Source organism: Leopardus geoffroyi, chromosome B3 (genome assembly GCF_018350155.1).
Source record: "Leopardus geoffroyi isolate Oge1 chromosome B3, O.geoffroyi_Oge1_pat1.0, whole genome shotgun sequence".
Taxonomy (NCBI): domain Eukaryota; kingdom Metazoa; phylum Chordata; class Mammalia; order Carnivora; family Felidae; genus Leopardus; species Leopardus geoffroyi.
In genome coordinates this window covers 84,584,983-84,873,340 of record NC_059337.1, presented here as the reverse complement: position 1 = coordinate 84,873,340, position 288,358 = coordinate 84,584,983, and the positions used below count along the sequence as shown (strand labels likewise).

At 40.2% G+C, this 288,358-nt stretch overlaps 6 protein-coding genes across 20 annotated transcripts; 3 read left to right on the top strand and 3 right to left on the bottom strand.

Moving 5' to 3' along the window:
• Positions 1-1,469: 1,469 nt before the first annotated feature.
• On the top strand, positions 1,470-4,758 carry NFKBIA (NFKB inhibitor alpha). Of its 2 annotated transcripts, XM_045450704.1 has the most exons (6): positions 1,471-1,820; positions 2,414-2,522; positions 2,858-3,068; positions 3,362-3,450; positions 3,580-3,840; positions 4,172-4,758. In XM_045450704.1, exons 1-6 carry the CDS (start codon positions 1,594-1,596, stop codon positions 4,217-4,219), a joined length of 945 nt encoding a protein of 314 aa, XP_045306660.1. In that variant the 5' UTR covers positions 1,471-1,593; the 3' UTR covers positions 4,220-4,758. The 2 variants fall into 2 exon arrangements, with proteins under 2 accessions (XP_045306659.1, XP_045306660.1); XM_045450703.1 differs by having other exon boundaries at positions 1,470-1,820; positions 3,362-3,840.
• Positions 4,759-69,476: 64,718 nt separating this feature from the next.
• On the bottom strand, positions 69,477-99,622 carry PSMA6 (proteasome 20S subunit alpha 6). 3 transcript variants are annotated; one of them, XM_045450701.1, is made up of 7 exons: positions 99,528-99,622; positions 77,452-77,546; positions 76,863-76,944; positions 76,026-76,181; positions 72,726-72,904; positions 71,329-71,423; positions 69,477-69,708 (listed from the first exon to the last, which is right to left on the bottom strand). In XM_045450701.1, exons 1-7 carry the CDS (start codon positions 99,544-99,546, stop codon positions 69,651-69,653), a joined length of 684 nt encoding a protein of 227 aa, XP_045306657.1. In that variant the 5' UTR covers positions 99,547-99,622; the 3' UTR covers positions 69,477-69,650. The 3 variants fall into 3 exon arrangements, with proteins under 3 accessions (XP_045306657.1, XP_045306656.1, XP_045306658.1); XM_045450700.1 differs by lacking the exon at positions 99,528-99,622 and adding an exon at positions 88,060-88,284; XM_045450702.1 differs by lacking the exons at positions 71,329-71,423; positions 99,528-99,622 and adding an exon at positions 88,060-88,228.
• Positions 99,623-105,191: 5,569 nt separating this feature from the next.
• On the bottom strand, positions 105,192-236,561 carry LOC123583553 (protein only RNase P catalytic subunit). 5 transcript variants are annotated; one of them, XM_045450680.1, is made up of 8 exons: positions 236,448-236,561; positions 234,806-236,088; positions 232,884-232,931; positions 232,276-232,408; positions 185,603-185,710; positions 110,101-110,249; positions 107,021-107,216; positions 105,192-105,502 (listed from the first exon to the last, which is right to left on the bottom strand). In XM_045450680.1, exons 2-8 carry the CDS (start codon positions 235,789-235,791, stop codon positions 105,371-105,373), a joined length of 1,752 nt encoding a protein of 583 aa, XP_045306636.1. In that variant the 5' UTR covers positions 235,792-236,088; positions 236,448-236,561; the 3' UTR covers positions 105,192-105,370. The 5 variants fall into 5 exon arrangements, 4 of the variants coding, with proteins under 4 accessions (XP_045306636.1, XP_045306639.1, XP_045306638.1 ...); XR_006704941.1 differs by lacking the exons at positions 105,192-105,502; positions 107,021-107,216 and adding exons at positions 131,653-131,803; positions 140,114-140,342 and having other exon boundaries at positions 110,147-110,249; XM_045450683.1 differs by lacking the exon at positions 234,806-236,088 and having other exon boundaries at positions 236,448-236,559.
• On the top strand, positions 157,949-158,493 carry LOC123582276 (60S ribosomal protein L23a-like; the record flags this gene model as incomplete). The annotated part of the gene is made up of 1 exon (XM_045448501.1): positions 157,949-158,493. A coding segment is annotated over one exon (471 nt), but the record flags the coding sequence as incomplete, so codon positions are not given.
• Positions 236,562-236,835: 274 nt separating the features above from the next.
• On the top strand, positions 236,836-261,253 carry PPP2R3C (protein phosphatase 2 regulatory subunit B''gamma). Of its 5 annotated transcripts, none has more exons than XM_045450688.1 (13): positions 236,836-237,143; positions 242,304-242,431; positions 245,717-245,821; positions 246,461-246,573; positions 247,009-247,106; positions 248,719-248,789; positions 251,903-252,035; positions 252,442-252,497; positions 252,575-252,650; positions 253,372-253,508; positions 255,655-255,792; positions 258,844-258,903; positions 260,948-261,253. In XM_045450688.1, exons 1-13 carry the CDS (start codon positions 237,095-237,097, stop codon positions 261,134-261,136), a joined length of 1,353 nt encoding a protein of 450 aa, XP_045306644.1. In that variant the 5' UTR covers positions 236,836-237,094; the 3' UTR covers positions 261,137-261,253. The 5 variants fall into 5 exon arrangements, with proteins under 5 accessions (XP_045306644.1, XP_045306643.1, XP_045306645.1 ...); XM_045450687.1 differs by having other exon boundaries at positions 236,867-237,152; XM_045450689.1 differs by having other exon boundaries at positions 236,867-237,156.
• A 673-nt stretch (positions 261,254-261,926) lies between these two features.
• Positions 261,927-285,642, bottom strand: FAM177A1 (family with sequence similarity 177 member A1). 4 transcript variants are annotated; one of them, XM_045450697.1, is made up of 6 exons: positions 285,438-285,642; positions 285,220-285,340; positions 279,438-279,611; positions 267,469-267,535; positions 266,312-266,409; positions 261,927-263,934 (listed from the first exon to the last, which is right to left on the bottom strand). In XM_045450697.1, exons 2-6 carry the CDS (start codon positions 285,310-285,312, stop codon positions 263,728-263,730), a joined length of 639 nt encoding a protein of 212 aa, XP_045306653.1. In that variant the 5' UTR covers positions 285,313-285,340; positions 285,438-285,642; the 3' UTR covers positions 261,927-263,727. The 4 variants fall into 4 exon arrangements, with proteins under 4 accessions (XP_045306653.1, XP_045306654.1, XP_045306652.1 ...); XM_045450698.1 differs by lacking the exon at positions 285,438-285,642 and adding an exon at positions 283,416-283,529 and having other exon boundaries at positions 285,220-285,332; XM_045450696.1 differs by lacking the exon at positions 285,438-285,642 and having other exon boundaries at positions 285,220-285,428.
• Between the last annotated feature and the right edge of the window lie 2,716 nt (positions 285,643-288,358).

Here is a 288,358-nt window from a genome sequence, read left to right as displayed (position 1 = left end):
TGTTAGGTTTTTTCCCCCTTATATGGTTTATCTTACCCCCACTGAACCAGATTCCCTATATTCAGATAGTTGGAGGGGTGTTAGAATGGCCAGTCAAGTTAAAGATGCTTGCAATAATCACCAGAAATTTCTGCACAACTATAGAGGCTTCTGGGGCTAATTCTGAAGAATTCAGACCCAAGTTGCTTTATTTTACCTGGACCAATTCTAGAAGTAGATGAGTTCAATTACAGGCTTGTTGGCTAGGAGATGGGGGTGGGGCAGGGAACATAAGTTCTATTTCTGCAGGTGAAACCAGAGGATGAGGAGTCTGGAGTAGTTACACATATTGCTGGGAGAGGTCCAACTGCTTCCACCCCCACCCCCATCCCAGGACAGGTGTGCATGGAGTCAGCAAGGGGGTAATGTTAGGGCTGCCATGAGCCTCCTTGTGGTGTGCTTAGCAACTACTTTATTAACCATCCTTAAGGCCCAATCTTGTGTAAGGCACTACTCAACTAATTAATTCTTTAGCCTCTTCCAAATGCTCTTGGAAAGTGGCCCAGCTCGGCACCCAGAAGCAGTCACAGGATCCATTCTCTACAGCAGCACAATGCAAATCAGAGAACATGACCTCAATAATTATTTTGTTAATGCAAGGTAGCAACCTATAACCTCTACTACAAAGAGTAACACCTTGCTTTACTTGAAAAAACATATGGTCATATTCAGCATTTTCCCCTGAATGCAGGGCAGAGTGCTTCCCTCTCCAGTCAATAGGACTGTTAACCCTGAGGAAACTATTTGAGGGTTCTCCAAGCATTTAGACTTTTAATGCCAAAGCATTCACAACTTCTACCTGAGGAGAGGGAGTGCTCGGGGACTTGCTACCTGTCCCTGTGCTGCAAAGAGCCTGGTACTGGCAGGATGGCAGAGGCAGTCTGCAACCTTCTAACCCGCCAGGGCGTCCTTCCCCGCAGAGAAAAGTTTGGGGAAACAAATCCCCTCGTCTAGCCATCATTTCCACTCCCGTTTTCAAAAGAGCAAAAATCGGAAAGGACCGGCAGTTTGGCAAACCCCAAGGAGGAACTGCCCGGCAGGTCTGCGTTCTTTGGGATCTCAGCAGTCGACGACCCCAAATCGAATCGAACGTGGGAAACCCCAGGGAAAGGTTTCTTGCAGAGGGACAGGATTACTAGGTGCAGGCTGCAGGGAAGTACCGGGGGAGGGGGGCCTTAGTCGGGAGGACTTTCCAGCCACTCAGCGTTCATCAAAAAGTTCCCAGTACATGACCCCAGTGGCTCATCGCAGGGAGTTTCTCTGATGAACCCCGGCTCAGAGTTTAGGCTTCTCCCCCTCCCACCCCCCCCCCCCCCCGCCCGAGCAGAGGACGAGGCCAGTTCTCTTTTCTGGTCTGACTGGCTTGGAAATTCCCCGCGCCTGACCCCGCCCCAGAGAAATCCCCTGCCAGCGTTTATAGGGCGCCGCGGCGGCGCTGGCGAGCCCACAACAGTCGCAGCCAGCGGTCCTCCCCTCCGTGACACTGCGAGGCAGCGAGCGCGCAGCCCGCGGCCGAGCGCACCTGGGCAGCAGCGCCTGAGCTTTCACCGCGCCATGTTTCAACCCGCCGAGCACGCCCAGGACTGGGCCATGGAGGGTCCCCGGGACGCGCTCAAGAAAGAGCGGCTGCTGGACGACCGCCACGACAGCGGCCTGGACTCCATGAAGGACGAGGAGTACGAGCAGATGGTGAAGGAGCTGCGGGAGATCCGGCTTGAGCCCCAGGAGGCGCCGCGCGGCACCGAGCCCTGGAAGCAGCAGCTCACCGAGGACGGAGACTCGTAAGTGTCGCGGGCCCGGGTGGGGACGCCGGGCCTGCAGCGCGAGGCCCGCGAGGCGTCCGCAGATTGGGGTTTATGCACCGCCCCTGAGACCTTGCAAAGCAGCAGGCTGCGTGGGGGGGGGGGGGGGGGGGCGCAGAGGATTAGGGTCAGATCCCGGGGCGGCGTTGCAGCAGCTCTGCCTTGCAGCCGCGCGCACCCCTCCCCCCCACCCCGGGTCCCGGTCCTCGGTCCTCTCGGCGGGGGCGGGGCGGCGGCGGGGACGCGAAGTCCCGGCTTGCATAAGAGGGGCGGGAGTTTCTGCCCCGCTGGCGGGCGCCGCGCGGCCGGGAGGGGAAGTACAGGGCGTTCCGGCCCGGCGGGAGGGCGGGGCGGTCTGGCCGGCGCCCGCCTAGGAGGAAGGGGGGGGGGGGGGGCCGGAAAGTCCCTGGGCGCCTGCCAGGAACACTCAGCTCATAATAACCTCGCGGAAAACACCGCGGCCTCGGCCTCCAGAAACCCCGGCCTTGCGCAATCCCCCGCAGCCCGCGCCTCCCTGGGCCCCACGCAATGCACTCAGCGGCCCTGGGGGTTTTTCCCTCTCTTACCCTTAGGTTCCTGCACTTGGCCATCATCCATGAAGAGAAGGCATTGACCATGGAAGTAGTCCGCCAAGTGAAAGGAGACCTGGCCTTCCTCAATTTCCAGAACAACCTGCAGCAGGTGCGCTGGCATGCCCAGCCCCGTGCCTCTGGCCCAGTGAGGAAGTTACATTCTAGCACAGTTGCTCCCAATCCTTCCTAAATTAATCATCACTGGTTATTATCTGCCCTGACCTTTTACATTGGAATCAGCCAACATCCTAGAGAGTAAAGAAAATCCCATTGATTTGGTGAGGACTTTATGAAAGCCCACCTGGGGCCTCTGGGATTTGTCTTGCCCCTTATACCTGTCTGGGAGGAGCATCACCCACAATCAGGAGCTCTCTGGGGTTCAAGGGAATACAGACTGAGTTTGGGCCATGCTAATGCTCTTTCTGTTCCCTCTTCTGTTTGTAGACTCCACTCCACTTGGCTGTGATCACCAACCAACCAGAAATTGCTGAGGCACTTCTGGAAGCTGGCTGTGATCCTGAGCTCCGAGACTTTCGAGGAAATACCCCCCTACACCTCGCCTGTGAGCAAGGCTGCCTGGCCAGTGTGGGAGTCCTGACTCAGACCTGCAGGACCCAGCACCTCTACTCCATCCTGCAGGCCACCAACTACAATGGTAGGTCTGCCTGTCCTACCCTGCCCATTAGAAGGCAGGTGACATGGAGAAGGGAGAGGTGGGCCGACTTTAGGAGTCCAGGCAAAAGCTTAAAACACTCAACACTTGAAAGGTTGAGAAAATATGCGTGCAAAAGGCCTATTTGATCCCTTTATAAAGTTCATTCAGAACCCATGTTCTGGCTTCTTCAAATTCAGAAGAATTTGTTCCCTAAAAGGATAGGTGAAAGGTTCTTCTTGGGATCTGAGGGTTGAAACAAGTGGTTGGTTATACTTTCTTCATTGTTCTCCTAGGTCACACATGTCTACACTTAGCCTCTATCCATGGCTACCTGGGCATCGTGGAGCTTTTGGTGTCTTTGGGTGCTGATGTCAATGCTCAGGTGAGTGCTTCATGTCTCCAGATGGAATGCATCAGCTTCCAGGGCCCTCCTCTAAGATTTCACATATTTTTGTTGCAAGCAGAAATTCCAAACTCAGCTGTAAACATCTCAAATTCCTATTGGTTTCAGGAGCCCTGTAATGGCCGAACCGCCCTCCATCTTGCAGTGGACCTGCAGAATTCCGACCTCGTGTCGCTTTTGTTGAAGTGCGGGGCTGATGTCAACAGAGTCACCTACCAAGGCTACTCCCCGTACCAGCTCACCTGGGGCCGCCCAAGTACACGGATACAGCAGCAGCTGGGCCAGCTGACCCTAGAAAACCTTCAGATGCTGCCAGAGAGCGAGGATGAGGAGAGCTACGACACGGAGTCAGAGTTCACAGAGGACGAGGTGAGTCTCCACTTTGTCACTCTGCACAAAGCACTGCCTTCCCAGGCCCCTAGAGCTACTCTTTATCTAAAGGTCTCAATATAGTGAAGTTCTCAAACTTCAGGGTGCATGACCAGTAGTATCCTAGGAGTGTCTGTCTTCTTTGCCCTTTTTAAAGGAGAGGAACATTAAAGGAAAACTCCTCAGCCCCTGAAGTTAGTTTATGTTTGGGTTATGGAGAATAAAATCCAAGAATACTTGAGTTCCTTCCAGGAGCAGCCCTCACCATTATCCCAGGGCTTTTGGCAAAGCTCTGGGAGTTTAACATGCCTTTTTTTTCTCATGTGTTTAGCTGCCCTATGATGACTGTGTGCTTGGAGGCCAACGCCTGACGTTATGAGCTTCAAAAAGTACCTAAAAGAACATGGACTTGTATATTTGTACAAAAAGAGAGTTTTATTTTTCTAAAAAAAAAAAAAAAAGAAAAAAAAATCAAAAGGGGTTACTTACAACCATACTTCACACTGCGTGGCCTGAAACATTTACTCTTCTGGATCAGCCCCCATTTTTTTTTTTTTTTTGGTGAACTTTGGAAGGGGGACAAAGAAGATCGTTGGAATTCAAAGAAAACCACTTTCAAGCCTCACCTCTATGGGGTTTTTGGAGAAGGTTATCCAAAAATGTGATGAAAGGATTACATTTTATTTATTGTGCTTTTGCCATTGAGTCACCATGGATTCCGTGGCTGAGCTCAGTGGTATCCTGTGACGTGTAACAACCAGGTGTGTTGTTCAACCTTTTGGCGGTGTGGGGTTAAAAGTCACTACCTATCAAGGTTTGTGTTACCCTCCTGTAAATGGTGTACATTGTGTATTTTGTTGGTAATTATTTTGGTACTTCTAAAATGTGTATTTATTAAACAGATTTTTACAAACAGAATTATCCTGATCATTCTCATTGGGCCGCAGCGGGGTTCCTAGTCTGAGAGTTATCCGATCATCCACTGGCGGTGGAGAGTTGTGTGGGAGCACTTACCACAGCCAGCCACAAAGACCTTTCAGAGAGCAGCTTCTCACGCTGTGTATGCAGGACTCCCAGCCAGGGTTTGCAGGCGGCCCCGGGGCCCTGTGTGTGGGAGGGGAGGCTGTTGCAAGAAGATAGGAAACACCATTCTCAGGCTGGGGTGGCAGCAAGCTGCTTGGCCTACAGCTGGAAACCTCCATTGTCAATTGCTTTCATCTTGGTTTAATCTGTGCCAAGACCGTTTCACTTTAGGAAATTATTTGGGTCAAGTGGGATATGCTGAAATCCTATGTCATAGAGCTGGGAAAGATCTTGACTATAATACTGGCAGTTCCTAAGGAATGGGCTCGGGAATGGGACTGCACTAATGTTTTTTTAGCAGGTACCCACCTCTGAGCCTCCATTTCTTCACTTATAAACTGGGCTGTTGTGAAGATTGCACAAGACAATGTACGTACAAAGCATAGCAGAGTGCCAGGCACACAGTGCTAAAGAAAAATACAAGCTATTGCACAACATCCTGTATTTCACAGGGGAAGAAACAAGTCCAGAGAGAATGTCCTGTCCTAGGTCACCTTGCAGAAGAGGCAGGCGGTCAACTAATACTCTTGTTTTCAGGTGGTTAACATCTTTTACCTGCGTTCACCTCTAAATTAACCTATTGTTACCAGCTGTAGTATGAAGGCTTGAAAAAATCTTTTTCCTCAGTGCAGTCTAATTCTACTTAATGGATTTGACAAGAAATCAGTAACTTGTGAAATTTATGTTTCAATGCTCTGTATTGATGTTTTCATCCCTAAAATACATCTCTTGCCTAGGTAGAAAGAGTAATAAAGGAAAGTTCGTGGCATTCTATAAAATACAGAAGGGCATATAAATACAATTCATGAACTTTATACCTTAGAAAACATCGCCATTAAGTTGTCCCTTTCCAGATCCGTAAATGCTGTCAAAGTCAAGTGAATATGATGGTCACCTTCCTCAGACCAAAAAAGAGCCAATACACAGTGGGTCTTTCATGTATAAAGTGTATTGCTGTCGACTGGACTGACCAGTCAAAGCTAGTCCTGTCCCCCTCCTCCAGCTTCAGTCATCTAGAGCTGAGCACTGTGATAACCCCTGTACTAGTCTTTCCATCTTTCAAAGTGATCCAGGCCCCCATCACTGAAACTCCTTGTGCATCCCAGAACACATGAACCCAGGCGCTTTGTGATCTGACACATGAATGTCGACTAGGTTCAGCTCTGTCAGCTGATGAGTAGAAGAGGTAAGAGGGGTGTGGGGGCAGAGGAGGGACGGATATCCACCTCATATCTAAAAGAACACAGGTTGGAAACTTGGCTTCCAAATTTGGAATGATTCACTTAGGTCTGCTCAGTCAGACGTGCTTCTTTTTCCCCCTGTGATGGCACTGAATTTGTGCCAACTTGCTCATCACTCTTACTCCAGGTCTATGAGAAGACTGGAGAAATGGGACAAAGGGATGTGGCCCACTCTTCGGAAGCCTCCTTCATGGCTGGCTTTTGTGTGGGGGTGACACCTTCCATGGTCATGGCAGGGAGGGGCCTCTTCTGACCCATTTGGGCCCAGCCTCCCACATTTCTAGGCTTCAGCTTTTCTGCTCTTCAGGACCCCAACCCTCAGGGTGGATTCCATTGTCTGCATAAATCTTGAGGTCGCTTGGCCCAGTTTCTTACTCTCTGGTTCTTCCTGTTTCTCCATCTCCTTTCTTTCTCTTCTTTTTATTTTAAACCTACTTTCTTTCCTTCATGCCATTGGTTGGGTGGCTGGAGTCTGGAGTTCCCTAAAGAAAAATTTTAGAATGGAAACATTCTAATCTGTAGAAAGTCTTCAGCAAATTTCTAAGCAAACCAGAAGTTTTCAAAGAAAACGGAGCAGCAGACTGAGAGCCTTTTATGCACTTCAATTTTCTCCAAGGAGCCAAAGGTCTTGTCAGGACAGGTAGAAGTACGAGAGCCTTGGGAAAGAGGGAAGTGACAGAAGAGGGAAATAAAAAGTCACATCAGCAACTTCCTTGAATTTAGTTCCTTGATTCCTTCTGCCTGCCTCATCCTCAGGACAAATTTCCTTTATAGGTCACATGTTCCAAGTCCCTTCCAGAAGGAAGGGTGTTTCTTTAAGAGGGAACAAACTCCAGTCTGAGCAATCTGAAGACCATGTGGGGCCTGGGTGCTTGGGGGTATTTGCATTGAAACTTCGATTGCTACTGGAAGTGATTAAGTGCTGACGGTTAGAACTGAGTCAGTGAGATGGGTTCTTCCTTCGCCCCCTTTCCTCCCTGTTTTCATCAGCTTGCCTTAGGTGCAATTGAAGTTTCCTTTGGCAAGAAAGGTCAGAGTGGAACTCCAGTCAGAAACATGCCCAAAAAGCATTCCCCAACACTGGTACTTGGGCAAGAATAGCCCAGGTCGTGTCCCCCATTTTAAGGGAGCATTACAGGAACTAAAAACAGATATCCTGTGTGTTTCCCTCCTAGAGAAGTAGAACTCTCAGATGCATTCATTCATTCACATTACAAAGCACCATTATTCGCCAGGTCCTGTGCCAGGGACCAGAGACCCTAAGAGGAACCAGTCACAGCCTCTGCCTCAAAGAGCTCCTTGCTTAGGTCAGAAAGAGAACTGAACAAGCACATTTAAGACAGGCGGGTAAGATGAAGCACAGAGTATGATGTGAGCTCAGATCAGGGGCCCCTAACACTGAGTGCAGTGGGGGAAGGGGTCACGAGATTACACTCATTTGAGCTATTTGCCCCCACCCCTACCCCGGCCAGTACTATCTATTCTTATTCCATGTCCCAAGTGACCAGTGGCACCCTTTTGACAAGTGGCAGAGAACAAAGCTATACTCAGAACAAAACTTATGGGCTGGGATAGGCTGTTCATTTTTGTATCTGTGTGTGATCCTGGAATCCAGAGCTGAGTCTGGAATCTGCTGCCAGCCTTTGAATTAATGGCAAATGATGTGCATGCCTTAGGCCAGAGCATCTTCAACTCAGCATGCAACGTGGCCTGGAGATGGTGTTGAAATGCAGGTTCTGATTCAGTTGGCCCAGAGCTGGCCTGACACTTGCATTTCTAACAAGTTCCCAGACAAGGTCTGTGCTGCTGGTCCGAGGAGCACACTCTGACGAGCGTTTTGAATAAAATGCTGTTTTAGTTATTTAAGGCCAGCACTTGCTGGCATTCTCCAGCTGGTACCACTGCAAACCAGGATAAGCTCTTCGGCAGCCACATATGAGGATGATCCAGCATCGGGCAACATGAGTCTTTTGGAAAGTAGGACAGGATCCTGAGCACTGCTGGCCAAGACCAACAAAGCTTCCATTGAAACAAGTAAGTGTCATAAGGAAGGAGGCTGACCAAATGTATACAAGGCCAAAGGTATAATCAACTGAGGTCCAAGAAAGGAACAAAATTCTTCAAGGAAATGTATTTGAAGGGTGATACACTAATTAAGAAGTTGACAAGTTCGTTTTTATTTTTTTAAATGTTTATTAATTTTTGAGAGAGAAAGAGAGAGAATGAGCAGGGGAGGGGCAGAGACAGAGGGAGACAGAAGATCTCAAGTGGGCTCTGCACTGACAGCAAGGAGCCCGAAGTGGGGCTGGAACTCACAAACCATGAGATCATGACCTGAGCTGAGGTCAGATGCTTAACCAACTGAGCCACCCAGGAGGCTGTTTTTGTTGTTGTTGTTTAAAGTTTTATTTATTTATTTTGAGAGAGAGAGAGTGTAAGCAGGGGAGGAGCAAAGAGAGGGGGAGAGAGGAGAGAGGGAGACAGAGAGAGAGAGAGAGAGAGAGAGAGAGAGAGGGGGAGAGAATCCCAAGTAGGCTCTATGCCCAGCACAGAGTCTGATGTAGGGCTCAATCCCACAACTATGAGATCATGACCTGAGCTGAAATCGAGAGTTGGGCGCTTAATAGACTAAGCCACCCAGGCGCCCTGACAAGTTGGTTTTTAAAATGAACTTTTTGTACCTCCTTATAGGATTGGTGTGGCATGTGGCCCTGACCAGGCCCCTAGAAGGAGGGGAGGGAGAGCTGCTTCCCTATGACATAGTCCCCACTATCCTTATCAGAATATGAGAAGCCCTAACAAAGAGTTGACGAAAATATACGGGGGAAAACCTTAACCAAAGAATAACTTCTCCCTGGGGCACCTGGGTGGCTCAGTCCTTGAAGCGTCCCACACTTGATTTTAGCTGGGGTTATGATCTCAAGGTTGTGGGATCAAGCCCCCAGTCCAGCACCGTGTTGAGCCCTGAATGGGGTTCTGTGCTGGGCATGGAGCCTGCTTGACATCCTCTTCCTCTTTCCCTCTGCCCCCTCCTCCTCTCATGTTCACTCTTTCTCTCTAAAAATTAATTAACTAATTAATTTTTTAAAAATAACTTCCTTTAAATGTTGCCATCATTTCATATTTTTAATTTATTGAATATAAAGTACTAGCACAAAAATAGACACATAGATCAATAGAACAGAATAGAAAACCCAGGAAGAAACCCATAATTATATGGTCAATTAATCTTCAACACAAGAGGCAAGAATATGCAATGGGGAAAAGACAGTCTCTTCAACAAAGGATGTTGGGAAAACTGGACAGCTACATGCAAAGGAATGAAACTGGAACACTTTCTTATACCATACACAAAAATAAACTCAAAATGGATTAAGGACCTAAATGTGAGACAGGAAACCATCGAAATCCTAAAACACAGCACACACAGTAGTAATTTCTTGGACATCAGCCGTAACAACATCTTTCTAGATATGTCTCCTAAGGCAAGGGAAATAAAAGCAAAAATAAACTACTGGGACTACATCCAAATTAAAAAAAAAAAAAAAAAAAAAAAAAAAAAGCTTCTGCACAACAAAGGAAACAAACAACAAAACCAAAAGATAACCTACTGAATGAGAGAAGATATTTGCAAATGACATATCCAATAAAGGGTTAGAGTCCAAAATATACAAAAAACTATACAACTCAACACTAAAAACCCAAATAATCTACTTAAAAAATGGGCAGGAGTGCCTGGGTGGCTCCATCGAATGAGCGTCCGATTTCGGCTCAGGTCATGATCTCACAGTTCCTGAGTTGAAGCCCCACACCGGACTCTGTGCTGACAGCTCAGAGCCTGGAGCCTGCTTCACATTCTGTGTCTCCCTCTCTCTCTGCCCTTCCGTGTTTGCACTCTGTCTCTCAAAAATGAATAAACATTAAAAAAAATTTTTTAATGGGCAGAAGACATGAACAGAGCTCTCTCCAAAGAAGACATACAAATGCCCAATAGACACATGAAAAGATGCTCAACATCACATCATCAGGGAAATGCAAATCAAAACCACAATGAGATATCACCTCACACCTGTCACAATGGCTAAACTCAACAACACAAGAAACAACAGGTGTTGGTGAGGATGTGGAGAAAGGGGAACCCTCTTGCACTGTTGGTGGGAATGCAAACTGGTGCAGCCATTCTGGAAAATGGTATGGAGATTCCTCTAAAAATTAAAAGTAGAATGGCCCTATAATCCAGTAATTGCACTACTGGGTATTTACCCGAAAAAATACTAATTCAAAGGGATACATGCACCCCAATGTTTATAGTAGCATTGTCTACAGCCCAAGCCAAATTATAGAAGGAGCCCAAGTGTCCATTGATAGATGAATGGATAAAGAAGATGTGGTATATATATATACAATGGAATATTATTTATCCACAAAAATGAATGAAGTCTTGCCATTTGCAACAACATGGATGGATCTAGAAAGTATAATGCAAAATAAAGTAAGCCAGTCAGAGAAAGACATATGCCATATGAATTCACTCCTATATGGAATTTAAGAAACAAAACAAATGAACAAAAGAAAAAAGAGAGAAAGAAAGAGAAACCAAAAAACAGGCTCTTAAATATAGAGAACTGATGGTTACCAAAGGGGAGGTGGTGGGGGGGGGGGGGCGGTATGGGTGAACTAGGTGAAGGAGATTAAGAGCACACTTATCTTTTTTTTTTTTTTTTTTTTTTTAGAGAGAGACAGACAGAGAGATCGTGCACAGCAGGAGAGGGACAGAGGGAGAGGGAGAATCTTAAGCAGAGCCCAACCAGGAGCTCAATCTCATGAACTGTGAGATCATGACCTGAGCCAAAATCAAGAACTAGACTGAGACATCCAGGTGCCCCTCTTTTTTTTTTTTTTAAGATTTTATTTTTAAGCAATGTCTACACCCAAGTAGGGCTCAAACTTATAGCTCTGAGATCAAGAGTCACATGCTCCATGGACTGAGCCAGCCAGGCATCCCACGAATACACTTATCTTGATGAGCACTGAGTAGTATATGGAATTGTTGAATCACTATATGGTAGACCTGAAACATAATACTGTATGTTAATTACACTGGAATTAAATTTTTTAAATTTATTGAATTATAGCTTATATGGAAAGCATTCAGCTATTTAAATGTAAGTTTTTAAGGTCTTTTAAATTGTCGTATTTTGTTTGTACAATGTATTTTTCAAAATCTCACTCAACTGATCTATGGTAACATATATCATGGGATAAAATAATAAATTCACCTTTTATTTATTAAACATGTAGACAGCATTTCCTATGTGCCAGACACTATTCTAAGTGGTTTGCAAATATTAATTCCTGTAATCTACAAACCACCCTGTGAGGTAGGTGCTATTATTATTTTCATATTTTTTTATAAGGAAACTGAAGCACAGTCAACTTAAGAACCTCAGCCCAGGCCACACAACGCCAGGCTTGGGTGGGCTCCAGATCCACATTCCCAACCTGTTAGTATAAAGCAGGCTTCAGGGGCGCCTGGGTGGCTCAGCTGGTTAAGTGTGCAACTCTCGGTTTCGGCTGAGTTAGAGACGCGCATTGGGCTCTGTGCTGACAGTACAGAGTCAGCTTGGGGTTCTCTCTCTCCCAATCTCTTGGCCTCCCCCCTCCACACACACACACACACACACACACACACACACACCCCGCTCTATCTCTGTCTCTCAAAAATAAACATTTTAAAAAATAATAAAACAAATAAATAAAGCAGGCTTCAAAGGCACGCATGGGATTCCCACTGACTGAAGTGATCGCAACTCATCAATTTTGAACCTGTTTCTTACACATTCATTACAGGTATCCTGCAGGAATGGGATAAATATTACAAAGGATGGTTTGAATTCTGAGGTGTCCTGTTAAAGGAAGAGTGTCTCATAGAAACTATATGATAAGGCAGAGAATGGAAGATGTGAGCTCGCAGGAAACCTCAGTAACCTGAACAATAGTGGGGACCCGGATTCATCTCTGAATGTTTAGTGTTGAGTTTCATGTGGTACTAAATAAAAGGAAGTGAGGCATGTCTGTCCTTCCAGGAGTTTCCAGTTGTGCGGTCTAGGTTCACTTGTGATTGAGGCTAGGTGTACCCAAAGTCACCACATTAAACATTTTGGTCAGACTTCTAAAAACTTTGCTGTATTTTAATATTCATCTCCAGGGAGGCCTAATACAAACTAGCAAGTGCAAGTTTTAAGGACTAATGAATGGGCTTCTTTCAGGTGAAATGTTCTAGTGTTTATCCATTTTAAGTTGGGTTTTAACGTTCTCCTTCCAAGCCCTCACACACACACACACACGCACCACCGCCATTGGGAGGCAACTTCCCAGGACAGGACTTTGCCGTGTGACCCACCGTGTGTGGCCGGCCAGTTGTAGGGGACGAGCAGCCCTGGCTCCAGGGTCAAAAAACATGTCTGGGTATTTGCATTTAACTCAGTTGTTCTCCACAAAACACAGAGTAAGCCTCTGGTTTGAAGGAGAGGCCTGAACCATTGATATGTAAATACCATCAATTTACAAGTCAAATGAAGTAGAAAGCTTTCACCTTTTTGAAGGCAGAACTGGGAATAACTGTTCCACCAGCAGATTCACCACCAAAGAGCCTTGCAGTACTTTCCAGGTCTGAAATGCACACCCAGAGATGGGCAAGAGTGGCTCTACGCACAGGATCCTCCGCCCACAGTCCCCAAAGCACCCCAAGGGGATGACACAAGGTCAAATCTCAATGAGAATTTCAAGTTTGTCTTAAGCGGGTCTTTCAATGCAGGGCTTGATTGGGATTGGCAAAAGTTCAAGATAACAGCAGTTTGGGGTTGGAAAGAGCAAGGTGAGGGGTTATTTAAGGCGAGGGGTTTGAAGTGTCTCAGGCATGAACTGTCTGTTGATGCTTCCTACTAAAGAGTTGATGGGTCTTTTAGGAAATTCCTATGATAAACAATTAAGTTATTTGCCTAGGCAAGAGCAGCTTGGAATAGTTAAGTTACTATAATGAAGTTGAAGAATAGTTATGTTAATGTAGACAGTAAACGAGGGGGCAGGATGGGGTAGATTCATCCCCAACCTGACTAGTCATTAGGCCTAGAGTAAGGGCCTGAGGAATAGGAGGACACATGACAGGGACATTGTGATAAATTAAAATGATTAAAAATTCAGGACATAGACCTGTGAGCAATTGGCGGGGGGTGGCGGTGGGAGAGGGGGAATGGGGCTGGGGGTGGGCTAACAGGGAGTTTGCAGAGGAAACTCTACACTTGGAGCAAAGAGCAAGTGAGGCAAGGGTCAAGAAACAAGTTTTACATGTTCTGTCATTTCACCTGTAATTGAAGAGCCTGAGGTACAACATCTCTCTTTAAACGCATTAATTCACATCATAAATTCACACCACCAAGTACCCAGGTAATCCAGCTACTGGTGAAAAATAATAGGAGGCATCATTTCTCAAACAGTGGCTACATGCCAGCCATTTTACATATAAGATCACTACAGGCCAGAGGTGGCATTATTAGCCCCATTTTACAGAGGTTCAGAGAGGTTTAGCAACTTGTCTGAGGTGATGCAGCCAGGAAAAGTGGCAGTGCTGGGATTCGAACCCTGCCCCCTGGGCCCCCAAGGCCCTTTCCCACCAGGCTGGCCAGGGTGAGCCTCCTCATTTACTGAAGATGTCTGAAGCTCCCAACAACTGCCATTTTCCACTACTGCTGTCGTTAGTCTTGAGTAGCTCTGACTGCCACACAAACCCATTTTACTCTGAGAAGCCACTTGCTACGACTTCTATTTCATAAAATTTCCTCATCGGAAAGGTTGGAAAAGTACCTCACAGGAGTGTCTGAAAGGTAACTGAGAGGGGGGCGTCTGGCTGGCTGAGTCAGAAGAGCATGCAACTCTTGATCTTGGGGGTCATGAGTTCGAGCCCCACGTGTAGAGATTACATACATCTCTACAAACTTAAAAAAAAAAAAAGTAACTGATAGAGCTGCTACAAGTGCATAGGAAACTCACCGCGCAGCTGTGGACGCAGTGCTGGGAGAGTTCTTGAAAGCAGCTGGTAGGAACCCACCTGCAAAGGAGAGAGAAAATTCCACGTTCTCTGGGCCTGCCGGGAAACCCTGTGCAAGGTCATTTGTGATTAAGTTTAGACCACATTCAGCTGACCCTCTGAGGCGGAGATGGGTACAGTGAGCAAATGCCCGTGGGGCCTGGGGGCAGCTGTTTCAAGGGGCGTCACCACTGGTGACTATCTGGACAGAGGCAGCCTCCAGAGGGACTTCCCAGTTAAGAGTATGTGGGGGGTGTCCTTTTGTAAGTATACAGACCTCCTTCATCCTTCATTCTCTCAAACACTGTTAATGCTGCTACAAGAATGAGGGCGGTCTCTCACTCTCTTTCCCTGCCTTTTCCACAAGTGGGCAGGTAGAAGGAAAGGCAGGGTCTCCATAATTAAAGCTCACTTTCCTCATAATGAGGCAGGCCGGAGGGTACACCAACCTGGCTCCCACTCTGGGCCCCAATCTGTACCACTGCGCCCCTGGGCTAGTTGCTTAACTTCTCTGCTTCTCAGTTTCTCTTGTAAAGCAGGATGGCACAGCTCTCTGGCAGTTGCTGTGATGCTAGTGTCTGTGAAACTCTGGCAAAGCGCCCCGCACGTAGTAAAAGCTCAGATGACAGCTCGTCCTATTAAGATTAGTCACATGAGCAGGCGCCTGGGGGTGGGGTGGGGGGCTCAGTCGGTTAAGCTTCCTGGGTTCTAGCCCCATGTTGGGCTCTGTGCTGACAGCTCCGAGCCTGGAGCCTGCTTCAGATTCTGTGTCTCCCTCTCTCTCTGCCCTCACCCCCCACCCCGCTCACACGTGCTCTCTCTCTCTCTCAAAAAATGAATAAACATTAAAAAAAAAAAGTATTCACATTAGTAGCATCGAAGCAGCTGACAACCCTCCCTTTGGCATCCCACCCCTGCAAGTAGCACTCCTTCCTCTACCTCTCAGGGAAACCCAGGACCTGTGGGACCAGATTCTCTAAGGACAAACTAGGGCAAGGAGCTTACCTACAGCTTCCATGACCTTGTGCCTTGCCCCAGGGCTCCACCCAGCCCCATTTTGGCCTCCTATTGTGGTCGCCTGGAACGGGGACCAGACAGGCTGAGGGGAGCCCATTCAAACTGTACCTGACACACAGGAGTTTCCACGGGGCTGGACTAGGAGGGCCTGATCAATGAGGTGCCTGATCAAAGGTGGGAAACTGAAGGTTGTTGTGGGCCCCGGCAGGGGGGCGGCAGGCCTGGAGGCTCCTGACCTCCGACAGCCCCGTAAAGCCTTGGAAGGTGTAAGATTTGCTCCCGTAATCAGCAGGGGGTCAGGCTCAGTCTGCCCAGGGGAGGAGGCTCAGTGGAAAAGCAGGGCCCGCTTATGGAGGGTGACACACACCCCTCTCTTGGGGCCTGGCCGGGAGCCCACTGATAGGGGATGGCTGGTCAGGCACATCGTGACTCATTATGAGAAAGTGAACTTTTATTATGAAGACCCTTCCTTCCCTTCTACCACTTGTGGGAAAGGCAGGGAAGAGCGCCCTCATTCTTGAAGCAGCATTAGCAGCAGTTTGAGAGAATAAAGGAGGGAGGTCTGTACACCTACAGAGACTCCTTCCTCATGCTATTAAGTGGCGGCGGCGGGGGTGGGGGGGAGGGGGGAAGAGGTGGGGGGAGCACCTTACAGAGCAGTTTGCATAGTATAATCTTGTCAGTGAGCAAAAAACTGTACAAAATGTTGTGCCCACCAGGATTTTCAGTTTGAGGGAAAGAAACAAATTCTGGATAATTTAGGCAGAAAATATTTGTGAGAGGATTTGGGGGAGCCCTCAGAATCTCCAGGAAGGCTAGGGAGCCAAAGAGAAGAACTAGTGAGCTCACCACGGCAGCCTAAGTTGACCCACTGTGGCCCTAATGGAGTCCACACAATACCTCCCATTATTAGCGTCTGATTCAAGGTCCCGGGAGAGGGTGTGATTGCTGGAGGCTCTGTCATGTGCCTGAGAAAGGAGGCTGAGAACGTGAGTGGCTGGCATTTTTGCTTCAAGTTATGGCATCTCCTCCAAACATAATAAGTGGGTTAGGATGACAAATTTGAGTGACATATGTCCCAAGATGTTAATGGTAGTTATTTCTGGGTAGTTGGATTAAAGGGTGAGGTGTTGTTTTTGTTTTTTTGTATTTCAAGCAGATAAAAATGCAGAAAGAATATTAAAATGAACCCCCATCCCTGGCTTCAGTTATCAGCTCTTGGGCAATTTTGTTTCATGTATACTTCCATCCACCTGCTTTCCCTCTCTTATTTTGAAGTAAACACCAGTCATCGCATGTACATTCATAAAAGGTCATATAAGTTCACCCTTAAATATCTTAGTCCTTATGCCTAAAAATACAAACTACATTTTATTTATTTATTTATTTATTTTTAATTTTTAGGTTTTTATTTATTTTTGAGAGAGAGAGAGAGAGAGAGACAGAGTGTGAGCGGGGGAGGGGCAGAGAGAGAGGGAGACACAGAATCTGAGGCAGGATCCAGGCTCTGAACTGTCAGCACAGAGTCCGACATGGGCTTGAACCCACAAACTATGAGATCATGACCTGAGCCAAAGTCGGCTGAGCCACCCAGGTGCCCCGATTTTATTTCTTTTTTTAAAAGATTTTATTTTAAGCAATGTCTATACCCAACATGGTGCTCGAACACACAACCCCGAGATCAAGAGTCACATGTTCCACCGACTGAGTCAGCCAGGTGCTCCAGAGAAGAGCAATATTTTAAAGGTGTAACTTTAATACGATTATCACACCTAAAAAAAAATAATTAACAATAATTCAGAGGGATTTTTAAAATTCTCTTCTTCATATATTTTTCTATTACTTTAGTTGTCAGGAAAAAATAAAGCTATTGTCATATTTAATTTGTTCTAAAAAACATTAACCACAGTTGGGCATGCCTCACAAACTCAGTCTGAGACAGGGGCCAGTCAGGAAACACAGAAGCATAACCCAGGGTGACAGGGACCATGGTTTGGGTCACAAGTAACAGAAGTCCCTGGTGCAAGGGCTCTGGAGGCTCACTGAAGTGGTGAGGCCATCAGACATCACCTGGGCCGCCACCTGTGCTCCTCTCAAACAAATAGCTCTGCCTGTTTCCTGTGTGTCCTGTCACATGGCAGGTGAGCCTGGCTGTGGCTGCTAAGAGCACAGGTGATAGGCACAGGATGGAGACAGGCCAACCCCTCATTGAATCTCGCTCTTTTTCTTACACACACATTGACACACATCCACACTCTTAACACATACATTCATACTTACACATTCACCCACACACATATGTTCACACCCCTGTCCCACAAACACTCCGAGGGAGACAATCAGATGGGTCTAATTATATCCCCAAAGTAGGGCATGTTTACACCTGTCAAGTCTTGACAGCCTGCAGCGAATCGGCCGTTGAGCCTAGGCAGATCGATGACCAGAAGAAGAGCCTCCATGAGCTGGAGAGCCAGCCTAGTAGGCGCTCACCTCACAAGAGGTCTGCGCTGGCAGAGTGTTTGGTTTCAGGAAAAGCCCCAATGCGGAAAATGGTTAGAAAGTCATACGGAGCACGACGCAGGGTTGGCGGTGGCCCGGGCAGCAGCACCCACCGGGGAGAATCCTGTAGACTACAGCATTACCGACTCCCAGACTCTGCACACCAGTCAGGCTGCGGTCTGTGTGACTGGGGCCAACAGTGGGCTCTGTGCCTTTGTGGACGGTATGTGTCTCCTTTTTTCTGGGGTGCAACAGGGCAAGACCAACTGCACCCACCCAGTTCATAGGACTGTAATGATGAAGGAAGAAGGGAGAGAAAGGGAGACCTTTGGATGGCCCCTCCATGACCTCTTCCAGGGCTGGGCCTCATGAAAGAAAGGGGCGAACAACAGTGTGGGGAGGGGGCTTTGCATGGAATTTGTTCGACTGGGAAACTGGGAGGAACCATCAACAGCCACCTGACCCATCCCAGGCCTTCTACAGAGGACAGCAGCAGCCCACAGGGAGGGTCAGTGATGCCCCAAACCAAGACAAGTTCCTAGAAACCCTGAACCAGATCCAGAGAGCCAAATTCTTGCCAGAGTTTGGACAGACAAGAAGGGACAGGCTTTCCAACAGGGGAAGTGCCAAGGTGGGTGTCCAGTTGGAGCCATTCAAGGAGTACACACAGGGCTTCTATGGTCAGGTGGCGGGAGCGGTACCAGATTAAAGGAGTGTATGGATGTCTAGACTTGACCCACACTAGGTTCTTGAGCAGAGAAGTGACAGGATAAAGGGCTCCAGTGACACTTAGCACAGCTAAGGATGCAGAGTGAGCTATAAGGGAAAACAGTTAGGAAGCAGTTGCAGTTGCCCAGATGGAAGGGATGGGGGATGAATTAAAAACAAGATATATTGTGAAGAGAAGAGTGTGGGATACTCTGGCTGACTCCCCATTACTAACTATCAGATGAGTGCTTGACTCAGGCTGATGCTTGCATCCATAATCTGTAAGCCAGCCCCAGCAGGTTTTAAGCAAAGGGGAAGTTGGTGGAAGCCCACAGGGAGTGGAGAGCTCACAGAATAGACAAGACATTGGGAAGAGCAGGCTCAGGAAAGTCAGGAACCGAGCTCTCTAGAGAGCCAGAAGAAGGTCATGGCCTGTGCACCAAGACTGCAGCAACCCGGCTGCACCTGCTTGTGTAAATGACCTCTAACCACTCACTGTCCTCAGCTCACTTGCCCAGGATCTGAAACCCTAGGCAAGAATGTCCATTGGCCAGGTGGAGGCCACATTCCTGTCCTGACTGGGCAGGAAAGGGAGTGGAGTGGAGAGGATTTGGCTGCCTTAAATCTCTTTGGCTGTCTTTTGTTGAGGGAAGTAGGGATGAGGCAGTCTCCTCCAAAGGAGGTGAGAATGCTCTTTGTGGGTGCTGGACACACCCCAAAAATGACAACTACCTCCCACCTAGCCCTTGCTTCCATCCCACTGATTCCCCAGGTTGCTGAGATCTCTGACCAACACTATTCCTCTCCTGAAACTGCTCTCCACTACTACTGCCCTTGTAAGGGCCGCTCAAACATCCTGTGTTGCTTGATTTTGGGGAGTGCATTTGAGGTTCCTGCAATGACAGAGAATCCCTGCCCCTGGGCAAGTGGATGAGTGGTGGGCTGACCACTGGGCTTCCAGGACAACTCAGGGTGGTCTCTGACTCCTAGGGTAAATTCCTCCCCTCGTTCACCTTCACATAGCCCCAAAGCAAACCTTCCAGCATCCTCAAGATGAAGCTAAGTTCTTCTGGGGGCACATGAGGTCCCAAGGATCTGGTCCTGCCTGTGTGGCCTCCTTATCAGCCACACACACTTGCCACATTCTGTACATCCTTGTTTCTGCTGTTCCTCTGCTGAAAGACCTCTGGATCCACCCACCAGCCCCAGGTCTGGCTGAGGCTAGCAGACTCCTCCTCAGCTCGCAGAACTCCTTCCCCAATCTCCCTAGCATTCCTAAACCCTCTTCCTTCCATCATATCACATTGGTACATATCTCAACCAAAGCATCTCCCCCTGCCCAAATATCACATTGTATGATAGTTGTTTGCAATACTTTTTTCCTTTCAGTTAGAAAGGGGACTTGACACATAATTTGTAAAAAGTCCTTTTTAACTGCCCCCACCTCCCCCCACCCACCCCATTGCTGCATTTCCCTCCCTTCTCTCCTCTCTGTAGAGGTAGCACTTTCCTGAATTTGCTGGGTAGCCTCCAGATCCATTTTGTTTACTTTTATACACTTCTATTTACCCATAACCAGTGCTCAGTACCAGTCTTTGGTGGTGTTGATTTTATGCTTATTTACATCAGTGTCGTCATGCTCCAAGCATCATTTGGTGCCCTCATTTTCCCTACTCAGCATCAATATGGCAGCCAGCACACTGTGCTGTAACTATTTCTCTCTCACCATTTGTGTCCCCCTTGGAGAGCAGGGCCTGTATCTTTTCCACTCTATATTCCCAGTTAGGTGCTCAATAAATACTTTTGAATAAATATATGAATATGAACACGGCTCAAGTTAATTTCAATATTTCTACTGAGAATGTGAAGTCATGGTAGCTGCTTCATTTCCCATCTTGCCTGTCTCCATCAAGTTCTACTTTATCTGAGTTCTAAACTTTATTTATTTATTTCTTCATTTTAATGTTTATTTTTGAGAGACAGAGCATGAGCATGAGCAGGGGAGGGGCAGAGAGAGAGGGAGACAGAGAATCTGAAGCAAGCTCCAGGCTCTGAGCTGTCAGCATAGAGCCCGATGCAGGACTCGAATTCAAGAGCCGTGAGATCATGACCTGAGCTGAAGTCAGACACCCAGCCCACTGAGCCATCCAGGTGCCTCAATTAGTTCTAAACTTTAAATCCACATGGATCCTGTTCCTGCACCCCCTCCTTGTAATCCCCTAATTTCCCATATAACATCTTCAGTTCTCCTGATCTTTTGGAGGACAATTTGAATAAAAGTTTGTGAAATGCAAAATCAAATGACTATAAATGGCCCCTCTCAGCCAGCAGGAAGAAAGCAGATGACCTAATCCCAGCCATCAGAAAGGGAGGGCTCACGGTGTCTTCCTTTTATACATTTAGTTCTTTTTCATTATAAAGGAAATGCATGTTCCTTAAGAAAGAAAGAAAGAAGAAAAAATTCAACTCAACAAGACTTTCCTTACCTAACAAACTCAGCTACAGAGTAGCTCTCAAATTACCATTTTGAATGATTTCTTCCCTGATATAAAAAAAAAAAAAATTTAACGTTTGTTTATTTTGGGGACAGAGAGAGACAGGCATGAACGGGGGGAGGGTCAGAGAGAGAGGAAGACACAGAATCTGAAACAGGCTCCAGGCTCTGAGCTGTCAGCACTGAGCCTGACGCAGGGCTCGAACTCACAGACTGTGAGGTCATGACCTGAGCCGAAGTCAGATGCTTAACCGACTGAGCCACCCAGGTGCCCCATTTCTTTCCTGATTCTATGCCATTTTTTTCTTTATACAGTTGTGTATATATACTTTCATAATCTATTTTAAAAAGTAACATAATGTAAGCAGTTTTCATATTATATAAGTTATTTAAATAGTAAGTCTTAATGGTTGCATAAAATCTAACAAGTAAATACTGCAACTTACCAAGTCACTTCTCTAATATTAGATACTTAATTTCCACTTTTTTTTTTTTTTTTTTTTAGTACTGGAAAGAATGTTGAATACAGAGCTTCTTATGTGTTTAAGGTGATATCTTTGGGATGGAATTTCATAAGAGCATGTATTGACTGGGCCAAAGGGCATGGATGGGCTTACTAAGGCTCCTTACAACATTGCTAAATCTGTGCACTTTCTGGGAGCAAGCCCCAGTCTCCCAGCAGGGTATTAGTAAGAACACTTCTACAACAGTACTTTTTCTAACCCTGGATATTATACATTTTTAAAGTCAGCTAATTTGATAGATGGGAAATATACCCTATTTTAAATGCAAATATTTGAGGGTGCCTGGTGACTCAGTCAGTTGAGTGTCAGACTACATTTTGGCTTAGGTCATGATCCCAGCCAGGGTCATGGGATTGAGCCCCGCAGTCAGTCTCCATGCTGAGCTCCTCTGGCCCTCTCCTCACTGCTCGTGTGCTTTCTCTAAGATGGAAAGAAAACTAAATGCAAATATTTGATTGTTATACCTTTTCAATTGGTTAGTAATCAATTGTATTTTTCTTTTGTGATTTGTCTACTCATATTCTTTATCTTGGAATTATATTATTTTTCTTTCCCATTTAATATACAGTAAGAGTTTTAACACTTTGTCACCTTGCCTATCAATATCTTTCACCAGATTTTCTTTTAGTTTTTAAAAAGTTTATAATCATAGTATTGGACTTAGTTGAAATGTTTAGCCATGGTATTAAATCTCAGGCATACCATGTGTTTTCTAATGCTGTTTTCTGAGTATATTTTCTCCCACAAGGTACATGCTACTTCTGTGCTATTCCTGGGAAAGGATTTCACTGTCTACATTTTATTGGGATGCAGAGGCCATAGGCCAGCCTAGAGGTATTTCCTTCCTTGCCACAGGAAATAATCTTTACTCATCTCAGTTTGGTGTGGCTTAAGATATTTTTAAATCAAATCTATCAATCTTTGTAAAAATTTTTTTAAGTTTATTTATTTTTGACAGAAAGAGACAGAGCATGAACAGGAGAGGGGCAGACAGAGACGGAGACACAGAATCAGAAACAGGATCCAGGCTCTGAGCTGTCAGCCAGAGCCTGATGTGGGGCTCGAACTCACAAGCAGTGAGATCATGGCCTGAGCTGAAGTCAGATGCTTGCTTAACTGACTGAGCCACCTAGGTGCCCTTATCAATCTTTTTATTTTTATTTTTATTTTTTTTAAGAGAGCGAAAGAGAAAGAGAGAATGTGTGGGAACTAGGGGGAGGAGCAAAGGCGGGAGGGAGAGAGAATGTCAAGCAGACTCCACACTCAGCACAGAGCTCCATGTGGGGCTTAATCCCACAACTCTGGGATCATGACCTGAGCTGAAATCAAGAGTTGGACACTCAATTGACTGAGCCATCCAGGCACCCTGATTATTTCTCTTTTATATTCCGAAAGTCCTCTCATCTCCAATGGTTATATTACTTATTTTCTTTTGCTTTCCTTTAAATTTTGTGGGGTTTTTGCTCTTTTTTTTTTAAAATATCTAACTTCATTCCATATGGAATTTATTTTGGTGAGGTAAGTATAGGGTCAGTTTGGAAATAGGCAACAAGAGCTATATTTATATTCTCTGACCCACTTTAGAAGTACACTTCCAAGAAAATAATTCAAAATGGAAGATTTTCCCAGATGTTCATGGCAGCACTATTTATAATAGAAACAGTGTAGAAAGTTTAGATACCTACTCCAGAGGAAGAGTTAAACACACCATGACACGGAATAGGAGAAAGAAAGGTACGTGTGATGAATTTTAATATCTTTAAATGTTTATTTTTGAGAGACAGAGAGAGAGAAAGTGTGAGTGGGGTGGAGCAGAGAGAAAGGGAGACACAGAATCCGAAGGAGGCTCCAGGCTCTGAGCTATCAGTACAGAGCCCGATAATGCGGGGCTTGAACTTAAAAACTGTGAACCAAAGTCAGACACTTAACCAACTGAGCCACCGGGGCGCCCCTGAATTTTAAAAAGAATACAAAATGTACCTACTCTATGTTTACACTTACATATAATCAGGCAAGAAAATGACCATAGCCTGGGAAAAAGACACAAGTGGTAGGGTTGTGAGTAAATTACTGATTGCAGCTGGGCAGGGGTGGCCCCTGGCTGTCTGTCCCTTTCTTGAAAGGTATTCAGGAAGGGGATCTGGAGTTGGGAAGGGTGCCCCTGAATGAATTGTTTTCCCTTTAAATTTAAATTCTATTAATATCAGCAAAAGATTTATTACATTAATACAGCAGCTGCCTGACATTTTCAATGGATATGTTTCAAGAACTTTGTTAATCTCCAAATACGTACATAAGGAAACATCCATCTGCTCACCTGCTGGACCGTGTCTTCACAGAGACTCCTTGTGTGTCTCTTGCTTATTCTTGCATCTTTTCAACCATCACTAATAGTCGTTTTCTGGGTCTTGGGTTCTTCTTGAGAGACAGTGGGAGCAGAAGTGGGGGTGGGGCAGAAAGAGAGGAGAGAGAGAAACCCTAGAAGGCTCCACAGGGTTCCATCTCACAGACCATGAGATCATGACCTGAGCAGAAATCAAGGGTTGACGCTCAACCGACTGTGCCACCCAAGTGCCCTCAACCATCACTAGTTTGATCTCTCACATGATGTCCTTTCTTTTTTTCCACAAGGAGAAAGTGTTGAACCCCACTGCCCCCATCCCACACTTCAGGAGAACTACCCAGTAGCCAAGGTGAGTGGATGCCATCCAAACTTTGACAAGTCAGGTGCTGCACAGACAGCCAGGCTCATTCACCAGTACGTAATTCTCACTTCAGCACTGGCCTGGAGACACAATTCTAAATTTTTTTTTTTTCAACGTTTATTTATTTTTGGGACAGAGAGAGACACAGCATGAACGGGGGAGGGGCAGAGAGAGAGGGAGACACAGAATCGGAAACAGACTCCAGGCTCTGAGCCATCAGCCCAGAGCCTGACGCGGGGCTCGAACTCACGGACCGCGAGATCGTGACCTGGCTGAAGTCGGACGCTTAACCGACTGCGCCACCCAGGCGCCCCTGGAGACACAATTCTAACACTGTCCTTGCAAAATCACAATCCCGACATCAGGTTTGCTCACAAGTGATTGGACCTGACATCATCAAATCCATAACTATTCGCGGTCCTCTGGAAAAGAAGGATGTTACAGCAGACTGCTACATTGTGGTGGACTGTGCCCTCCCAGGAAGCAAGCTTCCTGGACTCCTTGTCCTTGTGTAGTCCCTCCCACATCATCCCTGGCCTTGGCCATGTGTCTGGCTTTGGCCAATGGGACTTTAAGGAGGCATAATACATGAACAGCCTTGATAAGCACTTGTGTTTTAGGTTTGTCTGCTTGGCATACTCCCTCTTAGAACCCAGCTGCATGCTTTAAGGAAGTCCTGGCTAGACAGTGGAAGTGTGGAGATGCCTGGGAGAATGAGACAGCTCATGGAGAAGAACAGAGGTGCCCAGTTGAGCCCCCAGCTGAATGCAGCCACGTGAGTAACACCATGTGGAGCAGAAGAATCTCCCAACCAACCCACAGGATCATGAAAAATAATAAATCAAGGTAGTTTTAAGCCACTAAATTTGGGGTAGTTTGTTAAACAGTAACAGATAGCTGAAATACATGGAAATGTACATGCAGTATATACTGTAGTATGTTAAGTGAGAAAGTAAAATACAGGGGTGCCTGCGTGGCTCTGTTGGTTTAGCATCTGATTCTTGATTTTGGCTCAGGTCATGATCCCAGGGTCATGGGATAGAGCCCCATGTCAGGCTTCACGATGAGCGTGGAGCCTAAGATTTTCTCTCTCTCCCTCTCTCTCTGTCCCTGTCCCCCACTCATGCTCTCTCTCTCTCAAACCAGTACTAAAAGCCACTTTAAAATTATAGAAAATGGGGCACCTGGATGGCTCAGTCGATTAAGCGTCTGACCTCAGCTCAGGTCATGATCTCACAGTTCGTGAGTTTGAGCCCTGTGTTGCGCTCTGTGCCAAAAGCTTGGAGCCCAGAGCCTGCTTTGGATTCTGTCTCCTTCTCTCTCTCTCTGCCCCTTCCCTGCTTGTGCTCTCTCTCTCAAAAATAGATTAATAAAAAACATTTAAAAATTATAGAAAGTGCTGTTCATTAGGTTCCTTTTTTTTTAAGTTTTGATTTAAATTGCAGTTAGTTAACATACAGCATTATATTAGTTTCAAGTGTACAAAAGAGTGACTCCACACTTCCATCCATTGCTCATCACAATAAGTACAATCCTTAATCCCCATCACCTATTTAACCCATACTGTCACCCACCTCCCCTCTGGTAACCATCAATTTGTTCTCTGTAATTAAGAGTCTGTTTCTTGGTTTGCCTTTCTCTCTCTTTTCTCCCCCTTTGCGCATCTGTTTTATTTCTTAAATTCCACATATGAGTGAAATCATATGGTATTTGTCTTTCTCTGACTTATTTTGCTTAGCATAATACTCTGTAGCTCAATCCAACAGTAAGATTTAATTCTTTTTTACGGCTGAGGAATATACCATCGTATGTATATCTACCACGTCTTCTTTATCCATTCACTTAATGCAATCCCTATCAAAATACCAATAGTATTTTTCACAGAGTTAGAACAAACAAACTTAAAATTTGTATGGAACCACAGAAGAACCCAAATAGTCAAAGCAACCCTGAAAAGGAAGAGCAAAACTGGAGGCATCACAATTCTGGAATTCAAGTTATATTACAAAGCTGTAGTCATCAAGACAATATGGCAGTGGTGCAAAAACAGACAGAGATCAATGAAATAGAATAGAAAACCCAGAAAATGAACCCACAACTATGTGGTCAATTAATCTTCAACAAAGAGAGAAAGAATATCCAATGGAAACAAACGTCTCTTCAACAAATGGTGATGGGAAAACCAACATTTTGCAACATGCAAAAGAATGAAACTAGACCACTTTCTTACACTATACACAAAAATAAATTCAAAATGGGGTGCCTAGCTGGCTCAGTTGGTGGAACATGCTACTCTTCACCTCAGGGTCATGAATTCAAGGTCATGTAGAGATTATTAAAAAATTAAATAAATTAAAAAAAATTTTTTAATGGATTAAAGACCTAAATGTGAGACCTGAAACCATAAAAATCTTAGAAGAGAGCACAGGCAGTAACTTCTTTGACATCAGCCATAGCAACTTCTTTCTAGACATGTCTCCTACTGCAAAGGACATAAAAGCAAAAATAAAGTATTGGGACCTCATCAAAATAATAAGCTTCTGCACAGCGAAGGAAACAATCAACAAAACTAAAAGGCAACCTACAGAATGGGAGGAAAATATTTACAAATGACAAATCTGATAAAGGGTTAGTATCCAAAATCTACAGAGAACTTATCAAACTCTACACCCCAAAAATAAATAATCCAATTAAAAAATAGGCAGAAGACATGAACAGACATTTCTCCAAAGAAGACATACAAATGCCCAATAGACACATGAAAAGATGCTCAACATTACGCATCATCAGGGAAATGCAAATCAAAACCACAATGAGATATCACCTCACACTTGTCACAATGGCTAAACTCAACAACACAAGAAACAACAGGTGTTGGTGAGGATGTGGAGAAAGGGGAACCCTCTTGCACTGTTGGTGGGAATGCAAACTGGTGTAGCCATTCTGGAAAACAGTATGGAGATTCCTCTAAAAATTAAAAGTAGAATGTAAACATTTAAAAAAAAAAGGGGGGGGGTGTGGTGCCTGGGTGGCTCAGTTGGTTGAGCGTCCAACTTTGGCTCAGGTCATGATCTTGCAGCTTGTGAGTTCGAGCCCTGCATCGGGCTCTGTGCTGACAGCTCGGAGCCTGTGAATCCCTCTCTCTCTGCCCTTAACCCAGTCACATTCCGTCTCTGTTTCTCTCAAAAATAAATAAGCATTAAAAAAAAAAAAAAAGTAGAATGACCCTATAATCCAGTAATTGCACTACTGGGTATTTACCCGAAAAATACTAATTCAAAGGGATACATGAACCCTGATGTTTATAGCAGCATTATCTACAGCCCAAGTCAAATTATGGAAACAGCCCAAGTGTTCATTAGGTTATTTTTAAAGTATATAGTTCTTTGAGGGTTATAGGGAATTTCAAAAAGTCTATCATGGCTCTTAGTCTCAAGAACTTCCAATCCTTGAGAAAAGTAGTGACAGGCAGCTTTTGGGAACAATACTTGTGACTCCCAGCCCAGAGAGGGACTGGCTGAGTCGGAGAAGTTCTGGGGTCAGCAGAAGGCTAGGATGGCTTCTAGAAGAAGCAACTGACATCCTCTTTTTTGGAAAAGTGGCTCTCAGTAAGGAAGAAGTTCCACTATGAAACAAAATGATTGTGTTTATGTGTATGCATGTGAATGTGTGTGTGCATATGCATACTAACAAAAAGTAATCCAGCACTAGAACCTTCCCCAATGCTGCCCAGTCCCGAGCTTCTGTGGTTTTGGCAGTGTCGGTTCAGTCCGTAGGCTCTGGGACCTTCCTGGGACTCACTGATAAGTCTTGAACTCTCTCAACTCTTCCAGTCAACTCAGGCCTAATCATGCTGTGGTTGCCATCAGCGAGTGCATGACATGATGTGAGATGTCAACTGGGATGTTCTAAAGTTAACTGAATGCTTGCTGGCTAAAATACACTATATGTGAAGTTTGTGCAAAATTAGGAAGATTATAGCATTGGTAAGGAGGACATGACTTCTGGGAAAGTATTTTTTTAAAAATAAACAACTTAAGTAATTTTGCAAAATAAGCAACTAGTAAAACAAAAAAATTTTACCTCCATCCTTCCAGTTTCTTGACTGATTATAGTAAATGTCTACATACATTTACAAAATACATTTATAAGAGGAAATGGACATTAATGAAAAAATCAGAAACCATTGAGCATACTGTGAGTGAAAGCTTTTGGGGGGCATCTGCTTTTGAATGTGATTTCATGTCTTATTCATAGGCAAATTTCCTGTTGGCACCATTGCTTCTTGGACTCATAGTTCAACATTTCCCAGTGTTCCAGAAGAATGCCCTGGCTACCACCAGGGCTGAACTAGTCTAGGATGCTCTGCAGAAGCACATCAGGTCACTCAGCCATTCCAGACTCAACCGTTTCTGAAAAGGTGAGCGTGCTATTGCTGCCAATCACGAATCTTATAACTGAGCCCAGGGCCATCAGCAAAAAGTTCAGGAGTCAGGAAATCCTGGTTCAATCCACTTAGTTAGAGGGAACAACAACGTTCTTGCGAAACTTCTGGTTCCCTTTGTGAAATGAAGAAGTACTGAGTCACCTTTCTGAGGTGTTCCTGCAATGAGCTTCCTATATTTCCCAAGATTTTTTACTTCATTTTTCCTTGATTAAAAAAGTAGTACGATGAATAGCCCAGTAAATGTCACAGAAGGTAGAAAGCCACTGGTGTTGACAGCGAGGACTGCGTCAGGGTCAGGAAACTGGAAGCCGGACATGCCTTTCTGTTTGCTGAAATCTCCATTCACAGATGCAGGAAAGATTGCTGAGACCCTGTCCTGGGAAAGGAGTGGACCAGCCACACAGTGTTGATTTTCCTCCCAAATGGTCTCCTTCAACAACAACTTTGAGTTCTGATTGGAACCTTTTGTTCTAGCTGCTTAGTGAACAAGACCTCCCTCTGTGATCTTGATAAGGGGAGGCACCTTTCCTATTTTTTCTGGCTTCTTAGCCTGGCATTTTGGCTTGGTTTCCAGCCTTATTGTTTCAGTCTGTTCGAATAACCAGCTCTCTGGTGAGGGTTCTACGACCCATCCTCCAGCAGGCAGCACCGGGACTGGGGCGAGGGTCAGGCTGAACCCATTCCCCACGGGTCCTCTCCATGCTCACTTGTTGCTTCAGAGACCCACTGGGAACCCAGGGGTGGAGGCCGGGCAAGGACGTCTCACAGCTCTGAGGAATAGTAATGGAACTATTGGAGTCCTGATGGTGACATAAAAAAGAATTAAGTTCCCTGATCTTGGAACTCCGCGTGCCTGAGCAGCCTTTGTGACTCTCTGCTCAGAGGACCCCTCAACATCCCATCAAGGGCAGGGAGGCCACCACAGAATCACTTTCAGGGGGAGGGGGGCAGTAGAACATAGTGGTTAATGGTGGCCTTCTGGCCTTACCACTTGTCAACCATGAGGTTTTGAGAACATCATTCAACCTTTCTGTGCCTTGGTGTTCTCATCTTTAAATTGGGGGGGTTGGTAGTTCTTATCCATAGAGTTAAAAGGAGAAATCCAAATGCCATGGTAAGCTCTCAATAATACAACCATGAATATTAATTGTAAGGTGGGGAGAATAGGAAGTCTTTTTATCTGCTCTGCTCCAGAGAACAATCTCAATCGGTTCCTGTTAATCTGGCCCCAACCCCCATCCTCACCCCTGCTTGGGCTATAGAAGGCCTTGTCCCAGCTGGGATGGCCTAGGCATTAGCATTCAGACCTTCTTCAACCTCAATCCTTGGATGTCTGTGGCTTCTGTTCTAGAGTGACTGTTTATCCAAATTGAACACACACTGTTCAGGTAGGACATGAATGGGGAAGTGGAAAATTGCCTAGGAATCTGTGTACTGTGCAGGAGGAAAGAGCACTGACATTACATGGAAAAGGTGGATTGATATAGATGAATGTTAATGTTTACAGTCGACTTGGGGAGATCCAGAGAAACGGGATTTCAGGGAAGGAAAGGGAACGGTAACTCCAATAAGGGTCTTCAGGAAAAGCTTTGGAAAGCAGCATTTACTTTTCTCTAATTTGCCAGGATCATCCCTCCCAGCATCTGAACAACCAGGTTTCAACAAAGTATCTTTCACCTGAGCCTCTAGGCCTTTGGCAAAGGGTTTAGAAAAGCTGCTCAGAAGACAGCTTAAGTGCCACAGGAGAGCAGGGTTGGCGGGAAAGGTGCAGTTCCAGGCTTTTGGATTCCTGGGTTCTAGCCCGGCTCTGCAACCCAGGCCCTTCCTTGTCTGTGAAATCAGGGTGGTTAGGAAGTTGGCCAGAAGCTCCCCAACCTCTCTTCTGGCTTGCTACGTCCAGGATCCTTTGCGCTCCAGGCCCTGCCCCCACACCAACCATAAATCTGGGCACCTGGGGAAGAAGCCCCAACAGGATTCAGCTGACTCATGTATGTTACCGTAACAGGATACATTTCATATTGCTCTCTGGACCTGGAAAAAGCCGAGAGTGCCAAGGGCGGACCTGTACGTGAACGCTTCCTGTTTCTCCCAAGGCTCACAGGCTTTCCGCATCCCGGGAGCAGCGCAGGCCAGCATCTCCCGAAATGCCCGAACCTCCAGGCCTCACTGGTTCTTTAGAGCGCTGGGCGTGGTTTCCGTGCGGCTCAAACCCGCTGACGCAGAGGCCGGGAGCTGTCATCACCCCCTCGCTGCTCCTCGGTGGAGCTGTTGTGGGAAAGAAGGGGTTAGCTCCGCAGCCTGGAAGCTCCTTAAGGGTTCTGTGCGCCCCGGCGTGCGCTGCACGCGGCTGGCGCGGAGGAGGGGGTCATATTGATCCCCGGTGCATCCAGAGGCTCCACATCTGGAGGAATGTGCTCGTCACATCCGTCTGTCGTGTTCCTGCGGGCCCTCCTCCCAGGATGGATTCATGCTTCCAGACTATAAGCCCTACCAATTCCTTTAAATGCACTGCTCTCGGATCTCCCAGGCTCTGGGCGTCCCCAGTGGAGGGTGGCATTCGTGGAGGTCATTTTGACAGGATACTGTGGGGGTGAGGACTGGATACGAGGAGAGGGTCTGAAATATCTGTTGTGCACATCACTGGTGTAACCGTCACCCGCACAGCAGGTAATTCCCCACTGCAGAGTTGAATAAAGAGACTTTTGAGAAAGGCGAGGGGGAGGGTGTGCGGGGTGGGGGGCGCTTGAGGCTCAGTGCAAGGCCTAGGGTCGCAGCAGTGGTCACGACCCTAGAGGCCTACCGGGGAGAGAGGGCTGCGATGGCCGAGCCCTGCAAGAGCCCGCAGCAGCAGCGAGTGGGGGTGGGTGGGGGCAGGGAACGGCCCGGCCCGTGCTCTCCCTCCCGCAGCCGCCCTGGACGCCCAGCTTCTGTGCTGCTGTCCCCAAGGGGCAGAGAAGGGGGCGGAAGAGAGGAGCCGGAGGGACAACCGTCATGCACTGCTAGCTCACGTCTGGGTGGTTTTGTTTCATCTTTGCAGTTTAGAGATAACCGTATAACATTAGCTGCATCCAGAGGTCTCAAGGGTCAAGGGAGTCCCCCGGAAACGCCAGGCCTCTCTCTGGCTTTGTGTTCTGGGGCCATTCGTGGAGCACATACTTCCTCCCCTGAGGTCTCTAGCACCAGCCTCAGGTGAGCGCTCTTCTGCTCCGTGGCCACTGTCACCAGCATGCTCAGGTCTCCTGTCCAGAAAAGCCCCTGAATCGCCGTTTCCACCCCGAGACCACTTAGAAATAAGACCAGCTGCTTACTTATTGTCCCTTCTCTGGGCCACCGTTGTGCGGAATCCCAGCTGAAGGAAAGCACCAGTGACTCCAAGTTACTTAAGAATAAAAATATACTTCTTATCCCAACAACATAAAACATTAAGAGGAATTATGTTTTTTACAAAATCCAACAAACCACCCACGATTGTACCTACCAAGCAAAAGCGGTACCTTTGTAAGCAGAGCAATGATGAAACAGACTGGGCCCACTTGATCTCAGGTCCTGGGCAGACCTTTAGGAGCCAGTCTTGTTTCTAATAGTCTGAAAAAGAGTTGACAAAAAGTAATGTTTATTGGATACTTCCTAGGTCCTAGGTCCTGTAAACCTGGACAAGTTTCTTAACCCTTCTGTGCCCCCAACTTTTTATCTGTAGAATGGGAATAATCTCAATGCCTCTTAGGGTTTTGTGAGTATTAAATGAGTCCATCTCTGGAAAGTACTTGAATGGTATCTGGTGCACAGAAAAGCGGTATTTACATGTTACCTCAATATCAGCTACGATCACGTGGCAGCCCAAAGGGGGTTCACGGTGTCTGTTTTTGAGACTATGGCTTCAGGGCTTCCTCAACACCCAGGGCCAGCCAGCCATTAAGTGGAGCCATGGGTCTCCTGATCTTCGTTCCCTGGGGAGAGGTGTCTCCAGAACTCTCTCTCTAGGCCCTGCCTCCTCTAGCCTGAGTGCCAGGCACCTGGACCTGCCTTGGTGGTGGAAAGCGGCCCTGAGTTAGGATTCAGAAGATACTCAGTGTGGCAGCTGAGTGACCTTAATCTTTGGGCCTCAGGGTTCCTATCTGTAAATTAGAGATAATAATTGCCCTCCCCACAAACCCACATGCAGGGTGGTTTTAAAGACCAAATGCAAAATAACTAAAAGTTCTTCCTAGAGGTGACATCATGAGTCTCTGCTGTGCCTCCAACCCCAAATTGCACTTTTTTTTAAATTATTTAAAAAAAATTTTTTTTTTTTTAATTTTTTTTTTCCAACTTTTATTTATTTTTGGGACAGAGAGAGACAGAGCATGAACGGAGGAGGGGCAGAGAGAGAGGGAGACACAGAATCGGAAACAGGCTCCAGGCTCTGAGCCATCAGCCCAGAGCCCGACGCGGGGCTCGAACTCACGGACCGCGAGATCGTGACCTGGCTGAAGTCGGACGCTTAACCGACTGCGCCACCCAGGCGCCCCTAAAAAAAAATTTTTTAACGTTTATTTATTTTTGAGAGACAGTGAGAGCAGGGGAGGGGTAGAGAGAGAGGGAGACACAGAATCCGAAGCAGGCTCCAGACTCCAAGCTGTCAACACAGAGCCTGATGCGAGGCTCAAACCCACGAACTGCAAGACCATAACCTGAGCTGAAGCTGGATGCTTAACCGACTGAGCCACCCAGGCACCCCCCCACAAATTGCACTTTTTAAAGCTCAGCTGGGGGGTAGAATGGATTGAAAATAAACCAACCTCGATAGTTGTGCAGGGGTCTCAGGGGAGCTCCTTAGCCATATAGAGTCCCTGTCTGCCCCCACTGCCAGGCTGCTACAGGGAGGAAACCATTAGCCCGAGTGAACTCTTGAAACACTGGGGGCAGTTGTTCTATCCCAGGTGGTTCCCATGTTCCAGGAGGAAGTAAGGATCTTGCCCCCAAAGAGCCCAGGATGGAGTCTGAGAGGAGGGTCTTCTGGAAAAGGCAGCCCAGGCCTTGGATGTGAAGCAAACCTAAGCAAACCCTTTGCAAACCTAAAGCTCTTAGCTGCAGCTGTGGGTAAGGGAAAGAGCCTGGGAAGGTAAGGGGCCCTGTCGGCAGAGCATCCTGCAATGGGGGAAATAAAAATAGAGATAGGGTTCTCCCTGTCCCCACCCCAGTTGAAGAAGCCTAGCACTGGCCTGGCACTTAATAGATGCACAATGAATTTGTTCCTTTTATGCACATGTGCACACACACACACACACAAAACTCCATTTGGCCTCAAAGTACCTGCTATGTGCTGGGCACTGTGCAAGTTCAGGGGACCAGGTGCAAGAACTGGCCTTGACCTCTGGGAGTTGTATTTGGTGGTTGAGATAAGCTTCAGCCCGGGAGAGAATTGGAGCCCTAAGAGGAGCCCTGGGGAGGTGCTCCAGAGCTGGGAGTGCTAGTAGAAGGGCCCCTAGGCTGAGGGGACAGCAGGCACAGAAGGAGGGGGCAGGAGTTCTGGGGTGACTGGGTTAGGCAGAGGGAAGATTCTTGGATGGTATTTTCTTGTTACATACCTATTTGATCTATTCTTTGGTACTTTCTGGAGAGGCAGGACCTTGGCTGCCCACCTTTGCAGGCCTCCGCATAACCAGTACGCAGTAATCCCAGCATGGAACCCCCATCGTGGAAGGGGATGGCAGTGTAGCTCTTACCCCAGATAATAGCACAGGTGGACTGGAAGAATCTACAGAAGAGTCCTGTCCTCTGGGTTCCAGGAGAATCCTAACCAGCCACAGTCCTCATGGGACTGAATGTTTTCCCCGAGGTAGCTCCTAGGACTAACTCCAGGTGCAAGGCCTGGGTGCCACCCATCACTTCTTCCCTCCTGCCCACCCCACTTTTAGGAGAAGGTAGCCAGTTCTGTCCACATCTGGCTACCTGTAGGATGGTCCTGGGGTGTCAGATCCAGAGTAGGAAAGGAGAGGGTGGAAAAGAATCCTCTTCAGTGGTCTGCCCCTTGGGTGGGTGTCTCGAGCTAGGCCATCCTTCACACCACCCAGAGAAATCAACTCCTCAATTGCGATGATGGAACTTGTTTCCTCCAGCCACATATTTGCATGAAAAGTTGGGGACTGGATATGGGGGAGGGAAAGCGATAACTCTGAGAGTTGACACCAGGGCTCAACTCTGGTGCCAATTTGAGTTGTGCCTCAGAGCAGGTTTAGAACAAGGAACGTGAAGGGGTGCCTGTGTGGTTCAGTCAGTTAAGTGTCTGACTTCAGCTCAGGTCATGACCTCATGGTTTGTGAGTTCAAGCCCCATATTTGGGGTCTATGCTGATAGCATGGAGTCTGCTTTGGATCCTCTGTTCCCCTGTCTCTCTGCTCCTCCCCCACTCATGCTCTCACTCTCTCAAAAATAAATTAAAAAACATTTAAAAAAATGAGGAACATGTATTGAAGAGCACCTACTACGTGCCAGGCCCTTTGCATGTATTCTGCATGAGGTAGGTGTGTGAGGTAGGTGTTCTAGACACATTTTATAGATGAGGAAACTGAGATAGAGCGAGTTTAATTGAGTTGCCCAGAGTCACACAGCGACCTGAGAGGAGTAGAATCTGGTTGTGCTGGCAGGACTGTCTTTTCTGACTGAGGGTCCCTCAGCAAGCTCCTGGGACAGTGTAGATTCTGGGTGGATGGCTGCAGCTCAACTTGATGCTGCAGCCTGAGGAACCGTGTGGAAGGCCGGCTTGGTGAGCATAGCAGCCGTGTCACAGATGGGTCAGGGCTTTGGGTGTCCTGCCGGCCAGTGAGGAACCGTGCGAGGCGTTTGCACAGGCTACCCTATTCCTGAAGCCAGTGGGGGTCTCCAAGTCTTCTGGCGTGGGTGAAGGCTGCTTCCCAGTTGATGCACTTGGAAAAGCCCCTGCCTCTACCATGGGCCACGGAGTGCTGTGTAATTTCCTCTGTGGGTCAGTCCTCCACCAAGGGCTGTGACAGGGTGGTGAGTCAGACCGCAGCCTGTCACTGATAAGCCACCAGCTGCCTAGTTTCTAGCCTGCTTGGTGGACATCGGGATGGCTGCTCACTGCCTTCTCCCATCTCTGCTCTGCCCTGCGTAGGAGAAGTGGGGCTGCTCAGGGGAGGGTCAGGCAGACATCCGCTGTGGGTCATGTAAACTTCCAGGGTCAGGAATTGAGGTGCTACCCGCAAGCTGTTTGAACCTGGCCTGATCACACCGTTCATCTCCCAAGCAAGAACATTCTCTGCCTTCCCCTCAAGTTCGGGAGATCCACAGGGGAATCTGCTCTTCTCAGAAAAAAGCACTTAGCTTAGGTGATTAAAAAAAAAAAAAATCAGTGGTTATTTCAACTGCCTTCAAGGAATTCACCATGTACGGAAGGGCTTTGAAACTCAACAGCTGGCTTTTAGAAAACAAGAAGGATTATCTTTGGATCCCTTGCTGTGAGCTGACAGTGGCTCATCCAGAATCCCTCAGGGTAGGGAGGCTGTCACAGGCTGGAGTGCCAGTCATACTTCTGGGCAATTTAAAGCCACGTGCTCTGTGTCACCAAGACTGTGACTCAACTGTGTGCTTGCCAAAACTCATTCACAGAGGGGTTGAAACTGCTCTGTAGGCACTTTTCGGAGTGAGGGCTCTTCATGTCCTGGAGGGAAACCGGGGATGCACAGGAGATGAGCCTTCCCAGCAGTCCAGGTGAGAGCCCCTTCGAGCCAGGCCCCGTAGGTGTTCGCTTCTGTTACCTCAGCTCCTAGGCTTTCCATAAGTGTCTGTTAGATGACTGAATGAACAACAGAAGAAACAAAGTGAAGCTGGCACAAAAACCTAAAGCCCATACTTTCCTATGTGTGTCTTACTGCTTAGCAAAAAGGAGTGATGCTCGTGTGGTCCCTACAAGGGAGCCTGAACCTCCACAGATGGACCAGATGCCTGGCTGGCTGCCAAGAGATCCATGCACCCCCAGGGCTCACCCTTTCTCTGCATTCCTCCAAGAAGGTAGGAGTTGGCCCCGAACACCTTGAGGGAATAAGGCCACTCATATCTGGGCTATTTCTGGAATTAAAAATTTTTTTTTATGTTTATTTTTGAGGAAGAGAGAAAGAGAGAGAGGCAGAGTGTGAGCAAGGGAGGGGCAGAAAGAGAGGGAGACACAGAATCCGAAGCAGGCTCCAGGCTCTGAGCTGTCAGCACAGAGCCCAACGCGGGGCCCAAACTAACAGACCACGAGATCATGACCTGAGCTGAAGTCGGATGCTCAACCGACTGAGCCACCCAGGTGCCCCTATTTCTGGAATTATAAAGAGTTTGTGTTGGCTGAGATCCTCAAAAGAGATTTCTTAAATTATTATTATTTTGCTCCTTAAAGACAAAAACAAAAACAAAAACAAAGGCCTGATGACAGGTGCTTAGAGTCCAGGCTAGATCAGCATGGCCAGGCTGGGAGGAGTGGGCAGCCACCAGTGGGCCTGGTCAGGCAGCCCTGCCAGAGTGGGCAGGCAGGTCCTCACACTGCAGTCTCCATCAACCCATGCATCTCCTCACATCTTGAAATCTCCATCTTCAGTTACACCTGCAGGCTGGACAGCCACATTTAGACCAGCTCCTGCCATCACTACTCCTCACTGCAGAGCGCGACCCAGGCATCTTGGCTTTTTTTCTTTCCTTTTCTATCCTTTTTCTATCTCTTCCTTTTTCTTTCTTTGCCTTCTCCTTACTTAGTCTAATTGTCAGCCTGGCTGGTTGAGACCAGAGGCCAGAGAGGGTGTGACACTAGACAGAGACTTCTAGGGGCAGCAAGAGCCCAGTAGTGAGGATGGGGTGACTAGGGGGTTCCTTGGCCCGCCATGTGACAGGCAGATCCAGCTTATCATCCTGGAGACTTGGTTCCGAGGTTCTGCCCAGGAAATAGCTATGGGGCAGGAGAGAACAGGGGCAGGGGAGAGACACCAAGATTTGGGTCTCTAAGAGAAGAAGACAACAAGAAACATCAACAGTTTTATCGGGCTGATCACATAAACTGCCAAAACACCAGAGCTGCGTGGATCAGAAATACATCAAGCATTGGTGGCTGGAGAATTCGAGTTTGTTCTGTGCTTAGAAGTGTGACGTCCACATGGGAGGATTTTTCACTGGCTAGGGCCTTCCACAGAAGCGCATTTTTACCATTCTCTGCACCATAAACAAATGCAAACCCTCATGGCAAGCGGTTTTCAAAGACTGTTGTCTGTAAAAGGAAATCGGGACTGCATTTTCCCACAAGAACTTCAAGGAATTATGATTACTCAGAACTCCCTCTTGACATTCTTGTGAACATTTGAGAAATTCCCAGTGCCTCCTGTCGCCCTGAGTGCGGGAAGCCAGGGATATGCCGACTCACACACAGCCCAGAGAATGCTTTCAGGCTCATAGCAACTGCATAAACCATTGCATAACTGCAATCGCGCCTTTTTTTTTTTTTTTTAAACTTTGATAATGAAAGGAAATGCAAATAAAGAAGTAATGACTTCTGGGAAAATGATGCCTAAAAGATGACTTCTTCCTCTCTATCCCTCCCATCTCCTCAAAAGTGCTCCTCTCTAGATCTCTTTTTCAGGAGCTGATTTCCCACAGCAATTTTCCAGGATTGTAAAGGGACATGGGACAGTCTGCGTAATTAATTCTGTGAGCTCCCCTACTTTGGGGCTCAAACATTCCCTCAGGCCCAGAGATGGATGCAGGGACTCTCCGGGCTAGAAGAACTTCTGGCCACCAGCCAACTTCCAATGCAAAGTACAACTCCAATCATGAAACAGACATGGAGAGCCTCACCAAATACTAAAGACTACCAGAAAAGAGTTAAGGGCCTGCGTGAGCCTGCCCCCATCACTCAGTAGAGAGAGACAGCTCACCTTTGTTACCTACAACCATGGACAATAGGTGTATAGGGACTGGATATGTAACCAGATATGTAACTGGATCTGGTAACCAGAGGGCTACCAGAAAGCCCAAAGAAAGTAACTAGTCACATGCATGCTACAGCACGAAAGGGGAAATAGCCACTGGACAGAAGAGAGTTCTGGAAAATAAAGTTTTGGGGCGCCTGGGTGGCGCAGTCGGTTAAGCGTCCGACTTCAGCCAGGTCACGATCTCGCGGTCCGTGAGTTCGAGCCCCGCGTCGGGCTCTGGGCTGATGGCTCAGAGCCTGGAGCCTGTTTCCGATTCTGTGTCTCCCTCTCTCTCTGCCCCTCCCCCGTTCATGCTCTGTCTCTCTCTGTCCCAAAAATAAATAAACGTTGAAAAAAAAAAATTAAAAAAAAAAAGAAAATAAAGTTTCCTAGAATTTTCTGCCTGGAGAATGCTGTAGGCAAGTAGACACATGTCTCATTTCTGTTTTTTTTTTTTTTTAAGTTTATTTATTTATTTTGAGGGGGTGGGGAGAGAGTGAGAGCAAGAGTGCATGAGCAGGGGAGGGGCAGAGGGAGAGAGGGAGAGAGAGAATCCCAATGTTCAGCATGCAGGGCCTGAACGCACCACTGTGAGATCATGACCTGAGCCAAGATCAAGACTCAGACAATCAACTGAACCACCCAGGTGCCCAAAATATTTAGTTTCTAATGAATGATTTGTTTTTCTAAGAAAGAAGAAGGAAGGAAGGAAGGAAGGAAGGAAGGAAGGAAGGAGGAAAGAAAGAAAGAAAGAAAGAAAGAAAGAAAGAAAGAAAGAAAGAGGAAGGAAAGAAAGAAAGAAAGAAAGAAAGAAAGAAAGAAAGAAAGAAAGAAAGAAAAAGAGAGGGAGGGAAGAAAGAAATGGGAAGGAAGGAGGGAAAGAGGGAAGGAGGCGGAGGGGGAGGGGAAGAAAAGGGGTGGGGGAAGAAAAGAGGGAGGAAGAAAACACAAAAGGAAAGAAGAGGGGTGCCTGGGTGGCTTAGTCAGTTAAGCATCCAACTTTGGCTCAGGTCATGATCTCACAGCTCAGCTCATGAGTTCGAGCCCCACATCAGGCTCTGTGCTCAGAGCCTGGAGGCTGCTTCAGATTCTGTGTGTGTGTGTCTCTCTCTGCCCCTCCCCCACTCACACTCCGTGTGTGTGTGTGTGTGTGTGTGTGTGTGTGTGTCTCAAAAATAAATAAACATTAAAAACAATTTTTTTTTAAAGAAAAGGAAAAAAGATAAAAATTCTAGAGCTGTGCTGTTCCATATGGTAGCTTCTGCTCGCAAATGGCTTTTGGGTCCTTGAAGTACAGCTGATCTGAATTGAGATACGCTGTAAGAGTAAAATATATGCTAGATCTCAGTACAAAGAAAGGCATGTAAAATAAATACCAATTAATAATTGTTATCAATTACACAGTGAAATGATGTTTTGGAGATTCAAAAAAATTTTTAATGTTCTTATTTATTTTTGAGACAGAGAGAGATAGAGCATGAGCAGGGGAGGGGCAGAGAGAGGGGGAGACACAGAATCCGAAGCAGGCTCCAGGCTCTGAGCTGTCAGCACAGAGCCAGAAGCGGGGCGAGTGTCTCTCACGGAGTGTGAGATCATGACCTGAGCTGAAGTCGGATGCTCAACCAACTGAGCCACCCAGGCGTGCCTGGAGATTTTGAATTAAACAATATACATTAAAATGAATGTCATCTATTTTTCACTCTTTTTAATGTGGCTCCTAGAGCATTTACAGTTACATCTGCGGCCACACTCCATTTCTCTTGCAGCGCTGCTCTAGGTAGCTGCCTTCCGTGGCACAGGACTGCCCTGGGGTTCCAGCCCCACTTCTAGCTCCTGCCACACTGTAGAGGGCCTCAGCTCCACCCCTTTCCCTGGACTGAAAATGAACTAGCTCAGATGGGAGATGTCTTGATTCTTAGATTCTCCAGAAAAGATCCAAACATCTCCCTGGAAAACCCTTTTGAGTTTCAAGCAGTCATGTTTGACCTTTCAAAATCCTCTGCATTGCCTGAAGGCGCACAGGGGCTTTCTTGCACTCGTTCGAGAGATGGTAGGTGGCTGTGTGATAGCAACGGAAACTTTGAATAGGATGTGTGAGTCGTGGGAGGTTTTGGTGAGGCCTCAGTGGGGACTAAGACATTGACAGACACTGTTAAAGTTTGAATCCAGGTTCACCGGTAAATATTTAGGAGAATTTTTTACATTTTTTAAAAGTAGTCTTCACACCAAACCCGGGGCTTGAACTCATGACCCTGAGATCAAGACCTGAGCTGAGATCAAGAGTCTGATGCTTAACTAACTGAGCCACCCAGGAGCCCCCTAGGAGAATTTTTTTTTTTTTAATTTTTTTTTTCAACGTTTTATTTATTTTTGGGACAGAGAGAGACAGAGCATGAATGGGGGAGGGGCAGAGAGAGAGGGAGACACAGAATCGGAAACAGGCTCCAGGCTCTGAGCCATCAGCCCAGAGCCTGACGCGGGGCTCGAACTCCCGGACCGCGAGATCGTGACCTGGCTGAAGTCGGACGCTTAACCGACTGCGCCACCCAGGCGCCCCTAGGAGAATTTTTTAAAGTGGCAGAATATCGCGGCAACGCTGACAAAACATTTCTTCCAAAAATATGTGTTTGAGCACCCTCTCTTTGCCTGGAGTAAACTAAGCGATGAGCACAGCCATCTGCTGTGGAGCCCTGGAAGGCAGAGAGGAAAGGCTGGGTGTGTGATGTGGGAGGGACAGGGTCCAGGCGCCAACGGTATACCTGCTCAGTTTCCCAGGCCTCCAGCCACCGTGTGCAGACTTTTACAAAGTTGAAATTCTAGTATACTTGCATGTTTTGCTTTATACTTCTTTCTCATAAATGCTCAGAAGCGTTTTCCATGTTCCTATATAGTCTTCATAATCATCCTTTTTAGTACTTAACTAATACTCCAAGTGACTGTATCATTTTGTAACCTCCTGTGGGACAGTTTCCAGTTTTGTTTAAATAAGATAGCAGCAAAAATGCAATTTGCTTTCTTTGCTGTCTTTCCTTTTGGATTTAATTAATTGCCAGAAAAGAAAGAAACTACCGTGTTCAGGGGTATGAAATCTTTTCTAGTTCTTGATGGATATTGCCAAGGCGCTGTCCAAAAGGCATGTATGAAATTGTATTGCTTGCCGCGATGGATGTACATACTAAGTTTCTTACAACTTTGCCAGGATTGAAGTTACAGTATATATATGTATATATGTGTATGTGTATTTTTAAGCATTTAAATTTGCAAACGTATATATACATGTACATGTATACATACACATAATATGTATGTATACGTTTGCAAATTGTATTGCATATGTTTTGAAGCTTGAGATTTTTGAAGCTTTTATAAGCAAAATGTTTATAGACAAGTAACACTATATATATATTTTTTTTTTCTGAAAATGCCATGATATTGTCTTGAGCATTTCTGGACTCTGCATGCATTTCTGTCTTTAAATTGTTCTGCACAAGTTTAAGAAACAAAACAGATGAACATAGGAGAAGGGAAAGAGAAATAAGATGAGAGAGGGAGGCAAACTGTAAGACTCTTAAACACAGAGAACAAACTGAGGGTGGCTGAAAGGGTGTTGGGTGGGAGAATGGGCTAATGGGTGATGAGCATTAAGGAGGGCACTTGTTGGGATGAGTTATACGTAAGTGATGTATCACTGGGTTCTATTCTGAAATCATTATTACACTATATGTTAACTAACTTGGATTTGAATTGTTAAAAAAAAGTGCTATTGTCAGCCTCAAATATTTAAAAAAAATTTTTTAAATGTTCTGCAAAGATATGCCTCTTTTTCTCCATTTATTAATTTATTTATATCAATATGGACTCATTTTATATTTTGGGTTCTACTCCAATTGATTGTATTGCCCAAATCTTCCAGCTTAGGCCATCGGGATCTCTTTCATTTGGCTCCTGTGACCCTTTGACATAGCCTATCAATGTATTTGTAATTATCTCCTTACTTTCTAGCACTCCAAGGTGCTCCAGGCTCATCTTTCTCAGTCCTAGAGTCAGTCTGTTCTCCAAGGGGCCCTGTTATTGGAGAATGGTTCTAGAAACCAAGATCTGGGTGCTCAGTGTGCTTATTGCTACTATGGTGTCGTTTTTCAGGTTCTCAGGTGACAGAGAAAAGACATATGCGTGTTTACCAGCCTGCATCAGGGGTAGATTCCCATAAGTGACATTTCTGGATCAGAGCAAACCCACATTAAACATGTTGTTACTGCCTAGTTGTCCTCAAAAGAAAAAAAGAGTGTTTTTCACTCTTCCCAGTGGTGCTTAAGAGCACCTGTTTTCCCAAACTCTCACCAGTACTGAATAGTAGCAAATACAAAATTAGCAAATTTTTACTGATCTGATGAGTGGAAGATGGGATCTCCGTGTTTGAATAATTTGAATTGACTTTGAACTTATGTTTCTAGTTTTCTCACTGCTCATCTGTTACTAGGCTTTGAATTTCTTCTTTCATCTTCTTTTGTCTTGTATAAGCATTTGCATCCTTCCAAATGATATCTAAAACGACTCTTTTAAAACTCTTTGCTGACCTCACCTTTGAACTTAGGTAGATTTTGCTGAGAAATGGAAGCTCTTTTGACAGACTGACAACAGCACAGCTGGGGACAAGAGGACTCATTTTCCATCTCTCCTTGCAGGCACTTCCTTATTAGTCCTTCCCAGCCCCATCTAGAGCCCCTCCGGTGCTCCTTCCTCCAGGATAAACTATTCTAGAACACGTCAGCAATGCCTGCCTTTGGGAGGTTGTGGACTTTTGTCACAGTTTCCAGGGTGACTGTGACTCAGCCCCTGTTCCTGAAGTCTGAGGCTGTCCACCTAGAAAGCGCTCATTCCCTAGCGCAAACGTGCCTCCCTCAGCCTCAGGCCAGCAGAGGCTCTTCTGTGCCTTCCTCCCCTTGCTCCTCCACTCCCGCTCCCCACTTTAACTCATAGTGTCATTATACAAATGAAACGTCCACAGACACGAACCATTCAAACAGTACACAATTATCCTGTGAAAATATATGGGTATTTGTTTAACCTCTGTGCCTCTTCAGAAATAACCATGCATAAACAGGCATATATTTGCATATAGATTCTTTTTTTAAATGTTTATTTATTTATTATTAAAAAAATTTTTTTAAGTTTCTTTATTTCTGAGAGAGAGAGAGACAGCAAGCACATGAACGGGGGAGGAGCAGAGAGAGGGAGACACAGAATCCAAAGCAGGCTCCAGGCTCTGAGCTGTCAGCACAGAGCCCGATGAGAGGCTCAAACTCGTGAACTGCGAGATCATGCCCTGAGCCGAAGTAGGACGCACAACAGACTGAGCCACGCAGGGGCCCCTATACATTCTTTTTTTATAAGGCAACTGGCAGAAAACTCTACACAGTGTTCTGCACCTTGCTTTTATTTTTAATTACCAGTGTATTTCGAAGATCTTTCCACATCAGCCTACACAAATCTGTCATTTTGAATGGCCACATGGTATTCCACTGATGTGTTATTGCTTATCTAGTCTCATTTTAATAGATATTGGGTTTTTCCTTTTTTTTTTTTTTTGCCACTAGAAAGAATGCTACTGTGAACATCCTTGTGGACCTGTGGGGTTATACGTGCAGGGTAAATTCTTTAAACTGGAATTTCAGGGTCAAAGAAAATGGTGTACTTTAATTCCAATAGATATTGCCAATTTGCTCTCCGAAGGGGCTGTGCCAATTTACCCTCCCGTCAACAGTCATGAGAGAGGCTATCTCCCTGTCCTCTCTCACCAGCATCCAGCTCCGTTATACCTCTAAACCTCCTCCCAGCTGATAGGTGAAAATGGTATCTCATTATAATCTTAATTTGCATTTCCCTCATTATGGTTGAGGGATGTATTTCCTTTTTTTTTTTTTTAAGTTTATTTATTTATTTTGAGAGAGAGAGAGAGAGAGAGAGAGAGAGAGTGAGCACTAGCTGGGGAGAGGCCGAGAGAGAGGAAGAGAGAGAATCCCAAGCAGGCTCCACCCTGTCAGTGCAGAGCCTGATGTGGGGCTCTGTCTCACAAACCATGAGATCATGACCTGAGCCAAAATCCAGTGTCAGACACTCAACTGACCAAGCCACCCAGGCACCCTGAGGGATATATTTCAAGTGGCAAGAAGTCATTTATATTTCTTTTTCTGTGAACTACTTATATCCTTTATGAATTATCCCATATGTTGCCAGTTTTTATCTTACTGATTTAGAAGCATTCTTCATATATGAAGGAAATTAGTATTTTTGTTATATATGGTATAATAATTTCCCCCCAGTTCATTGTTTGTCTTTTGTTGGTAGGCTTTTTTAAAAAAATATACATGCTGCCCTTATAGATTCTGTCTTACAGCAGGTTAGAATTTCAATATACATATTTGGGTGTGCAATAATCGATTTTCTCATTTCTATATTTCATCTCCCATCCCCCTGAGGGGGCAGACACATCTTGTCATCAGTTCAAAGATCAGCTGGTCCTCTCGTCCCCTCAAAGTTCCTGGGATGGTCCTGAGTTCAGTACACGAAAGGACAGATGGAGCACCTTCAATTCTCCAGGCTAGCTGGTCAGCTGGCATCTACTGGGATTCCCTGGCTGGTCACTTTGGGCTGTCACTTCTTGTCCACAGGATCCCTCCATGTCTGCTCTCTCCTCCATACCCCTACACTACCAGTTACACAGAACTCTTTCTGCCACCCACAGCGAGGCAGAGACCCATCTGCCTGACACGCCACAGCCATTTCTAACCTGGACCTTTGCCACTTCCTCTGGGTTCCGCCTAGGAAACCCAGGCAGGGTTTCTTTCTCAGGACCTCAACAACATCCACGTATATCTCAGGACACCCCTCACCTCTGCCCTCTTCCCAAGCCCAGACTGGCAAGCCTTGCTATTCCTTATCAAGGAGCTCTCACATCTATTCCTGTGTTTTCCATTCCTCTGTGGACTTATAATTCTGGAACTCAGAGGTCAGGAAGACTTTCTTTCCATACTTTTTCTTCTGTTTCTGTCTCACGTCCTTTCCCTGAGGCAGCACACACAGAATGGTCAGAAGTGTGTGTGTGTGTGTGTGTGTGTGTGTGTGTGTGTGTGTGGTTCCTGGAGAGGGAGAGGCCAAAACTTGTCAGGAACCCCAGGAGAAAGCAGCCAGGTGTGAAACCCTGTGAACTTCCCCAGCCTCTCCCAGCAAGTCTCAGCCACACCCCTCATTGCTGGGGGTCTGTTCTCTCTTAGGCCCTCTCTGATACCATCTGAGGCTGCTGTGGGTTGAGTGGTTGCCTGTGCCCTCTTTGTGGGTGGGGGCTGGCCCATCTTGCTATCCTCTGTGGCATCTAGACCATGGGCCTTGCACATCTGGGCACTCAGGATGTATGGCATTGAAGCACCTGCTGGTTTTACCAAGCCAGCTTGTCCTAGTTCTTGGTGCTCTCCAAGAGGCCAGGAAGGTGGGGCATCAGTGAGAGGGGTCCCCAAATACCGTCCTCAGTTCCTGCTTTCTTCTGAAGGCATTCCTCAGAATGCCAGGGTGAAAGAAGGTTTTCTCCAGAGAGCACTGTCGGCAGATGAGGGCTCCTCACCCAAGTTTGTCTCCCGTAGTCTCCATTCCTACTTTTGCTGTTCCTGCGGGCTAGGGGGCTGGATAGCGTGAGATGACCTCAGACCTCAGGCCCTCAGGAAGGGATGTTGGAGGGAGGAGCCAGGGAGGAGGTGAATACAACTGAATTCATTCCTCATGAATCCCATCCCTACTGTACTCCTGGTTCCATTTTTACTTTGCCTCTAGCTAAAAAACCTCTACCTTTAAGCCTTCTGTTGGTGAGGACAAGGTCCCTTCTGGGAAGTCTTTCTCTTTTCTGGGCAGGGCCAGCTCTCAGGACCATGCATACATACCTTTAGCTGGTCTCCAGCCTTCCAGCCATTTCTAGTTGTTCCCTCCAACATTCTCGAGGGGCTCAGCCTGTAATCTGATCTAGTTTTGCTGACCCTGTTACCTCACATCTGTGCCCATTACCCCCAGCGGCTTACTGTCTCCAGTTCTTTCAAGTTAATTAATCTTTTCCTCGGTAGCATCTGAGCAACACTATCCACCAGCAAGCTTCCCTAGGGACTGCAGGCTGAACTCTGGGAAATGTCCACAGTAGTGGAGATTCGAGGTCAGAAAGAGGGTCCAGCCCCACCTCTGGCATTGACTGGCTGGTCCCTTGACTTCCCTGAGTTTCTTTCTTCATCAGTAATGAAAAAACCCAGTATGTACTTACCTCACAGCAGGGTGAGGGCTACAAAGGCATCATGTGCATATTTCTAAAACATGTGCTATTAGTAGTAGTATAATGTGAAAAGCATTTTTTATAATTGACCCTGCCCTATATCTAGCATAAATCTGGAGATATATATATGATATATATATATATATATATATATATATATATATATATATATGATATATAGGATATATATATATATATTCCCCCCCCCCCAGGGGAGGGTGTGTTCTCTACCATCTTGTTTCTCCTTTTTCTACAATTCTTTTTTTTTTTCTTTTTTTTTTTTTTAATGTTTATTTATTTTTGAGACAGAGAGAGACAGAGCATGAACGGGGGAGGGTCAGAGAGAGGGAGACACAGAATCCAAAACAGGCTCCAGGCTCTGAGCTGTCAGCACAGAGCCCGACGTGGGGCTCGAACTCACGGACCGCGAGATCATGACCTGAGCCGAAGTTGGCCACATAACCGACTGAGCCACTCAGGCGCCCCTACAATTCCTTTTTTAACTAGAAGTTGGAAATGGCAATGGCAGTGTTAGGGAGGAAAAGCAGTGCTGGGTGTGGGTGGAAAGATAAACAGGCTATCAGCAGCCACACCCCCTCGAGTAGGTGCCAGCAAGTTCAGCTGGGATTGACTCAAGTTTGGAAACCTCGTGCTGAGCTCCTCACATCAGCAGATGCCAGCCAGGCTCCCTGCCCCTGCAGGTGAGGTGCTCCCCACGAGCCAGTGTGAGGAAGGCAACCCCACCCATGGATGCTACGGGGGCCACCGATGCCCTCTTCCATTACCTTGTGTCATTGTGGTTTGTCACATCTGAAACATAGGCCACCAGGGAGGGTGCTGGGCCCAGGAGACGTGGGCTGGGCTCACTGCAGAGCCAGAGGTGAAGGAACAGTTAGTTTCCTGAGAGGGAACAGCAAGTCAGGAAACTGGAGGACTGGAAGGCTCTGAAGTCACAACAGTGGTTGGTTTCCCTTGTAGGGATGCAGAGTGGGAGATGCAGGGTAATGAGTCAGGAAAGGAAACAGGAGCTTAGCAACAAACTGCAGCTATCTATGCAAAGATTGAACACACCTTCAGTTTCCATCAGGGTGGGAAGACCGAATCATATAGGGACTATCCATACAAGGTCAGGCTGAACAGAAGGGTGAGAATTGCATTATTTATTGATGTGACATGGCATCCAATATGTATCACTAAATGAAAAAAGCAAGATGCCAACGGTGTATAAAAGAAGCTACCATTCATGTTTTTATTTATGTGCATTTGCTTGAATATGTGTAAAATGTCTCTGGAGAAATTCACTGAGAAACAACTTCAAGGAGTTCATGTTTAATGGGTACAGAGTTTCAGTTGGGGTAGATGGAAAAGTGCTGAGAAGGATGGTGCAGGTGGCTGTACAACAGTGTGAATGTACTTCATGTCACAGATTGTACACTTAAAAATTATCAAAATGGCAAATCTTATATATATTTAACCACAATAAAAATACTCCCAAACATTTCATCAGTTGCCTGTGGGGAGAGCAGGGTGTTCGAGAGAGAGAGGAAGGGAGAATTTTACTATACATCCCTTTGTGCCCATTTAAATCTTTTCAAAAAATAATTAAGAAAAATGAAAAATAAATGAGGCAGCAGACTGATAAGACCCCAAAACAAGCTAAGCCTTGCCGGATGGGTAGCCATGAGCAGTACAGGGCTGTGGCTGGCTCACTTACACAGGAACTTTTTTTTTTTTTAATTTTTTTTTTTAATGTTTATTTTTTTTTTTTGAGACAATGTGAGAGACAGAGTGCAAGCAGCGGAGGGGCAGACAGAGGGAGACACAGAATCCGAAGCAGGCTCCAGGCTCTGAGCTGTCAGCCCAGAGCCCGACGCGGGGCTCGAACTCACGAACCATGAGATCTTGACCTGAGACAAAGTCTGACGCTTAACCAACTGAGCCACTCAGGCGCCCCTTCACAAGAACTATTTATAAAGATGTAAAGGGGGGAAAGAGAGCATGTGGACAGTGCAGCACCCTGGGGTCAAAAGCAACAGTTACTCATACTACTTACTGGAATTAGGAAGGAGAGAATCATTGCAAGAGGCTGCCTGACAGAGGCTGTGACCTTCCTTCCCGGGTCACAGCTGGCCTGGGTGACCCTACAGGGAGGGTCTTCCTGACTTCCATCTTTTCCCTTCCTTTAGTGTCTCATGGGCTCCCCATTGGCCAACACCGAAAGGCAGCCGGAGGTCAGGTGCACCTGTCAAGGCAGGATCGGTCACGTGGGTCAGCTTGCTCTGGACACAGTGCAGGGTGGCAAAGGATGAGGAGAGGATCTGGTGAGACAAAGGGACCGTCTCTGCGACGGCTTGCAAACCCAGGCACCAGCCTGCTACTGACTGCCTGGGTGGCCTTAGGCATCCTGATCTGTAACAGGGATAATTGTACCTCTCCGATAGGCTGGTAGGAGTATTAAATTTAATATCCATGTACAGTGCTTAGAACAGTGCCGTGCACGTGGTAAACCCTATATGCGAATTGTGACTTACTTATTACAGCCTCCCCTGTGAGACCCAAAGCTTTCCGTGTTTCCTACTGAGGCCCGGTGCAATGGAGCAGGCCCATTCCGTGAGGAGAAGGGGGAAGCAGCAGTGAGTGTCCTGGTGAGGCCGGCACCTGGGAGTAACAAAAAGAGCTACTCATCCAGCACCTCTCAGAGGCAGCCCTGTGCTGGGCCTGCTGTATCCACTGTCATGAAACCCTCACCACATGTGCCAGCTGGGTGGAATCTTCTTGCCTTACAGCTGAGGAAAGACTGCAGCTCAGAAGGGGAAGCCCCTGCCCAAGGCCACACAGCTAAGAAAAGTTACTCTCAGCAAGCACTCACCATGACAGCCCTCCCAGCTGCCAAGTGTTCCTTTAGAAACTCAGAGCCCAAGAAAGATTTACAAATTGCAGTACAAAAATTGCAGAATTAAGGATACCCTCTGTTTACAGAATTTCTCTGAGCTTCCTAACCCTTATACAGAGGGTAAATCTCATTTAAAAATATTATGGTCGGGGCTCCTGGGTGGCTCAGTCAGTTGAGTGTCCAACTTTGGCTCAGGTCATGATCTCGCAGTTTGTGAGTTAAGCCCTGCGTCAGGCTCTGTGCTGACAGCTCAGACCCTGGAGTCTGCTTCAGATTCTGTGTCTCCTTCTCTCTCTGCCCCTCCCTTGCTTGCGCTCTGCCTCTCTTTCTCTCAAAAATAAGTAAACATTAAAAAAATTTTAAGTATAAAATAAAATAATCTTATTTTTGAAGCAGCTCTTTCTGCCTATGGGTCATGTCCCCGTGCTTTAATAAAACCACCTCGCTGCACAGAGAAAACAACCTTATTTTTGAAAATAGTTTTTAAATACATTATTTTAGGGGCGCCTGGGTGGGGCAGTTGGTTAAGACTCTTGATCTCGGTTCAGGTCATGATCTTGCAGTTCATGAGTTTGAGCCCCACATCTGGCTGTGTTCTGATGGTGTGGAACCTGCTTGGGACTCTGCCTCTCCTTCTCTCTGCCCGTCCCCTGCTTGCACTCTGTCTCTTTCTCAAAATAAATAAATAAACATTAAAGATACATTATTTTACAAGAGCACCAATATAATAAAATCAATTTGTTAGTCAAAAATACTTTAAAAAATGTAAAAGACAATGGCCAGGCCATATATCAGCATCTGTCAATGGACACATGGGCCACGTCCTTGCTTCCTGCCCCTGTCTCTTTACAAACTGACAAATGAAGGGTGCCTGGGTGGCTCAGTCAGTTGAGCATCTGATTCTTGATTTCGGCTCAGGTCGTGATCTCCTGGTTGGTGAATGAGAGCCCCACATCAAGCTCTGTGCTGACAGCTCACAGCCTGCTTGGGATTCTCTCTCTTCTCTCTCTGCCCCTCTCCCGCTGTGTGTGTGCTCTCTCTCTCTCAAAATTAATTAGTTAATTAAAAAAAAATGAAAGCTGATTTTCATCCCTATCAGTCTCCATTCATGGTAAATATAAATGAATGAGTGAGTGGATGGACAAATGGTGTATTTCAAGGACAAATAAACCAATGAGAAGAGGTGCCAGTGATGAGCTTGAAAGATGGTTTGGACTATGTGGGAAAGCCTTTGACCCAAGGCTGAGGAGAGGATTTCCCTCAAGAGACGGTACAGTGCCCATTGGGGTTTAGGACAGGAGAGTGATGTGACTCAGGCTTTAAGGAGATTTATCTCACTGAGGGGTAAGAGGACGGTAGGGAAGCGAGTAGTGTCAGTGTCACCATTCAGGGGCTCAAGGTGACATCTTCTTTGGGAGGGTCTGGAAAGAAAGGGAAGGAAGCCTGAGGGCCGGTAAAGAGAACTGGCAGGATCTGGTGGGTGCCTGGGTTGGGGGCCCAGGAGAGGGAGAGGTTGGAGATACGCTGGTCCCTTTGGCAGCTCCAGGGAAGCCAAGCAGTGGGGAAGAAACCTTTTCTGTCAGCATTAGAGTTACACTACCTGCCTCCCAAGAGTGGGGGTGATATTGAGATCATTCTTGAGTCAAGACCTGTGTCTGAGGCTCGATGTCTCCCTTGTGCCCAGAACGGAGGATGCCAAGGCCACAGTACCACACTTCCTCTGATTCTGGCCCTGTTTCCGAGGTGAGGTTCTGTCCTCTACTTGAGCGGCTGATAGGAGGCATTGTATCCTTCGTTACAGTCCCTGAGACTTCTCCCAAGCAGGCAGACCCTGGGCAGAACATTAATCCAGACACGCTTTTATATCCCTTAGCATATTTCCAGGATACCTGGTGGATAACTTGTCAACCACCTGAGACCATCATCTGTCTGTGCTGAATCCTCAGGGGCTGAGACAGCATAAGAACAGAAGATCCTAGATCATCTATCTTTTGCTCTTTACAGTCCTTCCTCGAATGTCAAAGTTCAGAATGAACTAGACATAAGGGAGAAGACAAACCATAAAGAAAGTGACTGCCCCTTCCATTCAGGTACACAGAAAGGCATGCTGGTAAGGAGGCCAAAAGGCCACAGACCGGAAGTTTCTGATTCTTGTCTGCAAGGCCAGTGCTGGGTAGATGGGATATTTATCAGTAAGAATACAGATCAAGTAGTCAGCAGTCTCTTCTAGTGTCGCATGGATGACTTATGATGCCTGTGAGTCGCAGGCTGCTCCTCACACAGGGGTCAAGTCCCTTGCCTGAAGCAGCCTTGGTTGTAAGAAGGCTGTCTCTGGAATCAAATGGCCATTTTCAAATTTTCAAATGAAACTTCTGAGTGATCCATGCCTGTTCCTGGTGGAGAGGACAGGGCTAGGCCATAGTATCAAAGACACTTCGGCAGCTCTGGCCATTTCCTTCATTCAGCACATATTTATGGAGCATCCCCTGGCTCTGTCTGCCTTCTAAAGTTCCAGCAGAGCCTGGGATCACTCTAGGGTGAGGGCTGATGCATTTCAAGCGCGTGCTCAACTCTCCTTGGCCACGGGAACCCAGGGCCAGCAGCAAGTAGGTAGAAGCCAGGAGGGTTGTAGAGAATGGGGCTATGGCCAGTGGAATCCTTGGGACATGCATGGGGCAGGGGAGGCCCTTCAAGTCCTGGGCAGCAGGTTCCTCAAAAGCAAAACCACTTGAAACACATCATGTGGGACAGCTGAGGCCCCTATGGCCAGCCCCCAGCAGCCCAGGAGGTTTCTGTTGTGGAAAGCCCCGGCCAACAAGGGCAGCTGCTGGCCAGAGATGCCCAGAGATGCATCTCCTGCCACACCCCTGCACAGTGCCCAGGATGGCTGTGAGCAAAGGGCTTGGGGCCAAGGAACAAGGAGGTGACTCTGGGGAGACAGCCACTCTGAGGGTTCCCTTGGGCTCCAGGACTCAGCCCTAAGCTCAAGCTCCTCACCGCCCCCCCCCCCCCATCTTGGCTCTGTTCCCCTCTTCTGTTCTCAGCTCTTGTCTTTCCCCCAGTGGAGGCAGGCTGGGAGGCTCGACTGCCCTGGGTAGCTGCCAACAAGCTGTGGAAGGCAGGGGCTTGGCAAGCACACAGTGTCGCCTCTGTGGGAGCAGTGGAGCTAATTATACTCAGCTGGCGGCAGCAGTGGCCGGGAGTTTCCCAGCTCACTCGCCTCGCCTCCTTCTGTGTGGTAAACACTAAAGGGAGGTGTGGGGACAGAGGGTGGGGAGGTGTGGGCAGGAGCCCAAGTCAGGCCTTGAAGGGGAGCCAGGTGGGACAGCCCAGGCAGTGCTGGCTCCAGCTAGCAACCTGACTTAGAATCCTTGGATGTGGGGCCAGTGTGGCACCCCCAGGGTTCAGGGTCCTATTGAAGGGGTCCAAGCCTCACCCAGCTGGGATATGGTAGAACCAAAAGGGGATGGAATGCTTGGGGAAGGCCCAGAGAAGGGGCCTGATGGAGAATGTACTGTGTCTGCCTTTCCTTTTCCTACAAATCTTGGGGACTTTCCTGGGGTCAAGGCTGCTGTGTACAACTGTGCAGGTGTGGGCTGAGGCATGAGTGGGGACTAACCCAGATGGTGCTGGGTTGTGTCCATCTGAATGATGGGTCACCTTTTTCCAAATCACACAAAGGCCTGGTGCTGGCTGGTATCTGGTGCCCACCAGGCCAGAGTCAGAGGAGGCTGTTCATCAGAGGCGAGCCCTGTACACTGGGTATCTGCCGGCCTTGGGAGTCCTTCCCCAGAGGATGGGGTGATGCTTTCAGGTCTGCACATCTGACCTGGTGTGGTGGGTTGGTAAACTCTCGGCCCAGGAGGTGACCAGCAGGTTTGCAGAGTAGCCTGAGGCCTCTGGCTGAGAAAACCCAGATCCCTCTCCTCCTCCCCAGACCGGTTGCTTCCACATCTTCCCTGCCTGCGTTCTAGCTTTTGCCACTGTGGCAGAGTCACCTCTGAACCAATCAGACGTCATCGCAAGTGGCTTGGGTCACACAGAATCAGGATGAGGAGTGAGCCTGTGGAAGCCAAGGCCGGGAGTCAAGTACACTGGAGCAAGACCAATGATTTAATTTCATACCTATCATTACATAATGCACAAGAATGTTTAGATTTACGAAAACTAATCTCAAAGCCCTATTCACTCCTTCAGCAAACATTAACTGACCACCTCCTGGGTCTCACTCAGCATTGTTTCTGAACTCAGCAGGGAAGCGGTTGCACCACATCACCACTCACATTCTAGTGGGTAAGATGGACGAAAAGGCAAGAAAACAACAAAATAATTGCAAATTGCAAATAAGCCCCAGGGAGCAAATAGCATGCCACAATGGAGAGCAATTGGCCTGTGTGAGTGTTGAAGGTGTAACTGAGCTGGTCCTGCTTCACTTTTTCTTTTTTTAATGTTTATTTATGTTTGAGAGAGAGAGAGAGAGAGAGAGAGAGAGAGAGAGAGAGAGAGAGAGAGAGACTGGGAGAGGGGCAGAGAGAAAGGGAGACACAGATTCCAAAGCAGGATCCATGCTCCGAGCTGTCAGCCCAGAACCCAGCGTGGGGCTTAAACTCGCTAACTGAGAGATCATGACAAGAGCAGAAGTCAGATACTTAATCAACTGAGCCACCCAGGTGCCCCACGGTCCTGCTTCACTTCTGAAATAAGATCATAAGAAACCTACCCAAATCATTGGCAGATGTAAAACAAACCCTGAACTACCTCCAGACCAAATCCAGAAGAACCCGCTTCCCTGCACACTTACTCCAAGCTGCAGCTGCTCACAGAGGAGAGGCCCTCAGGGAGCCTTTGCTGACAAGAGGGCTCACAGACATGAAAGACGTGCCACCTCGCAGGCACCATGGGAGAGGGAGACATCAGGTCTCTGTCAGGGTGGCGGGAGGGATTCATAGAAAAGGTGAGGGAGTCGAGGTTGGTTTTGAAAGATGAATTCAAACTTGCAGGCCCACAAGGGGGAGGCCTACCCAGCACAGAGGTGCAGAGCAGGGTCACAGGAGTGTGCTGGAATGGGGTGCAGTGGGCACCCTGAGAGGAGAGGCCCAAGGCCTCCACCCGGAGGGTCAGAGAGCACCCAAGAAAAGGATGCATTCCCAGACCTCCATGGTCCCCCCTCCTCCTGCCACCTCTGAGGCTCTCACGGGGTTTTCCCAGGCCGTCAGCCTGGCCAGAATTCCATAGGGCAAGGTCCAGGCAGGGTGACAGGAAGGGGGCAGGGCTCTAGGGAGGGGCTCCTTCTCCTCAGGCCTGGCCACTCGTTTGTCTGTAGAAAGCACCAGGATACTGAGAGATGCCGCTCTTACTGAATGTCTGGCCATGAACACAGAAATTCAGGGAGGGAGGAGCTGGCTAGGGAAGAGGAAACAGGCTTTGTATAGAGGTGCCCCTGGTCTGGGTCTGGCCTGAGTAGGAGGGGCAATGGTTCTCAAACTTGAGGGTGCAAAATTCACCTGGGGACAGAGGGGACTGTTAGCATGAAGATTCCCTGAGCTTCTTCCCCTCCTTTGAGATCAGAATGTCTAGGGTGGGACCCGTGAAGGCGCAGTTTTAACAAGTACCCAGGCAATACTGATGCAGGTAGCTGGTGGGTCCAGAGCCCTGGAAATTGGGCCTACATGGCACAGAAGTCACCAGAGAGGCTGGGAATTGGTGGCTCACTATGGGGCATGGCAGCTCCAGAGACCCCAAGACTTTTCCTTTGGTCCATATCAGTACCCGCCTCCCCCCTCATGCCACCACAAGATCTCAGAAGGGGGGCTTCTTGCTGGCATTCCCACCTGCTCTATCTGTGCTCTGACACATAAATGAAAGCCCCCTCCTCCATATTCTCAATAATGTTTTTTTCCACCAGAAAAACAGCCTGAACAAAGCAAACGTGAGGATTTGTGGTGGCCTCGGTCTGGGACCTCAAAGATGAATGCATTTTACCTTCAGGTAAGTCCTTCCCCACCGCCAGCACTCAGCTGATGGTGATGTTGTCAGTGGACAAAGATGAATATCCCACAAGAAAGGCTTGAAACCACCAAGCAGTAGAGAGAGCTCACAGCTGCTAAGAACCTGGTGGCATCAAAGCTTTACTTCTCTGCTCACCCCACAGCTGTTAGGTTACACATGCCACAGGCAGGGGTGAGTATCCTGGTTGGCAGGAGAGTCAGAGGGGTGGAGAGGCCCAAGGAGGACCTCAGGCAGGTCAAGGATGCTGCCCTCAACTGGCCACCCCTCTCCAGGGTCAGAGACTGACATAGTAGAGGCACATCGCGCTTACCTGGGAGCAGATGGGCCTCGTTTGCATAAATTTTAGGGCCTCAAGATTCTTACTCACCTGCAGCCCATTGTTTCCTAAATCCTGAACTGCAGCCCTGGGGAGGTAAGCGCCTGGACTGTGGGGCTGCCCTTAAGGCCCTCGTTTGGGGGGCTGGGCAGAATGAGGCCTATGTTACGACTTGCTAGACTTTGTGGGAGGCAGAGCTTTTGCCCTGATAATTCTCGTCCCTTCCCAGCTCTGATCCAAGCTGTAGCCTGTGGCTTTTCTCCCATGAGAGCTGCCAAGCTGGGGGTTAAGAAGGGTTGCCCTGCCTGAATAGGAGATAGGTTCACAGGCTCAGCCCCAGAGCCCCAAATTCCTCCCTGACTTCTGGCTGGTGAGATCCACATCACTGACCACAATGAATAACTTTAGCTGCCTATTACCATCCAACACGAGCAAATTACACTTTGAAATTGTAAGGCAAGTTTACTTTGACTTGCTTCTTATTTGGCCTTATATCTCATTGGGTCAACACCCTAATTTGGAGGGCTCAGTGTGAAAATGGGACAGCTTCGCCTACCTTATTATTGTTAACTACCACTCCAGAAAGGCCATTTCAGAAAGCTGAGCCAATTCATACCTGTGTCTTCTACGGGCCTCAAGGGAGGCTCTGGGCTCCCTGTTGGAGGCGTCAGGATGCTGCAAGACTTGGAGTCGGGAGCTGGGCGAGAATAGGATGAACTGTGCTGGCTTTTGTAAGACAAGGCTGTGTGTTCTGGGCAACAGCTGCCTGTGGAAAGACTTGATGGCCATTGAATTCCAAACAGACCTGGCTTTGAATCATCGTCTACCACCTGTGTGTCCTTGGGCAAATTGCTAATCATTTTGAGCTTCAGAATCCCATCTGTCAAATAAGCATGACAACATCCACCTCATAGGATTGCTCTCGAGAGACAGTCGGTGGAGGTAACGTTTACTTCAAGCACCAGTCTGAGGACCTGGTACACAGTAGATGCTCAGTGAGTGTTCCTGCTACCTCGCCTTAATTAGGAGCCAGAGCCCCTAGGATTCCATTCCTCTCCTGAGCAATCATGACCTGATCACAAGAGGCAGCAGCTGCGAGAGGAGGAGGGTTGGCTGCCATGACTGCGCGGCCCTCACCAGGTCCTGGCCCTTACCCCTAGACGACCAGCGCTCTTGTGTGTCACTGCATGAGTCACGACCCAGGACTGTGGGACTTACAGGTGTTTGCTCACATGTCTCCACTTTCTGCTCTGGTCAGGACGATGCTTTTAAATTAAACAGAGATAAAGGCTAAACGTGAACACAAACTTTATACAAACCATATATATATATAATTATATAATATATATAATGTATATATAAAACTTTATTATATATATAATTTTTAAAAATGTTCTTTATTTTTCAAGAGACAGAGAGCGCAAGCAGGGGAGGGGCAGAGAGAGAGGGGGACAGAGAATCCGAAGCAGGTTCTGTACTGACTAGCTGATAGCAGAGAGCCGACGTGGGCCTGACCTCACGAATCGTGAGTTTGTGACCTGAGCCAAAATTGGATGCTCAACCGACTGAGCCACCCAGATGCCTCCCATTTTTATATACTAAACAGACAAAAAGGACCTCAGAACATCGGAGAGGTCTCTGGTTTGAGCTCTGTTCCCTTACACGCAAAGCCAAGGCTTTTGTCTGGTCCCCACGTGGCCCTGCTGTGAGTTCTTGGCCCCGTGGGTGTGGTCGCCGAGGGCACTGAGGAACATGGGTCTGTCTTGTCCTCCTTTCCCGGGTCTCTCAGAGACAGACATTGCAGCTGCCTGAGCAGTCCCAGGAGCACATTTGCATTATTTGGTGGCAACAAGCAAATTTCCTGGAGGGGGTTTTTTGGAAGAGCTGGGAGCCTTCCAGAGTGAAAGCCGAAAGAAGCAAGAGAGCAGGAGGCCAGGAAGAAACAGGCCTGGGCAGAGGTAGAGGCTGTGGGGGAACACAGCCTTGGCCTGAACACTGGGCTGAGGGATATCTGGGGCGCTGAACCCCTCCTCCACCCTACTGAGCAGCAGAGGGCGAAGCCAGGGCCTGAGCAGGCCCAGGCACTGCCTGAACCACCCATGCTGACCTGCAGGAAAGCTTGCCCAGCCCAGGCCTGTGTCAGTGGCGGGTGATGATCTATTTAAGGAGGAGCCGACAGGGCTGTAAGATGGAAAATCCCCATGGCGCTCCTACACGTGAGACAGCACCCAGGGTGGGGGCTGGGCACCGTGTTCCACTCAGGCCCTGACTACAGGAGGCGTGTGCCTGACTCCTGGGTTTGGCAGGGCGGCTGCCACCAGGGCGCCAGCAACTGAACAACTTCGAGGAGAAGGGAATAGAAACCTGGCCTTTGACCTTCCTCTTTATTCTTGTGTCCTGAGAAATGGCCTGACTCCAGGCTTAGTGTTCGTATGTGCTGGGTGGGATGCGGAGGCCATTAGGAAATGAGAGAAGGCAGACCCGTTTTCTGAATATAAAAAAGGTCCAATGACCACTCGAAATAGGCTGGGAATCTGAAAAAAAACAGGTCATAGTGGTTTAAAGAAATCAAACAGCATTCCACAAGCATGTAAGTCACTATTAAAAGTCAGATGGAGACATTCTAAGGTGCCACCAATACTGATGAACATCAGGCTGTACTGGGCTTTGGGCCTCAAGGAAGAACACCCATGGGGCACCCGCTGTGTGGTGGCACCGTCACATAGTCTCTCCTTCAGTTCTTGCTTGGTAGGGGCCCTGTGAGCAGGAGGGTGTGCTTGATGAGTACAGAGCAACATAGAAACACTCCTGATCTCTCTGCCCTCTCAGTTTCCCCCAAGAAGCCAGGCTTGAACAGACTGTCTCAAGGCCCTGGGAATGTAGGTGTTTTCCATCCAGTCAGTCTCTGGAGCAGAAACTTCATGTTCCTTGTACTCCAGGAAGATGAGAAGGATCTAGGTATCAGCGGATGTGTCCCCAGTGTGGGGAGGCTGTGTGGGGCCCAGCCAAGGGAAGAAGGAAGGAAGCCATGCAAGATAGGACTTCCCCACCTCAAGGCCTACAATCTGGCTCCAATCACCTGATAAGCAAGTTGGTTTGTTAGCTAACCTGTAGTTTTCTACAGGTGACAAAGCCACTAGGAGGTTGCAAAATCTCTCCCACACAAGCAGATTTCAAGAGGACATGCTTTTTCCACAGGGATATGAAGAGAAGGTGCACAAACCCTGGACGTTCTATAGAGGCTGACTAGCATGGCCCAAAACTACAGAGAGGAACTCAGTAGCACGGGAGGATTTCTCATCTGTCCTCCCCATTCTTCTGGCCAGTTAGTGCTCCTCCACCTCTGCCCCTCCCTCCCTAACTGGCCTTGACTCACACACTCTCTGGGTGAGGCACCTGCCCTCTGGCCTCCCTCCATCTGTTTTGCTGTCCTCCCCAGGCTACCCAGGATGAGGAGCCCCTGGCCAGGCAGGCTCTAGGTACAGGCCGGAGCCTTACTGCTCTGTGCTGGGGTCCAGCTGAGCCAGGACCACCAGGGTTCTTGAGGATTCTGCAGGCCCTGAAGGTGTGGAGGTGGGAGGAGATCTGAGCCTGGGTTCCCCTCAGAGCTCCGGGAGACTGGACTCATGGAAGGGTCAGAAGCTGCTTGCTTCCTGATGCCATCTTGTGTGTTCTTCCAGGACAAGAAGGCTCTATCCAGGACAGGATTAGCCCCAAAGGCCGGGGACCCCCGTGGGGAAAACTTACAGCCTGTGGATGTCATGAGCAAGTGAGCAATGGAGGTTCCCAGGAAGGAATCCCTTCACCCAGAAAGAAGTGGGAAGCTGGCTGAGCCATGAGCCTTGTGCAAGTTACTGAGGCCACACCTGCTCAGCTCTGGCTTGCGAGAAAGGCTTTTTCACTATAGGCTGGTTTCTGCCCTGTCCACCCCACTACTTAGGTGAAAATTTCCCAGGAAATTGTAATTTGGAAGGTCAGAATGCTTTAGAAACTTGAAAGCGGGGGCGCCTGGGTGGCGCAGTCGGTTAGGCGTCCGACTTCAGCCAGGTCACGATCTCGCGGTCCGTGAGTTCGAGCCCCGCATCAGGCTCTGGGCTGATGGCTCGGAGCCTGGAGCCTGTTTCCGATTCTGTGTCTCCCTCTCTCTCTGTCCCTCCCCCGTTCATGCTCTGTCTCTCTCTGTCCCAAAAATGAATAAACGTTGAAAAAAAAAAATTAAAAAAAAAAAAAAAGAAACTTGAAAGCATTTAAGAGCCATTCTGGAACAGCTACACCATATTCTGTTGATAGTACCTACTGTTCTCAGCACTTTAAGTGCATTATGTCATTTAATACCCACAGCAACCCTTTGAGATGGATCCTATGATTATATCATTTTACAGAAGAGAAAACTGAGGCTGTAAATTACTCAGCTGTGGATCAAGAATTCAATGAGCCTCTCTGTTGGAGAGTTGAAGTCCTTGGCACTTGAATCTAACAGAGAGAGCCTGGGGGTGTAAGTGCCCCTTTCCCCCACCTCTCTAGTCTGTCTCTGTCACCTGGGTCTCCTCAGGCTGTCTGAAATGGAGCAAAGGCAGAACTGAGACTTCAGTGGTGGGTGTGTATGTAGCCAGCAGGCGCTGTTGGCATGGTGTTTTCAGCGGGATCCTCCTCACTCCCAGTTTCGCTGTTGTCTGATGTCGGGTTCTTGTAACCTCTGCATGGAAAGCCCCTCCCTCTAAGGCCATCAGCTCCCCCCCCACCCCCACCCCACCACTTTGTGTAAAGGAGGCCTGGTACTGGGGTTTTTCAGAAATGTGAAATCAGCTGTGAGCAGCCGTGAGCGCCTGCAGCCCTTCCTGCTTCAGAAGAAACCATACAATACTCTGTTTTACAATGACGTTTGTTTTTTAAGAACACAGAGTAGAAGAAAAAAAAAAAAAAACCCAGAAGGGATCTCCGTGTAGTTTGTGGCAGGAAAGGAACACACTAAGCGTATGACAAATGAGAGTTGTTAGAGGCATCTTCTCACCCATCACAGGCAGGTTGCTGCTGGTCCCTGGGGGCCCCAACAAAGCCCATCTGGAAGATGGCCTGGAGGCTGGTTTGGCACAAGGTGCCTCCATGCCCATTGTGCTTCTGTGAAGGGTCCACTCCCTACCCTGCTGGATGGAGGCAGGATGCAAACATCTCAGTGACAGCTCACTCACAGGAGATGCTCTGAGAAAGAAGCAAGAGCCCAAATCCTTAGCACCCGGAGAGAATTAGGCTGCATCGCCTTGTTTATCACTGTGACCCCAGGCCCAAAACCTGGGTCTGACTTGTAGCAGGGGTCAAAAATATTTGCCGGTAAATCAGAAGAACTAAAGAGAACTTTCCTACATTAACAGGAAATGGTGCAATAACATGGCCCCTGCACAGCAGCTCTCCTCCCTGGGTCCCTCCTAAAGCACATGTTGTCGGGTGGTTGCTGGACACAGAGGCACAGAGAAGCTGGCAGCCTGCTCCAAGTCACTCCCCAAGTCTCTCCAGCCATTCTATTAGGATCAATGAGCTACTTTTTTGGAGGGGGTGATTTTGTCCCATCGTGTCCATCCAAAACCTAGAGCCATCACAGAAGCACACTGGGCATGGAGGCACCTTGTGTCACCATTACTTAAGAAGTGCCTTGGAGCGCCTGGGTGGCTCAGTGTGTGAAGTGTCCGACTCTTGGTTTTGACTCAGGTCATGATCTCATGGTTTGTGGGTTCGAGCCCCACGTCGGACTCTGCACTGACAGCGTGGAACCTGCTTGGGATTCTCTTTCTCCCTTTCTCTCTGCCCCTCCCCATCTCCGCATTCTGTTTCTCTCTCAAAAAATAGGCAAACGTTAAAAAAAAATCTTTAAAAAAGAAATGCCAGCATGGCCATCCTCACAGAAGCTTTCTTGTCTTCCCTTTTGGTGAGAACTTATATAAGCTCCCTGAAACTTGTGCTCACCAGGCCCCTGGAGGCTGCCCAAGGAATCTGGCCCTAGTTATACTGACCCAGGCAAACGTAGCTCTGATGGTGGTTATCAACTAGAGAGCTAGGACCCATTGATAACCGAGGTTCTGCCTTTATCCCTGGAAAACCCCAGCGAGGCCGGGCACTCTGTGGCTGTTCGCTGGGGCTCCCCCCAATTCATCCCTACTCTGCCCAGGGAAACCAGGTCTTTCCTGTTCTTCTTCTGCTTCTCCTTTTCATCTTCATTCCAGTCCCCGCTAGAGCCTTAATCACTGTAGCTCTTGGTAAAACCTACATGACTGGGTTAACTCTGAGGTTTGCAGGTCAACTTGTGCAGTTAGGCCAGATGCTGATTTCTGTGTGAAAGATGTCTAATGCAGACAGTCTTCTTGTGGTAACCTCTCAGAAGGGGCATGAAGAGCATCACCAAAGTTTCTGCAACACCACTTGTCTTATGGGACAATGGCACATTCCCTTCTCCTAAATGTGTATTTCCCTGTATTCCCTTCACGTCCCTCTGGATCTTGAGCCCTTGCAAGGGGAACCCCAGGATACAGTTGCTGCAAGCTGAGCTGCTGAGAAGGGTTAATTATTGTTAGACATTTGCATTTTTTGTCCCCTTGACTGACTTTAGGACTCAAGGATGAGGTCAGAAAGGCACAAATGACATTAACCTAATGTACAGGGGTCACGTCCTGGACACCCACTTGACTCTTCAGCACCCCAGAAGCTTCCCACTTACCAAAAAAGGAGTAAAGGGGAGATAAGCCCCAAATACACTTCACTATGATCACGCCACCGTTAATTACCTCTTACAATATTTCCTAACCAGCAGCAAACACCAGAACTACTGGGGAGCACCTCAAAATACACATGTCCAGAGCAGCATCCTGGGAACCTCTGAGTTGATTGATCAAGATTGGAAGCCAGGTTCGTGTTCTTCACAAGAGTTCCCCTGGTGGTTCTGATGTGAAACCCTGGCTAAGAACACTAAGTCAGACATTTCAGTTCAAAAATCTTCACTGCTTACCCTCATGAGATGTGGGCATAGAAAAGTGGTATTACAGAGAATTTAAAACCACACTGAGCTCAGTGATTTTCTTCTTGGTAGAGAGGTCAGTGGGCAAAATAATGCTTTTTGCTACCCAGGAGGCTCTTTTTCAGTCAGAAGCACCTGATGCTTTCTCTAAAGCTAAGGTGAGGCAGGTTCCCAGGGCTAGAGGTGAGGTCTAACGGATAACCCACAAGCAGGGTGAGATTGTGCACCAGGAAACTTTGTAGGTTCCCCAACGTGTGCTGTGGGTGGCACTGATGATTTGGCCCGGGAAATGTAAACACTTCATGCATGCTCAGAGTTTGGGCCACCTAGGTTAGGGATTGTCTGTGGTCTGAACTGGGGAAAGCAAGCACCCCATGGAGAGTTTGAACAAGGGGTCTTGACCAACACGTGACTAGCTGAGCAAGGCTCCTCTCCAGATAATGCTTCCCTCCAGGTAGGCTGTGCAAACACTTCAAAAATGGGTAAGACCCTCCATACCTTCACTTTTGATATTTCACCAGGAAAATGTGGGCTTAAATTTGCTCATTAAAAAACTGAAAATTTCCATCAGGTTTTCAAAATCCATGCTTTTCAGTATAGGTTTTTAGAATTCAGAACTTAATTTTTGCCTGGTCGTATAAGTAACACATAATCCATTTAAAAATTTGGAAAATACATTAAGGTATAAGAAATGAGAAAAATTATTCATAACTGATATGAACACTTTGGATTATCTCTTGAAATTTTCTCCAAGCATTTAAAAAATTAATAGACTTTATTTTTTAGAACAGTTTTAAATTTACAGAAAGATTGAGTGGATTGTACGGAGAATTCCCATATAACTTCCCTCTGCACCCACATACATACCTGTTTTCCCTATTATGAATATCTTGCATTAGTGTAGCACATTTATTTGATACATTATTATGAAGTAATATTGATACATTAACTAATGAACCAATGAACTAATATTGATACATTATTATGAACCAAAGTCCATGGTTTATATAGATATTCACCCTTTGTGTTGTACATCTCTATGGGTTTTGACAAATGCAGAATGTTGTGCATCCACCAGTACTGTATCAAACAATAGTTTGACCACCTTAAACCTGTGCTTCTCTAGTCGCTGATCCCTACCATCCTCCATTTTCCTTCACCTGTTCCAAATACCCAGTAATCATTGATTTTTTACTGTCACTATAGTTTTGCTTTTCCAGAATGTCATACAGTTGGAAGCTTAGTCTTTCCAGACTGGCTTCTTTCACTTAAAATGTTCACTTACAGGTTCTCGGTGTCTTTTCATAACTTGATAGCACATTTCTTTTTAGAGATGCATAATATTCCATTGTCTGGATGTACCACAGTTTGTTTTCCAATCACTTATTGAAGGACATCTTGCTTGCTTCTAGTTTGGGGCAATTATGAATAAAGCTGCTAAAAACATTTGGGGCTTTTTGTTTGTCTTTAAAGTTTATTTATTTATTTTGAGGGAGTATGAGTGGGGGAGGGACAGAGAGAGAAGGGGAGAGAGAATCCATCCCAAGCAGGGTCTGTGCTGTCAGCACAGAGCCCGATGCGGGGCTCAATCCCACTAACTGTGAGGTCATGACCTGAGCTGAAATCAAATGTGGGACGCTTAACTGACTGAGCCGCCCAGGCACCCCTAAAAACATTTGTGTGTAGGTTTTTGTGTGGGCATAAGCTAGATCTTACAGCAAGATGGTATCAAACTGCCATCCAGAGTCATTCTCACCAGTTTCTGCTGCTTTTTATCTCCACCAGAATTTCATATAGTCAATTTGTTTTAAACCATCCTAATAGATGTGTAGTGATATCACGTTATTGTTCTAATTTGCAACTCCTGATGACCTACAGTGTTGGCTCCATGCTGACAGCAAAGAGCCGGATGCAGGGCTCGAACTCACAAACTGTGAGACCGTGACCCAAATCAAAGTTGGTCCTCAGCCAACTGAACCACCCAGGCACCTCTGCCAGTTTTTGAACTGGACATTGTCTTACTGTTGAGTTTTAAGAATTATGTATTTTTGATATCAGTTCTTTATCAGATATGAGTGTGCAAAGATTTTCTCCCAGCCTGTGGCTTGTCTTTTCCCTTTTTTTTTTTTTTTAACGTTTATTTATTTTTGAGACAGAGAGAGACAGAGCATGAATGGAGGAGGGTCAGAAAGAGGGAGACACAGAATCTGAAACAGGCTCCAGGCTCTGAGCTGTCAGCACAGAGCCCGACGTGGGGCTCGAAATCACGGACTCTGAGATCATGACCTGAGCCAAAGTCGGCCGCTTAACCCACTGAGCCACCCAGGCGCCCCAGTCTTTTCATTCTCTTAAGTGTCTTCACAGAGCAGAAAAAGTTTAGTTTATCAGCTTTTTCTTTCATGAATATGCTTTTGGTGGTGTATCCAAAAGCTCATTGCCAAACCCAAGGTCACCTTGGGTTATGTTATGGTCTAAAAGTTTTATAGTTTGTTGTTTTACTTCAAGTCTATGATCCATCTGGAGTTACTTTTTGTGATAGGTGAACGTTTTGCATGTGAATGTCCAGTTGTTACAGCACCATTTGTCAAAAAGACTATTTTTTCTCCATTGAATTGCTGTTGCTCCTTTTTTCAAAGATTAGTTCATTATATGTGTGGGAGTCTATTTCTGGGATTTCCAACTGTCCTAATTGATTTACCTATCCTTTTACCAATACCAAGCTATCTTGACTACCCTAAGTTTGTAGTAAGCCTTTAAGTCAGATAGTATCAGTCCTTTGACTTTGTTCTTCTTTGGTATCTTTGGCTATTCTGGGTCTTTTGCCTTTCCATAGAAACTTTAGAATCAGTTTGTTAATGTCCACAAAATTACTTGCTGGGATTTTGTTTAGGATTGTGTGGAACCTATGGATTAAGTTGGGAAGAATTGGCAACTTGACAATATTGGCTCTTCCTATCAATATTGACTCTTCCTTTTCATTTATTTAAATCTTTCATCAGGGCCTCCTGGATGGCTCAGTCGGTTAAGCATCCGACTTCAGCTCAGGTCATGATCTCACGGTTCGTGGGTTCCAGCTCCGCGTTGGGCTCTGTGCTGACAGCTCCGAGTCTGGAGCCTGCTTCAGATTCTGTGTCTCCCTCTCTCTCCGCACCTCCATCGCTCACGCTCTGTCTCTCTCAAAAATAAATAAACATAAAAAAAAACCCTTTAAATTTTTCATCAGTTTTAAAACTTTCCTCATATGGATATAGCACATATTTCATCAGATTTATATCTACGTATTTAATTTTTGGAGGGTGCTAATGTAAGTGGTAGTGTTGTGTTTTAATTTCAAATTCCAATTGTGCACTGCTGGTGTATAGGAAAGCAACTGACTTTTGTATATTAATCCATATCTGCAACCTTCCTATAAACACTTACTAGTTCCAACAGTTCCAAGAGTTTTTTTCTACATTGTTTGTATTGTTGAAATCATAGACTTTGTAAACAATCATATGCTACTTTTTCTCTCAATTATGTCATGGCATTTTCCAATGTTAATTAAAAAAGTTTTTAAACACTTTTAATGGCAGCAAAATATTTTACTGAGCTATGATTAGTTAACATCCATCTTTAACTTCTTGCATATTCCTTATTAGAAATGCAGAAGAGTATAAAAAAACGTGCTCATAGTTCTACCGTAAATAACCAAATTAATTTCCACCAGAAATAACCACAGTTCATATTCTATTGTTTTCCTTCTACTGTTTTTTTTTCTGCCAATGGTTCGCCTTTCTTGGGCAATAGCCTTCTTTGAATATCTGATGAAAGCTATGGGTCTCTCCCAGGAAATTAAGATATGCACTAAATTTTGCAAAGTTCCAGAGTTCTAGAGGCCTCTATGGCCCATCCCAGAAATGACTGACAAGAGGCTGGGACAGGGCTACACTTATGGCTGCCCTGGGGGATGAGATGTTGGGACAGTTACATGTACCAAATGTACATCCCCTTTTGGTACCCCACCCCTACCTGCTTGTTTGCCACCAAGGGCAAGGGCGTGGCAGGTGGCACCAGGGCGAGGGCTATCTTCCTGCTTCCTCCTACTCGTCCTCCTCTGCTGGGGTGGCCTCGTCATCTCTCATGAATTATAGGCACTTTGACAGCTATCAGCAGGCGCAGCTCACGGCCCTTCTGTTGTGGGTGAGCCCAGGTCTCTGAGGAAGTTATAGTCACAACAATAGCAGCAACAACAAAATAGAGACAGAATATATAGAGAATATTCCCTCTGTTGACCTGAATATATTCTATGACATATAATTATAGAGAAAATATATGTGTTCTATTTTTGGAACATTTTTGGTATAGAATAATGGCATTCTTTAGAATTTTGAATCTAGCCACCTGATGGTGGGGAGGGGAGAACTTGACATAAGTGATTGTAGGTTTCATCTAATGCCCTGACAAAGAAGTCTTGGGGTCAGACAGTTGTGTGTGGGTCTACTGTCATCAATGCTTGTGTGATCTTGGACAAGTTAATTTACTGAGCTCAGTTTTTTCACTTGCGGTAGGGGACTATTGATAGCATGGATCTATGATCCTTTCTGCATTAACTCTTATATATCCCAGACTCTTAAAACACACACACACACACACACACACACACACACACACACACACAAACACACACAAACAGAACTAGAGTGACTTAATGTTCATACTTAAATTGATCATTTCCATTTCTTCTAGCTCATTTAAGCATAACTTAGCCAATCCAAGAAGCTTAATAATACTATTTTATACTTGGGGCATCTGGCTGCCTCAGTCGGTATAGCATGTGACTCTTGCTTTCAAGGTTATGAGTTCGAGCCCCACATTGGGTGTGGAGATTACCTAAAAATAAAGTCTTAAAAAAAACCACTATTTTATACAGTAAAACCTTGGTTTGCGAGCATAATTCCTTCCAGAAACATGTTTGTAATCCAAAGTACTTGTATATCAAAGTGAATTTCAAAAACCATTGGCTCAGTTGTGATCATGTGACATTTGATGTCATGTACTCTTCTTATTGAAAGACATTGCTCATTTATCAACTTAAAATTTATTAGAATGTTTGCTCATCTTGCAGAACACTCACAGAACAAGTTACTTACAATCCAAGGGTTTACTGTACTTAAATTTGTCTAGATTTTGCATAATGTAAAACTTATTTTTCTAACAAATGAGGCAATTTGCATTTTCTACCACTAAGAGGTATTTTCTTACAAAATACCCAAGGTATTTGCTAGACTTTCACCCATGACTCCAGAAGGGTAGAGTCGGTCAATACTCTAAGGGTATAGTTGTCTGTTCAGTGAAGTAGGCTGAGGGTCTACACAGACCCCACTTTGAAAATGGTAGTACCTTTACAGGGCCTAGTGGATATAGATGGGTAATCCCAGAGCAGCAGCCTCTGAACTGGAAGACCTTGCTTCCCCTTTAGGACTCATGACTCAGCTCTGAAGAGGATGTGGTCTGTGAAGTTTCCTGCTTTTAGTGGTCACAAGTTCACATGGTCTCCCCTTTTGTGGGACTGGTGGCTACAGATACAGGAGCAACTGCCTCCAGGCATTTGTATTAGGCCAGCAGCCACGTTCACCTGTTGTGTGTGGTGACAGCCTGTCTCACCCAGGGCAAATGAGGACATGAAACGTATCAACCTTAGAAATTGCGAGATTTTTGGATCATCTGTTAACAATTAGCGATTCATGTCACCAGGGTATCACTATGGGAATGTAAAAAAACTTAATTCTGTTCAGTAATGATTTTTCTGAATATAATCTGCTCTTTTTTCCCTTAACATTGTTTATAGTGGCATCTCTACTATAGGCCAATTCTTTAAAGTCTGCTTTAAATAATTTTAAGGCAGCATAGAAAATACATATATTCTACAACTTTCCTGGCCTCATTGTTTCTCAAAGGTAACTGCAATTTTTGCTCTTAAGAATACTGCATCTTACGGAGTAGAGATTAAATGTGTATCTCAAAACCACTAATAACAATGCCAATCTTTTCACTCTGGTTAAAACCTCTGACAGAACTTGGGAGTCCAGTTCAGGAATATTCCATTTGAATGAATGAAGAAATGCAAAATAAAGGTCTTGCCTCACATGCCAGCTTACAATCAGAGCAAGTTATACAACCACAGTTTTTAGTTTGCCATTTATTCATTAGGCCATAGAGCTATAGTTTAAACTTCTGCCTGTTAAGTTCCTAAAGCCAAAGAAACTTGGATCTCTGTCAACAAAAAGAATAAAGCTACAATGTGAGGATGGTGGGCACTAACAGTCTGTATGCACCAGAGGCTTACGACTTAAAACTTGAGGTGAAATTAAGACAAGATGCGATTATTTTCCAAAAGCACTATTTTTTTTTTATTTATACAGAGTCCTAACCACTTCAGCGGCAGGAGGAGTGGGAGAGGTTCCTTTTTCAATCCAGGGGCCCCCATAATGTTGGTCTGTTGTTACCAAACACACAGGCAAGTGGCGTCATGGATTTGGTAAACTAACTACATACAACGTTTAGTCTCTCTCTGCTAGAGCAACAAGGTGAGCATCAATCTCTGCTTCTGTAAGAATCCTAGAAGGCAAGGAGAAAAAAACCCGTAACTATTTTACTTTTTGAAAACTTTTTCTTATCTAAAATTCCAAACACACGAAAGTAGAATAGATAGTAATGAATTCCTGTGTACCTAACACCCAACTTGGACAATTATCAATTTACAGATTTAAAAAATCTGTATACCTGTCATCCCTTTAGAATTCCTAGGTATTTCATCGACTTTATCTATACACAAAAATGTTTACTTCTTTGACATCAGATCTAAAATTAGGTTTTCTGAAAGCAAACTCTTTTAGTTGTAGCTATGACAGAAAATATTTAAAGCAAACCTATACATAATGTATTCTATTTTAGCTCCAATGTCAAAATGCCCTTTAGAAAAAAGACGGACATCTGGGTGGCTCAGTTGGTTGAGTGTCTGACTCTTGGTTTTGGCTCAGGTCATGATCTCATGGTTTGTGAGACTGAGCCCATGTTGGGCTCTGTGCTGACAGTGTGGAGCCTGCTTGGGATTCTCTCTCTCTCTCTCTCTCTCTGCTCCTCCCCCACTTGCTCACTCTCTCTCAATATAAATAAATAAACATTAAAAAAAAAAGAGAGAGAGAAAAGAACTTGCAGGTCCTTTAAGCAGATTTATAAATTGCTCCTGTAGGAAAAATACTGCTAAAACCAAACACACAATTACTTCCCACAGGAAAAAAAAAAAATATATATAGATTCAAAAAATTTTTAATTCCATGAATTTTTCTTAAATCATTCATGTTTAAACCACTTACCTACAGGCAACAAAGAGAATAAATTAGAAGAAAAAATGCATAGTAACAAAAAACTCTGTAAGGTCCAGTTAAGCTTAGTTTACCACCTTTTTTCTCACCCCTAACCATTATCAAGTATCCCTGTAACTGTGACCTAAGAGTAAATACAAATTATAGTTAACATGCCTTCCAGCAGTTCCCTGCATCTGTGGATTTAACTGAAGTATTTTTCACAAGTGCATCCAGATTCATGGTAAGTAAACCACCTCACAAGGTTCTGGGGGGATTAAGTGAGATGGTATATGTTAAGCACCCAGTATAGATTTGACTCATGGAAGCTATAAGGTTGATCTGTAGGAGTTAGTTACTTAGTAAGAACAGACAAGCATCCAGCATCTGCAATTCAATTAGCTATATTCAAAATTTGGGGTTTCCAAAGATCTCCAGACAGGGTCTGATATAGATCAGTATTTCATATTACTCTCAAAGCTCCACTTAAATAATCACTAAATAATCAAAGCTTCACCTGAAAAAAACTAAAAACTACTACTCTGGGAGATGAGGTTTCTATTGGCCATAAGGTAAAAAAAGGTAACACTTATGCTTACTTTACTCCTAACATAAAGAAGGTTATTTTATGTTGCGTCTGATATTTGATATAAAATCACTGAGAAATGAGAAGCAGTTATGTCTGCCTTAAAGAGATTTCTGGTAAGTTTTAAAACAGATCTCTCAGGTAATGAGGGAAAAAACTGCAATTAAAAAAAAAATGCTTTTTCCCCCCAAGTTGTAGGACAAATGGACCCACACACTTCTACCCTTCTAGGCTGTAATTTATCTCTTGGCAAACTTCTTTAAGCACCTGTCCAACAATATAACTCACCTGAATTTAGGATTTTCAACTGTAACTACTCCAACTTCTATTTCTGAAGGTTTAAAATCAATTGATAGAACAGTAGATAGGCATGTAATTGCAGTCTGAAAAAAGTATCAACATTAAAATAGTATTTTTCAGAGATTCCAAGATTTTTCATTCCAAGCTTATTCAGATCATGAATTAACCACAAACTATTCATATTTGTTCCATGTTTCAGTGATGCAGTTCTACAACCACGTGTTACCAACAGATTGCTTAATTCTAATATGTTGCCTGCCAATGAGAAGAAACTTGGCTTATACTAAGTCAAGTAATAAATGAAAGGGGTCTATCAAAAAACACAGGATGAATCACACACAACAGTCTGTTTGCTTGATGACCTCTACATGCTGGGCACTATGCTTAGCACTTGGGGTGAAATGGGGGAGAGGATAAACATGAATGATAACAGCCTTCCTTCAAGGAAAATTTACCGTAATAACAATTTAAGAATGTTTTGAACTAGCTCTGTATCTGATGTGATTAATCATTTATGTAATTATGAACTGTAAGTAAAAAAGACCTTTTATAAACATTTAAACAGGACACACAGTACCTCCCAGATGAGAACTAGCTTTATATCTCCCATTATTATAAATAATACTGCCAACCACACATAAAAGTATTAGATAGTAATTCTTCTTTTGTCACTTACCAGAATCATGTTTTAAGTCTTTGGAATGGTTGTATCCCAGACCCTCCTTTCCAAAATTTACTAAAATTTTTGTTTTCAACTTCTTGGCAGTAAATAAGAGGTTTCCTTGGTCTAAGATTACTAAACATTTATGTAAAATTTTAGCTTGTTGTGTCCATTTAAAACATCCCAATCATAATGAATAATCAATCCCCTATCATTCCTGCACTAAGCTAGCTCTGCTTTTGCATCCCAGATAGAATTTCTCTGTCAAGTTATCGCATGAGCATATATTCTTTAACCAAGAAGATGTTTGTTTGCTGAGAATCTGGTATGTGGCTGTTTCTCCTTTAGGGCCATAAGAGTAACACTGCGGACTCAATTTTTTCACTTTTGCTTCCAGGAAGCTTAAGTCTAATTTGAGTCACAACCATGCAGGTCTCAGGCCCTGGTCTTGAATTCTCATTTTTAGTTACATCTTCCCATTTTATAAGTGTTTTATTGGAAGCAGTTTCAAATACATTATGACATGAGATAAGGAATTAGGTGAATACAAGCAGTCCTCATTGTTCCCATGTCAGCTGAATGACACCAATTTTACTATTAAGCCAACAAACTTGGTTCTGTGATAAATCCAGAACAGCCTTTTTAGATGGTCAATTTATACAATGATCTTCCCTATTCTATTTAGCATTAAAAAAAAAAAAAAGGTCAGATCCTTTTGACTTACTTCCACTGTCTGTTCAAATGTCCAATCAAATTTCTTCTTGACTTTTTTTTCAAGGAAGCTGGTTGATTCAGTTTGTTTAACTCCTGCTGCAGTGGCTTTAAACCCACAGTAGTAACCTGCAGGATCACACTTGTACACCTGAGGGCCTTGTTCTTCATCTATACCAATTAAAATCATACCTAAAAAGAAAGACCCTCATGAAATATCTTATACTTTTGTACAACACAATTTCTTCTTTCTTTGTATTGTCATAAAGCTATTGTTAATCACTATTCTGTCCATCTATTTTAGGATATGTATTTTGCTTAAAGAACACCGATAAAATACAGGTTATCACCACAGATAAACTAGGTAACCAAGAACTTTCCATTTCACAAAAGGCTTATCAAAGATGTTTTTAAAATTTGAATTATTACAATTATAATTTACAACCTTCTAAATCCTTGCTATTACTCAAAGCATATTCCTCTGAACCCTTGAGATGTTACCAAACAAATATGAATTGAATTGAAGTTGAATTCAGTTAAATTTTTCATCTTCCTTTTAGAGAAAATAATATATAGTAGTATGGTAAATGTTCTGCTGTAGACTGACCTACTTAAACTTAGTAGTTCTTTAATTTATTTGACCAAGGAAGACTTTTTCTTTTTTTTAAGAACTTAAGGTTCTAAAGAATTTAAGGTTCCAGGGAACCAAAATTGTGAAATACACCTTGGGAATGGTGGCGCAAAATGAAATACACCTTGAGGCTACTTGCTTATCTTCAGACTGCCCATCTTTGGTGGTACTGCTGGTATACATTCCCCTAGTAGTCAGGAGAAACCAAATTCTAAATTCTGTACACAGAACTTTATTATTACAAATCCATACAGTTAAATGACATACAGTTAAAATAAACACCACACCAAACTTCTTTCTACTCAGCAAAGCAGGTAATAAAGTATTTAAAGAATGACTTAACTCCTGGTTTCTTGTATTTCTAGATCTGAACCTCTTTTATGTACAGGCATGCCTCGTTTTATTGCGTGTTGCCTTGTTGCACTTCACAGATACTGCATTTCTTTATAAAGGTTTGTAGCAACCCTGTGTTAAGTCTATTTTTCCAATACTGTTTGCTTGCTTCATGTCTGTCACATTTTGCTAATTCCTGGAATATTTCAAACATTTTCCATTATTCTTATTATACTTGTTACAGTCATCTATTATCAGTGATTAGGACTTGTTGAAAGTTTAGATGTTAGCATTTTAGCAATAAAGTATTTTTAAATTAAGGTACGTACATGGCTTTTTTAGATATAATGCTATTGCACACTTAACAGAGTACAGTGTAAGCATAACTTTCATATGCACTGGGAAACCAAAAAGTTCATTTGACTCACTATATTGTGATATTAGCTTTATTGCAGTGGTCTGTACTGAACCTGCAATATCTCTGAGGTATGCCTGTAGTTTCCTCTGTTTTAAGATTCAGTAGTAGTCAATCACTTTATTCACATTTACAGATGTTTTACCGAGTCTACCAATGAGGAATTTTGAAACTTATTTAATTGATAAACACGATGACAGTGATCAGATATGGTTTTTTTTTTTTTTTTTTTTTTTTTAATTTTTTTTTTCAACGTTTTTTTTTTATTTATTTTTGGGACAGAGAGAGACAGAGCATGAACGGGGGAGGGGCAGAGAGAGAGGGAGACACAGAATCGGAAACAGGCTCCAGGCTCTGAGCCATCAGCCCAGAGCCTGACGCGGGGCTCGAACTCACGGACCACGAGATCGTGACCTGGCTGAAGTCGGACGCTTAACCGACTGCGCCACCCAGGTGCCCCCAGATATCTGTTTTAATCAAAGGTTATGTCACCCTCTAATTTTCTTTACATTTTATACTTGATATAAAGTATAGGGCAACACCAAAGAGATATCCACTTACTGCTTGAGGGAACAAACACTTTTTTACTCCAGTCTTGCAAGATGAGCTGGGTTTAATAGATGGTAAGGACATGAAGGGCAATCAAGGCAAAAGGAACAACATGCACAAAGGCATCAAGACATGAAAGGTCTTGTTATACCCAGGTGATGACAAAAGACCCACACACTACCGGGACTTCAGGTGAGGAAGGAAGGCAGTACACGGAAGAAGGTACTTGGGAATAAACTGCATGTCATATTTAGGGGCTTGGAATTTACACTGTAGCTGATGAGGAATCAGTTTTTCTAGGGAGTAACAATCAAAATTTAATTTTAAAATGATTAACTCACATAGCAACATGGAAGACAGACTAGGAAAGAGTGAGAAGGGAGAGAAGAGACAAGTAAACTAAGTGGCAAAGGCAAGAGATGATGAAGAAGGAACAGAGGAGACAGGAAAGAACAGATATTCTGAGGTGAAGCTCGAAGACTAATCATATGACCAGGGAAGGTGGAGTAGGCGTAGCAAAGAGAAGTTGAGGATAAAAGTAGGAAAACAGCAATGATTTCAAGTCTGAAGCATCTGCAGGCTGTGGAGGAAGGGACTGGGCTAACACTAACGTAGTAGTGACTGGCTGACAACGGGTAGTAAACCAAAGTATGAAAGAGGGTGACATCACTGACACAGAACCAAGAGGGAGAGAAGGACCACAGAGAAAGCCTGGTGAGCAAAAACATTTAAAGGAAAAGCAGAAGATGAGTTAAGGAAAGTGAGGAAAAGAGGGAAAGAGCATCACTGAAGAAACTGAGGGAGCATTTTTAAATGAGAGGTCAAAAATAGGGTCATATGTTAGAGAAAAGTCATTACACTCACTGTTTTAATTCCCATAAACGACACAATGTCAAAAATAAACGTGTTCAATTTTTCAGGATAATGTATTACATTCAATCTAAAATCAGTAAACCTCATCTCTCTCCTAATAGAATTTTACTTATTTTTAAAAAACATAATATAGTCTACAAATATGAACCACAGGTATATGTGTTTGAGCCTAATTCTTTAGGGTGATCAAAAAAAAGAGCTACATTGTTAAGATGCCTATTGAGACATCTGCATGGAAAGAGTAATCTGGAATTGCAGTACAACTCCCATTACAACAGCCCAATGTAACAGTGACTTGGATCTTTCAAATCAAACATCCTTAAAAGAACTATTTTAATAAAGTCTAATAGCACCTAAAGCTTAAGAGATAATACCTAAAATACTGTTGTGAAACCTACCCTTCATCGCTGATTTATTATAGAGCGTTCCACCCTTTATATAATTTTCTTTTATTCCTCTTTCTGAAAAAATGTAATTCATCAATTATTTGTGAGCCTTGTTAGCATACTTACAACAACCAAGAGGCCTCATTTCAGCATTCTGTGTGTAGACCTGAGAAATATCAGCAATTCTTTTGCACAGCATGTCCACAGGAATCTCATAGCCATACTTGTACTTCCAATTAGCTGCCTCATAGCGTGCCCTCTGTACCTGGGATCTGCTGTCCGCTTAGAGCAGAAAAAACAAGTTTACTTCTTTAGAGGAAAGAGTGAATGTAAAATCAGACAATTTTCCATTTTCCATACATATATAAAATCTCCACTCTAACTTAAGGAAGGTAGAGTGGTCCACTATGGTTTCTTCTACCACCAACGAACGGTCGGTGACTCAGCAACAAATACATGACAAAAAAGGAAAACATATTTAAAGATGGAGTTCTACACACAGCACTTCCTTTTATGCTGAGTCCTTTATCAGCCGTCAAAATAGTTTCTACAAGTGTTTAATAATTCCCAAAAGAACAAGTTTTAAGGAGAATGTTTCTCTTATCTTTTTTGTAGGCTTGAATTCTCTCTTGATTTCAGAAAACAGAAACCCAAAGTAATTTTTATTTGAAATATATGGACTTAACTGCCCTTAAAGTATTAACTATATATGAAATAAATCATCTATGAGAGGGGCCTCAGCCCAGTTTCCCTGACAGTAGTATACAGATCTAATTCTATCATACTTATGATTTCAAAAAAGCTCACAATACTCCGAATATACTGATACTAACCTTGGAAGATGGCAAATATACTCCTATATATCAGGCACATCAGGCACTAAAGGGAGCCTTTTAAAATTAATACAAAACTCAAAAATAATTGAAGAAAATAACAAATCTAAGTAGACATCAAATCAGTTACCTGTCATTCCTGTCATCACACAGCCAATGTTTTCAGTTATCTTGAATAAGTGAGTCACTGTGCTAGAATCCAATAATTTGTCCTAATGAACAAAAGAGATCAAGATACTTTTTGTAAAATCAGAGGTCCCAGTGCAGGGATAAAAAAATACTATGGAGTTATGATAAACTATGTAACAAATGTCTTCTGTTCATTTTATTGTTAAAGCCAATTTTTTAAAAAAGGCAGGGGATAGACTTTGTCTTCCTTTGTTAGATGATAGGTTTCCTGTGGGGGAGAGCTATATCACCAAAGCCTGTTGCAAGATTCCTGAAGAAAAAAGACCTAGAATTCCCACTGTGCTTATAATCATTACCACAAAGTTCAATATGTTAATTCAGTCTACTCAGCTAAACAGTCCATAGCTGCCGAGTAAATACTTCTGGAGTGAAACGGGAAAGCACGAGGAAAGCAAGAATGTTAATGTATATAGGTTGTAATATAACTTTGTTTATACAAAACAAACTCATGAGTTTGTTGTTATACAAACTCATGAAAAATCCTTACATTATATTCTGTAACAACAGGCTATCTGAGCAGTATTACTTACAGGTACTTTCTTCTGCGTGACAATTACTGCACAGTCTTTCCCTCTGACAGCTACTGATGTAAGGCCACCCTGGTTAATAGCCTTAAAAGCATATTCTGGAAAACAGAATAGTGTTTTTAAAAGGTGGAATAAATTATTATAGATTCATCAAATGGAATAAGCAGTCACTGAAAAGAATGAGCTAGAGCTATACAAACTAACATGGAATGCTGTCCAAGACATGCAAAGTTAAAATAATAATGATAATAATAAATTCCAGTTAAACCAACTCCATTTCTTTTCATTTTAGTTTACTAATCATTTTCATCAGACTAAGTACCAAATTTCCAAAAAAGATTTAATTAATTTATCATATCAAGTCTTTAAAAAAAATTTTTTTTAATGCTCATTTTTGAGAGAGAGACAGAGCATGAGTGGGGAAGGGGCAGAAAGAGAGGGACACACACAATCAGAAGCAGGCTCCAGGCTCTGAGCTGTCAGCACAGAGCCTGATGCGGGGCTTGAACTCACAAACTGTGAGATCATGACCTGAGCTGAAGTCAGACACTTAACCAACTGAGCTACCCAGGCACCCCTATCATATCAAGTCTTTATCAATTACATTTTATAATTTGAAAAGTTTGTTTTGTGGTCATTATTTCTACCAAGTCTGGTTTTCCTAGGTCAAATTTAGTTGCTCTAAATTTTCTCAAGATCTACTACTACTGCTAATTGTGGCCAGTAACTAATTTGACCATATGCAATTTTAATTGCTGTTAAGATTACTCTGTATTGTCTTTTCCCCTACCAAGTTGAAATTTTCTGGATCATAGTTTTTCTAATTTTCATGATATCTAAAACAAGGATTCTTTAGTTTGTCTATAACAAACTTCAGCTTGTGCACTTCTAGCTGCTATCAAACCAGTCCCCAGGTTAAAACAGATGGATCAAAGAGGGAGCATGAAAACAAACTACTTTAACACCATGCAGTTGACAACAACTGCTTTTGAAGAGTAGAATTACAAATGAGACTACCCCTTTCTATGTTTTGTATTTCTGTAATATCTAAATCTAATATAAACACGCTTTGTAATTATAAAAGTAGCAACAGATGAACTATTGGAACCTCATCAAGATAAAAAGCTTCTGTACACAAAGGAATCAATCAACAAAACTAAAAGGCAACGGACAGAATGGGAGAAGATATCTGCAAATGACATATCGGATAAAGGCTTAATATCCAAATACATGAAGAACTTACCAAACTCAACACCCAAAAAAACAAATAATCCAGTGAAGAAATGGGCAGAAGACATGAATAGACACCTTTCCAAAGACATCCAGATGGCTAACAGACATGAAAAGATACTCAACATCACTCATCATCAGGGAAATACAAATCCAAACCACACTGAGATACCACCTCACAGCTGTCAGAAAGTGGAGAAAGGGGAACCCTTTTGCAAGGTTGGTGGAAATGCAAACTGGTGCAGCCACTCTGGAAAACGGAATGCAAGTTCCTCAAAAAATTACCTACAGAACTACCCTACAACCCAGAATTGCACTACTAGGTATTTATCCAAAAGACACAGGTGTGATGTTTCAAATGGGCACATGCACTCCAATGTTTATAGCAGAATTATTGACAATAGCAAAAGTACGGAAAGAGCCCAAATGTCCATCGACAGTTAAATGGATAAAGAAGATGTGGTATAGATACACAATGGAGTATTACTTGGTTATCAAAGAGAATGAAATCTTGCCATTTGCAGCAATGTGGATGGAACTAGAGTGTGTTATGCTAAACAAAGTAAGTCAGGCAGAGAAAGACAAATATCCTATGATTTCACTCATATATAGAATTTAAGAAACACAGCAGATGAACATAGGGGAAGGGAAGGACAAATAAGGTAAAAACAGAGAGGAAGGCAAGCCATAAGAGACTCTTAAATACAGAGAACAAACTTGGGGTTGCTAGAGAGGAGGTGGATGGGGGGTGGGCTAAATAGGTGATGGGCATTAAGAAGAGCACTTGTTGGGATGAGCCCTGGGTGTTATATGTAAGTGATGAATCACTGGATTCTATTCCTGAAATCGATACTACACTGTATGTTAACTAACTTGAATTTAAAAAAAAAATTAAAAGAAATTAAAATAAAATATTAGTCATAAAAAATAGCAACAGAAATATTTGCTCACTGTAGAAAATACGGGGATTACAGAATACAATGTAAAAAAAAAAGTCACTCATAACTCTAATCATTATTGACATTTTAACATAATAGATGTTTTAAAAATTCTGTCAAGTATTACTCTGGGCACAGGGTCTGAATCCTAGTCTTCTATGTTCAGAAAGCCAACTGGTGATGAGGACCAGCCAAGAAAGATACTACCTGTGCCAAAGAACTTCCTTTAATAGGAGCTATAATAAAAAACTCATCAAATATTTCTAAGTAGCTATAGATTGAAGACCGAAAAATAGAGTAAAAAAGACTCTAGCAAAACACCATAAAGAAAATCCTCAAATCTACCTTAGATTCAACTAGATTATAATAGTTTATTTTCACCATCACCACAAATAATTTCTAAAGCATAATGTTTCAAAATGCTTCTCAGGTCTATTTCTTATATGGCCAAAAAGCTTCTATCAGATCAAACCTCCACAGATAAAAAACCATAAACTCTGAATAACTACCTGAAGACACCAGAAAGTGACAAACAGTAGGCAGATTCTAGAAGGGGAGGACAATGCTTGGAAGAAAGGAATGGCATGAATGAGTTTCCCGTTTTCACAGCTTATAGACTGAGTGCAGGCCCTGGTCAGGGCTAAATACCCACAGAAAATTCAGTCTTTTTAGCCTGAAGAACTAGAGAACAGTTTGGGGGTAACTACAGCTACTGGAAAATGAGGGAAAGAAAGGAGAGAGCCAGAGAGGGAAAGACTCAACCCATATATTATGTTACCCAAATCTCTGGCTGATTCCATAATCACATATACACAAGACAGACTCCAGGCAGCTTAGCTAAGGATAAAAGAAAGAGAGATTTGAGCTGCCACCCAAATTAACTGCCTGCTAGAACAAATCAACATTCTTTGGAGGAATATAGCAGAATCCATGTCAACTGCATTAAATATTAATGGATAAAATACTCCAATTAAAGGCAGAAACTGTCAGAATGGATAAAAAAGCAAACCTCAAATATATGCTATCTACCACAGACACACTTTACTAAATGAATGGAAAAAAAGATGCTTACCATATAAACAGTAAGCATCATGTTTATATGCTTACCATATAAACAGAAGCATCAGAAAGTTGAATGGACAATATTAATATTGGACAAAGTAGAGATTTCAAGACAACAAATGTATCAGAGATAAAGAGGGACACTTCAAAAAAAATGTCACAGAATGTCAAAAAATGTCATAGAAAAATCAATTCATAAGAAAGAAGACAGAACAATCATAATGTATATGCACCTTATAAGAGTACTTTAAAATACATAAAAGTAAAATTGACAAAATTAAAAAGAGAAATGGCCAATCCCATCCAGTTTAAGATTTTACCACCACCACTGGGGCAACTGAAATAGACATAAACACACAAAGTAGACATTCATGATATGGACCACACTATCGATCACCTTGACTGAGTTGTATCTACAGAACACTACTGGCAACAACTGAAGAATATACATGCACATGGTGTAATACAAATGCACATGGTACCTTTACTGAGACAGAGCATATATTAGAGACCATAAAACAAGTCTCAATAAATTTTAAAGTATTGAGATCCCTAACTATTTGAAAAATTTAAAACACCCTTCTAAATAATCCATGGATCAAAGACATAATCATAAGAGAAACTTAAAAATATTTTGAACTGACTGGTAATAATGTATCAAAATTTGTAGGATGCAGCTAAAAGAAGGAATTGTATTGCTATGGTAGAAAGACCCTAAGGTGGCCTCCTCTCTATAATCCCTGCCTCTGGGTGTTCACACCTTTGTGTAATCCCCTCCTCCTGAATGTGAGCAGGACCCTTACTTGCTTCCGACAAAATGTGGCAAAGGTGATGGGATGTCATTCTCCTAATTACATAAGACATCTTAAAAGCAAAAACGTATGTTACCTTCCATTGCATATTTCTCCTACCATCATCTTTTTGTAACATTGTTTTTTTGCCTTAAAGGTAAATGTCTGCCCCAAATGAATATGCAAAATTTAAAAATAAAAATGTTTAATTAATACAGTTTAATGCTTCTAAGAACAGCCAAACTAATTCCAATTACTTCATAAGTTGAAATGTACACTGATAGCTTTGAATGCAAAAATATTATCAGAGGTAACAATTATGGCATTTACAGATGTCATTAAGTGAGCTTATAAAATGATTTACCTGTGACATGAGGCTAATTTCAGTCCTTAACTGTACTTGTATGTGTCTCATTTATCAATAAAATTATATATATAGTTTATATATAAACAGATATATAAACATACATATTTATATAAATATAAACATATATAAAGACTCTGTCTTGCTAGCAGACTAACTCTAGAGATTCCTCTTGCTGGCTTGCTAAATGGCTGTATGACAAAGAACCATGGGTGTCTTCCAGTGAACAGTCAGCCAGTAGCTGGGACCCTCAGTCTTATACTGAAAGGAAATGAATTCTGCCAACATCCTCAGTGAGCTTGAAAGCAGAGTCTTCTCTAGTTGAACCTCCAGATGAAAACACAACCCAGACAACATGATTGCAGCCTTGTGATATTCTAAGCAAACTACTCCTGACCCACAGTAACTGTGACTTAATAAATGTATTAGTTTTAGTGGCTAAGTTTGTAGTAATGTTTATGCAGCATAGAAAACTAATATGCTAGCCTTGTTTATATTAGACAAGGTCTAAAATCAATTATTTAAGTTACTACTTTAAGAAAATAGGAGGGTGTCTGGGTGGCTTAGTTAGTTGAGCGCCCAACTTTAGCTTGGGTCATGACCTCACTGTTCATGAGTTCGAGCCCCACATTGGGCTCTGTGCTGAGAGCTCAGAGCCTGGAGACTGCTTCAGATTCTGTCTCTTCTTCTCTCTACACCTCCCTTGTTCACACACTCTATCAAAAATAAATAAAGCTTAAAAAAATTTTTTTTAAATAAAAAGAAAGAAACTTAGAAGGGGCACCTGGGTGGCTCACTTGGTTAAATTTCTGACTTTGGCTCAGGTCACGAGTTCACAGTTTGTGAGTTCGAGCAAGCATGGGGCTCTCTGCAATCAGCTCAGAGCCCGCTTTGGATCCTCTTCTCCCCCCCCCCCCCCCCCCCCGCTCTTTCTGCCCATTCCCCTGCTCATGCGCTCTCTCTCCCTCTCTCAAAATAAACATTAAAAAAGGTAAAATAAACCTGGTTCCCCCCAGATTTCCTTATATAATTCCCATCTATATCAATTCACCTTCTCTGAGGAACCTTTCCTGGCTCTTCCTGGCTATGTCACTTTCTTTCCTTTTTTTATTTTTTTTAAGATTTTTATTTATTTCTTATTTTTTGGAGTAATTTCTACACCAAACATAGAGCTCGAAGTCATAACTCTGAGATTAAGAGCCACACGCTCAACTAACTGAGCCAGCCAGGTGGCCCATGTATAGTAACCTTCTTTGTACTGTTATTTTAGTACTCACCATGTTGCACTGTAATTTCCAATAAAATTTTATATAAATGAATCCCTATTGTAATATTACCAGTGTAAAATATATATTTTATAGTAATTTCCAGAAAAATGGAAACTGCTGGAGTAAAGAATCTTGAGACAACATAATAAGTAAAAAGTATCTTCTAAAGAAACACTGGTAGGGTAAAAATATAGTTTACAGCAGAGGGGAGCATGAAGGCTAATTAAGAAAAAAACAGAACAGCATAAGGGGAACATTTAAAGGTGTATTTGTTTTTTAAAGCCAGAATTCAAATATTGGAAACAGTAATTAAACACTTTATTTCCATCACTAAAGATTGGGTCTTTTAGGGTAAAATTTCAGAAAAACTTACAAACTAGCAAGCACTATTACATTAATCTCCATAATCTGTTTTTGAATGCCCAAAATTATGCAGGATAATAACTGATAGTCCATTTCCCATTTTTTAAATGGAACAAATTATAATGAATTACACTCAATCTCAAGTCTTCATTTCCTTAAATACATAGTAAAATACATATTTGTAAAGTATTAGGTTGACCCACGAAAATCACTTTAATAGGTAAAAAAAATAGTAAAATATCAGCAGTTTCACATGGTTCAACCTAACAATAAACCATAAGGTTAGAACGCAAATTGCTTCCTTGACCACAAACAAAATGGTAAATCAACAGTTGTTTTGTATAGTTATCTATTTCACAGTCATCTCTTATTCACTTTCTTTCCTTATACTTTTTCCCAGCACTTTCCCAACTTTTCTGGGAGTCATTTGTATAGTACTAGGAAAAAAACAGCGGGAAAATATAAAAGATACTGTGATAAAACGTTCAGGACAATCACAATACCAGACAATGGCTCATACTACGACCTGCAACAGCAGAGATGCCTATCCCCTTTATGAACACTCATCGGCTTTGCAAGGCATCTATAGATGATTCTGAGTTTCTGCCAATTACAGGACTATACTCAAGATTTTCCCCACCCATAATTTTGTTTAAAATGCTGTACTGAGTTTTGAGAGATAGATATGGGTTTTTTTCCCCCATATACACATGGGCTGGAAAAATAAAAAAATGAAATGAGAGATCTATACATTCTATGAAGTTTGGTTATGGAAAAAAAAAAAAGGGTTGTTCTACTGGGGCAAGGCAGGTATTCTGCAAAATATGTCTATTTAATTTCAATGCTGCATGCTAGAAACTTTTTGTTAGTAAGATTTTTGGAAGCTGTTTATTCTTCTGTCTTTCCCTAACCTTGGAACATAAATGAGAAGTGCATCTCATTCCTTAGCACCACCTATTACCCTCTTTAAAACTGTGATCTTTGGGGTGCCTGGATGGCTCAGTCGGTTGAACGTCCGACTCTTGATTTTGGCTCAAGTCATGATCTCAGGTCCTGGGACTGAACCCTGCATCCAGCTCTGCGCTGGGTGTGGAGCCTCCTTGGGATCCTCTCCCTCCCCACCCCCTCTCTCTCTGCCTCTTTGCCCCCCTCCTCCACTCATTCGTGGGCGCTCTCCCAAATGAAAAGACAAAACAACTGTGATCTTTAAGCAGGTGGGGTCATTAGAAATCTTGGCACTGGCATGGGGATGTAGAGGGTGTATATGAGGTTTGAAAACATAGTGTTTGATCTCGTTACTTGCTGGTGTAGTTATAATATGTATGTATTTATGTATACAGACATTTAATTTCAAATCGATTCAAGGAGGGCATGAGAAGTCTAGGTTCAGAAACACTATTTTTTTTAATGTTTATTTTTGAGAGAGAGAGAGAGAGAGAGAGAGAGAGAGAGAGAGAGAGATGCATGAGCAGGGGAGGGACAAAGAGAGAAGGGGACAGAGTATCCAAGATGGGCTCCAGGCTGACAGCAGTGAGCCTAATGTGGGGCCTGAACTCATGAACTGTGAGATCATGACTGAGCCAAAGTCAGATGCTCGACTGACTGACCAGGTACCCCAGAAATACTACTTTAACACGAGTTTTTTTTTTTTTTAATAGCAAAAAATGTAAAGAGTAAATACTTCCCAGTCCATTTATTTATAAAACTCGATTCCATTTTTATCACCCACTCATTTCTTCCTGACAGCATCCCTCACTGAAACATTTATTGAGCACTTACTTTGTGAAAGATACTGTTCTAATAAGTACATTGTATCTATTAAGTCATTAAATCCTTACAGCCCTATAAAGGACATGAAATTATTATTTCTGTTTTACAAATCGAAGAAAATTCTCATAGTTGGTGTGGAGCAAGAACTTGAACTCAGGAATCCTGGCTTTGATACTATGCCAGACTGGTATTTCTAGATTAGAAAAGTGTCCTATCCAGTCTGATTCTACCAGTCTATTTCTTTCCTGTTCCTTATCAGTATACTCCCTTCTTAGAAGCAACTGGGCAGTGCTCATATCCCCCTGGCAGGCACATTCAAATGACACTCCTCTCCTCCCTTGCCAGACCTATCCAGCAAAGGATCAGCAAAATCAGGAGAGAAAAGCCCGAAAATAGTGAGGTTTATTTTGTCCCACCTGGGCCTCAGTTTCTTCACTGATAACTTCGGGATTTCTGAAATTAGATTTCAAAGCTGGTGCTCTGTGTATAGTTCTACAATTTTTACATACACACATCCTGAATACATTCATTAAAAGAAAATTTTCAGTAGTTACTAAAGAGTACAAACAACAATGAGAAATCTTTCTCTTACTCCCGGGGAGCAAACACTGTCAACAGTTTGTAATTATGGGTAACATTTTAACTTTAAATTTGTATCTCTATTTTTTAAATTATTGCCGTTAGACTACATTTATGTTTTGAGTCCAACTATGGAAGAGGAGGAGCATACACTCACCTCTCCATTAATCTTTCCTTCCCCAGTCACCTCCCCATTTTTGCTTTATTTTTTTCCACTATCAAAGTTAACAATTTGCACTCATAATTCTTATATACTTTGTCTCTGGTGGATTCTAAAGTTTATAAACTCATCAACAGCATTCACAATATTATAATGTACAAATATTTCACTAGAGAACCAAGTATGGATAGACCATAAAAAAGTAAATACTCCATGTTTACAGAGCTACTAAGCTAACAGACCAAAAAAATGAGCCCAAGAATCAAATAAGCACCTAAAAACATTTACTGAGCATTTAATACTGTGCTAAGCACTCTACATGTATCATCATATTTAATCCTCAAAACAAGCACACAGGAAGGAATTGTTAACCCAACTCTGCAAACGGAAACTAAGGCTAATGTTAATGTCATAGATCACTTGCCCAGGTTGGCTAGTATGCAGTATGCAAGGATCTGAATCCAGGTAAGGCTCCAGGGCCTGACCTCTTCGCTACACTGCTTGCTCACACTAACTGTTCTTTCACTTTCCTTTTCCTAGCAATATCTAATTAGTGCCCTGAATAGCAGAATGTGTTATTCAACAAGGCAGTGCTTAAAGTCATCCTGTCTAGACATTAAGCTTTTGGACTACATGTTTCATTCCAAATCTTTTTAAATTACTTAACTGACACTATATCCAGCCTTTCCACTCACCTAATCTGGAAGTATTAAAGACTACTTTTTGGCTGGATTTCACAATATGGTATATAGCAAAGCAAAGAGTAGGTCTGACTTTTCCTGTTCACATATTAAAAATCATAAAATAGAACATTTAAAGCAGTAGTCCAATACAGAAAAATTCTCTAAAACTCGGGAAAGAAACAAAAAATGAAACTTCCTTGAGGAGTTATCTTTCTTCTGTCTTTGGTCATATTTTTCGATTGAGGATGAGCGAAAAGGGTTACTGAATTACCCTTGTTTCTTGCTACCTTGTAAACAGTATATAGCCATATACTGTGTAAGTTTCATTCCAAGTTATCTTGAACTATTTCTAAAATTTACAGGTGAAGAGAACCTCATTTATAGGTCAACTCTCTTATGATTTCCAAGCAGAGATGGTATTACTGTCCTCCCCAAAGCACTGTGGCGGTAAACTCACTCAAAAATCAAAGGATCATGGGGTCAGATGTAAATCAGATTCTCCAGATATTAATTAAATTCCCTATGGCAGGAGATTAAGAATCCCTGACACCATTTCAACCCAACAAAATATATTGTTACACTGAATGAATGGTAAATAGTTTAGAGTTCATTGCCGCTAAGGCTGTCTTTCAGGAAACAGCTAGTTCACCACTTCTCATCCACAATTCAAAACAAGCTTTTAAACTATTTAGAAACATTCAGATGTGGGTTAAAAGGGGATGCTAATTTCAAGAACAGCTCCAGAATTGACAGCCACTCACTCGATCTGCCAGTTTTTCAAAGATGTCCTGATCTGTAGATCCTTGTCATCTGGCACTTTTTACTTTTCTTTTTATACGTTTGTTTACGTTATATGTTACTCCATTTAAGCTGTGAGCTTCAGTATAGGAGAGGGTGTGACATCTTTGCATCCCCTAGGACTGCCACAGTGTCCTCCACATAAAAGGGTCTGAATGCCAGTGTGGAATTAACTACTACAAGGAAGTACATGTTGCAAACAAAAGAAAACGGAGAGGAGTGTTTTAATGGCAAACTTAAGGTGCCAATTATTCTTTAGAGAAGTCCAGATGTTGGGCCCATCCAGGCCAAAACGTAACAAGTGAAAATGCGTCAAGAAACCAGAGTCCAGAATTGCAGTCCTACCTTCCTTAACTCTTTATTGTGTCCAGGAGGTGCGGCCTCTCGCCCTTAAGAGCCCGAGGCCTTCAGCCTTCGGGCACCCCGATCCCTGCCTCCAGACAGGCGTGGGAACACCTTGGGAATGGACCCTGACTCGGCCTTTCTCCCGTCCCAGCTCGGGCCATGCTTCAGTCGCGGACTAAACTCCGGCCGCGTCTGCCTGTTCCAGGCCGTACCATGACAGAGCAATTCGAGTGGACCACAGGCGGACTCGGTTCACTCACCTACTTGGTAGAGACGGCCCTCCGGTGAAAAAATGGTAATGTGGCGATCAAACCCAGCGCTGGAACCACGGGACATGTTGGCGCACCCACTATTTCAAGCACTGTCTCTGAGCCCCGTAGCTCCCGTAACAGGCGTACAACCCCCCCCGGAAGTTGCAGCAACTGCTTCCGGGGCACCGGCCGGCTTCATCCGCTCTTACGCGCGGAACTCGCGACTCCAGCTCCAATTCAGGCGCGGAGAGCGTTCCGAGGCCACACCCCTTCTTGGGGGGTGGGGAGAGCAGGGACGGTGCGGCGTCGGGGGCGCTTTCGGTGAGCGCTTGCGTCAGCTACGCGTCTGAGCTGTGTGCAGATATCAGGTGAAACTGGCGTTGTGGCGGTTTAGAGTTTTCATCTGGAAAGTGAATGGACTGCAGCAAGGACGAAAAAGCTTTCTGGGGGCCCCGAGTAATAATCTGCCTACCGGTGGGACCTAAATGGATGGATGATGTGTTTAAGTCTCTCGTTAGTTTGGGGACGTATGTATCCAGCTTGTGTCTAGATTTCTTGCGTTCTTTCTAATCTACTTTTTACCCATCCACTTTTCTTCTTACTACAGGAGAAAATGCGTTGCAGGTGTTGCGGCAGTAACCGTTAATTTTAGGTACAGAAGGGAGCGGGTTCTAGTAGCTACTGGAAAGAACAGAACTGTCTTCTGGCCAGGCAAGGCCAGCAATCCCGACAGTTTTGTCTTAGAAGTAGAACTGAGGAAATATAGGTGAGGAATATGAGGAATCATGAAGTTAAGTTGCTTTAATTGATAAGAACGGAAAGGACATGGAGTATATAGCCCTGTTCATTTGTTGAATGAACTAATGGGAGTAGCGGACTGGGTGGCTCCGGGGAGGAAAAGTGGCTTTTCAAATTGTAAAACGGTGCCTATTTTGACTTTTCCCCAAGGCACACTCCTATTTAACCAATATTGAATGCAAAACATGACGTTAGGCTGGTGTCCCTAACCTCCCCCGTTTGTGCATCTGGGAGGCCTGTTTTGCCAAGGTTTCTGGCACTTGAGTGCCTGCTGTAAGTTAATACTAAAGCAAGGATTCTTACCTCTTTAACATATTTTCTCCTAAGCTCACTTTGCATTTAAAGGAAAAAAATGTGTAAGACCCTCTTAAGTAGTTCTTAAGGAAACCCCAAATGTCAACAGTGTTTTTAAAAATTAAACCTCCATTTTTATCAAGCTGAAAAAGTCCAAAAGTGAGACATGATTAAGATAATACTAAATGCATACAACATCTTTGGCACACAGGGTACTTTCCAGCTCTAATTTCCAAGTGTACCGATAAAAGTTGTCCCTTACCTCTGCCGCAGGTCCCTACCCTACCCTCAGGACCAACTCCTGACCTTTTGGGTGCTTTTTTCCTCACACTCTGAGCAACGCTAGTGTATTATAATTTACCAGACTTTACCTGAATAGTCATAAAGAGTTCTCTGTAAGGCTGCTAAGGAGGGTGAACTCTTTTAGTTGCACAGCCTCAACAGCCCCCCACCCCCACCCCATGCTAATGTCTCCCAAACCTATGTCTCTAGCTGGACCCTTCTCCAGAATGCATTCTTATCTAATTGCCTGTGGGATGTTTTTCACTTTGACACAAAAGGTACCTCAAAACCCAATGTATTTAAAACAGAGCTCATCATGTCATTTCTCCCCCCACCAAGCCAGTTCCCGCCCCTTGTACCACACTTTACAAGTACTCAGAACCCAAACCTTGCAGCAGTCTTCGATTCCTCAAAACTTCTTACTCTGTCCCTATAGTATCCTGATCCTTCATTTTCTTTTTTTCTGTTCTGTAATTCATAATTTTGTTCACTGTTTATTGTCTCATCCCCCACCCCAGCCCCACTGCCCCCACCCCCCACTTGCTCCATGAGGGCAAGAATCTTTGTTCACTCCTGTAGCTCAGGCAACTTGAAAAATTCCCAGCATATATCAAGTGCTCAATAAATACTAGTTGAATGAATGAATCCCTTACAGCATCGGGGTTAGGAGTACATCCTTTTCTATTTAAATATGGATTTAAATGCCATTTGTGGCAGTTACTAGATATGTGACCTTATGCAAACTGTCTAAGTCTGGATTCCCTTATCTATTAATTTTGGATAAGATCCACTTTATTGGAGGCTGTTGTGAGGATTAAATGAGAAGGCAAGTGAAGAACTAAACAAAGTACCTAGCACGTGACCGGGCGCATTAAACTGTTTATGTTATTGTTGCTTTCCTGTCTGGTCAGTTACCAAATCCTGTTGATTATTCCTATGGGATAGGATATGTCTGCTTTTCATTCCCACTGCCATGCAGTGAAGGGATGTTTAAAATCACAGACACTGGAAGCCATTAGAATGTCACATGTTCAAAGAAATCCTCATCCCTTCTTGAGGTTACATTTAAGCTGGGCCCTGAAAGAGGCATTGGATTTCAGATGGTATATACATTTTAGTACTCAACCTGGAAAGAATCAACCTCATTTTCCACACGAACACAAACTGAAAGCTACAATTAGAACATTAGACTCCCTTAGGGCAGTGGGCACATTTATTTTGCTCCCCAGTGTATCCTCAATGGCAAACCATGTCTAGCATGAAGTAAGCACTCAGATCATTCAATGGATATGCATGCTCACTATCTGAGTTTTCTGTTATGTTTGTTTTTCCTAATTTGGAGAGAGTTGTGAATAAATGAGAAATCCAAATTTCAAAAACCTAAAAGGTCAGAGATTTTATATTAGAATTTGAGATTTTTTTCCCCATACACAAATGAATTCCTCTGGGAAATCTTTCTGAAAGACAAACCCCTCGCTGATTCCACTGCTAAGGGAAATCCCCTGGAAGCAGACTGAATATGTGCCACTGGGTGCCAAGCAGCAGCCAAACTACTCACCCAGGTGGACTTCCCCCTTGGGTTAGGGAGCTTTCACCAAAGTCGTCAATACTCTTGTAGCTTTAACACAGGCCTATGGGGGCAGACTTGCTGTGTCTGTGTGGAAAATTTGATCTTCCTCTCTGTGGGGCCACCAAGTTAGACTTTTTGAAATGACTTTCTGGTTTTTTGAAAAATTTTAGAGATGACTTAACATCTTGTGAGTCTTGGAAAATCTCCTGGGGGCCTCCATTTGGCAAGGCCCACATTCTCCCCTGGGGGTGGAGGTAGGTGGAAGGTTGGGGTTACCCACAAGGCAAAGGTAAAAAATGGCAGCGTAGATTCCCAGTGACTGCAGACATGCTGAATCACGTGGTGTTTAAAGGCAAGATAAGAATTTAGCCCTTAGCTTACAGTGAGCCCAGGGAATATAAAAATGGAGCTTATCTGTGTTTCCATGTGATATTAGCAGATGTTGAAACACAATGCCCTGTGAGTTAGCCATCAACACTGGTAACAGTATTTTAGGAGAGTGAGGATTTCTTGATGTTAAGGGACCCCAAAGGTCACCTGGAGCCAGGACAGAGCTCAGGATGTAGCAGCTTGGGTGGACAGTAGGAGGGAGGTAGACCTCTGCCCAGCTCCCTGGCCAGACTTCCCAGTCAGGTGCTTCTCAGGGGACTGAGGGCAGGGACCTGGCTCTATTTGTATGTTTCCCTATTTGTATCGTTCTCACAGCAATGTCAGACCTACAGCTCTTCCTCCAGTAGCTATGGTTGGCTTCCTGGGAGTTGTCATTCTGGCTGAGTCTCTGGGAAGGAGAAAAGTGATGTCTCTGTACTCTAGTTCTATATAATTTATGGGCAGAAAAGGACAAATGCACCAAATGTGGGGGAAGTGTGCTTCTGTGACTTACATGAAGCACTTGATTATGCCTTTACTTGAAAGTCCTTCAAATCCTTTACGTGACCGGATTCCAATAAAGCAACACTCCCCTGCCCCCTTGTCCGTAACATCTAGTGTGGTTCTCTCATCCTCCAATACCAATGGTGGGTACAAGATGATGTCTATCGACATAGCAGTCACACAACTGTCATTTCCATTCTGCTCCATCCTTTCCTTACCAGTCCATATAATTCTGTGCCTGGATTCTATTAGTCATCACCAATATTGAGAATGTTGTCCTTTGCTATGAAAGGGAATAAACTTGCATCAGCCTAACCCAAAGGACATTTAACTAAAACTATCCAGGAATCCCCCACCTTCCCTTATATAGAGCCAAAACTTTTTTTTTAGAGCCAAAACCTTTAGCTTTCAGTTTACCCTTGATTTTTAGCTATAACAACATCAGTATTATCCTCTTACAACTTTTGACGTTTCTCTTGCTTTCTCAAACCCTCCTTAAATGAAGATGCAGTGCTCGACTGATCTCTTGTTTCTGGAAGCCAAAGGTCTTGAGAAACACTTGAGAGTTCTCATGGGTCTCCCCAGAATACTGGAAGAAGCAATGGAAGACCCCAGCTGTCTTGGGCTTAACCGTTGGTGGTTTTTAACATACAACTTCCCCTTAGGCATGATAACACAGGAAGCCCTGCATAGCTTAAGAGAACAGCAAATGTTCCAGTGAAAAATCTGAAGGGGAAGGGAGGGGCCTGAGTCTCGAACATGGTCAGGCTCTGAGTGTCAGAAGCGCTGAATTACAATCTGAGTCTTGCCACAGACTACCTGATGACCATGACCTCGGTTTCTTAAACAGGCAAGCATGCTGTACCCACCTTAAAGGCGCAAAGAAAAAAATATTAACCACTACTGTGAAAATAAGTCACATACTAATAGACTTGAACTCAGCTTCTCTCTTTGTAAAGGGGAGCCACTGGTGAATAAAGGACTGGATTGTTGGCTATTTTGCTTTGATCTCACCCTAGTACAGAAGGAAACCAAGTACTGCACCAACCTGCACTGCACTCTGCTATTGTTCAGAAGTGAAAGTCTATTTTCTTAACTTGGAGAGCAGCCAGTTCTTACCCACCCTGTCCCACACACATGCAGCCTCACCCACGGCTGTGGACAGCGGGGTGGGAACTGTAAGCATCAATCAGTTCATTGATAAGATTTTCATACCTATCATCTTGAGGTCTTTAGGAATGTTATTTAACTTCATTCGCTCTGCTTGCCACCCTCACCCTTACCCCCATTCCAGCCCCCTAATCAGGTGGGGAAAGGGAGGTACAGAAGTTGGCCAGCACCAAGAGACCGAATTAAGGACAGAGAGGAAATAAGACTCAGCAGCCTTCCCTTTAGCCTAGAGACACTTCCTCTTCCTTGAGGTTTCCTAATTGGCTTCCTCTAATTCCTATTTTCTTACCACAAAATTAAGTCATCTCTGATGCTCAGAATCAGCCAGCCTCTCTCGGGGTAGTAACAGGGGAGACAGCAAATGAATGAGATTTCTGATCATTATAACCAATATTTTCAGTCACTAATTTAGGAACTAGTTTTGAGAAGCCAGTTATTGATGGGAAAGTAAGAGAATGCTCCAGTCTTATTTTCTCCTTGCTTTGAAATGATTGATGGACCTGAGTTGAGATCCCCAAATTTCACCCCAAATGCATTTTGTCCACAGTGGTCAAACAAAGGCAACTTTGGAAAATCAACCAATAACAGATCTAAAACATTTCCAAGAGTAAAAATTCTGGAATGAGGTCTTACAGGTGTATAGCAAATTTTATTCCAGTTATCACAGTGTATGTACATAATGATGCCTAATACATCATACTGAATTCATATAAGACATAGGGGGCTTACATGGTAATGATTATAGAGGGTGGCAGTGAGAAGTTAATATTTCTTGAGGATCAAAGGATCAGACACCAAAGACTATGTTCTTGAGTTAGCCAGCTCACACACAAAATACCATGGAGCAAGAGGGGAATTCACTCAAAGGAGAAGTGGGAATTGGAGATAAAAATCAGGAAGATATTTTCAAACAACTTCTCCAAAGTCATTCAACAAACATGTATTGAGCCCCTTCTATGAGTAAGAAGCTGGGCTGGCTGCTCTGGGAGGCACAGAGATGAACCAGACAAGGGCCCCACCAGAACCAGAGTTCAGTGGGGAAGATGAAACATGACTAAAAGCAACACTAACAGACAGTTCATGATACATAAGGTAGACTCCAACAGAGGACTGTAAATGGCAAATTACCTTGGGCCATAGGGAATGTACGCTTCCTGTTGGAAGAAGTATATGTGAGCTTAGCATAGGAAGACAAGAAATCCTCCAGGTGTGCTAGTTGTTGGAAGCAATGTCAATCAGTGGCACCAAGATGTAACATGGAGTGGGAGTGACACAAAGAGAGAAGCAAAGAAGGGAAAAAAAAGCCTGTGCTTAGGACATGACAATGGCCTAGCTTGACTAGGACTCACAAATGTTCTAGATTAGGACACAAATGCAAGGAAGAGGCCTTGAATGCCTAAGCTAAGGAACTTAGGCTCTGGTTGGAAGGCAATGGGGAGACATTTAATATTTTTGCTTTAAAAAAAAATTTTTTTTTTTTTTTTTTTAGTGTTTATTTTTGAGAGAGAGGGACAGAGTGCGAGTGATGGAGGGGCAGAGAGAGAGGGAGACACAGAATTCAAAGCAGGATCCAGGCTCTGAGCTGTCAGCACAGAGCCTGACACAGGGCTCGAACTCACGAGCTGTGAGATCATGACCTGAGCCGAAGTGAGACGCTTAACCAATGGAGCTACCCAGGTGCACCAGTATTTAATGTTTTGGACTAAGGGAAGCAGCATAATTAGAATTATGCCCTGGGAATATAAAGCTAGTGGCATTGTTTATGATGAACTATATATAGATGGGGATATCAGTCAGGAGGCTATTGTGAATAGTCCAAGTGAATGTTTCTGAAGGCCTGAACTGGGGTGGTAGTAATGGTTATGAAAGGGAAAGAATATTTACAAGAGATTTTTAAATAGCTGTCCCCCTATTGTTAAAAGTAATATACTATTCAAAGCAGTGCTATTTGTAATAGGCAAAAACTGGAAGCATTTAAATGCCCATGAATGGTACAATCAATAGTTGTGGTGTTCACACTATACAACATTGTACAACAATAAAAATGACTGAAATACAGTTACATGCAACAATATGGATGAACTTCACATAATGTTGAAAGGAAGAAGCCAGTCACAAAAGAGCACATCCTAAAGATTCCGTTTATATAAAGTATAAAAACAGGCAGAATGAATCTATACTGTTAGAATAGGTAGTGTTTAAGTTTGCGGGGGCAAGAAATGATGGAAGCAGGCATCTGTGTTCTGCTAACAGAATCTGATGAACAGATTGTGATAAAACTCCAATTTGATTTTTTCTCTCCCACCCTTTCTTCAATCTTTCTTTCCTCTACACGAATACCTGGCAGGTCCCATTACTTTGCTGTTCCTCAGACAATATGCAGTTCTATGGTCACTTTAATAAATGAAATCTCAATTCAGAAATCAGAATATCCAGTTCTAGAACAATAAAAATTCCAAACAGCACTGCATCATTTCTAATCTGCCAGTTTAAATTGGTTTCAGATTAAAGCCTCCCAGCGGAAAGGGATTGGGAACATGGTTGGCTTTTCTGGTTCAGTCACTCCTCGTTCAATTCTGCCCCCAGCCAAGGTGGAGGATGGACAGTGGAGGGCTAGGATGGGAGGGTAGGTAAGAATGAATGGTTAATGTTTTCTAGGCCTAGCAGCTACTTAAAGCTGGTGCTTCTGGTGAGCCTGGTTAAAGCTGATGCTTCTTCTCTTGGCTACTCTTCTAGGGCCGTATATCTTTATATGTAGGTGGCTACTTGCAGCAACTTCTTCAACCCTCTGGGCATCCAGAAGTTCCTCTGCAGCCCAAGACAACCCAACCCCAACACATCTGGCCCTTGGGAAACCTTTCAAGGCAGTGGACTTGACTCAAGGGAGCCTCTGACTCCCTTTCCAATACTGCTTTTTGGCCCTTCTGTCATCTTCTATATTTGCAGACACACTCAGGCCCCATCCCCAGAGCCTTCAGCTTTCTCAGGCACCAGAACTCTGGGTCACCCATACTGTAGGAGGCTCTCCAAGTCCTCCTGCTGAAGCATCTTTCTTGGGGTCCTGGGGGCAGAGGACACAACTCAGAGCCTGGCAATGGCTCTCTAAAGAAACTTCTTTATCTTTTTCTTTCCTCTGACTCTTTTATATGTTTGGCCTGGCTAAGAGGCCAGAGGTTGTGAGTCAGATTCTTCTTTATTCTTTTTGTAAAATCTGTGTATGTACCTCACATTCATCTGGGAATCTTAGTATCTACTGTATTTGTGCCTCAGTGGAATACAGCACATATATTGTAACAATTTCAGGCTATGCAGGAGATGAAAAGAAGAAAGTAAAAATCATCCACAGTTCTAACACCCAGAGATACCTATTAATATTTTGGAATCAATACAATGTTTTTTTTTTTTTTTAATTTTAAAAAGACTTTATGTTTTTAAGTAATGTTTTCTCCTACATGGGGATTGAACTCATAACCTTGAGACCAAAGGTTGAATGCTCTACCGACTGAGCCAGGCAGGCAGCACAACGAAATGTTATTTAAGATACATTTCTCCAGGTATCTCTTTCCTTCCTTCCTATTTAAAAAATGGGATCATATTAGACATACCATTTTGTAGATGCTTTTCATTTAATCCATGCCAACACACAGAGTTTCATGTTAGTCACTATAACATTAAAAACTACATTTACTTCTTTATTCCCTTGTTTTGAGCACTTAGTTATTTCCAATTTTATTATTATCATCAGTAACACTATTATGAACATCTTCAGGTACAAAGCTTTACAAAAGAACTTTTTTTTTTGAAAGACAGTCAAGAGTCAACTAACTAGCCTGCAACAGACATTTTGAAGGTATTGAGTAGGTATGCGAGTAAGGGGAAAGGAACAAGAAAAAATAACAAAGTAAGGCAGGAAGTTGCTTTGGGTGAAGATGAGTGGTTCCCACAGTGGTTCAGTTTGTAGGTCCTCAGGCCACCCAGGTAGAGATACTCAGCTGCAAATGTGGAATTAGAAAGAAACCAGGGTAGAGATAGCGCCTACCTTTGAGATGTTTGTCTATTATACTAACCCTAGCAAGGCATGGTTTATGTCAGGCTACAAGCCTAAAGGTATTTGCAGTTAGCTGCGAAAAGAGCCAGTGGAAAGGGATTAACTGAAGAGAACAAGGTCTCAAGCCACCAAGAAGGGACAGAATGGAGGCAAGTAGAAAAAGTAACCTAGAAAAGAAAAGGGAGAAAAGTTCAGGATGGGAAAGTTACTGGAAAGGACAAAAATTGCTGAAGAGGCTTCAGCAGATTGCAGATGGCTTGTAGATCTTAGTTAAGTCATCTGCTGACAGAATAGTGAGGTTATGACTCAGGACTCAGACTCATGAGTGTTGTTGTATTATTATTTTAAAATAAGCTTGAGCTCACTTGAAGCTACTCACGATACTACTCAAAATATGGTCTGTACCATTGCATCACTTGGTACACCAGACGTTGAATCAGAATCTGCATTTTAAACAAGATTCCAGATGATTCTATGTCTATTAAAATTTGAGAAGTACTGCTGTAGCCCATCTTCCCAATTAACAGAAAAGGGAATGGAGGTTTTAGGAGATAAGCCATTTTTCAAGTTAATATTGCAAAGGGTGAGAGAGCTCCTTCAGGAAATTAATGGGAATTCAATGAAAGATGAAAACAAGGATCTTCAAATGAGAGTGAAGTTCCAGCTGTATAATTTCACGACTTTTCTAGCAATACTTGTGTGTAGCAATGGAGGAAGTGGAATGGTTTGGGGCTGTCCAAAATTAGGTTTAGGTAAGATGCTGCAGGAGGTGAAAGGAACAAAAGAAGGCAAGCAAAGACAGATGGGGATGGACAATAGAGGCCTTTAGGTAAGGAAGGGATGGGCCAAAGAATACACCAAGGAACTGGTAGTTGGGATGAAGGAGTGGGGCTGGTAAAGAGGTTGTGGTCAAAATGAAGAACTTAAAAGTTTGAAATCCTGAAGGTAGAACACTTTTTTTTTTTTTAGGTTTACTTATTTATTTTGAGAGAGAGAAACAGAGAGCAGGTGGGGGTTGGGGAGGGGAAGGGACAGATAGAGAATCCCAAGCAAGTTCCAATCAGCACAGAGTTCTATGAAGGGCAGGACTTGATCTCACAACCTGTGAGATCTGGACCTGAGCCCAAACCGAGAGTCAGTGCTTAACTGACTGAGCACCTAGGCACCCCTGGAACACTTTTAAGTAATTTAAAAGGTCCAGGTTGGCCATCTCACAGGGGGCTGAAAATGACCAGGTTTAAGAGGTTAAGAAACAAGACCAACATATGAGTGGTGTTAGAATCTCCGGGGATAATGGCATGGACCAGAATAAAAAATCTGGTGACATTTGTAAAGCACAAACTGTTCAATACTGATTGCCTCACATAAACTTCCCTTGGTGGGTGGGTTAACGAACAAAAAGAGCCATGTGATTTGCTTTAAAAGATAAAAAGCCGTTTTTATCTGTGTTAAAGCAGCAATCCTTCCTGAGACTTTCTCTTCAAAAACTTGGTCTGACTAGAGTTTATTTCTTTAGCAGTTGGACATCAGAGGGCCTAACTTGGAAAAGATCCATTCTTCAAAGATCTGACCACTCCTGCCACAGAATAAGACTAAATGCCAAAGGACATGACCCTTAATTTGAATCAATACATACTATCAGAGTGACAGCTTCCTGGAACACAAATTTCCTTCTGAACACAAGGAAGCCTTGAGTAGTATATGAATATACAGCTCTGCAAGTAGTAGTTTATGGTATACAACAGCCCAGCTTAACTTGGCTGGCTCTCTTTATGAATTTACATTATTATGATTAGAGTATACAAAGAAGAAATGGTAGAAGACCGTACAAACGTTTTCATTTTCTCTCAGGTGAACAAAAAGTTACAAAAGAGTTTACAGAGAATTGATCCTTTAAAAAAATCATATGTATGTAATAGACATATCTACGTATGTATAAAAACTTAGTAGCAACAGACAGCCCAGCTTTGGAGCAAGGGATAGAAAAAAAAATGCAGCTGTGGATTCTAGGACAAGGTCACTGAAATGAGGAAAATAGAATAATATATTTTTAAAGACTTAGGAATAGGTGCACCTAGCTGGCTCAGTTAGTACAGCGTGTGGCTCGATCTCAGGATTGTGAGTTTGAGCCTCACACTGGGAGTAGAGATCACTTAAAAAAATAAAGAAACTTACAAAAAAAAAAAAAAGACTTAGTAGTTCAGTACATCTTTAAACTTTTTTTTTTTTTTTTTTTTTTGAGACAGATGAACGGGGGAGGGGCAGAGAGAGAGGGAGACACAGAATCGGAAGCAGGCTCCAGGCTCTGAGCCATCAGCCCAGAGCCCGACGCGGGGCTTGAACTCACGGACGGCGAGATCATGACCTGAGCTGAAGTCGGATGCTTAACTGACTGAGCCACCCAGGCGCCCCATAGTACATCTTAAGCAACAGGGGACTTACCTTCGGGAAGACCTGCCATGACCACTTCCAAAGGAACCTATTTCATGGAAGTGGAGGCCCATTCTCTTCTCCCAGGCCAGGACACCACTCTGCCCCGGACAGCCCAAGGAACAGCAGAATTGTGAGAGAATTCCACTGGCACCTGTCAGAACCTGGAAATTCTCTGTTCTGATGTGGTCATAGAAAGCAAAAGAAATCTGTTCAATTTTAAAGGTTTCTATGTGAACTAAGCTTGATACCAAGTAATGTTCTAGTCTAGCTGAGAGTGATAGGGCAATCTGACCCAGTCTCTTCAAAAATGAATTTATGTCTCTACCATAGTAGAAATTTAAGTCCCTAGCACTGATTTTTTCCAGCATTTGCTTGTTGTGCTGGATTTTAATTAACACCAAAGAGATGGTGGGGTAATCATTTTAATGTGGTTGAAATTTCCATCACATTTCTTGTCAGAAACTACCAAAACCCCTTCATATGACACTGTTATTTACAATAAATTATCGTGGTTACCTTAATAACCTAATCCATTTGATAATAGTGAACTGAGAGGACTCTGTACAAACTATTTTTGGCTGCCATCAATGACTACTAGATAATTGTCTTCCTGTTTATTTCAATTCCGGTTGAAAGCAAGTTGTGTATGTAGGGTCTCTGGAAGCATCCATCGGACTGAATATTGCCAACAAAGAACAAATCTCGGAAGACAGAGCTTCCCTAGAAGTATTTTTCAGTGGCAGAGCTTCAGGGAATTTTGAAACATCAAATGAAATAGACATGACAAAGAGAAAATTAAAGACTATCTCTCCAGATTTACTGCATTTACTCATTGGTGTTCCCATCTCTTACATTTTTTCATCTCACTGCTTTCTATGGCTTTTTCTAAGTAGTTCTCTAAATGGAAGTCCCTTTGCTTATAGAGTGTACATTCAAGCAGATTTGTTATTAGCTGGGACCAGCAGGGAAAAGCTGGTCTTCTTGCCTTTCTTTCCTCTCTCAGGTGCCTTTTACTCACCTCCTGTCTTCTCCTTGTTTCCCTCCTGCCTCCTGTAAGACTACTGGCTGTTAGATGCTTAATTCCCCACTACCACTCACCCTCCCATGTATGTCTCACCTAGGGTTGTCAGATGTACTAAATATAGGGTGCCCTGTTAAATGTGAACTTCAGATAGGCAATATTTTTAGTATGAGTCTGTCCCGGCAATACTTGAGACATATTTACACTAAAAAAATGTAAATGCAAATTTAACTCCTAGTCCTGTATTTTACTTGAGAACCCTACTCATTGTGGGCTATAGGGGGCGCTAACAGCTGCCTGGTCTCTCTTACTGAGAACTCTATTTGCTGAAAGAATACCTAAATCAAAATAGCACCATTTCAGGGTGCCTGGGTGGCTCAGTTAGTTAAGCATCCGATGTCTGATTTTGGCCCAGGCCATGATCTCATGGGCTGAGCTCCTCGCTGATGGCGCGGAGCCTGCTTGGGATTCTCTCTCTCCATCTCTCTACTTTTCCCCTGCTCATGTGCTGTCTCTCTCTCTCTTTCTCAAAATAAATGGGGTGGCTGGGTGGCTCTGTTGGTTAAGTGTCCAATTCTTGGTTTCAGCTTAGGTCATGATGTCACAACTTGTGAGTTCAAGCCCCGTGTCAGGCTCTGCACTAATGGCACGGAGCCTACTTAGGTTTCTCTGTCTCCCTCTCTCTCTGCCCCTCCCCTGCTCACACTCTGTCTCAAAAATAAATAAATAAACATTAGAAAAAATAGGAGCACCTGGGTGGCTCAGTCAGTTAAGCGTCTGACTTTGGTTCAGGTCATGATCTCACGGTTCATGGGTTTGAGCCCTGTGTCAGGTTCTGTGCTGACAGCTCAGAGCTTGAAGCCTGCTTTGGATTCCGTGTCTCCCTCTCTCTCTGCCCTTCCCCTGCTCGTGCTCTGCCTCTCTCTCTCAAAAATTAAAAAAAAAAAAAACATTTAAAAGAAAAAAGAAATATCACCATATCTTCACAATGGTCTATGTTGCTATACTCCCAGTCATTCCCACAAGGGCTCCCTTAGGTGTTTTTCACTCTAGGAATTCCAAATTACTGAAGGACGGCTGAAATACCAGATCTGGACTCCATTTAGCTTTGCCCTCAATTACCCTGATAATACTAATTTTTAGCAAATGAGTATAAGACTCACCATGATGGACAGAATTCAGGTGCCCATATAACACACTCTTCCTTTCCATTCCTGCTTTAGAATGAAGCTATTAGGGAAAAAGAAATCCAATGTGAACATATATGATGTATTTTATAATACATCAGGACAATTTTTCAAAAAATGAGAAACCTGCTACAGGACCAAAGAGCAAGTAATTATATTTCAATGCAAACTTGAAGACACAAATTAATGTGAAGAACAAGACACCTGAGGTGAGGTAGTGTCAATGTAGTCCTGAGAGAATAATTAACTCACGCTTCCCCTTTGAGATCTTCTCTTTATTCAGTCCGAGAACAGCAGGAGGCAAAGAGAGTATAAATTCAGGAGCATTTCTGAGGGAAACACAAAGCACTTTGGAAGATTGATTGATGGATTGATTTAGAGAGAACATGAGCAGGGGAGAGGCGGAGAGAGAGAGAGAGAGAGAGAGAGAGAGAGAGAGAGAGAATCCCAAGCAGGCTCCATGCTGTCAGCACGGTGCCCCACATGGGGCTTGACCCCATGATCCTGGGATCATGACGTGAGCCAAAATGAAGAGTCGTACACTTAATTGACTGAGCCACCCAGGCGCCCCTGGAGGTATTTTTCAGTGGCAGAGTTAATGCTCTTTCAAAGCCTTCATTTGCCCTTTCAAAGCCTTCATTTGTTCACAGCTGACTTAAAAGACACTATTAATCCAGAAAATAACTTTTTTTTTTTTGAGTTTATTGTTTTTAATTTACTTTGAGAGAGCAAGCAAGGTAGGGGCAGAGAGAGGGGGACAGAATCCCAAGCAGGCTCTGCACTACCAGTGCAGAGCCCGATGTTGGGCTGGGACTCCTGAACCGTGAGATCATGACCTGAGCTGAAATCAAGAGTCTGATGCTTAACTGCTTCACCACTTCACGAACTGAGCCACTGAGGCCCCCTTGAGAATAACTTAAAAGAATTCCTTTTCCCATTGTCTCAGACTTTGCTTAACTGGTAGCTTTTTTTTTTTTCACTCAGAATACAAAAGGGCAGCCTAAGTGTTTGGTACCAGCTCCTTTCCTTCAGAAGATCCCTGCACTCCTCAGTGTCCTGTGTCAGTGTCATTTACACTAAGCAGACCTAGAATTCCCTTACTCCTGGACAAAGAACAGATGCACCTCAACTCAAGCAGAAATTAGGATTTTTTAAATTATTTATTTATTTATTTTAGTAATGTCTATACCCAGCATGGGGCTTCAACTCACAACCCTGGGATTAAGAGTCACATGTTCTTCAGACTGAGCCAGAGTTGTATTTTTTAATGGTATTAAAGAGTTCAAAAATAATGTAATTTCCCTGACACAATTTTGTACACTGAAGAGCCATTCTACAAATGTGGGCCCTTTAAAGAGGTACTCCCTTGTTTCTTTGCTCTCATTCTTCCCCCTTTCTCTTATGTGGCTAAGTCCCTCAATCTAAATACTGGATGCCCTATGATTCAGTCTGTTTGAGTTTTTATGAACTACCCTAACCTAAATCACAGTGTAAAGAAGGAAGATTATTTGGCTGGGAATCAGGGAAGGTGGGTTACAGTTGAAATGTCTCCACGAACTAGCTATGGGATCCACAGAAGCCATTTCATCTTTCAGGGTCTGTCCTTCCTCTATAAAATGCTACTGCTGGACTTTCTGTTCTTCAAGGTTCACTCAAAGTTCTGGGATTCCTTTTGTATTCTCCCCCATCTCCATGTGCTCCTTGTGAGGTATTTGTGTTAGGCTGTCAGATAAGCTTATTTAACAAACACATTTCTCTTTTTTAAAAATTTTCCAAAAACTAGGATAGTTACTTTAAAAAAATGTAACTCACTGAAAACACAGTTTTCTGTCTGTAGTTTATGAAATTTAGAAAATAAGCAGATTGGATGTAGGAGAATTTTCTGATCTTCAATATTTTCAAATTATTGCACACTTTTCTGGAAAGCTATTTTTTCTAGGCACGCAGCAGAGTAGGATCCAGTAAATGGATAAGGGGATGAAACATTCCCCTCCTGTGTTTTTCCTGAATAGTCTCTCTGTGCATTAATACACACCCTACTTATATCTGTGTATATGGCTTTACGTAAGTGAGGTAATTATTTATTTCATGTAAATAATTATCTTAAAAAGTTTTTTAATACTTATTTTTGAGAGAGAGACAGACCGCGAATGGGGCAGGGGCAGGGAGAGGGAGACACAGAATCTGAAGCAGACACCAGGCTCCGAGCTTGTCAGCACAGAGCCTGATGCGGGGCTCGAACTCACAAACTGTGAGATCATGACCCGAGCTGAAGTCAGACATTTGACTGAACCATCCAGGAGCCCCAATAACTATCTTTTTAAGGTTAATGTTTTTTGAGCTACATTGTTGTAAAGGCATCCATTTTAAGTAGTGTGATAAATCGACCAGTATACACATACACCTAAGTTAGCATCACCCAGATCAATATAGAGGGAACTTTATATCACCCTCCAGAAAGGTCTCTTGTGCTCTTGCCTCAGGCAACTACTATTGTGATTTTTATCACCATAGACTGGGTTTGCCTTGTTCTTTTTTTTTTTTTTAAGTTTATTTATTATTTATTTTTGAGAGAGAGAGTGCACAAATGAGGGAGGAGTAGAGAGAGAAACAGAGAGAATCCTATAGAGGTTCTGCACTGTCAGCACAGAGCCCGATGTGGGGCTCAAACTCACGAACTGTGAGATCATGACCTGAGCCAAAATCAAGAGTCGGATGCTTAACTGACTGGGCCACCCAGGTGCCCCCGGTTTTGCCTATTCTTGAGTATTAAATCATACAGCATGTATGAATAAAGAAAAAACATAAAGTATTGTGGACATGAATATTTCCAGCTAAAATTAAGGCCCAGTGAGGTATAAGCAGGCTGGCAAGGAAGTAAAAGAGAGGCAAACATGAAAAGTTAATCACTTTGTAAAACTAAGTCAAACTTGATTAAATGAAAAAAAATCTGTATCCTTTAAAAAGCCCTCATATTCTGAGTGATGGAATTAATAGTGTTCACAAAATATTGAACCAATTTGAAAAAGGCATTGTAGAATGAAGAAATGACCACAGGCTAAAGAGAACAAACTGCTCCTTTCTCTCCCACTCAAATCATTGGGTGGTAAGTAAAAGTTGCTAATAAGCTTCTGATTTCTTGGCCAGTTTATCACAGAGGACCATAAGTGATTCAGTGTGAGTAGCAGATCATGTGTAGAGGATGAGATCATGCCAGAAATGGTAGAAGGGGTTTAGAAACAACATGAGTAGCCTAGGCCTAGATGCACTGGCTCTACTATTTGTGGACCTGGAAGGTGAGGTCAGGGGTAGCAAAATGGATACCAGAAGCACCTGTTGTCCAAGTGAATGGCCAAGCTGGCCCGACAGGAGAAACGCAGACTTCACTCTGCCCTGACTTCCCCAACTATGGATAAATTCTCCAAAAACAAATGGCTGGTAAAAAAAAAATACAAACACAACTGCTTATGAAAAGATATTATATTTTATTTAATTAAAAAAAAAAACCCTCAATTTGTTGACACCTGGACCAAACAGGACAAAGTGGATCACACAGGAGCAATGCTCTAAGCGAGCACTGACTGAAGAGCTCTGATGCCAACCAGAAGGGCACCCAAACACAAGTTCTGCATGGGGTATAGTCTTTATGTCTTTCGGTGAAGGCACAGCCATTTGGTTGGCACTTCATAGGAATATCTTTCCAACAAGTCTTCATCATATGGTATGTGCCATGAGTCTCCAGTTGTTTGCACCACTGTGTCATAACTGGGGATATGCTGTTGAATTAAAAAGGGAGCCAAACATTGAGAACAACACAGAGGGGTTACCTGGCCATTTCCCTTTCTTTTCTGACAACTTCTCAGTTTGCTTCAGGAGTATTCTCTGTCTTACTTAACAATGGATTTTCAAAGAGCAGCTAGCTCTGTGAAGATGAACCCTAGCATTAGGGGTTTCTTTTTTGGGGGAGAGTTCATCTTTAAGGTTAAAGTGTCTCTACAGGAGAGTCTATATTTGGACTGAAAGAAAATTTTCATATATACAAAATAGAGAAATAGTATAATGAACTCCCATGTATGCACCACCCAGCTTCAGCCATTATCAACTCATGGATAATTTTATTTCATCCATACCACCCCCCAAGATTATTGTGAAGCAAATCTCAGCTATCATATCCCTTCTTCTATAATATTTAGTATGTACCTTTATTTTTATTTGTGAGAGAGAGAGAAAGTGGGAGAGAGGGGCAGAGGGAGAAAGAATCTGAAGCAGGCTTCATGCTCAGTGTACAGCCCGAGGTGGGGCTTGACCCCAGAACTCTGGGATCATGACCTGAGCCGAAATTAAGAGTTGGAAGCTCAACTGACTGAGCCATCCAGGCACCCCTCAGTATATACCTTTAAAAAGTAAGGATCTATTTTGTAAATATAAGATCAATACTATTATTACACTTAAGAGTTAAAAATTCCTTATCATCAGATATCTACAATTACATTTCCCCAATTATTAAATATGTGTACATATATTTTACAGTTGATTTCTTTGATTAGGAGTTGAAATTAGGTTATTACATCATGACTGAATTATCTGTTAATTTTAATTAGAGCTTTACTTTTCATCTCTGTTTTTCTTGTCATTCTGTTGTTGTTGAGGAAACCAAGTCAGTTGTCCTGAATAGTTTCCCCCAGTCTTGATTTTTCCTATAGAGCTGTTGTTTTGTATATTTTTTGACCAATGGACCACATATACATTGGCTAGTGTATTTTTCTATAATAGCTTGCCTTTGGATTTTTTCCCTTTGCTTTCACACAAGAGATAAGAGATCTCATATTTGCAGGCATCTAAACTAGAACCAAAGGAGAACTCAATTGAGACCATGCCGCAGAAGTGAACTAACAGGAAAAAGAGTTACTTAGCAGAAATATGACGAACCATAAGGGATAAGGAATTTTCAGGAAAATAAAAAACATGTATGAGGAGTTATAATCGGTGACATAACTGAAGTCACAATTGATGACATCTCAGATGTTTTTGATATGTCAATTAACGTGATGTGAGGCTGGTCTATGGAAACTTTTGCTCTGGCAGACTTTCTGTGTCCAGGAGCTGGCTAATCCCAAATACCAAACTACAGCTGAGAAAAAGAAAGCATTCAGAACCTTCAACTAAGTGCAACATTCTTTGACTATGCCACATTCTTACTATATATATATATATATATATATATACATATATATATATATATATATATACTGTACTTGACTCTGTTGGCATTATGTAGAGAACAAATAACATACCTGAAAGGTTATTTTTGATCCTGGAAGCCTATTAATGATTGCTAGCTGATGGCCCTGCTGCCACTTAAAGAAGAGGCGCTGGGTCTTGGCATCATGTAGACAGGCCTTGTGGTCCCGCATCAGATCTTTTGTGATAAACTTGCAGTGGTTCCCCGAGTGCAGCGTGGCATACAGAAGGAATGGGTCGTCTGCCGAGCTAAGCCAGGCATAAGAAAGAATACAATTAAGCACAGCCCCAAGGAGGCAGAGGATGGCATTCTTCACCACGCTTTTTTTTTTTTTTTTTTAATTTATTTTTGGGACAGAGAGAGACAGAGCATGAACGGGGGAGGGGCAGAGAGAGAGGGAGACACAGAATCAGAAACAGGCTCCAGGCTCTGAGCCATCAGCCCAGAGCCCGACGAGGGGCTCGAACTCACAGACCGCGAGATCGTGACCTGGCTGAAGTCGGACGCTTAACCGACTGCGCCACCCAGGCGCCCCTCACCACGCTTTTTACTTCTTACTCTATCTACTTTCCTCAGAGGTGCTCTGCATTGTTAACTGACATGATCTCAGTGATGCTTACAAACTACCTGCATCATGTCCTTTGCTAGTAGACAGCATTCTCTAGAACACAGGTTGGAAAGCTAAGTGGAAGGGAATGCAAATGTTCAACTTGGTCCACTGTAGTGGGCTCTCCCACTAAAATGAAGAATTCTAACAATGACTTTCTCTTCACATTCACAGAGAACCCTGGTTCTCTGTGTGCCCAAGGTGTTGTTCCTATTTGCCTTATCCACCACAGGGCACACCCGCGCCACCCTTCTCGCCTTTCCCCATTTAAATTTGAGGAATATTCAAAATATTAATAAGGCACGATGACACTTCCTTGCAAGCTACCAAAAATAATGGGCTGCCCTCAAAGCTAATAGTGGTATCTCAAAGAAGCTTCTGGGTAGTCACCCAGATCAGCACTCAAAGGCATCTCCTGCTATGAGATGAACCAGTGACTCAGAGTTTCTAACAGACCCTCCACTTGAGCACTTACCACTGTAGTATGTGTGCTGTAAAAACAGCCAAGTAGTTGCCTTGCTCAGGAGATTTGGACTATAGCACGTGGTATGTCTTATGCCTTGATCCAAATGACCCAAAGTAGGACCATTTATAGTTTATTTTATACTCAACTATTTCAAATGAAATGATAAATGACTAGAATCTATCTGCCTTTAAAATCTCCAGGAAAAAAGAGAGCGGAAAGAAAAATAGAAAAAATGTAGGGGGTTATATGCAACAATATCAGAAAAATGATAGTAATTGCTGGAGCTGGGTGACACTTCCATGGAGATTCACTATACTATTCTCTTATAGTATAGTATCTGTTTGAAAAGGCTTCTTTGGTACATTAGTGGAAAATAGAATTAATGTTAAAAACTTAAATATTCAAATCCAAAGCCACAGGAGGTCACTGAATCAATCTTTACAACTGGGTTTGGAACTTTAACAGACACAATAAACACAAGCCCCAAACCAAGCATGAGACCAATTTCCAACAGGCTTCTTGGTTGTAACACTGCATTTATCCAGTTCCTCCACCTAAGAAAAATAAAAGTGATGATGATGGCACTTACATATATGCTTTCCAAGTACTTGGTGCCCTGCTACAGTTTTCCATGGATTATTTACAAATATTATCTCACTTAATCTTCACAGAAACCCCATGGGGGTGATATATGAAGACACAGAGGGAAACATCTTCCCAGATAGGAGGTGGCAGGGCTGATATGAATCTGGGTAGACTAATTCCCAAGCCTGTGCTCCTCTTGTCTATCCGATGCTGCCTAAAGTGAGTGTGAAGAGTATTATTATTGTCTTCTACTCACAGAGACAAAGAAGCAACCCTTCCCGTGAATACATAAAAGGGCTTAGCTAAGGAAAAAGGGATTGGTTTGGGATCTGAACGAGGGGTTAGCCCTCTGTTCCATGCACAGAGAGTCATTTTTACCTTTTTAGGAATAAATGATTTGGGGAATACTGACAACTCTTGAAGCTACCACATTCAACATAATGAAACCTATACCCAGGACTGAGGTACACACATGATCCAGGCAAAGTTAAAAATAAACTTTTGTCAGCATAAATCGGATGTAAAACTAAGTGTATGTTAAAAGTTTACACATCCTGTTGAGGGTCTGTGCCCCTCCTGATTAGCTGCTTTCTTCTTTATGGACACTGTACCATTTTGTCACTCACCATGTTTTCCATGTGTCTTTGGATTCCTGAGAAGCTGTGGCTCATAGCAACATTCCCTTTATATTTAGAATAAATTCCAGGCTCCTCGCTTGCCTATCCGAGTCCACAGGTCTTCTGTACTATGGTCCTTTCCTTCTCAGTCCAGAACCTCCTGCTTTTCCTTCTTGCTGCTACAGCTCATCTACAATAGTTTGTTTGCTTTCTTCAAACATGTCAAACACATTCCTGCTTCAGGGCTTTTTGAACAGTGGCTGTTCCCTCTGCTTCATATGTTCTTCCATCCACCCTCCCCCATTTTCTCAAATGACTCCTTCCCTCTGGTTTTGCCCCCTCCAAAAGGCTATTCCTGACCATCCCATCTACTACCCTCTGACCTACCCCCTACCTAATCCTTTTTAATCTATTTACTCTGCTTTATTGTCTTCCTAGCCATTGATCACTGCCTGGAATTACATGACCTTTTTATTTGTTTACCTCTTTACATCCCATGAAGGCAGGCACTCATGAACGACTGCTGTTTTCCAAGAACACAGAGGGTGCTCATATTTATACAATATTGGTTAAATGATCTGTGTAGGACCTTATGGCATGCATTCTGTGTACTCATCTCACTTCTGACTTTATCTCCCTCCTATTTCTCCTTTATCCTTATTTTCTTATCCATTTAAATGTATCCTGCTGTAGAAAGTATATTTTTGTAAGCTGCTTCAAATCTTCTTTTAGAATGAGGCTGAATATACGTACATATATACATTCAGACACATGCACTTTAAAAATGGCAAGAATAGGTAACTAACAAGCAGATGATGGAAATCTAGTGTAATTCACCTAGTGTCTTCAGTACTTACATGTTGTCAGCAAAGAAGCAGCTGGCTTGCTTCTGCACCTTTTTCATCTCATCCTTTCTCCACCTGGAGTGCTGTGTTAGCATGTGCTTTCGGCCCAAGACCAGCAGCTGCAGATTCTGCTTGGCTAGTTGAGAGACCACATGCAAGAGCTAAAAAACACAAAGCCAGTCCCCAAAAGGGCCAAGAGAAGAATGTCAAGTAAGTGGAGTGATTCTTCTACCTCGTAGTCTCAATGGTGAAACACTCTTTTCTGGTAAGGGGTGAGAAAACATTCCTTAAAACAATTCTGCATCTTTGTAAGCCTGAAGCAAATGTTTCTTTGTTACAACTGTAGCCTACTGGTCAGGCTACATTACATTGGGTCTGGTGGGGGGGGGGGGTCCTAAGCATAGACAAAATAGGTTGTTGTTGTTGTTTTACATTTAATTATTTTTGAAAGACAGAGAGAGACAGAGTACAAGTGGGGGAGGGGCAGAGAGAGAAGGAGACACAGAATCCAAAGCAGGCTCCAGTCTCGGAGCTGTCAGCACAGAGCCCGACGCAGGGCCCCGAACTCACAAACGGTGAGATCATGACCAGAGCCAAAGTCGGATGCTTAACTGACTGAGCCACCCAGGCGCCCCCAAAATGAATTGTTTTTAAAGTGTGTTCCGCAGAGTTCACTGGGATAGAGACAGAGAGGTTCAATGAGGATGGGGTTTAGTTCCTATACTCCCGACCCTGTTTCAACCAAAACAAGCTCAGCTTTGGTACATTTATACATAGGCATTCTGTATAAGTTGTCACTTGAATAAAGTGAACAAAGTGTTCTACTTTTTTTTTCTTGTAAGTTTGTATATGGCTGGAATAGATTGCATCTTTTCAGCCAACTTTTCCATGTCATGATTCTGCGGAGACTGATACCTTTCACTGAAATTCTTTTTTCCACTCAAAGATCTGTCAATTTCTGTTCCCCACCCAAAGATTGTTAATATGTATTTACCAGTGGTTTTATTTCATGCATTTTTATATAATCTTATAAGCCATAATTTTAAAAGGCTAGTAATCAAAAGCAAACATCTACACTATAAGAAAGTTTGGTTCATTGATTCAAACACCTCAAAAGATACTGAGAGGTGCATCTCCTTTAGAATGCATTTATAACATCCCTTTATTTATTTATTTTAATGTTTATTTATTTATTTTGAGAGAGAGAGAGAGAGAGAGAGAGCATGTGAACAAGCAGGGGGGAGACAGAGAGAGGGAGCAAGAGAATCCCAAGAAGGCCCATGCTCAATGTGGAGCCCAATTCGGGGCTTGATCTCACAAACTGTGAGATCATGACCTGAGCTGAAATCAAGAGTTGGACACTTAACCAACTGAGCCACCCAGGCACCCATAACATTCCTTTCTTAAAGCTATGCTGAGATTACAGATTATTTTCGGTGAGCTCAATTATAAAACGGCAACTGGGGGCGCCTGGGTGGCGCAGTCAGTTAAGCGTCCGACTTCAGCCAGGTCACGATCTCGCGGTCCGTGAGTTCGAGCCCTGCGTCGGGCTCTGGGCTGATGGCTCAGAGCCTGGAGCCTGTTTCCGATTCTGTGTCTCCCTCTCTCTCTGCCCCTCCCCCGTTCATGCTCTGTCTCTCTCTGTCCCAAAAATAAATAAACGTTGGAAAAAAAAAAAAAATTAAAAAAAAAAAAAAAAAAAACGGCAACTGGATTCATTAAGAAGGATGACAATTAGTTTTAAAATTTTCCATATAAATTTCCATTGGATTATCGCTTTATATTTTTAGTTTACTACTATACCCTGGTTAGATAAATGGCCTTGAGTTTACTAATATTAAGTTAAAAAGAGGGGCCCAGGGAAGAACAGAAAAGGATTAGCTTGAACTGCTCTGGGGCACCATCTTGTGGCTTAGAGGTCTGTAGTAGCAGCAGCTCTCTGAAATGATGCTAACAAAAGAGAATAAAAGAAAGATACAGGAAAGAAAGATGAGTTTACAGAATAAAGGCACTGGCCTGAAACTCTATGACAGTCTAGCCATGAGCAGACTTCCTCTGCAGTAAATTCCAAGGCTAGATCCAGTGGGCTGGGTCAGAGTCACAGGTATACTCAGAATAGTAAAGAAAAAGAAAATTTACCTTAATTCTATGTTAGATCAAAAATAAAACTGGGGGGGATTTCCACTTCTTGGAAGATGCAAGTAGATCTACTTTTCCCTATCTCTAAAGTACTACTAAAAAGCCCAGACATTCTACAAAACAAACATATAAAGACTTCGAAAGTTTGATGTTTCCAAAAATCAAAATGTTTTCAAACACATCTAAAATATAAAATACATCATAGGGGCACCTGGCTAGCTCAGTCCGTGGTATGTGCAACTCCTGATCCAGGGTTGTGAGTTCAAGTCCCATGCTGGGTGTGGAGATTGCTTAAAAATAAAATCTTAAAAAAAATACCATAAAATGAAATTTATACCCATTTTGCACATAAGAAAAATATCAGAAATTAGAAAAAAGAAGACTGTGAAAGGTACAGAGAAAAAAGCAGACTGGCTAGGGACCTGAGGGCATGAAGAATGACATGGTAAGTGAGTTCCCTGTATATTCTTTTTGACTCATATATCCTAGACTTAGAGTGAAGAAGCTGGCAACCCAGAAATGCCAATGGGTACAAAAAGACCCCAAGAAAGGCCCAATTTCTATAGCCCAAGGACCAGGAAAGAGGCCATCCAGCAAGACAGAAAACTTGTTACAATGATGACACCAGAAGACTGTGGTATTGTGTGTGTGTGTGTGTGTGTGTGTGTGTGTACATATATACATGCAGTTCCCAGAGCAGCCATTAAAAATCTACACTAAAACACACTATATATTAAAAAATAAAACACAGTAAAAAACCCAGGACAGATACATAAAAATGGAATTCTATAAAAAAGTTCAAGTAGCCAATAGGAAGGCAGGAAAAATGAAACAGAAAAAAAAATAGAGATGATATAAAACAAAAAATAAAATGGCAGGCATAAATCCTAACATTTCAATAAGGATATGAAATACAAAGGGTTTTAATACACCAATTAAAAAACAGAGGCGGGCAGTGTGGATTAAAAAACATAACCCAACTATATACTACGTAAAAGAAACTCATTTTAAATATAAAAATATAGGCTAGTGGAAAGTTAAAGGATGGAATAAGTTAAATCATGCAAAGATTCATTAAAGGAGTGCCAGAGTGGCTACATTAAATTAAATGAAGTAGAATTTAGAGCAAAGAAAATTACCAGATTTGCAGAGGGACATTATGTGATAAAAGGATCAATTCACCAAGTAGACACAGCAATCCTAAATGTGTGTGCACCAAACAACAAAGCTACAAAATATGTGAAGCAAAAGCTGATAGAATGCAAAAGTGAAACAGACAAATCCATAATTATAGTTTGAGATTTCAATATTCCTCTCTCAACAACTGAGAGAAGACCCAGATGGAAAATCAGCAAGTATACAGAAGAACTCAACACCACCATCCATGTTCATGGATTGGAACACTCAAGACAGTAAAGATGTCAATTCTCCTCAAATTGATATATGGGTTTTAAATGCAATTCCTATCAAAATCCCAGCAAGTTTTTTTTGTAGATATAGACAAGATTATTATAAACTTACAGGGTAAGGCAAAGGAAGAGCAGCTAAAACAGTTTTGAAAAAAAATAATAAAGTGTGGGAAAAATAAGTCTACCTCATCTGAAGCCTTATTACAGAGCTAAAGTAATCTACATTGTGTGATATTGGTAAAGGGATAGGCATATAGATCAATAGAACAGAATAGATGACCCAGAAATAGACCCATATAAATATGCCAAGGAAAGGTAAGTTTTTCAACAAATGGTGCTGAAGTAATTGGATATCCATAAGTAAAAAATGAACCTCTATTTAAATCTCACACCTTATACAGAAAATTAAATCAGAGAAGATCATGGACTTAAATATAAAGCATAAACTATACAGTTGTAGGGAAAAAACCTAGGAGAAAAATCTTCATGACCAGAGATCTACACAGAGTTCTTAGATTTGACATCTAAGACATTGTCTATAAGAGGAATCTTTGGGGGTGCCTGGGTAGCTCAGCTGGTCAAGCATCTGACTCTTGATTTTGGCTCAAGTTGTGATTCCACAGTTCATGACTTCAAGCCCTGCATTGAGCTCTGCGCTGACAGCACGGAACCTGCTTTGGATTCTCTCTCTCTTTCTCTCTCTCTGCCCCTCCCCTGCTCATGCTTTCTCTCTCCCTTCCTCGCTCTCAAAATAAATAAATAAAACTTTTTAAAAAATTAAAAAAAAGAGGAATCATTGATAAATTGGACTTCAAAATTAAAACTGTTTGCATTGTGAAAGGTCCTGTTAAAAAAGATGAAAAGACAAGTTACAGACTGGGAGAAAATACTTGCAAACCACATATTCAACAAAGAAGTGATATCTAGAACATATAAAGAACTTTCAAAACTCAACAGTTAAAAAAAAGCAAATAATCCAAATAAAACATGAACAAAGACCTTTTTGAGTGCTTGGCTGGCTCAGGTGGTAGAGCGTGTGACCTTGATCTTGGTATTGTGAGTTTGAGCCCCACATTGGGGGTAAAGTTTACTTAAAACAAAACGGGCGCGTGGGTAGCTCAGTCAGTTAAGCATCTGACTTCAGCTCAGGTCATAATCTCACAGTTGATGGGTTTGAGCCCTATGTTGGGCTCTGTGCTGACAGCTCAGAGCCTGGAACCTGCTTCAGGTTCTGTGTCTCCCTCTCTCTCTGACCCTCTTCTGCCCATGTGCTCTCTCTCTCTCTCTCAAAAACAAATAAAAATGTTAAAAAAAATTTTTTTTAAACAAAACAAAACCCAAAGAACTTTCACCAAAGAATGCACATAGATGACAAATGAGCACATGAAAAGATATCCAAAATTATTAGCCATTAGGGAAGTGCAAATTATAACCCAATGAGGAATCACTATATACCTATCAAAATGGCTAAATAAAAAATAGTAATGACACCAAATGCTGGTGAGTGAGGACAAGGAGAAACTGAATCACTCACATATTGCTGGTGGGAATTTAAAATGGTACAGCCACTCTAGCTACAGTTTCTTGTAAAACTAAACATGCAACTACCACATGACCAAGGTATTGTATTTCTGCGCATTTATCCCAGAGAAATGAAGACCTATGTTCACATAAAAACTTGTACACATATGTTTAACTACTTAGGTTTATTTGTAATAGCCAAAATCTGGAAACAATCCAGATGTCCTTCAATAGGTGAACAGTTAAACTGGTGCATCTAGATCATCAAATACTAAATAACAATAAAAAGGAACAAACTATTGATACTGCAACAATCTGGATTGATTTCCAAAGAATTATTTGAGGAAAAAAGCCAAACACAAAAGGTTATGTACTGTGTGATTCCACTTACATAACATGTCTGAAATGAGAAAATTATAAAAACTGAGAACAGATTGGTGGCAGCTGTGGGCTAAAGAGAAGGTGAGGTCAGGAGGGAAGTAGGTATGGCTATAATAAGGAAACAGGAGGGTTCCTTGTGGTGATGGAAATGTTCTCTATCTTGACTGTATCAAGGTCAATATCCTGGTTGTGATAATATAGTTTGGCAAGATGCTACCATTGGAGGAAAGCGGGTAAAAGATACACTGGATCTCTGTCACTATTTCTTACATCTGTATATGAATCTACAATTATCTCAAAATAAGAAGTTAAACAAAAAAGCCAAAATAAAACAAAACCTCTAAACCAAAACAAACTGGGGCTCCTAAGGACAAACGGGTATGTGACAAATATCCAATGCATCCTGGATGGTCAGTATAAGATATAAAAGGCAATCCTCTCCTGAGACTATCAGCAGGAAATAAGTTTAGATAAGAAAGATAAGGAAGGGTTTTCTTAAACTCAGGACAGTCATGACCAGAGAAGCCACAATCCACTCTGGACTGTTCTAATGTGGAAAACCATGAATGAGATGGTAAGGGATAGTTCTGGGTTTGTCTAAGTAATCTAGAATCTGAGCCACATAATAGAACAAAATAAATAGTATGGCTCCTTCTGGAGAGTATCCAAAATTCCAAATTGATTCTAGAACTTCTCTGGGTATCTTAAGGTTAACCAGAGATTGGATCTCAACGCCACCACCACCCCCCGCCCAACCCCATTGCTCCTTAGAATGTCTAAAGGATAATTTTCCAAAAACCAGAAGAAGAAGAATAAATTTCAGACTAATATTTGATGCAAACACTTTCTGGTTTGGCTTCCATTCTAATTTGGTTTATCTCCTACAGGAACAGATAAAAGGTTTTTGTTTTTTTTTTTTTTTTTACTTGTAAGTGACACTTATTTTTGGTATAAAATTGCTGAAAGGTAGTTCCTGAGCTTAGGGTAAAAATACATTTGGCAGGGCCACATCTGTTAGAAATAACTGCGTAGGGATACTCAGGAAGTAGAAAAGCTGCCTGGGAGGTGGTAGAGGCCAATGAGACCAAGAGTTTTTCTGAGTAATCCTAAACTGCAAGTGTAACTTCCTTTCCCTATTCTTAACTTTATACATCACCCCCTGCAGTCTCTTGCGCTTCCTGGGTTGTGTGGACTGTAGGTCTTCAAAAACTCTTAAGCCTTTGGGATCTGATGTCTACAGAAATTAGTTTTATGCCAGTTCTTCAGCAAGATAACTATAATCAGTATACCTTATATATGAGAATAGTTATTATCAGATACCTTCTGGAAAAAGTTTTGGAAACAACCCAAATGTCCATCAATAGATGGAAAGATAAACAAAACGTGTATATACACACAACAGAGCATTATACAGCTTTAAGAAGGAATAAAATTCTGATACATGCTACAACATGGAGAAACCTAGAAGACATTACGTTAACATTACGTTAACTTAAGACATTAAGCCAGACACAAAAGAACAAATATTGTATGATTCCACTTATGTGACGTATGTAGTCAAATTCATAGACAGAAAATACACTGATTGTAAGGGGTAGGGGTGGGGGAAAATGAGGAGTTATTGTTTAACGGGTACAGAGTTTCAGTTTGGGAAGATGAAAACATTCTAGAGATGAATGGTGACGATGATGGGACAACAATGTGAAGCATTTAATGCCACAGAACTGTACACTTAAAAATGGTTAAAATAGAAAAAAAAAAGGTTAAAATAGGGTGTTATATGTACGGGATGAAATCATTAAATTCTATCCTGAAAATAAAATTATACTAAATGTTAACTAACTGGAATTTATTTATTATTTTTTTTTAATGTTTGTTTATTTTTGAGAGAGAGAGAGACAGAGTGCAAGTCGGGGAGGGGCAGAGAGAGGGGGAGACACAGAATCCAAAGCAGGATCCAGGTTCCAAGCTATCAGCACACAGCCCAATACCGGGCTCGAACTCACTAACGGCGAGATCATGACCTGAGCCGAAGTCAGATGCTTAACTGGCTGAGCCACTCAGGTGCCCCATTAACTAACTGGAATTTAAATAAAAACTAGAAACTATAAAAATGGTTAAAATAAATTTTATGTTGTGTATGTTTTGCCACAATGAAAGTTTTATTATAGAAATCTAAGAATATAAACAAAAGTCAGTCAAATATAATCACATTACTGTGTGCCTGTCACTAGTTTCAATAATTATCAGCTTATGGCCAATCCAATTTCATCTATATCCCCACCCAGATTATTCTCCCATTCATATTATTTTGAAACAAATCCTAGACATTATATCACTTCATCTGTAAATATGTCAGAATATACTTCTAAACATAAGGACTGTTTTTTAAAAATAAGCACATAATACCATTATCACATCTAAAAAATTAACAATAATTCCTTAATGTCAAATATACACTATTCATATTTCTCATTCATGATTTTTATTTACAGTTTTCAAAAAAAAAATCAGGATCTAAAAAAGCTCCATATATTGCAATTGCTTGACTGCAGTTACAGAAATGTGGCTGTTTGTCTTACAGTATTTCCTGTACTTAGATTTTGCTGACCGCATCCCTATGGTATCATGTAACATATTCTCCAGTCCTCTGTTTTTGTTATAAATTAGTAGTTGGATCTAGAGAGTCAACCAAACTCAAGGATTTTTTTTTGGTGTGTACTCATGTATGTGCGTGTATGTGAAACTCCAGTTCCTTCATAGAACATGAACGAGAACTTCTCTGTCAGTCAATAAACAGGGGGCACTGAAGATACAGATATAAAGACACAGTAATCCCTAACCTCCAGGAGTTTACAGTCAAATGATTCTAACAGAATTGAGTAAGTCTAAGAGGGAGCACAAGGGATGGGCACTTAAATCACACTGAGGGTAGGGAGGGTGGTCAGGGACGTCTCCACAGCGGAAGCGACCGCTGAGGTTTCAGATGAATTATCCAGGCAAGCAATGGGAATTTCCAAGGACAAGGAGCAGCATGTTGAAGGTGGAAGCTCTTTATTAGTACACCGAATTCGAGGAACTGCAAGCTGTCAAATGTGTTTCGAGCAAAGGTGTGGGATGACCTGAGGAATGCCACAAATAAGGCTGGAAATAAATGTAGAAGCCAGTTCAAAAAGGTCCTTGTAAGTTGTGATAAGGAATCTTTTCCCACCTGAAAGCAATGGGGGGGGGGGGGTGGGACAAAGAATTTAAAACAGGAGCATGATATGACTACCAAGTTAGATCAAAACTGTGAACTTTGAGGGGCGCCTGGGTGGCGCAGTCGGTTAAGCGTCCGACTTCAGCCAGGTCACGATCTCGCGGTCCGTGAGTTCGAGCCCTGCGTCAGGCTCTGGGCTGATGGCTCAGAGCCTGGAGCCTGCTTCCGATTCTGTGTCTCCCTCTCTCTCTGCCCCTCCCCTGTTCATGCTCTGTCTCTCTCTGTCTCAAAAACAAACAAACAAACAAAAAAAAACTGTGAACTTTGAGAAGGCTAGACTAGGAGATCAAGGTGGGGGGGGGGTTTCTGCAGTAATTCAAGTAAGAGATGAGAACTGAGGCACGGGCAGTAAAGCTGGAGAGAAGAGAGCCTGCTAAGTTAGTAGAGTTAGTGGAGCAGAACTGATCAGGCTTAGTCACTGATTACCTGTGGAGATGAGGAGAGGGATAAACCAAGGAAGACTGGGACAACTGGACAAATGTTAGTACCAAGACAGAGTCTATGAGAAGAAAAGCTCATCATACCCCCAGGTGGGAGATATCCAGTGGGCAGCCAGTTATGTGACTCTACTATCTAGCAGGGGGCTCTGGGCTGGAGATAAAGATTTCAAGGCATCATGGGGTAGAAGTTTAACAGGAAGGATACAGACAGAGAAAGGAATAAAGCTGAGGATGAAATATGAAGAATACTATTTTTTGAAGGCTAGAATGATAAGAATTTAATGTCAACTGAGGAATGGTCAGAGAGATAAAGAAAAACCAGGAGACAGAAGTCTCTCAGACTATCAAGAGCTTTTAAGAAGAAAGGAGAGGCTAAGTATCAGTGCTTATAGAGACACCAAAGTGTGGCCTGCAACGTGGAGTCATTTTGAGGAAGCCACGGGGACAGAAGTGAGATTTCAGTTGGTTTCCTAAACTACATAAGGTTACAGTTTGCTTTTTCCAGAGAGACTCTGTTTTACAAGCATATCTGTATTTTGTTTACCAAAAATAACAATTCTGCTTTTTCGTTTCAGAAACGATGTTGTGTGGTCTCTTCAAAACTTCCACCCTCCAGAAGCTTCATTTTGAAGGGAGGAGGCATTTGATTTTGTTTTTTTAAAGACAGAAGACTTGAGAATATTTATATCCTGATCAGAAAAAGTCAGCGGCAAGGTAAAGGATGAAGATACAAGGCACAGAAAGGATAATTGTTGGAACAAGTTTCCTGAGAAAGCAGTAAGGAGAATCCAGAGAATAGGCAAGAAAGAAAGAGAGAACACCTCTAGCATTGAAATGGATTTGAGCACAGATAAATTGGCCTGACCACGTGGTTCATCTATGTATGTGTGTGGTGTGTATGTTGAAATGTGAGGTCACTCCTCCTGACAGTTTCTATTTTCTGTGTGCCACAGGAGGTGAGTCACTGGCAGCGGGATGGTGGGGAGGGTAGAGCAGGAGGCTTGAGGGCAGAGACACGGAGGAGATACAGCTGGTGTGAGATTAGGAGTGAGAGCTGACCTCGGACTCACAGAGCAAGCCAGACAGCATAAGAACCCAGAAGAGGGTGGAAGCCGGGAGTGCCTTGAGGCAGCAGCAGTTGGCACAGTAGGGAGATTTTCAGCAGGCATCATCCTGGCTGAGTGAGAAGGCCAGTGTGGGTAATGATAATCCCTTGCTCCGAATTTGGTCCAAAGGCACTTACAGGTGGAACCATCATCAAAACATCAGTCATCTAATATCGCTCTCCCTATTTACTACTGAAGATCTCATTCCAAATTTTTATCAACATAGGATCTGTGGTTTGGGGGTTCTGGCCTGAGTCAGGAATTTCAAATTCCTATTTTATTTATTTACTCAGATTGCTTTATTTTTAAAATGTGAAATAAGTTACCTCCCACCCTCTTCACTCCCCCTCCCACTATCCTCAACAGTATTATGAACATTTATCTATCAAGTTATCATCAATAAAAATGTAAAATGACATCAACTCACATACAACTTCTATATGGAAAGATCTTTGGAGCAAGGATCTCAAAACCATCTGGCTTTCACGGCATGTTCTTTCTGGCAATTTTTCTCCCCTCTAATGACTTTTGGAAACCACCAGGGGTCAATTTGATAAGGGGTCCCAGGAGGCCGCATGTTAGTGCTGAAGTATGTTTCCTTCCTCAACCTACCTCTCCACCTTCAGCCCTACCTTTCTCCTTTTAATGTATTAGTGTGTGTGTGTGGGGGGGGAGAGTGGGGGGTGGTGGTGAGAAGTTGTATTTACTTATCTTAGCCTTAGTTAAGAGCAGACGCCCCCCCCCAGTCCCCAATTCTATTCAGCTAGTTGGAGCCCAGTACCCAGTGGATAAGGCACCCAGTATCATTCCCTGGCAGCTTCTGATGGTAATATTCAACGTGTGAAATGAATAAGTGTAAACAGCTCTTCAGGAATCATGGAAAGCTGAAATTCCTGCACTTGGCTGTGGACAGTTTTCTTTAAAGGATCTAATATACAGATGGGAAGTGGGAAAAAAAGAGAAAAGAGGGAAACAAACTACAGGAGACTCCTAATAACAGAGAAAAACTGGGGGTTGATGGATGGAGGTGGGTGGCAGATGGGCTAGATGGGTGATGGGTATTAAAGGAAGGCACTTGTGATGAGCGCTGGGTGTTGTACTTAAGTGATGAATCACTGAATTCTACTCCTGAAAACCAATATTGCACTGTATGTTAACTAAAATTTAAATAAGGAAAAAAAAAAAGGACCTGATGTAGAAGGGGAGCTTAATTAAAGTAGAAGTTGTTCTCTCTGAAAATGGCCAGCAGCTGTTTATAGGTAAAAACTGATCAGGTGGGGTGTTTGAGGAGCAAGGCATCATGCATTTGACTGGTCCAAGCTTTTGGAGGCCTCATTTTTTCTCAGATAAAACCATACTAGTGCTCACACCAAAGAAGATGTGAAGTGATTTTGTCTTTGACCTGTCTCCTCTTTACACATACACACAGCTGTAGTTCAGCACCTGAACTGCAAAATGAAAAATTAAAAAAAATTTTTTTTAAGTTTATTTGAGAGAGAGAGTGCACAAATGGGGTAGGGTCAGGGAAAGAGAGGGAAGAGAGAGAATCCCCAGGCTCTGTGCTGTCAGTGCAGAGCCTGATGCGGGGCACAAATTCACGAACTGTGAGATAATGACCTGAGCCAAAACCAAGAGTTGGATGCTTAACTGACTGAGCCACTCAGGAGCTCCAGAAAGCAGATTAATTTTAAATACAATGTTGCTATGGGGCACCTGGGTGGCTCAGTCGGTTAAGCATCTGACTTTGGCTCAGGTCGTGATCTCATGGTTCATAAGTTCGAGCCCCGAGTCAGGCTCTGTGCTGACAGCTCAGAGCCTGGAGCCTGCTTTGGATTCTGTGTCTCCCTCTCTCTCTGCCCCTCCTCCACTCACACTCTGTTTCTCTCTCTCTCTCTCTCAAAAATAAATAAACATTTAAGTCAAAGGCAAGCAAGAAAAGTAAGTAAAAATTCTTTGGGTCCTTTTCTTTCATGTGCATTAATTAATTTTGACAATTATTTCCCACAAACTAAGAGAATATGAAATCACTTTAGATACACAATGAATGATTCTATAGAGGCAGTGTTCTCAGACTCAGAAGACTACAAACACAATGTTTATAACTGATGCACTGTGCTCTCCACAAAGTTTACAGCAGAAAAAACAAGGCAAGTCATAACTTACACTGAACAATGGAGTTTTCTACTTGTTTCTGTGTTGTTTCTACCATCTGCAGGTAAGCTCATATCTAGTTTCATTCTCTCTTCTGTTTTTGTAAGTCTCAGTGTTCTCCTGAGCTAAGTTTTGGGAAGAGAATTCCTGCTCAGGTGACTGCTATATTCAACATTTTCCTGTATACCTTGGAAAATACCAACAAGGAGGAGTTTAGGAAAACCACCAAAGTTTTGGCTCAAGGCTTCTCATCATGTTTTCATTTGCCAACTGCTTACTGGTGCTGTCTCAGCCTCAGTTCTATCTTAGAGAGAGATATCATTCTTTACTTAAGGAAGATGAATGATATTTCGTTGTTGGAACTGTTCAAGAGCTATCCACCATGTAAGATGTAGATTAGCACTTGATGAAAATGGGAGAATTAGAAGAAGATGAAAAAAGGAAATGTTTTAGAGAAGCGGCAGAAGCTGGGGTGAGGAGGGGAGGGGTACTTTACTGGGTGGTATTCAAATGGAAGCTTCATAAACATGGTGGTAGGGTTCCAGAGAGAAAAGGCTGAGACTAAACCAGGGTTCCGCTCCCATCTCTGGGACCATGTACTCTGACCACAGAAGATTTAAAACTTTGATGACTGACTGACTATGTAAATTTCTTTGAATCTCTTGGAAGAAAGTATATACACAAAATACTGTTACTTTATTATGATGTCATAAATGATCCCACTGGTTTACACTAGACTCACCATGTTCTATATATCCTGCTTTCATCAGTCTTTGGTATTTTGGGGAGATTCGAATGATCTCACGTTGTCTTTATTCAATGAAACAATTCTACTGAGGAAGAGAAATGCCCTTCCTGCCCTGGGAACATCCTGTCAAGTGTGGGATGTGTTTCCTGCATACCTTGTCTTCTCTGATGCCATTAGCACCCACACAATTGTCCAGCCTTTTAGAGAATGATTAACTTGGCCAAGATGGATTTCCCCAGCTAGCTGAGAGTCAGCACTGTCTAGAAAACAGAAGATTTGGCTCCTGACTCATAGTATGACTTTTCTCCAAACATTTACATGCATCCTTTGGTCTTTTTAGTTTCTCTGTAAGATATTTGCGTTTCCTTTATCACTGTGAGACAGAAAAGGATAGTATTTTGAAGACTGAAAACTAATTTCAGGAAGATTAAATTAACTTACTCGGATACATTTTAATTTCCACTTGCAACAATTTAATAAAAATTTCCACTAGGGTTCTAGATCCAGTCCATGTACGGGGAGTAATCTGCTCACACTGGCAAAGTATGTAAATACTTTCAGGCTCATAGATACCATTTAATGACTAGAAAAGAAAGAATATGATGACTGGGGCTGTGGAGGCTTGAAAATTTATGTAACCTTTCCATGGCTGCATTGATTTATATAGGTTCTGTTTTAGTAGAGAGCCACACACAAGTGTATATTATGGCTATTGATTTTGTTCACTTAAAAAAGTTTTTTTTAATGTTTATTTATATTTGAGAAAGAGAGACAGAGTGTGAGCAAGGGAGTGGCAGAGAGATGGAGACAGAATCTGAGGCAGGTTCCAGGCCCCAAGCTGTCAGCACAGAGCCTGACATGGGGCTCAAACCCAAGAGCAGTGAGATCATGACCTGAGCTGAAGTCAGACGCTCAACTGACTGAGCCACCCAGGTGCCCCTTGATTTTGTTTTCTGGAACAAGCCTGTCAGTTCTAAATATATGAGAGACATAGGAATATAAAAAGACACCTTGGATATCTCCATTTAATGTTCCAAGTCATCTATACAGTTCTGTAGTGGAAAGGCTGATATGGTAAATGAAACTGAATAGAGACATAAAAGAAACTTTTGCAATTCATATCTAGTATTTGATAGTATAGTAATTAACAGCAATAAGCTTTGATATCAGGCTGCCTAGTTCAAATTCTGGCTCTACTGTGTCAGAGCTGTGTGACCTCAAGAAAGTTACATTTCTTTTTTGGGCCTTTGTTTCATCATTGGTAGAATGGAGATACAAATTGGGTTATTATGAGGATTAATTTAGATTCATTTAGCTACAAAGCACGCGGAAAAATACTCAATGAATGCTAGCTATTGTTAGACAGTACAGTCTGGATTAGTAAATTTAGACCTCCCAAACCCCACTGTATTCCCACTCCCTCAAAAAACAAAAACAAAAAACAAAACAGAAAGAGAATAAAACAGATAAAAAAGAAAGAAAAGAGAGATTCTTTTGGTATTATCACAGACCTCGGTGATTTTTATATTAATCTCTCTGTCAACAGTTGTTAAGAGTAGAACGTAAGCTTTCAGGTTAAGAAGACAAAAGGAACACATGCATCTAATATTAACCCCACTTGAAACCCTACTAAAACTATAACACAGAGCCTTCTAAAATGACAAATCCACAAGAACCTGGAAACAAGGGAGATAACGGCAATAAAATTTGGAAGCTGGAAAGGAGATGGACAGGTGGTAACTAATCTTGCAGATCCAACAAAGTCAATTTTGAAGAGGGGTGAACTAAGAACCAACCTAATTTCTCAAAATACTCCAGAACTGGAAGCAAAGGAGGCAGGCTAACTGGAGGCGTATGTCTTCACTCAGAAGACCTGGATAAAAGCTGTTAAGGAAGCATCAGATTCCTAAATCTTCCCTCCCCACTCCACATACATACTGTTTCTGCTGTGGTGGGGGTAGGAAGTCTGAAGGTTCATTATTTGGATGTGGTAAATCAAAGGATCTCTATACTGGAGTACTGTGCACATTTCACAGTGTGAGTACAATACTGAAAAATAGGCATGACGTGAATATACGTGTATTGAAAGCAGGATGTAGAGAAACTCAGACCTGTTCCTGTTCCTCTACTTGGCTCTCAGAAACACTGGCAGTAGTAAGCCCTTGGCCCTGCAGTCAAGAGATTGGAAACTCTCCTTTGGGGAATCTGACCAGGCAAAGAAAAAACCCTAGACATACTGACTGTTGGGAATTCCCCAACAAATGGCCCACCCAGATCACCCTACTATGAAGTCAATAAGCCCCACCTACACACCCAGAGCTTCTAATCAGCTCTTGAGATTATGTTTAATTTTAAGCACATAGCAAAGAATTATCACAGCTGTGGAGAGCCTATGACATGGAAGAGTCTAAAATAAATAAGAAAAAAAAAAAAACAACAACAAAAGACTATAAAGGGACAAGGCCAAAATCCTACAAAAACTTATCATTAAAATCATGAGATAATATATATTCATTATGTATTTTTTTTAAAGGAAGAAAATAAAGAAGAGCTCTTAGGAATTAAAATATGGCTGCAACCATGAATTAAAAAAAAAAAAAAATCAATAGAAGGGTAGAAAGAGAACACTGAAGAGGCCTCCCAGGAAAGGAGCAAAGGGATAAAAATTAAGAAATTTAGAAGACCAGCCTGGGAGATCTAACATCTGAATAAGAGACAGAGAGAGACAGAGAAGAAGAAAGGGAGAGAGGAAGAAGGGAACGAACAGGGAAAAAAGAGAGGAGGGGTCATCAATGAAATAATCAAAGAACATTTCCCAAAACAGAAAGATACGAGTTTTTAGAATGAATGGATAGCAACTTGACCATATCAAGTCACACTACTGTAAAAGCTTACAATGCTGGAAACAAAAAGACAATTCCAAAAGCTTCCAAAAAAAAAAAAAATCATATAGAAAAGATCGGGAGTCAGAATGTCTTCAGATTTCCACTCTTCCTGTAAGCAGCCTGAGATGATCTCTGAAAATGGTTCACTATTCAGTTGACCCAGAAAATCATACAAAATCATGCAAATCAAGAAGTTCAAGGGTGCCTGAGTGGCTCAGTTGGTTGAACATCAGACTCTTGATTTCAGCTCAGGTCATGATCCCAAGCTTGTTGGGATTGAGCCCAGTGTCAGGCTCCGTGCTGAGCATGTAGCCTGCTTGTGATTCTCTCTCTCTCTCTCTCTCTCTCTCTCTCTCTCAGGCTCCGTGCTGAGCATGTAGCCTGCTTGTGATTCTCTCTCTCTCTCTCTCTCTCTCTCTCTCTCCCTCTCCCTCTCCCCCCCCCCCCCGCCGCTGTCCCCCATGCTTGTGAGCATGTGCTCTCTCTCTTAAAAAAAAAAAAAAAATAGGTTCAAATCTTCATGTTCACTTTAACAACACATGTGAAACTGCCTAGGCCATCAAGGGTATGCATATCCAAAAAGCCACACAGTATCTGAAGGATGTCACTTTGCAGAAGCAATGTATACCATTCCATTGCTACAAAGAGTGGGGCTAGACACAAGGTTGGTGTCCCAAAAAGAGTGCCAAATTTTTATTGTACATGTTTAAAAATGCACAGAGTAATGCTGACCTTAAGGATTTGGATGTAGATTTTCTGGTCATTGAGCACATCCAGGTGAGCAAAGACCCCAAGATGTGGTGCAGAACTTACAGGGCTCATGCAGATTAACCCATACATGAGCTCTCCCTTCCACACTGAGATGATCCTTACTGAAAAAAGAGCAGATTGTTCCTAAAGCAGAAGAGGAGGTTGCACAGAGGAGAAGGATATCCTAGAGGAAACTGAAGAAACAAAAACTTATGGTTCTGAAGTACATTCTGCATAGACTAAATGCAAATAAAAGTAAAAAAACAAAAACAAAAAACAAATGTCTTCAAATTTTCAACACTGGAAACATAAAGTACTATCTTCAAAATTCTGGAAGAATATTATTTCTAAACTAGAGATCTATTTTCAGCCACTCTATCATATGTAAGAATAATATAAAGACACTTTCAGACATGGAAGCATTCCAAAATTTTACCTCCCATGCATCCTTCCTTAAGAAGCCCCTGGAGAATGTTTTCTACTAAAGACACTAACCCAAGAAAGAGGAAGACAGGAAATAGAATCCAATACAGGAGAGAGGCAATGGGAATTGCAGGAGGATGGTGAAGAGAGATTCCAGGATAATTGTCTGTGTATCAGATTCAGAGGGCAATCAATCTAGATTGGAAAGTGAGTCCAGAGACAGCCACACTGGGGACAGTCATCACCACGATCTCCACTGCCATCACATCATCGTTTTCATTTGAGCATAGAGTGCTCAAGTGCGTGAGCTTGTACTTGGCTGTCTTAACCACAGTCTGGAGTTACTATACTCTCTACTCCCTGCCCTGCTGCCTGGATCGGTAAAAGACTTGCATTTTACTGAAAATGCAAGAAAGTTTTGCTTTGATCTACTCCTAAAAGCTGGAGGAAAGCCATGTGAGTGTAGAGGCAGTAAACAGCAGCCTGTTTGGTTTGACCATATTTCTGTCAAATGTTGTGTAACTAATCCAAACTATAACTCTGCCAGATGCCTGATAAAACCTCTGTTTCCTAAGACTCATGCCTAAGGCTGAATGCTTAGTTCCCCAGAAGGGGCTCTTACAAGCTCTCAGAGAAGCCATGAACCAAAGATTCTGTTCACCTTCTCCAGGGAGTTGTCATCTAATAGCAACAACACTGGTCTTTCTTTACACAGCTAGGGTTGAGCTTGCTACTTGGTTTTCCAAATCTAAACAAAGAAGAGCAAGAAAATTATTTATACCATACTCAGGGTGTCAGGATGAAGAAGAGGTTAGTAGAAGAAAGAAAAATAAGTTAGGGCACATAGAGAGCTTCTTAATCTGACAGGTATAGGAGAGTTTTATTATTATTATTCTTTACATCATACATTTACATTTAAAGTGTTCTTGGGGCGCTTGGGTGGCTCAGTTGGTAGAGCATCCATCTCTTGATTTTGGCTCAGGTCATGATCTCCCAGTTCATGGGTTCTAGCCCCATGTCAGGCTCTGCTGACAGCATGGAGCCCACTTGGCATTCTGTCTCCCTTGCTCTCTCTTCTTCCCCTGCAGGCGTGCATGCACGTATGATCTCTTGATAATAAATAAACTTAAAAAAAAGTGTTATTTATAGATGATTATGTTTCTCTCTCTCTCTCTCTCTCTCTCTCTCTCTCTCTCACACACACACACACACACACACACACACACACACACAGAGGCTCTGTAATATGAATCATATGAAGTTCCCAATATTTTACCATTTTTGAGGTGCAAAATAGCAACCTCCTGTTTAAATCTAATAGTTGAGGCTCAGCAATGTACCTTATGCCCTTGAGGTGAGTTAAGAGCCTAAGTTTCCCCATCTGCAAAGTGTAGAGTGAAAAATAAAACAACAGAGAAATCAATGTAATGAACTCTCATAACTGTGTAACTCTCATACTATGTATGCCCAATACAATAATTCCTGTCCTCCAAAAAGTTAAAATGTAAGACTAATGGGGAAATTCCTTTGTGTTTCCCAGAGTAAAGATCTGGCAAATATTATATTCACATAAGTATAGTTTAATGTAATGTAACAATGAGAACTTAGGAACAGTTTTGAGAAATCCCCAAACCCTCACATTTCCCTCACTTCTGCTTTTCTTAAAGAAATAGGGGCACAGAAACTGGAAATGGCAGGAAGCAATAATGGGGATGTGATTTGAGGGAGAGGTGTGAGAAGAGGAATTAGATATCAAATGGGACAAGTGTATTCACTATGCTCTAATCAAGGCAGAGATATGGGCAGACTGAGTTGGTTCTTGGTAGAAGAGCTATTTTGAGGCTTTTTCCAAGCATACAGAATAAACATTCATGTAAACTAAAAAGAGTCATCTTCTTTTCTCCCTTTAGCATAATTTACTGGGCAATTCTGGTGGGTCAGAAGCACTTTAAACATCTTTATATACATCTTCACTTCATCCTCATAGACGTCCTATGAATTTGGTACCATTATTACCACGCTGCTCCTAATGCCCTTTTACGTACGAGTAACTGAGGCTCAGTAAAGTTAAGGAACTAGCTCAAGGTCACAGGCCAGTAAATAGCAGAGCCAGGTTTCAAACCTGGGCTAATTCTAACTTCAAACCCATTCTCTTAATCAGTAACCCCCTTATACTGAATACATCTTGATTCTAACTCCTTTCTTTTCAAAATGTTCCCCCTTCTTAATCCTGCCCCTTAATCTATAGCTGTGACTATGATTTTTCCAGTAACATCTATTGCTTCCTCCTTCCTGAGTTGTGGGAAATCCCTAGCTACTTTTTTTGACAGGCTAACACTGTATTTCTTACACTGGGGTATGCACAAACAGTACTTGGCAACATATTGGGGGCACCCAGAAGCCCATAGGATAAACAGGCACATCCTCCTGGACTGACCATTTTACTTCAGTTTTGAGAATCTCCTTGCTTCTGATTTGAAAACAAACACAGAACTGCTGTGATATCTTCAACTGCAAGATCTACACTGACTTTTAAGATGAAACAAGACTCCAGATATATTTTCTATTTGTGGCAGGGTCATATACTGCAACCTCTGGGTATAGGTGCTTTCTCCTCTACAAGTGTTAAGGAGTGATCACTGGGCTGTAAAGTAGGTCAGCAGAGAACAGCACTCTAACCAGCCCAGGAACAAAGGCAGACTATGGAACATTGCCCTAATCTGACTGTTCAAAGACACTTCCAAAACTTTGTACTTACTGGAAATACATATATTTTTAAAAATGCAAATTTTAGAAAACTATGTTTAATGATGGCATTTCTGTGCAAAATAATTGTGTGTATGTGTGAAAACAGTCTTGAAAGATGCACACTTAACTGTTATCAGTGGTTTCCTTTGAGGAGCAGAACTGAGAGAACTTTCAATTTCTTCTTTTTTTTTTTAAATTTTTAAATGTTTGTTTATTTTTGAGAGAGAGAGAGAGAGAGAGAGAGAGAGAGAGAGACAGAGCACAAGCGGGGGAGGGCAGAGAGAGATAGAGGGAGACACAGAATCCAAAGCAGGCTCCAGGCTCTGAGCGGTCACAGAGCCTGACGCAGGGCTCGACCCATGAACCACGAGATCATGACCTGAGCCGAAGTCAGACACTAAATTGACTGAGCCACCCAAGTGCCCCAAGAATTTTCAATTTCTATCATTTGATAGTATTTGACTTTTTCCCCAATGAACATGTATACTACCTTTAGAAAACAAGAAAAACATCTGATGGTTAAAAAATAGAAAGAAGAAAGTGGGGGAAACGGGTGAATGTTGCCAAAAGGTACAAACTTGCAGCTGTAAGGTAAGTAAGTTCTAGGAATGTAAAGTATAGCATGGTGACCACAGTTAACAATACTGCATTATATATTTGGAAGTTGCTAAGGAGTAGATCTTAAAAGTTCTCATCATAAGAAAAAAAAAACTATGTGAAGTGATGGATATGTTAACTAAATTTACAATGGTAATCATTTCACTATTTCGAATATCTATAAAGCAAATCAGTATACCTCAAACTTTAGGTATACAAATCAGTATTCCTAAAACGAAGGGGAAAAATAGCAACAACAGCACACACAGCAATCCCCCAAACTAAAGATAAAAAAGGATTCCTAGAGACCTTCCAAATCAGTAATTCTCTGAATGACTGAGCCTAAAAGGTCAATCTGAAAATCAGCAGATCCAGAGTAGGTTCTACCTGAATTTATTTAAATCATTTCAGCAAATATGGTGTCCACTCTGGCAGGCACTACTTGAGGTGCTGGGATATATAGACCTTTTTTTTTTTTTTAATAGATCTTTATATCAATAAGATTCACTTCTTTTCTTCCAAGAGTTCTGTCCAGGGACACAGACATGTAAACAAATCACTGTAATATATATAGTTTTAGTGCAATACAAAAATTTACCAAATGGATATAACTCTTCTGCTCCAGGTGACAGAAGGGTAAGCAAGACATGGTAACCTACCCTCAAGGAGCTTAGAGCTCACTGGGAGTAAATATAAGGTGTTGGCAGAATCTCTACAAAGGAGGCTGAAAAGAGAGGCCTGTGGCAAGTATCGAAAGTTAAAATGAAATGAAACGAAACTTCCTAGTCACATGGGGGAAATATAGGGGAGAATATTCTAGATTAAAGAAGTAGCAAATGCAAAGGCACAGATGAATGAAACAACACAGTATGTTTAAGGAAAGGCAGGAATTTTAGGATTGGTGGAATGTACAGTGCAGGGTAGGAGGAAGGAGGTGCTGAGAAGGTGAGAGAAGGGCCAAGAGGTACGTAGAAGTCGAACAATCAGGACTGTGCACTGTACAGTACCTTGGGTTTATGTGATGACAAGCCTCTGAAGAGCTGTGGCAGCAGAGTAGTGACACTTTCAGATGTCCATTTCAGAAAGAGCGTTCTCACTGAGGTTCAAAATGTAGGGAGGTCAATTATTAAACTTCAGCAGTAGTGAGAGATGAAGAGTCTAAATAAGATAGGACAAGACAGACGAGAGAAGTACAGCCCAAGTGAAATACGACATGAGCTGCAAATATAAGTTTGGTAGCCACATTAAAAACAAATAGAGGGGCGCCTGGGTGACTCAGTCAGTTGAGCATCCGACTTGGACTCAGGTCATGATCTCACGGTTCGTGGGTTCCAGCCTGCATGGGCTCTGTGTTGACAGCTTGGAGCCTGGAGCCTGCTTCGGATTCTGTGTCTCCCTCTCTCTCTGCCCCTCCCCCATTGATGCTCTGTCTCTTTCTCTCTCAAAAATAAATAATAAAACATTAAAAGTTTTTTTAAAAGTTAAGAAAATAAACAAAAAGAAACACAAAATATTTTTACTTAACACACTACATCAAAAATGTAGTTCAATATCAAAAATCAAAAGTTCAATATGAAATTAATATAAAAATTATTAATGAACTAGTTCCTATCCCTTTGTACACTAAATCTTCAAAACATGGTGTGTTTTTCACACTTACAGCACTTCTCAGTTTGGTTAGCCACACTTCAAGAGTTCAACAGCCCCAATGACTGGTGGCTACCATATTAGTGCAGGACTGGAGGGATTAATTTAGGAGGCAATATTGATTTGCAGGATTTGTTAATTTCGTGAATGTAGAGAATAAGAAGGTAGAAATACCTGGAATTGCTGGCTTGGGTAACTGGATGCACAGTGGTACCAGCAAACCAGATAGAGGATATAGAAAGAAGAACAGGTCTGAGGGAGGGAAGGGAGGAGACAGAAAGTTTGGTTTTAGAGTGTTAACTTTGCAATGAAGTTATTTGCCCAAGCTAGTAACCTAGCTAATACATGACAGAGCCAGAATCCTGACCCAGATCTCTTTGATGTCAAACCTTTTCTAAAGATTACTCTAAGTGAGGATTTGACAAAAAAGAAGGATGAGGCATGGGAGGTCAAAGTCTCCCTTTATTTTCATTCAATATGAAATACCTTCACATTGACATGTCTCAGAAAACAAAACAAAAAAATTAAAAATCCCAAGTATGTGAGGCTTTTTATTCCATCTCCAAATTTCGTGCATTAATAGTGCAGCCATAATTTTCAGTATTTTTGAAAGACAGCAAGAGATTTTTTGAAATATGCCCAATTTAAGAAATCTAATGTAAAAAAATACACTTTCCAAGGCACTATATCCTACTTTGTAAATTTACACCAAGCCTAGAAATGGGATTTTTAAGATTTCATCAAAATTATGTCCATACTGTAGGTGAAGGTATTAATTTTTAAGACTCACCAGATAGTCAGAAAATTACTAAGACCTTCTGATATGCTAAAAAGTGCAGTCTGGTTCTGTATGCGAATTCACAGATGTTTACTTGAATTAAATTTTGGTTTCTCCTGCATATACGCCTAGGAAGAGAGTAATGGGAAAATGATACGTCCAAAAGTAGGTGGCATAATAGCTGTCCTTGAGATTATTTGCTGCTTCAAAACACAACTGGTTGCCTTAGAAATGACTATGATCACACACACTCTCACATGCACACGCGCCTGCCCATATATGCCCCAAAGCTATCTATGAATGGGAATAAACAAAATAATTTGTTTTCAAAGGCATGATTTTCCAAAACAGAAACAGGCAAAGTGAGAAAACTTACCTGAGTCAGTTTTAAAACAAAGAAAAGAATGGTTTAAAATTTGACCACTATCCAGGAAATGGTAGCCACAATATTTTTAAAGGATGCTAAAATTAGAATGTATGTGTACAGAATGTAGTCTGAGTAGTAACTCTGGTGATAGTGAAATGATTTATAAACCACCAACTCTGTGCCAGTCTGCACAACATTCCTATCAAGCACTCTGTTTAAAAAAACTTTTCTCATTTTTTAAATAGAGAACAGAGCAGAAGACCCTTGGTTTTCCAGTTAGACAAGGCAGGACAATTCATGTCCATGGGAAAGTTATTTCAGTGTGACATACCACTGAGTTGAAATGGCAATGGTATGGCTTCATTTACTTACTCCTATTAGGCAATATAGGAAATGCAGAAGCAATAACGTGCCTGTTATCTGTCACCTGCCAAAAGGAAGGACAATACTGTTTGTAAGATGTAGACCAGGCAGGCATCTAATTCTACAAAATATTGCAGTTGGGAGTTATCACAAGAAAATCATTTTATGAACTGTCTTAGTCAGTTTGGGCTACCATAACAAAATATCATAGACTGGGTGGCTTAAACAACAGAAATGTATTTCTCATAGTTCTGTAGGCTGGAAGTCTGAGATTAGGGAGCCAGCATGGTTGGATTCTGGTAAATGCTCTCTTCCTGGCTCACAGACAGCTGCCTTCTCACTGTGTCCTTGGCGTGGCAGAGAGAGAGCTGTCTCTTCCTCTTCTGACACTAATCTCAGGTCTCTTCCTCTTCTCATAAGAACCCCCCATGACCTCATGCAAACCTAAACATTGGTAGTTAGGGCTTCAACATGGCAGGGGTACACAATTCAGTCCATAGCCCATAGCATGAATCAGATCATCTGTTCTTATTTACCCACTGCCTGATCTAACCAACTCATGATATGCTGCCAAGCTGGCATTCAAACGGTGAGAATTTGATCATTTGCTTTGAGAAATATTGTTCGTTTTCGGGGAGGCAGAACATCTCTGAGAAAAGCACAGTATATGGATTCCGTGCAGTACTAGACAGCTGTTAACCTCTGGGCAAGTCACTTAACTTCTGAGCCTGTTTCCTCATATGTAAAATGACAAAAATACAACCACTTACTCCAAAGAAACATGTGAGGATAAAATCAGATAATATCTATGAAAGGACTCAGTAAGCTGTAAAAGACTACATATTGTTATTGTTAGGCTATGAAAGCACAAAAATGTGGTCCATTTATACATGGCTTTGACAGATCCTAAAAGATTATGATTTTAAGAGAATTAAGTTTTCATGAAAATAGAGTGGACATATATTTGCAAAGATGCTTTAACTCCTTGATTTAAGCACATTCATTTCTTCTTGGTTTCACTGTCATCACTTGACTTCAAGATGCAATTAGGTCTCCTGACTGGTCTTCCAACCAGGATTCTCCTGGATCACTGCCAGGTTACTTTTCCTGCTATTCATTCTACTTTCTGGGATTCATCCCAATTTCTGGGATTCTAGGCTATCCTAAATTGTAGGTATGACAAATCCAGAATTACCTGGTGAGGAGAGGGCTACATATGCAGGTTTGGAAATTATAACACAGAACAACATACACAACACAGGAAGAGTAGCATAGTGGGAAGACCATGGACTTTGGAGTCAGATTGGCATTTGAATTCTGAATCTATTACTTGTATTTATTTACTCTAGGAAATGGTTTAATTGCACCTCAGTTTGTAAAATGGAAAGTTAATTGCTTACTTCATAGGGTTATTTAAGCACAGTGTCTAACTTTATTAGTGTGTGTGTTTTAGTTTCTTTCCCTTCATATAAAACAGATAGAAAAATAAGATGTTAATAAAAACAAAATGGTTATGTGCATTGTATATTTAGAGTTTTGTTTGCTCCACTGCATAATCAGGTACTATATCTAAAGTGCAAGAAGATAAAAGGCTACATTGGAAAAGGGAACAATTTAACAAAATAGTTCACATCTGTTCCCAAAATAAATCTTTTTTTTTTTTTTAATGTTTATCTTTGAGAGAGAGAAAGGCAGGGCACAAACAAAGGAGGGGCATAGAAAGAGGGAGACACAGAATCCAAAGTAGGCTTCAGGCTCCGAGCTGTCAGCACAGAGCCTGATGTGGGGCTAGAACCCACGAACCGTTGAGATCATGACCTGAGCCAAAGTTGGACACTTAACCAATTGAGCCACCCAGGCGGCCCTCAAAATAAATCTTTTGACATATTCAGATATCTCCTTGGTCAAAACATCAAATGTAAATCTATGGTTACACTGTAAATTAAGTTTGAGATTTACATTTTTGTCTGTAGAATAGGTTGGATTTGAAAGAAACAAAACTGGAGATGAGAATCCAGTTACGAGGATATGGTAGCTATTTAAGCAAATGCTAATAAAGATTTGAAGAGAAGGCTATAGAACAGAGGGAAGGAAGAGAACTGATTTGAGAAATAATTAGAAAGTAAAATTGGCAAGACTTGGTGAATGACTGGATTTGAGGGCTATGGAGAGGGAGGAGTCACAGACCACGCCCAGGTTTCTACACTGGATGCCTGGAAGGATGGTGGTATCTTCTGTAGGAGTAGAGGTTAGGGATGAAGATGCTGACTTCAGTTTTGGACATTCTTAGTTCGAAGTACATACTTGTCTAGGGTAGAGATGCAGATTTGGAACTTGACAGCCCAGAAAGTGGATGAGATCCACTAAGGTGGAGCCTGAGACAGAGCTTCAGGGAATATCAACACTTAAGGGGTAAGAGGAGCTCAAGTATAAAAGATGACAAGGAATGGTCAGAGTACAAGAAGAAGGATAAGAGTATGGACTCACAGAATTTACATTTCAAGAAGAAAAAAAATAAAGTACTAAATATAAGAGAAAATGTCTGAATGTCTGTATCTCCCCACTGAATTCACATATTGAACGCTAACCCTTAGTGTGATATTAAGTGGGGATGGGAGTCTTTTGGGGGTAGTGATTAGGTTATAAGGACAGACCCCTCCTGAATGGGATTAGTACCCTTAGAAAAAAGGCCAGAGAGATCTCCCTTGCCCTTCTGCCATGTGAGAACACTGTGAAAAGTTGGCTATCTATGAACACAGAATCAGGCCCTCACCAGACACTGAATCTGCAGAGCCACGAACTTGACTTCCCAGCACCCAGAACTGTGAGAAATAAATGTTTGTTGTTTATAAAGTTACCCAGGTTATGGTATTTTTGTTATAGCAACTCAAATGGACTAATACAAGGACTAAAATATGTCCACTGGAACTGGCAATTAGGAAACTACTGATGGCCTCAGTGGGGCTAGTTTCAAAAAAGTGATGGGGGCTAAGCCATCCCTTAGGGGTTAGGGAGTAAATGGATAGCAAGAAAGAAATTGTATACTAGTCTTTTGAGAAGTTTAGATGAGGAAGAGAGAAACTAGAGCAAGCTAGCTGTTTATGAGTTAGTGATTAAAGCAATGGAGATCCAAAGAATCAAAAGCATGATACAAAGAGGCCAAAGTAGAATTTCAGGAAAGAGGGACAAATAGATCTGTTACAGAAGAACATGGATTTTGGAAAGAAGTATTTATAATCCTGTAACTTTGCCCCTTACTAGCTATGAGACAAATTACTTAACCCTTTTTGAGTTGTAGTTTCCTTATCCTTAAGAAAGAAATACCACTATCTGTGGATCCGCTGTGAGAATTAAACAAGATGCTACATATAAAAGTGCCTTGCACAGGCACCTTCTGCTTGCTCCACAGAACATACTCAACAAATACTAGCTTCTATCTCCCCACAGAAGTCACTAGTAACATTGAAGAGTGTCATTTCAACTAAGCAGTGAAGATGATGTTAAATTGTCCTAGATTAAGGCATTCAGTTATGAAATATTACAAATAGGGAACAAGAATTGAAAGAGAAAAAGGATCTGAGAGAGTTAACCATGTTTGAAGCCTAAAAAGGATGAGGCAAGTAAACTGCCAAGAAAAACTAAGGCCAGAGGAGCCCTCATGTCTTATATATGATTAGTGTATGTCCCAAAATTATTTGAAATAGAGGTCCCCCACTGGTCTATAAAGGGTGCAATTTGCAACAAAGATGGAAGCTGTAGAAAGCTGGACATGGAAAGGATCACAGGTCAAATGAGCCACGTCATGGAGGAAAGTTTTGATGGAGCCTGATGCTGTTGATCATTTCAGCAAAGATCGAGGAAACAAAATATTTAAGAATATTAGCTTCCAAAGCAGACTTGAATTCAAGCATCCCTGGGCCTGTTAACAAATGTGAAGCGCACAGCTAGAGAATTTGTGGGTAGAAAACATTCCCTAATTGCACAATCTCTAAACCTTCCCATCTGATTCTAACTATAACAGATGTTCAAACAAATATACGTCTCAAGTTTTCCAACCCAAATGCACAAAGAATTACTCTCTTCAAACATACATTCATTCTAGTAATTAGTCTTGACATGACAGCTTTCTTAAATAAATTCAAAGTTATTCCAGATGGGGTGTGTGTGTGTATGTGTGTGAAATTATCAATATTTTCAGCTTCATATGTTGGTTACAGAGAAAACCTAACGTTTAAAGAATTTAGAACTGCACAGACTCAAAAAGCAAGATAATGGTATAATGGAATCCAATGCTATTCTTTTTTCATATCTCTCTTCCTAAATAAATACAAGAAATGCAACTCTCTCTTCAAAATACAGGGCACAGACTTCTTACCAACTGCACATTTACTGACCGCAAATCAAGGTGGATGAGCAACCACATAGCTCGGAAGAAAAAAAAAGAGAGATGCTGTGATCATGTGAGGGAAAAGAAAACTAGAAAAAACTTCCCATGTTTCTCTGTACAGGGAAGGAAGGAAGGAAGGAAGGAAGGAAGGAAGGAAGGAAGGAAGGAAGGAAGGAAGGAAGGAAGAAAAAAGAAAAGAAGTTAGAGAACTCTTTAAAGGCAAAGAAAAAAATCTTCCAATTACTACTGAAGGTAAAGAAAGAAGTGGTAAGTGAATTTGAGAGCAACTTAACACAGGTAGTCTGAAGAAAGACAAAGGTTGGTTTCTCCACAAAACTTCTTCCACCCCCTGGGAGAGAACTTATGTGCTTTCCTTAAAGAAAAGAGTTGCACTCTGGCAATGCTGGAACATGGGAAATGACTGACTTTATTATAGGAAATTAATTTTGACAACCATCCAAATTAAGCATAGTAGACAAGGTCACTGTGTGGAGTTGAGCTGGCTGTGCACTGCACAACTCTAGGGCAACATTCACACAGACTAAGATGTGAGAGCCCCTGTGGGTGATGCGCAGCAGCAGCCCTGATGGCAGGCATGTATTGAAAACAATGTGAGCTCCAAGAGGGCAGGGGATTTTCTCTGTTTCATTCATGGTATCCCTGGCACAAAGAATAGGGCCTGGTACTTAAGACGATCAATTAAAATGTGCTGCATGAATGAATGCATTAATGAATAAAAGAAAAGGGGAAAACTGAAGTTTGAGAGCAGAGGGGAAGTATATGTTAGAGCAGGATTCATTTCAGCTGGAAGACTGAGCAAGTAAAAAAATCCAGAACCTTGGAATGGAATTCCTACCTGTTATGTAGGAGGAGAAAGAAGGGATGACAGAACCAGTTTGAACTGTCTTGCCAAGTTTTATTGTGCTCTGGCATGGACTTATTAAGAGTGAAGCTAAAGTTATATTAATAAAGAGGGGTGAAAAGACCATGTTGGCATAGATGGGAACTTTTCTTCTTATTTTTTTCTTCTTAGGTAACAGGCTAAGTATGTCAAGAAAAGTTCACTCAATTGCTTTTTTTCTATCAAAAGTATCTACATGGCCATAACCATACAGGGAGGTGGAAGTCAGAAGAGGATTTTCACCATAATATGACTCCCCCCCACCAACAAATAAATTCTTGAACACATGATCAAGTAAGATGAACACTGCAGAAGTGATCTCTAAATTGTCATACACTACCATAGTGTTAGCTGTTTTTATTATCCAATTAGTAGAAACAGAATTCACAAAGAAAGATTAACCAGTCACGTAATGTCTACTGACCATATTCTGAACTTGAGCATATATGCATGTATATAAAATAGGTAACTTATATTATTCCTTGATTTTCATTCTGTTCTATTTACCAGGTTTCAACTAGACCTGTAGTCTGTTTCCTTAAAACCCTCAACATCATCTTTACATGATCCCATTAAATATATATAGAATTTCTAAGGACATGGGCTGTTTCTATGGAATTTCTTTACGCATTCACAGTATTTTTTTAAGTTTTATTGATTTATTTTGAGAGATAGGGAGAGAGAACACTCGAGCACAAGTGAGGGAGGGGCAGAGAGAGAGAAGGAGAGAGAGGATCTCAAGCAGGCTCTACCCTGTCAGCACAGAGCCCAATGCAGGAACCAAACTCATGAATTGCAAGATCATGACCTGAACTAAAATCAAGAACTGGACGCTTAACTGACTGAGCCACCCAGGTGCCCCATACTCACAATGTTTCTTAAAATTTCAGCTACAAAAATTTATTTCAGGAGAGCTGATGCCTCTATATGTCCTATTATGATTCCTCTGATGACATATCACAATTCATCTCACCAAAGAAATTTGCTAAGTTGCTCTATATTCTGAGCAATACAAAGGTACTTACTGAACCATATTTTTTCTGTTCACAATCTGTTTTCTGCCATGGGTTTTGGGACACACCATCTGTAATTTCCATTAAAACAACAAAAGCAAACAAAACAAAACACATAGCTCTTCGCTGTATAAAAAATCTGTAGTTGGCTTCTCTGGGAGGAACCACTCTTACTCACAGCCACTTGATGTTTATCAGGATCTATTAGTTGAGAGCTGTGAAAAACAGAGTGGGAAGTTCCCTGTAACCAAAACAAAAATGTTACAAATACTTACGTGATCCTTAGCAATACCTGTCTCCTATCCACCATATGTTTAGGAGTTTAGTAGGTTATAGAACCCACCAAATAAAGGACAACTCTTCATGTGGTAATGTGATGTACCAAGCCATTAAAGCTTTATTTTTCTATGGGTAATAAATCCACATGGTTCAAAAATCCAAAAGAAACCAAAGGGTATTCACTGAAAAGTTTCCCTCCCATCCTATCCTCCAGCCACCTAGCTCCTTTCCCCAGAAGCAACCAATATTTTCCACTTGTTGGGTGGCCTTCTCAAGAGACATGAACAAGCAAGTGTGTGTGTGTTTTCTTTCCCCTTCTTTGCACAATGGGTGGCACAATGTATACTGCTTAGACTCCTAAGCACTTCTCCCACTGTGCCATGGATAGGGAATAGGCTTCTTATATGGGTTTTTTTGTCGTTGTTAGATAGAACGATAGCAGTTTCCTCAAGTGCTGTGTTGTGAAGGAGCTTGAGGCCAGCAGGCTTGAAGGACAGTATGTTGTGAATGTTCTGTAATATCTGCTACAGCCATCTATTCCCGTTCTGTACCTTACTTTATCTTCTACATGCCTCTATTATAAGAATTACCACACTTTATTATGCTTGGGAAGGGGTGTCTAAAGGTAGGTACCATGCTCTTTTATGGATATAATGCAAGGTGCCTACCCAGCACAGGACCTAGCATACAATTAGCATTTAATAAATATTTACTCAGTGAATCCCACAGCAAAATTCCCAACGTTTAGGGAGAATGAGAGAGCTTTTCATATTCATGGAAGAGCTACTTCCCTCCATACAAAGATAGATTTGATCAACTCTGGAACTGTAGATATACAATGATGGTGTATTTGAAACACAGGTGACAGTGTTCTCCCTGTCCCAGTCAGAATTTTCAGCAATGCCATGTGGCACTCAACATCCTTGAGAAAAAATAATTTTACAGAACTTTACACAGGATCCTATATGTATAATCACCTGGTTTCCAATCACTGCCACGTAAAGGGAAAATGGTTGTATAACATGTGATTTCTGAAACAAAGGTGAGGTGAGAGGGAGGTCAGGTGATGGTGAAATAAAAATGAACGGAAACATCATGAGTGAAAAAGAAAGTTTATGATTATTTTTTAAAAATCCAGAAAATGAGAAAAATTAAGAACATTTCAACTGAACTTTACTCATTTAAGACTCCATCTGCTAATCATTCTCATATAAGTACTGCCATCTACAGTACATCTAGGAATCCTGGTATTTTTTTAGGGAGGAAATAACAGAAATGAAATGTCTGGCACACAACAGGCTAATGTCTTCATGCCCTTTTAAATATATGCATTTATCAAAGTTACATGGTATATTTTCTCTTTGTCATTTTGAAAAGTAATAATGCTTAATGGGTTGGTTATTATCTTTTAAAAATTTATAGTGTAAAGCTAGAGCTTATGATTTTAAGTCTTTAAATTACATGTTATGTAACTATTAATAGTGAAGAAAAAAAGAACTAATTTATAATTTTAACCTAGAATTTTAAGAAATATTTTAATATGCTCAAATTCTCATTCACTTCATTTTGTTATAAGATACAAATTGGGACTCTCCAAGGAGAAGTAAAGAGAGTCCCTTTTTTGAAGTGAAAAGAATCTCTTATTTTTGGTGGGATTCTCTTTACTGACCTGTGGGTTAGTGTAGGGACAGACAGGATGGAAAAGGAGGAAGGGCCATCAAAAGTGAACAGACTGACTCATATTTGTAGGTACAAGCTGGAAAAGCCTAAATGAAGTTATCCCAAACCACAGGTGATCTTCATGTTCCCAAGAGAATATTATACCAATGTGCTGTGTTGTCACAACACAGCTTTTAAGGTAAATAAGTGGAATCCATTCAAAATACACTTTAGAATCAAAAAGAAGAAATTTGATTTTGGAGATAATATAACCACCAATATTAAGAAGACAGTGAATTTTTCTGGGTTGTTTATCCAACTATTGCCAACTGGGTATAAAATTTCATCTTTTTTCTCAAATCCCATCCTATTACGGGTACGAAGTGTTTGACAATAGGAAAAAAAGGGTGATATTTAGTACTTCCCCCCCACACACCCTTTACTCCCTACCTCCCAAGAACTACTTTGCTACATAGTGCTATTTGAACATGTTGTCTGCACACAGAATCAGCCCCCCTTCTTTCCCACCTCCTCAGCTCTAGTTATAGAAACCTAACCTAGTCATAAAGAACCAATTAAATGGTGATGTCTGTCCATAAAGTATTCTTTTATTCCTCCTTAGCTAGAAGTAGTTTTCCTTAGCCTATGATTTTTTTTTTTTTTTTTAGTTTTTCTGAAATACTTCTTAGGGCCCTTAAAAATAGTCTACATATGAACAACTTGAGTATTTACAAGATTATAAACTCCTTGACAAGGAGAGAACTGCATTTTACTCACCTTTGTATCTGCCACAATACCCAGCACTATGCCTGGCACAGGATAGGAAGTCAGTAAAGATTTAACGAATAATGTGTGTTTACATTTCAAAATTTATATTGTCCACAAGTAATTTTTTTGAGAAATATCATGGCACAAAGATCAACAACAGAAGGGTCTTTGTTAAATATTTCTTGGGCAAGGAAAGCCAGAATCTATGGCAACTACAGTAAAATATACATACTTAAGCTCATGGTTTTTATAAGAGTAATACTTAGTGTCATTAAGTCACTAGCAGTCTAGTGACAACTTAATATTATAACTTGTCACAGCTGTGGTTAGGCTAGGGGCATTTGATTTACAAGGAGCTAAAACTTCTAAAGTTCTTTTCTAATCATTAATTTATAGACTAGACAGATTGTACTATTGCCAGGGAGATGTCGTAACTACCAGAAAGGAAAGCATAACAAATTCTAAAACATACCAAATGTTGGGAAGAAGGGCAGGTATTAGAATCCTTAGCCTTTTGTTTACTGATTTCATTTCTTGGGTCTCTCTTCACCACAGTAGAAAAATGCCCTACCAAGGTATTCAAGTGTTGAGGCTCTCTTATTCAGAGTTCCTAATAAGTTTATGTATGTGGTATGTTATACTACATAAAATTAACTACAACAGAGTTTCTTTTAAAACAATCAAGAACAATATATTCAGAAAAGAACACAAATCTATGCAGAGATATGGAAAAAATTAATTTATGATACTAGCAAAACCAATCAATATCAATGATTAGATATGAACATGGACAGGTGGAAATAATTATCAGGAAAAATTATAATTAAGCTAAAAAAGAAATAGATGAAAAGACATCATTAGTGTAACCCTGGAAACAATCAATAAACTTCCCACAATCTCAACCCAAAACATACCACAATCAACCAAAAGGAGTTTGTGGTCAAAGATAAACAAGAGCTAGATACAAACCATGTAATTTCAAAGTTGGGAAATGGGGAGAGAACCAAGGAGACAATAATTACCAGGGAGGGAACACTATTGTAATTAGGTAGCTTTGGGGAAAGTTATAATTATGAAGGTTAAGGTGCTACACATCTGATAAAATCCTTAATTAGTTGTTGTTTCAGTAATGTTTCATGTTCCTTAGGTATTTTCTAGTATAGGCTGTAACATTTTTTTCCATTGGAACTTTAGAAAGAAAATAAATTGGAAAGGCTGCATTATGTAGTGTTTAGAGCATAGGCTCAAGCCAGATTTCTTTAATTCAAATTCTAGCTCTTGCTTAACTAGCTTTGTGACCTCAGGGATGTCACCTAATCTCTCTAAGCTTCAGTTTCCTCATCTACAAAATGGGAGCTAATACTGGTTCTCACCTGATAGGAGGATTTGTTTTTTATGAGGGTTAAATGATTAATTTAGTAAATTAATTTATTGTTTATAAGGCACTTTGGAACTGTCTCCCACAGAAGTGCTACGTGAATGTTTGGTAAATAATATCGGTCCTCAATATTCCCACTGTTCATCTGACTTAAAAACTTTGAGATTGATCTGATTGCTGTAGATATCTGGCACCCCAGTCCAAGTTAGCATGTTCCAATTTTAAGGTCCCCATAGACCACTCTGATGGCCATGATCGAGAAGATTTCCAGATGTACATATTATGATGACACTAGGTGTAATTTAAAAAATGGTTTTCTATTTTTGAAAAAGCCCTGCTTTGACTTTACTGTCTGTCCTTCATTCCCCCTGCTGTGATTTCTAACTCTGTTTCTATAATTTTAGTTAAAAGATAGTTATCCAGGAAACAGTATACCTCTTACTCAGGGTGCTTAAGTGTTCACTGCCTCCAAATCTGCCATGACCCTAAAGAAATTAAAGGGCACACACACACACACACACGTCAGGGGAATACATAGAGAGAGGATATAAGAAGATATGCATCATTTCCACTGTTAGATATATGACAGTACACATTAAAGCTGCGGATAGAGTGGGGTCTGAAGTCTCAATAAGACCATGTAAAATCAAGAAGAGCTCCCACATAGAAGTGCTGGTGTGATACCTAAAGAATACTATAGTAGAGCCTTTCAATAATTTATCAGTGAAAAATCAAGTAGATGGAGAGTAAGATAATGGCCTTATTCCTAATAACAATCTCTAGAACATGGATAACAAGAAAAGGAAAACTTGAAAGGTTAACACATGGAGGCAAGTGTCACTGAGACTCATGACACTGGAGAGGTATGTTCTATTCTAATGATGCTGTTGTGGTTGACGAACTGTGATGCTTTCCTAATACAGATTACAAAACAGATATAGACACGACATACAGTAGTAACGGGAAATGTCACCTCTCCCAGCATGGGTGAGAGGTTTCATTCTGGTAAAAGTAGAGCACCTGATAAGTTGATATCATATTGACAATTTCATTTCTCAGCAGAGGAAACAACAAATGAGAACTGCTATTCAGGAGTATAAAGACTGTCAAGGAGGAAACTATAGATGATGTGACAACGGCTTTAAAAGACATGATGGTCCTCACTAGTCTGGACTTTATAAGAGCAAAGGAAGGAAACATTTCCCATGGGAGGACCCTAGACCCTGAGAGAGAAAATGTCAAAGTGTTCAGACATAGTATGGAGTAACTCCAAGCTAGAAACTCTAACAGGGAGTATAACCTAAGACAAGTGGAAGATAAGGCTTTAAAAACAAAATTGTAATATTACTGACTCTATTGAGAAAAAAAGGAGAGAAGCAACTAAAGAAAAAAATTAAACACAGGTAGAGATGCATTTATTAAAGGATGAATACAAAAAGTGGTGCAAACTCACTACAATAATATCAAGAAAGTTAATGCCCAGAAGGAGATTATTTTTTTCCTAAGCACATGACCTTTTTGTTTCCTGCTCTTCCTTGCCTCCCCCCTCCGCCCCACCCTGCTTCTCCTTCAGGTCAGAACTGCTGGTTAAGTTCTGCCTAGCAAGGAGACCAGAGAATTAGAATCTCAGCCTGGGAAAAGAACTTGAGAGTACAAAATGGGGCAAAGACAGTATGTGTTAGGGACTTGGCAGTATCCAAAATAAGCTATTTTATGGCCATCAGAGTGGTCTATGGGGACCTTAAAATCGGGACATGCTAACTTGGACTGGGGGTGCCATATATCCACAGAAATCAGGGAGACAGGGCTAGCCCCATCAGTGGATCTGAGTGGTATGTCCGTATTTCTCATGACTTTTTCTGTAGGTAACTGTTATTTTGAGCTTTTTGTTGCTTTTACTGAATATGCTCTGAAGTTCTTGAACCAAATCTGTAGTACTGTTATACATATGTCAATTTTTGAGGCCATTCTTTCCAAATACTGGACTCTGAGTGTAATAAATACTGAATAATGTCTCCCAGCTGTTTCTTGGTGAGTATCATTTGTTTTCATCCATGGATGCCTCTGGTGCTGGTCTTTGGTGAGATCCACTGAGCCTGGCATCCTTTAATCTCTGCTGTTCATATATTCAGGTCCAATGACTATTACAATTTGTAAGTTATGGACAACAGAAAATAAAAGTTCCAAGTTATATTCAAGTTGGAAATGCTGCACAAAAGACTGAATGAGAAAAGAAGTACAAGAGAAGTGACTGAAAAAAATAATTACTCCAAGCGAGTTCATTTTTCTAGGCCTGGATGAATTTCATCCTAAGATACCAAGAAAACGTATATATATAATTGTACAGCCATTACTGGTTATCTCTAAAGAAGGAAGAATGGAAGTCTGGAGATAAACAAACATGACTAATTTTCAAAAAGGAAGGAAATATAAATCTCGAATACCACAACACCAGTTCAGAAGAGGAACAAGACCAAAGAAGGTCAGAGTAGTAACACAGCCAAGGTCATGCCACAGGAGTGGTTAATTAGACACTGCCTCTGGGGCCCGCCACTGGACCCTCAGGTGAGCATGCTTGCATGTCGTGCAGGCACACACACCACAGTCACAGTAGGGCAGGATACAGACTTCCACTGCCGTTGTGAAATGTCTCTAACCGCATCTGTGTCTTTATATCCTCCAGAGTCAAAGTCCCAGGAGGAAAAGCCCACCTGGCTAAGCATGGATCTTGTCTGTCCGTTTTAGTTACAGGACTGGGACCAGAATGAGGTGACTAAGGCCCTTGCCTTGGGCACAAAATTTAAAGGGGCACCAAAAAATTCACTGAATAAGATGAACAGTACTTTAATGCAGTATTTTGCACGATCAAAATCAATGCACAAAAATCCACGATGAACAAAATATCAAAATTTAAAGAAAGACAGGTTCAATAATAGTGCCACGCCAAGCCATACCAGTGCCTATGACAAAAGGGACAATCAATAACAGTGATTCAGTTTTTCTTTAAAATTTCGATATTTTGTTCATCATGGATTTTTTTTTTTTTTTTTTTTTTTTTTAGTTTATTTACTTATTTAAGTAATCTCTACACCCAATGTGGGGATCAAACTCATGGCCCTGAGCTCATGAGTCCCATACTCTTCCAACTGAGTCAGTCAGGCACTCCCATCATGGATTTTTTTACATTAATTGTGATTTTTAAAATATTGCATTAAAACATTTATCCTTATTAATTACTGCATTTTGGGGCATCTCCTTAAATACTACAGCTGAGGTGAGTGCCTCATTCTTACCCCAGCCTTAGGCCTGCCCCTTGGTTCCAAGGAGCAACAAGAAGAACTGTTTGGAGCCATCTTTGATTTCCCCTGTGGGAGGGCATGGCTCCAAAATAGGAAGTGAATGTGGATGCTCCTGCCTGGAACATAAATCTGCCCTGCCTCCCTCCTCTCTTCTTGATTGTCAGGCCTCAGTTTAGATCTCACTTCATCACTACTAATTTAGTTATTCCTCTATGCTCTCTCAGTATCCTACACGTAAACTTACCAAATATTTACCACAGTGTTTTACAATTTATTCGTTTACATCCTCCCCCAAACTACAGTCTTAGATGACACAGATTCTGGGATATTCATCCTTACATCATTCTAATACTTAACATAGTGCCTGACTCATATTAGGCCCTCAATAAATACTTTCTGAATGAAAGGTATGGAAGCCATATCATAGGGGAGTAAATGAAATGAAAAGTATTGATTCCAGAAAACAAGACTTAGGGAAATATAAATAGTTGTCCTCATCTACCTGAATGGCTGTCATGAGGAAGAAGGTTGAGATTGCATTTCTCAATCTTTTGTCCATTCTCCACCCTCCTGGAGGAAGTTCATGACACATCCATCACAACTGGCTCACAATGATATTAAATATTCATTTAATATATTTTTTAATGGGATTTTTTTTTGGAGGGTGATGGTGGTAGTATATATGCTGGAAAGGATCTCATACCCCTAGAAGACTGTGTCAGAATGCTAGAGAAGCAGTACATGTGTTATTCTCCCCGAACCTGAGAATCATGGGACAAGTTTTTCTTATCCCATATAGCTTTATAGGAGATCTAGAACCCACTGTCAAATATTATCCCAGAACAGGTTTTGGCTCAACAGAAAGAAGGATTTTTACCCTTTAGAACTGCTCATAAACAAGATAGGTAGAGATGAGAAATGATGAATGTGCCATGACCATGAACATTGCAGCTCCTTATCAGGATGTTGCAAAGTGAATCTGGCAGGAGGTGGAGTGCGATTAGGGTGTGGGGTTGAATAGTGAACCTCAAAAAGATATATCCATGTCCTAATGTCTGGAAACTGTGAACTTGTTTGAGAAAAGAGTCTTTTAAGATGTAATCAAGTTAAGGATCTCCAAGGTGAGATCATCCTGGATTACCCAGATGAGTCCTAAATCCAAGGACTACAAGAGACAGAAGGAGAGAGGTCAGGGACACTGAGAAAGAGACATGAATATGGAGACAGGGAGAAATGAGACAAGTAGATTTGTGAGAACTTCTAAATTGAAGAATCTTTGTTTCTCGTCATTTCCTGCTTAGCAAAAAACCAAAACAAAACAAAACCAAAAAAAAACAGAAAACCAGAAAAACCGAGACCATATGGAAAGCTACCACTCAGGAAAGCTTTTCTGCAATGTTTCCTGAAACTGACACCTCTACTCTTCATGCAGTAAAGAAAAGGGTAAGTATTTTAATACAATCAAGTAGCATTTCTGTTGACATACAGAAACTACAAAAAAATTAACTGGTAATGCTGTGAAGTTGATGGGTACCAACTTATCTTTAACAAATGCATGAAGCTATGTCTAACACGTAGGATTTAGATGTGGACTCCATCCAAATGTCATGTATGGTCACTTAGGAAATGGTAGCTTATGCAGGTAAGGGACAAAGTATGCTCTTCTGAGGGTCCACCAAACACTTTTCAAATACTCAGTGTCTAAACAATGTCACGTGTAGGCCACTAACTTTCATAAATGCTGTATGTCCCTTTGTAGAAAAAAATGTTTCTGTAGGCCCATCTTACTCTGCCCATAACTTGCTATTAATTTACAAAATGGGCTTTAAAGAATCTGTGACTATTTCTTAAGCTTTTAAAGAAAATGTAAATACCCAAAAATAATGACATTCCAATTTCACACTTTTTGGATTGTTAATTAAAAAGGGGGATAGCACAACTAAGAAAAAGGAATAAATCTTAACTATATGTCACCAGTGATTTTTACACCTCGAAATTGTTTTCATAAGACCAAATACTTTAAATAAAAAGGAATATTTTTCTCCTTCCAATATAAGTTTTATTTGCTAATCACAAAACCATTTTATCAAACAGCCTAGTGTGTGATGGAGTTGGGTTGCACACAGATAATAAGAAAGACAGATCCAAACCCAGATACCTTTGCTCCTGTGCTCTTAAGCTGTCTGTCATGGTGTCTCCCAAGTTATTATTCTATTGGTGTTAACAGGCTACCCTGAGCTGGTCCACCAGTGTCTAAATTTATTTAGTTGTTCAAAATATTTAACGACAGTGTACTATGTGAGAATGTGTTGAGCCACAAAGGTGAAAAATACAGAGAACTGCAAGAAATAGAGTGACATGTAGGGAAGAAAAACATGGACTGTAACAAATGTTCATCGATGGGTGAATGGATAAAGAAGATGTGGTATATATATACAACGGAGTATTACTCAGCAATCAAAAAGAATGAAATCTTGCCATTTGCAACTACGTGGATGGAACTAGAGGGTATTATGCTAAGCAAAACTGGTCAGTCAGAGAAAGACAAGTATCATATGACTTCACTCATATGAGAACTTTATTTTTTTTTTAATTTTTTTTTTCAACGTTTATTCATTTTTGGGACAGACAGAGACAGAGCATGAACGGGGGAGGGGCAGAGAGAGAGGGAGACACAGAATCGGAAACAGGCTCCAGGCTCTGAGCCATCAGCCCAGAGCCTGATGCGGGGCTCGAACTCGTGGACCGCGAGATCGTGACCTGGCTGAAGTCGGACGCCTAACCGACTGCGCCACCCAGGCACCCCATATGAGAACTTTAAAACACAGAACAGATGAACACAAGGGAAGAGAAGCAAAAATAATATAAAAAACAGGGAGGGAGGGGTGCCTGGGTAGCTCAGTCAGTTAAGCATCTAACTTCAGCCCAGGTCGTGATCTCACAGTTTGAGTTTGAGCCCCGCATCAGGCTCTATGCTGACAGCTTGGAGCCTGGAGCCTGCTTCAGATTCTGTGTCCCCCTCTCTTTTTGCCTCTCCCCTGCTTGCACTCTGTCTCTCTCTCTCAAAAATAAATAAACATAAAAAAATTTAAAAAAACAGTAGGGAGACAAAACGTAAGAAACTCTTAAATATGGAGAACAAACAGAGGGTTACTGGGGGGGCGGGGGTTGTGGGAGAGGCGATGGGCTAAATGGGTAAGGGGCATTAAGGAATCTACTCCTGAAATCATTATTGCACTATATGCTAACTAACTTGGATGTAAATTAAAAAAACAAACAACAACAACAACAACAACAAACTATAACATAACGAGTGGCAAATGCTACAAGACAGAGACAAAATAGGAATTCCAAAGAGAAAGAGATTATTTTTAGCTTGAAATAAGAGTAGAGTGGTAGAATCTGGGAAATTTTTTGAGATGTGCCCATGTGATATCTTAGAGTCAGTTCACTAGAGGAGGTAAGCAATGGAATGGTGATGATGATGATAACATCACCTGTTAACTGAGCACTTATCAACATTTAAATTGCATTTTTAAATTTAATTCTCACTTAAATCCAATGGGTAGGTATTTGTCCTCCTTTTATAGATGAAGCAGTCAGAGAGACTGCACCTCTGTGGCATCTAAGTGGGCATAGGCCTGGCATCCTGCTAAGCATGGACAACAACAACAATGAACAACATAACCTCAAACAAAGAATTATCTGGCCTAAAATGTCAATAGTGCCAAGTTAAGAACCACTGGGCTACGCTATCTGGTCTCAACACTCCTGATTAAGATAGAACGAGGAATGTTCTACTTTAGAGAGCAAGTTAGAAAGAAGGAGATGAAAGAGGTAGAGAATGAAGAGGACTGAACAGAAAAAAAAATAAGAAGTTGGGGCGCCTGGGTGGCGCAGTCGGTTAAGCGTCCGACTTCAGCCAGGTCACGATCTCGCGGTCCGTGAGTTCCAGCCCCGCGTCGGGCTCTGGGCTGATGGCTCAGAGCCTGGAGCCTGTTTCCGATTCTGTGTCTCCCTCTCTCTCTGCCCCTCCCCCGTTCATGCTCTGTCTCTCTCTGTCCCAAAAATAATAAACGTTGAAAAAAAAAATTAAAAAAAAAAAAAATAAGAAGAAACTCTGTAGCTTGAAGCTGGCTAATTAGTATGAGAAACATTAAAAAAGAAAGAAAAGAAAATGAAAAAAGAATAGCCACTCTTACAGTTTCTGACACAGGAAAAGAACTAAGAACAGAGAACACAGGCAAGGCAAGGCAAATCAAAGTCTTTCTCAGAATTAAAAGAACACGGGAATCTTGAAAGAGGTTACATGTAAAAACTTGAAGTTACACTGCTCTACTGAAAACCCAGTGATGTGTGCGTGCATAGGAAAGTCTTTTAATACCAAGTAAATCTAGCAAATTATACCAAGGTACTTTGGTGAGGTTTGTTGTGGGGTGCGGGGCAGAGGGGGAATCAAAAACAACCCCAAAATAAAACTAAGGAATTAGGATAGACTGACAACATCTCTGATATAATTATTATAAAGTATTTAAAATTTTGTTGTTTTAGGACTAATAAAACAGTTCTATTTATATATTTTAAAAATAAGTTTAAAAATGTAATCTACCTCTAAATGGCTTTTTGGACCACAGTGGCCAAGATTCATCTGATTTCCTAACAAGAATGAATTTAGGAAGGGGGAAATTTTCCAAAGAAACAAAGAAAAAATTAGATTAGGCCACTTAAAAACTAAAAGCTTGGGAAAATATTTGCAATAAATATAATAAGGTCCAATATACTTGCTTTATAAAGAATGCATACAAACAAAATAAATCTTAGGCCCAACAGAATAAAAAGCATAAACATATAAACTTACAGAAATAACATAAATTCACAGAAGAAATCGAAACTGCTAACCAACATGAAAACTGTCAGTCTCATTATTTACTTAAAAAATACAAATGAAAACAAGATACTTTAGATTCAATGTAATCCCTATACCAAAACATCAGCTGGCTTTTATGTAGAAATTGACAAGCTGATCCAAAAATTCCCATGGAAATTTAAGGGACTTAGAATGACCAAAACAATAAAAAAAAGAAGGCGGAGACTCACATTTTTCAATTTCAAAACTTACAACAAAGCTACAGTAATTAACACTATGTGGTACTGACATAAGAACAAACATACAGATCAGTGGAATAGAATTGAGGGTCCTGAAATAAATATTCACATTTATGGTCAAGCTAGATCATACCTTATACCATATATAAAAATCAACTGAAATAGATCAAAGATCTAAATATATATATATACACACATTCTACATACACACATATACATACATATATATATATATACATATACATATATATATTTACATACACACCCACACACACCCACACATACACACTCACTGGTAAAAAATTGAATGAGACAAAAAAAAAAAAGAATAGAAATACACCAAAATATTAATACTGAGTGTTGAGATTATGTGCACTGAAAATTTTTTCTTTGAAATATTATTTGCCAGATTTTCTAAAGTCAACAATAAAGAAAAGCTTTTAGAAGCATCAATAACATTAAGAATTGGTTTATATTACCTTATCTATATAAATTTAGGGTATGAGATGCTATTTCTCAAAGGTTGGTAGTCTGAAGACATAAAATTAAGCTGAGATTCTACCTCTGTTCAGTTCTTTTCAAGAAAATGCTAAAGCTCTCAGAAATACCACAGCACCCTCTTTTGGAAGAAATGCATTGTTTTTCACAGGGAGTCTGCTGGAATCGCTAAGTTTTAGAACTGAGAGGCTCTTAGTATATTAAGCCTGGTCTCCTCATTTTATAAATAGGAATTTGGGGTTCAAAAAGGAAACACTACCCAAATCATAAAGGAAGGCAGCAGCAGAGCTGAGAATAGAGCCCCACATTAAATCCTAACCAGAGTATTTTTTTTCTTTTCATTTTTTATTAAGCACATTAGAAAAATTTTTTATTAAAAATTTTTTTTAAAGTTTACTTATTTATTTTGAGAGAGAGAAAGTGTGTGTGTGTGTGTGTGTGTGTGTGTGCGCGCGCGCGCGCGCACAAGCAGGGAAGGAGCAGAGAGAGAGGGAGAAAATCACAAGCAGCCTCCGCATGCTGTCAGTGCCGTGCCAGATGCAGGGCTCGATCTCACAAATTGTGAGACCATGACCTGAGCTGAAATCGAGTTGGACACTCAACTGACCAAGCCACCCAGGCGCCCCTAAACACATTTTTTAAAGATTAAAAAAAATAATAATACTCTGCCATTCTTTGGTAAGTATGAGAGCCTAAACTCAAAAAGTACTCTAGGCACCCAGCCATTTAAAAGAATTATTTTAGAAGGGGCGCCTGGGTGGCTCAGTCGGTTAAGTGTCTGACCTTGGCTCTGGTCATGATTTCATGGTTCACGGGTTCGAGCCCAGCGTCAGGCTCTGAGCTGTCAGCACCCGCTTCAGATCCTGTGTCTCCCTCTCTCTCTTCCCCTCCCCCACTTGCACTCTCTCTTTCTCTCTCAAAAATAAACATAAATTTTTTAAATAAATAAATAAAAATAAAAGTATTATTTTAGAAGGGCACGTACATTCTTGCCTGTTGCTTGATACAAATCAGAATAAGAATTTATAGGAGCGCTTGGGTGGCTCAGTTGGGTGAGTGACCAACTATTGATTTTGGGTTAGGTCATGATCCCAGTGTTGTGGGATTGAGGCCCGTGTTGGGCTGTACACTAAGCATGGAGACTGCTTGGGATTCTCAATCTCTCCCTCTGCCCCTCTCCTCTGCTCTTGCTCCCTATCTCTCTCTCTCTCTCTCTCTCTAAATTAAAAAAAAAAAAAATTTATAATACCTCACAACCTTTGCATCTGTCTATTAATAACACGTCCTTATTATAAAAAGCAACAGTAGGGGCGCCTGGGTGGCTCAGTCGGTTAAGCACCGGACTTCAGCTCAGGTCACGATCTCGCGGTCCATGAGTTCGAGCCCCATGTCGGGCTCTGGGCTGATGGCTCAGAGGCTGGAGCCTGCTTCTGATTCTGTGTCTCCCTCTCTCTCTGCCCCTCCCCCGTTCATGCTCTGTCTCTCTCTCAAAAATAAATAAACGTTAAAAAAAAACTATAAAAAGCAACAGTAGATAAGAAAGTAAAATCATTCTGTTTAGTTCTAAAAAAATTATTCTCTAAATCTATTCTCTAGTGAGAACAGATTCAATATTAGTTTGGGGCTTCTGAAAAAAATCTGCGATCAGGTAACTGACCTAATGTACTGGGATATTATTCTGGAGTAAAGTCCTACAATTTCACTACTTAGGCTGGTTTATGAATGTCTACTCATAAAGGGAAAGAAACAGTATATAACTCTTTTCCAAAAATATAAATAATATAGGGACTATTTCAGCCTTTATTCTCCTATTTGTAGATCTGAACAGTATACCTACTTCCCTGATAGGCAGTATTCTTTGAAAGAACACCCTGTGTTTTCCTCTTATTTGAAGGATGACTAGCAAAAAAAAAAAAAAAGACATGTGACAAGTGTTGAATAAAAGAATAAAGTATGGCTTCTATCATCAGCAGCATTTTAATAGCCTTTAAAGTATACTGAATACTGGGGACATGATACTTATTCTTGATTGATAGTTATTTGTCTATTGATGCATCTATAAAAGTAAGAATCATTAATTCTTTTGACAAATATTTACTGAGCAGCTATTGTCTGCAAGGCATGGTTTTAGGTGCTGGGAATATAGCAGTGAATAAAAGAGGCAAGGTCTCTGCTCTCATGGAAGACAGAAAGCAAAATGAGAACCAGTAAACAAAGAAAAACAAACGAATAAGGTGATTGTGAAATGTGAAGACAACAAAATGGGTACCTAAGAAAAAACATAAAATTAATCTTTACAGTGTTGAACACCCACTAAAAATTGTTCACCAGTTCCACTGTAGCAACTGAGCGACTTATATATATGACTGTCCATTATAGTGCAATGTGATGTGGGCATAAAGCCTATAGTGGCTTGTTCTACTGAAGAAAACTGGAGGAGGTGAACTGTTGTGCTCTTTTTTTTCTCTTTCCAGAAGTTTAGTGGGCATATCTAAGTATTCCAGATATTTAAATTAGTTTATTTATCTAGTATCTAAATTAGGCAATGTTTCAGGTATTTCTAGCTAGTCTAGCTAGTCTAGCTAGTCTAGCTAGTTGATTTTCAAGATAATTAACACTTACCAACATGAGCTTCTTCTTATGAAATTCTGCCACTGTCAGAATACTAGCTATTCTTGCCACTTCTGCTGACTTCCCAGTATAACTCTTCTCCATGGGCTCAGTCAAGACTCCTAACTACGAGCTAAATGTTAAAAATGAAAACCACCCAGATGTAACTGAAATCAGAAATGTTTTAAATGTTTTATATAACTTTGACTTTTCCTCATCCATTCTGAAAACAGAGAATGAGATGATGCATCTTCACTATCCAAAATTAGATTTTTTTAAAGTTTATATATTTATTTTGAGAGAGAGAGCATGGCCAGGAGAGGGGGTGAGGGGGAGGGTGATGGTGAGAGAGAGAGAGAGAGAGAGAGAGAGAGAGAGAGAGAGAGAGGATCCCAAGTAGGGATAACCCTGACACAGGGCTTGAACTCATGAACTGTAAGATCATGACCTGGGCCAAAATCAAAATCAAGAGTCAGACACTCAACCGACTGAGCCACCCAGGCGCCCCTGAAATTAAATATTTTGTTAGTGGAAAAAAAAAGAAAGAAAGAAAGAAAGAATTTAGATGTCTTCCAACAAATAATTAACGATAACTCAATTTATACATAGGAACATTCTTCTAGTTATTCAGCCAAATGTCTTTCTCCTAGTCAAAACTTCGTAACACCTAATCAATTTCTTTTTTTTCCATTTGTGAGTTTGAGTGTGTCTGTGCGTGTGTGCACACATGCACACACACATAGGCAATTCTATGAGTTTTATCAATACCATGATCAGGATACAGAACAATTTCACCATTAATTAATTTTTAATTTTTATAATTCTATGCTGGTTAATATTTTAACACTAGCATTTATTTTTTATTTTTACAATTGCAATATAAAGATCTTATCTGTTTTAGAGACACTGCTCTAGCAAAAAAGGGAGAAGGTAAACTGGCACAGCTTGAAACTAGAGGTAGGGGGCAGAAAACTAATAAAAAAATACATTAAATATTGCTATAGGGAATGCAATTCAACTCTAAGTATTGATGCCAAGAAATCAAGAGAAATGATTGGGGGGGGGGGACTAATAAGTTTCTAACAAGGGAACTAAGAATAAAAATGACCTCAACACAAAAGGGTATGGCTTGCTGTGATACATACCACTACTTCTTTTGCATTCATTAGGAAATTGATTGCTAAGTCATTATATTCAGGCATGGACATTTATCAGAAGAAATATACTCCTGAGGTTTAAAAGTCTAGAACTATCTTGTCCAATATGGTAGCAATTAGCTACGTTACTATTGAGCACTTGAAATATAACTAAGTAGAATTGAGGTGCGCTGGATTTCTATGAAAATTACTATTCACATAGAAATAAAATATTTCATCAGTAATTTAAAAAATATTAATTACATGCTGAAATGATAACATTTTGGACATGCTGGGTTAAATAAGATTTAATGTTATTTCACTTGTTTCTCTTAATTTTTTTATATGGCTATTAGAAGATTTAATCTAACATTATATACCTATTGAGTACTGCTGATCTACAATGTTACTCTAGAATGTTACTGGTCTGTTCTGTGAAAACCACTCTGTATAAGCTGACAGCACTGTACCAATAAGGCTGGTAATATGCGTTAAGAACTTAAGAGGAGTCAGAAGAAGTGGTCATGTCTGCGCACTTGAATCCAGCCAGTTTGGGCAGGAATATAAACACTGATCAAAGAGAATAGGTATAGACAGCTATAATCTACTTTGAAATATATTTTTAAAATCCACACTAATTAATGAATAGATGAAAGAAAGACAAACAGCTAACAAAACAAGTATAGTAAAATGTTAATAGTAGAATCAAGGAGATGGGTGTACAGATGTTTGCTGTAAATTCTTTAAACTTTAATGTATTTTAAAAATGTTTCATAATAAAATGTTGAAAAAAAAAAAGGGAAACAGGAAGCATTGTCTCAGCATGGAATAGTAGCTGATACGGATTAAACTGGAGGGTTAGGAGGCCTGTTCCAGATACCATCGCTGTTAAAATGTACACTTTGCAGTTTCTTTGTTGGTGGAGAACAGGACAATGAACTATTAATGTATGCATAGTAATAGTGAAGAAAGTATTTTTTTCTGACAACTACAGTTCTTTATATTTGTTATCTGAATTCTGCCTTCAGGAAGTAAGGCTTTTCAATAAAACTATAAGGTCTTTTATTTTACATTCAAAAACTTTCTTTTAAGAGTAGAGAGTTAATCCCTTTCATGGAGATGGCAGCGAAGGCAGAAGGAAGCCCCTGCCCCTCCCAAAGCCGAAGCCAAAGCAAAGGCTTTGAAGGCCAAGAAAGCAGTGCTGAAAGTCGTCCACAGTCATAAAAAAAAGATCCGCAGGTCACCTACATTCCGAGGGCCCAAGACACTGTGTCTCCGAAGGCAGCCCAAATATCCTCTAAAGAACACCCCCAGGAGAAACAACCTTGACCACTATGCCATCATCAAGTTCCCCCTGACTACCGAGTCAGCCATGAAGAAAATAGAAGACAACAACACTCTTGTGTTCATTGTGGATGTCAAGGCCAACAAGCACCAGATCAAACAGGCTGTGAAGAAGCTCTATGACATTGACGTGGCCAAGGTCTACACTCTGATCAGGCCTGATGGAGAAAAGAAAGCATATGTTCAACTGGCTCCTGACTATGATGCTTTGGATGTTGTCAACAAAATTGGGATCATCTAAACTGAGTCCAGCTGGCTAAATCTAAATATAAATTTTTTCAACATAAAAAAAAAAAAGAGTAGAGGGTTAAAAGGCCCAGGAAAACACTTCAGCATTTACGTCATGTAGGATATAAATGTAGGCGCATGCCCAAAAGGCTCTGGCGTCCTTAGGTAAATGGCTTGACAGTATTCATTTGTTCAGCATTATTAGGCTGTTAGTCCTGAAGAAAAAATAAAAGAAACACAACCACCTTGAGAAAAGAATTCAAAAAGAGACGACTCCACATGATAATAATCTACTATCAGCAAACTTCAGGGGTTAAAAATCAACATACTGAATGCAATGAAGTTCATGTGTTAGAATTTCAACACTGTCATCAACAATGACAAACAAATGGCAAATGTATAATCACTACAGAGAAGAAAACTTCTCATCGACTTTCTCAATGAGCAGCACTGGAACACTGCTAAATAATTAATATAAATTATGTGTCCTAAAATAGAAATGGAATGGACCTTGAGAAACAATCCAGGTTAGTTCTATGGTCCCATGAACATAAAAACTCTCACATTAGAAAACAGATGAATGAGGCCCAGAGAAGCTCACTTTCTTACCTAAGGTCACCTGGTCAAAAAACATTGGTGGTGGGAATGGTGTGCAGTTTTTCTGGCATCTGATATATGATGATGTTGCTAGTCTACAGACTTGTGATGGAGAAAAAGAGATTGGCTTCAGGTCAGGGGTGAATATTTAGGAATGATCTATCACCTTGACCTACAAGGTTTAAACCTGGTGCTGGTTGGTGGGAATATAAAGTATAAAATAGCTATGGGCCTGCACAGTGTAGACGTAGCCAATATTTAAATCAGAGGTCTTAACCAGTAAACTATAAGCTACCAACAGACTCTGAGGTTTCATGTGAGTGCCACTATCCTCCCCCTAACTCTACAGCTTGGCCCCCTTCTCACTGCGAAGGGAAGTAAGAGTAACACCAGTGTCCTCTACCCTACTCAGGGAATTCACTAACAGCATTCCCCCACTGCTCTCCCATCTGATGAGCTCAAGCCTTTAGGGATATGAAAAACACTATTCACCAGAAAGAAATGGAGAACCAAACAAAAGGTACGTTGTCTATCATAAGAACCACTATCATAGCCACCAAACATTCCACAAATCTAAAAATACACTTTGGGTCAAACATTCACTCAACCTTTTGCGTATACTTAGCATATGCCAGACACTGTGCTGGATGTCGAAATTTCTAAAAAGAACAGTTCCTGCTATCAAGGAACTTAAGATAAGTGCAATCGTGTGACTGATGCTAAACCAGAGATGAGAGCGGGGTACTCAGAGAGCACACATTAAGAGGCCAAGTGCCCAGACAAAAGATGACCTCTGGGAGAAGACAGGGAATGTGGGGAAGGGGTTTTAGGAATGAGAGAGGATTCCCAAGCTGAGCCCTGAAAGGCAAGAAGAACTTGGCCATACTACAGAAGCAACATGTACAAAGGCAAAAAATTATGGTGATATTACAGGTCTCAAGTGTTTGGTAGACTGTGAACATTTTCTATTTCAAGATCATGTCAATACTTAATTAAAATAAACAAATGCCACTGATGGCTTTCCTTTCACTTCTGAAGCTGCTTTTCTTTGTTAATAGAACAGATGTATGGAAAGCTGGCAAGATCGATAGAAAAGAATATAACACAGTGTTATTAGTCTTAGCCTCTGCTGTTAGAGAGCCTGGGTTTGAGTCTCAATTCTGACATTTACTAACTGTAAATTTATTATGGGCAAGTTTCTTGACTTCTCCAACCCCTTGTTTCTACATCTGTAAAATGGAAATGACACCTTATAAGACTGCTGTGAGGAATAAATGAGATAACATACGTAAAGGGCTTAGAACAGTTCCTGGCACATGTGAAATTCTTAATTTTCTCATTTCTTTTACAAATCATCTCCCAATATGACTTTCCAGTAACACGACCATGTGACATGAGTATCACCTGTAACAAAGTTAAAGTGGAAGATAAAAATTTTAAAGGAGAAGGGTAAGTAAACAGAAAATTACCTCTTCCTCTGCAGGAAGTTTTTTGTGGTTGCCAGATTAAACGAGATAACAGATACCATTTGTGAAATACCAAGCTCTAGATAACTACATAAGGTGTACATATTTAGTAGTTCAGAATTTAATTAATTCAATAAAAAAAACCTTTCGGATATTCTTGCTTGATTTTCAGGTTTCTTTTTTTTTTTGTCTCAACACAGTAACAAAATGATCAATTCTATCAAAAAAATACCCTTACACTAAAATCTAGATGTTATTAGTTGTAAGATCAAGCAAAATTAAATAAGGTTTAAATCTACATTAATATACAATTTCTTTGCTTTTATAGACTAATCTTAAGAAAGTATAAAGAACATTTTACTATCTAAAATTACTTTTAATTTATTCTAAAAGAAGTCCAGGATTAAAAAGCATTAAAAACACTAATTTCGAATATCTGTTACAGCTTCTCATATAACAAGTGAATAGTACTTGATGACTTAGAAAGTTTGGAAGACGGTTGGTTATGCTTTAAGGCAAAATTTCCCCAAGTGTATTCTGAAGAATATGCCCTTCAAAATGCTCTGTGAAAAAAGTTCCATAGTCAAATAATACATCCTCTCTTGGAAAATATCCGTATACACTGTGTTCTTCTTCCCTCCATACTTCCTGTTTTGGCTAATTCCTCCTTCTATGCTCTGGACCCTATTGCTTTCCACCTTCTTTAATACACTAACCATTCACTCTTTTTCTCTTACATAGTCAGCTTCAACCCCAACCTGGATCTTCTCTCACATGTCTACTTACTTTATCCCCCTTCAGATACTGCCCTGTTTCTATCCTTCCTACTTCACAGCCTCAATTTCCTTTATTCCTTGTGACATAATGAAAAGTATACATATATTGGTCTCTGCCCTGGTTCCCGGCATAGAGTCCCTAAAACCCTTATAATTTCCTAAGTGATAAGAATACTAGGAGCTCATCTTTTGTTTTAATATTTGGTCTCTGATCCCAGTTCATGATGCAGAGCTCCTAAATTCCTTAGAATTTCCTGGGTGATAGGAGCATCTTTTTTTCTAAGGAAGTGACTCCTGGTGAGCTCCTGGATAGCTTCAGGACAGGGGCTGATCACCACAGAAAGAACAAACCATGATTAGAAGCTTGGAACTTTCAGCCCTAGCCCTTCATCCTCCAGGAAAGGAAGAGGGGCTGGGAACTGAGTTAATGATCATGCCTAAATGATGAAGCCTCCATAAAAATCCTCAAGTATGGGGTTTGGAAAGCTTCTAGGGTGGTCAATACATCTACATGCCAAGAGGGTAGCACACCCCAACTCCACCAGTATGGAAGCTCCTGTACTTAGGACTTTTCCAGACCTTGCCCTATGTATTTCCTCATCTGGCTGTTCATCTGTATTTTTTACCATATCCTTTATTATATAATAAACTGGTAATCATAAGTGTTTCCCTGAGTTCCATGAGCCATTCTAGCAAACGATAAAACTTGAGGAGGGGTCATGGGAACCTCCAATTTATAGCTGATCAGTCAGAAGTACAGGTGACAACCTGGGAACTGCAATTGGTATTTAAGGGGTATAGGGAATCTTGTGGGAGAGCCCTTAACTTATGGAGTCTGCGCTAACTGCAGTTAGTATCAAAAAAATTTAACTCAATTGTAGGACAACCAGCTGGTATCACAGATAATTGCTTGATGTGTGAAAAACCCACACATCTGGTGTCAGAAGTTAAGTAAAGTGTGGGATGTTCTGTGTAAGTGATAAAGGAGAGACACACAGTGTGTAGTCCAAGCTACTCCATTTGACTGCTTATCCCTTCTCTCCACCTCCATAGCTCATTCTATGGTCACCAATCATCTCCATATCACTATATTCAATGACACCTCCTGATCCTCATTCCCCCATGATAGTTGTATAATATTTGCAAATATTAATCTCTGCTCCCTTTTGAAACATTCTCTTCCCTTGGCTGCCATAACATACTTACTCTTCCAGTTTACCTATCATCTCTGTAGGTACTCTTCCATGTCCTTTGCAAGCTTATCCTCTTCTATGTACTGGTTTATATATTAGAGTGCCTTAAAGCTCGGTCCTAGAATTACTCCTTTTTCATTCCAGATGGTTTCAATTATCACCTATATATAGGCATTTGAGTTAAAATTTCTACCTCCTGCCCAGACTCCTCTTTTGCATCATAGGGCTATATGCCCAACTATCTATTAGGTATCTCCTTTTGGATACCCCAGAGGCATCAAACTCAACATATCTAAAGGCAGACTCATAATTTTCCCTCCAATTGTCTTCCAACCTCTCAGGAAATGGCATCACCTTCTGTCCAGTTAAACAAACCCATTCCTTGGTATCATCTTTGATCACTTTCTCCAATTAACAACCCCCCCCCATCCAGTTCATTACCAAATTCTCTGTTTTATTTCCTAAATATTTGAAGATTCGTCCATCTTCTACCTAGTCTCTCCCTCTCTAAATTTATCTTTCTATGCTTCATTCTGGGTGAGTTTCTCAGTACCAACTTCCAATTCATAAATTCTTTCATTGTGGCCAGTCTAGAGTTTATTATGTCTACTGAATTATTTCAATGACTATTTTTCATTCAAGAGTTCTGATTCTTTTAAACATTTGTTTCTGTTTCATTTGCTTCATATTTTCTTGCTTGCCTTAAATAGAATATATTCATTTGAATCTGAGCAAATATATTAAACATACTTTAAAATATTTGAACCTTTACAGAATTAATTTGATCTATAAATTTATGTGTTTTTTATTTATTTTATTTTAGGGAGAGAGAAAGGGAGAGAGAGAGAGAGAACAAGAGCACATAAGCAGAGGAGACAAGCAGAGGAAGAGAGAGAATCCCAAGCAGGTTCCATGTTCAGCATGGAGCCCAATGTTGGGCTCAATCCCAAGACCCTGGGATCATGACCTGAGCTGAAATCAAGAGTCAGATGCTCAATCAACTGATCCACCCAGGTGCCCCTGTAAATTTATGTTTTAATTGTTTTGTTGGTTTTCTTTCTTAGCATTAAATTTCTTCACACTTTGAGTTTTGGTTTGTAGACTTATTTTCATTTTAAGTTTAGATTTTTTGGTTCTTTTCTCTCTTTCACATTCTTAGCTGCCATTATGCTGATCCTATCCCTGCCTAAAAGTTTTGGGATTACTCATCTCCCTAGTCCTGAGTACTTTGTTGATGGGAATATCACAGATCCTGTCACTGGTGAGTTGCTAGAGTATTCTTCCGTCTTCATTCCTGGGGCTTGCAACTAGTTGACAGGCCATTAACTTCAAATGGTAGTTAAAAGGTCCCCCCCAACCCCCCACCCCAGTACCCCAGCTTCCTCTGTCATTTTGAGAAGCTTTGCTCCTGCTCTAGCTTTAAACAATAAAGCCCCACTCACATGGCACACTTTAGTCTTTCCTACGCCAAAGGAGTTAAATCCCTGCCTCCATGCCTATTTTAGGACTCAGAGCTAAGCAGGCCTATGGTTACAGTTCTACTGAAGGTTTTGTTTATGCTTTGTTTTGTTTTTGAGCTTGGCAATATCTTTTTAGTTTGTAGTTTCTATAGTTCATCTATCATTGATATATAGATGTATAGAAGTGGTATATCAAAGTGTGAATTAATGGAACCACCTTAACTGGAAATCACTGATTCACTTTCCACACTACAGCCAGAATTATACTTTTAAAATGAAAACTGCATTATGTCAATTCCCTGCTTTCTATCACTCTTAGGATAAAGAACCAACTCCTTGAAGTCTATAATGTCTGGACCTTTTCCAATCCTACCATCCTGACCTTTCAGTCTCTCATACTTGTCATCTTCCTGTTAACCAGCCCCCACCAAGGGCCTTTGCACATGCTATTCTCTACCTAAAATACTTCCTTTTTTGTTATCTTTCTCTACTTAGTTAACTCCTATTCATCCCTCTGACCTCAACCCATTTGCCATTTCTTCAAGGAAACCTTTCCTGATCTCCTTGTCCAGGTCAAGTTTTGTTTTTGTTTTCTTAAATGTCTTCATAGCACCATGTACCTTCTGTTTGTTTGTTTCGTATCATTTATCACAACTTCAATTTTACACATATTTCTAGGATTATTATAACGTCAGGCTATAAACTCCACAGGGGTGATGATCATGCCTGTTTTGATTTACCACTGTACCTAGCTGCTGAATGACTGAAAGAAAATTCCAACCCTTCAATATTATATTTAAGGTGCTCCAAACCAGGGCCACAACCAACATTTTCAACCTTATCTCCCACTACTACCAAACAAGTAAGCTATGTTCCAACTACTAGTGGTCTACTCACTAGTCTTCAAGTGTGCCTTTATTTTCTGCCTTTAAACACTCATGACTCAAACCATTGCCTCTGCTTAGACCACCCTTGCCCACTGACTCTGCCTGATGAAGTTCATCTCAAATGCCACCTTGTTCATGAAGTCTTTACCTAATCTCCTGATCTACATCTCACTAATGATGTTAATACTCCTGCTCCTCCCTCATTTGAATGTGTCTTATCACTTCTAGGTTGTGAGTTTTCTGAGGGCAAACACCATAAGGCCATTTCCAGAACCACACAATAGTAACTTAGTATTTACTGAACTGAATTCTGAGCACAGAGAGTTAAACTTATTTTTGTTGATTTGCAGAAGATTTTATTAGAAAGTGACTATGCTGTATTTAAACTCTGGCAAACAAAATGTTATAGTAAAACAAAACCTCTTTGGCTTTGAGTTATATAACACAAATGTCTGGTTGTTTTATGGTATACTGAAATAAAAATAAGAACACACGGAGAGGACAAAAAGACACATTTTATGGCACAAAGAAATATAAACAAAACTTTATCAATGTTTTATTTAAAATATCCTAATTTCGAAATGGGATAGCCATTTTTTAGGGGCTCTTGTGGGGGTGTGGAGGTAAACAGATTACTGGCCGCAGTGACATTCTTATTTTGAGATCGTGCCATACCCCAGGGAAAATGTGGAGGGGTTCCCTTGAGTTGGCAGGTCCAAGTTGGTGGGTGAAGAAGAGAGGAAAAAGAACAGGTAAGTAACCTTAGGGTGTAAGGGTCAGTGTGCATAGAATAGAGAACCCAGTGGATATAAAAAAAGAAAGAAAGAAATCAAGTCTCAGGATAGCATGGAAAAGCAGCAGAACAAAGAACCAGTGGGAAAGATTCCCACCTATTCCTTCCGCAGCAACACACCAAAACTGTATGTCTTTTTGTAAGTGGTCTTCTCTACCTACAATATATTTGTAACTTCATTAAAGAAAAGTTTTACACTTCTGAAACGACTGTCAGAGAATACCAAAAATCTTCATGTTAAAGCAGGCACTGCGATTACATAAAACAATTGGGCAGATATGCCAATTTCACTAGTACAGGTACAGGTAAACAATATTAATGCAAAATAACTACAAGTCTTGAGTATATCAGGTGTGGGGGGGGGGAAAGTCCTTAAGTTCCAAAGCATTTCAAACCACAGAAAGGGTAAGTTTTTTTCTTTGCATCTCCACTGACTCTAAAAATAAGGCTTTACTATTTTCCAGATTATAAAAGAAATGTAAGTTCATTATTTAAAAAAATTCTAAAACTACACAAATACAGAAAGCCAACATTCTATATAACCCTTCCCTTTTAGAGGTAACTAGTGTTTATCAGATGGGTAACGACCACTTTTTGATTACTTGAGACACAGTAATAGTAGAGCTGCTCTGAACAAGTTTATGCTAATTATTTCAATTTATCCTTTGAGCTGTTACCTTTCCTACTCCACTGCTAAGGAAACAAAAAAGGAAAAAGAAAATTCAAAATACACGCTGATCCTCCAAAACAGGCAACACACAAATAAGATTAACCCCTGGGGAAAAAAAATCAAAGGTGACTGGGCAAAACTGTTACACTAAGTGGCAGAAACTAGTATTATTTGATATTGAAAAATGGAGTAAAAGTAGAAAAAACACTAACCTTTCTTGTTTATTGTTCTCAATAATCAAAAATGGAGACAGCATCTTTCCCTTCAATGGAGACTGATGCAGCCTACTTAATTACCTGTGTTTTCTAGCTTTCAAAAAAGAATGTTGTACAACTGAGGTACACTGTGGTGCCAGAAAGTAAGGAAATGCTCACAACATTGACAATGATGGGGGTATGTCAAGAGACACAGGAGCCAACAAAAAGTTTGCAATTGCCAAAGCTAGAATATATTGAACAACAAAATAAATATTAGATTATAACCCAAAGTATAAAATAAAATATCCATGAGTCCAAACCACTATAAATAAGCATTAAATAAATAAGTAAATGGGGGACAATACACACATTTCCCATGTAGAAGAATCTAAAATAATTTATGTAAATCCTCTGCCTCCAAGAAGGAAGAACATAACTCCCTCCTCTCCACATGTGGCTGCATACTGACTTCCTTCTGAAGATTACAACATGAAAAGAGGGGGAAAAAGAAAAACTTCAATATCATATTGGAGAAGTCTGACAAACACTTCCTCAGCCAGGTGATCACAGGTAACAACAGGAGGGATAAGTCATGTTGATACCATGTACTTTTAATATCATGTTATGGGACTGGTAATTTACCTCCATGGTCTTCCTCCCCAAAACCCATAACCCCACACTAATCATGAGAAAAACATCATACAAACTCCAACCGAGGGACATTCTATGTAATACCTGCCCAGCACCCCTCAAAACTGTCAAGGTCATCAAAATAAAGTCTGAGAAACTGTCACAGGGAAGAGGAGTCTAACAAGATGTAATGATTAAATGTAAGGTGGTATTTCTGGATGAGACCCTATGACAGATGTTATGATATCTTAATGTCATTTTTTTCTCTCTGATAACATGTCAGAATGACAACCAGGTAGTGGACATTGAAATGGAATTAATAAAACAAAATATTGGAAGTATTTAAGAATTTGGTATACTTAGAATGTTTTCATAACTATAGAACTATGCGGCTTTGCAGTTTTCACTTTCAAGTTCTTATTTTGGTAAAAGACTGATATTGATAAAACACTTTATATGTATTTTGCAGGGTTATTTTGGTCCATTTTAAGAGGAAGTGCTATTTCCACTTATCTTCTAAGCTTAAACCCAGTAAAATTGCCTGTTATCTCTTTCCTAAACCAATGAGAAAATTTTCAAGAGGTTTTCCTGCCATTCATATCATAATATGTGCAGATATTTTTGTGGAGAGGGATATCTATAATAATCAGAAAGCTTCAATTCAGATTAATTTTGTAACTTTATGTACACAAGTACTTTCTAAGCATTTATGATTTACACAAGACTGAGTGAGAAAGCACTACACTGATGAAATTAAATGATGTTGAGTTTGTAAGCTTCTTTTTTCACATAAAATAAATGGTATTTGCTATAATTACTTAACAAAAACCAAAGCACTTCAGATACTCCAACCCACCTGAGTATCTCTTTAAATCTTAAGAGTGCTTGCTACATAGGCAGTGTATTAGAGATATATGTTTCCTAGCCAGATTTTTTAAAAAACTGAAATCAAATCATATATTTTAAAAACAAGGTCTAGGGGCGCCTGGGTGGCTCAGTTGGCTGAGCATCCGACTTCGGCTCAGGTCATGATCTCATAGTTAGTGAGTTCAAGCCCCACGTGAGGCTCTGTGCTGACAGCTCGGAGCCTGGAGCCTGTTTCGGATTCTGTGTCTCCCTCTCTCTCTGCCCCTCCCCCGCTCATGCTCTCTCTTTCTGTCAAAAATAAATAAAAATTTAAAAAAATAAAATAAAAAATAAAATAAAAACAAGGTGTAGTACCACTGTGGATTACTGTGGATCCAAAGTGAAAAACCAGCTTACCCATTTTCCAAAGAGGTCAAGAAGCATGAGTTCTGCTACCAGGCCTTCTCACCAACTTGAGACAGCATTAATGATAATGAGTTATTGAGGCCTGTTCTCTCAAGCTCGTATATTATTCTTCTGACTCCTTTACTGCTGATACTTACACAGTCCATTCGCCTGGTCCTAACAAGGGTGTTGTAAAGAGCACCCACAGTGCCCACATGCCCTGTACTAAAAAGGCCTGCAAGTGAAATCTCTTTGGTTCAAATATTAGAAATAATGGTACTTTCCCCAAACAATTTGTTTCCATTTGGTCTTATGAATTACATGAATCCCCCAAATCAATGAACCTTACAGTAAAATAACTTCCTTAGAAGGTGTACCAGAATTGTGTGTCTTCGAACTGCTCTACTTTCTGATTATCTCTTCGCTCTCCCAAAACCCATCCCAGTCCCTGTGAGAATCTCTTTAAGGAAAGAGAGTGTTTATAAATGGCAGTGTGGAGTACTTATGAATGATGTACAGGCAGATAAAAGGACAAACCCCTACTCTTCCGCAATCATGTTTTCATCTTCAAGTCTGTTGACAGAATTTACAGCCAAATTACTAGAGTACTGCATGGTATAAATTTTGTGGAACCAAACTCAAGCCTCTTATTTTTCCTAAGCTTATATTCCCTTTGTGCTCTTATTTTAAGTTCATTTTATTTTAACTTATTTTAAGTTTATTTTCTGCATTACACACACTATTTTTTTTTTTTTTAATTTTTAATGCTTTATTTATTTTTGAGAGAGACAGCATGAGAAGGGGAGGGACGGGGGTGGAGTAGGGGGGGAAAGAAGATCTGAAGCAGGCTCTGCGCTGAGAGCAGCCAGCCCGATGTGGAGCTCGAACTCACAAACTGCAAGATCATGACCTGGGCTGAAGTCAAACGCTCAACCGACTGAGCTACCCAGGCGTCCCTGCAGTGTACACATTATTATAATCATCATTTATCTCATAGAACAAAGTGGGACACAGATAATCTACAAATAAAGAATAGCTAGGGTGGAGGGGGAGATGAATACCTGAAGAACTATATACACTTCCTAATACTATCTAGGAAAAGAAACCACGTCTAAATGAAATATTGCAATAAAATCTAAGATCTGAATCGATCTCAATCAATCGATCTTCATTGTATTTGACTGGGAGAAAAATCAGCCTTTCAGTAGTTAAAAGTCTGAAATAGAAGCTATTTTAAAAGGAGAATTATTTTAAAATAAATATTTTAATATAAAATTAATGACTAATAAAGTATTACCACTGTAATAATAGGTAAGAATAATTGATATAACTTCAAAAACATGTTTAAGTAAACTTACTACTCATTCTGGAATTGCTGTTTACCTTAGAAATTTAACAAATATATATTTTTAAATTTTGATTAAAGTGGGTATTATATTTTCATAGGGAGCTCTGCCTACCACATTCCTGAGAAGTGTTTTAAAACATTGTCATAGAAGCAAGGTACACACAATAACGATTCACAAAGATAATCTCACCACACCCCAAACAGTTATCACACAAACGTTATCAGTGGCACATCAAGAGAAGAATCAACTTGTCATTGAGATTTTGTCAGAGAGACAACAGATATGGAAGCCTGGCAACGATGTATTCCTAACAATGCTGTTCTAAGACACACAATCACTTGAATGAGTAACGTAATGGGGGAAATTTTCTTTCAAACACTATGCAAAATAATTGGAGATGTCTGGAAAGAAAGAGACATGAGGCTAACATCATTATAGAAATTTTGCCTGGCTTCATTCATCTTTCTACTTATTCCCTTGATTACTTCACCAAAACCCCACTTATGTGACAGTTGATCATTCACCCCATTAGCAGTTGGTACATGTAAGAATAATTCTGAGTGGTGTAGACTATTCTAGCAGTCACATAACAAAACAGAATTCTTATGTGTGTCAGGCAGGTTGAGTGGGTGGAATTGCACGTGGATGAAAGGAAGTACCTAGTCAGTGTGGCATTATTTGATTGCAGGTAATGTGACCTCCTTGAGTTATCATGTCATGAAAGATGAATAGTAAGAAAAGGAACATATTTTGTGTTTTTCACTAAATTCTAGATTGGCATTCACTAATGCCTATTTATTTCCCCAAGTCACTTAGATCATCTTTGACTAGCTAGATATAATTATTCTAAAAATAAGGAATCAAGATTAGACCTACTTTTTCTCTCCCATGTAGTAAGTTTATAGATTAGAGAACTCTTATCAGCCCTTCCAAAATCCCAATAAAACAGAACTTAAATGCTGCTACAGGTTAGCTGCCTTAAGATTCACAGTCCAAGTTTATAGTTACCACTGATTTTCTTTTAATCTTAGGCTTATAAATACATACTAACAATGACTTATTTGGGTGATTATTTCAGATGCCCTAGAGAGAAACAAGCAATTCCACTGGTTTGATACTCCCTATAATTAATTAATTGAGTCTTAGGCTTTCCCCAGTTAGCACATTCTCTTTGGGCTACTTAACATATTTTTTTAAAGTCATATTCTAGGTACCTGAAAATCATCATAATGCTAATATAACAACTTGATAATGTAACTGTTAGTTATGGAAACATGACAAACTTCTACTTTGAAAGTGGAAGAAGTATATTATTCTTAGGACCAAGTTTCAGTACCTTAAAATGAGTTTCATATATTCAGTTAAAAAAGCAGAATCCCGATCTAAAAATTATTAAGACTTCTAATAATTTTGAGTGTTTACCTTTTATAAACTGCTTGTTTTTGTAAAGCAGTATGAACACACTTCTGAGAAACTGTCTTTATATTACAGTGGTTCTCAAAATGTCGTCCCCAAACCAGCAGCATCAGCATTACCTACTCAGCCCCACCCCCAGACCTTCAGAATCAGGAACTCTGGGGGTAGGGCCTGCATCCTGTTTTAACAAGCCCTCAAGGTGATTCGGAGGCACACTAAAGTTTGAGAGTCAATATTCTAAAATATAGCCGAATCACTAGAGGTTAAGTTTGTAATACTACATATTTATTTCAAAGTTTTTTTTCTTTAAAAATATGTTAATTTTTTCTAAAGAAAGATAAAGTTAACAGTGAAGTCCTTTGCCGGATTAGAGTTTAACCTTGAAAAAACTGGATTCATAATTGTTCTTACAGCTCCTAGCCTTAAAAACACTGAAAGAACCAGTCTTTAAATTCCACTGGAAAGAAACTATTGTTAACCAGTTGACTAAAATTAAGAACATGTTTAGAAACAATCTCCAATCACTTATTTCCAATCATTAGTAATCAACGAAACTTATGAAAGTAAACTGGGAAAAATGACAAGTTTTCAATTTGACATTTCAATACAGAAAAAAGTTACTCAAACACCTTCTCAGAGGAAACATGGGGGTTAGTACATGTTTTCTGAAGGCAACAATAGCAGCATGACATCCTAGTTTTGAGACCCAAGGACCTTCTACCTCTAAAGCCAGCCCTTAAGAGCTAGTCTTTAAGTAGGAAGAAAAACTATATGGAGAAAAGTATTTAAAAGTTAAGAAGGTATTATTAATAAAAATACTTCAATACTTAATCTAACATTTGCCACTGCAAACACAGTAAGATAATTTAAGAGTTTCTGTGCTACTTTAATATTATTAAAACATAATTTCGGGGCGCCGGGGTGGCTCAGTTGGTTAAGCAGCCAACTTCGGCTCAGGTCATGATCTCGCGGTCTGTGAGTTCGAGCCCCGCGTCGGGCTCTGTGCTGACAGCTCAGAGGCTGGAGCCTGTTTCGGATTCTGTGTCTCCCTCTCTCTGACCCTCCCCCATTCATGCTCTGTCTCTCTCTGTCTCAAAAGTAAATAAACGCTAAAAAAAAAAACAAAAACAACATAATTTCAAGCACAGTTGGTGTTAAACTCTACAATATTTCTACAGTTTGAGGAAAAAAAAAAAAAAAAAAAGCCCAAGATCACACACACACCACACAAAACACTGAGCATAGTTTATTGTATCTTAGGTTTTTTATGGTATTGAAACATTTACAAGAGACTATGTAAATCAACCAAAAGAAATAAAATAACTTGGGTGGCAGAAAAAAAAAGAGAGAACTCATTGCTAAGTAAATGCTACTGCCAAATAACCTTTACTGGCTAATACCCATGCTTCAATTTTTCTCTCACTATAGTAAAACCAACTAAGAGGTGGCAATCAAAACAAATTCTGCAGTGTTTCCACCAAACTACTTTCTATTCAATGCATCAAGCATGCTGTAAGGATAAAGCATTCAGTGCTGATGTCTGGCCATAATTCTTTTAAATTACATTATATATTTCCATTCTGTAGAAGCTATTTTAACCAATTCTCAGTTATCAACAAAAATTGGTAGCAGAGTTTTGAACAGCTAGCAAAATTAACTAAAATGATGTACTTTTCCCCCTATACACTACACCCTCTACTAAAGGAGCTTATTATGAACAAACGAAAATCCAAAATGCAAGCTGCAAAAGGAGCAAGGAACAAGGACACTAGGACTGAATTATGGGTAGGAGCGTGAGCCTGTGTGTGTGTGTGTTTGGCAGGGGAGACAAGAGAGAAAACTCAAAATAAGAATCCTTCCAATTTATATCCTTTTATTTTCTAGGTAAAAGGTTAGTACGGTGTCCCTGTCCCCTCAAGATGACCTCACATTGCCAATTATTAATGATGAATTGGTGGCTCAAAAGAAAAACTCATCCTGAAAATGAAAGTTGTGAAAGTGTGTGTAAAATATGAGTCATGGAGACTTTAGAATTCCTATCTGTTCATTCTAGAAAAAAAAAAAAAATCAACCATCAGTTCTTTCTACATAAAACCATGGTGAAGGAAACTGATATTGGAAAAAAGAACCTAGGTGAAGACAGTTTGCACGGTCATGCTGAAACTCATTTCTAGCTCCTGGGCTACACTTGACCATTGTAACAAGCAAGACATCACCAACCTCAGTGTGGTAGTCATTAGAGCTATTCAAAAACATTAATTCTCCTTCTCCTTCTGGGCACATGTGGTAGAATTTCCCCCCAGTCCCCATCTTACTGAACTCAGGTGTAGCTGCATAGCTTGCATTAGCTGCTAATAAATTATGAGCAGAAGTGATAGGTATCAGATCTGAGTAGAAGCTTTATGAGTCAGCATGTACTCTACACCTTCCCTTTTCCCTCTGTCACAGTGACTGGCATATTTCAGAAAATTATGCGGAATCCTGGAATAAGGATGACAATGAGACAGATGATCCACGCTGAACATGCAGCATGAACAAGAAATAATTTGTTTTAAGCCAATGAAATTTGGGTTTATTTTTTTTTTAATTTTATTTATTTATTTTGCGATAGAGACAGAGACAGAGACAGAGAGGGAGAAAATCTCACAAACCACGAGATCATGACCTGAGCCAAAGTCAGGAGTTGGATGCTTAACCCACTCAGCCACTCGGGTGCCCCAGAAATTTTGGGTTTATGACTGCAGCATTACATAACCTATCCTAATGAATACTAATACAGTCTTTTATTTTCTCTGTACCATTAATATATTTCTTATTTAGTTATTTTACAGAAAAGTTAGCCATTTATTTAGACACTCAGGTTTAGATTCTAAGCATCAGTTCAAAACAATGAAGACCCCCAAATTGAAAAAACTAAGAGCAGATTGTCAGTTATATTTAAATTAGGAAACTAAACGCATCATAAAAAACTACCATACTTTGGTACCTACAAAGTTAAGACCATGGACAACTAAATGCACTCACAAGGTGGTGGTGTTTTTTTTTTTTTTTTTCTGCTTAAATTTATTGGACTATGTGCCAGGCACTGCAATAAGTGCTTTTCAATGACTAGTTCATTTGATCTTTACAGAAGGCATGAAGAGCTTTAACAGCCTAGATCACAAAGCTAGCAAGTGAATGAAGTTGCAGAGTGAAACTCAAGAAGTCTTTCAGAGTTAACCCCCAAACCCAGTTATTTCTAACAGTTTATATAATTTCCTATAACTCTATATCCATTTGTTCATTCTTTCATTCATTTACTAAGTATCTAGTGAGCAATTTACTATGTGTAAGGCCCTTTTCTCAGTGCTGAAACTATAACTGTAAACAAGATGTACAAGATCTTCAATATTGGGGCATTTTCATTCTGATGGAGGTTAATAAAGTAAACAGAGACATGTATCGGAAATTGTAGATACTAAGTGCTATGAAGGAATTAAATAACTATTGCTGTATAATTAACTACCCTGAAACTTGGGTTAAAATAACCACTTATTTTCTCACAGTATTATGGGTTGGCAACTTAGGTTGGGCTCAGTTGGACAGTTATTCTGCTCTACATGGCATTGGTTAGGCCAATCCATGTGTTCACAATCAGTTGGCAGGTTGTCTAGAGGCTGTCTGGTCCCAGATGACCTTACTCATATGTTTGGAGCCGTAGTTTAGATGGCTGTGTCCCTGATCTTTCTTGCCCTCTTTTTCCCTCTCCCTCTCTCTCTATGTGGCATCTCATTCTTAAGGAGACTGATGTAGGCTTGTTCACAAGGTGGTAATTCCTCGAGAGTGACAGCATAGCCGCATGACCTCTTGCGCCCTTGCCCAGAAGTCCCACAATGTCACTTGTGCCACATTCTACTGGCCAAAGCAAGTCATAGAGCAAGCCCAGATTCAAAATGTGGGGAAACAGACTCCATCTCCATATGAGAGGAACTGCAAAGAATCTGTGGCCATTTTTAATCTATTACCAAAGTAAATAAGGTTGATGTAACTGAAAATGCAGGCAGAAGGTAGGAAAGCAGACTGGAGTTACTTCAGAAGAATTAGGGAAGGCCTCTGAGGTGCTGATAATGACCCCGCCATTTTAAGAAGAAAGAACATTAAAGGCTGAAGGAATAGCAAGTACAAAGACCTTAAGGCAGGAACAAGTTCAGTGTGTTTGAGGAACAGGAAAAATGTTAGTGTGCCCATTATTCATTGAAAGAAAAAAAAAAAAAACAGTACTATAATCCATGATAAGGAACTTGGATTTCATTCTAAGTGTAACTGAAAGACAAAAAGCAAGGAGACCACTTAGGAGTTTAGATGAGAGATGATGTGAATGGAGATGGAAAGAGATAAGATTATGGGATATATCTGGGGGTTATGACCAATAAAACTTGTCATCGGGGCACCTGGGTGGTTCAGTCAGTTAAGCATCCGACTTCATCTCAGTTCGCCTTGTGGTTCATGAGTTCAAACCCCGTGCTGGGCTCTGTGCTGAAAGCTCAGAGCCTGGGGCCTGCTTCGGATTATGTGTCTCCCTCTCTCTCTCTCTCTCTCTACCCCTCCCCTGCTTGTCTCTGTCTCTCAAAAATAAACATTAAAAAAAATTGTTTTTAAGCAAACAAAAACAACAAAAAAACTTGTCAGTCAACTGGATTTGGAGCTAGTGAAAAAGAGCAATTGAGGCTAGAATCTTTGGTTTCTGACTTGAACAAATGGGAAGATGGTGGTGCCAATTACTTATTCACTTAAGCTGTAAAAAATACAAGTTAATTTCTACCTCTGGCTATGCAAAGCTTTTCCTCCGAAGACCTGTGGATTTATTTTATTTTATAATATTTTATTTATTTTTGAAGGAGAGAGAGAGAGAGACAGAGTGTGAGCAGGGGAGGGGCAGAGAGAGAGGGAGACACAGAATCCGAAGCAGGCTCCAGGCTCTGAGCTGTCAGCACAAAGCCCTACACAGGGCTCGAACCCATGAACCATGAGATCATGACCTAAGTTGAAGTTAGAAGCTTAACCAACTGAGCCACCCAGGTGCCCCTTTCCTTAGAAGTATTTGTAGGAGTCAAAATAGCATGCTGTTGGATGGCTGTTAATAAAGAGATTCATGAACCTAAAACTACGCTAAAAAGATAAGTTTATTAAATTAAAAGACAATAAATGCAATTGAAGAAAATCCAAAACACTGTACCTTGCAGAAGGTAATGCTAAAGAGATACCAGTTCAAGTGAGTCAAGGGTTCAATGGAGCAAGAGTTCATACCTGATACTTTAGTCAAAGTTTAAAATTTAATCAAATTTAGTTTCTCCCAAATTACAACACATTCTGGAGAACTGAATGTTATGAAAACTGTTTTGCAATTCTTATTAAAAAAATTTTTAGCCCATGTATTTTGGGTAAACGTTATTCTCTACTCTGACATTTGAAGTAAATTTTTAAAAAAAGAATCATATACAAATATAAGAATCACTGTTAATGGACAACAAAATGCACAATATACTACAAATGTCTTGCTTAGATAACATACCTATTAGCCCAATTATGTTCCTAGCATTTATTGGCCTACAGACATATCCTCACATCTTAACATGGAATAGGTGCTCATATCTGACAGTGGAATAGGTGCTCAGTAAACAGTAACTGAATCTACATTGTAATTCCTGGCTAAGATGTTCTAACTGTCCTCAAAAAGGAGACTATATAATTAACCACTGGTCACCCAGAACCCTTCCCACTTTTCAAAATAAAAATACAAATTGGATCTTTTCTTCTTCTGAAAATTTGAAACTAAATATATATATTTTTAAGCAGGATACACTTTACATTTGAAAAATATCTACAAGATTAGTAACAAGTCTTATTTTCCCCAGATTTACTGAAGATTAAACAAATGAATCAGAAACAGTCAAAGGTAGTCCTATCTGAATCTATCTTCTAAATTATTGCTTATCATCTACCCATGACTATATCTCTAAATATTCAGAAAACATAAATGCAGGAACTAAAACTATAGAACTCTTAGAAGAAAACATAGGCATAAATTTTCATGATCTAGGATTAGGCAATGATATTTTAATTTTTTATGTATTATTATTATTATTTTTAATTTATTTTTGGCAATGATTTTTTTTTTAGATATGACACCAACAATGACAGGCAACAAAAGAAAAACAATAGATAAACTGGACTTCATTAAAATTAAAAACTTTTGTGCTTCAAAAGACAATCTAATTGGGAGAATATATTTGCAAATCATTTACCTGATAAAGATCTAATATTCAGAATATATAAAAAATACAACTCAACAATAAAAAGACAAGTTACTATTAAAAAATAGAGTATTTTTTAAATGTTTATTTATTTACTTTTGAAAGAGAAAGACAGAGAGAATGAGAGAGAGAAAACGCAAGCAGGGGAAGGACAGAAAGAGAGGGCGACAGAGAATCCCAAGCAGGCTCTCTGTTGCCAGTGCAGAGCCTGAGACAGGGCTTGAACTCACAAACCGTGAGATCATGACCTGAGCCAAAATCAAGAGTCAGACACTCAACCAATGGAGCCACCCAGGTGCCACCCAAATAGAGGATTTTAATAGATATTTCTCCAAAGAAGACATGCAAATGGCCAATAAACATAAAAAGATGCTTAACATCCTATGTCATTAGAAATGCAAATCAAAACCCACAAAAAATTCCACTTCGTATACACTAGAATGGTTATAATAAAAAAGACTGATAGTAACATGTTGGTGAGGATGCAGAAAAACTGGAACTCTTATATACTGTTATGGAGATGTAAAATGGTGCAGCTGCTTTGGAAGTTTGGCAGTTCCTCAAAAGTTTAAACAGAGAATTACCATATGACCTGGCAATTCTACTCCCAATTATAGATCCAAGAGAACAGCAAACATGTCCACACAGTGCAGCAAAAGTGGTTCTAAGGAAGAAGCATATAGTAATATAGGCCTACCTCAAGAAGCAAAAAAAATCTCAACTAAACAACTTAACCATATACCTGAAGGAGCTAGAAAAAGAATAAGCAAAGCCCAAACTCAGCAAAAGGAAGTAAATAATAAAGATAAGAGCAGAAATAAATGATATACAAACTAAAAAAACAACAGAACAGATCAATGAAACCAGGAGCTGGTTCTTTGAGGAGATCAACAAAACTGATAAACCTCCAGCCAGACTCATCTAAAAAAAATAAAAAGAGGAAGAGAGAGAGGATCCAAATAAACAAAATCACTAATGAAATACGAAATAACAACCAACACCATAGAAATATAAACAATTGTAACAATATTACGAAAACCTACATGCCAACAAATTGGACAACTTAGGAAAAATGAATAAATTCCTAGAAACATATAAATAAATAAAGCAGGAAGAAAGTGAAAATTTGAACAGATGAATTATCAGCAATGAAATTGAAGCAGTAATCAAAAAACTCCCAAAAAACAAAAGTCTAGAACCAGACAGCTTTACAGGCAAAATCTACTAAACACTTAAAAAAGAGTTAATGCTTATTCTTCTCAAACTATTCCAAAAAATAGGAGAGGAAGGAAAACTTATAAACTCACTCTATGAGGACAACATTACCCTCATACCAATACCAGATAAAAGATTAAAAGAGAGAGAGAGAACTACAGACCAGTATCTCTCATGAACACAGATGCAAAAATCCTCAACAAAATATTAGCAAACTAAATCCAACAATACATTAAAAAAAATCATATACCATGATCAAGTAGGATTTACTCTGGGGATGCAAGGGTGGTTCAATATTCACAAAACAATCAGTATAATATATCACATCAATAAAAGAAAGGATGATAAACATAAGGTCATTTCAATAGACGCAGAAAAAGAATTCAATAAAGTGTAACATCTATTTATGATTAAAAAAAAAAAAACTCTGCAAAGTAGGTCTACAGAGAATGTACCTCAACATACTAAAGACCTTATATGAAAAACCCACAGCAAACATCATACTCAAAGGGGAAAAAGAGAGCTTTTCCCCTAAGGTCAGGAACAAGACAAGAATGTCTACTCTCACCATTTATATTCGACATAGTACTGGAAGTCCTAGCCACAGCAATTTGACAACATAAAGGCAAAATATAAGGCATCCAAATTGGTAAGGGAGAAGTAAAACTCTCATTATCTGCAGATAACATGATATTATATATAGAAAACCCTAAAGACTCCATCAAAAAACTACTAAAACTGATAAATTCAGTAAAGTTGCAGGATACAAAATCAATGTAGAGAAAGCTGTTGCATTTCTATACACTAATAAGGAAGCAGCAGAAAGTGAAATGAAGAAAACAGTCCCATTTACAACTGCACCAAAAACAATAAAAAATATCTAGGAATAAACTTAACCAAAGAGATTAAAGACCTGTACTCTGAAAGCTATAAAATGCTGATGAAAGAAATTCAAGAGGACACAAAGAAATAGAATAACATTCTATGCTTATGGTTTGAGGAACAAATATTGTTAAAATTTCTGTATTACTCAAAGCAATATACAGATTTAATGCAATCCTTATCAAAATACCAACAGCATTTTTCATAGAACTAGAATAATCAATCCTAAAATTTGTATGGAACCACAAAAGACCCCAAATAGCCAAAGCAATCTTGAAAAAGAAAAAAAGGGAAGGTATCACAATTCCATACTTCAAAACTTACTACAAAGTTGTAGTGGTCAAAACAGTATGGTACTGGCACAAAAACAGACACGTAGATCAATGGAATAGAACATAAAACGCAGAAATAAACCCACAAATATATGGTCAATTAATCTTCGATAAAAGAAGAATGAGTATACAGTGGGAAAAAGACAGTCTCTTAAACAAATGGTGCTGGGAAAAGACAGCTACATGCAAAAGAATGAAACTGGACAATTTCTTACACCATACACAGAAATAAACTAAAAATGGACTAAAGGCCTAAATGTGAGACCTGAAACCATACAAATCCTTGAAGAGAGCACATGCAGTAATTGCTCTCACATTGGCCCTAGCAACATTATTTCCCTCTTGAGGCAAGGGAAATAAAAAGCAAAAATAAAACACTGGAACTACATCAAAATAAAAAGTTTCTGCACAGTGAAGGAAAACAGTCAACAAAATTAAAGGGGAACCTACTGAATGGGAAAAGATATTTGCAAACAATGTATCCTATAAAGGGTTAGTATTTAAAATAAATAAAGAACTGATATAACTCAACACCCCCAAAAAACAAACAATCCAATTAAAAAATGAGCAGAAGACATGAACAAACATTTCTCCAAAGAAGACATCCAGGGGAGCCTGGGTGGTTCAGTCAGTTAAGCATTGGACTCTTGATTTCAGCTAAGTCATGATCTCATGGTTGTTGAGATTGAGCTGCACTTTGGGCTCCACACTGAGAGTGGAGTCTGCTTGGGATTTTCTCTTTCCCTCTCTCTCTGCCTCTCCCCTGCTCGTGCACTCTCTTTCTCAAAATAAATAAACATTCAAAAAAAAAAAAAAAAAAAAAAAAAGACATCTAGATGGCCAGCAGACACATGACAAGATGATCAACATCAGTCATCATCAGGGAAATGCAAATCAAGTTACATGAGATATTTCCTCACACCTGTGAGAATGGTTAAAATAAAAAACACAAGAAACAGCAAGTGTTGACGAGAATGTGGAGAAAAAGGAAGACTCTCACACTGTTGATGGGAACGCAAACTGGTGCAGTCATTGTGGAAAACAGTATGGAAGTTCCTCAAAAAATTAAAGTAAAAACTACCCTATAATCCAGTAATTGCACTACTGGGTACTTACCCAAAAAATACAAAAAAACACTAATTCAAAAGGATACATACACCCCTATGTTTACCGCGGCATTATTTACAATAGTCAAACAACGGAAGCAGCACAAGTGTCCATCGACAGATGAATGGATAAAAAAGAAATGGTATATATATATATATATATATATATATATATATATATATATATATATGAAATTTGGCCCTTTTCAACAGCATGGACAGAGCTAGAGAGTATAATGTGAAAATAAAATAAGTCAGAAAAAGACAAACACCAGGGCACCTGGGTGGCTCAGTGAATTAAGTGTCGGACTTTGGCTCAGGTCATGATCACGCAGTTTGTGCGTTTGAGCCCCACATTGGGCTCTCCACTGTCAAGCATGGAGTCTGTTTCAGATCCTCTGTATCTCTCTCTTTTCCCCTCCCATGCTCATGCTCTCTCTCTCTCTCTCTCAAAAGTAAACATTAAAAAAACTTACATTAAAAAAAAGAAAAAAGAGATAAAGACAAATACCATGATTTCACTCATTTGTGGAGTTTAAGAAACAAAACAAAACAAAAGAGCAGAGGGAAAAAGAGAAAGACAAACCAAGATACAGACTCTTAACTACAGGGAACAAATTGATGGATTTACCAGAGGGGAAGAGGGAGTGGGTGGGTGAAATAGGTAAGGAGAATTAAGGGGTACACTTATCATGAGGAAAAAAAATTTTTTTAATTAAAAAAAATTTTTTAAAGGGTAGTTCACTAAATATTCAGTTTGCTAGCTGGATTCAGCTATTTTATTTTCTCCAAAATGACTTGCTTGTCTAGATTTGGCCCCTGAATCAAGATTAAACTTTCTAAAGGGTCATTACCTTAAAAGGTCATTTAATCTTATACCCATGCCTTGGGGGTGCCATTCAAGAAGGTAATTCTTCAATGTCATTAAGAGTTCTCTGGAGATCATGACCCGAGCCAAAATCAAGAGTCACAGGCTTAACAGACTGAGCCACCCAGGTACCCCTTTTTATGTGCTCTTTTAAGGTGCTTCCATCTCAAATATTTTATTTTTTTAACTGTTTATTTAAGTTTATTTATTTGAGAGTTTTGAGAAAGTATGTACATGAGCGAGGGAGGGGCAGACAGAAAGGGAGAGAGAGAATCCCAAGCAGTCTCTCTGTGCTGTCAGTGCAGAGCCCGAAGCAGGGCTTGATCTCAAGAACTGCGAAATCATGACCTGAGCCAAAATCAAGAGTTAGACGCTTAACCAACTGAGCCACCAAGACACCCCTCAAATATTTTTAAATGGGTAGTTCTACACCTTTTAGAATTTCGTTTTTATTGAGAGCTTTCAACAACTGTGAATTAAAATGCAGATATATAGTCATTACACAGTTGAAGCTCAATTAGGTAAGAAAATGGAAAAACACTGCAAGGAAATAAAACACTGACAATGATTATTGTTGAATGATAGGGCTATATATAATTTTATTTACTGTAATTTCCAAATTTTCTACATGCATTACTTTTATAATCAGAGGAAACTAAAATTTCTTAAAATTATCACATTAGGGGCGCCTGGGTGGCTCAGTAGGTAAAGCATCTAACTTAGGCTCAGGTCATGATCTTGTGGTTCTTGAGTTCCAGCCCCGCATTGGGGTATCTGCTGTCATCACAGAGCCCGCTTTGGATCCTCTGTCTCCCTCTCTCTGCCCTTCCCCCACTTGCTCTCGCTCTCTCTCTCTCTCAAAAATAAACGTAAAAACATTTTTAAAAACATCATTGCATTTAAAATTTTTCTTAAGTTTTTGGTAGTACTGCCTTCAATTCTCAATTATTATTTGAATACCTGACCTAGATGCAGTCTAATACTAAGGCAGAGTTTTGTATTTTAATTCTATTTACACAGATGATACGATGGAAAAAAACTGCCAAATAAGGGTCTACTGAAAGCAAGAATTACGGTTCCAGATAGGAAATCAATCTGAATAGTAATCACAATAATAGTTACACCTATTAGATACTTACAATGTGCCAAATGCTTACATATATTAACTCATTTATTCTTTATAACATCTTTGTGAGATAAGTACTATTATTATCTCCATTTTACACACTGGGAAACTAAGGCACAGAGAGGTTAAGTAATTTGTTCAAACCATGAAAGCTACTGAAAGTGGAAGAACCAGGACTAGAATTCAAAAAGTCTGACTCCGGAATCCTTATTCTTAACTTCTAAGCTAAAATTCTACTTACAAGATTAACAGAAAAACTGGGAAGCTAGTTCTGACAACCTACAAAGTGTTAAAGAATAAAACTAAGCCACAAGAGGGTCTGACAAAAGATATAAAAAAAAGGGGGGGGGGGGGGAGAGGCCTATGAGAAATATGATACATCTGTATTTTTTTAAATATAAATCTCTAGATTCAGAGATTTGAGAAAAAACTTGAGAAGGAAATTTTTTCCTTTTTCCTTATTCAGGTGGCATCTCTAAGCTGAGAGCCTCTGAGCTGCAGTTTCCCAAATATAATACCAATGTACTGCTACAAGATAAGGGTGCTTTTACGAGCTGAGTAATAACAGTTACCTGTCCACATAAAGTGTTGTTAACATTAAATTATTTTAAGAGTGAAAGCTAAAAGTGGTGGCAGCTGCCTATGATTTCACAGGTTAATCTTTGTTCTTTGCCTCTTGGTTTGCCAAAATCTGCTAAGATCTTTCCAAATGTAAAACATTTTCTCCTATAGGGGCACCTGGGTGGCTCGGTCGGTTAAGCGTCCAACTTCGGTTCAGGTCGTGATCTCGTGGTCCATGAGTTCGAGCCCCGCGTCGGGCTCTGTGCTGACAGCTCAGAGCCTGGAGCCTGTTTCAGATTCTGTGTCTCCCTCTCCCTCTGCCCCTCCCCTGTGCATGCTCTGTCTCTCTCTGTCTCAAAAATAAACGTTAAAAAAAATAATTAAAAAAAAATTTTTCTCCTATAATACTAGGGGATGTATCCACTACAGCATTTTCAACATGTTACTTTCCCCAAAAATGTTCACCCAATTTGGGCTATATATTTCTGGCAAGCCAATTTTTACTGCTTTGTGTGAAGCTGAATGTCGAATAAAAGGTAAACAAATACAAAACTTTACACAGATTAGCTGAGGAACTTCTGATTTTGAGCTCCACCATGTACTAGTGATAGTAATTTTATGCTTCATTTTCTGGCTTTGCCCTTTTCAATATTGCTGCCTCAAATAACCCTTCAAGTACCTAAAGGACAAAAATATTTTCAACTTGCTTTTGTGTTTTTTAAAAATAAAGGATTGAAAAGTACATACTTGACCATAAAAATGTAGGCATAAAGGATAGACATATAAAGAAATTTCTGTAAATCAACCTCATCCTTGGTACTTGTAAGCTTTTCTGAGTATAAATGGCCAAACGGGACTAGTCGCATCTCTGAGAAAAAGCTTTTAAATTGGCAGTAATTTTTAAGAAATAACACAGATTAACTACAGATGAATGGCCATAGATTGCCAGCAGTAAGAACCATAAGCTTGAAATCCAGGAGCTGTCTACAATTTAATTCTGATGTTATGACTGCTTTCTACAGATTTACTATACAAAATTGGCTTCACTTTTCTAGTATTCTTATCTATAAAAATGATTAGGGGCGCCTGGGTGGCGCAGTCGGTTAAGCGGCCGACTTCAGCCAGGTCACGATCTCGCGGTCCGTGAGTTCGAGCCCCGTGTCAGGCTCTGGGCTGATGGCTCAGAGCCTGGAGCCTGTTTCCGATTCTGTGTCTCCCTCTCTCTCTGCCCCTCCCCCGTTCATGCTCTGTCTCTCTCTGTCCCAAAAAAATAAATAAAAAACGTTGAAAAAAAAATTTTTTTTTAAATAAAAATGATTAAAATAATTGCTATAGAGTATAAAAATTGCTATAAATTATATGTAAAATTTTATATAACTGCTATTAAAAATCATGATATTCCTATTAGAAACTACAGGATACTTATAAACTTGTAGAACAAATGATTACCTTACAAAAAAAAGAGCTGGTTAGATTCATTTATGAACATACTATGTTTGGAAAAAACAAGTATGGGTATATTAACATCTCTTAGTTTATGTTGAAAAATTTCAAATAGAGGAATGTGACTCACAGGGAAATGACAGAGTAACCCCAAAGAAAGAGTAGAGATGTAGAAGAAGGTTAGTTAAAGGTTATATAGGTAAAAAGGCTGAGGGCACCTGGGTGGTGCAGTTGGTTAAGTGTCTGACTTCGGCCCAGGTCATGATCTTGCAGTTCATGAGTTCGAGTCCCACCTTGGGCTCTGTGCTGGCAACTTGGGAGCCTGGAGCCTGCTGTGTCTTCCTCTCTCTCTGCCCCTCGCCCACTTGTGCTCTCTCCCTTTCTCTCTCTCTCTCAAAAGTAAATATTTAAAAAATTAAAAAAAAAGAAAGAAAGAAAGAAAAAGGGCTGAAATGGCCCTCTACTACATGGCTTTTTAATCACTCTTGGCCAGCCTATAAGAGTCACTTTCTTGCCAGAGATGAAAACAGTGAATCTTAGATACGTGGTTGGTTACTGTGACACCTTTAGGAGCTTATTTTTAGAGGAAGGAAAAATGGGGAGTTAATACACCCAAGGAAGATCACAAATAAGTACAGTAAATATTTCTAGAGATTTGTAATAACAAAATAAAACTTGTACTTACAACTTGAGATTCACGAGCTTTAGGAAATGTTTTGGCAACATTGAGCCCATCAATGACGATATCAAAAGGAGGACAGCATTTTACAAAGTTCTGAAATCTCTCAAGTTCCTAAAAAAGAAAAGCCAGATAAAACAATAAAACTTAGCAAGGGCTTTATCATAAACACACTGTTATGACTTTTATTATTGTTCTGATAAGTAAATATATTCATCCCTTAAAAATACACACAAAAAGGGGCACCTGGGTAGCTCAGTTAATCACCCGACTTCAGGGTCTGGTCATGATCTCACAGTTTGTGGGTTCAAGCCCCGCATCGGCCTCTGTGCTGACAGCTCAGAGCCTGGAGGCTGGTTCAGATTCTGTCTCTCTCTCTGACCGCTCCCCTGCTGTCTCTCTCTCTCAAAAATAAAAAAATAAACATTAAAAAAATTTTTTAAAATGCACACAAAGATACTTTCAAAATGAAATCCAAAAAGACCAGACTAATAAATGCAACCACATGTAATTAACTGATATACCTTATAATCTCATAGCACTGTACACTTCCTAGAGTACTTTCACATGCTATTTCATTCGATCTGCACCTAGCTATTGCCTACTAAACTGACTTACATGGTAGTCATGATGAGAATGAAATGTCAAAATCTCTATATCCTGTTCTGTATGCCAAGGAGAAGTAAACCTCAGATATGTCAGTCTACTAGTGCAACTGTGTTGAAAGAACAAGGCTCTACAATAGCTCTTTGGTCATCAAGAGGTTTTTATTTACTTCTGGCTATTTTGAAGAGTTGGGTTATTCAACAAATATTTGTGGGGCATCTACTGTGTGCCCAGCAGTTACCAGACAGATAAAACTCTAACTTAGTGGAACCTGCATTTTAGTGGAAGGAGACATAAAATAAACACAAAAGTTAATAAATTATATTAAATGTCAAATGTGATGAGTGCTATGGAAGGAAGAAAAGGAGGAGAAGGAGCTCCATTTCTGGTAATGATGGAATAGTCTGTCCTGGACTATGAGATAATATAAATTTTACATAAAAACCAACTATTTGAAGATACTAGACAACGACCGAAAGCAGGCAGAAATTAGAGGAAACGCAAAATGTGAACGACAGTGTGGTGTTTTATTATTATTCTTCTTTTAAATGTTTTTTTGAGAGAGAGGGAGAGAGAGCATGCACAAGTGAGGGAGAGGCAGAGGGAGAGGGAGGGAGAGAATCCCAAGCAGGCTCCATGCTGAGCATGGATCTCGATGCAGGGCTAGATCTCATGACCTTGAGATCATGATCTGAGCCAAAATCAAGAGTCAGACACTTAACTGACTGAGCCACCCAAACTTACAGTTTTAAAATAAGTCATAAGGATGTAAAGTACAGCATAGGAAATATAATCAATAATACTGTAGTAACTTTGTATGGTGACAGATGATAACTATACTTACCTCAGTGAGCATTTCATAATGTACATAAATGTTGAATCACTATGTTGTACACCTGAAACTACTATAATGTTGTATGTCAACCAGGCTTCATTTAAAACTAAATTAATTAAAAATAAAATTAAACAACCACTAATCCATATGCATGCTTTCATTTCTCACTTGACTTCTTTAGCTTTTCTATCCTTGCCAACTCCAGTTGTATGGGACCAACCTCTTTCCTTTCTACTCAGCATAACACTTTTTAAAAATTTCTTTGCTCAAATATATTTCCTGAAAAATGTTTAGAAAGTTCCAACTAATATCAAAACTAACTAAATAAAGTTGCAATAGGAATACTGTTTTTTATAAATGGAAATAAAACTATCAAGGAGAATTAAAACAGTTTGCATACAATACGACCATTTCTTGTTTTGGTCTGAATGAACCAAGGGAAACAAAACAAGTGCATTAAATTCTAAAATTCAGGTTTCACTAATTAACATGGAAAAGATTTCCCACTATATTTCCAATATATCATTGTGGTGCTGCTCTTAGTACTATGTTGTATTCACCTCAGGAGTAATGACAAAGCAAGGCAGTTCACCATGACTGGCAAAATGGACATTTGGAAAATCAAGAGTCAAACTAGATAACTTACAAAGTCCCCTTCCAGTTCCGATATTCTATGTTAACAAGACTTGGAAATCCCTTAAAATCACAGAATGGAAAAGGTTATACTTGTGATGGTTTGTTTGAAAGGTGAGTCTCAGGAAGCTCTGTGCAATCATAGAATGTGTAGTAAAATTCCATCTGGAGATTTAGCCTCCTGATCCGTATCTAATACACAGAAAAATTTTAAATGTCAGATTGGGCTTTTCCCCCATTACGAAATCTCCATTTACCAAATATTACCAGTCGAGGAGTAACACTTTATTACTTTGTAATACTTGCTGTGCGTATCCAAGATGCTCACTTTTCAAACTAAACAAGTTTATATGTCGTTGCACTCAAAAGCCACTGAGTAGATCATGCTGATAAGGCATGACAAAGAAAGAGGTAACCTACTGAGACAGCATATTAACTATGGCATAGGCCTATACAAATCTGCAAGCTTAAGTGTTTTAATGGAGGGTAAATTTAAATTATTTCTTTCTAGTGCTGCTGCTGGGATTGTACTTGATTCTTGATTAGATTGGCTAATGATTTAAAGTATGAAAATCCACCAATCTTTTGATCATTTGTTTCTTGACTAACAAAAGAAGTTCTTTTGAAAAAAATTTATTGATACATAATTCATATACCATATAATTCACTCATTTGAAGTACAGTAAAACCTTGGTTTGTGAGCATAATTCCTTCTAGAAACACGCTTGTAATCCAAAGCACTTGTATACCAAATCAAATTTCCAGAACCATTGGCTCAGTTGTGATCATGCCATCTCAGTTTTAATCATGTGATCATGCCATTCGGCATCACTTATTATTCACTTTGCAAAACATCGTTCGTTTATCAAGTTAAAATTTATTAGAAATATTTTCTTGTCTTGCAGAACACTTGCAGAACAAGTCAGTTGCAATTCAAGGTTTCACTTGTACACAATTCACAGGTTGTGCAACATTACTACAATCCAATTTTAGTTCTGTCTTTCCTACTAGAAACTCCATGCTCAGTAGTCAATCCCTATTCCGCTACCTTACCACGTGGCAAACTGAATAATACAAATATATAGTCTTTTGTGACTGACTTCTTTCACTCAATATAATGTTTTCAAGGTTCATTAGTATTATAACATAAATGAGTACTTCGTTCCTTTCTATTGCCAAATAATATTCCATTGTATGGATTACACCACATTTTATTTATCCATTCATTAGTTGATGGACATTTGGATTATTCCCACTTCTTGGATATTACACACAATGCTGAAATGTACATCTGTGTACAAATTTTAGATGGATGTATGTTTCATTACTCTTGGGTATACATCTAGGAGGGAAACTGTCATGAGCTACCATATGTAATAATAGTAACTCTCTGTTTAACTTTTTGAGGAACTGCTAGACTGTCTTCCAAGTAGCTATATCATTTTACATTCCCAACTACAATGTACAAGGCTTCCAATTTCTCGACAGCCTCACCGATACTTGTTATTTTATGTGTTTTTTATTATACTCATACTTTCAGATGTGAAATGGTACCTCAGTGCGGTTTTGATGTACATTTCCCAAATGACTAATGATGTTGAGCATCTTATTGTGTGCTCATTGGCCTAAAAGGAATTCATTTGTGTAACATATAGGCTTTACAAATTCAACATATATTTCCTTCAATAAAAAGTCACAACCTCTATCATCTTTACTCATTTTACACTTCTAGGCTTAAATCTAAGAGGTGTTACTGCATAGGAATTACAAACACCATAACTTGCAATAGAGACTGTTAGCTCAAATGTCTACAAGGACCAGGCAGGTGACCTAAATAAGTAAAATGGGCCAAGTCTATGAAAACACAACAGAGCAGGCAAAATGATAAATAGCAAATAGTGTAAGTCTCATGGTCCAAGATTCTATAGAAAGAAGTAAAGGCTGACAAACTGGAGAATGTAGGTCCCTTACAAAGGGAGTAGCCCAGTGCTCAGTCCAGCTAATTGCTGCCACATGAAATAAATACCCAGGGCTAGGAGATTTAATTTTTCAAGGAAAATAAAAAATCTGGCATTTTGAAACACTGTTAAATAACTATTAAAAAGAATAAAATACAAAGAAGCTCAAACAAAAAACATTTTTGGGCTAGATTCCACCTGCAGACCACAAGTTTATAATACATTCACTTGGTCAGTCAATAGATTTTCAATGAGCATGTGTTATGTGCCAAATAATATTCTTCTTCCTAGGAACAGAATAGTGAACAAATTCACTGAGCTAGAGAAATTTATATATTAGTAGAGGAAACAAGCAATACCAAGTTAACAAATAGATATTTAATTTTAGGTAGAGCAAAGTGCCTTGAAGAAAATTTAATCAGGGCAGGGTGTTAGCCTAACTCTTCCAAGCCCTCTCTACTTTAGATATGGTGAAAGGAAAAGGTCTTTCTAATCAGGTAACATTTAAACAAAGACTTGAATGAAGTGAAGGGGTCAACAACCATGCTTCCTCTGAGGGAAGAGCCTTTTAGGCAGAGGAAAGAACAACCAAGGCCCTTAACTAAACACCAAAAGCTTTGAACGTTTGATGATTAATGATTAGGCAATTTGAAAGTTCAAATAACTATAAAGTTTTTATGTATTATGTTTTGAGTTTAAGTTTTAAAAATTCAATTCTTGTTTATTACTACAATATGGGAAAGAGGAAATAAATGTAAAACAATTCTAAAACAGCTAATCAAAAGTTTTAAATTCTGTATCACATCCAATTTCTTATTTGAAACAAAGAAGCAGAATTGATATTTATTGTTTTGTAGTTGTTACCTAATCATAAATGAGTAGCAAAATGATCCAAATATGTGCATCAAAAAAAGAAATAAAAGAATGGGACAGCATATACATTACACAGATGATTCCAGCACCTGCCATCACAGATCTGACTTCCTAATTATAAATGACTCTCACAATATACATGGCAATAGAAATTGACTCTTCTATTTATTACTCCTCCTACATTATGGATGAGAAGGCAAAGAGGTTAAGCAACTGATTTTTCTCAACAAATGATATTCCAAGAGATGCTAAAACTTCTCTTTTACCTTTCTACCTAAAAGAGGTTAAAACTCTTCAATTTTTTGAAATGATGGTCCATATGTTTATAGCAGTTTACTTAGGAGACTTTGATATAAACCTCACCAAGAAATTCAAAACAGATCTCTCTCATTTATTGTATTGAGTTAACATCCTCCTCTACAATGGCAACTCAGGGGAAACAGGACTACAACAATGTATACTCAAAACTTTACATCATAAAAGAAACAATGAACTCAACATGTTAATTATATCCAATGTACTACAACAATCATTATATTTTCCAAAGATTAGAAGAAAGGGAGTATTAAAACAACTGGCTTTAGTCATAACAGATATGGAAAAACAGGGGAATACCAGCTATTTTGGTGGGAAGCACTGTTCTTAACATGGAACCACAATAAAAAATCCATCTCTGCATCTAATGGACAAATTTCTTTGCATACCTTCTTTACCCCATGAGATACAAATAAGTGTGAAATAAAAAGAGCACTAAAGGGGCGCCTGGGTGGCTCAGTCGGTTGAGCGTCCGACTTCAGCCAGGTCACGATTTCGCGGTCCGTGGGTTCGAGCCCCGCGTCGGGCTCTGGGCTGATGGCTCAGAGCCTGGAGCCTGTTTCCGACTCTGTGTCTCCCTCTCTCTCTGCCCCTCCCCCGTTCGTGCTCTGTCTCTCTCTGTCCCAAAAATAAATAAACGTTGAAAAAAAAAAAAATTAAAAAAAAAAAAGAGCACTAAAATGGTTGCCTTACTGTAGCCAAAGAAAAACGAAATTGTATGTCTAGAAAATGTCACTGCAATCTAACAACTAATAGTCTTAGAAAGCTTACACTCCCTTAATAACAAGTTATATTTTAGGAGATGTTTTTCATTTAGTAATTATAGCTAAAACTACTATACTATGCTACTCTGTTTTTAAATACTTACAATCTTATCTGAGTTTTCTGATTCCAGAAAGATGAAAAAAAAACCCAACAAACCCTTTCTGCCAGAAGTTTCTAAAAGGCTGTGTAAAATACAACAAAAATACCTATGCATGGTTGAACTTGAAAGAGAGAAAGAAAGAAAGAAAGAAAGAGAAAAAGAAAAAGTCTCCCAGTGCCAGAGATAAAGCCAAATCTGAAAATCAGAATGGTAAGGATAAAAATTGATGCTAATGTTGTCTAGGAGACAAGAAAAGAAATGGAGTGGGTATTAGCAAACAGGAGCCTGGTTTCTGATACCACCCTGGAACCTGGAGATATATCAAACCTTCCAAATGAAGGGAGAAATTGGAAGTGAATTCCCGAATAAAAGAGAACCTTTACAGATGGGAACACTGATGTCAAAACACAATACACCACCCTTTCTATCTCTACCAGGGATCTAAGTAGGGGGAAAAATCCCTGAACAAAAAGAAACTCAAGGTTTGTGTTTTAAATGTGTTTTAAAATGTTCCACTGAGAAATTACATAAAAACTAGTTCTGATCCAGAGGCGCCTGGCAGGCTCTGTCAGTAGAGCATGTAACTCTTGATCTCAGGGTCATGAGTTCAAGCCCTATGTTGGGAGCAGAGCTTACTTTAAAACACACACAGACACACACACACCTGGTTCTGATCCAGTAACATCTCTTGGACACTTGGCAGAAGCAAATACCAAACCTCTCCAGAGAGATAATACCAATAATCTAGGCAACAAAGGGACACTCATAGAAAGAGCAAGTCCTTCTAAAACCAAACTCACCAATTTAAAATTAAAAAACACAAGAGTAAACAATCTACCATGTGGGAGTCTTCTGACACACCGAAGGATTAATGCACAAAGAGTTCAGGCAAAAGGAAAAATGGAGAAACCTAAGAGACAATATAAAATATGTAAAAATAATTAAAATGTACAAAAAGAATCAAAACTGTAAGAAAAGAAAGAGACCATGAAAAAAATGAGGAAAACAATTTGAAAGAGAAGTTCTAAAATTAACATCCTAAAATAACTAACTGAAACTAAACGGATGGGAGAAAATCCAAATGTCCATCAGTTGGCGAATGAACAAACTCTGATGTATTAACACACTTAAATACGCTCAGCAATGAAAAATAACTGATACATGTAACAAAAACTCAAAAACACTATATTTCAAACTAAATCTAATATATTGTAAAAACAAATACACAGCATTATTTTAAGTGAAAGACAAACAAAAACATTACAGATTATATGATTCTATTTATATGCAACTATTAGTAAAGACAAAACTACAGAGACAGACAGCAGCTCAGTGGTTGCTGGGGTTATAGGAGTAGGAGCAGACACTGACCTCCAAAGGGCATGATGAAAGTTTTTGGTGAAACAAGTATTCTAAAGCTGAATCATGGTGGTAGCCACACAAGTATATAAATTTACTCAAAATCATTGAACTGTTCACTTAAAATGGTGAATTCTGTGGTCTGTAAATTATTGAAACAATAGGGGAAAAGCCCAGAAATGAATGGGTAGAGAGAAGAACAGACACATATGAGGTAAGAAGTAGTGAATTAGAAGATAGATCTAAAAATGTTACCCAGAATGCAATTCAGAAATATAACAAGATGAAATAATATGAAAGAAAGAGTAGGAGCACCTCAGTGTCTCAGTCAGTTCAGTGTATGACTTCAGCTCAGGTCATGATCTTGAGGTTCGTGAGTTCGAGCTCCCACATCGGGCTCACTGCTGTAAGCCTGTCAGCTCACAGCCTGCTTTGGATCCCCTGTTCCCCTCTCTCTGCCCCTCCCTGACTTGTGCTCTGCCCAAAATAAATACTAAAAAAAAAAAAAAAAAAAAGAAAGAAAGAAAGAAAGAAAGAAAGAAAGAGTAAGAGACATAGAGGAGAGTGAAAGGGTCTCACAAATGTCTAATGGGAATTTCAGGAGAGGCAATATTTGAAGATATAAGGGCTGAGAATTATTCAGAAGTGATTCAAGATATGAAACATCAGATTCAGGAAGCTCAGTGAATCCCAAGCAGGAAAAAGAAATACATTCATAATACATATCACAGTGAAACAGCAGAAGTGAAAACAATTTTAAAGAGCAACAAGGAGGATGGAGATGATATACAGAACAAAAATTGGACTGATAGGGCACCTGGCTGGCTCAGTTGGAGGAGTGTGCGACTCTTCATCTTGGGGTCGTGAATTTGAGCCCTATATTAAGTGTAGGGATTACTTAAATAAAAAACTTAAAAAAAAAAAAAATTGGACCAAAGCAATCTTCTCAATAGTAACGAAAATAGAGACCAGAAGATATTGCAATACTATCATCAAAGTGTTGAGGAAAGACATTAAATTCCATGTAATTAAACTATCATTCAAATAGACATTTACAGACAAAGAATAAAATAGTTTACCACTCTCATCCTGTCACTGAAAGGATGGTATTCAGGAAGATGGCCAACAGGAAGTTTGGGGTTTGGTGAGAATGTGAGGGCTAGAGCGATATATATCTTTGAGTCATTGGCACACAGGTGCTAGAGAAAACCAGAGTGGGTAAAATGGCCAGAAAGAATGGGTAGTGTAGCAAAAGCAGAAGCAGAAGTTCAGAAACAACAAAAACTCAGGGGATAGAGGACATATCTTATTATTGTTTATTTATTATTGAGGACAAATTCAGTTGCATTTATAAAGAAAGAGACCTGGCAAAAATAAAATAAATGCAAGAAAAAACGAATTGCAACTGCAGAATTTAAATCTCCATGAAAAGCCATAAAGATTAGATTAGTAATTTACCAGAACATGGATTTGGTGAACCAACTTTGAGAAATTCTACAAGAATGCAGAGGAAAAGAATTAAAAGAAAATGTTAAGAGAAAAAAACATTATAGATACAAAGGACAGAGAACAGAGACAACTTAAGCCTCACAACAATGAGGAATAAATCAGACAAAAAGATGAGAACTGGGGTGCCTGGGTGGCTCAGTCCATTAAGTGTCCAACTTCGGCTTGGGTCATGATCTCACAGTTCATGGGTTCGAGCCCCATGTTGGGCTCTGTGTTAACAGCTCAGAACCTGGTGCCTGCTTCAGATTCTGTGACTCCCTCTCTCTCTCTCTCTGCCCTCTCCCTGCTCATGCTCTGCCTCTCTCTGTCTCTCAAAAATAAATAAATGTTAAAAAACTTTTTTAAAAAGAACAAAAAGATGAGAACTAATCATTAAAAAAAATCTTTCCTAATATTAAACAAAAAATCTAAGTCTTTTTAAAAAAATTTTTTTTTCAGGGCGCCTGGGTGGCGCAGTCGGTTAGGCGTCCGACTTCAGCCAGGTCACGATCTCGCGGTCCGTGAGTTCGAGCCCCGCATCAGGCTCTGGGCTGATGGCTCAGAGCCTGGAGCCTGTTTCCGATTCTGTGTCTCCCTCTCTCTCTGCCCCTCCCCCGGAGCGACAGAGCATGAACGGGGACAGGTTCCAGGCTCTGAGCCATCAGCCCAGAGCCTGATGCGGGGCTCGAACTCACGGACCGCGAGATCGTGACCTGGCTGAAGTCGGACGCCTAACCGACTGCGCCACCCAGGCGCCTCATAAGTCTTTAAGGATTCATGAAATTCATGGAAACTTAATGAAAAAATTCACCTAGTCCTCTTCTCACAAAATTTTTAATTTTGAGGTTGAAGAAAGAAATCCTATATACATCCAAGTCAAATAAGAGTTACAGAAAGACTTTTATAGGGTTTTCTATGTGACAAGCAGATCACAAAATAGAGAAAAACAAGAATTCTAAGCGCTTTTCATATATTAACTTTCTCCTTCCTAAAAAGTGGTTAGGAACTTAACAGATTAGGAAAATGAAAGCACAGAGAAGTTAAGCCAGTCACATAACTAGTAAGTGGTGGACTTGGGATTTAAAACCTAGAAATCCATGCTCTCATATGTTCTACAACAGCTCAGAGAAACCAAAATCAAGCTGGCAACCACAAAAGCCAGAAGACAACCAAATGACTATGTTTGAAGATGGTGGAGTAGTCCTCAGAAGGGCCTGAATCCCACAGCACCTGCTTCGGAATAATTTTTCCTTCTTCCTGGACAGTACATACTAATAAATTGTGGCCTATGCTCTTTTTTTTTCCATTTTATTGAGAAATAAATGACATACATCACTGTATAAGTTTTAGGTGTACAGTATGAAGATTCGCTTTACATATATTGTAAAATGATTGTCACAATAGATTTAATTAACATCATTTCATATAGGTACAATAAGAGGAAAAAAAAAAATTTTCTCCTTGTGATGAGATCTCTAAAGAGCTACTTTCCAAACAACTTTCCTAGATATCCTACAGCAGTGTTAGCTACAGTCATCATGCTGTATATTACATACCGAGTACTTATTTATCTTATAACAGAAGTTTGTATCTTTTGACCATCTTCCCCTAATTCTCCTCGCGACCTCCTGCCTCTGGTATCCACAAGTCTGATCTCTTTTTGTTTGAGTTCGGTGGGGGTTTTGCTTTTTTTTTTTTTTTTTAAATTAGATTCCACATATAAGTGAGATCATAACAGTGTCTTTGTCTGACTTATTTCATTTAACATAATGCCTTGAAGGTCCATCCATATTGTCATAAATGGTAAAATTTCCTTGTTTTTTTTATGACTAGATAATATTCCCGTCGTGTGTGTGTGTGTGTGTGTGTGTGTGTGTAACTTCTTTATCCATTCATCCATTGATGGACAGTTAGGTCATTTCCCTGTCTTTGCTATTGTAAATAATGCTAAGAACGTGGCAGTGTAGATATCTTTTCGAGTTAGTATTTTCATTTCCTTTGGATATGTTCCCAGAACTAGAATTTTTAGTTTTTTGAAGAACTTCCATATTTCATAGTGTTTCCCATAGTGGCTGTACCAAATTACAATCCCACCAACAGTACATAAGGATTTCCTTTTCTCCATATCCACACCAGTATTTGTTATCTCTTGTCTTCAGGACAACGGTCATTCTTTTTGTTTGTTTTAGAGAGAGAGAGTACATGTGCAAGGTAGGCAGAGGGAGAGAGACAGAATCTTAAGCAGGCTCCACACTGAGCACAGACCTCAATCCGGGGCCTGATCCCAAGACACTGGGATCATGACCTGAGCCGAAATCAAGAGTCAGATGCTTAACCAACTGAGCCACCCAGGCTCCCTGAAGATGGTCATTCTAACAGGTTGTAATGTGATATCTCATTGTGGTTTTAATTTGCATTTCCCTAATAACTAGTAATGTTGAGAATCTTTTCATGTACCTATTGGCCATTCACATAACTTCTTTTTTTTTAATGTTTATTTATTTTTGAGAGAGAGAGAGAGACAGACAGACAGACAGCACGAGTGGGGGAGGGACAGAGAGAGGGAGACATAGAATCACACTCCAGGCTCTGAGCTGTCAGCACAGAGCCAGATGTGAGGCTCAAATTCACTAACTGTAAGATCATGACACGAGCTGAAGTCGGATGCTTAACCGACTGAGCTACCCAGGCGCTCCCATTCATATAACTTCTTTGGACAAATGTCTATTCAGGTCCTTTGTCCACTTTTCATACAATGATGAAAGAAATCTAAGAAGATACAAATAAATGGAAAAGTATCCTATGTTGATGAATTGGAAGAATTAATACTGTTAAAATGCCAATACTATCAAAAAGCCATCTATAGATTCAATGTAATCCCTATCAAGATTCCAACAGCATTTTTAAAATAGAAATAGAAAAAATACTCCTAAAATTTATATGGAAACACGAAGACCCCAAGTAGCCAAAGAAATACTGAAAAAGAACAAAGAACAAGGCATCATACTTCCTGATTTCAAGCTACACTATAAGACTATAATAATTAAGACAGTATGATATCAGCCTAAGAACAAATACACCCGTGAAACAGGATGGAGAGCCTAGAAATAAATCCAAGCATATACAGTCAACTAAAATTTAACAAGGGAGCCAAGAATATTCAATGGAGAAAAGATAGTCTCTTCAATAAGTGGTGCTGGGAAAACTGGATATTCATTTAAAACAATGAAACTTCACCCCTATCTTACACCGCTAACAAAAATCAACTCAAACTGGATTAAAGACTTAGATGTAAAACCTGAAACCATGAAACTTCTAGAAGAAAACAGGGGAAAAAAGCTCCTTCACATGGGTCTTAGTAATAATTTTTTGGAAATCATACCTAAAGCAAAGCAATAAAATAAAAAGTAGGACTACATCAAGCTAAAAGGCTTCTGCAATAGTTTGAAAAAGTATTTGCAGCCCATATATATGATAGGGAATACGAAAAATATATAAAGAACTTAAACTCAATAGCAAAAAACCCCAAATAGTCCAATTTAAAAAGCGGCCTATGTACTTTTCTTTTTTTTTTCTTAAAGTTTTTATTTTGGGGTGCCTGGGCAGCCCAGATGGTTCAGTGTGTGACTTCCACTCAGATCATGATCTCACGGTTCTCAGTTTGAGTCCCACATCAGGCTTGCTGCTGTGAGTACACAGCCTGCTTAGGATCCTCTGTCCCTCTCTCTCTGCCCTTCCTCCACTGGCACTCACTCACTCTCTCTCTCTCTCTCTCAAAAGTAAATAAACAGAACAAAAAAAGCTGTTCTTTTAGTTTTATTTTTTATTTATTTATTTTTTAATAGCAAAGGAGCTTTTTTTTTTTTAATTTTTTTTTTTTTAACATTTTATTTATTTTTGAGACAGGGAGAGACAGAGCATGAACAGGGGAGGGTCAGAGAGAGGGAGACACAGAATCTGAAATGGGCTCCAGGCTCTGAGCTGTCAGCACAGAGCCCGACGTGGGGCTCGAACTCACGGACTGTGAGATCATGACCTGAGCCGAAGTCAGATGTTCAACCGACTGAGCCACCCAGGTGCCCCTGTTCTTTTAGTTTTAAATAAATAAATAAATAAATAAATAAATAAATAAATAAATAAATAAATAAATAAATAAATAAATAAAAGCTTTTATTTTAACCACTCAGTGTTCATCAGGACAACTGTACTCCTTAATCCCCATCACCTATTTTACCCATCACTCCCTCACTTCCCCTCTGGTAACCATCACTTTGTTCTCTACAGTTAAGAGTTTGTTTCTTGGTTTACTTCTCTATCTCTTTTTTCCCCCTTTGCTCATTTGTTTTGTTTCTTAAATTCCACATAAGAGAGAAATCACATGGTATTTGTCTTTCTCTTATTTTGCTTAGTATTACACTCTCTAGTTCTATCCATGCTGTTGCAAATGGCAAGATTTCATTCTTTTTTATGGCTGAGTAATATTCCATCACACACACACACACACACACACACACACACACACACACACACACAGCCCACAACTTTATCCATTCATCTATCAGGCTACTTTTTATTTAATTTTTCTTTTTAAATGTATTTTCTTATAAGATTTTGTTTAAATTCAAGTTAGTTAACATATAGTGTAGTATTGGTTTCAGGAGTAGAATGTAGTGACTCATCACTTACATATAACACCCAGTGCTCATCACAAGTGGTCTCTTTTTTTTTTTTTAATTTTTTTTTCAACGTTTATTTATTTTTGGGACAGAGAGAGACAGAGCATGAACGGAGGAGGGGCAGAGAGAGAGGGAGACACAGAATCGGAAACAGGCTCCAGGCTCTGAGCCATCAGCCCAGAGCCCGACGCGGGGCTTGAACTCACGGACCGCGAGATCGTGACCTGGCTGAAGTCGGACGCTTAACCGACTGCGCCACCCAGGCGCCCCAACAAGTGGTCTCTTTAATGCCCATCACCCATTTAGCCCATCCCCCACCACCTCTCTTCCAGCAACCCTCAGTTTGTTCTCTATAGGTAAGAGTCTCTTATGGTTTGCCTTCCTCTCTGTTTTTATATTATTTTATTTGTCTTTCTCTTCCCTTATGTTCATCTGTTTTGTTTCTTAAATTCCACATGAGTGAAATCATATGGTACTTGTCTTTCTCTGACTATCTTATTTTGCTTAGCTAAATATACTCTGGGTTCTATCCATGTTGTTGCAAAGGCAAGATTTCATTCTTTCTGATTACTGAGTAATATATATCTCACATCTTCTTTATTTGCTCATCAGCCAATGGACATTTGGGCTTTTTCCATAATTTGGCTATTGTTAATAGTGCTGCTATAAACATTGGGGTGCATGTGCCTCCTCAAATCAGTATTTTTGTATCTTTTGGATAAATACCTACCAGTGCAATTGTTGGGTCATAGGGTAATTCTACCTTTAACTTTCTGAGGAAACTTCACACTGTTTGCCAAGATTGGCTGCACCAGTTTGCATTCCCACCAATAGGTTGAGAGGGTTCCCCTTTCCCCATATCCTCAACAATTGGGCTACTACCCTATCAGGACTATTGTAAATAATGCTACAATAAACATAGGGGTGCATGTATCCCTTTGAGTTAGTGCTTTTCTATTCTTTGGGTAAATACCCAGCAGTGCCATTGCTGGATTGTAGGGCAGTTCTATTTTCCAGACTGGCTGCAACAGTTTGCATTCAAAAGTGGCCTAAGTTCTTATACAAGGCACACCAATCAAGACTACTATGTTCTCCTATAAAGTACTTGCAAACAATGGGAGAGAAATGCAAATGTATTTTCTGAGTTCTTTTGTTGAGAAATTCTACTTGCTTTGAAGTGGTCTTCCTTATTTATTTAGGATGAGATATCGATATCCCCCTCCTCCTGCTCCCCCCTCCAAAAAAAAAAAAAAAATGACTACTATAGACTAATGGGATTTCACCTGAATAGAATTCTAATAAGGTATTTTTCAACTGCGGGTCACAGCTCAGTACTGGGTTACGAAATTAGTTTAATAGGTTGCAACCAGCATTTGTGGGGGGAAAGTATACAATTAGAGTACAACACACGTACCAAGAGGACATAATTTTTTGTATGTAAATTTTTTTCACTTGTAACATTGGTTGTTACATAAAATATAGTTTGTGCTTGAATTGCAGCCAAAAAAAATTAAAAGTAATGAGACTCTGTCATACATACAAAACACGATTTTGTCCAAGGGAACATTATTAATACATTTTATCATAAGCCTATAATATTTGTCCCTTGAAATTTTATTAAAATAAGGGTCAGAACTCTAAGGATTAATTCTACTATATTAAGATATATTATAAAACTACAATAATCAAAACAGTATGGTCAGGTACACAGATTAATGAATTAGAATAGAAAGTCCAAGACACAGACCCAAATATATATGGGAATTTGATATATGTTAAAAGTGGGATACCAACCTAATAGAGGAAAAAATAGGTTGTTATATAAATGGTGTTGACACAACTAGGCAATTAGCTGGGGCAAAAAAAGTCAAGTTGGAACTATACTACATCTACACCATAAAAAATTCCAAATGCATCAAAAATGTGAGGGAAAACAAAAACAGTGGGGGACAAAAGGAGGGTTTTTTTTGGTTTGTTGCTTTGTTCATTTTTAAATAATCTTGTAATGGAAAAGGCCTTCCTAAAAATATAAAGCCCAAAAGCCATAGAGAAAAGTTTGACAAATTTTACTATTTAAAATTTTGCATGGGAAGAAACAACGTAAGAGAAGGAAGGAAGGAAGGAAGGAAGGAAGGAAGGAAGGAAGGAAAGAAAGAAAGAAAGAAAGAAAGAAAGAAAGAAAGAGAGAGAGAAAGAAAGAAGAAAGTCTCAAAAAATTCAAATCATTAATTTTTCAGATAAAAAGCTCCTAAAAATCAATAAAACTCTCAGTAACTCAAAAATTAGCAAGCAGTTTGCAGAAAAGAAATACAAGTGGTTTTTAAACCTATGAAAAAATGCTTAACTTATTCATTAAGAAAAATGTAGGAGCACGTAGGTGGCTCAGTTGGTTAAGCGTCCGACTTCGGCTCAGGTCATGATCTTGCGGGTTCGTGCGTTCAAGCCCTGCATCGGGCTCTGTGCTGACTGCTCAGAGCCTGGAGCCTGCTTCAGATTCTGTGTCTCCCTCTCTCTCTGTGCCCCTCCCCTGCTTATACTCTGTTTCTCAAAAATAAACATTAAAGAAATTAAAAAAAAAAAAATGTAAATTAATCCTATACTGAGATTCCCTTTTTTACTTCAGATAGGCAAAAATCAAAGTGTTTGATGACACACTGGAACACAAAAGTGCGGAGAAACAAAAATTCTCATACTTTGCTGATCAGGGTGTGTGTATGTATATATATATACATACTGATAAATTTCCATGGAGGCCAATCAAAATTGATTTTTTCCATTGCCCTAGCAATTCAACTTGCAGTAATCTATGTTACCGGTATCTTGGAATATGTGAGAAATTGCAAATGTGTAAGGTGATTCACTGTGGCATTTTTGCAATAGTAAGATTTAATTTAGACAACCTAAATATCCTTTAATAAGTAAATTGTGGTCATTCTGTTAGCTAGGATACAAAGGGAAGTTATTCAAATAAGAGGGCTGAAAGCTATCAAACAGAAAGGAGAAGGAGAAGGGACAAAAGTAGGGAAGGAATGTATTTTGTTTTGCAGAATCAACAGTTCCAGCCAAAGAGACACTAATTAGGTGTTTCACTTGATAGCCCTTGCTAGTTGTGTCTTGCCTGACAGCCCTTTTACATGAGCCAGTTTGAGCTGGATTCGAGTTAAGGAGCTGTGCAGGAGCCCCCGGGGGCTGACGTGAAGTTACCTTTAGCTTCTTATAATACTAACATCTCTTGCTATGAGCAGAGTTTTCTGCCATTGTTTGAACATACAATGTACGCACTAGCATGTTGCCATGCTAGGCATGTGCAACTGAACAAAAGCTGTCTGCAAGCTCTCTGCCCCACCCCCTAACACACTGAATAAAAACTTTCTGTACTAATCCCAGAGGCAGGCAGGCTTTGGGAGCTATCTCCTTGTCTCCTTACTCGTAACAAGTAATAAAAGTTCTTTTTCTTTGCTTTCAATATTTACCTTGGGTTGTGTTTAATTTGATGCCCTCCAAGTGGTAAACCCCTTGCGTTCCATTACAATCCTATACAATGCAAAACTATACAGCTAGAAAAAGAAGAGAGGAAGAAAAGGAAGAGGAGTGGGGGGAAGAAGATAATCTATCTTTTGCCTTGAAACACAAATGATAGCCTACTATTAATTGCAAAAAGGACTGGAAATTTCCCTAAAAAAATTCTCAACTATCTAGAATTCAGAGTTGAAGACAAGTATTCTCTAGCAGGTAAGTGAATTTTCACATAGATTTTTCTACTAAATATCCCAGACAGAATGGTATGTACTCACAAACTTAAAGTCATTTTTCTTTTTAAAAATTTTTAAAATTTGTATTTATTTGTTTTTGAGAGACATACAGAGAGAGCAAGCACAGGAGGGGCAGAGAGAGAGAGAGAGAGAGAGAGAGAGAGAGAGAGAGAATCCCAAGCAGGCTCCTCACTGACAGCATGGAGACCAATGCAGGGCTCAAAACCACGAACCATGACATCATAACCTGAGCTGAAACTAAGAGTTGGACTCCCAATTGACTGAGCCACCCAGGTACCCCTTAAAGTTATTTCTTAAATCTTGCATGGGCTTTGGGGAAACAGATCTGATTCGGGTAAAAATAGTTTAAAAATTAAACTCCTAAGGGTGCCTGGGTGGCAAACCCAGTTAAGCATGCAACTCATGATTTCGGCTCAGGTCGTGATCCCAGGGTAGAGGATAGAGCCCTATGACAGGCTCTGTGCTGAGCGTGGAGCCTGCTTAAGATTCTCTTTCTCTTTCCCTCTGTCCCTCTCCCTCTCTCTCTAAAATAAAATAAACAAATAAATAAATTAAACTTCCAGGTAGAATAAAAAGCTGTATTCTTTATAATCCCACTCTCCTTTCTGTTCATATCATACCCTGACTGAGTTATAAAGACCAGCTAAGGGGAGCCTGGGGTGCTTAGTTGGTTAAGGGTCTGACTTCAGCTAAGGTCATGATCTCACAGTTCATGAGTTTGAGCCTCATGTTGCGCTCTGTGTTGACAGCTCAGAGCCTGGAACCTGCTCCAGATTCTGTGTCTCCTTCTCTCTGCCTCTCCCCCAATCGCACTCTGTCTCTCTCTCTCTCTCTCTCTCTCAAAAATAAACATTAAAAAAAATTTTTTTAAGACCAGCTAACAGAAAGACAAAAAGGCAATACATTAAAAATAATTTTTAAAAATTTATTTTAATGTTTATTTTTGAGAGAGTGCACGCACGCAAGCAGGGGAGGGGCAGAGAGAGAGAGGGAGAGAGAATCCGAAGCAGGCTCTACACTGTCAGCACAAAGCCCAATGTGGGGCTCAAACCCATAAACCATGAGATCATGAACTGGGCTGAAGTCAGACACTCAACCAACTAAGCCACGCAGGCGCCCCAAAAAGGCAATCCATTTTAATTGCAGACTCTTGCTCCCAAATTAGAAAGGAAAAAATCAGACGAGGAAACACAACAAACCTGGCTCCCAGAAATGCTGTTAAATCACTTTTTTTTTTAAATTCTGCTTTTAGTTAAAGGAGTTCATCCATGCTTACACATCCTGGAAATCCCCTCTACTTCACAACCAACCAGGAACCAGCTCTAGAGCACCAACACTGTACCTAACTAACTTCCCTCCTTCCTGGGAAGCAAACAGAAAATTTAAGTCCCTTCAATGGATGATCCCAAAACAAAACAAAATTTAAAATATTGCACAGCTAAAGCTCATTGAAGAACTTTTCCAAGAAAAAAAAAATCAGAAAATAAACACTTTTCAAACAAGGAAAAGTCTTAAAGAAAAATTCAGCACTATATATAGATAGAACTTGAAGCCCTCAAAAAGAATTCCCAGAGAAAAGCAATTACAGAGGGCTGCCCAAGGCTCTTTTTAAGAATCGTTACAGATTTTTCATTGTCTACCCTAAAAAATGATCAAATTCAAAATGTTTCCTTTAACAATAACCTTGGACACTGTATTATTATTATTATCCCTCCCAGGAACAAGTACAAACCCTCAGAGGAGCTGTGGGGGTACTAAAGGAGCCGATCTGGGTTTGCATCTTCTCTGCTGGGCCACCCATTAGCTTATATGACTTTGGTCAAGTCACTTGACTTTTCTGGACCTCAAGAATCCTCTGGTATAAAGTAGAGCTACGTACCTACTTTAAAGAGCTATTGTAAGGACTCAATAAAATTAAGTGATTTGACTACAAAAAGTCTACGCTACACAAGCCTCTAACATGTGCATTAAGTAAGTAGAAATAGTAGCACAAGTTTTACCAATAGTTTGTCACCAGATATAACTCTTTGGTTTTAAAAAAGGATACCAGGAAAATAACTATCCCTGCTCCTATCTTAACATCGTGGTAAAATAGATGGATCCCTATAAGTATCAATAACCTGCCTCCAGATGTGTGAGGAAAGCATGTCTACACTTCATTTTTTCCCCCAGGTGTTCTGATTCAGGGGCCAAAGAAACTGTTCAGCCCACCCCCTTCAGAAGGGCTTTGGTCTAAGACGAGATCCACTGCCCTTGCCGTACACAAGATAATTTATAAACCAAATGTTCTCCCCTGGGATTGCCTGTCGTGCATCCTTGAAAACTACTTTATGCTTTACAATTGAATATATCTTCTGATTCTGTCCTCCAAACAACCCTCTTAGAAAAATGAGGATACAGAAAAAAAAAAAAAAAGTTAATGACTACGTAAAAGATACAGAACCTCTATTTCTGACTCCTACTTAACTCATTACTTTATTGAGCTGAATAAGCTATTTCTTTTATTTATAAAGCAGAAACAACATTGTATCTGCAAAAGCCATCAAAGTTTAAAGTCTTCTCATTAGCAGTAAAGCTGAATGAATCTACTATCATCTACACTCATTTTTATTGCTAATTAAAAAAGAAAATGGTTTGGGCTGTCTTTTTGTCCTCTTTCAGTGAAAAAAAAAAAATCAAGAATAGAAAAGGGAGAAAAGAGAAGGGAAAATTTTAAATTCCTGGGATTTCTAGTGCCTGAGTAAACAATACAAAATCTGACTAAGGTAAAAGAAGCAGACAGTAAATCCCTGTGCATCACAGTAGTAAAAAGTAGCCCACTGAAGCTGTCTACATGGAAGGCAGAAAGGAACTGGGAAGTGATTTTCACTCTGAAAGAAATCCAAAAGATGAAAGACTGAAACAGTAAATGGGAGAGGCAAGAATACACAGGCAGACATCTTGGGGATATCCCGGGAATACTCATAAGCTCAAATGACGTGTCTTGTACATCTCATCAGTGGTTTTCCCTCCCATGTCCAACCTAAACAAATATTGAGTCGCTTAAGAACAACGTACAACTGGAAGATGAGTCACTCCACCAGTAAGCAACGAGATTAAGGGGAAATTTTAGTTTCCTGTGAACTCTGACACAGTTTGCTTGGCACAGTTTGCATCTGTTTGCATTATCCCTGTTAGCAATTACTGCTAATCCATGTTTGCACATCTTTTCTGCTACCATTAATTAAGCAAGTAATAGCAAGGTAAGTGTTAAGCACTCTTCCACCCTCAAAAAACATGCATCAAACTAATAAGGAAGTAGAATTACTAACAAGTGTAAATAGCATGTGTAATTGAATCCAAAGACTTGGGTTTGAATCCTGGATTCATGACTTAAACAGTGTGGCTTTGGCAAGCTACTCAACTTCTTTGAGCCTCAATTTCCTCATCTGTAAAGTATATAAAATACTTCTTCCCTCAAAATCATTGTAAAGATTAAACAATATATTAAGTAAATGGTAGCTATTACACAAGAAATAGAAACATTGAAAAAAAAGAAATATAAACATTGGAGTGATAATACATAAGTAACAATAGTTACTGCATGCCTACTGGATTCCAAGCATTGTGGAGAATACAAAGAAGGGCATCTTGCCCTTCCAAGAGTTTACAATGTGAGTGAAGAGATAACAGATACTGATGTGAAAAACCAAGCACTAGAATGAGAACACACAGTACAGGGTCAAAGACAAGTGTGTGGCAGGGTTCAGAAATGCTACAAGTTCAAAAGAAGAAAAGATAAATGCAGACTAGAGAGGTCAGGAAAAGTCTGAAAAGGGTTTGGAGACAAGTGTACATTTTAGAGGAGGAGAAAAAGCAGAGGAAAAAAGCAGCAAAGGAGGCCAGAGCCAGTGAGTCAGCTCTGGCTGCAGCAGGTGTTTGTAGAGGAGAATAAGAGACAAGGCTAAAAAAGTGGGTCGTGACCAGAAAAGGAGCTACTTTTAGGGTAGGAATGGGAAACTGCAAAAGGTTTTTGGGTAAGGGAATAATACAACTAAATCAGTGTTTTGATAAAACTGATCTAGCAATAGTGTGAAAGAGAGATGGAAGGAGAGTACAGACACATGAAAACCAGTTGGGAAGTAAAATGGGAGTTGAGGTTGAGGAAAGAAGTAGTGAAGGGATGGAAATAGTGGAAATGGACAAGCGGAGGCAGATGAGAGCAATACTGCACAACAGGATTCATGACTGATTAGCCACAAAGGTTAAGGATACGAGAGGAGTCAAAAGCAGTTTTACTCTCTTCAGTCTCAGTGGCAAAGAGGAAAGCTACAAAAAGAAACTCAATGGTGTGTGATCAGAAGCTAGAAGATAGAAGAGAAGAAGCGTTTATGAAGAATTTGATTTGTGACACGCTGAATTTGAGTTCATAATGGCATATTACATATAAATGTCACAAAGGCAGTTAATTACATTGATCTGGCATTCAAGAGAATAGTCAGAATTAAAGAAAACAATTTGGGAGTCACTTAGACAAAACAGCATTAAAGCTGAGGGAAAAAAATCCCATCAGGGACACTATAAAGGCTCTGGGTCTTCTTCCAGGAGAAAAATCCATTCCATTGCAGGGAAATGTGGTTTCTCCTCTGGTGAGGAGGGGCTATGGAGTCCAGGAGAGCCCAATACTCATAAAAGTCCTCTTAAAGGAGGCATCCAGATTGTCTCTGTAAACAGTGGTCAGCCTAGGTATAAAAGATCAGTGATGCAATATGAATTAACATAGGGAGATCCTACCTTGGATGGCCATTGTCACTGGCTGCTCAGCCCCATTAGGGACTCCAGGGACCTAGGGAAAGTTTGCTGAAATACACTGCACTTGTTTCTTCTATATTTGGCCATTTTCTTTCTTTCCTTTCTTTCTTTCTCTTTTTAATGTTTATTTTTGAGAGAAAGAGAGAAACACAGCTCAAGCAGGAGAGGGGCAGAGACGGGGAGACACAGAATCTGAAGCAGGCTCAGGCTCTGAGCTGTCAGCACTGAGCCTGATGCAGGACTCGAACCTACAGACCACGAGATCATGACCTGAGCTGAGGGCTCGAACCTACAGACCATGAGATCATGACCTGAGCTGGAGTCGGACGTTTAACCGATTGAGCCACCCAGGCGCCCCTATATTTGGCCATTGTCTGATAAAGTTTGGTGTCCGTAGCTATATAAACAGGGAATTTAATCTAATTTTACTCTGGATATAAGTGTGGTGTCTACCTACTAATCCAAAACCCACTTGAAACACTGCACACATATTTACACATAATTTTACTAAAGTTTCTGGGGTCTCAGAATCCCATGGAACAAGACCTAAGAACCACCAGAGTTAATTACAAAACAAGGGGAGGAAGAGTTATGTTCCTTTTCCCTCCTCCCCAAATCTACTATTATTCCTTTGCTTCATAAGGTTATTCTACTTTAAAAATTTTATTCTAACACAATAATGTTAAATTAAAAGTAAACACTTTGGATTTTAATACTAGCTCAGCTTCACTGATAACATAGCTGACAGTTGGGAATAATGAATGCTGTGCTTCGGATCTGATCGGTCAGCTCTGCTAGTTCTGGAAGTGATCTGTCAGGTTATTTTGGTACTTTATACAACAATCAGTTCCTTATATATATCCAATCACTATGTTATACACCTTAAACTAATACAATGTTATATGTCAATTGCATCTCAATGAAGTTGGAAACATTAAAAATAATTGGTTCTTGTTTTCTAATAATCATATGGAGTTTCTCGGATTGCAGACACAGAAGCCTTATACTATTAACACAATATTAAGCAACCTGAAAAGAGGTCACTTCAAAAATTTCTATATCCAGAGGACTGGCCCATTTATATTTACGAAAATATAGGCCCCTAAATATATTTTGAAAAAAATGAACCATGGTTATTAGGCCATGAGACAATGACTACAGAAAAGGTATACATTTTTGATAATGCCTTTCCCCTTTCACCTAATGCTTAATAGCTCCTGAGCATTTATTCTAATAAGTTCTTTTCACTTCCCAGTGACACTGCACCCACGTGCAGTACCTGATATGGCCTTATCCCATGTTTCTGAAAATACCCCTTCTCATTTTTCTCATTTTGGAGAATTTATAGGTTAAATAATAAGTTCAACCCCAAAGACAAGCATTTACATTGCACTAATCTGCAAAGGAGATATAATATTTTTATTAAGATGACAGAATGCAATTTTGCCATTCATAGTTTTTCAGTTAGTTTGCAAAGAAGCTTACTGTTTTTTTGTTTTTTTAATTTTTTTTTTCAACGTTTATTTATTTTGGGACAGAGAGAGACAGAGCATAAATGGGGGAGGTGCAGAGAGAGAGGGAGACACAGAATCAGAAACAGGCTCCAGGCTCTGAGCCATCAGCCCAGAGCCTGATGCAGGGCTCGAACTCATGGACCGCGAGATCGTGACCTGGCTGAAGTCGGACGCTTAACCGACTGCGCCACCCAGGCGCCCCAAAGAAGCTTACTGTTAAATAAAGCAGTGGTCTATCAAGATGGATGCCCACCTCTGAGACAACTGAGTTATCTGCTACTTCAAATCATCGGAATAAATGGCACAAATGCAGTGAATTTATAAACAAACAAAACAACACAACTGTTTAAATCATCTGTGTGAATAGCTCAATCCATATGCATTCCACTCTTCCAATTATAAGTCTCCAGAAGTAAACCCAGTACTTGCAAGTGCAGGAAATCACATTTTACTACCCTGCAGCTGCTTCATAGCTCAGGAAAATGCAAAAACAAAGAGGAAATACGCCTGGAGATCTTATTAACAAAGAGTGGAAATCCCCTTACTCCACATCTTCCAATTAGCACTGCTTGAGAACATAAGCTCTTGGGTTCAAATTTCCTTTCATGGAAGGCCCAACCACACTGGAATTAATCTGCAGTTGCCACCTGCACTAAAGACAGGAGTAGATGCACACTGGAGCATTCCAGATTGCCACTTTAGCTATCATTTTCACTACAGAATGGATTAACATGTAAAGGATTTTTTTTAACTCCAGAACAGACATTAATCTTTTTGCAAAGCAAAAGCAATGTAGTTCAATAGAAAATCTCTCTCCTGCTCTTGATCTAAATTTCATCTTTCATGCATTTCATAAATGCAAAAAAGAATATTTATCATGTGCAAAAGACATGACAATTTTCAGTATTTTTAAATATTTGATGAAAGAAGGGGATTTTCACTTTCTATAGTGACATTTCTAAACTACTTTTGTATTTGACAATTAATATATGTTTGGGGAAAATATTATAGAAAGATGTTGCCTCTGCATGAAATTCACTAAAGATGCATTGTTTTATTAAACTCCCTCTTCACAATTTCTATCCTGAAAGCATATGTGTATTTATGTCGATTTTTAAAAAGACCTTTACAATAGAAATTTCAAACATATACAAAGTAGAATAATATAATAAATCCCAATGAACCCACAAACTAACTTTATCAACTCATGGCTAATCTTGTTTCATATGTAACTGTACCCCTTCCATCCCCCATTTCCCAGCTATTTTTGAAGCATATCTTGGGCATCACATCTTTCATCCATAAATATTTTAGAGTGTAGCTCTAAATTATAAAGTTTTTTAAATGTTTGTTTATTTTTGAGAGACAGAGTGAGAATACGGAGGTGGGGGGGGGGAGAGAGAGAGAGAGAGAGAGAGAGAGAGAATCCCAAGCAGATTCCATGCTGTCAGCACAGAGCCCAACTCAGGGCTTCAACTCATGAACCATGAGATCATGACCTGAGCCAAAATCAAGAGTTGGATGCCTAACCAACTGAGCCACCCAGATGCCCCTAAAATATAAAGTTTTTAAAAGATAACTCACTAGCATTATTATTCCTAAAAAATAATAAACAATAATTTCTTAGTGTCTCCAACAATCAGTGTTCAGATTTCCCTGATTGTTCAAATCAGGAATTAAAAGCCAAATACAGTACACACTCCGCAAATGATTGATATATTACAAACTGCTTTTGATCTACAGGTCTCTGTTTCCTTGCAATTGATTTATTAGAAGATACTAGGTTGTCTCAGAGTTTCCCATGGACTGGATTTGGTACTGTATCCTCTAGGTGTAACATTTCCCCTATATTTCCTATAAATTAGTAGCTGGCTGTAGATGCTTGATCAGATTCAAGTTTGACACTTTCATGTACCAGATTCTTAACTCTTATCTCCTATTTCTTGAAACCTAGGGAGAGAAGAAACACTGGCCAAGTTTCAACCTATTGCTAAAAAGTAGTACTGAATATTAAGGAGGTGTCATATGCTCTGCTGAAAACTTAACTTCAAATTTCTACCTTTGAAAGGCAGGGAGGGAAAGAGCTTCACACCACTGAAACCTCAACAATGATTTGATGCTCCCTTTCTTCCTTCCCAGACTGATACTGTGCTAGATACAGATTCTGCATTGTTTTGTTTTTTTTTAGAGAGAGAGAGAGAGCACATGAGCAGGGGAGAGGGGCAGAGGGAGAGAAAGAGAGAATTTTATGCAGGCTCCACGCTCAGCATGGTGCCCAATGCAGGGCTTGATCCCACAACCCTGGGATCACAACCTAAGCCAAAATCAAGAGTCAGATGCTCAACTGACTGAGCCACCCAGGCACCCCCAAGTTCTGCATTTTTATTCATCTAAATCACAACTTCCTCTTCTACTCTGTACTGTTTTCAGGGCTCCACCCTCATCTCTACGCCCACTAGGGAAAGACTACCTTATCTGACTAAAACATAACTAAATTGCCTGGCAACAGTTAGAAAGTCTTGACATTTCAGACCTGGAAGGGGCCTTGGAGATCATGGAGTCCAATCTGCTCTGTTTAATGTTTTTTTAATTTTATTTTTCAATCTGCTCTGTTTAATGATGAGGGAACAGAGAACAAGAATACAGTAGTCCTTCCTTATCTGCAGAGGATATATTCCAAGACCCAGTGGGTGTCTGAAACCAGGAATAGTACCAAACCCAAATACATTATATTTTTTCATACATACAAACCTGCGATAAAGTTTAATTTGCAAATTAGGCACAGTAAGAGATGAACAGTAATAACTAATAACAAAATAGAACAATTATAACAACATACTGTACAGAAGTTATGTGAATGCACTCTCCCTCTCTCTCAAAATATCTATTGTATTGTACTCAGCCTTCTTCTTGTGATGATATGAGGTGATAAAATGCCTATGTGATGAGATAAAGTGAGGTGAATGACAGGCATTGTGATGCAACTTTAGGCTACTACTGACCTTCTGACAATTCGTCAGAAGGAGGATAGTCAGCTTCCAGACCACAGCTAACTACAGGTTGCTGAAACCGCAGAAAGTGAAACTGCAGATAAACAGACACTATTGCAATGAAGTAACTTGCCAATGGTTATGAAGATGATGTTAAATGAGTTAATAGCTATAAAATCCTCACAAAAGTGACTAACATATAATAAGCCTTATATAAATGCATGCTTTATTTTAAAAAACATAGTTAAAACTAATTAAAAAGCAAAATTAATATTTGAAAGGATCTCTCAAATTTCTTCAAGAATATAAACACTCCCTTCTACCTTGCATGTTGGGGGAATAATATATTCTATATATAAGTAAATGTTCAAGATAACTGAGGCATGCTCCTTTAAATAACCAACTTTATTCCATATTAATCTTTACATTTTTTTTAAATGTGTTTTTCTATTTTTGAGAGAAAGAGAGACAGACAGAGTGCAAGTAGGGGAGGGGCAGAGAGAGAAGGAGACACAGAATCCAAGCAGGCTCCAGGCTCCAAGCTGTCAGCACAGAGCCCAACGCAGAGCTCAAACACATGAACTGCGAGATCATGACCTGAGCTGAAGTCAGATGCCTAACTGACTGAGCCACCTAGGTGCCCCTCTATATTAATTTTTTAAAGTCAAGATAATCCAAGACAGAAATTGTTAGAAATATATTGCATACTTTCCTTTATCAAATGAAGAACACTAAACAATCTTATTAAATTTCATAGTGACCTAGTATTTCGTTATGAACACAGGTAAGCTTAATGAAGAGAACTCAGATTTTAGAGACTTGGGTTCTAATCTTAGCTCTGTTACTTGAGTTCTAATCCTAGCTCTGCCAAAAAGCTTGTCTTGGCAAAGTCCCTTAACCTTAACCTTGGCAAAGGTCCCTCTCTGAGACCTAGCAAATAAGAGATGCTGCTTTCCCTAGAGAATTATCAAAAGGATTAAAGATAACAAAGGTCTAACACAGTGCCTGATACATAGTCAGCATTTAATAAATGGTAACTATTATTCATTAATTCAACAAAGTGAGAATCTTCATGCCAAGCATTGTTCTAAGATATGGGAATACCACAGAGTTCAAAGAGACAAAAATTCCTACTATCATGGAGCTTCTATTCTAATATGTGAAAAAAAAAATATTAAAAGCTAATAAAATATACAGTAATGTCAGATGGTAATAAGTGCTATGGAAAAAATAAAGCAGGGACAGAGTGCTTGGGCAAGGTGTGAGGGTATATATGCAATTTTAAATGCGGTGGTCAGAAAGAACCATTCTAACAAGTCTAAACTTCAGAAAAGAGTTAACAGTGGATAAATAATCATGCAGATATTGGGAGGAAGAGGAAATAGGAAGGGTGAAGGTCCTGAGGTAGGAGCATATCTGGTAGGATTGAGAAATAAGAAGGAAATATAAAGAAAAAGAAAAGAAACACACAAGAGTCCAATACAGCTGGAATGGAGCAAGATCTGAGAGGCTATGGGATGCCAGATTAGGCAGAGCCTTTCAGGTCACTGTAAAGACTGACTTTCAGCCTGAGTGACATGGAAAGCTCTTGGAAAGTTTTCAGCAGAGAAGAGATATGATCCAACATGGATTTAAAAGGATCACTCTGGCTGAAAACAAACTTGGGCGCTGGGAAACAGGGAAACCAGTTAGGAGGCTACTGCAATTGCTTGGTCTAGCGATGATGGTGGCTTAGATCAAAAACTTGGTAGTAGTGAATGAAGGTGATGAGAAATGGTCCGATATCCTTTGAAGGAAATCAACAGAACTTTCTGGTAGACAGGAAGAAGGGTATGAAGGAAAGAGAGAAGTCAAGAATGAGTGACATTTATATTGATATCTAAATAACTAGAAGGAGAAAGTTTTATTTACTGAGAGAAGAAAGGCTGCAAGAAGGGCATCTTTACAAAGATCAGGAATTTGGAGCTATGAAGGATGAAGGAGACCTTCTGCCCTTATTCTCAATATTTCTGCTGCTGCCATTTCACATTAATAATTTTCTCTTTCCTCAGAAGTAAACAGTCTTCAGAACCAGTTTGTTATAGTTTCTAATCTCTTATTTACACCATTCTATTCTCTAGGGAGAACAAATGAAAAGGCAATAAAAACTACTACATTTATTCAATAGTAAAAGAAAAAACTGAATCAGAAATCTAGGGCAGCAGTTTCTAAGGAAAAGAAAACTTAAAAGTGTGGTCACTCTGGGTAGTGCTCCACTTCCAACACATTATTTCTAAAAATTCACTTATAAAATGGTCATTTAGAACTCACAGTATTTTTCTCATAAATACAAGTTTATAAGAAATGACTTGGTTTGGGACACCTGGGGACTCAGTTGGACTGAGTATCTGACTTCAGCTCAGGTTCTCATGGTTCAGGGGAATCTGTCAGCAGACTCTCTCTCCCTCTCTCTCTGCCCCTTCCCCACTTTGCTTTCTCTCTCTCTCTCTCTCTCTCTCTCTCTCTCTCTCTCTCAAAAAGAAATAAACTTAAGAAAAAAGAAAGAAAGAAAGAAAGAAAGAAAGAAAGAAAGAAAGAAAGAAAGAAAGAAAGAAAGAAAGAAAGAAAGTGACTTGGTTTCCATGCCAAACTAGATAATGGAACTACATTATAACAAAAACTGTACCAGCCTGAATCTAAGGGAGGAAAGATCACAGCGTATAAGAAAGACCAGACTTCCTTGCCCTTGGCCTAAGAGAAAAATTAGTCAAGTTTCTCCTTTGCACACTCCCACCTTGTTCAAATCACTTATACTAAAAGCACCGTTATTAAAGCTTCTCGGCCTTTTGGCTAAGATCAAGGGTCTAAAAGCACCTTTATCCTCTGCCTGTAACACTGTAATCTCCATGAAACCTCCTATTCTAGCATTGTCTTCAAATCTGCCTGGAAATATGTTTTATGTTCTCTATGACCACCCAGTTCTAAAACAGCAGCCACCAAACACCCACGACCACACACAATTCTCATTCCCTTGTAAAACAAGACTGGGCAAAGCATCAGGAGGAAATGCACTGCTTAAAGTTAATTCTAATAAAAATGACTTGACCCCAGTTGGAAGAATTTCAGTAAGTACTATGTAAGAGAAAATGAAGAATATAGAAATAAGGAGAATATTTCACATTGAGAAGTCCACTGCAAAGAATCAGCCTGCTTCTTTCTACATTTTCACCTTTCCTGTACTTCTAAACTCACTGATTTTTCTAGAAGTTTTACCTAAGTTTTCTAATTACATTTTACCATAATTCTTGCACCAACACCCTGGACAATCTAGAGATTACATGCCTATTTTCCAGTTTTCCTTTTTTTTTTTTTTTTAAGTTTATTTATTTATTTTGAGAGAGAGTGAGCGAGCGAGCGGGGAGGGGCAGAGAGAGAGAGGGAGAGACAGAATCCCAACGAGGCTCCATGCTATCAGCAGAGCCCCATGCTGGAACTCATGAACCGTGAGATCATGACCTGAGCTGAAACCAAGAGTCAGACGCTTAACTGACTGAGCCACCCAAGTGTCCCTTCCAGTTTTCAATTGTGAAGCTGAAGAAGAGGGAATGGGGAATAAAATTAGTGATTAATTAAGTATGCATTGGTAAAATGTTTTTAAGTTAAGAACTATATTCATTAATGGGCTTTTATAAATAAAGACTTCAAAATACATGGATTTAAAACTATACTTTGCATATAATTAAATTTCTTTCTCAGGTTTTCTTCTTAAACTACCAAACCCCTCAAGTTTGCCATTTGCCATTCAACATTTTTTAAAATCTGGGGCGGGGGGAACCTCATAGTTCATGTAAAAGATAACGAACAAAAAAAAAAAAAAAAAAAAAGAAAGAGATAACTGGAGCTTCAAACCCAGAAAGATGAGAGAGCAAAGTTCTGAAGACTGCAACAAAGGGCTCAGTTAGTTCACATCTTTCAAGTTTGCAGCTGCCACCCAAACTAAAAACAACAACAAACACCTACATTAGATCAGTTCTTTTTTTTTTTTTTTTAAGTTTATTTTGAGAGAGTGCATGCATGCACAGGAGAGGCAGAGAGACGGAGAGAGAAAACCAAGCTACACACTATCAGTGCGGAGCCCGATGCGGGGCTCAAATTCACGAACTGTGAAATCATGACCTGGGCTGAAATCAAGAGTTGGACGCTCAACTGACTGAGCCACCCAGGCACCCCTCATTGGATCACTTCTTATACTGACATTCATTTGGGTCACATGTGCTGTCTTAAATCTGTAGTTAGAGAAACACCAGAAGGTCTCCCTTCTGTCATTTAACTCAAGAGATATCATCAAGCAGAACAAATGGTTTGACTTAAACTTAGCCCTAAAAATGATAGGGAAAAATCTGTTATAAGATGGCTGACAGGACTAATAGGAAAATTCCTGTCCCCGACCGAAGGCTCCCCTTCCAGGTTCTTCTTCCCACCCTGCTTGCAGCATTGCTCCAAATTACTACTAATGCGGAATGCGTAAGTAACAGATTATAAATTGTTCCCTCTGCATATGCTCGGGGCTCAGACCTCTGGAGAGTTAGCTCCTCTGAGCCCACAGGTGTAAAATAAACCTCCTGCCTTCCAAGATCTCTGAGTGCCGTGTGCCGCTTGGTTCTTCCACTGGGTGATCCAGACCAGGTTCTGTAACAAAAACTCAATTAAATGTACTATAGGTGATTTGCCTTCCTCCAATTTCTTTTTCAGAAAACAGAATCCCAAGTCATTAAAGTTTTTTTTAAGAAGTCCTAAATCACAGGATTATGGGGGACTGCTATTGTGATTAAACTTTCATTTAGAGTTAAAAACAAAGTTTTATTAAAAGTTCAAACTGAGAGGACCCTGGTAGGCTATTATTTCCCTCTTTAGAATTATCTATTTTAACTGTAGTTTTTAAATAATTAATAAACATCATTTTTATAATTAGAACAAAAGGCACCTCCATTTTGGAAAGTGACCAATGGTCAGGAAGTAAGTCTCAATAAGAGCTAAAAGAGAAGACCCTAAATAGAAAATAAGCTGAGTAGTGAGACTGTTGTCTTTAACTTCTTTTGTTAATGTCTGTAGAATAAAACTGAGAGAAATAAATTTTACTTAAACTTTTCAAAGAGTTAGAAAAAGGAAACTACATCTGCAGGGGAATATTTCTAGAGCAGTGGTTCCCACATTGTGGTTTGCAGACTTCTGGGCATCTGTAAGACCCCTTTGGGAAATCTGTGAGGTTAAAAATGATTTTTATAATAATACTAACATGTTATCTGCCTTTTCCATTCTCATTTGCTCAAAAGTGTGGAGTTTTGGTAGAATATCAAAGAATAACCACAGTTACCCAAAAATGTCAATAAAATACTCTTAACTTTTTTATGTTTACCTATATGAGGTCCCATTTTTTTCATATGCTTCAGCCAAAATCACATACAATAGACTGAGTACAGAAGCAGACATAAAAATTCAGCTGTCTTCTATTAAGTTATGTAATTAAAGAGACTTCCAAATATATGACAATGCCTCTCTTTTCACAAAATTTTTTTTGTTTTGGATAGTTATTACTAAGAAAATATTATTTATGTTAACATGTAATAGTATTTACATTGTCATTTTAAATAAATTAATATTTTTAAAGGTTCTCAGTTTTAATTTCTAATCCAGTAATTATCAATAGATATAATCTCACATAAAATCTCTCAGGAGTCCTTAATTTTAAGATATAAAAAGGTTGTGGGGCACGTGGCTGGCTCAGTTGGTGGAGCGTGCAACTCTTGGTCTTGGGATTGTAAGTTTGAGTTCCACATAGGGTGGAGAGATTAATTAAAAAAAAAAAAAATCTTAAAAAAAAAAAAAGAATGTAAAAGGGTCTTGAGACCAAAAAGTTTGACAATTTTTACTGTTCTAAGGTATTCTTAGTTTGGTTTTTTTTTTAATGTTTACTTTTCAGAGAGAGAGAGAGAGAGAGAGAAGGTGAGTGGGGCAGGGGCAGAGAGAGGGAGACACAGAATCTGAAGCAGGCTCCAGGCTCTGAGCTGTCCATACAGAACCTGGCGTGAGGCTCGAATCCACGAACTGTGAGACCATGACCTGATCAGGGGTGGGACGCTTAACTGACTAAGCCACCCAGGTGCCCAAGTGTTTCTTAGTTTTTAAGAAAAAAATCACTGTGTAAAGAATTTTTTAGGTAAGAGAAACAAGTGAAGTGAATTTATAATTAACAGGACAAATGATTAAGATCACATTTGCTTCACAATAATCTGAGGAGCAAACAAGAAACAGGTGGAAGTGTTCATGAAATAAAAGTGGCCATGAGTTAATGATCATTGAACTAGTGGTTCATTCTACCAGTCTCTCTCCTTGACAGATGTTTGAAATTTTCCCTAATAAAAAGATTAAGGAAAGAAGTGAATTCAGACTTAGCAGTTGAATTAAAAAAAAAATCAGACTGTAAAGTAACATTACTGCTTAGAATGAAGGAAAATAAAGGGAGGAAATCTTAATATTAAAAATTAACATTAATTATTAACTATTAATATTAAACTAGCAGTTATCTACATAGCTCCAAGTGCACTTAAAATTTTTTTTTAATGTTTCATTTATTTTTGAGAGAGAGAGTGTGAGCAGGGAAGGGGCAGAGAGAGAGGGAGACACAGAATATGAAGCAAGCTCCAGGTTCTGAGCTGTCAGCACAGAGTCCGATGCGGGGCTAGAACTCATAACTGTGAGATAATGACCTAAGCTGGAGTTGGACGTTCAACTGACTGAGCCACCCAGGTGCCCCCCAAATGCACTTTTTTTTTTTTAATTTTTTTTTAATGTTTATTTATTTTTGAGACAGAGAGAGACAGAGCATGAATGGGGGAGGGGTAGAGAGAGAGGGAGACACAGAATCGGAAGCAGGCCTGACGCGGGGCTCGAACTCACAAACCGTGAGATTGTGACCTGAGCTGAAGTCGGACGCTCAACCGACTGAGCCACCCAGGCGCCCCCCAAATGCACTTTTTAAAAAGGTTTATTTATTTTGAGAAAGACGGAGACAGTGTAAGTGGGGGAGGGGTAGAGAGGGAGGGAGACAGAGAATCCCAAGCAGGCTCCATACTGCCAGCTGTGGAGCCTGATGTGGGGCTCAAACTCATGAACTATGAGATCATGACTGAGCCAAAGCCAAGAATCAGATGCTTAACCAACTGAGCCACTCAGGTGTCTTCCAAATACACTTTTTGATCTCCACTGATCTTCTCTCAATTAGTTTCATATAGTTAAATCAGCAAGATATGCATACCATTCAGAGTTCTGCTTTGTTCACTTAAAATTCACTTATACAGCTCCTATCTTTACCTACTATCACTAACCAGACTTAAAAATGACATGCATATCTTTCGGCTCAATAATTTTTTAAAAAGATTTTTTTAATGTTTATTTATTTTTGAGAAAGAGAGAGCACGAGCAAGAGAGGGGCAGAGAGAGAGGGAGACACAGAATCCAAAGCAGGCTCCAGGCTCTGAGCAGTCAGCACAGAGCCTGATGCAGGACTTGAACTCATAAACCACGAGATCATGACCTGAGCCAAAGTCAGACACTTAATTGACCAAGCCACCCAGGTGCCTTTCTTCCAGTTTAATAATTAAATAAAGTTAGCAAATCCTTTAACCTAATTGATCTGACTATACAATAATTTTTACATGTGATACTATTGCCATCTGCTGGCTGTGATGTCTAAGTACAGTAAACAAAGGTTTAAAACAGAAAAGCTAAAAATTTACCTATGACTGAGGTTTTCTCCCAAAATTATCCTGTAGAAAACAAGCTGCCATACATACATGAGGGTTCTGAAAAACATCACATTAGACAAGATTGGATGCATTCATCGTGGTATGGCTGTAGACCAAAACCTCACATCAGAAGCAGTGGTTCTTGACCCTGGTTACACTTTATTTAAAAAAAAAATTTTTAATGTTTATTTATTTTTGAAAGAGAGAAAAATAGAGCAAAAGTGAGGAAGGGGCAGAGAGAGAGAGGGAGACACAGAATCCAAAGCAGGCTCAGGCTCTGAGCTGTCAGCACAGAGCCCGATGCAGGGATCAAACCCACAAACTGTGAGATCGTGACCTGAGCCGAATTCAGACGCTTAACTGACTGAGCCACACGGGGGCCCCAACCTTGGCTGCACTTTAAAATCACCTGGGAGCTTTTGAAAATCCTGATGCCTGGGACCTAAAACCAGAACAATTAAATCAAATCTCTATTTTATAAAAATGAAAGGCAAGCCACAGACAGTAAAGATATTTGCAGAAGATCTATCTGACATAGGAAGTATATCTAGAATATATAAACTGTTACAACTAAATAAGAAAGCAACCCAGTTTTAACAATGGGCAAAATATCTGAACAGGCACTCACCAAAGCACATAAAAAGATGCTCAACATTATCAGTCATTAGGAAAACGTGAATTAAAACAACAATGAGGGGGTGCCTGGTGGCTCAGTCAGTCAAGCGTCCGACTTCGGCTCAGGTCATGATTTCACTGTCTGTGAGTTCAAGCCCCAGTAGGGCTCTGTGCTGACAGCTCAGAGCCTGGAGCCTGCTTTGGATTCTGTGTCTCCCCGCACTCTCTCTGCCCCTCCCCCACTTGTGTTCTGTCCCACTCTATCTCTCAAAAATAAAAAAATGTTAAAAAAAATTACAAACAAACAATGAAATACTACTTCAGATCCATTAGAGTAGCTAAAGGTAAAGAGACATCATAGTAAGTGTTGACCAGGATGTGGAACAACTGTAATGTTCATATAGTGCTAATAAAAATATAAAATGGGACAACCACTTTGGAGAACAGTTTGGCAGTTTCTTAAAAAGCTACACACAAACACCTACCATAAGACCCAACCACTCTACTGCTAGATACGTACCCAAGAGAAAGAAAAGTTTTAGTGGTTAGTATCCCTTCTAAAATTCATGCCCACCCAGGAGCGCCTGGGTGGCTCAGTCAGTTAAGCATCTGATTTCAGCTCAGGTCATGATCTCATGGTTCGTGGGTTTGAGCCCTGTGTCGGGTTCTGTGCTGACAGCTCAGAGCCTGGAGCCTGCTTTGGATTCTGTGTCTCCCTCTCTCTCTCTCTGCCCCTTCCCTGCTCGTGCTATCTCTCACTCTCTCAAAAATGAATAAATATTTAAAAAAAAAAAAAACTTTTTTTAATTCATGTCCACCCAGAATGTGACCTTATCTGGATGCAGTTATAATTAGCTAAGATGAGATCATACTGGAATAAGATGAGCCCTGAATCCAATGACTGATGTGCTCATAAGAAGAGATGGCACACAGGGGTGCCTGGGTGGCTCAGTTGGTTAAGCATCCGACTTCGGCTCAGGTCATTATTTCGCAGTCCATGAGTTTGAGCCCCACATCGGGCTCTGTGCTGACAGCTCAGAGCCTGGAGCCTGCTTCAGATTCTATGTCTCCTTCTCCCTCTGCCCGTCTCCCGCTCGTACTCTGTGTGTGTCTCTCTCTCAAAATAAACATTAAAAACAAAAGAAAAGAATGTCCCAAATGTCCATCAATAAATGAAAGAGTTATAAGTTGTGGTATATCCACCCCAACAGAATGTTATTCAGAATAAAATTAAGACACAAAATATGAATGAAATCTCAAAATTATGCTCAATATTAAAAAAGAAAACAGACAAAAAATACTATATATGGTATGCTTCCATGGTGTTTATGGGGCATGGGGCAAGGAAAGAGTGAGGTACAGGAGTCATTAGAAAGTAGCACAAAGAAACTTTTGGAGATGATATATTCAACACTTTATAATGAAACCACAAAAGATTGCTGAAAGAAATTAAAGACATAAATAAATGGAAACACATCCTATGTTCCTGAACTGGAAGACTTAACCTTGTTAAAATGTTGATACTACCCAAAGCAATCTACAAATTCAATGCAATCCCTATTAAAATCCAAATGATATTTTTTGTAGAAATAGAAAAACTCATCCTAAACTTCATATGGGATCTCAAAGGACCCTGAATAGCCAAAACAATCTTTAAAAAGAACAAAACTCATACTTCCTGATTTTAAAACTTACTACAAAGTTACAGTAATCAAAACAGTGTAGTACTGGCGTAAAAACACACATATAGACCAACAGAATAGACATAAACCCAGACCCTCTCATCCATAGTCAAATGATTTCTGACAAGGGTGCCAAGACCATTCAACGGGGAAAGGGCAGTCTTTCAACAAATGCTGCTGGGAAAACTGGATATCGACATGCAAAAGAATGAAGCTGGACCCTTACATAACACCATACACACACATGAACTCAAAATGAATCAAAGATCTAAATATTAAGATCTAAAAGAGTAAAACTCTTAGAAGAAAACAGAACAAAAACTGAATTCAACAATGATTTTCTTGGATACAACACCAAAGACATATGGTAACAAAAAAAACCAACAAATTAGGACTTCACAATAATAAAAAAATTTTGTGCATCAAGAGACACTATCAATAGAATAAAGAGACAACTCATAGAATAGGAGATATTTGTAAATCATATTATCTGAGAAGAAATTAATATCCAGAATATACAGAGACCACTTAAAACTCAACAACAAAAAACAAAATTCTGGTTCAAAAATGGGCAAAGGAATTGAATAGGCATTTCTCCAAAGAGGATATACAAATGGCCAAAGAGCACATGAAAAGATGTTTAACATCACTAACCATTAGGGAAATACAAATCTAAAACTACAATGAGATACCACCTCATTAGAAGAGATACTACAATGAGATTACCTCATTAGAAGAGATACTATTTTAAAAAAAGAAAAGATCAACAATAGCCAAAGTATGGAAAGAGCCCAAATGTCCCTCGATGGATGAATGGATAAAGAAGATGTGATACACACACACACACACACACACACACACACACACACACACACAATGGAGTATTACTCGGCAATCAAAAAGAATGAAATCTTGCCATTTGCAACTATGTGGATGGAACTGGAGGGTATTATGCTGAGTGAAATTAGAGAAAGACAGAAATCATACGACTTCACTCATTTGAGGACTTTAAGAGACAAAAAAGATGGATATAAGGGAAGGGAAACAAAAATAATATAAAAACAGGGAGGGAGACAAAACAGAAGAGACTCATAAATATGGAGACTGAGGGTTGCTGGAGGGGTTGTGGGAGGGGGGATGGGCTAAATGGGTAAGGGGAACTAAGGAATCTACTCCTGAAATCATTGTTGCACTATATGCTAATTTGGATGTAAATTAAAAAAAATTAAAAATAAAATTAAAAAAATAAATAAAAGAAAAGAAAGAAAAGAAAACAAGTGTTGGCAAGGATGTGGAGACAGTGGAATTCTTGTGCGCTGTTGGTGTGAATGTCAAATGGTGCAGCTACTGTGTAACACAGTTTCTCAAAAAATTAAAAACAGATTTAGCCGTATGATATAGCAATTCCACTTCCAGTAACATACCCAAAAGAACTGCAAGCAGAACCTCAAAGAGATATCTGTACACCCATGCTCATAAACAGCATTTTCATAATAGCTAAAATGTAGAATCAACTGAAGTATCCATTGCTGGATGAATGGATAAACGAAATATAGTACATACATACAATGGAATATTATTCAGCCTTAAAAAGGAAGGAAGGGCAGCTGGGTGGCTCAGTCTGTTTAGCATCTGACTTCGGCTCAGGTCATGGTCTCAAGGTTCTTGAGTTCGAGCCCTGCATCAGGCTCTGGGCTAACAGCTCAGAGCCTGAAGCCTGCTTCAGATTCTGTGTCTCCCTCTCTCTGCCCCTCCCCCACATTCTCTCTCTCTCTCTCTCTCTCTCTCTCTGTCTTTCAAAATAAACATTTTTTAAAAATTAAAAAGAAAAAAAGGAAGAAAAGTCTGCACTATGCTACAACATGGATGAATGTTGAGGACATTATGCTAAGTGAAATAACCCAGTCAAAAAGGCAAATACTGTATGATTCCGTTTATATGAGGTACTTGCAGTAGTGAGAATCATAAAGACACAAAGTATAACAGTGGTTGCAAGCAGCTGGGAGGGAGGAGAGAATGGGAAGTTATTATTTAATGGTATAGTTTCAGTTTTACAAGATGAAAAGAGATATGAAAAAAAGATGAAAGAAGTTCTGGGGATGGATGATGGTTACACAACAATGTGAATGTATTTAATACCACTGAACTGTACATTTAAAGCCAAAATCTACAGAGGGTGGAGTCCAGGTATCATTAATTTTTAAGCATCTCCCAAACTATTCTAATCAGCAGCCAAGGTTGAAAACGATTTTATCAGAGGGTGCCATCTCATTTGAACAAAAGAATTCTATTTGATGAATTCATTTTAGGTGCTTATGGAGGTCAGCTGATATACTTTTTCCTTAAGTAGACAAAGAAACTCAACATGGATGGGATATTTACTCCTTGGTTTATACCTCCCATTCCTAAATTATAAGCAAACTATAGAAAGCAATATTGAACTCAGTTTCAGCTATTTGTTCCTAGTACAAAATAACTGAAAATGCTGAATACAACATAGTTTTAATACATATTGCAATGAATGGTGTTATAGACTGAATTGTGGCCATCTCAGAATTCATATGTTGAAGAAGTCCTAACCCTAAGTACCATAGAATGTGACTATATTTGGAGATAAGAAGTGGTTTAAGGTAAAATGAGGCCATAGGACAGGCCTTAATCCAATTTGACTGGTGTCCTTGGATGAAAAGGAAATTTGGACAAAGAGAAACCGGGGATCCTCAAGCACAGAGCAAGTCTATATGCAGATAAAGCAAGAAAGGGGTGATCTGTCAGTCAAGGAGAGAAGCCTCAGGAGAAACCAAACCTGCCAATGTTTTGATCTTGGACAACTAGTATCCAGAACTGTGCAAAAATAAATTTCTGTTGTTAACCATCCAGTTTGTGGTATACTCTGGTGCTGAACTTTACCCTGGGGTATATGCCAAACCAGATGCTGGATCTGGCCAGAGCGTGGTATGGCTATTCCTGTGAAATCTTAACCTCAAATATTTCACCTGCTCTCTGACCTCAGCCTTCTCGTATTCTTTCCTTTACTCCCACTATACCTTTTCTTTTACCCCACATTGAGTCTACTAGTCCCTTAAACTCTCCTAGACAGTGCTCTCTGACCTTTCTTCCTCATCTAGTCTGAGCCCCATGCTGATCATGTTAACTACTCTGTCAGAACTACCTTTCCTTGCTCCCTATCATATTGTCACCCCTAACCAACAAAACTCAAAATCTGAACCAATGTTACATTTTGTCTTCACTACTACCATTCTAGGTGAGTCAAGCTCTGTCAGAAAAATATTAAATCATACATTCATGTAATGTCTACAAATTACTGATTCAAATCTCAGCACCCACCCTGTCATAATCCTTCTGCCCTGAGTTAGCATTTCTGCCATTCTCCTTAAGAACCATTCCAAACTGTCTCTACTGTCTCTAGTGTTGACTAGACTTTCCACTTGACTCCAATCTCTCACCTTATATCCATTTGACACAGATGTCACTTCCGTCAAACTTCTCTCCCTCTACCTATATATTATCTATATCTGCACCCATCTTCACTTTCTTTTCTACAGTCTCAAATAAGAACTCTCATTTCTAACCTCCCCATTTGTGCTCTTTTTGGCAACTCCTCCTACTTCTGAAGCTGGGTCATTCATAATCCATTCTCTCTCTTACGTGTCCTGCTTATTCAACATTTTTATCTTTACTGACACCTTTTCTCCATCACCTAAACATGCACAAGTCTCTCCCATCTCCCTATATCCCCTCCCTTGACGTCTACCATCCTCCAGCCACAACTATCCCATTTCTTCTAACTGATTTTCATCTAATCTTCTCAAAAGTATAGTTTACACTCAATGTGTGTTCACTCAGTTGCTCTAACATGGCTGGCTTTGGCCTCCAGTGTAGTATCAAAACTACTCTTCCTGAGGTTACCAATGATTTCTTAGTTACTTAGTTCTTAGGGAACCTATTCTCTCAGCATGCTATAGGACTGAGGAGAAAGAAAAGGCCCTCTTCTAGTACCCACTGCTCCTTCAAAATCACTATGTCTTGGGGTGCCTGGGTGGCTCAGTTGGTTAAGTGTCCGACTTCGGCTCAGGTCATGATCTCGCAGTTCATGAGTTCTAGCTCAGCATCAGGCTCTGTGCTGACAGCTCAGAGCCTGGAACCTGCTTTGCATTCTGTGTCTCCTTCTTTCTCTCTGCCCCTCTCCTGCTCACACTGTCATCTCTCTCTCTCACTCTCTCTCAAAAATAAATAAAACTTCAAAATCACTGACTCCAATCCTCACATCAACTAAGGCTTATGATATTTATCTATACCAGTGGTCAGCAAATTTTTCTGTAAAGGGCCAGATAGTAAACAGTTTAGGTTTTATGGGCCACATGGTGTCTTTTTATAGGTACCCAATTCTGCAAGGCAAAAGCAGCCATAGACAATACAGAAATGAATGCATATGGCTGTGTTCCAATAAAACTTTATTCATAAAACCATGTGGTGGGCTGGATTTGGTCTGCAGGCCATACTTTGCTGACTCCTCCTCTTTGCTATCACCTGTGTCACCCCAGACATTTCTACATGCATCAAGAATTTGCCATCCGACTCAGTCCTCATCACCAGCCTAAATAACAAAGCACAGTGCCTGGCACCTGGTAAGCATTCCATAAAATGTGCCTATTTTAAAAAGCCACATGAATAAATTTAAATTTATTTAAATAACAATTTATTTAATTATTTAAATAATTTTAAAATTATTATTTAAAAAATTATCATATGGACACTCAATAAATCTGTGGATGACCATCTAGCACTTGTGGCTCTCAGTCTCTTCATCTGCTTAACTGTCATACTCTGGACTTTGTCATCACTGTAGAGCACTCAATCTCTAACATCTAAACTCTAATACACACTAATCAAAATCTCCTGTTTGTCATTCTCACTCCTTTTATGCTTGCTCTTCAACCTCAATGAGCCTCCAATCCACTTTTATGTCTATTGTCTCCTAATCCATGAGCTCCCACCCATCTTTACTTCCTTCCTATCAAGCTTGATCTCCTGGACCATTAACTGATCCTTCCTTTCACCTACACCTTCAACTCCTGTTTTCCCTCAACTATACCAGATTAGCAAAATCCTGTACCATCCCATCTATCTGCTTTCCCTATTCCTATTCCTAGATGGCCCAGGAATGCTAAAAATGTCTCACAGATCAATGCCATTACAAACTTATGCTCTCCACCCTCAGTTGGGACTTCAGCACCATCCAGTAATACTTTCTCCAATCCTCTCCCAAATATTCCAAACTTCCAAGGCTTAAAACTCTCCTCAAGGCTCCTTAGGCTATATGCTTTCTCACACCTTCAAACGACAGATTTGCCTTGGGCTCTAGTCCCAGAAAAAGAGTTGGTTCTACTCCAATCCACTAGCGGTGCTCTGGATCCATCCCTGCCCCTTCTCCTCCACCAATACCACAAAAACTAAACCCTGAACAATCCAGCCACATCATATGACTTTCTTCACTGCTCTTTAACCATGGATACATTGCTTATCCTGAGCTTCCCCATCTTCAGAAGGGTGATATCCTTGCAATGTTGTCGTGAGTGTAACAGACCTTGAAGTGCCTGACATAGGATAATCATTCCATAAATGGTGCAATTATTATTATGTTAACAGCTTGAAGGTGAAAGGCAGTTTCAAGAGATGGAATATAGGGTTGGAGACCTACAGGGGGAAAGGGGAAGCATACTGAAAAGAGAGAATAATTTCCCTTGCCCTAAAATATTCCAATCCTTCGGTGAATATAATCAGTTACTTTGTCAATTACAATAATTAAATATATGACTGCTCTCTGCTACTCTCACCATAGTCTGGAGCCTGCAACTCCTCTTGCAGTATAACGCTGTCCAACGAGAAGATGTGCTCTGGGTTCTAAGTCTTTTCCAAAAGAGAATACTAACAAATCTTCCTTCTATTAATCTAGATTTAAAGTGATATTCATTAAAAAGGAATTACAGCAATGTTTAACCACTGAGAGGTGTCAAACAAAAGTATTCAATTAGTGATTGTGCCAGAAAGAAGAGAAGTGCAAAAGCTGGGGGCAAAAACTGATAGGGTAGTGGTGAAATGCCAAAAAGAAACAGGAGATGGTTTGAAGGGGGCTCCTAAAAGATAAATCCAACACAATTTGAGCATCAAAAAGAATAATGATGGTAATGGATTCTAACACAATTAATTAAAAAAAAAAAGTCCTTGTCCTTATGTCTATATAGATTATTAAAAAAACAAAACAGGGGCGCCTGGGTGGCTCAGTTGGTTAGGCGTCCGACTTCGGCTCAGGTCATGATCTTGCAGTCCACGGGTTCGAGCTCCACGTCAGGCTCAGACAGCTCAGAGCCTGGAGCCTGTTTCAGATTCTGTGTTTCCCTCTTTCTCTGACCCTCCCCTGTTCATGCTCTCTCTCTCTCTGTCTCAAAAATAATGTTTAAAAAACAAACAAACAAACAAAAGAGCTCCAAGAAAGAGAAAAACCATTTATAGAATAGTACCAGTTAATAAATGTGGAAGGAATAAAGTAACTCGAAGATCACCACTGTGCAACCTCCAAAAGTAGAGATCATCTCCATGATGTGAAAAACACTAGGTGAAGAGTTAACAGGAAATCCGCAAGAGTGACAGGATATCTGCATAGTCCTGAAATATTACTCCACAGATTACTTTTTAAATGTTTATTTATTTTTTAGAGAGAGTATGCATGTGTACATGTGTGAACAGAGGAGGGGCAGAGAGAGACAGGGAGACACAGAATCCAAAGCAGGCTCCAGGCTGAGCTGTCAGCACAGAGCCCGATGCAGGGCTCGAACTCACAAACCAAACCATGAGATCGTGATCTGAGCCAAAGTCGGACGCCCAAGTGACTGAGGCACCCAGGCGCCCCAAATCCCAAGCAAGCTATGCACCATCAGCACAGAGCCGGTGCTGGGCTCCAACTCATGAAATGTGAGATCATGACCTGAGCTGAGATCAAGAGTTAGACGCTTAACCAACTATGCCACCCAGGCACCCCACTTTTTAATTACAAAGATTACAAAGGGAAAAATGTACCTTTATAATGGAGATATCTGGCAGTTGTCCTCTTAATCAAGTGATGAAACTTAGCATCAATAGTGAAAATAATCTAGTATTATGTGGCTGCAGTAAGCACACAGCATCACCTACATACTTCACCCAAAATCTTTTATACTGAATTAATGAATAAAAAGCAATCAATCAGTCTAAAGTCTTATTGCTCAAAATGTGGTTTAAAGACCAGAATCGTATCATCTGGGAGCTTGTTCAAAATACAGAGTCTTGGGGCGCCTGGGTGGCGCAGTCGGTTAAGCGTCCGACTTCAGCCAGGTCGCGATCTCGCGGTCCGTGAGTTCGAGCCCCGCGTCAGGCTCTGGGCTGATGGCTCAGAGCCTGGAGCCTGTTTCCGATTCTGTGTCTCCCTCTCTCTCTGCCCCTCCCCCGTTCATGCTCTGTCTCTCTCTGTCCCAGAAATGAATAAACGTTGAAAAAAAAAATTAAAAAAAAAAAAAAATACAGAGTCTTGGGCCCCTAGACAACTCAATCATAATTTGCATTTTAACCAGACCTTCAAATGATTCACAGGTACAAAGTTTGAGAAGTCCAGTATAAGACAAAGCACCTAGACTTTTCAAAAAAAAACATCAATGTCATTAAAAAAAATAAAAGGGGCGCCTGGGTGGCGCAGTCGGTTAAGCGTCCGACTTCAGCCAGGTCACGATCTCGCGGTCCGTGAGTTCGAGCCCCGCGTCGGGCTCTGGGCTGATGGCTCAGAGCCTGGAGCCTGTTTCCGATTCTGTGTCTCCCTCTCTCTCTGCCCCTCCCCCGTTCATGCTCTGTCTCTCTCTGTCCCAAAAATAAATAAACGTTGAAAAAAAAATTAAAAAAAAAAAAAAAAAAAGCAGTGTGGGAGGGGCTGCTCTTGATTTAGAGAGACCTAACCACCAAAAGCAATGAACAAATCTTGACTGAATCCTGGATCAGTGGGGGGAAAAGTTATAAAATACATTTCAAGGAGGCAACTGGGAAAATTTGAATATGTGCCTTTTATTAAGTTATATTAATATGAAGGTTCTTAGATGTGATAATGGTATTTAATAACAGAATTTTCTTATTCTTAGAAGATACAGGCTGAAATATTTAAGGTAATATGTCTACAACCTATTATTATTTTTTTTATTTGTTTATTTTGAAAGAAAGAGCGAGCAGGGGAGGGGCAGAGAAAGAAAGAGAGAGAGAGAGAGAGAGAGAGAGAGAGAGAGAGAATCCCAAGCAGGCTCCACACTAACAGTTCAATGTGGGCTTGAACTTACAAACCTTGAGATCATGACCTGAGCTGACACCAAGAGTTAGACGCTCAACCAACTGAGAGACACCCAGGTGCCCCCACAACCTACATTTATATAACTCATAAAAACATACGGAGGGAATGCATAAATGGCATGGTAACAATTGGTTACTCAAAATGAAGAGTATGTAGGTGTCTATTGTGCTATTCTTTCATTTTTCCTTTAGGTTGAAGACTATTAAATAAAAAATGAAAGGTGGGAAAATTTCAATTAATCCACAACAGAAATGGTTAAGTTTTTGGCAGCAAACAGCATAATTTGTACACAACCTTGCATCTATCTTAACATCTACTGTAGAAAATACAGATAAGCGTTCAACAGATGTTTGATGAGGGAAATGAAATTTATTTGTTTAAATCGTATTTCAGCTGGCAGAAATTCTTAAAGCTACTCCAACCAGCTGGCTGTCAGATTTATATGGAACTATGGACTGTCATGCAGTGAGAGGCAATGGAGTGTGACAGTAAAGGTTTTAGGGTCAGTCAGTCCTAGTGAGGGGTCCTTGGGCAGATTTAATCTCCCAAAGCCTCAGTCACTCTCTCTATAAAACAGAAATAAAGTAGTACCTTTTAGGGTGGTTATAAAAATTAAATAATATATAAGATAATGAATATAAAATACTTAGCATCATTAATAAACGTTAACTAATTTTATTTATCAATAAAGTCAGCTAAAAGGTATTCCATAAAATGAAGCTAATGTTTTTATGGACCATATTTTGACTTTATTTTGAGGATTAAAAGTTTTCATATGATCTAGGGGCCTTCTGTGACAATTTTAAGTCAAGGGGAGAAGGCAAAACTATTTTTACTTCTTATTTTTATTTGGTATCTTGAAGAAAAAGCATTTAGTAAGATGATAAGCAATTTTTCCCCAAGTTGTAAAAGCATTTTAGTTCTTCAACTTAATCTTAGTAAACCAGTATAAAGTACTGAAGATTAGCAAAATGAAGCTATTAAAAATGACTTACAGAATCAAATTCAATACTTAGAAAATCTGGAAATAATTTTGTCAAGTTACCTTAAATTCTCTTGATTAGAAGAGTTGTGAAAAGCCATGTTTTCATGGGAATTTACTGAACACAGTTTTCTGGAAATACTTAGACAAAAAAATAAGCACCTATCTTTTTGGCTTAAGTGGACTTGCATCTACACGAAACAGAACTGACTTCAATACATGGATGACAGTCTACCCCAATTATTCTATTAAATTCTAAGCAGTCTCTCCTAAAGGTTGGCAACTATAGCTGGCAGGCCAAATCCAGCCCACTGTTATTTTCATTAATATAGTTTTACTGTAACACAGCCATGCTCATTCATTTATGTACTATATTATGTATTGTATTTCAAGTTGAAAAGTTGCAACAGAGACTGTATGGCCCACAAAGCCCAAAATATTTACTGGCCCACAAAGCCTAAAATATTTACTATCAGTCTTTTATAGAAAAGAATTGCCAACCCCTACTCTAGAAAAGCAATCCAAAAAAGGAATAAATCCTGTTCAGGACTCACCTGAGGGGTTGTCTTTTTGTATTGATCACCTCCATCTATCACATCCCTCATGATTTTTTCCTTGAGAAATTCATACTCTTCTGGACTCAGGTGAAGAGACTCTATGGTTTTTCCACAGCCCGAACACTGACCACTGTAATTACAAAAGTTTGTGTTAAATGGTATCCTGGAAAAGAATTTTCTCTAGAATGAATAATCCTAGGACAGAAAGAAATTGAAAGGTAATTTAAAAAGAATGTTATAATCTTTGTGATCATCACATGCAATTTTTTGTAAAACTGATAATAACACACATTAGGTATGCCAGAAAACCCAAAAAAGTAGACTGCTGGGCATCCAGATAAAGTATTTAAACTTATTCCCAAAACACAACTGGGTCCCAGATCTGTAGGGCAAAATATCTCTGAGGCTTCACATGAGGCTCACTGCACCCATGGGAAAAACATGTTGAGCACTGCAAATCCTCCATATGCCAAATATGGCTTTTTTTCGTGGGTACTCTCTTAATTATCCTATTTCTAAAGTATTCTTAAAATTTTTTTGATCGGTAGCAACAAAACCTACTAAGCCTGAATCAAACAAGTTAAAAATAAAACACTGGTCTTTACCTTCCCTGGATTGTTGTGAACTGTCCTTTCCATTGTTCCCCAGGAACACTACAAAAAAAGATTACAAGACCAAATCATTACGTCAGATTCCTAAAACTTAAAACAATATAAACAAATTGATAAAATAAATGAGATAATAATTCTAATTTTTTTAAAAAAAGAAAAAAGGTCAGATTCCCATAGAACCAAAAAATAGGCATTTTATTTAGAAACTGTATTTAGAAACTCGGCAGGGAAGAGCTCTGAAATGTTCAGGATACTTCCCCAGGATGGTTTAATTAGAAGGGTGGGTGATACACTGTGATGGGGCTAAGGAGGGAACAGTACCCTACTGTGGACCTCCTTCCCTTCACTTCTCCTCTGGTCATTCAACCCTCATCTTCAAGTCTAAATCTACTTTCACGGGATTGTGCAGCTAACATTAATAGTGTAACCTCTAAATCAAATTCAACTCTTTCTCCATGAAGCTGCCAGAGATTGTTCCTGCCCAGAGTAATTCCTTCCCTTACACTATCTTCTTATACACCACTATTAACTGTCAAGTATTGCATTCTCCATTAGGTTGTGAATGCCATCATAATAGATCTTACATCACAAAACACCCAAAGTGCCTACCCAAATGGAAGCATTCAAAACTACATGATTTATTTGCTCAATCAATGTATTCCTTTTTTTTCTCTCACATATACTACCATCAGTTTCTAAGGACTCTGTTGCCTTCTCGTTCCCTAGTTCATAATTCAGGATCTCATCATCTCTCATTCAAACCTACAATTGCCTCCAAACAGATCTTCCTATTTCCAATCTTAATCCCTCTCCAACCTTTTTTTCTGTTTTGGCAATTACCTTTTTTATTTTTATTTTTTAATTTATTTTTTGAGAGAGAGAGGAGAGTGAGTGCACACGCAAGAGAGCAGGGAAGGGGCAGAGAGAGAGAGAGGGAGACAATCTTAAGCAGGCTCCATGCTCAGCGTGGAGCCTGACACAGGGCTCAATCTCATAACCCTGAGATTAGGTCTCATGACCTGAGCCAAAATTAAGAGTAGGATGCTTAACCAACTGAGCCAGGTGCCCTGGAACTCCACTCTAAGGTAACAGAACAAAACCCAAAATCCTTGGCATTCAAATAATTTCACAATCTAGCTCCTCCACTCATATTCAACAAATTTGTTAAATAAGATAATTAAACATGATTGCTACTTCAAAGCTCTGTGCAAAGGATACACATATAGTTGAAAAGAGAAAAACAGAAAAAGAATGAATTTTTTTGAAAGTGCCTAAAAAAAATTAGTAGTGAATCAGTGAATAAAAAACTGAAGCAATAAATAGGGTCACAGCCAGGAACGTGAACAAAAAGCAAAGGGAAAGCAGAGAGCCTTGGAGAGAGCAGTTGGGTGATGGAAAGATACAAAATGAACTGGAATGAAGAGATTTTCCATTTTTAACACTCGCATATCATGTCTGCTCAGGCTTCCCTTATCTGTTCTAAACATCCAAGTTGATGAAATGCATAGATTAAACAGATACCAGTCACTAGGTTTCAGAAAAACTTCTGAAAATACTAATATGATCCAAAGACAGCTCCAGTTTTCTTGCTATAAACTCCAGCCATAAGTACTATCGGTAGGCACATCAAAGTGAATACCTCAGAAAAAACAGATGATCCTTCCAAACAGAAAAAATACATAAAAACATACAAATGATCTGTAATTTCCCTTTTATGTGATGAATGGAAAATACAACAACTTGTTTATGCTATTACTTTTTTTAAAGAGAGAAAATGTTGTCTTTAAGGAGAAATAAATCTCAAGGAAGGAAAGTATAATTTGAATAGAGTAATTCTCAGCAACAAAAAAAGGAGGCAGCTGCTTTTAGGTAACGGTATTGAATTAAAAACATACATATAAAAAAATTAAAATTACCTCTCAAACCATGTTTTTATACTGTGTGCAAATGATTCCCCAGGATATAGATGATTATTTCTTAGATACAAAAGAATGTCAAATAGCTTGTTTGAATACTGATCATCTTTTACGTTTTTTCCAAAATCAAAGAATGCTTTTAAAGTTTTCAACATAGGAATAAGATTATGACCCAACAATTCCTGATACAAATTCCACGCTAGGTTTACATCTTGGTGAAGGAGGGCTCCCTCGATACAATCATTGTAGTTCTTTTTTGAAGGAATCATGACTTTTTTGATATCCTCTAACAGCAGCAAGGCCTCTTTCCATCTGTCTGAGTGGATTAATCCTCGGATGAGAAGAGTATATCCTCCAGGTTCTAACCTCTTGTATCTGGCTTTCATGATTTCATAGACATCAATAACTTCTGATATATGTTTATGAAAGACGCAGAGATACAAATACTTGACCAGCAAATCATAGCCTACAATACCATTGTTTTTTGCAGCTACCCAGGCTAACAAAGATTTGGCCACATCTATAGAGCTATGGCAGTGAGCCATTTGTGAAATGATCCAACTTTCAAAATTAGCCTTTCCTTTGAAATCTTCCTTGAATTTATCCCACTCTTCTGAATTCAGAGGTCTTGTTGGAAGTTGAATACTGTTCCTCACAGGTGGCAAGGCATGATCTTCCCTATGAGTATTCATCTGTGATCTCTTCTTAGCTGCTCCAGCAGCAAAAAGATGGGAATCAGAAGAAACTTGATTACTGCCTTCATCTCCTTTCCTGAGATATCCTGCCTTGGCAATCAGAAGATTCACTGCTTTAGTATTTTGTGGAGACACCGCTTTAAGAGAAAACCACTTCTGTTGGTTCCTGATGCCACAATAGTCTTTGAGAAAGAGAGAGAAATAAGAGTGTCCTGGGCCTACGCTAAGGTATGGGTTGCTCTTCCAAAACTTAGGAAGGCTTCGAATACCAGTGAAACAGAAAGTCATCATGCGGTGAGATCAGCACCAGATACAATTAGAGAGATGTTCATAAAGCCCCTACTTCTACGGCGTAATTAAGGAATTGGGCGTGAGGGGCGAAGAACCAAAGCACAATTTCTTAAAAGATGATTTTCATTTTCTCACAGACAAATCAAGGATCTGCTTTTTGGGCTATTAATACAACGAAGTCTGGTGAGTTCTCTCCATTAAACAACCATCCAGGGACAGCCAATGTTAGTCACAAGTCCCAGAGCCAGACGATAGAGCAGGAATCTTCTGGTGGCAGATAAATTCCAACCTATAAACCTGAGGAAAAAGCACAAGGAGGTCCGTCCAATTTGTTTCGCGTGTGTGCCCTTGAAAAAAGGTAGGATCCCATGGGAGCCTTGCTGACGGAAGGGCTTAAAGTGGAAAACCGCTACCAGGAGTCCCCAACCCCAGACCTAGCAGCAGCATGGCCAGCGGCGAAAGCCCAAGTCTAGGAGCCCTGGGCCTGCATTACAACCCTCCCAGGCCGCCAAAGACGTCAGGTAAGGATATGAGGGCAGGGGAGGTGGGGAGACAGCAGAGCCAACAATTCAAGTAAGGAAGGGAGGTACACAAAGGACACTGCCTGCTGTGTACGAACCGATCACAAACAATGTTCACTCCATTCAACAACTCACCTCAGCACTCACGCTGAACGCAACCATAAACACGGCGGAAACTACCGCACCCAGAATGCACCGCGAGGGCCCGGACCGCGGGGGCGTGACAGAATTCGACGCGGGCGTTTCGCTGGGCCGTAGGGCGATTAAAAAAACTACTTTGAAGCTTTTAGTGGCAGAATTGGCTGTTGACGTCTGCTACATTCAGAGAACCTTTATGGCCTCTAGATATCAGCAATGAGCAATGAAAAGAAATTGTGAAGGAAGAAAACCTTCCCCCCGCCCCATCCCCGGGCCGGAAACGTTTAAGGACTCCTGAGTCACGTGGCCCATACGCGCCTAAGCCCCAAGTTAAATAACAACGTGGGGCTTCCTTATCCTGAACCTTTCAAATTGGACTTGGTGAAGTTGGGCGCTGACTTGCAAAGGATTGTTTTTAACGTCCCTTTCAAGTCCGCGTTGCCCGCTGTTAACGTGATTAGCCGTATTCGCCGCAGTGGCAATAATCGTTTGTTCGCCTCTTCAGCCGACTTCCGCCCATGTCCAACATGGCGATTGAATATTCCTGACCTTTACGGGGTTGGGCGGTGATTGCTGTCTGAGCTGGTAGGGGGTGGAGCGGTTAGTAAACAGCAAATGCAGGAGCTTCTGCGCGGGAGTCAGCCATGGACTGGAAAGAAATTCTTCGCCGGCGATTAGCGACGCCCAGCACCGGTACTAACAGTGAGTTTGGGAGGGGCTGCTCGCAGAGATAGCCAGGCCCTAAATTCCTGAAGATGCGGGGAGATGCGGGAGAAGCAGCTACTGGGAGCCGCACTTTACGCTTCTATGGAAGCTCTCTCGATAAAGGCAGTTGGACTGTGATTTAGGGTTACTGAAAGGTTTGATCCCCACTTCCCGGGAAAAGGAGTTGCGGAATGAGGAGCTACCTTAGCACCAACTTAGGTGGCTGTGACCTAGGCTTTTGAGGAATAATTGAGAATCCCAGTCCCAACAACTCTTTAATCCTACTATAACCTATAATCCATTGCTCTTTTGTCTTTTTATTATCACACTTTTTTTTACTTCCCTCCTTATACATTTTAGATTTCATAATATATTTTTCCCTTATCCCTTCCCTTCACCTTCACGCTTGCCTGTTAACCAACCTGGTTAAAACTATCCTATTTCACACGTGCCTTCAGGGTAGCCAAAAGTGGCTGGAGAAAAACGAAACCATGGTGAATGGTCTCACTTTTAATTCATGTCCACGAACCTAAAGGAAGTGTTTCAGTCATTTATTTACACATATTCCTTGTTTCCTTACACTCAGTTCTGGCAGTTCTCATCTTCCAGACATCCAGTTCTCCAGTATACCCTACCTACTCTTTATCTTCAGTTGATGAACTTGTGTATGTATTTGAGAAAGTCGGAGCTCACCTGTTCCCACTTACCATTTCTATCAGCCCTTTCCTCACCATAGATGCCCATACACTCTGCCTTTACTGTTAAAATGAACTAATTGTTCCTATTTGAGACAATTCCTCCACTCCAACATTAGATCATGCTCCCTTTCTTTTATTCACTCTCATCTTCTCTCTCAGCTATTATCAGATTTTCCTTTACTGGATCATTTCCATCAACTGACAAACATGTTATAATATACTCCATGTAAGAAAAATATTTTTTTTAAACATTTATTTTATTTTTGAGAGACAGAGATAGAGCATGAGCAGGGGAGGGGCAGAGAGAGAGGGAGACACAGAATCTTAGGCAGGCTCCAGGCTCTGAGCTGTCAGCGCAGAGCCCGATGCGGGGCTCGAACTCATGGGCCGCGAGATCATGACCCGAGCTGAAGTCGGACGCTTAACCAACTGAGCCACCCAGGCGCCCCAGAAAAACATTTCTTCTCACATCTCCTTCCAGCTTTTGCTACATTTTTCTGTGCCGTTTATAGGAAAAGTTACGTGTACTTGTACATCCTCGTCACTCTTCTCTTTTTGAATTTTTTATAACATTTATTTTTTGAGAGAGAGAGAGACACAGAGTGCGAGCAGGGGGCGGGCAGAAAGACAGAGACACAGAATCCGAAGCAGGCTCCATGCCCCTAACTGTCAGCACAGAGCCCAATGTGCGGTTCAAACTCATGAACCACAAGATCATGACCTGAGCCAAAGTCAGAGGCCTAACCGACTGAGCCACCCACGTGCCCCATTCTCTGCTTTGCTCTTTTTTTTTTTTTTTTTAATGTTTATTTATTTTTGAGAGATAGACACACAGTGTGAACAGGGGAGGGTCAGAGAGAGAGGGAGACACAGAATCTGAAGCAGACTCCAGGCTTTGAGCTGTCAGCACAGAGCCCGACGTGGGGGCTCAAACTCACAAGCTATGAGATCATGACCTGAGTCAGACGCCCAACCCACTGGGGCACCCGGGCGTCCCCTCTGCTTCGCTCTTAAACCCACCCCACTGCATGCTTGTTATGTGCCAAGTACTGTTCTAGGCTATAGCAGTAAACAAAACAGATAAAAAAAAGTCCTTGTAGAACTTAAGCTTTAGTGTTGGGAGAGATAAATAAAATAATAAGTAAATCATTTAGGTTGTACAGCTTCTATTTAAGGCTGTTTCCTTCAGTGGTGTGCTAGATCCCATTTTTACCTATTCAAAGGTGTACTCCTGCAGTTGTCTCTGTCTCCTGCACCAGGTTTTCTTTCTCAGTCATTCCTATCAATATTTAAACATGGTGGTATTTCTCTCACCTTAAGAAATGTTCTTGTCTTAAACTTCTACCTCTTAGCTATGCCTCATTTCCCTGTTCACCTTATATTATTGCTTGTTAAAAGAACTGTTGATTATGGGGCGCCTGGGTGGCTCAGTCGGTTGAGTGTCTGACTTCGGCTCGGGTCATGATCTCGCCATCCGTGAGTTCGAGCCCCACATTGGGCTCCGTGCTGACAGCTCGGAGCCTGGAGCCTGCTTCGGATTCTGTGTCTCCCTCTGTCTGCCCCTCCCCCACTTATGCGCGCGCACTCTCTCTCTCTCTCTCTCTCTCTCTCTCTCTGTGTCAAAAATAAATAACTTTAAAAAAAAAAACCTGATGGGGCGCCTGGGTGGCGCAGTCGGTTAAGCGTCCGACTTCAGCCAGGTCACGATCTCGCGGTCTGTGAGTTCGAGCCCCGCGTCGGGCTCTGGGCGATGGCTCAGAGCCTGGAGCCTGTTTCCAATTCTGTGTCTCCCTCTCTCTCTGCCCCTCCCCCGTTCATGCTCTCTCTCTGTCCCAAAAATAAATAAACGTTGAAAAAAAAAAATTTTTTTTAAAAAAAAACCTGTTGATTAAATCTGTACTGTAATTCCTGCTTGTCAAGATCGTTAGTGATCTCTGTGTTGTTCCAGTGGTCAGTGTTTAGTCCTCACTTTCCTTGACCTGCCAGGGATATAGTAGTTCACTCTCGTCCTAAGTATACTTTTCTCTCTTGGTTTCTGGGAGACACACTCCCTTAGTTTTCTTCTCACCTCACCAGTCATCCCTTCTCAATCTTTGTTTTCTTCTCCCCAGCAATTTACCATCAGAGTGCCCAAAGCACTCCTTGGTCAGCTTCTATTCTATTCTCTATCTACACTTACCTTCATGGTGAAATTAACCATTATTTTTAAGGCTTTAAATACTGTATATTTGCTTTTGTCTCCTAAATGTGTATTTCCACTTCCCAAATGCCAGACTCATATATCTAATTGCCTACTTGACATGGCCACTTGGTTTTAATAGGAATCTTTTTTTTTTTGAGAGAGAGAGAGAAAGAGCATGTGCGCAAGCCAGGAGAGAGGCAGAGGGAGAAAGAGAGAGAGAGAGAGAGAGAGAGAGAGAGAATCTTAAGCAGGCTGCATGCTCAGTGAGGAGTGGGGTTTGATCCCATGACCCTGGGGTCATGACCTGCGCTGAAATCAAGAGTCGAATGCTCAACCAACTGAGCCACCCAAGCACCCCTGTAATAGGTATCTTAATCTTAATTTATCCAAGACTGAACTCCTGCTTTCCTTTCTAACTTGCTCACTGGTAGCTTTCCACCTTTTTGATATTGGCCACCCTATCTGCTCAGGTCAAAATCTTTAGAGATATGTTCAACTGCTCTTTTTCTCTGATATCCACATCCAGTGTATTTGCAAATCCTGGGACTAAAAAGAAAATATATCTAGAATATTTACTCCTAACTGCCTCCATTGCAGCCACCATGATCCAGGCCTCCACCATCTGTCACCTGGATTACTGCATTAGCCTCCTAATTGTTTCTGGTGGCTCTCTCCCTCACCAATGAGCTAGTGGCCTTGTCTCCCATTAATCTGCCTTCCCTCGTCTACGTTTCCTCCGGCCCACTCTGCTACAGCCACACTCACTGCCTCCCTCTTCCCTGGACACACCAGGCACACTCCTCTATCTTAGGGCCTTGACACTGGCTATTTCCTTGCCTGGTATGCCCTTCTCCCATGATATCTGGATAGCCTGCTTCCTTGCCTTCTTCAGTTTTTTGCCCAGTTTCATCTCCATGAAGCTTTCCCAGACACTGTTGAAAGTGTTGTGTGTATGTATGGACACATGTGCATGTGTCCACTCACACATATATTTGTGTGTCCCTAGAATAGTTGAGTGAAAAAAGAATGAGTAAAATAATGAAAATGACTCTAGGGGTTTGGGCTTGGGTCACTGGATGAATACCATTAACTGGGATAGAAACATGGAATTAGGAGAAGAGTAGTGAGGTTAGGAATGGGAAATTATTAGGTATGTTGGAGTGTGAGGATGAAAATACTTTGTTTTGAATGTATGAGTTTAGAGTTCAAGAGCAGTGTCTGTGTTAGTGACATACACTTGGGACTTAGAAGTCACACTACAAAAGTTGAAATGAGGAAGAAAGAATAACAAAGATAAATGGCCAGAAAATAAGAGAATCGACAGTGTGGTCCAAGGTTAGGAATTAACATGGCACATGTGGCAGAAATGCAGGCATAAGAGAGGTTTAGGGGAACAACTATAGGCATGTTGGAAGGAAGTGGAAAGAGGAAGAGGAGTAGGAAAGTAAACTATTGAGAAAATAGACCCCAGAATTGAAGATTTCAGTGAGGCTGAAGTGTAGGTATTATGACAGTGAGGTTTTGAATACCAGAAGGAGAGAAAAGTTATCTGAGGGTATATGAGAGTTTAAAATTTTATATAAGGTTAGTATATTTAGGAGCAGATAAGATCTGCGGTCTTGCCATGGAACTGAGTGACAGAGGTGACCCCCTCTTCAGAGTTGAGGTGTCATGGTTACTATCATAAACGTTATCCTTCCTTGATGATTAATGCAAGACACTGAGGTGAAGAACACTGCACCAGTTGCTATGGTCAACAAACTGGCAGCCTGACTAAATATGATGGCTATAGGCCAGCTGCAGGTGGTTTGGTGGGTAATAGCATCCTGAGGTCTGAGCTCAGATGGACGGGGTTTGCATTAGGTAGAGGAACAGTGATTGCAAGCTGAAACTCATATGAGGTCCAGGACTGTTTTCTTACTGCTCTAGCCCCAGTGTCTAATCGTGCTCTATACGTAGTAGGTGCTCAGTAAGTACTTTTGATGGAATGAATCATGAACATGCCAGAAGTCTGTAAGGGAGGCAGTGACTTGAGGAAGAGACAAGTATAGTGATAAAAAGAAGTGAAAGGAGCAGCTGAGATATGGTCGAAGTTGCAGGGGAGGCTTTTTCAGTGGAAGATAGTGATTCTTCCTGTTTTCAGAAAATTAATATAGATGTTCAGTATCTAAGCACAATTTTCAATGTCTTTTTTGCACTGTAATTACCCTATGGTAAAAAATACTTATTCCAAAAGTGCTTTTCCCTTTTAATCTATTTTGTTACCAGAAAAAAAAAGTGAACAAGAATTAAAAGATGAAGAAATGGATTTATTTACCAAATACTACTCAGAATGGAAAGGAGATAGGAAAAACACAAATGAATTCTATAAGACCATTCCCCGGTTTTATTATAGGGTAAGTGGTATCTAAGCAAATGTCTTACAGAGTTTATAAGTGAAATGTAATTTTTAAAATGGGATCAGCATCTTTTATTTTGTATAAATACAAGATTATATTTAAAATTTTATATAGTCTTTCATTGTAGTTGATCTTATTGTTTTGGAATTGATATATCTCAGGGCTTGATATAAATTGGTATAAGAACACAAAGTTGTTACTTGGCCCCCTTTTTTTGGGTTACTGGCTTTTTATTCCTCATTTTCCTATGGATATTTGTGGTAGGTATTCTGTTGGATTATGTTGTCTTTTTATAAGACTTAGGTTTACTTGGCTGATCACCATTTTTAACTTTTGTCTTTTACTCGTGTTCTAAGGTATAATACATTTTGCTCAAGGTTGAACTGAAAAATAGATTGAAATGGAAAACTTGAAAAGTTAGACTCAATTATGTTTCCTCATGCCAAAACCGTGAAGTCTTTGATAAAGATTATAGTAAACAGTAAGACCTTAAGAAAGCTACTTAGAGCTGAAGTTGAAGGAATAAGACCTATTTAGTATTATGTAAAATGTGACCACTGTAGAAAAGTTAACTGTGGAATTTTAGCAGAAATGTCTCTTAAACCTGTTACCTTCTAAACTCAATTATAACAATATTTACAAAGAAAGTAGGAGCAATGTATTAATATGTGAATTATCCAGATATTCTTCAAGTACAAACTTATTTCTTCAAGTACAAACTTTTTCCAAGTAAAACAGTGTGGACATTCCTCAAAAAATTAAAAATAGTTCTACCCTATGACCCAGCAATAGCACTGCTAAGAATTTACCCAAGGGATACAGGAGTGCTGATGCATAGGGGCACTTGTACCCCAATGTTTATAGCAGCACTTTAACAATAGCCAAATTATGGAAAGAGCCTAAAAGTCCATCAGTTGATGAATGGATAAAGAAATTGTGGTTTGTATACACAATGGAATACTACTTGGCAATAAGAAAGAATGAAATATGGCCTTTTGTAGGAACGTGGATGGAACTGGAGAGTGTTATACTAAGTGAAATAAGTCATACAGAGAAAGACAGATACCATGTGTTTTCACTCCTATGTGGATCCTGAGAAACTTAACAGAAGACCATGGGGGAGGGGAAGGAAAAAAAAAAGTTAGAGCGGGAGGGAGCCAAACCATAAGAAACTCTTAAAAACTGAGAATAAACTGAGGGTTGATGGGGGGGGGTGGGAAGGAGGGTGGGGTGGTAATGGTCATTGAGGAGGCCACCTGTTGGAAGGAGCACTGGGTGTTGTATGGAAACCAATTTGACAATAAATTTCATATTAAAAAAAAACTTTTTCCAAGTAAACCATTTTTATTGGAAACCTTTTTATAACACTGTTTGGCAGTCTTTTAAGAATTATATGACTAGGGGTGCCTGGCTTGCTCAATTGGTAGAGCATCCAAATCTTGATCTTGGGGTCATGAGTTTGAGCCCCACATCAGGTGTAGAAATTACTTAAAAATAAAATCTTTTTGGGGCGCCTGGGTGGCGCAGCCGGTTAAGCATCCGACTTCAGCCAGGTCACGATCTCGCGGTCCGTGAGTTCGAGCCCCGCGTCAGGCTCTGGGCTGATGGCTCAGAGCCTGGAGCCTGTTTCTGATTCTGTGTCTCCCTCTCTCTCTGCCCCTCCCCCATTCATGCTCTGTCTCTCTCTGTCCCAAAAATAAATAAACGTTGAAAAAAAAAAAATTTAAAAAAATAAATAAATAAAATAAAATCTTTTTAAAAATTATATAACTAAGCCACATTTGTCATGGAAAAGAGAAAATACAGCTGATATTTTCCCATAACATTGCAGACATATAAATATTTTTGCATGAATTCTTCTGCATACTTCTGTGTACATGTATGTGTTTAGCAAAAATGGGATGATATCATACATACTTCTGCTTTTTGTATTTCATAATTTCTTAAACAGTCCACTAGACAACTGAAAATTTTCGGTAGTCTGGGGGCACAGGAAGGGAATTGACATTTATTGAGTGCCAGTGTACTTCAGAGCATTTTATATTCATGATTTCGTTTAATCAGGATTATGAAATAGTATCTTACTAACCCAGGAACAGCCCTTAGATGTTGATATGATCCCATTTCTGAACCCAGGAGTCCATTTTCCTGTATTTCCAGTACTAACCTTTGGCTCGTCATTGTGGTTCCTGAGGGAAACCCCTATGTCCCATTTCTGTTTCTTCTCTCTGTGACCTCTTCCAGATCCCAGATGGTTTCCTGTCTGCAGATGCGGATTTGTGGGATGTTCTTTTTGTTGTTTCTTTTCTCTCTCTGTCTTTCCACAGCCTTGGAGAACCTAGTATCTTTATCTTTGGTCACCACTTCTCTCCTTGGCAGATTAGCTGGTTGACTAGCCACTGGAGCACAGTCAGAGTTTCATCCCCAGCCTTACTTCCCAATACTTCTTCTTTTTCATGGGAGGGATGGCATCTTAATTCTTGGAAATGAAAGGTGGAAATCATGGCTAATTTGGATTATGGTTACTTAGCCACATTTAATGGGGGCAGAGATATGGAAGAAGAAATCCTTGAAGCAAATTGTTTGAAGTCGAATTGGAATGAGTCATTTTTAAGCCCTGTTTATGGAAATCACTCCAGTGGGCACACCCTCTACTTGGAGGGGAACATAATAGACACTGGCTTGACCATTTCCAAGGAGTAAGATCATCCAGGCTCAGAAGTCATATTCTGCTAAGGCGGTCTATCTTCAGTTAGTCCTAATTTCATTCTGTCAATCTAAGGTTATAGTGGAAAGAGCACTCTGAGAATATAAAATGAAACTTGGGCTGGACCATTAGTTCTTTCTAGGCAGGGATATGGTCTTGCTGATCATTGAATTCTCTGTGGATCTTTTTTTTAAATGTGTGTTTATTTTTGAGAGAGAGAGAGTGTGTGTGCATACAAGTAGGGGAGGGGCATAGAGAGGTAGGGACAGAGGATCTGAAATGGGCTCTGCACTGACAGCAGAGAGTCCGATGCAGGGCTCAAACTCAACGAACCGTGAGATTATGTCCTGAGCCGAAGTTGGACACTTAGAACTGACTGGGCCACCCAGGTGCCCCTAAATGAACTTTTTAAATTAATAACTTGAAGTTAAGAAAAATTGAGATGCAAAAAGTAATTTGAGGGTGTGTACTTAATTTATGTACTATTTTATGAGGCCAAATATATTTTACATAATCCAAAACTGTGTAAATCCTAGAATTTAGGTGTAGAGAAATTAACTCTAGTGTATTTTTAGCTGCCAGCTGAAGATGAAGTCTTACTACAAAAATTAAGAGAGGAATCCAGAGCTGTCTTTCTGCAGAGGAAAAGCAGAGAACTATTAGATAATGAAGAATTACAGGTAAGCATAGAATAAAAGGTTGCTTTGGATGTTAGCTATTTTGTATTTGTACTAAAGTCATACAGGATCTCAGGGTTTCTTAATGGAATCACTGCTGCAGAGTGGGTGAAGGCCCTGGAGCAATGGTTCCTGTCAAAGTCAGCTGCAGAACTTGCCTGGGCACAGTTCTCCCCAAAATAGTTTTGTTTTTTAAAGTCCCTAGGTGGAAACCAATTTGACAATAAACTTCATATATTGAAAAAAAATAAAAAATAAAGTCCCTAGGTGACCTAACAAGGCCAAAGTTGAGAGCCACAAGTATGGGGTCAAACTGGGGGGGTTCACATCCTAGCCAGGCTCTGTGATCTTGGACAGTGGACTTAACATTTCTGTGCTCCAAATCTCATTTATAAAGTAGAGATAACAGTGTCTATGTCACATAGTTTATGGATTAAGGAAGTGCTGTATAAGAAAACTTTAAACTTAGGCATTCAATAAATGCTAGCTATGTTCTTAGTAATCAAAAGGATAATAGGGGATAAGATTCATCTTAATACTAAATTTCTATCAGGCTACCATTTTAATGGAAATAACACATTTAACCAATGTTAAATTTTGTTTTGTTAACTGTAACATCTTCATTTCTGCAATTCTCCTAAGAACTTATGGTTTTTGCTGGATAAGCACCAAACACCACCTATGATTGGAGAGGAAGCAATGATTAATTATGAAAATTTTTTGAAAGTTGGTGAAAAAGCTGGACCAAAGTGCAAGTAAGAATAGTATAACTAACAAAGGAGTATGTTAAACATTTTAAATGCCTCAAATAAATGTTAATGAAAATATAAGCCAGTGGGGTGACAATTTGAGTCCATTTGAGTTATTAATCAAGTTTAATAAAATTAGTCAAAATTCTATTGGTATGAAGTTATTAAAAGAAATAATACTTTATAATATGGAGTATTTATATATCTTGCAACTACATATATATAGTACATTTATTTACAACAGTATGGGCTTTCATTCTTAGGATGATAAAATACAAAGATATATGACTTAATATTTTAAGTTTTGAACTACGATTCTCACTTTGATTTTTTTCATTTTGATTTTTAATTCTTTGGATTCATGCTGTTAACTAATTCAATATAGAAGTCATTTTTATATTATGTTGGCAGATGATTTTAATCTTTATTTCCTTTCCTTAGGCAGTTTTTTACAGCAAAAGTCTTTGCTAAACTCCTTCATACAGACTCTTACGGAAGAATTTCTATTATGCAATTCTTCAATTATGTCATGAGGAAAGGTGATTTCATTTTCATTGTGCTTAAATTCCTCTGGGAATCAAAGAGTTTTTGGTACATGCTTTTATAGTATCCCTTCCTTGTGAAACAACTCTCTTAGTAAGTCTGAATAGCAGAATTTGACCCAGATTTGTTTTCTTATTACTCCATTTCTCTCCTGGAATTTACTAGAGCTGAGATTTCTTACCATAAATTTGGGTTCATTATTATAAACAAAACAAAAACATGTATCCTAAAGATACTAACTAAAAAATATTAGGGGTGCCTGGGTGGCTCAGTTGGTTAAGTATCCAACTCTTCATTTTGGCTCAAGTCGTGATCCCAAGGTCATGGGATTAAGCCCCTCGTTGGGCTCTGCACTGAATGTAGAGCCTGCTTGAGATTCTCTCTCCCTCTGCCCCTCTCCCCCACTTGTATGCTCTCTTTTTCTAAATAAATTAAATAAATGCATACATACATACTATATATTAAAGGCTAAACCAAGAGTTTTAATGTATGGTGATTTAAATTATTTTAATTCACCAATATACAGTTGACTCTTGAACAACACAAGGGTTGGGGTACTGACCTCCCATGTAGTCAAAATGAGTATAAGTTTTGACTCCCCCAAAACTGACCTGTTAATAGCTTGTTATTGACTGGAAGCTTTTCCAATAATATAAACAGTTGATTAACCCATATTATATATGTTATATGTATTACATACTGTATTCTTACAATAAAGGAAACCAGAGAAAAGAATGTTATTAAGAAAATTGTAAGGTGGGGCACCTGGCTAGCTCAGTTAGTGGAGTGTATAACTCTTGATCTCAGGGTTGTACGTTCGAGCCCCATGTTGTTTGTAGAGATAACTTAAAAAAAGGGGGTGCCTGGGTGGCTTAGTCAGTTCAATCTCCAACTCTTGATCTTAGTTCAGGTCTTGATCTCAGGGTCGTGAGTTCAAGCCCTGCATTGGGCCCTGCATTGGGCTCTGCACTGTGCATGAAGCCTACTTGGAGGAAAAAAAAAAAAAAAAAAAGGAAGAGAAAGTACATTTATAGTACTATACTGTATTTATTGAAAAGAAATCCATGTGTAAGTGGGCCCACACAGTTCAGACCCATGTTGTTCAAGGGTCAGCTGTATTGTAGGTTGAGTTGCCTGAGGATAGTTTCAAATTCAAAGTTGTAGCATCACATTCTAGGAGTTTTTATTAAACAACCTGGAGTTATGATTCCTATTAAGTTCCAGAAAGATCTGTGAAGTTCTAGATGTATGATTTTTAACTAATACTTAGTCACAGTAATAACCTCGGTAGAATAAATGCCCCTTCATTGAAGGCATAACATTACAATTGCTGTCCCTTTTTGGTGAAACACCAAGTTTAATGGATGTAGAACAATATTCTCAAGGGCATGAACTTTATTGTCATTTTAGGCAGGGTAGACGTGTTGATATCTGCCATTAATTATATGGTATATTTCATTACAAACAATTTTGGGGTAATATATGTGTGAGAAATGTTTGTAGAGTTACTAGTTTGTCCCCCTAATCTAGCTGTTTATCTCCTTTTATCCAAATATATGCTAAAGGACAGATCTTAAAATTACATTTCATCTTCTTATGTATTGTCAGTTTGGCTTCATCAAACAAGAATAGGACTCAGTTTATATGATGTTGCTGGACAAGGGTACCTTCGGGAATCTGTAAGTATTAACCTATTTTAATAATTACTGTAGACACCAAAATGTTAACAGTAGTTATCCCTGGTTGGGTTATAGGTGATTCTTATATTGTTTTTGTTTTTGCAAGTAATGTGTTTCCCCAAAAAAACTTTTAAAATGTACATTGACCACAAGAATTCCTTTTTAGATTCTTTTCCTCCAACTTTTTTTCTCCAACTTCTAAAAAGAGCCTTTCAAAAAGAAAATAAAAAGAATATAGTGTTTTAACAGCATTAAAACTCATTAAAGAAACAGAGGAAAGCTTTTGGTTATTCATGAGTGTCATAAATGATAGGGCCAGGAATTTTTCAGGCTGACAAAGATCAAAAAGTTCGATAATGCATTTAAGAAGGGAATATAAAATAGGGTGTGGTTTCCCAGACTCTCAATTCATGGTGCCCTTAGTATCTCCGTAATTTTTGCATAGTTCCTCTACATCAAAAGAAATACCTAACAGTTGCATTTATTAACCAGCTGGTTCTAAACAATTTATGAAAGTATCCATTAAGCTTATTATTGTATTAGCCATTTGAAAAAATAATACACATAAGTTGAAAATAAGTAATATTTTTGCTTCATTCTTAAATTACAATTACTAATGGAATCTGTGCCCATGGAGCAATGTATGGGTAGTCAAACTTGGCAATTAGATTGGACAGTCATCCTCATTTCCTATTCCATACTAATTTTCCTGTGGTACTTGCTTTATCACCACAACCATCAAGAACCTAGCTTTGCAAAGATTGATGTCATTAAAAAGCACATATCTCAATCAGTGTTGAAAATGTGAACTACCTTGAGCTCATAGCTCTAGCTCATAGTGACATCTATTATGTACTCTCTGGCAGATGTCACTGTTCTCCTGAAATTTTGAAAATACCCTGCTGCACCCCTGTGAGCTTACTGCAGCATTCCTGGGGCACAATTTGGGAACTGTTGGTTTAGCCTTGACTTGCTGGTGGGAGTGTAAAGTAGGTGTGGGCTTTTGGGGCAAGGTGGGAAATTTGCCAGTGTCTATCAAAATTATGAACATGCACATTCTTAAAATTTTTTTTAACGTTTATTCATTTTTGAGAGAAAAGAGCATGAGTGGGGGAGGGGCAGAGAGAGATGGAGACAGAATCCAAAGCAGGCTCCGGGCTCTGAGCTGTCAGCACAGAGCCCAATGCGGGGCTTGAACTCACTGACCGTGAGATCATGACTTGAGCTGAAGTTGGACACTTAACCGACTGAGCCACCCAGGCGCCCGTGAACATGCACATTCTTTGACTCAGCAATTTCACTTACAGAAATTATGTCCCATGTTCTCTCATAATATCTGTGAATGGAAAATTAGCTTATTGTCCCTGGAGTATTGTTTTTAGTATCACAAAAGATTAGAAACAGTCTAAATGTCCATCAGTAGAAGACTGGTTAAATGGATTATGGTACACATTTACAACTACGTGGATGGAACTAGAGTGTATTAAGTTAAGCGAAATTAGCCAGAGAAAGACAAATATCATATGTCCTCACTGATTTGAGGAATTTAAGGTACAAAACAGATGAACATAAAGGAAGGGAAGCAAAATTATATAAAAACAAGGAGGAGGACAAAACGTTAAGAGACTCTTAAGTATACAGAACAAACAGGGTTGCTGGAGGGGTTCATGGGAGGGGGGATGGACTAAACGGGTAGAGGCATTAAAGAATCTACTCTTGAAATCATTGTTGCACTATATGCTAACTAACTTGGATGTAAATTTAAAAATGAATTAATTAAAAAAATGAAAAGAGAGCAAAAAAATAAATAAAAATTGGGGTGCCTGGGTGGCTCAGTCGGTTGAGCGCCCAGGTCATGATCTCATGCTCATGAGTTTGAGCCCCGCGTCCGGCTCTGTGCTGACAGCCCAGAGCCTGGAGCCTGCTTTGGATTCTCTGTCTCCCTCTCTCTCTGCCCCTCACCTGCTTGCGTGCTCGCTCTCTCTCTCTCAAAAATAAATAAATATAAAAATTTTTTTTTGAAAATAAATGGATTATGGTACATCTGTACAATGAAAAAATACATAACTATTTAAAAACAAGAACCTTGGGGTGCCTAAGTGGCTCAGTCGGGTAGGCATCCGATTTCAGCTCAGGTCATAATCTCATGGTTTGTGAGTTCAAGCCCCACATCAGGCTCTGTGCTCACAGCTCACAGCTTGGAGCCTGCTTCAGATTCTGTGCCTCCCTCTCTCTCTGCTCCTGTCCCTCTTTCTCTCTCTCTCTCTTTCTCTATCTTTCTCCCTCTCTCAAAAATAAGTATTTTTTAAAAATTTTAAATACAAAAATTTAAAAAATAAAAGCAAGAATCTCTTTGAGAGCCAGGATTGAATGACTATAAAGTATGTTGTTAAGTGATAAAAGCAAGATAACAGAACAATTTGCATAGTTTGCTGCTATATCCTTCATAAAAAGAGAAAGAGAGGGGCTCCTGGGTGGTTCAGTTAGTTAAGCAGCCAACTTCAGGTCATGGTCTCACAGCTCAAAGGCTTGTGAATTTGAGCCCCATGTCGAGCTCTGTGCTGAGAGCTCAGAGCCTGGAGCCTGCTTCGGATTCTGTGTCTCCTTCTCTCCCTGCCCCTCGCCTGCTCATGGTCGGTCTCTCTCTCTCTCTCTCTCAAAAATAAATAAACATTAAAAAAATGTTTTAAGAGAAAGAGAAATACACATATATATGTATTGGTTTGTATGTGCATAAGTTATTTTGGAAAGATGCATCAGAAGCTGATATAGGTTACCTCTGGGAAGAGGAAATAGACGAGACTTTCAATGAATACTTTTTGTTCCTTTTGAATTTGGAATTTTGTAGAATGTATTACTCAAAAATATGTTAAAAATGAAATAAAAAATAAATTTGTAGAAACACAATTTAATATGTTTACCACTCACATAGTTATATAACTGATTTAAGTAGTTTAATTATTTAATTTAAGTTTTACCACTCACATAGTTAATATACTATTAATGCTGAATGATTTTTAGGACTGAAATTCAATATTCCAGTATCTAATGAAGAAACAAGATTAGACATTTAACACTTTGATTTAACATTTTGATTTGTTTTATTCTTTCAGGACTTAGAAAACTACATATTGGAACTTATCCCTACTTTGCCACAATTAGATGGGCTGGAAAAGTCTTTTTACTCCTTTTATGTTTGTACAGCAGTTAGGAAGTTCTTCTTCTTTTTAGACCCTCTAAGAACAGGTAAAAGAAAATCTTATCATAGATATTATAAGGATAATATTCTAAATCTTAATAAGCAGAGAAGTCATGAAGATGTCATTTATTTTTCTAACATGTCATTGCCCTTAATATATAAATATCTTTTATGATTTATTTGCACCAACTATAACCAGCTGTGTGACACTGGGCATGTCACCTAACCTCTAAAGTGGTGTATGAATTGGTTAATCAGTGGCTCCTTCCAGTTCTAAAAAACAGTTATTCTGATACTTGCTCTTCCTGTTATGTAATATACGGAGAATTGGTTCTTTTTGATGTAAAATATGAAACTTTAAAATACCAATTGTGTGATTACTCTTCTAAAATACCTTTATAAAATTGAGTTCCTCTATTTTTTTTTAAATGAAATTGTGTTTGTTCTTTAAAGGGAAAATTAAAATTCAAGATATTTTAGCATGCAGCTTCCTAGATGATTTATTGGAGGTAAATATGTTTTTAAAATACTTAATTATATCACTTGACAGTTACTGTCTTCTAATCATGTCTCTGTGTTTATTTAGTTAAGGGATGAGGAACTGTCCAAAGAGAGTCAAGAAACTAATTGGTTTTCTGCACCTTCTGCCTTAAGGGTTTATGGTATGGTTCCTATCATAATGCTAAAATTTGAGTTATCCTTTCCTCAGTTAATTGGTGTTCAAAGAACAGTTTTATACATAGACTAATTTAGCTTAGGATCAAAGTATTCTAATTACCTTAAGAGCTAGTATTATAAATTACTAAAATTTACTTGTCATTTTCTTGCTTTTTAATAGAACATACAGAATGTAATTTGACCCTTTCTTAATGACTCAGGAGCATTTTTATGAACATCAGCTATTATCTTGCATTGTGATTAAAATGCCACTGCTGTCAGTATCCAGAGGCAGGTGTTCTAGGGACTGTTTGCTTATTTCCTTTAATTTCATTAGTCTGCTACACTATTCTCTTGGGTGGTCTTCTGATTCATTTTGGCATCCTTGATCTCTGCTTTCAAATACTAACATTTCAGTGCTTTTTATTGACCCCCATCTCTCTCTAATTTCAACACCTAGGAAAGTTTTAAACGCCTGCAAACTGAAAACAAATAATGATGTGGAATAGCCCAAAGGCCATGGCCTTCATGATGGGTTTTCTTTGACTGGTTCTAGCTTAAGGGCTGGTGTGACAGAGTCCAGGGATAGTTGATCTTAGGGCACTACCCTAATATAGTTTGAAAATCAAAGTATTAGCCAATAGAAAGAACTTTTTGTGTTTATTCTTTTGTATTCTAATTAGAATTTTACTTTTGTCATGTCTTTTTATAACTTTTGTTCCCAAGGCCAGTATTTGAATCTTGATAAGGATCACAATGGCATGCTCAGTAAAGAAGAACTCTCCCGCTATGGAACAGCAACCATGACCAATGTCTTCTTAGACCGTGTTTTCCAGGAGTGTCTCACATATGATGGAGAAATGGTAGTAGTTTAAATCTCTGATAAGGTTTAAAAATTTAGGCTCCCGCAACTCCCACAAACCCTTTTCTTGATGTGATACAGCATTATTTTTACATCTGTCTTAAAAAGTCCGAACTAATCAAATTGTTTGAGTTTTGGAGACTTTGATCTTAAAGCAAGTTCACTTTAAACATGGACTCAGGACAAATACAAAATTTTAATATGTTCATTTCATTATCGTCTTTTTTTTTTTTAATGTTTCAAGTTTTTATTTAAATTCTAGTTAGTTAACATACTGTGTAATATTAGTTTAAGGAGTAGAATTTAGTGATTCATCACTTATATAACACCCAGTGCTCATCACAACATGTGTCCTCCTTAATACCCATCACCCATTTAGCCTATCCTCTGCCCACCTCCCCTGAAGAGTATGGACTAGTGAGAAAACAAAAAAAAAATCTCAAAAATGGGCAAACCCTATCGACTGTTTTCATATAGATGATTCATTCTTTAAACTACCAGGTCAGGTACAGTACCACAGATGCCATGGTTTAAATCTAAGAATCGGGTTGTATTATTTTCTGTAAGTGGCTATGTTAGTACCTAACAATTAACATGCACCTGTCCTTTTATCACAACAATGCAAAATACTTTAGGAAATTCTAACTAGTATTTTATGTTTTTTTGTTTATTTATTTTGAGAGAGAGTGAGAGTGCATGGGGGAAGGGCAGGCTAAGAGGGGAGAGAATCCCAAGCAGGCTCCACACTGTTGGCACAGAGCCCACTGTGGGGCTCCAACTCACGAAATGTGAGATCACGACCTGAACTGAAACCGAGTCGGACACTTAACTGACTGAGACACCCAGGTGCCCATCTAGCGTTTTTTTTTTTTGTTTTTTTTTTTTTTTTTTTTTAAACGTTTATTTATTTTTGGGACAGAGAGAGACAGAGCATGAACGGGGGAGGGGCAGAGAGAGAGGGAGACACAGAATCAGAAACAGGCTCCAGGCTCTGAGCCATCAGCCCAGAGCCCGACGCGGGGCTCGAACTCACGGACCGCGAGATCGTGACCTGGCTGAAGTCGGACGCTTAACCGACTGCGCCACCCAGGCGCCCCCCATCTAGCGTTTTAAAATCACCATCCTTGCTGTTAAAAACACATGTTACGGATCTGATAAATTGTCAAACGAATGAGTTAAGAAATGGTCATATTGTCTGAAGAGAATTGGGGTTTTAGGTTTTATCATTTAGCTTTAATAGCAGTTTTCTGAATAACACAATTGATAGCCGGTGGCACAGGAAAAGGAGGGAAAGGTGCAGAAACTCTGCTTTGTGACTCCTACGGCTGTCTACACTCAAGAGTGAGGAGCTTGTACTATTCTAATGACTTCTGGTGAATAAAGTAAACCAGAGGCTTCAACTGTGAACGGAGTTAGACCATGATGAGGCTGCATCTCTTTAGCTCTTTATATTGCAATTTATGCAAAAAGGAATTCTTAATGTTAGCCAAAAAAGTATTTTCCAAGAATATAAATTTTTTTTCTAAGTGAGAATCTCTCAAGTGTTCTTTTCACCATGCAAAAGTAATCTGAATATGCCTTTTTTGTAGAGAAAGCTTTCTGTTCTCCTTATGTCATTCTAGATTTTATTTGTGCTTTTTTCCATTTCTTTGCAGGAGAACAGTTTCAGTTAAAGTAGAATGTCTGGTAGTCTTAAGATGGCTTCTTACTGGAAATCATCTGATTTAAAAATGTTTAAACAGTATTTCAAAATAACTATTTAAACATACTATTCTATTCATTCCAGATAAACAACCCCCCCCCCCCCAAAACTGACCACATTGAAATGAAGATACTAATTTAGTGGCATTGTACAATAGCTTGGTCACTGTCCTGTCCATTTCAAAGGCATAATCAAAGAAAATTACTCCTTAAAGCAGCAAGTCTCTCATAAGAAAATGAGCTGTGTCCCCCAGACTATTCCCAATACAGATTAACTGCTAAGTAGAATTCCTAGAAACCAATATTAAGTATACAAGTGGATGTCTCATTTCATATTAAAAAAAATTGCCATCTTTGATTGTAAAATGGCTTCAATTCATTAGATACTCACTTGAAAAGTTAATTCCAAATAAGGCTTCTAATGAACATCCTTTTCTTTTCTGTAGGACTATAAGACCTACCTGGACTTTGTTCTTGCGTTAGAGAATCGAAAAGAACCTGCAGCTCTGCAGTATATTTTCAAATTACTTGATATTGAGAACAAAGGATATCTGAATGTCTTTTCACTTAATTACTTCTTCAGGGTAAGTCTCATTTAACAAAACGTTTACTAATAGATGTTAGAAGCAAATCAAGTCTGCTTTTAGTTTTGTTTTTTTTTTTTTCCTATTTAAATTGACTAAAAGCTGATTTGATTAGTTGTAGAACACTAAAAAAGTGCAAATATGTAAGGGGTTATACTGGACATGGAGATACAGATATGCATGAGAAATTCGTTGCTTTGGTGATCAAAAACTAATGTGTAAAATCCTACAGAAGCTTCAATTAAACAGTTCAGAAAAGGTAGAACTTTTGCAGACTTTGGTAGTAGTAGATTCTTTTATTTTTTATTTATTTATTTTTTTAAATATTTATTTTTTTGAGACAGAGAGAGACGGAGCATGAACAGGGGAGGGCCAGAGAGAGAGGGAGACACAGAATCCGAGGTGGTCTCCAGGCTCTGAGCTGTCAGCACAGAGCCTGATGTGGGGCTTGAACTCATGGATGGTGAGGTCATGACCTGAGCCGAAGTCAGACGCCCAACCGACTGAGCCACCCAGGCGCCCCAGTAGTAGATTCTTTTAAATGCTGTGCTGTAAAAAAAAAAATTTATTTTTGTATGTATATGTTTTTAATATTTATTTTTGAGAGAGAGATACAGACAGAACACAAGCAGGGGAGGAGCAGAGAGAGACACAGAATCCGAAGCAGGCTCCAGGCTCCAAGCTGTCAGCACAGAGCCCGACATGGGGCTCACACTCACAGACTGTGGGATCATGACCTGAGCTGAAGTTGGATGCTTAACTGACTGAGCCACCCAAGCGCCCCTTATTATCATATTTAAAATAATTTTAGAACTGGCTAGGGGCGCCTGGGTGACTCAGTCAGTTGGGCATCTGACTCTTGATTTCGGCTCAGGTCATGATCCCAGACTCATGGGATTGAGCCCCACGTCAGGTTCTATGCTGTCAGCCCAGAGCCTGCTTGGGATTCTCTCTCTCCCTCTGCCCCTCACCCCTGTGTCACACGTGCACTCTCTAATAAACAAAAAGAAAGTAACTTAAAAATAGGAATAATAATAATAAATTTAAAACTGGCTAGAATTGTGTGCCACATTTCAGCATGAAAACATTATTGCTGAAGTACTTATATTGCACCTTAGGTGGTCTCAGGGAATAACATGATGAGTTCTGAAGGGAATTTAATTGTATCTTATCTGATAAGCCTTCAGATGCACAAGGTATAAAAGTAGGAATGTCTGCCCTTTTAAGACAAATCATTCCTAAATTTGGTGACTTTTCCATTTGGTAGAATAATTTTGTATAGTAGTATTTCATTCCATTACCTTAGAAGACTAAGTGATTTTTATATGGTTAAGACAACAGTAGGAAGAAATGGCTTTTTTTAAATGATAAAAATGACATTTTCACATCTTTCTCATAGACCATTTTTCTCCAGAGGCTTTCTCTTTGCCATTTAAAAATTTTAGATATTTTAAAAATAACTATTTGGTTTCTGAGTTTCATACTATGTATTTCTTAGTTTCATGTTAAATTCTCTAAAACTTCCATTATGATTTCCTAGGTCATAATGACTGCAAATATTAGGATAAATTACAATTGCAGTATTAGTATACATTTTTTAGAGACTGAGTCAATGGCTAATATAAGAATATAATACCAACTCATCATAGGGATCTCCCACTTTAGGCAGACCTATTCAATGAAGATTCAATTTTAGGAAAACAAAGTAAATGTATCTTTTGGAAATTAAACCCTCAACTCTTTTCATAAAGATTTCTTTATAACATTCTTATAATACTAAATTTTGTCAAATATTTTATATTGGGGTGCCTGGGTGGCTCATTCGCTTAGTGTCCGATTCTTGATTTCAGCTCAGGTCATGATTCCACAGTCGCAAAATCGAGCTGTGTCATTAAGATTCTTTCTCTCTCCCTCTGCCCCTCCTGCTTGCTCTCATTTATTTTATCAAAGTATTTATTTAGGCTTGGTTGTCTGGGCTAAGGTAATTATTTATTGGTACTGAGTCCTGCAGTCCTAAGCTGTTCATAAAGTCTTTGTATGTCAATATTCCAGTTATAAAGTGGGCCTAGATGTTGCACTCTAGATCATACCTCCAGGTCTACCCCTCTAGTAGCTGGGGGTGTACTTAAAGATTCTCATCTACTTCAAAGAGATGCCCCGTGCACACACTGATACCAGTGGCACCACATACTGAGTAAGCACCTGCAATGTATTTATTTGACTATTTACCAAGAATTTTCCAGTGAATGACTCTCACCTAAAATATTTATTAGTCCAACTGGATCACAGTAGTTTCTTTAGTTAGGTTTTTTTGTTGTTGTTGTTCTTAAAGGTTATAAAAAAGTTTGAGGGAGTTTTGCTTACATTTTTTTCTGTCAAGTAGAAGGCAAAGTATAGGGTGGGAGGCAGAGGTGGCGTATTGGGTGTCTTAAAGAATGGTGAGGGTATGGGGCGCCTAGGTGGCTCAGTAGGTTAAGTGGCCGACTTCAGCTCAGGTCATGATCTCACGGTTTGTGGGTTCAAGCCCCGTGTCAGGCTCTGTGCTGACAGCTCAGATCCTGGAACCTGCTTCGGATTCTGTGTCTACCTCTTTCTCTTCCCCTTTCCCTCTCCCGCGCTCTCTCTCTCTCTCTCTCAAAAATAAACATATATTAAAAAATTAAAAAAAAAAAAAAAGAACGGTGAGGGTATGAACAGCATTCCTGGAAAATGAGTGGATCAGGCATCACAGATTAATCGCTAGGCCATGTAAAGGCCGATCTGAGGTTGGAGACCATTCCTATATGGTAGCAATAATCTGTAGACTTTTTTTCTGGAATTCTCAATAGCAACGTTATGTATCTTGAAAGGTTGTTAGTTACACTGAAATTGTTTAAGTTTGGCCGACTGGATGTGAAGCAAGGTCAAGGAAGTTGAGAATATTGGCAAGAGTGGTTGAAATGATAAGGCTTGTGGTCTGATAGGAAAGGAAGTGGAACTAGAAAGGGGCCATGGGACAGGAAGGGGGCTGTTGTGCATTTTTTATTTACAGACTTATTTCTATCCATACAGGCCATACAGGAACTAATGAAAATCCATGGACAAGATCCGGTTTCATTTCAAGATGTCAAGGTTACCTTTTCTTTCCTTTTCAGTAAGCTCTACACCCACATAGACCTTGAAGTCATGACCAGGAGTTGCATGCTCTACTAACTGAGCCAGCCAGGCTCCTCTACCTTTTAATATATGTAATACAGATAATCACCTATATTAAATGAAATTTTATATGAAAGAAACTTATGAACTATGAAGTGAATGAAATCAAGTATTTGCTGTTACTTGCTCTGAACCAATATTTAAATCATTAGTAACTGAGACCACACTTGGACTAATGATTTGTATAGTTAATGATTTTAGCATGTCAGTCTGTATTCTCATCGGAAGCATTCATTCATTTGATTGAAAATTAAGAGAATCCATATAACCTGCATCCTTTGGCAGCCTATTCCAAGTTAAAATGAATTTTTAACTTGGTAACTATAGTTGACCCTTGAACAACACAGGAGCTAGGGGCAATACCCTCCCTGCTCACCCAAGCAGTTGGAAATCTACGTATAACTTTTAAAAAAATGTTTATTTATTTTGAGAGAGAAAGAGTGTGTGTGCAAGCAGGGGAGAGGCAAAGAGAGGGAGAGAATCCCAAGCAGGCTCCACGCTGTCAACAGAGCCTGATGCAAGACTCGATCCCACGGAACCGTGAGATCATGACCTGAGCTGAAATCAAGAGTCAGATGCTTAACCAACTGAGCCACCCAGGCGCCCCCCTCTCCCCCACCTATAACTTTTGACTCCCTGGAACTTAATTAATAGCCTACTTTTGACTGGAAGCCTCACATAAACAATAACATAAACAGTTAACACATATTTTATATATTACATGTTTTATATACTATATTTTTAAAAATGAAGCTAGGGACAAAATATTGAGAAAATCGTAAGGAAAAGAAAATGCATTTACTGTATACTGTGTTTATCAAAAACATCTATGTCTAAGCGGACCCATCCATTTCAAGTCCATATTGTTCAAGAATCAACTATATTTAGGTTTGGACACTTTTTAAATCTGCTACTTCAAAGGTCTTGCTTGCTTTGATACTATTACGGAGACATCAGTCTTACAATATGAAAACTACCACTGTTTGAAACACGTGCTGCTACTTAGCATTTTTGTAGACTTTACCAGCTATGAAAAACATTCAGTATCTAGTACAGATTCAGGTTCAGGCTAAGTAAATAATAAAATAACACATCCAGTTTTAATTAAGTATAAAACAATAATAATAATAATAAATGAGACAAATCTGAAACTATGCAACAGGCAATCTAAGAATTAGTAATTTTAAATTGCCACTAACCTAGAAAGGGACGTTTCACAAACATACAAGATTAAAAGCTCATAGATTTCATTTACCTGAATTCTTCTAATCTTTTTAAAATGTAATCTCCCTCTTTAAATGCTACTAAATCCTGAGTAATTTTCCTGCAAAAAGATTAGAAAACGTGCACCCAATTCCTTGTAAATACTCATATAGTATACCTCATAATATAGAAGAGATTTTTCCATCTATTCCAGTAACTTTTAGCACAATTTCATGGTCATTCTGGAATTCCTTGATACTGAATGTCCCTCACCCACCACCCATCTTAGATCCAGAGTATAAAACGTTGACATCACTATTGGAAATGAAGCGTTGTCATTATCTTGGCTCTGGAAGCATTTAAGTTTTTAGTTTGAGCTGAGTTTGCACTTAAGACCTTGCTTTACCAACAATTAGAAGACAACATTAAAGTATAAGATACTTATCATGTATTCAAAGAACACTGCATTAGTTTTACCACTAATTAGCTATATAGCTTGGATCAGATGAAACTCCAAGCCTCAGTTTCTTTCTCTCTTAAGATGAGAGATAGATGCTACATACCTAAGGAATCTTCCAGTAAAAATTTGATTGTGTGTAGGGAAAAGGAGTTGTCTGTGTGTTAAATGGAAAAGAAAAAAACTAGAACAAAAAATTTTACATGAGGTCAAGTGCCAGCCTTGAATTTCACATCACTATATGAAGGAAATTAAGTTCATCAGGTACCAGGTTTCATTGTATTTTTTTCTCTCTCACAGGATGAAATCTTTGACATGGTTAAACCAAAGGATCCTTTGAAAATCTCTCTTCAGGATTTAATCAACAGTAATCAAGGAGACACAGTCACCACCATTCTAATCGATCTGAATGGCTTCTGGACTTATGAGAACAGAGAAGCCCTTGTTGCAAATGACAATGAAAACTCTGCAGACCTTGATGATACATGATCTCTCAAAGACTAGACTGTGTTCATTAAGATAAACTTGAATGCTGCATGCAAAACCTTTCAAGCTGGATCCTTAGAAATGGCCTAAATAAAATACTTTATATGCCTATAGAACACAGCAAATGTTCTGGTTATTGGAATTTTGTTTGCAGTAGTTGGAAAATGCAATAGGATGAAATGTTTTAGGAGGTAGTAAATTCTGGTTCCACTTAGTTCAAGTAAGGCAAGTGTGATTTGGTAAAGGTAGGAGTCCACTTTAAACCTGTATCATCTTCAGAAATGAAGTTTTCATGGGATATTTCTGACATTAGACATTAAGAATTTGCATATTTGAGGGATAATTTATTTATATGTGGTCACTTAACCTTGAGTCTTCTAAAGCATTAAGTGCATCAGAGATTATAAACTTACCCATTCATTAGAAGAGAGCCATTTCATTTCTGGGTTAGGAGTCTTTGGACGTGATGTTTCTTTTTAGGATGTTTCAATAAAAAGTATTCAAGTTACTATTTCAACTAAAAACACTATTGTATTTTTAAAAATCTGTCTAGCTTTATTAACCAGTACCGGGGTTACACTGTACAAAACTCCATTTCGTTAAGGATTTTGTTAGAGAAATTAACTCAGTGTAAAGATTCTCAATTATACTGTTCTGTGTTTAGTTTATGAGAAGAAAGATTAGAAGAGGGCAAAATATCATCAACTATGATCCAAAGGAAATAGTAATTATAAAAAGAGTTAAAAAGGAAGGAAAAGTGAAAGAGGCTTAAAAATAAGACAAAACCATTTAATGCATTTCTGGGAAATTTTATAGTTTGCATAAGTAAAGTATAAAAATTTAAGGCACAGTGAATAACTATATAAACATTACAAACTGGCCACTGTTGGACAAGTAGAGAAAGTGAATTTTAAGAAACAAAACCTTCATAATTCATCTTCCTTCTACAATCAGAAGAGTTTCTAGGTAAACTTTCAGATCTAGTGCCTTTCAAGAGAGAAGATTCAGATCATCTTTAGATATGCATGCCTTCACTGGATAAACCAATAAATATCTGAGTTAGAGGTCCTATCTCAAATGAAGTTTAAAACAAATTGGAGGAGGTCAGGTTAACATGTTTTAGCGTTACTGGTAAACTAAAATTTATGGTGACATTAATTACATAATCTGAAGATTAATCCTTTAAGTACTAAATTAAAGAGTTTACACCCATGACCAAAAAACTACCATCATATACCATGAAGTACCATACCACAAATCCTTGTAACTGAAGATTCCAGATGAAAAATTATCTTTCCTAAATCCTTCAAATTTTAGTTGAAGAACTTAATGGTCAGATGTTCGTGTTCACTGATAAAAGATTTCCTTAACAGGCCTACTGTACCCTATGTTAGAGTTTCTCTGAAGCCATATTTTATACAAAAATATTTAAGACTGAAAGCTTAATGCTGTTTTGAACAACCATTAATCTCTGAAAGCTTTAAGTTTGTGAAAAAGCTTTTAAGAGCAGCGTTTCTGAAATACTCCACACATTCTTCCTTACCCACATTTAGTTATAAATCAGTCATACAGATATCTGTAAGACTATGAGCACATACTTAGGAATATTTTCAAAATCAGTTTCATATTATACTTTTGTAAGTTTTGCCAATAGCACAGTGGACTCTAGAGAGATGACCATACCTGGGTTAAGTAAATTGTCCACTTTACTGTTGTTACTTTGAAAAGGTAATAACCAGTCACCACTATGCTACCATGGCACCTTATACAATATTCAACAGTGAGCCCCTGAAGGGTTAAGTCTTCATCTGTCCCTTACTCCACCCACCTCACTGCAACGACTTATCCCATAGGAAGCATTCAGGGTCCACTGAGTGACAAAACCAGGATGCCATGTGGATAACCACTAGGTGTTACCACTTGAATACAAACACGTTAATAAATTCATCCTGTAACTAGTGTTTTTAACATAATTTTCAAAGCTAGTTATTTGAGTACTGAAAAAGATTAAGTAGTAACCTGCATTAAAAAAAGTAAACACATCTTAAAATTGGTGTTATCATCTTTTCATAAAATATTCTCAAGGAAAGAAAAATCAAAGTGCTTTTGTCTTGCTCCTTTTATTACACACGGTAAACCATCCTTAGTATGAAATTAATGGTTAGATGTATAAATGTAAGACAACATGAGAAAATCTATGGGGGAAAGTCCTCATTTTAATCTGAGACCAGGAAGATCAGCTCCAATTAGTCTTAATCAGTAATTTAACTATTTTTTTCTTACAAACACAAATAACAGACACGTTTGATAATTTAACTCTTAATTGGCAATTACGGCTCTAGAATGTCCTTATTTTTTTAAAGAATATTTTAAAACTAAAGCACTAATTTGACATACAGTAAAAGCATAATATAAATGCCCAAATTTCAGATCTGGCTTTTGCTAGATAGAGCCTAAGAATAAAGAAACATTTCTCCCTTTCCAGATAATAATTTAAAATATAAATAATTGTATTAAATCCCACTGAATAAAGAATGTGAAAGTTCCTGGTATTATAAAAACCCTAGAGTTTGAAGTTTGATAGTCATTTCATTCTATGGTGGGACAGAGACTGGATTTTGTTTGTTTTCCATAACTACTTCACAGTCTGCCTCCATTTCAAAATTGAGATTCACAAATGAACCGGATGCCCCTGTTTCTGGTTGATCCGTCTGGACAATGGAATCAGCTTGCAGTTTACTCTGCTGGTACTGTCTTTCTGCTTCTTCAGACATCCTGTTTTCTTCTTCTTCTTCTTCTTCCTAAAAAGAGGAAATATCAAGAATTATTGAAATATAAATGCCCAGAAGAAATATTTGTTCCCCTGCTTTCAACTACTTGTGCCTTTGTTTTTTTTAAACTAAAACATTAGTGTCATGTCCAATTCAGTTTAGTCAAATTAAGACAAGACTTACCTCCCTGTCCCCTGTTCCCAAACTGAAATGGAAACTATTATATGACATTTTAAAGAAAGTGATGTTATTTTTAAAACACGGTACAGCACTGCTTCCCTTAGATGGGACCTGAATTAACTTTGACAAAGGCTATATCTTTTCAGATTCTAATCTAAATTAAAAAATTGCTAGAGGCGCCTGGGTGGTTCAGCCAGCTGAAGAAGTGTCTGACTTCAGCTGAGGTCAGGTCTCGTGGTTCATGAGTTCGAGCCCTGCATCAGGCTCTGTGCTGACAGCTCAGAGCCTGCAGCCTGCTTCAGATTCTGTGTGTGTCTCTCTCTCTCTGCCCCTCCCCCACTCATGCTCTCTCTCAAGAATAAACATTAAAAAAATTTTTTTAATTGCTAAATACTGTATCACTTCAATTATACGATATCAGCCTATTCAGTGGAATAGGGTGGTCTATTCACTAAATGGTATAACATGGTTAATGCTTCTGTAAGCAGCTTGTATACAGATAAGGCAGTCACTGCCCTCAAGAAGTTTACAATCTAGGAGGGAAGTTAAGACATGTAAAAAGAGTATTAAGACAGAAAGGAATAAGCACTATAGAGATTTAGACAGTAAGTAATTTCTAGTTCCAGAACTACTAAATTCATGGAAGAAGTGGCAATTGTATCAGTCAACACAATATGGGTAGTTAGTACAGAATAAGTAACCTGTCAAGATCACTCTAGAGCTTGCTTGAGAGAAAACAAGAAAAAGAGAACACTTAGGACTCTTTAATAGTCCAGATGAGGTAATGAGGCTGTAAACAAGGCTGGTAGTGTTAAAAACACTCATGTGTTCATAAAACATTTTTGAAACCATATAACAAATATAAAGTAAGCTGCCTTAGGCACTCTCCCGTTGCACTCTGCTCCAGTGACAAAGTACTATTCTTGCCACTTCTCCAGATACATGATTTCTCTTCATGCCTCTACATTCTAGTTTTAGCTGAGCTGCCCTCCCCATTTGCTTGAAGGAAAATAATAAAAGATTCCAATATTTATCCCATGCTCATCTATATACATTGGGTGCTTTTTCTAAGCATTTTACATATTAACTCATTTAATCTGTAGAGCAACCCTGAACATGGATGCCACACTTCTGATTATTTTTTTTTTTTTTTCAACGTTTATTTATTTTTGGGACAGAGAGAGACAGAGCATGAACGGGGGAGGGGCAGAGAGAGAGGGAGACACAGAATCGGAAACAGGCTCCAGGCTCCGAGCCATCAGCCCAGAGCCTGACGCGGGGCTCGAACTCCCGGACCGCGAGATCGTGACCTGGCTGAAGTCGGACGCTTAACCGACTGCGCCACCCAGGCGCCCCAACACACTTCTGATTATTAAGATGAAGAAACTGAGGCTTACATGGGGCACCTGGGTGGCTCAGTCAGTTAAGTGCCTGACTTTGGCTCAAGTTGTGATCTCCCAGTTCACGAGTTCGAGCTTGCACTGGGCTCTGTGCTGACAGCTCGGAGCCTGGAACCTGCCTCGGATTCTGTGTTTCCTTCTCTCTGCCCCTCCCCCCACTCACACTCTGTTTTCCTCTCTCAAAACATCAATAAATATTTTTAAAAATTTAAAAAAAAAAGAAACTGAGGCTTTACAGACGTTAAGCATCTTGCTCAAGGTTACTAAGTTAGAAGTGGCAGAGTCAAAACTCGAATTCAGACCCTTTGGTTCTTCAGCCCATACTCTTGAGAGCTAAACTTTTCTCATCCCTTAAGGCTCAACCCATTTTACACCCACCCTAAGACCTCACTACATTTGCAGACAAAATTGCTTCACCTCTTTGTGCCTTAACAACTAGCACTTACACATTTCTAATACTTGTAATTTTCTGTGCACCTAACCCTCCACATCTATATATCCTAAGTATAGAGACTAAGTCTTTGCTCATCTTAAAATTGCAAAAATAATCCAAAGAGAGATGTATGAAGATTAAATAACACCTCACATAACACCTAGCACAATGAAATCTAGCTTAGTTTCACACCAAGATCCTAGAGAAATTTCAGTATTAAAAAATACATAAATTAAAAATATCTAAGTTGATAAATTAATAACACTAGAATGAAATGCCTATCCTAAGGGAGCTCTCTTTTGGGCAGCTAAGGACGATATATATGCTCATTACACAACCCATGAAGTCCACAGTAAACCGAAATGAATGAAAAAAATGTAAAAAGGAGACACACCTCCTTCTTCATCCGGTAATACTCATCAATGGCATATTGGTATTTAGGGGTGCTGATGCCCAAAACAGATGCAATCTTCTCTCCAAGAAAGTCACACACTAAGGATACAAAAGTTAGATGACTTACACAACTCCATAAACTTTTCTTAAGTATTTTCTATGTGCAAGACACTGTAAAAATACAAAAGTTACAGTCTCTGCCCTCAGGGAGATTATGAACACTTAATACATCTCTTCTGTGTATCTTCCTTGATTTCCCCAAGAGGCAGTAGTGGCTCCTTCTGTTCCTAACAACACTCCTTATACCTCTAATTATAACCCATATCACCATGTATTATAATTATCTATTATGTGTCTATTTTTTAAAGAAAAACATATACTCTTAGAGAGTTGGGACACCATTAGGCTGTAGGAGAGGAAGGGCTTGTTCTCTAACACTCACTGAGTGCCTGCCACATGCCAGGCACTGTGAAAGGTTAGACTCAGAAGGGCTGATGAAGCACATCCAAAATGTAATCCAGGTCTGAATGTAAAGCTCATGTTCTTTTCATTACACCACACTGTGTAGGTATATTAAGTGCTCAGTAAACGTTTCTTGTATGAATTACTGTTCAAAATTAGCTCTAGTAAAAAGCAGAAAATGACAGAAGCTATGAGGGAGTTAAAACTGGAAACAGAGGAAAGCTTTATGATTTAAAACCTATGTTTAAAGTTAGCATGATTAAGTCATAAGGTGATAATTCATTTCCTTCAAATATGACTTAGTTACAGCTCAACTTAAGATACGAAATATTAATGAAATTAAAATATAAATGAATTGTAACTACAGGCTCTAGAATAAGCAGACAGAATGACAACAGTATCAGTAGGAAATCATGTAACAAAATAGCAAAATAGCTGCTGACAGAACTAAGTTTCAAAAACACAAAAATTAATATAAAATAAATTAATAAAGCCATTTTTCAGTTCTTTAAAAAAAAAAAAACACCACAACCAGAAGCTGAAGATTAGATTAACATCTTCTAATGCTAGCTAGCTGCTGAAAGTAATTACCTCCCTATTGTTTCTCCTTCACTTTGGAAACACCCCATTTGGCAAAGCTCCTGTTTTTGGAGCATATGATAATAGTTATACAATACTCAAACAGAAAAGTAGTACCTGAAAGGGTTGATGTGGCAGCTCGAAGCATGTAAAACCATAAGTAGGGGCCCCAGGTAAGTTTTGTCTGCAACAAGAAGTCAGGTTAGCAACATTCATACCTAAACTCATTCTGTATATTTAGGCCAGAATGAAGTAATCAAATACTTGGTTGGCACATAAAACATTCTATAAATAGTACTATAGACTACAATCCAACTAAAAATTTAAAAGTTGTATAGACAGAATTCTACAAAGACATTTTATATTTACCCATTTAACTACCACCACCTTAAACCCATGGAATAACCAAAAAAAGCAGCAGCCCCTAAAAATGGAGTTGGTAAGTCATAGTCTTGATTATTTATGAATTGACAATCTATAGCCTTTCTCCTGTCTTGCTGTTTTTTTGTCTTGATTATTGATAAGCACAGTATCAGAGAGATGATGCAATAAATAGAAAGGGACCTTAAGAAATCATACAGTACATGGGAATGCAAACTGGTGAAGCCACTCTGGAAAACAGTATGGAGGTTCCTCAAAAAACTAAAAACAGAACTACTGCTATGACCAAGCAATTGCACTACTAGGTATTTATCCAAGGGATACAGGTATGCTGTTTTGAAGGGGCACATGCACCCCAATTTTTATAGCAGCACTATCAATAACAGCCAAAGTATGGAAAGAGCCCAAATGTCCATCGATGGATGAATGGATAAAGAAGATGTGATATACACATATACAATGGAGTATTACTTGGCAACGAAAAAGAATGAAATCTTGCCATTTGCAACCACCTGGTTGGAACTGGAGGATATTATGCTAAGCGAAATCAGTCAGTACGAGAAAGGCAAATATCATATGGCTTCACTCATATGAGGACTTTAAGATACAAAAAGGATGAACATAAGGGAAGGGAAGCAAAAATAATATAAAAACAGAAAGGGGGACAAAACATAAGAGATGCTTAAATATGGAGAACAAACAGAGGGTTGCTGGAGGGGTTGTGGGAGGGGGGGATGGGCTAAATGGGTAAGGGGCATTAAGGAATCTACTCCTGAAATCACTGTTGCACTATATACTAACTAACTTGGATGTAAATTTAAAAATAAATTAATTTAAAAACATTTTTTAAATCATACAGTACAACATACTTTATGATACAGTAGGCAAATTAAGATTCAGATAAGTGAAGCACAATAAGTAAGGGTATATCAAATGAACTTTCAATGGTGGGAAAATAAATGACCAATAAGCAACAAGATGAGTTTTTCTGTTTCTTTAAAGGTTTTAAAGGGACTAGACCATATAGCCCAAGACAAGCTGACTGTATATTTATAGGACCAATGGTAGAATGCAATCTACATTGTACAATTCCATTGTTAATCTTGATGCTGCACTTCCCACAGAACACTTCTGTGAAGCTTGCCACACAGATGACAGTTTGCCTCTGTGGATGAAATCAGTAATATAAGCATGCTTCACTACACCAATATTTTTGTTTACCAAAAGGAAGTAGAGAGCAATCAATCAAATAACAATTATTATTATTATTTTAATACTGTTTCCAGGAAGGAGAAAAAAGATAACATTCTTAGCTAAGATATGTTCATGATTATAAGGGTATTAAAACAGCAAACACAGGAATATCTGTAACTGGGTAGACGAACTAAAGAGAAAAGGGGGAAACATATAACACAATCTTCTCATGAAAAGTGGGTAAGCGAAGTTCTGTGACAGGATTCTTGGAAAGACACAGAAGTGAGTTAGCTCCTCCACTTCTATTTACACAAGAATGAGTGTCCAAGCAAATACATTCAACTAAGAAAATACTGCATATTTATGTTTTCCTCAATCAAATCTAATATATGTATATCTTCTACATTCAGAGCAGGAAGCATCTCTCTTATTTGAGGATAAGGGTTATTTTAGGGACTCTGTTTAAGATGCTCTCATCTTAATGTTTACCTTTTTTTTTTAATGCTTATTTTTGAGAGAGAGAGAGAGAGAGAGAAAGAGAGAGCAAGTGGGGAAGGGCAGAGAGAGGATGACACAGAATCCGAAGCAGGCTCCAGGCTCTGAGCTGTCAGCACAGAGCCCAACGCAGGGCTTGAACTCACAGACTGCGAGATCATGACCTGAGCCGAAGTCAGACGCTCAGCCGACTGCGCCACCCAGGCCCCCCTTCATGTTTACCTTATAGTCCTTCCAGCAAATGGGACAGTGCAGTAATCTAGGGAATGGAACCAGTTTCTATAACACATTATAATGATAGGGCCAAGAAACTACTTAGAAAGGGATTAAGCAGGCTTTTGAAGGAAAGCATATATTTCTAAGTGGACCAATTCTCCTGGGGTTGTTTCTAGAGAGAACAATTGCTAATAACCATGTGGTGACTACCAAAAAGTCAAACCTGCTCCAGAGCTGAGGAACCGGATAAGGATCCCCGAATAACATCTATCATCACACACAATTATACAGAATGAACGTATAGGGCTCTTTGTTTAAACACTGACCTCACTGAATCAAAAGGACAGATGACTCAAGAGCCTACAATGGAACCTTGCCACTACTGCCAGCATCGCTACCACCACCACCATCCCAGTAATAAGAAAAATGGACTAGATCTTGGTCTTCAAGACTTCCAGTTTATGATGCAAACTCAAGCTGATTCATTTTTTCTACAAAAATTTAAGTATCGATCTCTTCCTGCATAAAGTATCCATCTCTTCCTTAATAGAGAACTATTAAGACTTGCTATCTTTTTGGTTTTTAAACTTATTTTTACTTTTTATTATTTTTTAAATGTTTTATTTGTTTTTTATTCTCAAATTAGTTAACATTCAGTGTAGTCTTGGTTCAGTAGAATCCAGTGATTCACCACTTACATATAACACCCAGTACTCATCCCAATAAGTGCCTTTCTTAATGCCCATCACCCACTTTCCCCACCCCCATCAACCCTCAGTTTGTTCTCTGTATTAGGAGTCTCTTATGGTTTGCCTCCCTCTCTGTTTATACCTTATTTTTCCTTCCCTTGCCCTATGTTCATCTGTTAAGATTCTCAAATTCCACATATGAGTGACATCATGTGATGTCTTTCTCTGACTTATTTCACTTAGCTTAATACCCTCCAGTTCCAACCATATTGTTGCAAATGGCAAGATTTCATTCTTTCTCATCACTGAGTGGTATTCCATTGTATATATATACCACGTCTTCTTTATCCATTCATCAGTTAACGGACATTTGGGCTTTTTCCATAATTTGGCTATTTGTTGATAGTGCTGCTATAAACATTGGGGTTCATGTAGCCTTTTGAATCAGCATTTTTGTATTCTTTGGATAAATATCTAGTAGTGCAATTGCTGGGTTGTAGGGTAATTCTATTTTTAACTTTTTCAGGAACCTCCATACTGTTTTCCAGAGTAGCTGTACCAGTTTGCATTCCCACCAACAGTGAAAGAGGGTTACCCTTTCTCCACATCCTCACCAACATCTGTTGTTTCCTGAATTGTTATTTTTAGCCACTCCGACAGGTGTGAGGTGATATCTCATTGTGGTTTTGATTTGTATTTCCCTGGTATGAGCAATGTTGAGCATCTTTTCATGTGTCTGTTAGCCATCCGGATGTCTTCTTTGGAAAAGTGTCTATTCATGTCTTCTGCCCATTTCTTCAGTGGATTATTTGTTCTTTGGGTGTTGAGTTCGATATATTCTTTATAGATTTTGGATACGAACCCTTTATCTGATATGTCATTTGCAAATATCTTCTCCCATTCTGTCGGTTGCCTTTTAGTTTTGTTGATTGTTTCCTTTGCAGTGCAGAAGTTTTTTGTTTTTTTTAGATTTTTTTTTTTAGTGTTTTATTCATTTTCTGAGAGAGAGAGAGAGAGCAGGGGAGGGGCAGAGGGAGACACAGAATCCGAAGCAGGCTCCACAGCCCAGAGCCTGATGTGGGGCTCGAACTCACAAACCATAAGATCATGACCTGAGCTGTAGTCAGACGTTTAACTGACTGAGCCACCCAGGCACCCCAGCTGTGCAAAAGCTTTTTATCTTGATAAGGTCCCAATAGTTCATTTTTGCTTTTATTTCCCTTGCCTCCTCCAGAGGCATGTCAAGTAAGAAGTTGCTGTGGCCGAGGTCAAAGCAGTTGCTTCCTGTTTTCTCCTGTAGGATTTTGATGGTTTCCTGTCTCACAATTAGGTCTTTCATCCATTTTGAATTTACTTTTGTGTATGGTGTAAAAGTGGTCCACATTCATTCTGCTGCATGTTGCTGTCCAGTTCTCCTAGCACCATTTACTAAAGAGACTGTCTTTTTTCCACTGGATACTCTTTCCTGCTTTGTTGAAGATTCATTGGCCATATATCTGTGGGTCTGTTCTGGGTTTCCTATTCTATTTCATTGATTTATATGTCTGTTGTTGTGCCAGTACCATACTGTCTTGATGATTACAGCTTTGTAATACAGGTTAAAGTCTCGGATTTGATGCCTCCAGCTTTGGTTTTCTTTTTCAACATTACTTTGGCTATTGGGAGTCTTTTGTGGTTCCATACAAATTTTGGGACTGAATAACTTATTTTTAGATTACAAAAGTAATGCTTATTTACTGTATAATACTTAGAAAATGGGGCAAAATATAAAGAACATCTAAGCCACCCATTTTTCCACTACCTGTAAATAATTATCATTAATATTTTAGTATATTTTCTCAGTCTTTTCGTAAGTGTGTATGTTTTTTACAACACTGTCATACTTTCTCTATCCTGATGTTTTTCCCATTTACAATATTGGCATTTACCCAAAAGAACTGAAATCTGGACCTTGAAGAGTTATTTCCACTCCCATCTTCACTGTAGCATTATTCACAACAGCTAAGATGTGGAAACACCTAAATGTCCACTGACAAATGAATGGATAAAGAAATTGTGGTGTACACATATAACTGAAAAATTCACCGTAAAAAAGAAGGGAATCTTATCATATACAACAACCTAGATGAAACTGAGGACATTATGCTAATAAAATAAGCCAGTCTCAGAAGGACAAATATTGCATGATAGGCCATCGATCAGCATTTCTGATCCTGCCTACAAGCCACCTATTACTGAGACTAAGTTCCAGGTAAATGCAGTTGACAGGTAGGGGATTCCTTCTGTCAGCCCCCATTCATGGAATGGAGGCTATACCATGGGCATGGTGCCACTAAGAATACTGGGGCACTAATAGGCCCGGTTCATGAGGCAGTGAAAAAAACCAAAAAGATCTAAGGCTCCCCACCTCCACCAAGCAGTCAGCTCTTAAAGTAGGTGTGTCACTCAGAAATGCACCACTGTCCCTACCACCAACTTCAGAGCTCTGGTTAAGAGATTTTGCCCAGGAGAATAAGCCATAAAACAGATAGTTTCTAATCTTTTCCCAAAGGAACTGACTTCATTTGCAACAGAGCTGGAAAAGTTCAAGCCCAAAGGGTGCTCTCAAAATCAGTAGAGATTATGGTGAAAGGTAATTGAGAGGAAGTTCTTAGAGTCTATAAAGATGCAGGCTAAACTATAGGCCAGCTAGTTTTTTTTTTTTTTAATGTTTTTAAATGTTTTATTTATTCTTGAGAGAGAGACAGAACATGAATGGGGGAGGGGCACAGAGAAAGAGGGAGACACAGAATCCGAAGCAGACTCCAGGCTCTGAGCTGTCAGCACAGAGCCCGACATGGGGTTTGAACTCATGAGCTGTGAGATCATGACCTAAGCCGAAGTCAGACGCTCAACCGACTGAGCCACCCAGGCACCCCCCCCCGCCTTTTTTTTTTTTTTTTTTTTTTTTTTTTAAGGCCAGCTAGTTTGTAGCAGAGAACAGGACATGGGGAGGAGACAGACTTCACTAAAATAATCCAACAGTCACTAAACAGAACAAAACAAAACAAAAACACAAGCAAATAATAAGACTGGGTGGGAGGGAGGAGAGGGAGAAGGCAAGGGGCAGTACCCAGAGTTGTTGCAATATGTCATCTAAAATGTACAATTTCCAACAAAAAACTAAGAGTCATGCAAAGAAACAGAGAAGTATACTCTGTACACAGGAAGAAAAGCAGGCAACAGAAACTACCCATGAGTGACTAGATGTTGGATTTAACAGAAAAAACATCAAAGTAACGGAAAACATAATTAAAGAAATAAAGGAAGGAAAAACAATGTTGCATCAAAAACAAAATCAGGGGCGCCTGGGTGGCTTGGTCGGTTAAGCGTCCGACTTTGGCTCAGGTCATGATCTCACGGTCCGTGAGTTCGAGCCCCGCGTCGGGCTCTGTGCTGACAGCTCAGAGCCTGGAGCCTGTTTCAGATTCTGCGTCTCCCTCTCTCTCTGCCCCTCCCCTGTTCATGCTCTGTCTCCCTCTGTCTCAAAAATAAATAAACATTAAAAAAAAAAAATTTTTTTTAAAAGACAAAATCAATAAAAAAATGAAAATTATTAATGAGAACCAGATAGAAATTCTGTAGTTGAAAAGTGTAATAACTAAAATGAAAAATTCAGAAGAGGGACTCAACAAAAACTGACAGAAATGAAGGGAATAGACAACTCAACAATAACAGCTGGAGACAACACCCCATTTTGAATAATGAATAGGACAATCAGGCAGTCAACAAGGAAATTGAAGACTTGAAAAACACTATGAACCAACCAGACCTAACATATCTATAGAACACACCACCTAACAACAACAGAATATACATTTTTCTCAAGTATGTACAGAACATTCTCCACGACAGACCAGATGCTGATATCCATAAAACAAACTTCCATAGATTTAAAAGGAGAGAAAGAATACAAGGTATGTTCTCCAACCACATGGGGGTGAAATTAGAAATCAAGAAAGAAAAAAAAATGTGAAAATTTAAGAAACATGGGGGAAATAGGGGCGCCTAGGTGACTCAGTGGGTTAAGCAACTGGCTCTTGATTTCAGCTCAGGTCATGACCTCATGGTCAGTGGATTCGAGCTCCGCAATCAGCTAATGGCACAGAGCATGCTTCAGATTCTCTGCCTCCCTCTCTCCCTCTAACCCTCCTGCACGCTTTCTCTTTCTCTCTCTCTGTCTTCCCCTCTCAAAAATAAATAAACTTAAAAAAAAAAAAAGTAGTTAAAAAAAAAAGAAATATGTGGGAAATAAATAACATATTCTTAAAAAACCAATAGGTCAGGGGCGCCTGGGTGGCGCAGTCGGTTAAGCGTCCGACTTCAGCCAGGTCACGATCTCGCGGTCCGTGAGTTCGAGCCCCGCGTCAGGCTCTGGACTGATGGCTCAGAGCCTGGAGCCTGTTTCCGATTCTGTGTCTGCCTCTCTCTCTGCCCCTCCCCCGTTTATGTTCTGTCTCTGTCCCAAAAATAAATAAACGTTGAAAAAAAAAAATTAAAAAAAAAAAAAAAAAAAACAATAGGTCAAAGAGAAAATACTTTGAGATGAATGAAAATGAAGATGTAACACACAAAATTTATGAGATGTAATTAAAACAGTTCTAAAAGGGATTTTCAGGGGCGCCTGGGTGGTTTAGTCAGTTGGATGACCAACTCTTGATTTTGGCTCAGGTCATGATCCCAGGGTCATGGGATTGAGCCCCGTGTCAGGCTCCAGGCTGAGCATGGAGCCTACTTGAGATTCTGTCTCTCTCTCCCTCTGCCCTTCTCCCCTGCTCACACATTCTCTCCAAAATATTTTTTTTTAGAAGGGGAAGTTCATAGCTAATTAAGAAAGAAGATAACCTAACCTTCCACCTCAAGACACTGGAAAAAGTAGGGCAAACTAGACCTACAGCAAGCAGATGGAAGGAAATAATAAAGACCAGAGTGAAAACTAATGAAATGGAGAAAAAAAAATGAAAGAGAAAATCAATGAAACCAAATGCTCATTCCTGGAAAAGATCCACAAAATTGATCAATCTTTTGCTAGACTGACCAAGAAAAAGGAAGACCCAGATTACTAGAATCAGAAATGAAAAAACAGAAAAAACTATAAAGGAATACTGTGAACAACTGCATGACAACAAATTAGATAAATTACCTATAAGCAATAAACAGAACTGCCACAATGGACTTAAAAAGAAAGAAGACAATTTTGTAATAATAATAAAAAAAAACTATACACAGGGTGCCCGGGTGGCTTAGTCGGTTAAGCATCCAACTCTTAATTTTGGCTCAGGTCATGACTCCACAGTTCATGGGATCAAGCCCCAAGTCATCCTCTGCACTGTCAGTGGAGCTGCTTGGAATTCCCTCCCCCTCCTCTCTGCCACTCTCCCACTTGCACTCTTTCCCTCTCTCAAAATAAATAAACTTTAAAAAAAACAAAAACAAAAACAAAAAAAACAGACACAATGAAAAGCCTAGGCAGCTTCACAGGCAAAGTCTACCAAACATTTAAATAAGAATTAATACCAACTCTGGGGGCACCTGGGTGGCTCAGTCAGTTAAGCATCAGACTCGATTTCGGTTCAGGTCATGATCTCACAGTTCATGAGATCGAGCCCCACATCAGGTTCTGCACTGACAGCACAGAGTCTGCTTGGGATTCTCTCTCTCCCTCTCTCCCTGTCCCTTCCCTGCTTTCTCTCAAAATAAATAAACTTAAAAAAATAAAAGAATACCAATTCTTACAAACTCTTCCCCCCTACTCCCCCTCCAAAAAACCAGGAGTGGCAACAGTTCCCAACTCATTTTAGGAGGCCAGTATTACTCTGGTACTAAAACCAGACAAAGACCTTACAAGAAAATTACAGACCTGTATTTTCTATGAATATGGGTGCAAAAATTCACAGTAATTACCAGCAAACCAAATCAGGAACATATAAAATAATTATATACAATGATCAAGTGGGTTTTATCCTAAGAATGTAAGGCTTGTTTAGCATCCAAAAAATCAATTAATGTCACTATACCAATAGAATAAAGAACAAAAATCTCAAAACCATCCCAATTGATGCAGAAAAAGCATTTTACAGAATTCAAGGCTGCATCATGATTTAAATCAAAAAAAAAGCCTAAGAATAGAGGGAGGTTCTTCAAACTGATAAAGGGAATCTACAGAAGACTCATGGCTACATCATATTTAACAGTAAAAGATGGAACAGTTTCACGCAAGATTTAGAACAAGATGAGAATGGCCACTTCTCAGCACTTCTATTCAACATTGTAATGCAGGTTCTAGCTAGGGTAATTAGGCAAGAACATCAAATAAAAAGCATCCAGATTGGAAGAGAAGAAAACTGTAAGAAAACAATTCCACTTACAGTAGCATCAAAAAAAAAAAAAACAAAACAAACAAACAAAAAAAAAAACACTTAGAAATAAATTTAAGAATGAAGTATAAAACTTATACTCTGAAAATTACAAAACAGTATAGAAAAAAATTAAGGGGGATCTAAAGAAGTTAAAGATTCATGAATCAAAAGTCTTAAGACATCAATGCTCTAAAATTTATCTACAGATTCAACATAATCCCTAGCTAACTTCTTTGCAGAAACTGACAAGCTGATTCTAAAATTCATATGGAATTGAAAGGGGCCCAGAATAGTCAAAACAATCTTGGGAGAAAAAGGACAAAGTAGAAAGTCTCAATGCCTTCAACTTCAAAATTTGCTATAAGGCAACAGTAACCCAGACAGTGTGGTACTGGCACAAGGAAAGACATATATACATATATCAGTGGAGGAGAACTGAGGGTCTAGAAATAAAACCACATTCTATGATCAAATTTGACAAGAATACTAAGATCATACAATGAGAAAAGAATGAGAAAAATGGAAAACCACATGCAAAATAATGAAGTTAGACCCTTACCTCAAACCAGATACAAAAATTAACTCAAAATAGATCAAAGACCTGGGGCACCTCAGTGGCTCAGTTGATTAAGTGTCCAACTCTTGATCTTGGCTCAGGTCATAATCTCATGGTTTGCTTTGTAAGTTCGAGCTCCATGCTGACAGCATGGAACCTGCTTGAGATCCTCTCTCTGTCTCTCTGCCCCTTCCCTGTTTGTGCACTTCCTCTCAAAAATAAATAAAACATTTAAATAAATAAATAAATAAATGCCAGGTCACTGTAACTTTATATCAGTGAATTGTATGCCAAGTGAACTGTATTTCAATAAAGCTTTTATTTCCTTTTTTTAATTTTTTTTTTTAGCGAGAGAGAGAGAGTAAGGGTTGAGGGGCAGAGGGAGAGAAAGTGAGAGAGAGTGAGAGAGAGAGAGGGAGGGAAGGAGGGAGGGAGGGAGGGTGGGAGGGAGGGAGGGAGGGAGAGAATCTTAAGCAGGCTCCACACTCAGTGTGGAGCCCAATGTGGGGCTTGATCCCATGACCACAGGATTATGATCTGAGCTGAAATCAAGAGCTGGACACTCAACTGACTGTGCCACACAGGCACACTTCAATAAAGCTTTTTTAAAAAAGAGTTAATCTTTAGGAAAGTAGTAAGAATGCATTCGTTTCTATGCAATGTTTTTATTATCAGTTTCTTTGTAAGTAGAGAGCAACTTTTGAGACAATGACTTTTAAGGGGAACCTGGGCAGCTCAGTCAGCTAAGTGACCAACTCTTGATTTCAGCTCAGGTCATTATCTCACAGTCTGTGAGCCCCACGTCAGGCACCATGCTGACAGCACGGAACCTACTTTAGATTCTCTCTCCCCTTCCCTCTGCTCCTTACCCACTCATGCTCTCTCTCTCTCTCAAAATAAATAAACATAAAAATTAAATTAAATTAAATTAAATTAAATTAAATTAAATTAAATTAAATTCATACATATATACACAATGTATATAAATAAGAATCCCTTCAAATTAATTTAAAAGAAAAACACTTATTCCAACAATTCTCCCAATGCATGAAACACCTCTGCAATGTTTTGCATGCATTTGGAAATGCCATCAGAGTATACTGCACAGTCCTTTGAATATATTCTATAGTAGAGACTCTGGATCTGATGTTTTTTTAATAACCAAAATTTATGAAGAGTGGAATCTAATAAAAAACTAGTAATAACATTTTTAAAATCGAATACAAATTAATAATTCTCTATCCTGTTATCCTGGTTTATTTTCTTTATAGCAATTTTCAGTCTAATAATTATAGTATGTATTTATTACCTGTCTGCCCACTAGCATGTAATAGAAATTTATGTACCCATTGATGTATCACCAGTGCCTGAAAGAGAACCCATTAGAAAGTCAGTAAATATTGATCAACTAAACTCTCAAAAACCTACTTAGAAGGACAACACTCCTTTTTAAGAATGTACAGCTAGTCCTATAATTTTATAGTACATCATGTATAATTTAGAAATTCTTAAATTTAGCTGATAAGGCACATAAAATTAAGAACTATTCACTCCCATGTTCTTTTCTTTTTAATTTTTTTTTAATGTTTATTTATTTTTGAGAGAGAGAGAGAGAGAGAGAGCATAAGCTGGAAAGGGGCAGAAAGAGAGGAAGACACAGAATCCAAAGCAGGCTCCAGACGCTGAGCTGTCAGCATAGAGCCTGCCATAGGCTTGAACCCACGAACCATGAGATCATGACCTGAGCCGAAGTCGGATGCTTAACCAACTGAGCCACCCAGGCATCCCTGTACACTCCCATCTTCTACTCAAACTTTGAGGCAATATAAAAAGAACTGACAAATCCTAAGTTTTAGGTGGAAACTATTATAGTCCTTAATTCAAAGGGACTGGAATTCAAACACTCTTCAGTAAGATAACTCTTAAAGAAACCTAGCTACACTGACAAAGAATTCTGACACTCAAATGATTTCACACTACTGAAATGCAGGAAATATTTCCATCCATATTTGTAAAAATACTATTTTATACCAAAATCATAATGTATAATTTGATAATCAATATATAGTTAATTTAAACCTCAAAAGGCCCCTTCATTCAATGTTTAAGGGGAAACAAATCAATTTTAAAAACCACTGACAGAAGTATCAAACTTACCGGGTCAACAGTAGGCAAAACGTCTTTCTTCTCCAGGCCATCAACTTCATCTTCATCTGTGCTGTATTCTTCCATTGTTTCACCACTCACAAAGTGGATGACTCTCCTCGGGACTTTCTTCTTTTTTCCTATGACTCCGAGTTCTACATTTTCAAAGCCTCTTTCACTATTCATCTAATGTCAATAATAAGATAATGAGTTTCAAGTGAGGTTAATCTTTCAAATGGCTAAAAGATTCTTAGTTGCTGTATTGTAGGGAATTAAGAAACATAAACCAATCCTTAAATGTTTTTTTAAAAGAGGTCACATACACACAAGAGTGTCAGCATAAATGTGGAGTTTAATGAATAATAAAGCAAACACATGCACACTCACTACTGAGGGTAATAAATAGAACTTAACCAATAAACGTTCTTGAAGTCAACAGCTAAGAAATCAAGCACTGCACTTCAAGTCATAGCAATTCCAATGCTATATAATATGTGAAGATACTCTGGACTTCACTCATTTAAAGAATAATGCTAATTATGGATTAATGTACAATATCAAAGGAAAATCATATAGATGCACATATACATACAGTAGAGACATAAAATAAAATAACAGTTCATGGCAGAGAATTCTACATCTCTGGATTTGGGCTTAGCTATGTGTGGGCAAAACAAAACTAGTATAACTTAACTCTATATCTCTCCTTTACCCAAAAGTTCCTAATTAAAATGCTTTTTAACGCCAACTGGTACCAAAAGTAAGCAAAACTATATAGGGAAGGGTAGACCCTGGGTTGAAAGCATCCCCCATGAAGACATTCAAACCGAAAAAAAATTTTAAACTGTGCAGTCCAAATAAAACTCATTTGTAAATCAAATCTGGAAAACAGGCCATAAGTGTTCTATCTCTAAATTTCCATATTTCTTAGTCAATAATGTATAGATGACAACAGTTTTCCTGATAGTAAAAGGATTTTACAAATTTCAGTATAACAGTGTGTATGGAATTCTAATTACACTCAAATTTCATTCCTAGGGAAATACTAATTTTACTTCACATATATAGCCATGTTCCAAACTCAGAGTAAATGCACATTGTGGGAGAGGACAAGGTTTTTCACTGTCATCTTGCCTCAAGTTTAAACTCCTAAGAAAGGCTTTATTTCATCTCCTTACTAGAATATTTCAAAAAGGCCAGTGCAATTGTGAAGAAAAATCTGGCAAGTGGTTACTCCTAGGGACAGGTACTAAGACAGGTGCAGAGGTTGAGGCAAGGGAGTAGTCAAGGGGGCCTGTTATTCTTTTTTTGTATTTTGTTGTTTTCTTTGTTTTGTGATGAGAATATGTTCATGTATTACTGATATAATTTTATGACTAAACGAACAAAATGATATAGGACTACACGACTCCCACGATTAGAGTCCACATTGGTGGGATTCTCTAGAATAGTCCAGAGTTCAAAAATTTCGTCCTCTATAAGGAGTCTTACACTTGTATATATGACCAATTTAAAACCACGAATGTTGTTCAACCAACAGGAAAATTCTTTGAACTGCAGTTGCAGAGATGGGATTATACTGATAAAAATAGTGGACTAGAACTGCCCAGTTATACAAATATAAGTAACTGTACTTTTGCATTATTTCCTCTAATCCTCTAAGTTCCTTCTTCGAAAAAATATATGGCCTCTCTGTTCTTCACTTCCCAAAGGTAAGTTTAGTCATTAGCCAGGATTTGAATCCAGCTATCAACAACTCAAAGAACACATACATTGCTCCAAGACACACGAAGACATCACTGACAGCATCTACGACTCTTGTACAGTGAACTGAGATCATGAAAATCTTGAGAGCAGGGGCTATCTTTGGATTAACCTGAAAAAACAAAAGCCACAATTCTCCCTACCCTGTCTTGAAGGTTCAAACAAATCCTGGCCCTTAATAAAGGAAGACCAGCCCATTTATTATGTCCACAAACAAAATGAACAACAAATGGTCCACCTAGGCACAGTGAGCCATTCCTACTCAATTTCATTTTTCCCCTTGAAATAAGATTTGGTTTATAGGTGTTGTGATGTCAATATTTCCTACTGAACCATTACTCAGCTCTGCGGATCTCTTCACAAGCAAGGGAAAGTCAGAGGAGTTGGGTTATATCTCCAGTCATCACACTATCTGGATGGATCTGATGCCAAAGCAACAGTCCCTGTCGGTAGACAGAGCTGAGACCTTTCACAGCACATCACCATGTCCCGTTCCACCCCCATTAGAGCAGAAGCAGCTTCTCACTGCTCCCTCTGGTAATTTCTCATCGGCTTAATTTTTCCTTTCTTAGATAAAGGCAAAGGAGAAGGCATATCTCTCATTGGCTCAACTACTTTACCTTCCTTCCTTGAACAACTTGAATACATCAAAACATTCTGGCTGGTTCATAACAATTAGTATAAACTTAGCTACTATCTCCATTAGCTGTGACTCTTGGCAATATTCCTTCCAAAAGATTTTTTAAAACCTGCAAAGGTGAAGGCTGAAACATGATTCATATTTTTCATTCCAACACCGAGGTTAAGTTTAAACAAAACTTTGAGTAATATTCTCTACACACAATATAGAATTAAAAATGGCATTTTATTTGCTCTAGTAACATTTCATATAAAGATTTTTATTAAAGAGACTTTAATGGCTTCCTTTTAAAAATTTAATATTAATTTTTGATACAGTAAAACCCAAGTTTTAGGTTTATCTTCTTAAACAGGAATAAGCAAACCTTTTCTGTAAAGGTCAGATGGTAAATATTTTAGGTTCTGCAGGCCATATAGCTTCTATCACAGCTTCTCAACTCTGTGAAAGCAGTCATGGACAATACATAATAAATGGGTACAGCTGTGTTCCAAAAAAAGTTTATATAGTGGCTAGTGAGAATCTGGCCCATAGGCTATAGTTTGGTCAACCCATCATCTTAAGGAATGAGAGTGGCAAGTAAAAAAACCTGTGAAAGACAGTTTATGACATGTGATTCCAACCTCTAGGGAAAAAGAAAGGGGGAACAGTGAAGGGAGGCATTGATGAGTAAACCAGAAAATGAAAATAGTCTGGTGCAAAATTCCCAACAATTATAAATGAAAGTTATTCTCTGAATTTTGCAAATGTTTCTTTTTTACTGATAAACAATAAACCTCTTAGTAAAAAAATTTCACTGTCCATAATACAAATTCCATTTTAACAAATTCCAAAGATCCGAAAAAAGAGGTTCCTAACATCAGGAAATTAATAGATGCATTGTCAATTCACATGTTATAGTTAACCAGACTAGACTGTAAATTAACTTATCTAGTTCCTTGGGGCCTGATTTTAACGGCAATTTTCTTTTTACACAGTCTCATAGCACCAAGAACTTCTTTAAAACATGTGCTGCACATCATGGAATTTATTCTGTGTCACCGTCCCCAACTAGGTAGCAACATGGAAGTAGGCAGAGTGTGTATCCTTCACTAGATAGTTCCTAGCACATCATAAGTTCTTGGTATCAGAGGTGCTACATAAATGAATGTGTAGCACTAAAATTTTCATTCCTTTAATAATATTGAGGCTCAGATTTTGGTTAAAAGTCTAGTCAAAGAACCTGCCTGATAGGGTATCACAACAGGTACTGAATGGCCTGATTTGAGGTGAAATTCTAAACACAAAGCCAAGCTCCTATTTCTTACTCCTTTCCCTACACTGCATTTAGAATTTCTCAGTTCAGACAACTGATCAAGGACAGGAGGCTCTCCTTCCAACCAAGTCCCCACTTGGGCCTCTTTGCTCTAAATATGCTCAAAGGCATAGATCTGGGGTTCCCAGAGATGTTTCTGTTTCAGGAATGTGAATGAGAGAGCAAAAAAGGGAAAGTCAGAACACAGTTTGCATAGTATGAACCTATTTATGTTTAATGCAGAAGAGACTATGTATGTATAGGAAATCTTAGAATGATCACAACAGAAACTTACTTTTGGTGAAAGTGAATGTGAGATACTGGCGATGGGGGTATTCTTATGACTTCCTACTTTTTGTTCAACAGCCTCCTTTACTGTTGAGATATTTATTATGTTTCAACCAGGAATCTGAAAATAATATAATATCACTAAACCAAAAAACAAAGAGCCTCTCTTCAAACAATATTTAGCTGATAAATCAATACAGGTATGTTTACTTTGCTATTAGAGTGATTCAAAGCTTGAAGCAGTGATGAAAACAATGATAACAACAGAAGGAAAAACCAAATGAAAATATATCGAACACTACAGATTTAAAGGTCCAGTTCACATGTACCTGTCAGCAACAGGTCTCTACTGAAAATGAAAAGAGGCTCCCTAATCAATTAGTGTTGCCCCTGAATTCCTTCTTGCTGATGACTTTTCTCCTTCTCAAGTAGGAGAAAGACAAGAAATTCCATATAAAAACTAGTATGGAGAAAAGTTTTTGTTCATGCAAACTACGTTCTATACTACAAGAAGCTACACTCGCATTCACGCACTATTCCCTAGGAAACTGTAGTTTGGGTGAAATGTCTTACTAACATTCAGGTGGTGGTTAGTCTCAAAACTGAAGCTACCCAAAAAGCTTCATTTCCACTGAAGGTGGAAAGATTTCTACATAGGAGCAACTCGAGGTTCTTAATGGCCCATACTGTACTAATAAGCTAGTTTCAGGTGAAACAATTTCTTCATTAGTTTTACTTGGCCAAAGTTCCTAAACTATTATTTTTTTTTTTTAATAAAGGAACACTTTATTATTTTTCTTAAAGTAGGCTCCACACCCAAAGTGGGGCTTGAACTCACCATCTTGAGATGGAGTTGGATGCTCCACCAGCTGAGCCAGTTAGGCTCCCCTAAACTACTACTTTAAACTATCAAACTGAAAACAAAAGAAACCTCCAGACCTTACCTCTCTAAACTTCTGCTGTCCAACACAGTAACCACTAGCCACATGTGGCTAATGCTCCCTTAAAATGAGGATAGCCCAAACTTAGATGTGCAGTAGGTCTAAAACACACGCAGGATTCCTAAGCCTTGTACCAAAAAGAACGTAAAATATCTCATTGTTAACTTTCACATTAATTACATATTTAAGTTTTTTGTTAAATTAGGTTAATAAAATATTAATAATATACAATTAAAAATTAAAATTTCTTTTTACTTTTTAAATAATGGCTACTAGAAAATGTGGCTCCCATTATGCTTCTATTGGGCAGCTCCGAGCCTTAGTTACCCCGCGAGTGAAATGGGGATAACGCCCACATCATGCAGAAGTTATCAGGATTAAGTGAAAGAAAGCCTGTAAACGCTCAGCACATAGTTGCTATTAGCTAACCAAAGGGCACAAACAAGACAACTCAGGCGCTTGCACAAGGAGAGGCAGAGAAGTGTCTGAAGCCGCCGTCACCTGGCTTCCAGCTACTCTAAGGACAGCCTTTCGGAGCCACGCCTTCGTTCCTCGCTCGCAGACCCCAAGCTGGAATAGCACCCCCGAGAGCCCCCCACAGTCCGCAGAGCTGCCAGCGGAAAGGGTTGGTGAGGGACGCCCTGCTGTGGCGAGGCGTTCGCCCCTTGCCCCAAGCCGGTGCCTTTGGGCAGAGGCGAGGATACCGTGAGGACGAACCCCGAAACGCACCTCCGGCGGGCGGCCTGCTGGGAGGAACACAACACCGGGCAGGCCAAAGAGGGCAGCCGGCGGACGAGGGCTGTCTCCTCTCAGCTAGTCTCTCCTAGCCCCAGCCTCCGCGCCGCCACCTCCCTCGCCGGCCCCACCTACCTGCCGAGTCGATTCCCTGAACGTCGCGGCGGCCACAGGTCCAGAGGCTCCTACTGCTTCTCCCTCCGCACGGCTCAGAGGCTCCGGGTCCATCGTTGTCACCGCCACAGGGCTGCTGGCGCTGGCAAGATAGAACGTAATGGCCGATAAGCCCATTTCCATTCTCCGCCTCCCCACCCAGGCGCGGACCGAGCCGGCCTTCACGAACTGGCACTCACCGGCAGCGCCCACCTCGCGCCGCGCCCGGCCACGCCAAGGCAGGAGGAGTGGGGCTGCCTTGATGGGTGGGACCGGCCGAGGGGCGGGGCCGGCCGGCGCCTCGCCCCCCACTCCGGCTTCGCAGACCGCGGCCTGGGCGGCTCAGCGACCAGCTCGCTTGGGGCGGAGCGAGGAGGGCCGCCAGCAGCACCGCTTCCGGCCCAGCCCACGTCCGCAGCTCTCGGAGCCGCCGCCTGGCACCACCGGTGACGTCATGCCTCGTACCTGCACCTGGAGCTTGGCCTTGGGGATCCCGGGGCAGCCGTGCAGCAGCTGCGTTTTGGGCAGTCACCCTCCCAGATCTTGGTTCCTGCACTTGTAAAACCAAACAGCCTTGTAGTATGCTTCAAGGTTTGTCAAATAGATTTTAAGATGTACGGCTCATGCTGCATATTCCATTCCTAACATGGATGACAGTCTAGCCAAAATACCCGTAAAATAAGAACCTGAAAGGTTAATTTTGTTTACACTTCTCTGAAATACTTAAGTATAACTAGAGAAAAAGTTAAGTGATATCTGAAGGAGGGCAAAGGGCAGCCGCAAGGTTCCATTTTGACAAATACAAGGCATGTTTTATGTTTTAGGAGCGTGTGTGCATGTATAAGGGGATTTTTTCCCATTTTTCCCAATGCTCAACCAAATTAAAGTCATGATTGCACCGATTACAGTATTACTTAAACTAGTTGGAGCATTTCCAGCTAAAATTATTTTTATTGTAGTTTTAGTATGAAAGTTTTCACACAAGGTTTTGTGAATTGTAGAGGTCAAAAATAAAATACATTATTTGGGCCACAGGGAGCGTTATATGATACTTTAAATTCCATTTTTATGCCAGTCAAAATCCAGAAATACTCTCCAAAGTTATGGCGTAGTGTATCTGTAATTCTACCTGACCCCAACAAGGTCCACACCCCTGTAATCTTAAATATTACCTTCTCTCTTGTACAAAAATTGTTTTTCCTTACTCTCTGCTTAATATTTTTGTACACTTCTATCCTGCATGTAACTATAACCTAAAAAACCAAAAACCTTAAAGACAAAAGTTGATTATTTGAAAACCAACATTTTAATAATTGGGAATTCATAATCCATTTTCTGGTAATAAAATCAAGTTAGCTTGTTGCTAAGGTAAACAGGTTTTAGTAATATGATCTGAGGCTGCCTAGTGTCATTAGCAAGGGTTGAGACAGTCCAAAACAGCAAAAACAATCTCTGCAATAAACTGAAAAGAAAAAGAGCCAATTGTTAAAGACCTTATGATTTGGCTTTCATAAACAAGAACAGTTCTGCATTACTTATATTCAAAATCCCTTTCCTCTTAACGACATCAACGATATTATTTAAAAATTTTGTGGAATGTTTATAAATGCATGATTTTATTTTGCAAATTGGTAATTAAACATCAAATTACAATTTTCACTGCTGAAGCAGGACTTGTGTTCATAGTTTACAAGTGTATTTCTTAGTTAACTGAAAATTCAAAATGCAAGTCATATCCCAATATGAACTGGAAGCATTTCCTAAGAGTTACTTTTTTAACACAAATTAGCATTTGAAGGGCAGTCTATTACAAATGAAGGACTGATAGCAACAAAAGCATAGAAATTCTAATGGTTTTATTTTGGGCATTAACATTTTTGTCATTATTCCAGACTGTCATAGGTCAACTAAAAGTGGGCAAAAAAAGCAATATGTCAAATCTTTCCTTCATTTACCTTGGTAGTGTAAGTTGTATTATATCACTATGACAAAAAAAAAAAAAAAAACACATCCAGATATTAATATATCTACTTGAAAACATAATTGTGGCCTAAATTTATCACTTAATGGTGCTTATAGATCTAAAAATGGTGTTTATAGATCTATAGGTAGTTGGATCTACCTATTTCTCTGAAAAGCTAGGAAAACAAAGCTAAAACTTGATAACCAGGAATGTCCATCAAATAAAACAAGATTTTCTTATGGTTTTATCATAGCTACATACATATTTTAATAGAAAATGTTTTTAAGTTATCCCATCCCTCAAATAAGGGATCACTATCAATGACACATAAGAAAAAATAAGGTGGTAAAACGAAAAATGCACTTTAGGTTGATTTTAAGCATAAAAAAAATTTTAAATCATAGTAGTGGCTTCACTTATGGAGCCCAGATACTGCGCTAAGGACTTTCCTTGTATGAACTCTTCCTCACTTCTAACAGCTGTGAGGTACTACTAGAGTTACCAACATTCTACCGATGAGGAGACAAAAGCTTAGAGAGAGTAAGAAACTTACTCATGGGGCTCCTAGGTAGCTCAGTCAGTTGAGCATCTGACTCTTGATTTCAGCTCAGGTCATCGATCCCAGGGATGTGGGATCTATCCACATGATGGGCTCCGTGCTGAACGTGGAGCCTGCTTAAGATTGTCTGTCTCTCACTCTCTGACCCTCTTGCCCATGCTCTTACTTTAAAAAAAAAGCAGGGGGTGGAATGAAGAAAGAAACTTGCTCATGGACACAGCAGGTAAGCAGCCAAGCAAGGATTCAAAGTCAGGCAGTTTGCTTCTGAAGCCTATACTCTTAGCTACTCTGCTCCTCTGGGAAAGAAAATGTCAGAAAATGGGCTATTAGGGGCAGAAAATCCCTACATCAAACGTGAATGTGATAGATGAAAAGATGTGGAGGCAAATTATCAAAGTGTGTATATTTTTGAAGTCTATTCTAAGATACAGCCATTTGCAAGCCCTATATTTAAGAAACAAATGAAAATACCAAGTGAGCAGGTTTTATCTGATGCCATGTGAGCACATTTCTTCTCATTGCAATTTGGTCAGATTTTTTTTGTCTCAAGAATAGACTACTGATATTCAACTAGCAGAATCTTTTATATGGCATTAGTC

Bases quoted from the DNA above. Each gene is read 5' to 3' on its own strand.
- NFKBIA (XM_045450703.1), top strand. From the start codon at position 1,594: ATGTTTCAACCCGCCGAGCACGCCCAGGACTGGGCCATGGAGGGTCCC. The intron at 2,523-2,857 runs GTGCGCTGGCAT...TTCTGTTTGTAG, and splicing joins TCCAGAACAACCTGCAGCAG to ACTCCACTCCACTTGGCTGT. The intron at 3,841-4,171 runs GTGAGTCTCCAC...TCATGTGTTTAG, and splicing joins CAGAGTTCACAGAGGACGAG to CTGCCCTATGATGACTGTGT.
- PSMA6 (XM_045450700.1), bottom strand. From the start codon at position 88,135: ATGTCCCGTGGTTCCAGCGCTGGGTTTGATCGCCACATTACCATTTTT. The intron at 76,945-77,451 runs GTAAGTAATACT...TTTGTTCATTAG, and splicing joins TCACGCAGAAGAAAGTACCT to GACAAATTATTGGATTCTAG. The intron at 76,182-76,862 runs GTAACTGATTTG...TTCTGCTCTAAG, and splicing joins TGTGATGACAGGAATGACAG to CGGACAGCAGATCCCAGGTA.
- LOC123583553 (XM_045450680.1), bottom strand. From the start codon at position 235,791: ATGATGACTTTCTGTTTCACTGGTATTCGAAGCCTTCCTAAGTTTTGG. The intron at 232,932-234,805 runs GTAATTTTAATT...CTTTTTTTGTAG, and splicing joins ATAAAAACATGGTTTGAGAG to TGTTCCTGGGGAACAATGGA. The intron at 107,217-110,100 runs GTAAGTACTGAA...TGCCTGGCTTAG, and splicing joins TGCTTCTTTGCTGACAACAT to CTCGGCAGACGACCCATTCC.
- PPP2R3C (XM_045450687.1), top strand. From the start codon at position 237,095: ATGGACTGGAAAGAAATTCTTCGCCGGCGATTAGCGACGCCCAGCACC. The intron at 255,793-258,843 runs GTAAGTCTCATT...CTATCCATACAG, and splicing joins CACTTAATTACTTCTTCAGG to GCCATACAGGAACTAATGAA. The intron at 258,904-260,947 runs GTTACCTTTTCT...TCTCTCTCACAG, and splicing joins TTTCATTTCAAGATGTCAAG to GATGAAATCTTTGACATGGT.
- FAM177A1 (XM_045450696.1), bottom strand. From the start codon at position 285,381: ATGGAAATGGGCTTATCGGCCATTACGTTCTATCTTGCCAGCGCCAGC. The intron at 267,536-279,437 runs GTAAGTTTGATA...TTCTTGTTGCAG, and splicing joins TTTTGCCTACTGTTGACCCG to ACAAAACTTACCTGGGGCCC. The intron at 266,410-267,468 runs GTACTACTTTTC...TTGTATCCTTAG, and splicing joins TGCCACATCAACCCTTTCAG to TGTGTGACTTTCTTGGAGAG.